Source organism: Sinohyriopsis cumingii, chromosome 4 (genome assembly GCF_028554795.1).
Source record: "Sinohyriopsis cumingii isolate HCF-2022 chromosome 4, ASM2855479v2, whole genome shotgun sequence".
Classification (NCBI taxonomy): domain Eukaryota; kingdom Metazoa; phylum Mollusca; class Bivalvia; order Unionida; family Unionidae; genus Sinohyriopsis; species Sinohyriopsis cumingii.
In genome coordinates, this window is record NC_142964.1 from 43,021,349 (window position 1) to 43,309,706 (window position 288,358).

Below are 288,358 nucleotides of genomic sequence, written 5' to 3' on the forward strand. Positions count from 1 at the left end.
AAAAATCTTACCGGAGTCAAGACCTATGCAAACTAACTTCCCGGCTCCGCCTAATCCAATAATCCCACTTCTGACACCATTTGTCACAAGATGAAGCCGGGTTGGGACTGGATTAGTGAAGACACCAAAAGCAACTGCGTTAATAAGATGTTTATCAACGCAAATTAAATATGAATAAATCTGACACCATTATAAACAAAAAATTATAAAGTTCCTAACATGGAACTATCAACAAGTAACTCAACGAGAAAACTCATAAAATGAATTTAACAAAATGGAATTTTAAACAAACGTGAATAACACCCTATCACCGATCAACAAATAAAATTATATGATCAACACCCCAATATAAACAAGGTCTTATTAAACACCATGGGTGATCAAAGCACGTGATTTATGCACTTATCAATTTAATACTTATTTATTCATCAATCTATCAACTCATCAATTTATCAATTCATCTAGCGATATTGGAATATGTATTAATTTATGAATCTGTCAATATTAGAATACGTATGAATTTATGAATATATCGTTCACATAACGATATTCAAATGGGAATGCATGAAATTATGAATCTACCGATATTGGAATATGCATGAATTTATGAATCTATCGTTCTTATAACAATATTGAAATGGGAATGCATGAAATTATGAATATATCGTTCATATAACGATATTGAAATGGGAATGCATGTCATTTTGCTCAGAAAGCAATAGTGAAAATAACAACAAGGAACTATCGTGGCGCCCATTTGACGTCCAAGATGTATCTCCGGTTCCACCCGCTGTAGTCAATGGTCAAAGAGCCCCCACGCATGGTCCACCCCTCCCTGTCTGTTAAAGGATCCCTCGAGAGCCCTCATATTCAACACAGACCCGATGGTCGTGAAACCTTGGTCCCTCGCAATGAGAACACCAGTACACTCTTCCGAACCAACGTCACCAGACACAGCGTACACGTCACAAGAAACCACACTAGGGTTCTGTGACTCCACATCGTCAAACCATATATAAGGCAGCTAAAAGTATAACAACTAAACCATGTAGTACATATGACACGGTTAAGTACTTCTGTATTGATATATGCTGCGCATGCGCGCACATTAATTCATTACCCATTACATTAATCGTTCAATGCATGCAGCGTATAATTAAATTCAATCTCTCTGTTCAGTTACAAAAAATAGCAAACTCGAACCAGACTATAGTATTTCTAAAATCATGGCGTTGTATAACCTAGGTATTGATTCTCTGTAGAATTTAGAATAAATTCTAAAACATCTATTATATAAAACAATTATGTCATAAAACGAATAGTGATCAAGAATACAGTCTTAAATGTAAATACCTTTAAGATTTGCTCCCGTAAAAAGGTAAGCCTTCTGACAAGACTCGTTGTAGTGCAATTTGTTTATAGAGAATTTGATCTATATGTATACTAGCTGTGACCGACATGCGCAGCTAGGTACTTGGGTTTTCACTGCATGCAATATGCACATGCAGCATGGGTTGAGTTGCGTTCAGTATTTCTAAATAACCAGAAGCGAAAAAAATAAACCACCCTCGGGTGACGCTTTACGCGGCAACAAAACCCGAGTACATTTTTGATCACATATACATATTGATATAAATCATACACAATTCCGTGACAACTGTCTCGTCTATTTATATTTCTGCTCCCTGAGTACGTGATCACACGTGAACTAGTTGTAAGGTTGCACATAATGTATTTTCGAACGGAACAAAATTTTGCGATAGATCATTATATTTTGTCTATATTCTTTGAAGTATAAACGCCAATATTCTTAAACCGTGTTTGATTTGTCCATTTATATGCACAACGACACCACTTGATTCTGACTAAATAATGAAGCAATAACAGAGAACAATAATATTTTCCGTGTGTTTCGATATCCAGAACCTCAAAGGTTTGATCTCTCTATCAACCGGAACATTCCGAACAAGAGGATTACTATGTTCGAATTTTCAGCTGACCATATAGCACTTTAAATTTGAAAACAGCATTTGAAATAAGTTCAAATGTTACACATTTCGTGTAAAGCACAGTCGAATACTTAAGTAATTTATCTCGAATGGGACTGTTTATGTACTTAATAATTTTTTACAATGTTCAATGAGAAACATGTTAGCCTTAAGTAGGTCTGAAGAAGCTATCAGCAATCTGTTTATTATGCAACTATAAATTGAATCTCAACAAATGTTTGGTATTGAAAAGATGAAAATAAAATGTAATCGTTAGAACCAAAACAGGAACCTCTACTTGTTTTGACTTCAGTGGCGGAACGAGGCTTCGAGGTTCCTGAGGACGACGTTATTTATGCCGCTACTAATTTACTACAGCTAACAGTCATTATGGCATTTGCCACCCCGCCTCCTATATATAAGTTGTGTGAGGAATTGTCCCCTTTCGACTATGGTAAACGGGAACCAAAGCACCCGGGGGCCACCCTCAACAAACTCACGCAACCTCTGTTCAACTTCAAACGTATAAAAAAAATGTTGCTGCGTGTGTGTCAACTACAGAAGCACTCCGAATGAAACGAACATGACTGATATGCACTACATGCGGCCTTGAAAACAATTGGCTAGAGCCTGTTAATGTACGCGATATGTGTTTTACAATTACTGCCGTTATGGAATGTATATGAATGTTGTGTTTTGCACACACCGCTCGATGGAGCGACCGTAACTCTATTGGTGAAGGTTAGACTTGTAGCCCGAGGGTTCGATACCCGCTCAGGCCAACCCAGGTAAACTGCTTCAGTGTGTTCTGAGGAAATGCCGTTGGCTTCCATTTCCTGTGCATAATATTTCAATGAACATGAGTTATTGAATCTTTGTTGTCGTTTTTGCATGTATTATTTATCTGCGAGTGGGTGAATTGTGTCTTGTGGTATTTAAATGGGAGATTATGAAAAGGGGAGCGCTGTCATTGTTGGCCAGACAATTGATGGGTACAACCGAAGCCAGACCGATTCCAAAATTACTTAGTAGCAAATTGTCAATTTAAACCATTGTGATTGCATACAAATAGCACCATACAATGTTAAACAAATTCAAACTTTGATTTATTCAAAACTAGACAGGAACAGTTGTCTCCCATCACACTTGACAGTCTTTCATCCCCCTCCAATTCAGTTTATTAGAATTCCAGAAAACCAGTTTTCGACAATAATTCTAACCTGTGTTTATTTATTTCCGATTCATTAAATATTGTTCAATTGTTCCCAATTCTCTGCTAATGATTTAAGCCCCACTCCCCTCGAAACTCACAAACAATCACACACAAACAATCACACTGATGCTACTTTCTAACACAACACTCTCCTTTTCTATCTGCAGAACTCTTAACAACCGGTGGGAATCTCACAATAATATATTGACACTGCCATTAAAAGCCAACCAATCAAATTAATGTGTTGACACAATGCCATTCAAAACCAACCAATCAAATTAATGTGCTGATACAATGCCAAGAAAAGCCAGCCAATCAAATATATTATGGGAAATAAACTTTTTTGCAGGTAACAAATTTCATTTATTTTCCTTTTAATAACAGGATAACGGTAATAATGTGTGTTCAGAAGGATAAACGTCCTGTTTTGTTTATTTCTTTTTGACTGCGTTTGCTGTAACCAGAGCGCAACTACATTTACAGTAGGTCGAGGTCGAGAAAAAGTAAGCGAAATATTTCCAGAGTACTGAAGTGCGGCACCCTAGCGTCAATGGGATTTACCATTAAAAGAAAAGGGTCCCGGCACTCTGGCGTCTATGTAAATTTAACATGGGGAAAACTGTCCCGGCACTCTGGCGTCAAGGGAAATTTAACATGGGAATAGAATGTGGGCCTGTCTAGCGTCAAGGGGAATTGAACATGGTGGGACTGTCTAGGGACAATGGGGGAAATTGTATAGGGTCTGTCTAGGGACAATGATGGTAGAGGGCCAAACACAACAGAGACAGAGATAGACACACACTAGTACAAGCCTGAGATTTATATATAAAGCATTACCAAGACCTGAACTTTTGCTGGGGTGTTCAAAAATTTGCATAATTGTAATGATGCTATAAATAGCTATAATCACGGAAAAGCTCAACGCCAAAATGGATGCGACCAAAAGTAACGCTAAAATGACGAAATTGTCCCAGAATTTAAAGGAGAATAAACATATCCCCGAAAATTAAGTTACAATGGTTTAGACCTAAATGGATAAACCTAGTAACTACTTACAATATCAACTTGTGTGACGATCGTGGATAAACACCCATGTATCTATTTAAAGCTATTATCAGCTGAAATTCCTATGAAATCTCACTATCTATTTATAGCTACAACTTGTGGGTTATTCCTTTGGAAAACCCCACTATCTTTTTATAGCCTCAGCTTGAGTGACGTTCCTGTTTATGAACTCTAGTATATATGTATAGCTACAACCTGTGGATAAACCCGAAGTCCATATTTACAGTCTCAAACTTTCCAGCGTCAGTGACGTCACTGTACTCGACACTAGGGGATAAATGTCAACAGTGTTGCAAGTGGCTGACCTGAATACGCGCTACTGCAGGTAGGTAGTAGAATGTATTTAATAGGGATAAAGGGAGCTTTATAGGGACAAACAGAGAAAAATACATACACACACAAACACACACACACACACAAACCACAGACGGAAGAAAAAAAAACAAACCTCCAAATATACTATCCACACAGAGGGAAGCGGAAAAAGATACCAAAATATACTATCCACACGAAAGGGAGGGAAAACAAACCCAAATATACTATCCATACAAACGTACGCGAACGCATACAAACACCAAATATACTATTCACACAACTTCGCTAACGCGTACAATCGACAAATATACTATCCACACACGGGAGGAAGAAGAAAAAAACACACAACCAAATATACTATCCACACAACGTACGCGAACACACATACAGACACACACATACACACAGGGTAGAGGAAAAAAACAAACCCCCAAATATACTATCCACACAGAGAGAAGCGGAAAAACACCAAAAATATACTATCTACACGGAAGGGAGGGAAAACAAACCCAAATATACTATCCATACAAACGTACGCGTACGCATACAAACCCCAAATATACTATCCACACAACGTCGCTAACGCGTACAAAACTCAAATATACTATTCACAAAGAGGGAAGCGGAAAAAAACCACAAAATATACTATACACAAGGAAGGGAGGGAAAACAAATCCAAATAAAATATCCATACAAACGTACGCGAACGCATACAAACCCCAAATATACTATTCACACAATTTCGCTAACGCGTACAAGCCCCAAATATACTATCCACACACGGGAGGAAAAAGAAAAACAAACCAACCAAATATACTATCCACATAACGTACGCGAACACACACTCACACACACACACACACACACACACACAGAGGAAAGAGGAAAAAACCAAACCCCAAATATACTATCAACACAGAAGGGAGAGAATATAAACCTTTAATATACTATCTACACGTGGAAGAGGAAGAATACAAATCATATACCTACTATCCACACAGAGGTGAGATATAAAAAAATAAACCTCATATCTGCAATCCACGCAGAGGGAAGAAGAAACAAATAACCCAATATACACTATCCTCAAAGAGGGAAGAGGAAAAAGCCATAATATACTAACCACACAGAGGGAAGAAGAAAACCATTATACACTATCCACACGGAGTGAAGAAATAACCCTTTATATATACTATCAACATAGAGTGAAGTAAATAACCCATTCTATTCCATCAACACAGAGTGAAGAAGGAAACGTTTTTTGAAAGCACCTAAGCCCTCACCTGCAATGACCAACTCTGCCAAACACCTACACCCCACCCTCACCTCCAACACTACAAAACCCATTTAACCCGTTATTTTATGGCATCAGTGTATGATTTTAGGAAACATCAAGACACAAAATGATGGATGAATAGACTGACTATTGTTTACCGACTTGCATGCCTAAAGAGCGTGCGTGAAGGAAAACATCATTCCATTTCAATTCTAACTAAAACGTGATCCAGAGGGATAGAGAGAGGTGAAAGAGCACAATTTCATGAAGTGTGAGTAAAACCAAAACACGCCATCCTTATTAAAGAATGTCAAGACCAAGAGACACTTACGTTTTCTTTCTGGTCTATTCTCTTTTAGAAGGTAATATGAAATTTCACATCAGGCCAACGCATCGGCTCACATTGTCAATTTTTCCATTTCCATGTCTTCACTGGCACAAGTTCTTCCTCATCTTCAATTTCTTCTTCTTCTGAATCCCTCTCCTCTTTTTCGTCTTGTTTCTGTTTCTTCTCTTTTCTCTTAGGACACTCTGAATCCCAGTGTCCTTTCTCCCGACAACGATATTAGGTATCTTGACTTTTGTCTCTCTTTCTTAGACGAAGCAGGTATTCTGGAGACAAATACCCATTTACCTTTGCAGATATAGCAAACTCCATCAGCACTTACACACTTTCGTATGACTCATCAAATCAACGACCAAAAGAGTAAGTTTTGTTGCCACTTTCGCCTGTGAATTAAGCTTTCGTATGACTTTTAGCAAATATTTGACCAGCAGGTCGATCTGTGCTGACTCTTCCATCTTCTTGATTGTTTGAGAGTGGAATGAATACTCTGACTCTAAGACACTCTCCCTATATACAGGGACCTGCTGCGTATGAAACCTAGTCAAATGTAATTTTGAAATAAGATGAAACGATTTCATTGAGAAAGTAAAAGGCAATGACGTGCCGTGTCGCCTCACACAAGAGCTGAAGTGTTAGCTCAGATCCGTGTCAGTGATTTCGAAGACGACATAACTGAGCTTTAATCAATGCTCTCCAATTATGCCACAAAACAACGAGTCCTGATTCACGCCAAAAGAAATTTCGTTCGGTCCATAAACAATAGTATCACATTTGAGAAACGCAAAAACGAACTTCCAGAAAACTGAGAACGACGGCTTACACCTACAACGCGAAAAGTATGAGTTCAAGTAGTTCTTAAACCTAGTCAAATTAAATTTTTATAGTCAAAACGAAACGATCTATTTTCGAAGAAGAAAGCGGACACTAAATGATAATGGCGATCCGTGTCACACATCACTTTTCAAAATGTATTATTAGAGGTTTGTTCTAGCGGTCTGCACGGTTAAATTAAATGGTTTACGTCAATGGTTTCTATTTGTAATTAAATTTTGATACAAACGATATGTATGTAAGCGAAAGCTAACACACACACACACACACACACACACACACACACACACGCGTGTTACTACATTGGGTGAGAATAGAACGGACAGTACTTTAGTCTGGAGTGTTTTGAGAAATGGGCAGACTTAACATTACATTGGAGAGAGAAAGAAAGAATGTTAAAGAAAAAAACGTAGGACACCATTTTTGGTTTGTTATTTTTTGCAGTATTGTAGGACAAAGATAACTAAGACAACCTCACATTCTATTTGAGAAATGTTCATTGTTTTCATTCATTCATCAATTTTATAAAAAGATATTGTAATATCTATTGTCAACTGACTGCTTGACATTTTGCTGCATATCTCAAATTTAAGAGATGTCCTGTGTTTCGTAGCACACGCGACTAACAATGTTGAAGGGTTTTCACAAATCTAATGGCGGGGAAAAAAGCAGCACCAAAACACGCCTTGTTCTAGGAGTCACGGTACTAATTCAGTCCCCATAGTAAACCTATGCAAACCCCATGATCTTCAAAGTTCAATAACTTACAGTTTTTGAGTACTCATGATCAAACCTATATTTATCAGTATAGATGAAACCTGGATGTCAGCTTCTGTGTAGAGGAAAGGATATGAGCCGCGGTATTTTCTGGATCTGCATTTGTTTGAAACATGTGCTTTCAGTTCTACACCAAAGAGTCAGGTACTAATTTTAGTAATGAGTGTTTCAAACTCAAAGAATGTTAAAGGACTGAAATTCCATCAATAAAACAATGTCTCTAATTTTTTCACTCACAAGTAGGATAACCTCTCAAATGGTTCTTTTCCCTACAACATAACTTACATTATTAACCAATCCTGGTCAGCCTAACCCATATAGGCAGGCTGGTTCCCATTTTTCCATACTATTAGTACGTGTGTCCTCTATCGACAGTCCAAATTGAGAGAAAATAGATCGAACATTGGTAAATTTATTTCTGAACACATGTTTTGGTTTTAGAATTCAGAGTTAAACATAGGTAGGGTTATACAGTGCAATGACACTCGCGTTATTCTTTAAAAAGTCATGTGTTTGTTGCCTTTCTGAGAAGAAAAAAAAACGGTAGCCCTAATGTTGTAAACTTTTCCCTGACACATTACGGTGCTAAAATAAGGATAAAGCTAAGATACATGAATTGTCCAAGCTCGTCAACTCAAGATTTTACTTCATCCAACGATTTACTGATAGAAAAAAAAATCATCGTTATACAATTGTTAGGGTGTAAGTTTTTTGGGGGAAAAAATGACATGACAAACGGAACAGCTCACCTATTTATGGTAACTACTGATCACATTTTTGGAGAGGTATCTTCAAAATGAACAAATACTATTAAGATTTCAATAAAAACTACCATAAGAGATAGAGAGAGAGAGTATGTTATTCCTACTTTTAAAAAGAATTACGACAATTACGTTTGTTTTTTATGGCATATTTTCCCTAAGAAATTTTCAAGGAAACACACATTCCACTTAGAAAATAAAATCCATCGGAACAAATCCACCATTGTAAAATATCACAGAGTGAACTGCTGAAAAATGAGACTAAAACGTAGTCACAGAATAGTACAATTAAACGTCATTCCTTGATGTATTTTGCAACAAGACTGACACAGTTTCCATGGGATCGCCCATGGTACGATTGTTCGTGCATTAGTTTAATTTTGTTTAAATATTTGTTATATAAATAACCTATAGGATAGACCCAGTAAAGCATGGCCATTCTCGTCACTTTGTGAATAGCTACTCAAGTCAATTCGAAGTGAACGCGGTAAGAAATAAAGTATAACCAATGAAATGGCTTACAACGGGTGATGCATTGTTTTGTTCTAAGGCTGTGTGCCAAAAGTGTGTGCGTGTTTTGGAAAATGGTAAAAAATGGATATACAATTTTCTCGTGATACTTATAAAGTGAAGAGTCTGTGCAAGTGTCAAAAGCCAAAGTCACATAACTTTTGTATTTTGTACGGCTTGTAAAGATTTCCACTTTAGAAAATGTGAAGTATCACAAGTTATTATCACAAACAGAAGTGGAACATACGGTCTTCCAAGAAAGAAAATAACTCAGACAGTTGGTGTCATCAAGAGTGCTAGAGACGGTACCCGAACTTGCTTGCTTGCTTACTTGAATTAAAGTGATTTTCACTCCAATGGAGCATGTATCACTGGTTTAATCACGCACCTCGTGATTTTTAATTACTTCTGAGGAAGGAAAGAGTGGGAATAGTCTCACCACATACTCATTTTTCTTAGTTGGATTGAAATGCCTCAGGTGTCAACCCAAGCAGTATGTAATGCCCCTACGATTGGTCGGCAGCGATGACGTCACATTATGACACATGGGCGTGTGGCAGGTGGAAATCGTTCCATATTCTGCCACGTGTACGATGTCCGAGCGTGGTAAAGGAGGAAAAAAGTGCTTAGCAAGCCAGCCATGTCGTGTCACCAAAAACGAAGACTTGTACCACATCGAAAGCATTCTCCAACGCAGAACCCGTAAAGTGGGCAAACGACGTGTCAAAGAAGTTAAAGTACGTTGGAAATGATATCCACCCAGTTTTGATTCTTGGATCGACGCTTCGCAAGTCATCGACTATAAAAAGAAGTGACCATCATGCCCTTTCATACAGACTCAGCTACTGCGACCACTCTTTCACCCAGTTCTTCTCTGCAAGATTTACAGAAACAACCCTTGTGGGTGTGGTGTGGAGAACGTGTGCCTAAAACGTAAATCGTCTTTTTCTGACAAATCTTTGTGGTGTATTGTGTTATCGGTGCAGCCATTGCCAATTTGAGTTTGCAACAAAGAGACAAACAATTGTGGACCATTTTATTGAGCAGTTGCATCGGTTACCTGTTTCCCAATCCCTCCCTGAAATTCTTCTCGAACGAGAACAACGGGAACCTTGTGTCCAGTGCCAGTGCCAGTCACCACTCCAACAACAACAACTCCATTTTAGGCGGAGACACTCCTCTGACTTCTAATAACCCCTCCGACAGCCACAGAACTCTGGAATTATGAGTCACACTAACCAGTTTTACTTAACCTTACCCAGTGACAGTTCCATGGAGGTGTTTCACAATAACACTTTGTGCTGTTACACGGCCAAATTACCTCAGGCCATCCAATTAGATCACGAAGCCCGTTGGGAAGTGGCTTTAGTGGAAATCATTCACCCAACACAAATCAAAAACATCACCGAAAAGCAACACACTTTCCAGGTGGAAATCCGGAATGCCCAATTGGAAGAAGAAATCAATAAAATCGGGTTTTTAGGGGACACAATACCAGCCAGCAATCCAGCCTTCATTATCTACACCTTGAAAATTCCTTCAGGTTATTATTTTAGTGGTGAACATTTGGTGGACACTATTGCGGACAGGTTCAAATTAGCCTTTGGCAAAGCCCTGAACAGAGCAAAACAAAGTGTGAAGATTGAGTACCATGAAGTGGCTCGTCGCCTCATGATCAAATTTCAAGATACGGACACATTGTCCCTCAGGTTCAATGGCAGTTTGTTTGAAATTTTGGGTGGACATGCAGAAATGGTCGCAAATAATTTGAGCCCCAAGATCAACAGTAATATGGATTTTACAGAGCTTTTGGAAACCCGGTAGAACTGAACCAAGGACTGAATTTGATCTTTGTGTATTCCGATGTGGTGGAGTATAACGTGGCGGGACACACCTCTGTGCCGTTACTGGGTGTCATTCCTTTCAAAGTGGATAGTACCACGCACAATAAACAGGAAGGTGCAAACACCTATCACGTACAACGTGAATTTGTACATCCTCACTATTTGCCCGTCAGTAAGTCGTATTTGGACACGGTCAACTTTGCTATAAAAGGAGATCTGGGACAAAATATTCCATTCTCCAAAGGGAAAGTTACAGTGAAACTCCATTTTCGAAAACGGTTCTCTAACGAATTGTAAGTCAAGACGCGGCGAGGGACATTTCCACCCTATAAAATCCGGCCAGATTCGTGTGGAACTTCAGTTTGCTTCAAATCTAACAGAGACGGTGAACGTCATCCTGTATGCAAAATTTGATAATACGATAGAAATCAACAGTTTGAGAGAAGTCATTCTAGACTATTAGAAACCATGGAAGACTGTTATCCCTCTTTACCTAGTGGAGAAACTTTGGACATGGAATGTGAGGAGACCATGAAAGAAGAACCCCAAGACAAAGACGAAGAAGTCATCCTGATGAAGTCTAGATGGCCAGAACAAGAAGCACATTTAGTTTCCTGTTTTGCTATAGTCTTGGCAGAAAAAATGAAGGAACTGATCAAGAAAGATTGCAATGGATGTCACAACGATCATCCCAGTCAAATTCAACACGATAAATGACTGATGCTGAGTCAAGAAGAAAAATTGGACGAATATCTGGACAAAGCTTGGAGTCTCATTTCGGAAGAAGACGTGTTGAAACAGTGGTATAAGGGCTTGCGTGAACATTCTTGTCCTCCATTAACAACTCAAGAGATCCATCGCATCGAAGCTCTCTTGGATCAGAGTTGGGAGACGAGGCGAAGAAGCTGTTACTTGTGAGACATTTTCAAGCAAAACGTCAGGATTGAATTGATCACTTATCATTACCTGTGAAGAAAAAAAACACACAACATGGATGCCTGGGAACTTTATTATCTTTTGAACCACAGTTCGTACACTGCTTCTTGGAATCCTGTCGTATGTGCTAAAGATGAACTCCCTCATCGCACACATCAAGACCATCAAACTTATGTGATCAACACGGACGATAGTCATCTCCCAGGAACCCACTGGGTAGCCGTCTACTTTCCTCAAGAAGGATATGTGGAATATTTTGATTCGTATGGATTGTCTCCTTTGGAAGACGATATCATTAACTTTATGAGAAGAAATGCTCAGACCACACGATTCAATAATGTGAAATTACAAGGCACAGATTCCTTGGTGTGTGGACAATATTTTGTGTATTTTCTGCATCATCGCAGCCTGGGATATTCCTTAGAACATTTAGTGACTTATTTTGATCGTCATTCTTCTAGAAACGATGAGAATGTAGATCAATGGTTTTGTGACCATTATGCTTATATTTTGTCTTTAGTTAGGAAACGTAGTGTCCATCAATGGCCTAATGACTTCCAACAGTGGAAATCACAATTTCATTCACAACGTTGTCAGCCCTGTCCAAAATAGTGTTAGTGATTTGGGAAAAAATGTTTGTTATTTGAAAAAATGTTTAATGTTAAATTGAATGCTTAATGTTAAAATTGTATGGTTACTTGTTAGTGTTAAGTGATTTTGAATAAAAATGTTGTGTTTTGAAGAAAAAATGTCTTTGTGGTTTGTTTTGCTATAGGTATCATGATTCATGCTCTTTGACTTCTCTCTATCCCTCCCATGACATTATTTGAACGTTCCGACTCGAAAACCGCGTAGGGATGTTTTCCTTCACGTCCGCGCTTTGACCATAAAACCGGGGCAGTCTCTAGTCTGACCATCCATTGTCGACTCATCATCCTACGAAAATGTGCTCAAGATTAACTAAGCTGAACGAAGCCTACATGAATTTGCATCGTGTCCGACACAGTCTGATGCCAAAACCAGAAGAGATAGAGAATGTGAGAATGTTGAAAGTCACTTAAGACCTGAAAGAAGAGCTCTTCAAAGAGAAAATCAAGAAGGAGAAAGAATAATGGACGGAGAAGTACAGACTTCAGAAACAGCAGAGAGAGAGCAGCAACAGCAGCAACAGCAGCAGCAGCATGAACCTGAGAGAGGCTTTGTCGACTGTCGTATCGACACCAAAGAGCTCTTCTTCTCTTTCCGAAGAAGCAGACCTTATCCTGTGAGAAAGCCTGTCGGCGTCGGTGGCCGCCATCTTAGAACCTAAAAGATCGCCATAGCTTCAAGTTCACACAAAAAAACACAAAAAAACAACAGCCCTTTTCAGGGCTACCCCATACTCTCGAAAAGAAATAACATTCCATTGCCTATGATATGTTAGTCAGATAGAAGAAAAAAAACAACAGAAGTGAGTCTATAAGCACATGATTTCTTTATCTTGGTTAGAAAGTGTGACTCTAAGCCCTTCGTTTCCATCGCTTATCAAAATGTTTAAAATAGAGATGGTCACAAAAACGTGAGTGAGTGTTTCTTTTAGGTCTGTGCGTTTTTTGTTGTTGTGATAATATGGATAATGTAAGTTCGGGTACAACGAAATTAAAAGAATTAGGCCCAGAACTCAGCGTGGAGGGAAGAAATATACGCAACAGCAGCGGGAGCAAGAAATGCAGACCCAGCCAGTTAGCACTCCACCCACCTCGATGGATTTTTTTTCTAAGTGGAATGTGTGTTTCCTTGAAAATTTCTTAGGGAAATATGCCATAAAAAACAAACGTAATTGTCGTAATTATTTTTAAAAGTAGGAATAACATACTCTCTCTATCTCTTATAGTAGTTTTTATTGAAATCTTAATAGTATTTGTTCATTTTGAAGATACCTCTCCAAAAATGTGATCAGTAGTTACCATAAATAGGTGAGCTGTTCCGTTTGTCATGTCATTTTTTTCCCCCAAATACTTACACCCTAACAATTGTATAACGATGCTTCTTTTCTCTGTCAGTAAATCGTTGGATGAAGTAAATTCTTGAGTTGACGAGCTTGGACAATTTATGTATCTTAGCTTTATCCTTATTTTGGCACCGTAATGTGTTACGGAAAAGTTTACAACATTAGGTCTACCGCTTTTTCCTCTTAGAAAGGCAACAAACACATGACTTTTTAAAGAATAACGCGAGTGTCATTGTACTGTATAACCCTACCTATGTTTAACTCTGAATTCTAAAACCAAAACATGTGTTCAGAAACAACTTTACCAATGTTCGATCTATTTTCTCTCAGTTTAGACTGTCGATAAAGGACATACGTACTAACAGTATGGAAAAATTGGAACCAGCCTGCCTATATGGGTTAGGCTGACCAGGATTGGTTAATAATGTAAGTTATGTTGTAGGAAAAAGAACCATTTGAGAGGTTATCCTAGTTGTGAGTCACAAAAATAGAGACATTGTTTTATTGATTGAATTTCAATCCTTTAACATTCTTGAGTTTGAAACACTCATTACTAAAATTAGTACCTGACTCTTTGGTGTAGAACTGAAAGCACATGTTTCAAACAAATGCAGATCCAGAAAATACCGCGGCTCATATCCTTTCCTCTACACAGAAGCTGACATCCAGGTTTCATCTATACTGATAAATATAGGTTTGATCATGAGTACTCAAAAACTGTAAGTTATTGAACTTTGAAGATCATGGGGTTTGCATAGGTTTACTATGGGGACTGAATTAGTACCGTGACTCCTAGAACAAGGCGTGTTTTGGTGCTGCTTTTTTCCCCGCCATTAGATTTGTGAAAACCCTTCAACATTGTTAGTCGCGTGTGCTACGAAACACAGGACATCTCTTAAATTTGAGATATGCAGCAAAATGTCAAGCAGTCAGTTGACAATAGATATTACAATACCTTTTTATAAAATTGATGAATGAATGAAAACAATGAACATTTCTCACATAGAATGTGAGGTTGTCTTAGTTATCTTTGTCCTACAATACTGCAAAAAATAACAAACCAAAAATGGTGTCCTACGTTTTTTTCTTTACCATATTTCTTTCTCTCTCCAATGTAATGTTAAGTCTGCCCATTTCTCAAAACACTCCAGACTAAAGTACTGTCCGTTCTATTCTCACCAAATGCAGTAACACGTGTGTGTGTGTGTGTATGTGTGTGTGTGTTAGCTTTCGCTTACATACATATCGTTTGTACAAAACGTTAATTACAAATAGAAACCATTGACGTAAACCATTTAATTTAACCGTGCAAATCGCTAGAACAAACCTCTAATAATACATTTTAAAAGTGTTGTGTGACACGGATCGCCATAATCGTTTGGTGTCTGCTTTCTTCTTCGAAAATAGATCGTTTCGTCTTGACTATAAAAATTTAATTTGACTAAGTTTTACGCACTACTTGAACACATACATTTCACGTTGTAGGTGTAAGCCGTCGTTCTCAGTTTTCTGGAAGTTCGTTTTTGCGTTTCTCAAATGTGATACTATTTTTATGGACCGAACGAAATTTCTTTTGGCGTGAATCAGGACTCGTTGTTTTGTGGCATAATTGGAGAGCATTGATTAAAGCTCAGTTATGTCGTCTTCGAAATCGCTGACACGGATCTGAGCTAACACTTCAGCTCTTGTGTGAGGCGACACGGCACGTCATTGCCTTTTGCTTTCTCAATGAAATCGTTTCATCTTATTTCAAAATTACATTTGACTAGGTTTCATACGCAGCAGGTCCCTGTATATAGGGAGAGTGTCTTAGAGTCAGAGTATTCATTCCACTCTCAAACGATCAAGTAGATGGAAGAGTCAGCACAGATCGACCTGCTGGTCAAATATTTGCTAAAAGTCATGAGAAAGCATAATTCACAGGCGAAAGTGGCAACAAAACTTATTCTTTTGGTCATTGATTTGATGAGAGTCATAAGAAAGTGTAGAAGTGCTGATGAAGTTTGCTATATCTGCAAAGGTGAATGAGTATTTGTCTCCAGAATACCTGCTTCGTCTAAGAAAGAGAAACAAAAGTCAAGATACCTATTATCGTTGTCTTGAGAAAGGACACTGAGATTCAGAGTGCCCTAAGAGAAAAGAGAAGAAACAGAAACAAGACGAAAAAGAGGAGAGGGATTCAGAAGAAGAAGAAATTGAAGATGAGGAAGAACTTGTGCCAGTGAAGACATGGAAATGGAAAAATTGACAATGTGAGCCGATGCGTTGGCCTGATGTGAAATTTCATACTACCTTCTAAAACAGAATGGACCAGAAAGAAAACGTAAGTGTCTCTTGATCTTGACATTCTATAATAAGGATGGCGTGTTTTGTTTTTACTCACACTTCATGAAATTGTGCTCTTTCACCTCTCTCTATCCCTCTGGATCATGTTTTAGTTAGAATTGAAATGGAATGATGTTTTCCTTCACGCACGCTCTTTAGGCATGCAAGTCGGTAAACAATAGTCAGTCTATTCATCCATCATTTTGTGTCTTGATGTTTCCTAAAATCACACACTGATGCCATAAAATAACGGGTTAAATGGGTTTTGTAGTGTTGGAGGTGAGGGTGGGGTGTAGGTGTTTGGCAGAGTTGGTCATTGCAGGTGAGGGCTTAGGTGCTTTCAAAAAACTTTTTTTTCTTCATTCTGTGTTGATGGAATAGAATGGGTTATTTACTTCACTCTATGTTGATAGTATATATAAAGGGTTATTTCTTCACTCCGTGTGGATAGTGTATAATGGTTTTCTTCTTCCCTCTGTGTGGTTAGTATATTATGGCTTTTTCCTCTTCCCTCTTTGAGGATAGTGTATATTGGGTTATTTGTTTCTTCTTCCCTCTGCGTGGATTGCATATATGAGGTTTATTTTCTTACATCTCACCTGTGTGTGGATAGTATGTATGGGATTTGCATTCTTCCTCTTCCATGTGTAGATAGTATATTAGGGGTTTGTATTCTCTCCCTTCTGTGTTGATAGTATACGTGGGGTTTGGTTTTTTCCTCTTCCCTGTGTGTGTGTGTGTGTGTGTGTGTGTGTGTGTGTGTGTGTGTGTGTGTCTTAGCTTACGTTATGTGGATATTAAATTTGGTTGGTTTTTTTTTCTTCTTCCTCCCGTCTATGGATAGTATATTTGGGGCTTGTACGCGTTAGCGAAATTGTGTGGATAGTATATTTGGGGTTTGTATGCGTTCACGTACGTTTGTATAGATGGCATATTTGGGTTTCTTTTCCCTCCCTTCCGTGTGGATAGCATATTTTGGATTTTTTCCGCTTCCCTCTGTGTTGATAGCATATTTGGGGGTTTGTTTTTTTTTTCTTCCCTCTGTGCGTGTGTGTGTGTGTGCGTGTGTGTGTGTGTGTGTGTGTGTGTGTGTGTGTGTGTGTGTGTGTGTGTGTGTGTATGTGTGTGTGTGTGTGTGTGTATTCGCGTACGTTGTATCAATAGTATATTTTGGGTTTGTATGCGTTCGCGTACGTTTGTATGGATAATATATTTGAGTTTGTTTTCCCTCCCTTCCGTGTGGATAGTATATTTGGGGAGGGTTTCCGCTTCCCTCTCTGTGAATAGTATATTTGAGGTTTGTACGCGTTAGCGACGTTGTGTGGATAGTATATTTGGGGTTTGTATGCGTACGCGTACGTTTGTATGGATAGTATATTTTGGGTTTGTTTTCCCTCCCTTCCGTGTGGATAGTATATTTTTGGGGTTTTTTCCGCTTCCCTCTGTGTGGATAGTATATTTGGGAGGTTGTTTTTTTCATCTTCCCTGTGTGTGTGTGTGTGTGTGTGTGTCTGTATGTGTGTTCGCGTACGTTGTGTGGATAGTATATTTCGTTGTGGGTTTTTTTTTTTTTTTTTTTTTTATTCCTCCCGTGTGTGGATAGTATATTTGGGGTTTGTACGCGTTAGCGAAGTTGTGTGAATAGTATATTTGGGGTTTGTATGTGTTCGCGTACGTTTGTATGGATAGTATATTTGGGTTTGTTTTCCCTCCCTTCCGTGTGGATAGTATATTTTGGGTTTTTTCCGCTTCCCTCTGTGTGGATAGTATATTTGGGGGTTTGTTTTTTTCCTCTTCCCTCTGTGGTGTGTGTGCGCGCGCGCGCGCGTGAGTGTGTGTGTGTGTGTGTGTCTGTCTGTACGTATTGGTCTCTGTTTGTCCCTATAAATCTCCCTTTATCCCTGTCAAATACATTCTACCTACCTACCTACAGTAGCGCGTATTCAGGTCAGCCACTTGCAACACTGTTGCCATTTATCCCCTAGTGTCGAGTACAGTGACGTCACTGACGCTGGAAATTTTGAGACTGTAAATATGGACTTGGGGGTTTTCCACAGGTTGTAGCTATACATATATACATAAACATATTCATAAACAGGAACGTCACTCAAGCTGAGGCTATAAAAAGATAGTGAGGTTTTCCAAAGGAATAACCCATAAGTTGTAGCTATAAATAGATAGTGAGATTTCATAGGAATTTCAGCTGATCACAGCTATAAATAGATACATGGGTGTTTATCCACGATCGTCACACAAGTTGATATTGTAAGTAGTTACTAGGTTTATCCATTTTAGTCTAAACCATTGTAACTTAATTTTCGGGGATATGTTTATTCTCCTTTAAATTCTGGGACAATTTCGTCATTTTAGCGTTACTTTTAGTCGCATCCATTTTGGTGTTGAGCTTTTCCGTGATTATAGCTATTTATAGCATCATTACAATTATGCAAATTTTTGAACACCCCAGCAAAAGTTCAGGTCTTGGTAATGCTTTATATATAAATCTCAGGCTTGTACTTGTGTATGTCTGTCTCTATCTCTGTTGTGTTTGGCCCTCTACCATCATTGTCCCTAGACAGACCCTATACAATTTCCCCCATTGTCCCTAGACAATCCCACCATGTTCAATTCCCCTTGACGCTAGACAGGCCCAAAATATATTCCCATGTTAAATTTGTTAAATTCCCCTTGACGCCAGAGTGCCGGGACAGTTTTCCCCATGTTAAATTTACATAGACGCCAGAGTGCCGGGACCCTGTTTTAATGGTAAGTCCCATTGACGCTAGGGTGCCCCACTCCACTTTTCACTAGAATTTTGTTCCAGTTTACTTGTCAGTTGTGAATTTAACACAATTCTCGTAGCTTTTTGTGATGTTTTCCAAATGTTGAGGTTTTTCAATCAATTTTTCCGCGCCAGAATTAAATTTTTAAAAAATACCTATAAAGTCTCTTTTTAAATGATGTTATATAATTATTTCAAGCAAACTTTACTGTGATATCCCATGTCGCTTAGGAGTAAATATTTCTTAACCCCCTACTCAACCCTAATTATTAGAATTCTTATTAAACCCTTTATCTAAGGTGAAATTATATAAACGATTTCAGTTTTATGGGTTTTAAGGGCACTGTGCTGATTTATGGAAAATGTATCGAAATATCTTTTCCTTTTTAAACTTAAATTTTGACATTTAAAAATTGTATCTTTAAGGAACAAAAAAGTGTCACAGAAGGCCGTTTTCATTCATTTTTTAAAAAAAAAAAAAACTTTACATCAGGACGTGTGGCGTCTTTTTATTGTTCCGTTCATTATTGAGAAACATTATCCGTTGTCTCTGATAATTTACAGGCAATTACATATTCGATACAATAGTCGAATTAAAAGGTCATCATTTTTAGTGTTGTCTGCCGTGATATCGGTATCATATTACCTATTGAAAATTTTATTGTACAATGACCGATTTGTCTCACAAGAATGGAATAATTTACTGCCATCCATAAATTAATGCTTTAATTAAGATAAACTGATTGAGAATGGATTAATGGACTAGAATGGTTTTATTTCATTTAAGGCTAGAGTGAATAAGATCGACTTTATATGCAGTATAACATATATTTGATTTGAAATCTAGTTGTTATCAACGAGTAATGTATGTTAAACATGCAGCTATTATATAAATGAAATAGGTATATATAATACAATGTACGTATGTATGTATGTATGTATGTATGCGCAAAAGGACGCATATATACTGTTAAACGGTAGAAAATACCATAGAAATCGAAATATTTGAGCGAAACACACATATAATCCCACGAGAGAGAAAACTCACAAGAAAGGAAACCCTAAAAGGAGCAATGATCAAGAATACCGTGCTAAAGCAAACGTCCTGGAAGAATTGGAATTATTTACGTTTGGATGGAACCTTTCAATGAACTATCGCGTTAGTTTTTCCTCAAAACACTGGGAGTCTTGTAAATGATATGTATGGAAGTTAAAAATGCAGTGGATCAATTTACCTACTCTAATCTACAAGCACATTGTCAGATATCAAGTTCATTTGATCTTTTGTACATCCGTCCTAGTCCTTCTGTAATCAATTCTAATCTTTCTGTACATCCGTCCTAGTCCTTCTGTACACCAATTCTAATCTTTCTATACATCCGTCCTAGTCCTTCTGTACATCAATTCTAATCTTTCTGTAATACGTTCTAGTCCTTCTGTATATCAATTATAATCCTTCTGTACATAAAATCTAGTCCTTCTGTACATGAGTTCTAATCTTTCTGTACATCCGTCCTAGTCCTTCTGTACATCAATTCTAATCTTTCTGTACATCCGTCCTAGTCCTTCTGTACATCAGTTCTAATCTTTCTGTACATCCGTCCTAGTCCTTCTGTACATCAATTCTAATCTTTCAGTACATCCGTCCTAGTCCTTCTGTACATCAATTCTAATCTTTCTGTATTAAGTTCTAGTCATTCTGTACATCAATTCTAATCTTTCTGTAATAAGTTCTAGTCCTTCTGTACATCAATTCTAATCTTTCTGTACATCCGTCCAAGTCCATCTGTGCATCAATTCTAATCTTTCTGTACATCCGTCCTAGTCCTTCTGTACATCAATTCTAATCTTTCTGTAATACGTTATAGCCCTTCTGTACATCAATTCTAATCTTTCTGTAATAAGTTCTAGTCATTCTGTACATCAATTCTAATCTTTCTGTAATAAGTTCTAGTCCTTCTTTACATCAATTCTAATCTTTCTGTACATCCGTCCTAGTCCATCTGTGCATCAATTCTAATCTTTCTGTATATCTGTCCTAGTCCTTCTGTACATCAATTCTAATCTTTCTGTACATAAGATATAGTCCTTCTGTACATCAATTCTAATCTTTCTGTACATCAGTTCTAGTCCTTCTGTACATCTGTTCTAATCATATGCTTGGATTTAGTATGATGTTTCAGGTGGTTGGTGATATATGTATGTATGTTTGTATGTATGCGTGTGTGTGTGTGTGTGTGTGTTCCGTTGTATGAATTGATGAATGGTTGAGTAGAAGAAATGTCATATTTTAGAAGAACACACACACACAGACACACACACATAGACACACACACACAGACACACACACACACATTATACTTATGCTTCAGGATATTATCTGAATGCAGCACTTACACTGAATTGTAAGGAAACCAGCTTGTGCAAGAATATGTCAGGCTGTTTGGTTTTCAGCCTGTTTTGTCTTACGTTCTTCGCGTTACTGGTTATTAATATCGTTAAGTAAACATTTGACTGGTGATAGTTTTTGTACCAATCCACCTGAGTACTGACATCATGCTTGATCTTTGCGTGTCTTCTGTTTAAAGTATTGTCCCATTATATGTGATAATTTACATACCGTTATTAGGCATTACGTGTGATACCCTTACATACCGTTATTAGGTTTTACGTGATACCCTTACATACCGTTATTAGGCTTTACGTGTGATACCCTTACATACCGTTATTGGGCATTACGTGTAATACCCTTACATACCGTTATTAGGCATTACGTGTGGTACCCTTACATACCGTTATTAGGCATTACGTGTGATACCCTTACATACCGTTATTAGGCTTTACGTGATATCCTTAAATACCGTTATTAGGCATTACGTGTGATACCCTTATATACCGTTATTAGGCATTACGTGTGATACCCTTACATACCGTAATTGGGCATTACGTGATACCCTTACATACCGTTATTATGCATTACGTGTAATACCCTTGCATACCGTTATTAGGCATTACGTGTGATACCCTTACATACCGTTATTAGGCATTACGTGATAAACTTACATACCGTTATCAAGCATTACGTGGGATACCCTTACATACCGTTATTAGGCATTACGTGTGATACACTTACATACCGCTATTAGGCTTTACGTGATACCCTTAAATACCGTTATTAGGCATTACGTGTGATACCCTTATATACCGTTATTATGCATTACGTGATAAACTTACATACCGTTATCAAGCATTACGTGGGATACCCTTACATACCGTTATTAGGCATTACGTGTGATACACTTACATACCGCTAGTAGGCTTAACGTGATACCCTTACATACTGTTATTAGGCATTACGTGTGATACCCTTGCATACCGTTATTGGGCATTACGTTTGATACACTTACATACCGTTATTAGGCATAACGTGTGATGACCGTACATACCGTTATTAGGAACACTCATTTTGAATCAGATCTTACCATTTAACTTAGAAACATTATTAATTCAAGAAATTTGTTTGAGGCCATTTGTTGGTACAAAAAGTTGGTGTCTTGCTCAAACGTGGATACGGGTATAATTGTCAATAAGTAAATTATTACATCACTCTAGGGATGAAGCTATTTTAAACTTACATGAAGTTAACATGTTATTATTAGGAATATATTAATCCATAAATGATTCTAAATAATAATGTAGATAATAAACGGTAGGGTGAAGTATGAGCAGGGGACATGGAAATTACTTGGAGCCTGAGTTTATGGTATACACTCAATTGAACATTTTACCGAAATTAAGGAAGGAGAAAAATACTATTGATAGTACACGGCCAAGGCCTCTCCTCAACCTTTGAACAAAAATATACACTCGGTTTCCGCGCAACTCTAACTCTCCTGCTTAAAATGTTATGACGTACCCCAACCGCATCAGATCACAAAAATACATTAACATCGTTGAACAAAGTCTTAAGTCTGACTATCGTGCCATTGCTGTGGAAACATGAATACCTTTGTTTTGTCGTGATTAAGCAGGCGCAATAACTCATTTTAAGCCGAAGTAGACGAATCAGTTAAAGAGAAATGAACCTTTTCGCACCGTTAAGTGCATAATAAAGGTTAACCTCCATTGGACTTTCATCAATCATACGAGAGACCCTCATATATTATTCAGTGGTGCAACCATATTTACAAATTGTCACTCACTTTAGAGGAGTCTGGCATTGAAATAAGTCATGCCAACATTCGGCATTATTAACGACGTATATCATGAGACCGACCTCGAACAGTAACGTGGTTCATGCATGTATGTGCAATTAATTCGTATTAGTAATTGAACTCAAGGACGATATTCTTTACAGTAATGTTCTGCTCAACGAGGTTGTTTAGCGTATATCTGTTGCTTGACACATTCAGTACTTGTTTCACACAAACAGTACCCGACTGTAATCGCTCAAGTAGAGCGAAATATTAAAACATACTCATTAACTACCTTTCTGAACAAGAAATCAACCTCAACGGATTAGCTGTGACGTCTGGGGTAACCTAAAACACAAAATGTGCCTGCTTTGGTGATTTCCAATACCCACGGATAAGGACAGAGATCAGCTAGCTTAATGCCGAACGCATGCGCAAAGAGGCTTCAGTTCATACATAGCGCTGATATCAATAATAATGCGGATTATTGGCAATACACAGCCAGCAGACAGGGACAGGTTTTGTTCGTGACACAATTCGTCTCAGTGTGAGGGTAGTGAAAGATCGCAATACCAGTCCGTCAACAGCTGTATAACGGGATTCACTCTCTCTTTACAACATCATCATAAGTTTGAGAGAGAGAAAAGCCTGTCAATAAGCAGAGAAATGGAAAATAAAATCTAATGGAATCCGATATATTGTGTTACCTACCAGAAGGGCGTTTTAGCTTTTAATGCAAGGTGGCAGAAAGAGTAAAGTTATGTGCAATTACTATGTTCCAACTCAGCTGGGAAAATTTAATTCCTTTCTTTGCTTAGCTAGAGGATAATATGCCGATGTCAATAAGAGAAATACTACAACGATACAGAGTTTGGATTTTCGCCTACATTGGTAAGTAAAAGCAGTGTTCACAATTGTGACTAAGGTATAGAGATAATAAAGTTAAACTCTCTTTAAATGGTCGATTTAGTTGTATTGGTACTAAATTTAAATGGTCGATTTAGTTGTATTGGTACTAAATTTAAATGGTCGATTTAGTTGTATTGGTACTAAATTTAATTGGTCAATTTAGTTACTACTAAATTTAAATAGTCGATTTAGTTGTATTCTAAATTTAAATGGTCGATTTAGTTGTATTACTACTCAATTTAAATGGTCGATTTAGTTGTATTTACTACTAAATTCGGCCTTCATGCTAGGTGTAACACTTATATATTGACTATCATGCTAGGTGTAACACTCGTATAATGATTATCATGCTAAGTGTAACACTCATATAATGACTATCATGCTAGGTGTAACACTCATATAATGATTATCATGGTAAGTGTAACACTCATATAATGACTATCATGCTAGGTGTAACACTCATATAATGACTAGCATACAAGATGTAACGTTCATATGTTACCAGTCAGCATGAATGGTCGCAATTGAAATTCCTAGGATAGTGAACTAAAAAAGAGAATACCAACAGAAACTTATACTAAATTTTGCAGTCATACATTACATACGAAATCCCTTTAAAGGAGATAAAAAACACAATTTTATTTTGAATAGATATTGTAATCTGCAGTAGTCACTGAATAAATCGTGGGATGTAATACATGTACAATGTGTCAAAGGTAGAGCGATACTACCAAAATCATTTTAAATTCTAGCAGTCCGGCCACAAAGCTCTCCTCCTCCATATTCCTTAGAATTTGGACATTTTGTCGAATAAAATACATTGGAACCTGGCTTAACTGACTCATTCATATCATGAACGCCCTTTAAAGCGTACCCCATATTTAAGTGCACCAGCTCATAAATTATGCCCCATATTAATAGCACGTGCCTGTAGTGAACACGTCAATGTTAAGAGCATTCTTATAGCGCATATCTCATATTACAAAGACGCGCTCACATTGGGTACCTCCATTTGGAGTACACATGCTCCTCACATTGGGTACCTCCATTTGGAGTACACATGCTCCTCACACTGGGTACCTCCATTTGGAGTACACATGCTCCTCACACTGGGTACCTCCATTTGAAGTACACATGCTCCTCACATTGGGTACCTCCATTTGGAGTACACATGCTCCTCACATTGGGTACCTCCATTTGGAGTACACATGCTCCTCACATTGGGTACCTCCATTTGGAGTACACATGCTCCTCACATTGGGTACCTCCATTTGGAGTACACATGCTCATTTGCAACTGTTTTGAAGCCCATTACTTAAAACAATTTTCATATATAACCTTTCCATAGAGGAAAGATGTTTATAAAGGAAAAATGCCGAATCCCTTTAGTGTCCTGTGTCGACAGGTTTAACATTAATATATTTGATTAAATTGTTTAACATTTTCACTTTTAATGATTGTAACAGTTTACTCAACTTTTTGAGATTATCGCTTTGAAAATAAGCAGTTCCCTGGAGGTATTTGATTGTAACGTAGCGAAATAGTAGATAGGGTTCACCCAAAATAACATGCAAGGACAAAAAGGAATTTCATATATTGAAGACATTTGCGTTCACTTTTATTAAATATATTTTGGTACAAATAATTACAGGTACAAAATGTTTGATTATAATTTTATTAAGTATGTAAAAGTACACATTTTTTTAAAATATATTTTGGTACAAATAATTACAGGTACAAAATGTTTGATTATATTTTTATTAAGTATGTCAAAGTACACACTTTTAATAAAAAAAAGAATGAAAGTAATCATGATTTTTAAGGACTGGCGCTTTGTTTTCATGCATTGAGAAGATATTAACTGAGAATCTTAATAATAAAAGCACCTTCCAGAAAAGTGCATTATTCCCGAAGTACCTGCATTATTTGATCACAACTATTTCGAACCCAATACGACCAACCTTCTTCTATATAGAAGACCCATGGCTTAGACTTCGACAATAAATTTGTAAAAGAATCCATGTTTCTCATCTTTATTGACTCAGCAATTTATGTGGAGTGAATACATTATAACTGATTATATAGGCTATTACGAAGTAAACATGTCAACTATAATGTACTGTCATTTAATTCATATATTACTGAATAAAGATTTTCATCCCTTGTTAAGAATATACACAGACGAGACTTGAGCAAATAAATATATGGAAAGTTGAATATATGAATCGTTCATTAGTTGCAAGTATAATCAATCGAGTTTTTCTGCCAGGATCTGGGACCATTTCTATTATATGGTTTCAACTTTAGAGGCTATTTGTATGCTATCATGTCAAGTTTAGATGTTCTTTCTATCCCATCATGTCAAGTTTAAAGGCTATGTCATGGATTACATGTCAAGTTTAGATGTTCTTTCTATCCCATCATGTCAAGTTTAAAGGCTATGTCATGGATTACATGTCAAGTTAGAGGCTACTTCAATCAATCAATCACTTCCAGTTTATGATGTCAAGTTTGGAGGCTGCTTCTGTGCTATTATGCCAAGTTTAGAAGCTTAGGGAACATCCATTTAGTACGTACGCAAAAATCTGGCAAAGCTTGACTCCTCCCTGTACACATGCGTACTATTCTACACTCGCCACCTGCGTACATACGCTTGACGCACACCCCTCCTGAATTCTATAGAACGGCCCCATATTGAATCCACGCAGAAACGATCAAGGATTAATAATATAAAACAGTCCACTGACGTTGAATGTCTGGCTGCATCAAAGAAATAAGCTGCGTAACTGTGGCTCATTTGAAGGCCAATGTAGACAAATTATTATCGAGGTTTCACGCCCACCCACCCCGTTTTCTATGCGTACGTACATTATCAGTAGACACACCCACCCCCCATGCGCAAGCGTATGCATTTCGCTTAACCCCCCCCCCCCCCCATGCGTACGTACTAAATGGACGGCCTCTTATTCTAGGCTGTCATGTTATGTTTAGAGGCTGCTTCTAGACTATTATGTCAAGTTTAGAGGCTGCTTCTCGGCTATTATGTTACGTTTAGAGGCTGCTTCTAGTCTATCATGTCATGTTTAGAGGCTGCTTTTAGGCCATCATGTCAAGTTTAGAGGCTGCTTTTAGGCTATCATGTCAAATTTAGGGGCTGCTTCTAAGCTATCGTGTCAAGTTTAGCGGCTGCTTCTAGGCTATTATGTCAAGTTTAGAGGCTGCTTCTAGGCTATCATGTCAAGTTTAGAGGCTGCTTCTAGGCTATCATGTCAAGTTTAGAGGCTGCTTCTAGGCTATTATGTCAAGTTTAGAGGCTGCTTCTAGGCTATTAATGTAAAATATTAAACTCCTCATTCTTCAAATGCTCCTTACGTATAACATTATTTGTGTTGCTGGCGTATTAAAAAGAGATTAATAGACTCACAATCTCGTCCAAAACAAACGAATTTATGGTTAATATAATAAAATAATAAGTAAATAGGTAAAATAAGTTTTCACAAATCCTTCAGTTCTGAGTGTAAATAAATCGTTGCAAACAATGTAGCTTTCTCTCTCTCTCTCTCTCTCTCTCTCTCTCTCTCTCTCTCTGTTTTAAAAGTATAACTTTTTCTAATGGAATTAATTGGCTTAATGTCATGTACCATTAAAAAAAAACACCAATAGTTACATAACCATCGCACGCATACAAAAACACCATATCTTTTCACAACCATTGCCCACCTATAAAAACGCCAAGCGTTACATAACCCTTGTACAGCTACAGTGTGCTACATGGATGGGCACACAGGATAATTTTAAAAGCTGTTGTAGTTAATTACAATGACACATCATATTTATCACACTCAGCTCCATGTTTATTCCTTGAAAAAAAAAACGGATCTATTTTGAACAAAACCGCTTGAAATGAAAACATAATAAATCAATTGACAGAAAAACGTAAATCGTTACCAGTGTAATTTGAGGACAAAGACTGGTTCCCGTCTAGTCCTGATTGCGAGTAGTTGATTACAATAAATCTATGTAAATATAGACAAATGCCAGTAGAGCAAATAATACGAGTGATTACTTCCATTAGAAAATACCTTCCTCATCAGCTCTTGTGTCGAGCTTATGAATCCGTTATAAGAATGATATATTTATACATGATGTGAGGTTGCTGGGTGTAATTTAGTAGCACCAATAGTAGTTGTGGCTGAAAATATTTTCTTTTGAAATTTATTTCAGTAAAATGAACTATTCGACTTTTAAAAACAGCGATTATTATACAAATGTCTTAAATTAACACATTATGAACCAACGAAAACATTGTACGAAACTAAATTTAGGTTAATGACATTACAGAAATACACTTTGCATTGAAACACATCGTCACTGCACTTTTCATAACAATTTATCCCCCATGTCCCCCAAACACAATAAGGTGGATCAAATAGTGAGACCGTTTCGCGCATCTATAAGAAACCCAGCTTATATAACAGGTTTAACTATTTATATTTCGCGGTATAGGAGTAGCTGGGCAACATTGAACAAGTAGACAAGCGTGCTCTTATCAGTACACTTTGGCAAGGACCGGCAATTTCACAGCACACCCCACGGTTTCATTCAAAATGGGGACAAGCATGTTTGCCATCAGATTATTAACTATGGCATACAACGTTGAGGATTCGCTTGTTCTTTACTTGATTTGTTCCCATTTTGTATGCAGCATATTTTTCAGTCTGTAAAAAAAAAAGCCTTTCAGTGTGCTTAGGTTGCAACACGCACACGCAACATAATTAGTAAAACATTAGTATCTCACTTTGCATGCGTGTATGATATACAATAATGCTTTTCGCAGCTGAGACAATTTACCTCAAATTTATAGCAATATCACAGTCAATTCTCCAGTGGAATACCAGCAGGTACAAACTTAAATACCCGGATATTGATATAACTGGAAAGAATTATACAAATCACGAAAATGAACAAAATTTGATATGTCGTAAACTCACTACCTTATGCTACTTTCTTTTCCTGAATAAAAATGGTTTGGTTTTCTGGGGTCTGGCGCCATGTTTTACCACATTATAGGCTACACATGGCGGCTAGTATTTTTGGTAGCGGAAGAACCTGGGAAATCCCTCGGGAAGAAACACCAATCCACGGGCAGCTAGTGGCAAACTTTCTTACATGCCCACGCTGGTCGATCCGAGGCTCAGACTCACGGGGAGAGATATGAGATGAGTGAGTGATTCGACCACGCGGCCACCCTCGACCCCTGAAAAAATGCGGGCGAGAAAAACCAAAATAACATACACATCGAATACAGTTGATTTGAAATTAATGAAGTTTGGATATTCTTTGCTACAGTTTGCAATTGTACGATATACAGGAAGATAAGAGGCAGTTCGTGTTATATATATATGTTACAACCTTGGGCAACTGTACAGCCCGTACAATGTCGTCAGTTATTTAGGGTAGTAAGGTTTTCCAATAGATGAACCGGGATCAAATGGTAATGTGTATTCCAATAATTGCTTTTCTTTTGTACCTTTATACAGTATGTTTGTCGTTGACTAATTTATAAGTCAGCTTCACGCGCAAGGCTTTCCTGTCATTACGTATAGCATTGATCGCATTCGCCTAAGTAACCTCATTAAGTTCAGATAATTTATTGTACATACATGTATGTATGTATGTATGTATGTATGTATGTATGTATGTATGACTGACTGACTGACTTTATTTCCTCTTCAACAGAGATTACATCAGATTAATCAAATTCAGGATAATACAAGATCATACAATACAACAGAAAAGTGACAAAAAATACACAGCAATACTGTGTCAGCTACCGTACTGACAAAACGAAATATCTCAATACCTGCAATGATTCAAATCTGTAATCATTTGGCTTAGGATGGCACTGATCTTCTAACAATTGCTTGATGATGATAATATTTCGAAAAGTTAATACGTCTGTATTTTTATGCGCTTAACATTAACATTGAAATAATAACGAAAAGGAAATGGAAAACTTATACCAGTGTGATTATATATGAAGTTCTTTCTATATGACACATGTGTTTATGCATATATAAACTTGTTTGCGCGTATGCGTGCGTGCATGCATTTATCCATGACTAACTGGCTTCGTTACCTCTTCAACAAAGATTATATCAGGTTAATAAAATACGGATTATACATATCATAAGATTATGAGACACAGAATAGACGAGAACGCAAGCAAGAGAAATATATCGTCAACTAATGCATTTACAAGATGAGATACATAAATACATAAAACCATATAGAAGTCCCTAGGAAATATATATAAACAAATTCACACACACACACACACACACATACACACACACACACACACACACATATATATATATATATATATATATATATATATATATATATATATATATATATATATATATATATATAGCTGTCATACAACACAATTTGCGGATTTGACAAGAAGACGTTAGCCTTTAATTATTTTTTTAAATGATAATTTACTCCCTATTATTACTGTTATATTTGGACATGTTTGTTGATAGTAGGGCAGGATCAACCGGTAATGTGTATTCCAATAATTGCTTTTCTTTTGTACGTTTATACAATATGTTTGTCTATGACTAATTTATAAGTCAGCTTCACGCGCAAGGCTTTCCTGTCATTACGTATAGCATTGATCGCATTCGCCTAAGTAACCTCATTAAGTTCAGATAATTTATTGTACATACATGTATGTATGTATGTATGTATGTATGTATGTATGTATGTATGTATGTATGTATGTATGTGCCCTGATCTGCAGGCGAATTATGCAACGGCATATCAGGATTTTTCGTTGCCGTTTTACACGACTTATAAGCGAGTATATACGGTGCATAAAATTAATTTCTAAACTCGTACATATAGACACACTTGCATACGTACGGTATAGTACATGTCTCAAGAAAAACTATGTACCCTCCGTATATTGAGTGCCATATTTTTGTAATTGTTTCAATACTGTGCATATACAGATTACTAACATTATTTCTGAAATGTGTTCGCACATAGCCGTTATTAACTTGGTTAGAAATTGCCTGGTCAAAAACTGTACAAGGGCACGAATTCAAATCTTAACGCAACTGTATGACCTTCGTCTTTATAGCGGCATTGCTCACTTGCGTCATTGACGACTTGTATGTATGTCTGTCACATACTTGTGTTTATTTTTGTACTAACTCAGCCCTAGTGTTTGGTACGTCGAAGATTTGCAAGGAACCTGCTGTATGCGTTAGACAAATCCTTTGACCATGTTGAGTTCAATTACTGAAACAAAACGTGCTAAAATCAACTAACACATATTTTGTTTTCAAACATTTCAGTTTCATGTCGATACGTTGTTAGTTTCTAAATTTTCACATGTACAAATATGTTAACATCACAGCGGTAGTCTATTCAAACCATAGTGATAAATGATATTAAATCAACTTAAGTACATGTTTAATACGTCGATTTGATGAATCATGAAGTTTTAGATAACCGCGCATACAGTCAGAGAGGTATTGGAAATGATACACATGACTGAATAAACTAAATAACAACAATCAGGGAGGTTTTGGATTTGGTACTCATGACTGAATAAACTAAAGGACAACAATTAGGGAGGTATTGGACTTGGTATTTATGACTGAATAAACTAAAGGACAAAAGTCAAGGACGTATTGGACTTGGTACTCATGAGTGAATAAACTAAATAACAACAATTAGGGAGGTATTGGACTTGGTACACATGACTGAATAAACTAAAGGACAACAATTAGGGAGGTATTGGACTTGGTACACATAACTGAATAAACTAAATAACAACAATCAGGGAGGTTTTGGAATTGGTACTCATGAGTGAATAAACTAAAGGACAACAATCAGGGAGGTATTGGATTTGTTACTCATGACTGAATAAACTAAAGGACAACAATTAGGGAGGTATTGGACTTGGTACACATAACTGAATAAACTAAATAACAACAATCAGGGAGGTTTTGGAATTGGTACTCATGACTGAATAAACTAAAGGACAACAATTAGGGAGGTATTGGACTTGGTACACATGACTGAATAAACTAAAGGACAACAATTAGGGAGGTATTGGACTTGGTACACATGACTGAATAAACTAAAGGACAACAATTAGGGAGGTATTGGACTTGGTACACATAACTGAATAAACTAAATAACAACAATCAGGGAGGTATTGGACTTGGTACTCATGACTGAATAAACTAAAGGACAACAGTCAGGGAAGTATTGGACTTGATACTCATGACTGAATAAACTAAAGGACAACAATTAGGGAGGTATTGGACTTGGTACACGTAACTGAATAAACTAAATAACAACAATCATGGAGGTTTTGGAATTGGCACTCATGACTGAATAAACTAAAGGACAATAATCAGGGAGGTATTGGATTTGTTACTCATAACTGAATAAACTAAAGGACAACAATCGACCGCTCCGGTGGCCTAGTGGTTAGAACGTCCGCCTCGGATGCGGGAGGTCGCAGGTTCGAACTTCGGACGAGTCATAACAAAGACTTATAAAAATGGTACTAACAACTGCCTCGCTTGGCGCTTAGCATGAAGAGGTCAGTGTTAGGACTGGTCGGCCTGATGTCAGGATAATGTGACTGGGTAGGATATGATGCTACATTTCTGCGGCATGATGCCCAAGTGCTAGACATCACTATAAACTGCCACACAGTAGACATCGTAGCGACATGACTGAAAAAATTGTTAAAGCTTAAGCTAAAGCTAAAGGACAACAATCAGTGCCGTTACATCGGCAATCGATTTCGTCAACTTCCTCGCTATCAAGTTAACAACTCTTGAGCCATGCAATGGTTGCGCCATAACAACTGTTACCACTTGGCATTGAAGATAAGGTGGATATTTTTTTATGTATATAGTAAGTTTGTATAGAGATCAACAATCAGTAAGTTTGTATTTCTCCATAAAATTAAAATAATAAAATTTGGCTTTCTTTACATTTTCTTTCGTTTTTCTTTATTCAAAATATCAAGGCATCATACGACACAGTGTGTGTGTGTGTGTGTGTGTGTGTGTGTGTGTGTGTGATGGAAGTTCGGATTTAGTCTAGAATAATGTATATGGAGAAGAAGCATTTAAGCATAAGATACAAAAGAAGAAATAAAGGACAACATGCTTTTTAATATTTCGTCGGTCAAGTTTAAAGGTAGTATTAAGAATATATATACTTCACGGGCTGACAGGCGGAGAAACTCTCACTCTCGTACACGCTCACTCTCTCGCTAATCTTCTAGGTAAACGCGTCATTCACCACGTATGAACACCTATTATTATCCTAATTTATATCAAACAGGTGACTGCAAACCCATTTTCACACACACTTACCCTAAATCGATAGTATTGCGCCCTTTCACACGAAAATTAGACTGTGAACTTGCTCGACCACAATTGTATGGTTAGTCGAGGATATTGAACGGACATAACTTTTTTGAAGAATGAATCAATCCCGTGTATTATACTCGAAATTGAACTGTTTCTTTGGGCTGTGTGAATTATGTAAGTCTTTCTTAAGTCAAGTTATACAGGGAGTTTCCCTAATTTATTTGTGAACATACTGTATGTTCTACCTTTTATGTCTGATTGTTGCTGACTGTATCGCCGTTCCTGTAGAAAACAGAGAAAGAAATGTGGCTTTACCACATATTTATTGATGTACTAATCTGCAATATAAATGTATGATTTGAATAACCTTTCCCATTGCTCTGGAATTCAGTGGATGGAATAGTGGATCTATTATATGGTACAATTGTCTAAGTGGATAGAGCGTCCGCCTCGGATGCTGGAGGTCGCAAGTTCGAACTCCGACCGAGCCATACTAATGTGAATGGGTGGGACCTGATGCTACATGCCTGCAGCATGATGCCCCAGTGCTTGATATCACTTTAAACTGCCACATTGCAGAGATCACCATGTTATGACTGAAAAATTGTTAAAGATAAGTTAAAAATCACAATCACACACACGTGCGCGCGCATACACGCACGCACACACACACACACACACACACGTTGTACAATTACTTCACATTTCATAGGTTGATACACACAGCTCATCAGTACATGAACTTTATCTGGGTGCTGGTATCTAGTCTCGTTTGATAACAGTCGAATCACGCTCGACCCGCTATTAGACGAGACGTGATTTGAGCACCAATATCAAGTTAATGGATTGCTGGTGTGTTTGTTACACATGATAAACAAATTCGATTGATTGATAAAAAAAGAAATTAAAAATCAAACGTTTGCAAAAATAGCTTAAACTTTTCTCCCCGTATAGCTGTAGTTTTTAAATTATCATTTAAAACGCTATCTTGAACATACAAAAGGGTTAAGGGGCAGACGAACAGACTGAAAATTCATTCTGCCCTTGATTAGCAATGTATTGTTACACGCACACGGGTATTTACTTGACCGAGCGGTTGTCAAACCCTGGCGCGATTCTCGCTAGAAGTCATAAGTTTCCCCGACTTTCCAAAGACTTCCATACAATCTCAGTTGTAAATCAGAAAGCCCGACGTGTCCATTCTATACCTAAATTTTCCTCTAATTAATGCAAGACCACAGATAAACCAAACTGTCAACTATCCATCAACCGTACATCTGCGTGTTTTGGCTTCATTATGTTTCCGTACCACCAACCGTTCACGCCTTAGAACCTATGTGAGTACTCCCTAACAATGGGAACTATTTTAACTCCGCCACCTTAGGCCAGTCAATGTATGCTTTCCAGGCACATTTCGCCGATATAACTGCACCATATTCGGCCGCATGGCGACATAAACGGTCTCTGCCAAGTCCCTTTTTATTTATGCCCTTGTGTAATTTACCGGTTTAATACCGTAAGTGCTGTCCTTGCAGGCACGCTACCAATGTATACCACTAGCTTTTAATATGTACTATTTTACGACAGGGACAGTCATTCGGTTCTGGTCGGAATTCACTACTAGTGAACCAGGACATCATGGAAACACACTAACACTTCACTCCGTGACGTTTGCTCCTATTGATTAGCTCATTAGTTCGGGCCAGGAATATTTCCATGGCGCCAAATTCCAATAATCAAACAAGTAATCACACAAATCTAAGAATTGCTTAAAACGGGGCACTACAACCACGTGCACATACTCTAAATTTACTACAGTATGATGTACATTCGAGCAGAACTGCATGCTTTAACTACGTACACTGGCGATAAAACGTCACGTGACTCGTTGTAATTACAAAAACAGCCGATGGCAATTTAACAGATCAGAATTAGAAGTCATACAGTAGCTAAAACATTTTGCACACATAATTCATTGTTATATGAGTCATGTTACCAGGCTTTAAAACTCGAACGTATTGTGTTTCCTGTTTTCTCTACACAGAACGAGGCTAAACCAGCTCTGCTTTTTTTTTCCTTCACAGAAAGTAGTATATATACTGCATGGTGCTAGTGTGACGAACTTTCGTTACCTAAATGTGATGGCATGTTTTCAGCTCTACGGGGTATGAACCAGAAAAGCTTATGGAAATGTCTTTTTTCCGTCTGTCCTTTGTCAGTCGTCCGTCCGTTAGCACGTTTTGTTATCGCTAATCCTCATAAACCACTTGGAGGATTGCAATGCAACTTTACAGTCACATTCACCCCTTGGTCCTATATGAAAATGGGGTCGCTAGGACATCCAGTATGGCCGCCATAGTAGCCATCTTGGAAAGTTTGTTATCGCTACTTCTGAATCGAGTCAGCGTGGGGTTTCCATTGAAAGAATTCTTATCATTTATCGTTGATCCAAAATGATAATGGTGTCGATCTGACGTCCTGCATAGTCACAATATCATGAAAATATATTCCTTCTGAATGGATTGTCATATTGCCTAGTTGTTCCTAATGGTGTCATTCGGGTATTTGGTTTGTCTCTCACAAAGCCATACTGGAAATCTTATTTATCACTATTTCTCCTAAAGGAATGATCATATCGGCATGTTGTTTTTTAGTAAAATTCTTCTTATGATATCTAATTGGTCTAAATGAAAACTGTACCAATCCGACGTCTAACATGACTGTCACGATGGCCATCTTAGAAATCTTGTTATCACTATTTGTTCTAGATGGCTAGTCATATCAGCATTGTGCTTTAATCAAAAGACTTCTTATAATGCCCATATGGTGCTAAATAGAAATGGTGCCAATTTGTTATTGAATATTGCTACTGTAGTAAATTTGGAGTACAGTGTACGCGCATTTGGTTATAGCGCTGCGTTCTAAAGAATTCTTAGATTTTTTGTGATTACTTGTTTGATTATGGGAACTAGGTCCTGTGAAAATATTGTTTAGCCCGAAATAATTAGCCAATTACGAGCAAAACATCACGAAGCGAAGTGTTAGTGAGTGTCTGTGATGCCAGGGTTTACTGTTGGTGAATTCAGGTCAGAGCCGCATGAGTGTCCCTGTCGTTCCATAGTCTCTAATAAAATCCAGTGGTGTACATTGGTTGTGTGACTCCAGGTGCAGTATTTTGATTGGAGACTGGTAAATTACACAATAGAATAAACGAGAAGGGACTGTCCCGCCGTCAGCATGTACCGTTTATGCTGCCGTGTATGGTAAATGTGATGCAATTATACAGGCGAAATGTGGCTTAAAACCATGATTTGACTGGTCTAAGCTAGCATAGTCAAAATAGTTCCCTGTGTTGGGGGGACTTGTATAGTTTTTCGGCGTGAAATGCTGACGGTACGGAAAGTTGATGAAGAGAAACCACGCAGATGTGCGGTTGACAGACAATTGGAAAGTTGTGAGATCTGTGGTCTTGCATTGATTAGAGTAAAATTATTTATAGATTGGATACGTTGGACTTTCTAGTTTACAAAAGAAGTTGTATGGAAGTCTTTGGAATTAGAGGAAACTTATGACTTCTAGCAGAATCGCGTCAGAGTTTGACACCGCTCGGTCGAGCAAAACCCCTGGTTTGTAATACTACTATGGCATCGATTTCGAAACTCTTGTTTTCGTTGCTCCTACAAAATGAAAAGTCATATCAGCATACGGTTTGCATCAGAAGACTTCATATGATGTCTTGTTGTTGGTCCCAAATTACAAAGGGTGCCAAAGTAATAGCCAATATGATGTCTTGTTGTTTGTCCCAAATTAAAAAAGGTGCCAAAGTAATAGCCAATATGATGTCTTGTTGTTGGTCCCAAATTAAAAAGGGTGCCAAAGTAATAGCCAATACGTCCACCATAGCAGCAAATTTAAAAATCTTGTTATCGCTGAAGTATATTAAAAGATGTTTCAACACTAAGCAGTTACAATGAAGAAATGATCTTATCTTGAATTCCTGGAAATTCTCTTCAACCGGTAGAGAGCCAGTCCCTTCAATAGACCCTGTTTTTTTATACCTCAAGTACCGCGTAATCACATGTTTTATAGAGCTATATGCCATCTTAAACTGTTTTATCGATGTTGTCGATGACATGGCTTCAGTGCTAATTTTGTGATGACATTTTACTGGACGACTCTTCTCCCAGAGCATTAATTCAGTTTATTTTATTTCATTATATTGTCCAATCAATGAATGGCCAGCATGTAATAAAGGTTCTGGGAAAAATTTAGACCAGTGGTTCTCAAACTGTTTTGCTTGTGAACTGCTTAAACAATGCTGAGGATTCCGACGGACCACGTAATGATCTTTTCTAATGTTAATTGCGCCTTTAGCTAAATATTGCAAAGTGTTGTGCATAAACACACACACACACACACACACACACACACACACACAGAGCCTTAATAAAAATTTACCGCTACATCTTTCGTTCTACAAATAAAAAATCACAAGTGTTTCCTTTTTAATGGGATGGATGAGATTGGGGTTTTTTTTTCGAGCAAATTTCAAGTTCTCGATTGTTCGGCAACCTAACCATGAATCACCTAAATGGAACTCGCTGATCACTGGCGGTCCATGTTCAACAGCTTGAAAACCTCTGATCTGGACAATAATAAAGAAATGATAGAGACAATCAAGAGACACAAGCCACGAGACAAGCAAGATATATATATATATATATATATATATATATATATATATATATATATATATATATATATATATATATATATATATATATCATTGATCAGTATTAAAGGAGAGATCCGATTGGATTTGTACATGAATTTAGCCCCTGTATTTGATGTAAAATTTATATGTTGCTGCACTAAAATCAACCTTAAAATCATCTTCTATTTGTGTCCTGACACACTAAGAAAATGGCTTAGTTTTGTCTTTGCATTGTTATTTTTGAGATTTATTTCTTATTGTTTTGCTGTTGTATTCAGATTTCTCTTCGGACAACATGACACAAATACTGTTTTTCATTGCAAGCTTCAGACAAAATCGTTAGTTATGGCTAAGTATGATTATGTCGTAAAATCTCAACTTCTGTAGTGTGGCAAGACAGACTAAATGGTGGTTTTTATTTTTGTCAATGTTTTTCGTTTGTATATTGCGAAAATAAATTCACAGTTTATGATATTATCGTACATCTTAATCATCTTTGATTTTCATGCATCTAAAATGGGTATCAATATCGTCTTGGAAAGGGAGCTCTTGGTGACAATTAAGACAGTTCGTAATCAGTCTAGTACAATGTGCCATGTAGGTTTTATATCAGTCTAGTACAATGTGCCATTCAGGTGTTTCATCAATCTGGTACAATGCACCATTCAGGTTTTTCATCAGTCTAGTACAATGTGCCATTCAGGTTTTTCTAGTGATGGACAAAAACTGAAAAACTTTGTGACCTAGGAATTTTAGGGTTTTTGTAACGTCCGGTTACAAAAATTGAAACAACGAAAGCTCAGTAAAATTGTTGTTATGATTTAAAGTTTGTATTTAGTTATATTATAATCATGACAATTTTGGCAATGTCAAACTAGTTATATTGCAATCATGACAATTTTGGCAATGTCAAACTAGTTATATTACAATCATGACAATTTGGGCAATGTCAAACTAGTTATATTACAATCATGACAATTTTGGCAATGTCAAACTAGTTATATTACAATCATGACAATTTTGGCAATGTCAAACTAGTTATATTACAATCATGACAATTTTGGCAATGTCAAACTAGTTATATTACAATCATGACAATTTTGGCAATGTCAAACTAGTTATATTACAATCATGACAATTTTGGCAATGTCAAACTAGTTATATTACAATCATGACAATTTTGGCAATGTCAAGCTAGTTTAGATGTTGAGGACAACAAGGTCAACTTGTTATTTTTGGTGTTTCTTACTTTTTTCAATACTATCTAAGAATTTGTCAGAGGTGCATAAGAGTTATCGCAAATGGAGTTGTTTCACTTGTTGTCCATAGTATACTGTATCAATGTTAAATGCAGCCAAAGCTACAGCCTTTACTGTAACACCATGGATGATTTTATTATGGATGTTTGTATTCTGTGTGAGTGTGAGTGTGAAAGCCATGCATATGAAAAACTCAAGGTGATAATTACTTCATACATTCCTGTACAAGAATATGTATGTGTAAAATTTCTGCTGTTTTCATGGATAATAAAATAAAAATTATATCTATTAATGTTAGAGGCCTGCAAGGTTCAGTCTTAAAACGAAGGGATATTTTTCACTGGGTAAAACAAAAGAATGTATCTATAATATGCTTGCAAGAAACTCATAGTACAAAGAACGATGAAATGTATTGGGCAGCTGAATGGGGATACAAATGTATATTTAGCCACTGCTCTAGTAAGAGTGCTGGGGTTGCAATATTTTTTAGAAATACTTTTGAATTTATAATTCATAGAGAAAGATGTGACAGTCAAGGGAGATTTATTATTTTAGATATTACAATTAATGGCAATAGAATAACCCTCGTGAATTTGTATGGTTATAATGATGATAATCCTAGCTTTTTTAGAAAGTTAAAGGAGGAGACTTTATTTTTTGAGAACTCATCAATTATAATGTGCGGAGACTGGAATACTGTTCAAGACTTAGATTTGGATACTTATAATATTTTACATGACAAACACCAACAGTCTAGGGCAGCGATTCAAGACCTGAAAAACGAATTGGAATTAATTGATCCCTGGCGAAATTCCAACCATGACTTAAAGATGTATACCTGGAGGCAAAAATCTCCCTTGAAACAAAGTAGACTAGATTACTTTCTTGTATCAGATGACATTCATATGAATACAGCTGATGCATGTATCTTACCAGGGTACAAGACTGATCATTCAGCTATTGTTTTGAGTGTGGCGTTTTCAACGTTTCCAAGGGGAAAAGGATATTGGAAATTTAATAACCAACTGTTGAGGAACATTGAGTATACTGATTTGGTCAAAAAGTGTATAACTGACACTGTAAATGAATATTATGTAGGGGGAAATAAAGATGACTCTCTCCATGTTTCTCTTTCCTGTAACGACCAAATGTTCTTTGAAATTTTGAAAATGAAAATAAGATCTGAAACTATAGGTTATTCTATTAGGAAATCAAAAGAGAAACGGGAAAAATTAAAGAAAATTGAGCAGAAAATAATAGAAATTCAGGGGGGACTGTCGAATAACAAATGGGGAAATTCTGGAAAATTTAGAGAGAAAAAAAGCAGAATTAGAGGAATCTAGGAAAAAATACATAGAAGGTGTTATATTAAGATCTAAAGCTAGATGGTACGAATTTGGGGAAAAAAGCACAAAGTACTTTTTTAAATCTTGAAAAAAGAAACTATGTTAATAAGACAATAAAGTTAATTATCTTAGATGATGGGACAAATATATCTGACCAAATAGATATTTTAGAAGCACAAAAACAGTTTTATATGGAATTGTTCAAAAGTAGAATTGCTCAGCTTGATGATGAGGCTATTCAAGAAACTCGAAATAGATTTTTTAATCACAATATTAAACTTAGTCGAGAGGAAAGAGAATCATGCGAGGGTCTGCTTACAATTAATGAATTTGGTATGTCTCTAAAACGGATGGAAAATGGAAAAAGTCCTGGCTCGGATGGATTCACTGTAGAGTTTTATAAATTCTTTTGGAATTCTCTGGGGGGGGGGATTTATATGTAGATCAATAAATTACGGATATACTGTAGGAAAACTTTCAGATTTTCAGACTCAAGGAGTCATCACCTGTCTACCAAAGGAGGAAAAAGACAGAAGATATTTTAAAAACTGGAGACCTATATCACTTTTAAATACTGATTATAAGATTGCTTCGGGAGCAATTGCAGCTAGGATTAAAAAAGGTTCTTCCATCAATAATCAGCGATACTCAGAAAGGATATATGAAGGGTAGATTTATTGGAGAAAACACCAGACTATTATATGATATCATGGACCAACTTGAGAATGAAAACAGATATGGTTTATTACTGTTAATAGATTTTGAAAAAGCCTTTGACTCAATCAACTGGATCTTTGTGGAAGAAGTTCTACAATCTTTTAATTTTGGTGATTCCGTTTGTAAGTGGTTTAAACTGTTTTGTAATGACTCTAATAGTTGTGTTATAAATAATGGACATATGTCATCTTTTTTTAGACTTGAAAGAGGATGTCGTCAAGGAGATCCCCTTGCACCTTATTTGTTTATCATTGGGGTTGAGATTTTAGCTATAACTTTAAAGCAAAACGTGGATGTACGGGGAGTAATCTTTGACGCCAGTGAATATAAATTGGGTCAGTATGCCGATGACGCTTTTATTCTTCTTGATGGGTCTAGTTTTTCTCTTGAAGCAACTATGAATATCTTGCAAGGTTTTTCTCTATTATCGGGACTTAAATGTAACATAACAAAAACAAAAGCTATTTGGATTGGAAACAGGAAATTTTCTAATGAAAGAATATGTCCCGAAATGGGCCTAATTTGGTCCTCTTCTAACTTTACACTCCTTGGCATAGAATTTTCTCCAGATTTACAACAGATGGTGGAAATCAATTATATGAAGAAACTAACAAAGGCAAAACGAATACTGGCAAGCTGGAGTCAAAGACATCTATCAATAGTTGGTAAAGTAATTGTTGTATAGACTCTTGTTCTGCCCATATTCATACATCTTTTTTCAGCACTTCCTAACCCATCAGCAAAAGTTGAAGCAGAACTAAATCGCATGTTATTTAAATTTGTATGGGGTGGAAAAGTAGAGAGAATAAAACGTGATATACTAGTTTCCCCAGAAAACGAGGGAGGACTAAATATGATACACATATTTTCATTCATTAGGTATATTAAGATAAGATGGGTTAAAAGATTGCTGGAAAAGGAAAATGGAACGTGGCAGAACTTAGTCAATACAACTATACTCAGAAATAAAAAGGATATTTGGAATTTAGGGAGAAGGAAATTAGAAGAATTTTGTAAGTTCATTAAAAACAGTTTTTGGAGAGATGTAATTTTGGCAGTATCTAAATGGAAAGAAGAACCGCAAAGTCCTAACGAGTATCTATCCATGAGTATTTTAAATTTTTTCCTCCCTAAAATGATCTATCAATACAAATCCTGGACAGAAGCTGGTTTTGAAATTCTGAACGATCTAGTAGATGTTCACGGTAATTTAATACCTTTTGAGATAATAAAACAAAAAACTGGAAGCGATGATTTCTTGAAATACTTCTCCTTAATATCCAGAATTCCTAAAGCATGGAAAGATGCCATAAAATACCACCTAGTACATAATAATTTTGATAAGCAGGAGGATAAAATAACGAACTTGCGAAAACAAGATTCACTCAAGTTTGTTTACAAAGATCTTTTACAGGAAGCTAAAAGGCAACACAATGCGAAGCAAGAAACCTGGATGCAAGTATTTAATAAAAATATAAGTAGTGAGGAGTGGTCTGATATATATAGCCGGGCAAAATGCTGTACCAAGGATACCAAGTTGATCTCTTTTAACTTTAAATTAATCCATAGAATAATCGCTACTAATGATTTTCTTACAAGAATTAACATATTTGATGACAACAAATGTACTTTCTGTAAGAGTGAAACTGAAAGTATTGAGCATCTCTTTTATGACTGTAGTATTACTTCACAGTTTTGGTACCGTTTTATTGAAGTTTTTGCACCTTTTTGCCCAAATATTGTACATCTGTCCAAAAAAGAAACATTTTTAGGAAGTGAACAACTGGACAGTTTGGGTAATTTTCTGCTTATTTTGGCAAAATATTATATTTATACTTGCAGATTCAATATGAAAAATCCTTCTATTTTTGCTTTTAAGCAAATAGTTGCAATGTATAAGAACATTGAAAAATACACTGCTAAGGTAAATGAAAAAGAGGACCAATTTCTTCAAAAATGGACCTCAACAATGAACATTTAACTTGTCTCTGACTTGAGGGTAAACAGGAACAAAATACTGTAATATCACAAAAGCCATGTTACCTAGATTGTGTGCCATATGCATGTTTATATGCGTGTGTGTGTGTGTGTGTTTTTCTTTTTTACTTTCTCTGTAGATTATATTTATTATCCCTAGATTATCTGATAACCAGAAATGTTTGATTGTAAGGTGACCCTGGGATGGTTCCCCGACCCATTGGTCAACCTATTACGGGGTTAATAAAAAAAAAAAAAAAAAAAAGAAAAACAAAAAAAAAAAAAAGAATTTGTTTAGAACAAATATCTCTTAGTCTGGAATGATACTATCAAGTAAGACGTTGTCTAAGGAATTTACACTGAAGTATTCCTATAAACTCTCTTAAGCTTCGAATATATATATATATATACCTCATATAAGCCTAATACGCGTGGTTTGATATACCCTTTGTTGATATTTTACAGGTGAATACAATGTTATTCACATATATGTTCTTCAGAAATACTCATCAATAAAGGTGGCGAGTGAAAATGAAATGTATAAAGCACTAAATCAATCAAGCATGATCTATTTCTGCTAACGAGTCAACTGATCTATATCGCCTTTCTTCAAGATACTGGAACGTAGCAGAATAGAGAAATAATGTGTGTAAATAAAACGTTATTAATATTTGACTATTCAAGGGTATTCGAAACTTTATTGACTGTAGACAAATATCAAGTGTTTACATGAACCTATTAGGCACTACACGACCCATACATGTCGCCTGAACGTTAAACCATTTAAATGTGGAAAATCCTCTGATGTATTTCTATTGTCAAGTAAGAAATACACATACATGAATATGGTATCATATTAATTATCAAGCTGAAAGGTGAAAAAGCAGGAAACTAATAAAATGTTCCATCGATAATATGTCAGTGTTTTCCCACTATTAATACATTTTCTTTATAGAGTAATTAATATAGTATATAGTTTGCCGGTTAAGTTTAAACCATGGTCAGATCATCAAATATCGAGTTACACGCTATTGTTTTCAACCGATAAATACTTGTAAGTACCGGGCGATTTTTTTAAATATAATTTTTATGCTGATATGTATGGATTTGTAGATCTCCGTTTGGAATTTTTTAATTCCATCTTCGTAAAGAAAATAAACATTGTCGCCTATACTTTTGTTAAAAAGGAAACAGAATGACTAATAAAAATTTAAAACCTATTAAAACATCGATGACGGGAATTAAGAGTTGATACTCTAATTTTGCAACGTATGCCCAAAATTCCTGTTATTATAAACTTACTTCCATGTTTTTTCTCCACAATAGAAGTGACAAATTAGGGTTAATAAATTCAATTTTCCAAGTGTTATGTATATTTGATTTAATTTATATTTGATTTAATTTAATTGTCTGTAAGTTTTAAAATCTTTTAATTTTTATTTCATTACATGTTAAGTAATGTAATTTTGTTTAATGGAATTTGATACTGTCCAGAAATTAGTATGACCTGACTGTTTAGTCGAAAACACTTAAAACTAGAACTTTGTATGTTTTTGCTGACCTTGATTGAGAATCAAGTAAATAACTTCTTTTTCATTTATTTTTATTGTGGGATACGTAGGGTGAGATTGAGGATGTACTGGAATACGTGACCTTAGACATGTAAATAACTTCTAAATGATTCTGGTCGGTGATGACGTGACCCTCGTCCGGGAATCTGTTTTGCGTCTCAAAGTAGTGTATAACTTTTGTTTACTGAGAAATTAGTCAGTTCTGCTATTACACTGGAAAGTGTTTATTTTTGACCAGTTTGGCGTTGCATTTTGATTTTTATTCAAATTATTTGGATTCTAAAAGATTACAAATGTTCTCCTGGAAATATTTGAGTGCTCATACAGAATTCTTGGACAAAGACATTTCTTGAAATTTTGATATGGAAAATCAAACACCGGAATATTATTGTCTGTGGAATAACAAAGAACTGTAGATACTACAGCACTATACTGACTACAGTATACGTCATAGCCTTCCATTTTGAATTTTTCATTGGGACGCGAAGTTCAAATTCATTTGAAAATTTCATTGTTAGGTTTTCTAAAATTTAATTCGTGGATTAATCTTGGTTTTTTCTGGATTTGATTTCTTAAAACCGTATGCTCTTTTTTCCTCATTTTTCCAGTGTTTTTCTAGGGAAATAAATTATTTGTTAAATGTTTCAAACCTTGTTGCTTTCACTCTTTCTTTGTTATTGTTTATTAGAGCCTAAACACGTAACATAAGACAAGAAAAACTTCTAAGGACACAATATAGCAATGTTGACGAAATACAATATATACCAAATCATAACACGATTTTAACTGAAAGTGTTGCAGACTTTAATTTCCCAGTGCACTCCTAGTGTGTGACGGCAAGCCTGGGTGTGCACTGTGTTTATTCAGTCCAACGTAGGATCTGTCGCAGAATTGCAACCGAGTGGGTATTTGGACTAAATGAACAAGACAAACACAAAGTGAGGAAGATGGAAATTTATGAATGAATTAATAATGATAAATATATGACGAAAACATACAATGATTCTCTCACGCTCTCAACATACGATTTACTCAAATCACTCTACACAACATTCACACGTCGAAAATAAACAAAACAAATATTAAATCAAAATGAAGTACAGATCCAAGAACCCTTATGGACTGCACATACACTTCAAACAGTATTTTACACAATAAGAGATTCACATAATCTCGAACAAAAATTCTATTAAGATTCAAAATAATCTTGACACAACTAAGATTCACAATAATCTTGAAACTACTAAGATTCACAATAATCTTGAAACTACTAAGATTCACAATAATCTTGACACGACTAAGATTCACAATAATCTTGACACAACTAAGATTCACAATAATCTTGACACGACTAAGATTCACAATAATCTTGACACGACTAAGATTCACAATAATCTTGACACGACTAAGATTCACAATAATCTTGACACGACTAAGATTCACAATAATCTTGACACGACTAAGATTCACAATAATCTTGACACGACTAAGATTCACAATAATCTTGACACAACTAAAATTCACAATAATCTTGACACAACTAAGATTCACAATAATCTTGACAGACCTAAGATTCACAATAATCTTGACAGACCTAAAATTCACAATAATCTTACCACAACTAAGATTCACAATAATCTTGACACAACTAAGATTCACCATAATCTTGACACAAATAAGATTCACCATAATCTTATGAATATAAACAACAACAAAAAAATGCAGTGAAACAACAATTGATCCAATCGTATGCTGCTAGATCCCTTGTACCGTCGCACGATTCCTTAGGTTGGTCCACACTCTTATCGACCGCTCGCACCCTTTATGAATCCACTACGAGTAGTCATACGTTACACGTACAGACAGCATACAGCACTTTCTCAATTTTGCTACGTCTACGTCCGTGGCACAGACATACGTACATACGTATCGACAGCACGTAGCATTAATTGTTCTGGAAACTCCAGATAGCTCCAAGCAACTTTAGACGGCTTCGGACAGCTTCACACCGCTCTAGTCATATTCACAATCACATTTCATAGACAATCACAGCTACAAACACGGTCAGCTACCATAACAGTCAGCTACAAACACAGACAGAATCAGCTTCAAACACAGTCAGCTACGAACACAAGTCAATATCAGCTACAATAAAACCAAATTGGACATAATAGTTTCTGTATAATCTCTAGATATATGATAATACTTTAAATCTGCGTTGTAATAAACACATTATTACGCGATAAGACATTACAAACCGAATAAGTTTCTCATATAAAATAAAAATGTAAATTTAACACTTACCCCTATGGCTGGAGAACAATGGAGAGTGTATACTCCTTGACGTGATCCAAAAACGACCAGTGTGGTTTTTAGAAATTGGTCTTACTTAAATCCATAGGAGAGTGAGTACAAGTCAGGGTAGAATACCCGTGCATATCATGTTAGTCATAATACCTGTCACAAGTAATCTGTGGCTAGGTACATGTTAATACAGTCGCTTACCTGGAAAAACACATTCACCCTAGATAACGTTGTACGTATGTACAACGAGAACTAGTCGAATTGTTTTAAGACAAAACCAAGTTATTTCTTTGCCTAATTCTGTGACAGGATCGGCTGTGTCGACCATTATCTGTCCGCATATTACCAATACGTGACGGTAGTTCTGTTCTATGCCGTATTCATTTAATCCAACGTAGGACAAACTGTTTACCCGATTTGCCAGCGTATCACTAGTACCTGACGGCATGCTTACGTGTACGCTGTTTTCATTAAGTCCAATGTAGAACATTCTGTATTCACCCTTACCTGCTGTCGCATTATAATTATGTGACGATAGGTCTGTGTCTATGCTGTTTTCATTCAGTGTTGGACTTACTGTGTAGACCCATATCTGCCAGACGTATTATGTAACAACAGGTCTTCGTTTACGTCGAAATGCGCTATATACGGATGAAACTGAAGTGTTGTGCGTTACATCTGCTATCTAACATCGAAACTTTCATTGTCTCTTATCTAATCTCTTTAACCGTTTTTCAAATTTTGTTGCAAATTTATAATCGTTCGAAGCTGTTTATTTTCGGAACTTACTATTTACAAAAAGTGCCTGTTCTTTTAGAATACTTACTGTTTATTTACAGAAATTACCTGTTCTTATAGAGTACTTACTATTTATTTAAGATCATACAAATTACATTTGATTGACATTCTTCAACATCAGACTTTACTGTGTGTTGACACAAGACCCATACAAAAATGCTGTACACTTTACACTCAACATCAGACTTTACTGTGCGTTGATACACAGACCCATACAAAAATGCTGTACGATTTACATTCAACATTAGACTTTACTGTGCGTTGATACACAGACCCATACAAAAATGCTGTACACTTTACACTCAACATCAGACTTTACTGTGCGTTGACACAAGACCCATACAAAAATGCTGTACACTTTACACTCAACATCAGACTTTACTGTGCGTTGATACACAGACCCATACAAAAATGCTGTACGATTTACATTCAACATTAGACTTTACTGTGCGTTGATACACAGACCCATACAAAAATGCTGTACACTTTACACTCAACATCAGACTTTACTGTGCGTTGATACACAGACCCATACAAAAATGCTGTACGATTTACATTCAACATTAGACTTTACTGTGCATTGATACACAGACCCATACAAAAATGCTGTACACTTTACACTCAACATCAGACTTTACTGTGCGTTGATACACAGACCCATACAAAAATGCTGTACGATTTACATTCAACATTAGACTTTACTGTGTGTTGACACAAGACCCATACAAAAATGCTATGCACTTTACACTCAGCATCAGACTTTACTGTGCGTTGATACACAGACCCATACAAAAATGCTGTACGATTTACATTCAACATTAGACTTTACTGTGCGTTGATACACAGACCCATACAAAAATGCTGTACACTTTACACTCAACATCAGACATTACTGTGCGTTGACACAAGACCCATACAAAAATGCTGTACACTTTACACTCAACATCAGACTTTACTGTGCGTTGATACACAGACCCATACAAAAATGCTGTACGATTTACATTCAACATTAGACTTTACTGTGCGTTGATACACAGACCCATACAAAAATGCTGTACACTTTACACTCAACATCAGACTTTACTGTGCGTTGACACAAGACCCATACAAAAATGCTGTACACTTTACACTCAACATCAGACTTTACTGTGCGTTGATACACAGACCCATACAAAAATGCTGTACGATTTACATTCAACATTAGACTTTACTGTGCGTTGATACACAGACCCATACAAAAATGCTGTACACTTTACACTCAACATCAGACTTTACTGTGCGTTGATACACAGACCCATACAAAAATGCTGTACGATTTACATTCAACATTAGACTTTACTGTGCATTGATACACAGACCCATACAAAATGCTGTACACTTTACACTCAACATCAGACTTTACTGTGCGTTGATACACAGACCCATACAAAAATGCTGTACGATTTACATTCAACATTAGACTTTACTGTGCATTGATACACAGACCCATACAAAAATGCTGTACACTTTACATTCAACATTAGACTTTACTGTACGTTGATACACAGACCCATACAAAAATGCTGTACGATTTACATTCAACATTAGACTTTACTGTGCATTGATACACAGACCCATACAAAAATGCTGTACGATTTACATTCAACATTAGACTTTACTGTGCGTTGATACACAGACCCATACAAAAATGCTGTACGATTTACATTCAACATTAGACTTTACTGTACGTTGATACACAGACCCATACAAAAATGCTGTACGATTTACATTCAATATCAAGCATTACTTTGTGTTGACAATACAGCCTTATTCCAAAAATTATGTATAACATACATTAAACAGTATGATATAATTTACCATTACTGGTCTACAAAGTCCTGGCAGACTTTTTAATGTATTACAGTCACTAATGTAATTGTGGAAGATGTGATATTTTGAAGATGAAACTGAAGACGTATACCCTGCTTTGAACGCCATTATTGCATAAATTAGCCACAATTATTTTCCTTTTTTATGTTGTTGTTGTTGTTGTTGTTGTGTAATGCAGTTTTAGCATCTTTCTGCATCTTCTATTCATTACTAAGAAGAAAGTAGTTATAGATTAAACCATATATTCGGGGCTTTTACCACGTTATATAAATAACGACTTTTATAAAATGGAGGTTGCGAAATATGTAACCACGAGGTAGCTGTGTTACATTAGATAAGAACTCCTTATAGCATAGGTATATTTGGGTTTTCATTCTATTCTGATATTTTTAAAAATAAAATACGTACTTTGATTCTGCCTGTTTAAGTTCATGTAGAGAGATGTAAATAATTCAATGTAAATACATAGCAACATGATAGTTTTCTCAGCTGTCAATCAATAATACAAGTCATTTTGAAAAGGACTTTGTCATACAGCTCCTCTGGATTTCATTTAATCTTGTAAATGTATTTGAAACAAAGATATAATGAAAAGGCCAGGATAATTATTATACGATTATACCTGTTTCATAATATCCACATTTTAAGGCATAATAGGAATAGAATAAAAGTTTTAAGACATAAAAAATCCCTGCCGGCGATACTCCGTTATTGTGCTATTTATCGAACACTGACAAGATTCGTTTTGTTAAAACCCATGAAAGAGTATTATTGAATGGTGATAGGAACACACCTAAGAGACGCTATAAACATTGATCTCATACTGACACATAAGAAATAAAAATCATTTTATAATACCCCATACATTGGTCCTAATATATAGATCAGACGGAGGGAGGTTTCACTAATATATATATTCATTGGGACTCCGTCTCCTACGTTAATATTGACCAAGTATATATAACTGTAAAAATTAATATCGCCACATACCTATTCTCTCCCAGATGACGATTATTTGGTCTGAACAAAGCAGTTCATCTATCATAAAACTTGACATAACATTTCGAGTAATTTCTGTTACTCCATACTGGAAACGTACAAATACAAGAATTTTGATTGCTATAAATATTTTCGAGAAAGATTTCGAGACGAGTAAATATCCGTCTTATTGAGGGGGATTCCTTCGTCTGAAATAGTTCATTATTTATTCGCTGCTGGAAATAATATTCTTACATTTTAATTAAATATCACCTCACTGGAAATAATATTCTTACATTTTAATTAAATATCACCTCACTGGAAACAATATTCTTACATTTTAATTAAATATCACCTCACTGGAAACAATATTCTTACATTTTAATTAAATATCACCTCATTGGAAATAATATTCTTACATTTTAATTAAATATCACATCATTGAAAACATTGGAAACAATATTCTTACATTTTAATTAAATATCACCTCACTGGAAACAATATTCTTACATTTTAATTAAATATCACCTCACTGGAAACAATATTCTTACATTTTAATTAAATATCACCTCAATGGAAACAATATTCTTACATTTTAATTAAATATCACTACTGAGTAAAAACTGTAAGAAGCTTAGTTAGACATTGTTAGTCTTCGACTGACACTCTCTTTATCTCTTTCTGATTTTTACGTTCATACAATTGTATGTCCTAATTCTGTGAATTTCACTGGTTATAATCTTTCTTATAAAATCCTAACTATTAGTGCGTCATTCGTTTGATCGAATTCGTCTTGTGATAACTGTCCTCAACCCCATTATCTCCCATTACACTCTTTAATTATTTACAATATTTACAATAATTATAATTATTTACTTCTCGTATCTTGGAAAAAGGTTTGAAATGACATTTAAACGAAACAGTCTGTGTACTTGATTTGACAATTACATTAACGTGTACACCAAGAATATTATTTTGTGTGCTTGTTTTGACAATTACCTTGTCACGTGTACACCAAGAATATTATTTTTCTGTGTGCTTGGTTTGACAATTACCTTCACGTGTACACCAAGAATATTATTCTGTGCGCTTGGTTTGACAATTACCTTGTCACGGGTACACCAAGAATATTATTTTTCTGTGTGCTTGGTTTGACAATTACCTTCACGTGTACACCAAGTATATTATTCTGTGCGCTTGGTTTGACAATTACCTTGTCACGGGTACACCAAGAATATTATTTTTCTGTGTGCTTGGTTTGACAATTACCTTGTCACGTGTACACCAAGAATATTATTTTTCTGTGTGCTTGGTTTGACAATTACCTTGTCACGTGTACACCAAGAATATTATTTTTCAAGTTGCCTATGGATGAATCAGACGATTTCGATCTTCTTCGGGAATTAGAATAAAATATAATAGAATTTGATTGACCTGACGTATGCAAAAATTCATGGCAATATGTATGATTACCATTTAATACACTGTATGATTCACATTAAATACACTGTATGATTTACATTAAATACACTGTATGATTTACATTAAATACACTGTATGATTCACATTAAATACACTGTATGATTCACATTAAATACACTGTATGATTTACATTAAATATACTGTTGCATAAATATGCAAAAATTCATAGTAATATGTATGATTCACATTAAATACACTGTATAATTCACATTAAATACACTGTATGATTCACATTAAATGCACTGTTGCATAAATATGCAAAAATTCATAGTAATATGTATGATTCACATTAAATACACTGTTCCATAAAAATGCAAAAATTCATAGTAATACGCATGATTCACATTAAATACACTGTTGCATAAGGAAATGAAACACTGAATGAATAATGACCATACAAACCTGTTTGCACGGAAATCCGGGGGGGGGGAGGGCGGAAGAAAGAACTGGAAAGTGAGAAAAGATGTTCTAAGCTGGAATGCATTATACACATATTTACCTAGTTTTCGAAAAATCTGCTGAACTTCAGTCAGAATGAAATATGTTTTTGATTAAAAACGATAAAAGCGAAGATATCTAGACTGGATTCGGGTGACACCTGACTTTCCAAGTTATCACATTATAAAACCCAGTTTTATAATTATTTTTTCGCAATCGGTTTTCATTAATTGGAATAATTTTCGAAGAATATAATTATTTGTATTAAACAATGTGAACCAGTACTTAATGATGCGCACATATCTGTTTAGATCAAATGGATATCGACTGAGCTCTCTATACACAAACATATATTTTATGTACCCGTTTTATGTATTGTCTCTTAAAGAACCCACAAATTTGACAGCAATATGAGAAAAGAGGAGATACAAAAGAATAAAAAATGAAACATTTTATTCACTGGACAATGTAGATTATTAGTATTATTCAGAAGTACTTTCATTGATTTGGCCCTTTTTCCATCAATAGTCTCTGTATCACATCGAAACGAGCCTTAGTTGATAAAAGCAAGTCCTAAATAATTAAAAGTATCCACAATGTCTATAAATGGATCTCCGTACTCAGATGAAACGTGTAGTCTTCTAACTCTTTTGTTGAAAATCATAACCCTTGTTCTATTAATATTTACATGTATATTCCATCTTATACAATGCGCATGTTATTTATTCAAGGATGCTTGAAGAGCACCTGATGTTTCTGAAAATATCACCATATCAGATATAAAGACATTTCTTCTAAAATGATACCGGCCTCTATAATTTGATTGCAATATCATTTCCACATCATTTATACAAGGAGAAAACAGAAGTGGAGATAGACTTTCTCCTTGAAGAAGCCCAAGTGAACAATCGAAATAGTTTTGAGTACGTGTTTAAGTGCTGTATGCATGACTCTACTGAACTGGAAAGAGATCGTGTTATTGTTAATATTTTCACAGTCAATCAGCATTGTGCTACTTTATGCCATAGGCTTGTCCTTGCCACATAATAAAGTCTTCTTTAAAATCAATAAAGGCACATAAAAGCTTTTTTTTTATTGGAGTAGCTTTTGAATACTAAACATTTAATATAAAATAGTGCATTCTATACTATTTTTCGTCTTAAAACCAAATTGTGCATCAGTAATAATGTCATATTTAATTACCTAAGCAAGAGGACATTTATTGATTTATTATTCATGTGAAAAAGTTGTCTGTACAGCTAAGCAGTCTTATCACCCTATACCTTTATAAAATTTGGTATAACAAGACTTTTGCTCGAATTTGAAGGATAAATACCGTTGCCAAATTGAAGCGTTTCAGCATGCAGTTTGATAAAAGTTTAAATGACTCAATAATGTATTCATTTAAAACTGGTTGAGGACCTGGTGTTTTACTGTTATTTAATTTTTACAGCGGAACTAAATTCTTTAATTACTATTGGAATATCTAACTGCAAATATTGTGTCCCTTAAATTTTCAATATAATTTTGTCTTGTGTGTCAATGTAATTTTTGTCTGTGTCAATATAATTTTTGTCTTGTGTGTCAATATAAATTTTGTCTTGTGTGTCAATATAATTTTTGTCTTGTGTGTCAATATAATTTTTGTTTGTGTGTCAATATAATTTTTGTCTTGTGTGTCAATATAATTTTTGTCTTTTGTGTCAATATAATTTTTGTCTTTTGTGTCAATATAATTTTTGTCTTGTGTGTTCATACTCCGTTCTAATTAGCCGGTAGTATTTTCTGAATAGACTGTTCCGACTTTGTTAACATTTTCATAAAAATCACAACAATCACTCGAATGATTATTAAAACATTTTGGACTTTTACAAGATTATAAAACTCAACGTGGATTTCATTTTCGTATATCACGAAATTTTTCCTATCTTGCCCTATAGTAGAGCAAATTACGCGTTCGGCAGAACTTTATATATTCTTTATTCTTAATTATGCAATTCCTTCTATCGGATTTGAAGGAATTGTAACTAATCAAAGCACTTTAATATAGTTTCCTTTGGTCTTAACATGTACCATTAAACCAAGGAACGTTATCTTTGAAATCAAACATTACAATTCCCATCCTGAAAATGCACCGTGTTTTTATAAAAAAAAAATCTATTTGCATTTAGGTAATAGAGTGTCAGTACTTCAGCTTTTCATAGATTGATTTTTGGTTCACATGTCCGATACTACTATTAAAGTGGTCTTCCAATTTCCCCATGTCTAGCTGTATATCAGCTTTTCATAGATTGATTTTTGTTCTACGAGTCGAATACTACTATTAAAGTGGTCTTCCAATTTCCCCATGTCTAGCTGTATATCAGCTTTTCATAGATTGATTTTTGTTCTACGAGTCGAATACTACTATTAAAGTGGTCTTCCAATTTCCTCATGTCTAGCTGTATATCAGCTTTTCATAGATTGATTTTTGTTCACAAGTCGAATACTACTATTAAAGTGGTCTTCCAATTTCCTCGTGTCTAGCTGTATATCAGCTTTTCATAGGTTGATTTTTGGTTCACAAGTCCGATACTACTATTAAAGTGGTCTTCCAATTTCCTCATGTCTAGCTGTATATCAGCTTTTCATAGATTGATTTTTGGTTCACAAGTCCGATACTACTATTAAAGTGGTCTTCCAATTTCCTCATGTCTAGCTGTATATCAGCTTTTCATAGATTGATTTTTGTTCTACGAGTCGAATACTACTATTAAAGTGGTCTTCCAATTTCCCCATGTCTAGCTGTATATCAGCTTTTCATAGATTGATTTTTGTTCTACGAGTCGAATACTACTATTAAAGTGGTCTTCCAATTTCCTCATGTCTAGCTGTATATCAGCTTTTCATAGATTGATTTTTGGTTCACAAGTCCGATACTACTATTAAAGTGGTCTTCCAATTTCCTCATGTCTAGCTGTATATCAGCTTTTCATAGATTGATTTTTGGTTCACAAGTCCGATACTACTATTAAAGTGGTCTTCCAATTTCCTCATGTCTAGCTGTATATCAGCTTTTCATAGATTGATTTTTGTTCTACGAGTCGAATACTACTATTAAAGTGGTCTTCCAATTTCCTCATGTCTAGCTGTATATCAGCTTTTCATAGATTGATTTTTTGTTCACAAGTCGAATACTACTATTAAAGTGGTCTTCCAATTTCCTCATGTCTAGCTGTATATCAGCTTTTCATAGATTGATTTTTTGTTCACAAGTCGAATACTACTATTAAAGCGGTCTTCCAATTTCCTCATGTCTAGCTGTATATTGTATATCAGCTTTTCATAGATTGATTTTTGGTTCACAAGTCCGATACTACTATTAAAGTGGTCTTCCAATTTCCTCATGTCTAGCTGTATATCAGCTTTTCATAGATTGATTTTTGTTCTACGAGTCGAATACTACTATTAAAGTGGTCTTCCAATTTCCTCATGTCTAGCTGTATATCAGCTTTTCATAGATTGATTTTTGGTTCACAAGTCCAATACTACTATTAAAGTGGTCTTCCAATTTCCTCATGTCTAGCTGTATATCAGCTTTTCATAGATTGATTTTTGTTCTACGAGTCGAATACTACTATTAAAGTGGTCTTCCAATTTCCTCATGTCTAGCTGTATATCAGCTTTTCATAGATTGATTTTTTGTTCACAAGTCGAATACTACTATTAAAGTGGTCTTCCAATTTCCTCATGTCTAGCTGTATATCAGCTTTTCATAGATTGATTTTTGTTCTACGAGTCGAATACTACTATTAAAGTGGTCTTCCAATTTCCTCATGTCTAGCTGTATATCAGCTTTTCATAGATTGATTTTTTGTTCACAAGTCGAATACTACTATTAAAGTGGTCTTCCAATTTCCTCATGTCTAGCTGTATATCAGCTTTTCATAGATTGATTTTTGGTTCACAAGTCCGATACTACTATTAAAGTGGTCTTCCAATTTCCTCATGTCTAGCTGTATATCAGCTTTTCATAGATTGATTTTTGGTTCACAAGTCCGATACTACTATTAAAGTGGTCTTCCAATTTCCTCATGTCTAGCTGTATATCAGCTTTTCATAGATTGATTTTTGTTCTACGAGTCGAATACTACTATTAAAGTGGTCTTCCAATTTCCTCATGTCTAGCTGTATATCAGCTTTTCATAGATTGATTTTTTGTTCACAAGTCGAATACTACTATTAAAGTGGTCTTCCAATTTCCTCATGTCTAGCTGTATATCAGCTTTTCATAGATTGATTTTTTGTTCACAAGTCGAATACTACTATTAAAGCGGTCTTCCAATTTCCTCATGTCTAGCTGTATATTGTATATCAGCTTTTCATAGATTGATTTTTGGTTCACAAGTCCGATACTACTATTAAAGTGGTCTTCCAATTTCCTCATGTCTAGCTGTATATCAGCTTTTCATAGATTGATTTTTGTTCTACGAGTCGAATACTACTATTAAAGTGGTCTTCCAATTTCCTCATGTCTAGCTGTATATCAGCTTTTCATAGATTGATTTTTGGTTCACAAGTCCAATACTACTATTAAAGTGGTCTTCCAATTTCCTCATGTCTAGCTGTATATCAGCTTTTCATAGATTGATTTTTGTTCTACGAGTCGAATACTACTATTAAAGTGGTCTTCCAATTTCCTCATGTCTAGCTGTATATCAGCTTTTCATAGATTGATTTTTTGTTCACAAGTCGAATACTACTATTAAAGTGGTCTTCCAATTTCCTCATGTCTAGCTGTATATCAGCTTTTCATAGATTGATTTTTGTTCTACGAGTCGAATACTACTATTAAAGTGGTCTTCCAATTTCCTCATGTCTAGCTGTATATCAGCTTTTCATAGATTGATTTTTTGTTCACAAGTCGAATACTACTATTAAAGTGGTCTTCCAATTTCCTCATGTCTAGCTGTATATCAGCTTTTCATAGATTGATTTTTGGTTCACAAGTCCGATACTACTATTAAAGTGGTCTTCCAATTTCCTCATGTCTAGCTGTATATCAGCTTTTCATAGATTGATTTTTGGTTCACAAGTCCGATACTACTATTAAAGTGGTCTTCCAATTTCCTCATGTCTAGCTGTATATCAGCTTTTCATAGATTGATTTTTGGTTCACAAGTCCGATACTACTATTAAAGTGGTCTTCCAATTTCCTCATGTCTAGCTGTATATCAGCTTTTCATAGATTGATTTTTGGTTCACAAGTCCGATACTACTATTAAAGTGTTCTTCCAATTTCCTCATATCTAGCTGTATATCAGCTTTTCATAGATTGATTTTTGGTTCACAAGTCCGATACTACTATTAAAGTGGTCTTCCAATTTCCTCATGTCTAGCTGTATATCAGCTTTTCATAGATTGATTTTTGGTTCACAAGTCATATACTACTATTAAAGTGGTCTTCCAATTTCCCCATGTCTAGCTGTATATCAGCTTTTCGTAGATTGATTTTTGGTTCACAAGTCCGATACTACTATTAAAGTGGTCTTCCAATTTCCTCATGTCTAGCTGTATATCAGCTTTTCATAGATTGATTTTTGGTTCACAAGTCGAATACTACTATTAAAGTGGTCTTCCAATTTCCTCATGTCTAGCTGTATATCAGCTTTTCATAGATTGAATTTTGGTTCACAAGTCCGATACTACTATTAAAGTGTTCTTCGAATTTCCCCATGTCTAGCTGTATATCAGCTTTTCATAGATTGATTTTTGGTTCACAAGTCCGATACTACTATTAAAGTGGTCTTCCAATTTCCTCGTGTCTAGCTGTATATCAGCTTTTCATAGATTGATTTTTGGTTCACAAGTCCGATACTACTATTAAAGTGTTCTTCCAATTTCCTCATGTCTAGCTGTATATCAGCTTTTCATAGATTGATTTTTGGTTCACAAGTCCGATACTACTATTAAAGTGTTCTTCCAATTTCCTCATGTCTAGCTGTATATCAGCTTTTCATAGATTGATTTTTTGTTCACAAGTCCGATACTACTATTAAAGTGGTCTTCCAATTTCCTCATGTCTAGCTGTATATCAGCTTTTCATAGGTTGATTTTTGGTTCACAAGTCCGATACTACTATTAAAGTGGTCTTCCAATTTCCCCATGTCTAGCTGTATATCAGCTTTTCATAGATTGATTTTTGGTTCACAAGTCCGATACTACTATTAAAGTGGTCTTCCAATTTCCTCGTGTCTAGCTGTATATCAGCTTTTCATAGACTGATTTTTGGTTCACAAGTCCGATACTACTATTAAAGTGGTCTTCCAATTTCCTCATGTCTAGCTGTATATCAGCTTTTCATAGATTGATTTTTGGTTCACAAGTCGAATACTACTATTAAAGTGGTCTTCCAACTTCCCCATGTCTAGCTGTATATCAGCTTTTCAAAGATTGATTTTTGGTTCACAAGTCCGATACTACTATTAAAGTGGTCTTCCAACTTCCCCATGTCTAGCTGTATATCAGCTTTTCATAGATTGATTTTTGGTTCACAAGTCCGATACTACTATTAAAGTGGTCTTCCAATTTCCTCATGTCTAGCTGTATATCAGCTTTTCATAGATTGATTTTTGGTTCACAAGTCGAATACTACTATTAAAGTGGTCTTCCAATTTCCTCATGTCTAGCTGTATATCAGCTTTTCATAGATTGATTTTTGGTTCACAAGTCCGATACTACTATTAAAGTGGTCTTCCAATTTCCTCATGTCTAGCTGTATATCAGCTTTTCATAGATTGATTTTTGGTTCACAAGTCGAATACTACTATTAAAGTGGTCTTCCAATTTCCTCATGTCTAGCTGTATATCAGCTTTTCATAGATTGACTTTTGGTTCACAGGTCCGATACTACTATTAAAGTGTTCTTCCAATTTCCCCATGTCTAGCTGTATATCAGCTTTTCATAGATTGATTTTTGGTTCACAAGTCCGATACTACTATTAAAGTGTTCTTCGAATTTCCCCATGTCTAGCTGTATATCAGCTTTTCATAGATTGATTTTTGGTTCACAAGTCCGATACTACTATTAAAGTGGTCTTCCAATTTCCCCATGTCTAGCTGTATATCAGCTTTTCATAGATTGATTTTTGGTTCACAAGTCGAATACTACTATTAAAGTGGTCTTCCAATTTTCCCATGTCTAGCTGTATATCAGCTTTTCATAGATTGATTTTTGGTTCACAGGTCCGATACTACTATTAAAGTGGTCTTCCAATTTCCTCATGTCTAGCTGTATATCAGCTTTTCATAGATTGATTTTTGGTTCACAAGTCGAATACTACTATTAAAGTGGTCTTCCAATTTCCCCATGTCTAGCTGTATATCAGCTTTTCATAGATTGATTTTTGGTTCACAAGTCCGATACTACTATTAAAGTGGTCTTCCAGTTTCCCCATGGCTAGTTTTATATCAGCGAGGAGCGCAGTTTTAAAATCTGGATTCCATTTATGTTGTTGCATTATAAATTTCACATAATTTATAATAATTACAGTTTTTAACTAGAAGGACAGTGTATAATTTTCTATCTACAGTGCACAATATATAATTTTCTATCTATACTGGACAATATATAATTTTCTATCTATAGTTGACAAGGCATAATTTTCTATCTACAGTTAACAATGGATAATTTTCGTGTAGCTTATTTTCAACACTGTTACTGTTTTGGTCATGATTAACATATGAAATTGGAAGTCAGTAGCAAATCAGAACAAAGATATAACAACAACAAAAAAAAAACACTTGTGGACGTTGCCAAATTTTGAAATACAAATGTATTTTGTATTCACTCCGTTCCTCCCTCCTAATTATCTTTATCCTTTTTATTCCTTTTATCCAAAATATTGTAATAGCCTAATGCTCCTTTGCACCATTGCCTGTCAGCATACATGTGTTTGATACAAGTATGCTAGAAGACAGATAGGCATAACATTTTCAATAAGAACACAATATACAGAATATTCTCTTTAAATTCTATAACACTGAATGTTTGACTGTCTTCAGCTTCATCACCACAAATACCCTAAACAAATAAATTTTGTGACTGAGAACAATAATTTACCTGATATATGTTCGTTAGCATAATACTTACCAATAACATTTCTTGTGTATTTGGTTTTGGGAGAGCGGTGCACCATGAAGCAACTTAATCTGTTGTGTTGGAAGAATGGTGTCCTACAAACGAATTTACCGTTTAGATTTTTTGGTTTTGGGAGAGCGATATCCCACGAAGTTACTTACGCTATTGTGTATTGGGGTGGGGGTGGGGGTTGGGGTAGCAGTGTCCCATGAAAGCAACTTAGTCTATTGAAGATATGGTTCTGAGAGAGCTGTGTACAAGGAAGCATATTTACTCTGTGGTGGATTTGGTTTGGGAGGAGGGGGCCGTCTTATTAAGCGACTTTTGTTGTGTATTTGGTTTGAGGAAGCTTTGTCCAACGAAGTAAATATATCGCCATTATCAGGTAGAGCACAACTGTGAAAGAAATAAATATCGTTTGGTAATTGACCACCTTTCCTAATCATTATCTTTGCTTTGCTGTATTGACTTTTAATGTCTATTGAATTAAATGCATATATAGCAAATCTAAACAATCATATAATTCTGATTCTCAGATGGAAACGGTGCCTAAGTCATCCTTAAGCAGCAAGAATACTTTGACTGTAAACATATCAAGCATCTAATACTCCCGGAAGTTCTAGGGAGTAAGATCCCCTGTCAATTGTCAACTTCTTCCTTGCCACATTTTTATGAAGAGGTACTATAAATAATTCTGGCTAAGAACTAGGGATAACAAAACCAAATCAAGACAAACTCAGCATCTAAACTAAAATCCAAATAAAAACTGAAAAGAATGAAAAATGAGCTGACTCTGCCATGCCATATACTGAAGACCTCCACCACCCCCCACCCACCCAAAAAATTAAATCGTTCAATATTGAATTTGTTCCTGTTTATTCTTTGGTTTAACTGACAAATTACTTTGCGAATTTCATGTGTCGTAATAGAACTTTTATGCAATTTTGTTCTTATGTTCTTGTTATGTTAGTTGTTCTTGTTGCTTGTTGGATTGCCTTTATTGACGATCACCCTCATATCGAAAGAGCGAAATGCAGGTGTCGTTCTGGCCTCCCTTTACGGAGGTGTCACTCCGGCGATACGGGTCTTGTCACATGGTTCGGGAGCGGAGAGGTACTGGGTTCGAAATGAAAAAGGAGATGAGAAGTACCTGGAGTCCCATTAGTTTACTATCAAGATCAAACAATAATCAAGATATTGAATTACACGTAAAATGTTTAGAATTGCACATACAATCATACATTTATTGTACTTTATCCAAAGCTTACCAAATCCACAGGAATCTAAATTCTCTGTCCTTTTGAGCTTGACGTAAATAATTAAACATCAAATGAACCAAAGACAAATTACACTTAAAATATAGTAAGAATTCAATATTTCTAACTTATACCAAAATAATTTTGTCATATGGACAAATTATTAAATGTTGTGTCTTAAATACCGAAATATCATATTTTTGTAGCTTCAAAGGTATTTCATTTCTAAATCAGTTACTATTGAGCATGAGATTGGCATCAGGTTATTTTTTAAAAAAAATTAAGACTGCAATTACAATACATAAAATTCATAGTAACTTCAAAGAATCCATATATATGTCATAATTAATATTACAAAATAAAAGAATTAAGAATAGAAAGGAATACAGCATGTTACCAGAGAGAACTAAATTACTTTTCATCATGTCTTTTAAACAATTAAATGCATTGAGATCCTAATAAAGATTTCAGACCATGATGCAATCTGTTGTCTTACCTGCAAGAGGAGGTCGGAGGTTATGGCGCATGACTTACATGTAACCTAGTTCTATCTGCTGAGTATTTATCCATTGTTTCAGCTCACATCTGTCATACATAAGGATTAAATTTTGTTGCATATGTCTTCCATTCCCATAACTGGTCAATTACAAAAATATCACGCCACAAGACTCTATGACCTCTTTTTTGTTTGCATACTTTGTCAATCCACGTTTGGAGTTAATGTAACTAACGGCATTTTCAGTTTTCTAAAATTGTTTTCTATTATAGTCAATAAAGGTATGAATATAATTGTTGATATGTGCAATTTTCCTGAACTAAAAGGTAATTTTTCTAGCGTGACATATAGGAGGGATCCGTAATATTTTTGTACAGTGTGAAGCACTATATCATTCAGGTACTAGCAGTCTAATTTTATTTGGAATATAAATTTATGACAATAAAGATTGCATTTTATAAAAATCCCTTGAACATTCAAACGTAACAGCACTGTTTAATTCATCAACCATGACTTGTCAACCCAGATAGCTCTATCCTTTTTTATCTGACGGTATACTATTTTCAACATCATCAGATTTAAATGCTATAACAAAACTCCTTGACAAATATATTAGAAGCAAAGATGCAATTTTAAAAGTAATAACTTTAAGAGTGCTGCTTTCAGCTGACCATACATACCTAGTTCTCCAATTATACTGATGGATTATAAGTCTGACAAGCATCCTTAATTAAACAATAAATCATCAACAAGCACGTCGTTAACGTAAAAGCACATTCAACTGCGCTAGCACAACTCGGTCTACGTGGTTTTCTTTAAATTAGAATTAAGGGGAACAGCGTGGATCTATAGGCACTTTGCTCAGATCAACTCCATCTTGTATCAAACGATAAATACAGTTGTGGTTGAGAAATAAGACAAAATAATTTTGGTTTTACTTTTTTCCCCTTTGTTTTGTTCAGTTTTGCTGAAATTCATATTCTTTACACTTATTTAACAAAATTTGTCAGCACATTTGTTTCTGCAGCTGCTTAAACATGTAAATTATGTTTTTCCAGCAAATATAACAGTTTAAAATAGATAATAATAATAACGAAAATTGGGTGGTAAACCATATATAAAAACTATTTTAATGGAGATTGTATCAGAAACATTTTCACTTGTCCTGGCACTTCTGTCTCACATTGTCTTTTATCACATAGCCCTCACCTTTATCTGCGTCTGATATATAAAATAAAAACATTCGCGACACTGTGGTGTAACACCTTGCAACGTCTTATAACAGCGTACAGTAATACAAAGTCATTGATGTTACATGAGAAATAAAATCCCAAATACGTGTCCATTCGATGTAAAATGATGAAATTCGTTGAATAATAATATATGAAATTCGCTGTAAGCAGAGTTTAGCATATACTATTATCCAACTTGATTTTTGTTTTTCATTCTAGCGTCGATATCAGAACAGTGCCTATTAAACTCTTTTTTTTTGTATTTCATCCCATTGTCGATATCAGAACAGCGTCTATTCAACTTGATTCTTGTATTTCATCCTACCGTTGATATCAGAACAGTACCTATTCAGTTTGATTCTTGTATTTCATCCTTGCGTCGATATTAGAACAGCGCATATTCAACTTGATTATTGTATTTCATCCTAGCGTCGATATCAGAGCAGTGCCTATTCAACTTGATTCTTGTATTTCATCCTAGCGTCGATAACAGCGCCACCCATGGGAGAAAAGATCTTTCTATTATTCATTAGCTCTGGATCTGATTAACATTTTCCATCAATCTGCAATCTGATACAACTTGTCCCATACCTTATAGATTTTCTTTTGTTCCATAATATGTCAGAGTAAAAAAGTGTTACATTTGTTTGTCATTACTGACATTGTTAATATTGTATTCAAAATGACAAAGTGTTTTTGAAGGAGAAAAGCAGATAACTGTAGATTATTCAAGAATCAAGGGAAGTAATGTCCTAGTTTAATATAAATAGTACGACATTATCGCTTTCGATGCAAATAATGGTAACTAATAATGGTAGGGACCACCACAACCACCCTACAAACAGAAAAAGAAACAAGAACAATTTTATCCACAAAAGTCGCTTAAATTGAAATGTCATCAACTACAACTTAAAAGACCTTCTCCAGATTACTCCAGTACCAAAGTACATGGCATTTATTTCAAATGAATGTTATGCAGAAGTCTAAAATACAATGTCGTTTGAACAGCGGATGTATTAGGAAGTCGCTTTCCTCGACTGCCAGGTTACAATCATTAGGGAAATATTAATCAATGCCATTACTAGCGAATCCATTGTCTATGGCACCTGTTTCAGCTTGTGCTAAGCGGTGTCATCTATTACAAATCGGCCTCATTAAACCAACACTGGAACGATATTACAAATTTTAACAGCCAACGATTTTATTCATAATTGATAGAATCAATAGATAATAATATAACAATTTTTTCCAGGTTATATTTTCATATGACCAGGGTATACAATCACCCATGCAGAAACGTGCATCCATATATTTATTGGAATCATGCAAAAAGGGGGTCCTCTATATTTTATTGAGAATCAGTTAATGTACCTTGCTTCAAGCCAGCGAAGTGTGCTCTGTTCAAGCAAGTTACTAACTTTTGAGTTGCAAAAAACCTATAGAGCTCCAAAAATAATGATAAAATATGTACATTATATAGCTGACTATTTATATATACACACACAAAATTATTTTCAAAATAAAAACGTTGCACGTACAAAACAGTGAAAGTATTGCTTGATGGTTACGTAACTGCATAATCTTTGTATTTATGTCGTATTATGAAGCAAATAATTGATACAGTATTGGCACAAAGGATTACAAAAAATAAGAGAAAAAAATCCTTTTATTTATTGTCCCGCCTACTACGGTCATATTGATAAATGACCTTGACCTCTGATCCATTAACTACTGCATTCATCTGCTAATATGCAACCTATCTGATGACAGTGCATTTATTAAACATGAAGATATAGCCCCTTCATAAAGAAATAATTAATTCAACAACTATTCACCACATGACCTTTACCTTTGACGCATGGATCCATGTTCGCCCAAGGATGCCCGTCTACACTGGTGAATCTGGTCAGAAGCCTAATATTTTTCTATTGACATATAATAGAGGCTACCGCCACCCCCAACCACACCCCCCACCCCCAAAGAAAAGGCATTGACTCTTATGAACATGTCCAAGATCATAATCTTGTAACCTCCATACATCTAGCAATGTTTGTATCCTATGGTAAATAACTTTGATTTGTCTGAAGTCAATTATCTATGGCAATAATAGACAAAATTGCCGTGTCTGATGTCGTTTCATCGATGGCAATAATAGACAATACCGCCATGTCTGATTTCAATTCATTGATAGCAGTAATAAATAATGCTGCCATGTCTGATGTGAATTCATCGATGGCAATAATAGACAATACTGCCATGTATGATTTCAATTATTGATGACAGTAATAGATAATAATGCCATGTATGATGTCTATTCAGTGATGGCAATAATAAACAATACTGCCATGTCTGATTTCAATTAATTGATGGCAGTAATAAACAATAATGTAATGTCTGACATGAATTCATCGATGGCAATAATAGACAATGACTGATGTCAATTCATCAATGGTAATAATATACAATAATGTCATGTCTGATGTCAATTTATCGATGGAAATAATAGACAATACTGCCATGTCTGATGTCAATTCATTGATGACAGTAATAGATAATACTGCCATGTCTGATGTCAATTCATCGATGGCAATAATAGACAATACTTCCAGACTTTAACCGCTGACGACATATGTAACATTTAAACAATTGCTATCTATGACCTTGATTTTCGAGTTGCTATGTCGTTATTCTCAATGAATATTCCGTTCCCCCATTAATATTTGTTAGCAAGGATGGACGTGATCCCCTGATAAATAAACGAGTTTTTACACATTCAAAACTGACGAAATTATAGACAGGCGGATAATGTGAACGCTGTATATTGATTTGCGACTTTTGTCGCAGGGAATCAAAAAAAGTTTAAAATTATACATTTCACACTCCTTGTATCCTATTGAAATGATCTAACATGTTTCACACACACAAGTTCTAGTACATGTATACACAGAGATGAAAACACAGCTGACAAATACCAAGAGAATCAAACACCACGAACGATTTTGTTGAAATGATTAACAGCATATAGTATTAAAACAGGACACTCGAATAAACATTTAATTTTCAGGAAATAATAAAGAAGGAAAGAAATGTCGATGTACTCCTTCAATATGTCATATTCAGTTGGTATAATAACGAATAATTATTTAAGACTATCGAAAGGGGACATCTTAGCAGGCGTTGACAGAGCAAAATGTAACCTCGAGAAAATATTTAATCAAGGTATTTAACTATTGTAAAGTTTTATTTAAAAGTCTAACACATTTACGCCATCTTAGAGTGGTCTTTGTGTTTTTCAGTATGCTTTCAAGTCGGAATACACTTTTTGTATCTGTTGGATCTATACTTTATTGCTTATATGACGGTCCATGCCTTTCAAGTCGGAATACACTTTTTGTATCTGTTGGATCTATACTTTATCGCTTATATGACGGTCCATGCCTTTCAAGTCGGAATACATTTTTTGTATCTGTTGGATCTATACTTTATTGTCTATATGACGGTCCATGCCTTTCAAGTCAGAATACATTTTTTGTATCTGTTGGATCTATACTTTATTGCTCTATGACGGTCCATGCCTTTCAAGTCGGAATACATTTTTTGTATCTGTTGGATCTATACTTTATTGCCTATATGACGGTCCATGCCTTTCAAGTCAGAATACATTTTTTGTATCTGTTGGATCTATACTTTATTGCTTATATGACGGTCCATGCTTTTCAAGTCGGAATACATTTTTGTATCTTTTGGATCTATACTTTATTGCCTATATGACGGTCCATGCTTTTCAAGTCGGAATACATTTTTTGTATCTGTTGGATCCTTACTGTATTGCCTATATGACGGTCCATGCTTTAAAAGTTGCTTCTTAGTTTCAAGCTGCGTCTAGCATCCTTACATTCCAATTTCTGTATTCTATATTCTTGTTTCTAATCTGATATTTAATACATTTTTCTAATTTGATGCATGTAAGGGGTCGAGTTTGAGTGTGAATTAGAAGCTGACATCTTCGAACTTATTATGGTCCACCAACGGAATCGACAGGTACAGACTTCTTCATTGACACATGGCAACGGAATTGACAGGTACAGACTTCTTCATTGACACATGGCAGATTAAGTTTTGACAACAGTTTAGGACAGCCTAATTTACACGTGGCGTCAAAAACAATGACGTATTTCTTCGCAGCAGCAAACAAATATTACACTACTCTTCATTGCTAATTTGCATGATAAGATTTGGTTTAGCATTATTGGTTTTTCTCCTTAAAGAAGCTCTCTCTCTCTCTCTCTCTCTCTCCACTGATTCTATCATTTTCAGCAGTAAAGCCTTAAGAGACCTTCGATAGCAGTTGATAAAAGCATAGGATCATATATTTGACCATTACAGTTATAGCAGTTTGATTCCTGCATAATAAACGTGGTGCTTCAAGTGACGAGTTTTCAATTCAAATGGTTACCACCTACCAGGAATACTTCGGCGGAAGTTAACACGAATACTAACTACACTACTAATTGAAATTAGATTTTAAAAAAAAAGGATGCTGTTGTTAACTTAAGTATTTACAGTATCCTTTCTACTCTCAGACTTATACCACGTACTTTCTAATGTAATACGAAAACGTTAAAGTCATGTATATATATGAATACACTTGTGTAGAAAAACAATTGAATATATGATGGGAAAATACTGATTTTGGCAGCGTTACGAGCTTCCAGTTTTAAAGTAATAATCCTTCAAATACAAAAACATTGAAGTGTTATCAATATAATGACTGCAAATTATAGATTACTCTTGACTGAGTGTGATGATGGCTTACAATCCCAGGGTATATTTGCTTGTATTTCTCTTGTGAATGTGTCAGATTTGACTTTATAGAATGGAAAGTTATGGTTCTTATGACGCAGTATTGGTATGTACTCCAGCACCATCAGTCTACTTATGACTCAATATTGGTATGTACTCCAGCACCATCAGTCTACTTATGACGCAGTATTATTATGTACTCCAGCACCATCAGCCTACCACCTACCAAGCCATTTCGCAGTTGCGGAGTGCTGGTGTAAAATGGCCGCGTAAAATATTAGATCATGAGTGGATTTGTCATTCTCTTTATTCAAAGACGTAATTTACATTGAAAAATATATTCATATACACAAATTACGTAATTTACTTTGAAAAAGATATTCATATACACAAATTACGTAATTTACTTTGAAAAAGATATTCATATACACAAATTACGTAATTTACTTTGAAAAAGATATTCAAATACAAAAATGACTCTGAAAAAGTCAAGCAAATACATAATGTATCGTGAAAGCCTATTAAATACGTAGTTGACGTTGAAAAGGATATTTAAATACATAATTTGTAGTGAAAGCCTATTAAATACGTAGTTGACGTTGAAAAGGATATTTAAATACATAATTTGTAGTGAAAGCCTATTAAATACGTAGTTGACGTTGAAAAGGATATTTAAATACATAATTTGTAGTGAAAAATGACTCTAAAATATATTACTGACCGTGAAAAATACTTTAAAATATATTATTAACTGATAAAGACTTTTCAATACATTATTGACCGTGATAAAGACTTTTCAATACATTATTGACCGTGATAAAGACTTTTCAATACATTATTGACCGTGATAAAGAGATTGATCATGTGGACAAAATATTGAATAAGTTATGACAAAGCCGATAGCTTTTCTAGACATAGATTTCGTTAACTCATTTTTAGAAAATTAATTTTAGTTGCGATATCTAGGCCTGTAAATTGTTGCTGTAATACATACAATATTTGTATGGAACAATAATTTCTTTGACAAAGAAATTACCTGCTGGTATTTACACACTCGACCCTGTTTGACTTTCGAAATAACCTCGTCTCTTTGTCTTGCAAGTCGAATAACTGCTATTGCCTGAATAGACTCGGAGTTAATCGTATCAATACTTCCCAGACTCTATTTTTTTGGCGGATGATATGTTAACGAACAGGTTCTTATAAAATGATAGGTGTTGAAAATAGCACTAGATGACGTTTCAACAGCCAGCAACTTTGAGATTAAAAACTGAAGGAATCATACGGTTTAGGTAGCTCGAAACCGTTACTTACGTTGTTGTTGGTGATGACACGTCATCTAGTTATTGTGACAGCAATAAAGTTATTATGAGTAGGCTGAAAGCGTTGGTTACGATGCTGTTAATGATGACAAGTCATCTAGTTATTGTGACATGATTAAAGTTATTATGAGGTAGAAAACAATCACGGTTAAAATGGTCATTAGTTTTATCGGAGGTTTATTCTTGTTTGCGATGGAAAAAGTGGAGGATGATTCAACTGCATATTTTTATTGCGTTAAGTACAAAGAGGATATCTGCGTTTTTGTAATAGAAATAATGAAATATTTTACGAGTGAAGTGGTAAACATTGCATTTTCATGTGTGGCGACACAAAATGTTCCCACTTCACGAATGGAACATTTCCTTATATCTATTAAAAATCGTAGAGTTTTGGTATATATATTTAATACTAAAACCATAGAATTGCATGTTCCCCCCCCCCCCCATTATGTGCCAGTGCGAATAGCTACTGCATTACTACATCGATAAAAAGAAGTTCCATATTTACAATAATTTTAGATCATCTACATTCTACAAATTTATCTTGTACAAATAACGCTTCGATGTTTCTGTCGTCTTTTTTAGGTAGAGTTCCTGTAAAAAATATTACAGAGTGGTCACATCGAACAGATTTCAGAGTGTAGCATCTTTAAACAAATGATTTGAATGATTTTTGAGTTTACTTGTATGGATTTTGGTTCTTTATTTTGTTCATGTTTTCTTCATTCAAATGTAAATCTGTGGTCTTGTGCAGTCTACTTCGGCCAGAGACGGTTCACACAAATTTCGATTGTCACTTAATTTCGGTATGCGATCAACACTCATCAATGCCCGATCCATCATTTTCTGGCATGATTATGGTTGTGTTGAGGGTTAGAATCGCTACTTAAACAATTTTCTTGATATCTTTCACTAAGAGGTTGTTCCCAAAAATGAGTCCGTTTATTGTAGTGTAACGGAGCACTGTGTGATTGGCAGAATATAAACGGTTCATGTAATTTTAATCACTAGTATGTAGAAGGATTTATGTAGAAAATTAATTTAAATATGTTCATACTTGAGGCCAATATTTTAATCTTTGGAGTTCATTTAAGCACTTTTTATGGCTGGTCCTTATTGATTCAATAAATTTACACTATAGGGTCAGCAGTCTTGACATAATTTAAGATCTGTTCATCCTGAGAGAGAGAGAGAGAGAGAGAGAGAGAGACAGAGACACAGAGAGAGAGAGAGAGACTAGGAAGAAGAAGAAAAATGAAACAGGTCTAAATACGGAAACGCAGATTTTGATTATGTAATTAATGGCAGATTAATTTCCTAAACGGGGAAAGAAAGCAGTTCCAAAGGTCCATCTACTGTGCGAATAAAAATGGCAACATCAATGTGGCGATATGATTTTTATCCCATCTATATATTTCAATATATTATCATTATATATATATATATATATATATATATATATATATATATATATATATATATATATATATATATCGATTTTTCTTGTCAAGCTCCCCATTAAATTATCAAATGTACATCCTTGGTGACATTGACTGTGTAACGGAGCAACTTCAATAGAGTTTATTTGCAGTCTATTGGAGTTGTCATGGACACGTCACGTAAATATCATACAACGAGGTGTACAAACTATTCCCGAGTGCTTTTACATGAACATAGATAATCAAAGTTTACTGACCTTTTCTGGGCCAGAAAAATGAGTTTTTTTAAATTATTAGCAAACCCTTGTCGGATTAATAATGATTTATTTTTTCGAGTGATTCTCGCGTAACAAGGTAACCTGCATCTGACCACAGGTCACTACTGTTTCTAAACGAATGTAATAAATGTTGAAAGTGATTCAAAGTGGCTGCTTTTATAATGGTTTTCACTATTGTAATGGAGAGTAAGCAGTTTTTTTTATATTAATAATTCAGCTAAACTTTGACAGATTGTATGCGGGCAGTTTTTAAATCAACATCATTGTTCTTATTCCAATTCTAACGAGAGCATGGTCTTTATTTGCGTCTCTACGGGATTCCGTTAGCGCATAACAATACTACATGGTGTATTCCTTGAAACTTCATTATCCAGGTCATTTGTAATTCATACAAAATGGTGTTCGTTTACTTGCCTAAAATCATTTCAAATATCTTTTACCGTTTGTACGTGATGATGATGATGATGATGATGAATTTTTGTTCTCAGATACTTATGTTGTTATCAAACATTTTGTTCAGTTCGCTGAAAATGTTTCTTAAACACACTGGATTGTTATCAAATTTGACCACGTTAATTTATATCCAGTTTTGTTCAAATACAGACTAAAAGATATTTTAAATGATTTTAGGCAAGTAATTTAGTATTTCATTACATACATCACTTTGTTGCTTTTTAAAATTTTTAATAAATCATATCTTAAGAATACCGAAATAATCTATAACAAAACAGTCTCGATAAACAAGCATTATTGTGGTATTTAAGGAAAGCCATACAGTGATTAAGAAGAACGTTTGCAAACTTGCCGCAGAATCGTAGAGACTATAAGGCGCACTGTCTGGGTGATATAAAATATCAACTGTTCATGTAAGTTCTGTCACCGGGTCGGTGGTATTTTGGAAACTAAATGAAGCATGTACATACCTGGTGCCTATTTTTTGGAAACTAAATGAAACATGTACATACTTGTGGCCTATTTTTTAAGCATGATTTTATGGCTCATCCTTCTCGATTAAATAAAGATACACTAGAGGGTCTAAGTCTGAACTAAATTTAAGATCTATTCATCCTGATGGAGAGAGAGAGAGAGATGAAATATTTTTAAAAATGGAAACACGCTGGGATAACATACTTAACGGCGGATATATTTCCTAAATAAGGAAAGAACGCAGTTTTACTACTGTGCTGATAAAAATGGTTTCGCCAATGTGGCGATATAATGTTTCTCCCACCGATATAGTTCAATATCTCATCATGATACATAAACACGTATGTTTATATTACAACCCCTGTCACGTGCCTCCTGCGATATTTTTTCTAATACCGGAGAAGGTGGAAAATTAAAATTGTAATAGCTCCAAGCCCCTAGTCTGCAGTGCCGACGGTGTAGGTGTATAAATAACTCAAGGTGAAGGTATAACAATTTAATAAAATACATAAAAAATATTCAGTAATTTCATTGACAAATTTCTCAATCGCAATTTCTTTCAAACAAATACAATCAATGACCTATTCACAGTTTCCAGTTACTATTTCATCATAAGGAATAAAAGGTCTTAAGCGTATGTTTCCTTTCAGTGTTGTCTTTTGTTACCTATTTGTCAATCACTGTCCGCCTCTTGTTTTTCTTTGGTATTTCCGGTACCCTTAACTATGTGCCCTCTTGCCACTTCCAGATCGTCCATATGACACTTCCGGTACTCTCAATCAATTGCTCCTTCTGGCACTGCGCCTCCACACAAACTTGCTAACGTCACAATAAATGCCTAACACCTGCTCTCCATGTCTCTTCCCTCGTCTCTGATACTTGGCTGTCGACTCTAAGACCCACCCGGAAAGCTTCCTGTGGAATTAGAAGGGACGTGTGTTCTTGTCTCCTTACTCTAATCTCAGGAAAATTTACCACACTCTCACAGGCCTTTCATCAGAATAATGGCGAATAAATTATCAGGTGAACTCATGCACTCACATCTAAATATTCCATACACGCTTTGTTCTATAATAATTGTGCTAAAATAATAGTAGTATTATCAGCAAAGTTCTAATACATGCATACACATCCCAAATTGTTAACTTCTCCATATAGTAACTAACGTTATCAATAGCAATTATATGCATTTCCTACCCTACGAATTATAAAAGACACATACAAATACCTAATTATGTGTGCGTAAGTCCAACAATGACTAACTCTGCATAATTCACAAAATATATTTATACATATCCTGATAAAGTAAGTACAAGTTCTGACACAATTCTCTAATAAATTCAGTTATGCATTACGATGCAACATGGTAGCAATTAAACCATCCACACCGACTCCAATCCAACAATCTTAATACGTTAATCTTGCAGATTAATGATTTGCTATACGCTACGTTATGACATATTGAAAATTCAGTTATGCATGGAAGATTCCATTTCTAATAAATTAAATGTACATAATAATGTATACGACACCTAGTTATGAAAGTAAGACAAATTCGAGCGAAGATATGTTACCTCAAGAAGCCTTTGTTCGCAAATCCAAACCTAGAACTTCAACTATAATTCCTTCCCGCCTTTTAACGAGCTCACAACTTCGTCTACTCGGAGTAAAGCCTAATGCTCCTCCCCTGACGAGGTTTACACGTGTACTGATTGAAAAATGGATTTAGTCCGAACATAAGCGGTTACTTATTGACACTCCGCCCTAAATACGAATCTCTGTTTTTGATTTGATACGGTCTGGTCTCTTTGAAAACTGCATTGGAGAAATTTAACACTTACTTTTTACCCTAAGGTTTCTGGTCCCCAAAGCCCGAAATTCCTTCCAAGCCAGTCGTGACATCACTGACTGATTGCAAAACAAGCATAGGAGTCACTACCTGGTCGGCCTGGTGGCAGAATTCCCTTTGCATTTACTACGGACGGGTCGTTGCATAATGGTTAAACAACATACAGGCAGTTTCTTTGTGTCCAGATTCGGGTCTGTAGTCGTAATCTTATATAATACGTTTTGACAGGTACCCCAGGTATTCTTAACCACGAACTAAGTATAAGAAGATATGTATACATGAAGCATGAAGCATCAGCAAATTCTCCCCACATCTGTATATGATGAAGCTTGTACGAGTTTTGCAGTAAATTAAAAGCTCGAAAAACAACATCATCGTATTTTAATACTAAGAAGAACATTGTCATTTAATCTATAACGGACAGTGGTGGTGCTATGTATTTATGCAAAGTCTTGAACTAATATTAGTTTTAATGGAGTAACAATAAAACCGTTAAAATTGGATGCGTGTTATCCGCGGTTACCAACGGTTCACAAGCATTTCGTATTAAGATCTTGTGTTGTACAAGGTTACATACGGTACAGAAGCTATGTTATCCAAGCTTACACACGGTATAGAAGCTATGTTATCCAAGCTTACACACGGTACTCAAGCTATGTTATCCAAGCTAACACACGGTACAGATGCTATGTTATCCAAGCTTACACACGGTACTCAAGTTGTTCATCTAAATATCTTATCTTATACAAGGTGACATGCGGTATACAAGGTTATAGTCTCAAGATGTTACATTATACAAGGTTACATACGGAATACAAGCTTTTCGTATCAAGGATCTCTTATATTATTCAAGTTTACATACGGTATACAATCCTTTCGCATCTGAGATCTTACGTTATACATTATACAAAGTGTATGTGTGTGCGTGTGTGTGTGTGTGTTTGTGTGTGTGTGATTTGGATTTTTAACGTAGCTTTAACAACTTTTCTGTCATATCGCTACGATGTCTGCAGTGTGGCAGTTTATAGTGATGACTAGCACTGGGGCATCATGCCGCAGACATGTAGTATGATGTCCCACCCAGTCACATTATCCTGACACCAAGCCGACCAGTCCTAACACTAACCTCTTAATGCTGAGCGCCAAGCGAGGCAGCTGTTGGTACCATTTTTTAAAGTCGTTAGTATGGCTCGGCCGGGGTTCGAACCAACGACCTGAGCGGTATTATACAAGGTTACATACATTATAAAATACAAGGTTGTGTACGGTATACTAGCTTTTCACATCAAGATGTAATGTTATGTAAGGTTGCAAACGGTACACCAACTTTTCTTGTCAAGATCTTATGTTATACACGGCTGCATACGGTTAGAAGGTGTTTGTATCAAGATGTTATGGCAAACAAGGCAATATACGGCAAACAAGCATTTCGTATTAAGATGTTATATTATATAACATTACATACAGCATACAATCTATTCGTATACAGATGGTGTGTTTTACTTGGCTAAATACTTTAACCAAGCTCTTCGTATCAAAATAAAACTTTTTGAATCAGAGATTCCAATACAGTTTTGTTGTTTGTACTGGTTTCAACGCAATTTTCAGCACCAGATCGGCTTTCAATGTCGACCCGTATACCTGATGGAGATAGAAACCGGGAAAACCCCTGAAAGAACCACCGATCCACGGAAATCTGCTGGCAAGCTCTCTCACGCACCCCCATTGGCCGAGACCGAGACTCGAACCCATATAGACAGAGGGTGAGAGGGCAGTGATCCGTAATGGTGAGCACCTTAGACCACTCGGCCACTCGGCCCCTTCTAATGCAGTATGTTCTTATGGCTATAATTTTTCTAACGGTAATTCCACAAACATCATTTACAATTTAACATGGTAAACAAATTTAGCTGAATATGAACCCTTAGCAAAAGTGGAATGGCTATATTTCTATTAAAGAAACCGTTTGACAAGGTTCACATCCCATCAGCTTGCCGTGTATGAGTTGGGATTTGGAGCATTACACGATTCTACACAGTGATGCGGCGGAATAATATATAGCTCGACTAGAGCACAATGTGTATCACAGATTCACCGGTACATCGATATATTTAATGTCTTCAACGAAAATACCACACGGTACCTCAGAAACTGGGAGTTATTACAGCACGCGTATCAATCCGGACTTGTGTCAAATTTCATGATCGAAGAGTATCGTCAATAGAAGCAGCAATATTTATTATCCGAGTAAGAGCGAGAACATTTGATCATACATACAGGAAAGATGAAACTGTGACTTATTTATGAATATGCTCCAACGATGTGTTTAAACAGCCACGCATGATGTATATACAGGATTTTCTCCACAGGTAATACATACTTTTTAGAACAGCATGTAACCCAACATCTTCGCTAGCCAATTTTCCGATATGCCAACCCGATCTACATCTTGGCGGATCGATTAGATATTTCAGTGCTTCGTTTAACAAATATCTACTGGATGACATCAGTTGTCTCACTTAGCATATAATGCTAAGTAACAAATAGCGTAGACAGCGCTGCAGGGTCCAAAAATGGTGGAAGCCATTGACTTCAAAAGGATACTCTCTAAGTTTAACATCGAAAGTATGACACCGTACCAGAGAGAAGCCATTACGGATGTATCTGAGGTCAATGATGTATTTGTACAAGAACGGACCGTCAGTGGAAAATCGCTTATTTATGAGTCCATTCCAGTTATGTGCTCTCTTTGTATCGATCTTGTAGGAACATTGTTCCTGCCTCCGCATCCAGTGAAATTCAAAGACACGAAGCAATGAAATATCTGATCGATCCGCTAAGATTTTGATGGGGTTAATACAAAAGGAAATTTGGCTAGCGAAGGTGGTAACTCAACGCCTGTCGTATTTCAATATTTGTCGCAAATTACTTAACTGCGGTAGTAATATGTCTCTCACAGCCAGTAATAAATGGGTATTCTTGTCCAACTAAGCGTCCAATTGGTAGTCATTGCATTTTAGCCGCGATTCAAAATCGACCCATTAAAGTTGCCTCGATATGGTTAATTGCATTCTAATGTATGGACTGACCATTGTTGTGTGGATGGGAATATTTTTTTGTTCTCGGCCTCAATACCATGAAGAAGGGTCGCATTAAGGGCATTTTTGATGGCCCAAGGCCGCACCACCTTTGTTATCTCACATGACACCTTGTGACGCCAATCATTTTGCGGATCACAGGATACGGCTTGGCGGGCCGCGTGTTTGATACCCCTGCGCTACACGATACTAAGTGTTGATTCAAGCTGTGTTTAAAAATCTTGCCCAACTCAGTTTACTTAGTTTCTCGGTTGAGACTTGGTTAACTTTTAATTTCTTACGAAGTAAGCTACTGTGAGATGGTGAGCTAGTCTTTTTTTCTGTCAAAGGCATGGTTTTGTGGATTCAACGCCATTTTGCAGCGCATGCATATTTGGTACAGGAAGAACCCAGAAAAATCCTGAGAAGAAACACAGACCTAGAGGAAACTACTTGCAAGCTTTCTCGCATTCTTACGTTGGCAGAGACGAGACTCGAACCCACGAAGACAGAAATGGTATGTAAGCAATCAGAAAGGCGAGCGCCTTAGACCACCCCAACCCCATTTTATTGTCGAAGCCAAATTCGAAAAAAATACGACTTCAAAAATAAAACTACCTCTTCGGAAAATTTATTTGATAAAACGTGTATGAATGAATTGATTCATTGCTCTACATTTAACTCCGTTTAAACTAACAAACTAGACTATAAACGAGAGCTCGTTTATCTTGTATGTAAAAACATAAGGCATTACTATAATACAGGTTCTAATTTGAAACGGTTAGTGGAAATAGACATGAATTCTGTAAAACAAATGTATACCATTATTGATTTTTCCGTGAAAAAGTCAAAGGAAGTTTAACGACATAAGGATATGAAAATATAAATGCTACCATCTCTCTATCCCTCACTCTGTGTGTGTGTGTGTGTGTGTGTGTGTGTGTGTGATGTTGATTTAAATGAATTTAAGATTATTTTGTAACAAAATTTACACTAAGCCTGTAAATTTTGTTTTATATGATTTTCAGAAAAGTATATGTGTTCAAGTGAAAGACAGGATGGATTTATTAGGGTCATGAGAAAAGAGAACAGCAAGAAAACATATCCTTTCAATTTAAATTTTTAATAGGAACTAATGCTGTCTTGCTGAATTAGTAAATATTTGTATAATATTAGGCAGTAATATGGCTCGTATGAATATTGTAGTTAAGTTAAATTTGTTAGTGGGAGCATGGAAAGCTTTAACTCCTACATTTTGATTGGTTTTAATTACGTTTATGGAATTGTGATAAAAGTCGCAGTTGTATACTTTTCACGCAATAAGTAAAGAAAACAAGTAATGTTGTGTGGTAGTGTGTGTGTGTGTGTGTGTGTGTGTGTGTTGGGGTGGGGTGAGAACCGAATAAAAGGACAGCAAAACCTAATTAAACCATAAAATCGAAAACTAGAATCAAACTGAGAAACTGCAAACCGTTAGCGACCTAGAATAGGCCCAACGCATTCCGCATGAGGTGAATAATACACACAGTATCAGAGGTGACCCAGTTCTTAGCATGCCAGCCTTGCAATTGAAAGGTTCGAGCTTGAATCCTGCCTTAGCATCAGCTCAGTTCTACTACCAAGTTGTGTCCGTGGGCAAGGCATTTTACTACACTTACCTTAACGCTAAATAATCCCCTCTCTTTTACACGTTTTATTTAATGCACAGGTAATGTTAAAAAGTCTGAAGAAAACAAACACCCTATTGAGAGTCAGAAGTTCTCATTGTAATGCAATGATCTGTTTTGACTCAGAACACTGTTTCACATACTATAAAGAAACAAGGATAGTAAATTCAAAGCACACGGTTAAGCACCTGACCCTCGATATATGACTGCTCGCTCAGTCAGTCAAGGCACCCAGCCATAAGATATGGTTCATTTTACTCCTGATATAGTTTTATTAGACCAAACTGAAGTTACGGCCCCAAAACGAAGGAATTGCGTGAATCTTTGCCAACTCACTTTTAAGCCCATGATTACAAAGTTCCTTTCCTCCTAACTGAAGAGCTCCCTTGCAGTCAGTCATGTCTGGCTCAAAAATCACTGCTTACATTTTTCGGCAGTCAGATAAACAAAATTTAGTAGATTTCATTATCTATATTTCTTTATAAGTGAATGGTATTAAAAAGTGCAATAAGCTTTTTATGTAATAAATTTTTAGATAACAAGCTTTCATAGCTCGCTTGTCCGTACCGTAAAAAAGCTCGTCGTTTATGAAGTTGTACATGTATTCTTGGAATTACACGTGATTGAATCTTTCAAAACACGTATGCAATTATTCTGTGTAATGGGATTCCTACAGATGATTTGAATTAATGGTAAATATAAACTTACCTTTGCATCCGCCCATGGGCGTCTACAAGGAGGGGTGGGGGTCAGTTCCCCCAGGCATGGTCTTTTTATATTACAAAAATCCATTCTTTGCGTATAAATATATCCCTTTGATTATCCCCTCCCTCAACCCATGCAAATAATTACGGAATCCACTGTCTCTGTTCTCGGACTGATGAAGGACTCCACTGTCTCTGTTCTCGGACTGATGAAGGATTGCTTTTTATAGTCCTGTAAATACTAGCAATATGCCGACAAGAGTAACTTTGATCAGACAAAATTCAACAAAATCTTAGTTTTTGGGGCCTGTAACTTTCGTTTGGTACAAACGTATTATGATTTATTTGTGGCCGGAAATACATTTTTACTCGGTTAGGGGGAGGGGCGAAGAATTGTGAGTGGGGAACGCCCTACCCCCTCCCCAAAGAAAAATAATGAGCGCGAAACAACCGGAACATTTCCTAAAGTAACTTTTCGTCATGAAAACGCTTAGAATGCAGGGGTTTCCGGAGGTTAGGGGTTCCATCCCACAGGTTACTTTTTGTTCACGCCCACCCAACCCTTCTTCCTTTAAAGTATAAACGATATTCCTGGATCCGTTCCTGGTCTGATAATTTCAAATATGAATAATAATGACTCACTATAATTCCACTAGCATTGTATCAGTATACTGGTATAAATTGACCCACATACTGGTAATACATAACATTGCGACATAAGTTAACACTGATGCGCGCGCGCGCATGTGTATGTGTGTGTGTGTGTGTGTGTGTGTGTGAGAGAGAGAGAGAGAGAGAGAGAGAGAGTTTATAGCGATGTCTAGCGCTGAGGCATCATGCCGCAGACATGTAGCATGATGTCCCACCCATTCACATTATCCTGACACCGTGCCGACCAGTCCTAACACTAACCTCTTAATATTGAGCCCAAGAGAGGCCGTTGTTAGTACTATTTTTATAAGTCTTTGTTATGACTATGCATGGGTTCGAACCGCGACCTCTCGCATTCGAACTGGATGCTCTTACCACTAGGCAACCGGAGCAGTCTAACACTGATGTACCACTTAAATGTGCAATATAACTATTAAAATCTCCTATCAGACCATTTTTTGGACCACTCCTATCACTGTATGAGACCATTTTTGGACCACTCCTATCACTGTATGAGACCATTTTTTGGACCACTCCTCATTTTAAAAACCAAAATCCCCCAAGGTACCTGAATCATTGTGATATTTCAGTACTCGACCACTACCAAACTTTTAAAATAAAAATTAAAATCACGTACTTACAAGAACATTAATAAACCACCTCGGGTTCCTCTTTGACAAAAATAGCCTCAGTGCCCCTGAACGACATAATATTCTCTTAGGTGTTCAATGAGTAGACTGAAATAAAATAACAAACACAACAACAAAACATAATGGAAACGGCGCAACAAATCAATCGGTAAACATTTCAATGTTTTGGCTGCCTTTCACGTTGTGTGAACGAAAACAAAAATTAAATTAATGATGCATCTGTATAGCAGTTATTGTTGTGTGTTATAAGTAAGCCCAATATAAACTATAGGCTATTGTAAATGTACAAATGCATGTACAAATACATGTATAACCTATGGGCTATTGTTAATGTACAAATACTTATATAACCTATAGGCTATTGTAAATGTACAAATACATGTATAACCTATAGGCTATTGTTAATGTACAAATACATGTATAACCTATAGGCTATTGTAAATGTACAAATACATTTATAACCTATAGGCTATTGTTAATGTACAAATACATGTATAACCTATAGGCTATTGTAAATGTACAAATCCATGTATTACCTATAGGCTATTGTAAATGTACAAATCCATGTATAACTTATAGGCTATTGTTAATGTACAAATCCATGTATAACCTATAGGCAATTGTTAATGTACAAATCCATGTATAACCTATAGGCAATTGTTAATGTACAAATCCATGTATAACCTACAGGCAATCGTCAATGTACAAATACATGTATAACCTATAGGCTATTGTTAATGTACAAATCCATGTATAACCTTTAATCTATTGTTAATGTACAGATCGATATATAACCAATGGGCTACTGTTAATGCACAGATACATACATAACCTTTAGTCTACTGTTAATGAACAGGTCCAAATCTAACCTATAGTCTACTGTTAATGTACAGGTCCATATATAATATATAGTCTACTGTTAATGTACAGGTCCATATATAATATATATAGTCTACTATTAATGTACAGGTCTATATATAATCTATAGTATACTGTTAATGTACATGTCCATATATAATCTGTAGTTTACTGTTAATGTACAGGTCCATATATAATATATAGTCTACTGTTAATATACAGGTCCATATATAATCTATAGTCTACTGTTAATATACAGGTCCATATATAATCTATAGTCTACTGTAAATATATAGATCCATAGCGCAAGGACCAATAATCATTTATTACGCCTGTACATCTCATTTTCGCACAGTTTATTTTCTTACAACAAATGAAGAAAAGAAACAAAGAAAAAGTGGAGCACACTGAAAAAATACGGCCTTCATTGCATTTAATCACATCAGTATTCCTATCATTACGGTATATTCAAATCCGGGTCCGGACCAAAGTTTTTTTTTTGGGTGGGGGGGTGGGGGGTGGGTGGGAATTAGCTTGTATGCCCATCTCTTGAAAATTTCACAGTGTTATAAAGCAAGTTTGATAGTGCAAACGGTATAATGGGTGTATCTCGTAGCTCGAGATATTTGCATAGTTGAGCATTGGGTTGCTTTGTCCTGTGTAGTGAGAATACGAAATAAAATTGGTGCACCTAAAATCTGCAAAGTAGAGCTAGACATACAGTGTAGTTGACGTGGTTGCGTGGTTTATTCGAAATATATTAGTGTATGTCATATATCAGAAAGACAATGCAGACTTCAATAATCGATAAACAACTACAGACAATAATAGCTCACTCATTGCACTTGAAATGATTTTATTTGATAGGATGCACAAAGAAATACCCTATCTGTACAAATTTTGACACAATTTCATTTGGCTCGTTCGGCATCAGAGAAAAGTCCAGCTAAATTATAACTGAAAGAAATAAATTTTTTTCAGATTTATATATGCTTTTTTCTATGACATTTTTAATTCAAGCTGTCGCACTTTATCTAGTCTTTGTCGTATTTTATTGGTCTGTAAAACTGGAGAGTTACTTGCAGCTCTGAATGTGTTGAATTCATTTATCTCGTTACGATGATTTGCTTGTAAAATATGTCACTATCTAAATAGTCTGTATGCTTCACCAGTGTCATGTTAATCTCGTGAAACAAGGGACATGTGGAATTTGAAAACTATAAACGCAAACGAGTATTGAAATTCCCCATTTGCCCAGATGTAAATATCTCCAAATGTACAGTTTTAAGCTATTTTTGGATATTAATTATATATTCTTTTATTTTTTTAAAATAATTTAATAGTATGTAAACACATAGTTTTGTTTACATTTCGTATTTGTAATTGTCATTTGTTTGTGTCATCCGTAATGACAGAGGGATCTCTAGATCTCGAAAGCGCTTTGCCTGTTTTTGTTTTGTCTGTACTTTTATCTTTGAGGCAAAAACAATCTCTCAAAGATCTGATACATTTGGAAAGATTGCTATTTGCTATACAATTTGTAACTTGTATTGCTATTTGCCATACAATTTGTAACTTGTATTGTTATTTGCTATACAATTTGTAACTTGTATTGCTATTTGATATACAATTTGTAGATTGTATTGCTATTTGCTATACAATTTGTAACTTGTATGCTTATTTGCATGTACCCTGATCAGCATCCCGGTAGAGTCTAACATTTGTGTAATTGTCCCTATTAAATGTAACATTTTTCCTGTCTTAGTCTTGTGTTTGTCTGTTAAGTGTTAAATATTTTTTTTTTCATACCCCACTCACACTGTTGCCTGTTACAAAACAAACATCCTTGCAAAATCTTCAGTGTCTTGCGAAACGAAGCCACCAGTGGATCACTGATTGTACATATATTGACCTTTGTCAGTTCTTAGAGTCCCTATTGTGTACTAATCGTTTGCGTGAGCTTCGGTGGTTTACTTTGAAGTAAATGCGATAAATGCTGCTTGTTATTTGTAACATTGAGTGTTCGTGATATTTAATATGAAATAAAGGTCAACTTATTATTGTCTAACAGTGAACTAGCAGTGAGTCAGTATTTTTAATTGTGGCCCTGATTCAAGCAGAGAACTAACAATTGGACGTTGCAATCTAAATTCGGAAAACATTGGAAGGGATCTTGTTACCTATATTCTTGATCATTCGCGACATGATTAAATGGGCTGTCCTTGCTATGTTATAGAGAGAAGCCAGCTTTGTATTTTGTCAGTGCATAAGCCGAAACAAATTTGACTACAAAATTGAAGGACCAAAAGCCACCCTGGTTTTCAGTTAGCATAATAAATGAACTGTTTGAAAACATTTGATGGACATTCCAGATTCCTAGCCAGTTTTCAAAATAGCCGCCATATTCTCCGCCAAGTTTGACATCTCTCAGAAATTTGGGCTCTAGCTTGGAATTAGTTTTCCCTAGGCAAATGCATTTAACTGTTGTTCAATAACACGTTCTGCACATATTGATTCTGAGTGTCAAGAGGTACGTACCATAAGTTTAGATGTATTTTAGGGAATATAACCGAAAATGAACGTTTTTCAGTGAAATGCACATAAATATATAACCATGTGATTACTTTTAATTTTGAGAATTGTGAACATATAGTTGTAAAATTCAAATTCTATTAATTATCACTATCACACGAATCGTTTTGCGTCCAACACATGCGGCTTATTATCAGTTGCATATCAGCAGCTTGCATGCTGATGTGCATTGGAGATTATTCAAAATGCATTTGCAGTCTGAATGGCAAGCTCAAGTACACATGCACCACGTTAGATCAAGGACGACATTTAAGACTGGATATCCTGTCATCCATTGGGTAACAAGAGTTTCTTCTTCGTTTCTTGTTCAGTCTTATCCTTCAATGGTGACAGGGATTTCAGGGGAATTCTTGAGGCTTCTCCTCCAAATTGTAGCCAGATAGTTTGTTTCAAGTGCGTGTTGGGGGGTTCGAACTGCGGCCGAGTCAGAGCAAAGACATAAAAATGGCACTAGCGGTACCAAAGACTTATAAAAATGGTACTCGCAGCTGCCACGCTTGGCGCTCAGCATGAAGAGGTTAGTGTTAGGACTGGTCGGCCTAGTTTCAGGATATTGTGACTGGGTGGGGTATCATTCTACATGTCTGCGGCATGATGTCCCAGTGCTTGACATCACTATCAACTGCCACACTGCATACATTGTAGCGATATGACTGAGACAATTTTAAAGCTATGGTAAAAATCCAAATCACACACACACACACACACACACACACACACACACACACACACACACACACATTAACTTTGCCTACCTTGGTGTTACTGCAGTATATCTGACAAGCGACTTCCCTGATTGTATTAGACATTGAGAAATTCGCAGATGGTAACGAGAGAAGAAATGAGAACTTTCAGCGTTAATCATTATTTTTCTTGACGGCCAGTGCAATCACAGTACTACATCCAGTGCTTGGACAAAGTCTTGGTACAAATCAAATACCACATCGATTTTGTCACTGTCTTGGTAAACATGAAGCATATGTGCAAAACGGCGATTAGAGACCTCATCAAATGTGTGATCCTGGCCATGAAGGTTCTGATGTGATTAGAGACCTTATCAAATGTGTGATCCTCACCATGAAGGTTCTGATGAGACCAAAGGCATAAATTAATTAATCACATTGTGAAGGGGTGTCATCTTCTGGTGATACTTTGCTCTCTAGTTGTTGCGCTAAAATGGGTTTTGTTGTTGTTGTTATTGTTGTTTGTTTGCTTGCGTGCTTTCTTGTTTTCATCGTGCCATCAACATTTGCTAGCATTCAGAGTAATGGACCAAGTCGGTGACAAAGAATGTCCTGCATGTACAACATTGTTTTCTGCAATGAAAACTATGTTTAAAGGTTTTCTCGTTGTTTGTCCCCTTAACTGTTGACTGTTTCATCACAGTTGAGTCTGAGACTTTAATGCTTGTGAGGTCTTAGGTGAAAGCAGAGTGAGCACAGAAACAACCAGTTATGACGTGGAGCCGGGTGTTTATATATGCTCACATCCCCTGGAACTTCACTAATGTAACCCGTCATGAAAGTCAGTCCCATCCCCAACCCCCAACCCCGATCTCAGCTGGTTTATTAGATTTACTCCTATAGCAAGCTATGTGTGTAGATGAGGAACTTTATAGATTCATTGATGCCCCTTGTTCCAAAATTTCTAATATGTATATACCGCGCTTATTTCAGTTTTTGTTGTTGTTGTTCTTTACTTTTAGGAACACCTTTTAATATTTATATGGGATTTCAGTCCCGTTATAAGTGTCCTTTTTATCTCTAAAACACGGTCTTAGATGCATTGTAAAAACATACAATTTGGAGGAAATAAAATGTGAAAAATACCTTTATAAATATTTTAAAGAATAATAGTAGAAAGAATATATATTGTTGCTGGAATTGACTGACACAATAATAATCGAACTCCCTAATGCAATATCATTATTATGGACGGAGAGGGTCTTATTTATTTTAGTTTATCTTTTGTATATGTCGGTTTTAAACAACTTTTAACACATTATTGATTATATCGTGCCGAGGTACTGAATTTGCGACTCTTGGCTTTCGATTCCGATACTCCACCAACTCAGCGGGTGTCCCATGATCTGGAAGAGAAATAATGTATGGTTGAAATATGAGCAGAGCATGTGACTTGACCCGTCCCCTGATCTTGTCATGTGACTATCACATGATGCAAGAATGTAAGAGCATTTCCCCACTGAAGTGGATTTCTCGTTCCGTTTATTTAATGTGTAACTAGAGAAAGACAATCAAAAATTTTTTATCAGATAATGACAAAATCCAATGACTCAAGTTGAGTCACATGACTAAAGCTACCAAAACTTTCAAATGAGCGAATGAACGGAAGTTGCATCTGACTGGTTGCTGTAATAAATGTAGCTACGATATTCGAAATGGCTATAGATAGTTCCCGAAAGACGTCATCAGCCGCCATATTTGAGGTCAACTGGCTGATTTACCGTTGACTTTATATGGTGTTTGGAAATTGAAATAAGTTATTAAATCTCAAGATATTTTTACCAAAATTGCATACATAGACAGAACACAAATTAGGCTTTCTGTTAATATCTATATTTTTGATTTATAAGTTGGCTTTGCTTCAGTTTGCCTTGTTAAAAATGGTAAAATTTGGTGATTACATATAGGAGAAACTGCCATGTTACCCATCGTCCAGGTAAAACGGGCAGAATATCGCCTGCTAGTGACCTTATCGGGAAGCATCTATAGGATGTATGTTTATTCCACGTTGATTTACGATTTGTCAGGATTATGATTTGATCCTGACTAGTACCAGATTCACAATCGTTCAAAATTCTTAAGATTCCGATACAAGTATATCAGGCGAGTGTTACGCAGGGTTAAACAAAAGGAAACAGTTAAATCAGAAATACAACATGATATACCAGATTGCAGAATCCCCTTACTCTGTCTGTCATATTAGCTTCGGGCAATTAATACAATATATGGATCTGACTTGCTGAAATATTAATAAGACTGAGCCGTGAATGTCCCAGTTTTATGTTAATCAAAAGTGACTAGATTGCAATAGAATAGATGGCACAAGACAACACAATTTGGCACTTCTCTATCTTCGTTTATTAACTTTCCTCAACTATCTAAATGGATCTCTCTCTCTCTCTCTCTCTCTCTCTCTCTCTCTCTGCTTATTCAAATTGTCAGTCGATCTGAAGAATACATTTATCCAATTCCAGAAAATAATCTTTTCTCTACTGTTTATTGATCACTAGCAGAGGAAAGGGAAAATAATAAATCCGTTATAGAGACCAGTTATTAATCTGAAATCGTTTGACCTAAGATAACCTTCTGTACCAAGGGCACTTATCTAACTATTGGGAATTAGGCAAATTGAACAGTGTCCGATCGTTCTAAAGAATTAAATTGGATTGACCACCACGCAGCTGTGTACAATTGACTATTTTCATCAGGACATTTCTTTCTATTTAATCATGAATACAATATCAGAACTTTGTCCCGATTCGGGCAATGTCAGCTGGTATTATGAAAGATGCCTTGTAAAACGATTTATTTAAAAGAAGGTGTGATGAATGGCGTGGCGGGTTTTTATGCCGACACTGTGGTAGGTGTGGGGTAGGGTACTTCCAATATTTTATTTAAAGTATTATAGAAGTCCCACACAGTCTCGATTTCGGTTGGAAGTTAAATTAGTGAAAGATAGATGTAAAGCTCCGAGACCCCAGTCAGCAATGCCGACGGTTAAATGATTGAATAAAGAAAAGTGAAATTCAACTAATAACAATTTAATAACACTTCAGTAATCTGATGATGAAAATTTCCCATGTACTCTCCTTCCGCTTGACCCTGTGATAACCTATTACATCATTTGATTTATAGTGCGAGATAGCTTTCCACCTGTCCTTGAATTCTACTCATCTGTGTATTCTTCTCTCATATTCCTCAAAATTCCTTCTCCTCTTCCTCCCGACTTTCTCCAAATTCCTTCTCCTCCTCGACTTCTCTATATTTCTCATCCTTTTCCACTTTCTTCTCATCGACTCATTTTCCTCCTCATCCTCGACTCTATACCGACTAGACTTGTCGACTTCAACTGCTCTGCTAGTCTTACTTTCGTCTCCCCTTTACGAAGCTTTGTCTTTCCTTAGAATCTCCTCTCTAAGTTTGCCCGCCAAATTACGAGTGGCTTTCTCGGAGCAATCCTATTTGCTCAGCAATCTTCGCAGGATAACTAAATGTTTGCTTGCTAGTTAGAATCTATAATACGGATCGAACGTGTTATCACATCCTCCGTCTCAATTCCGATTGGATGTCACTTTGATTCGATCCAATCAAACTTAGCGGACAATGCCCTTCTCGCTGTCTGTCCCGTGTGGACGTATTAAGAACACGCCCCGGTTTCTCGGGGTGTCTTCTGATTTTTTTAAAACTCTTTGTAACACATAAGTTTGAAGTTACTCGATCTAACGCCTTTGCCGATTAAAGATACCTGGTCGTCTCTCTGGTCACGGTAACCTTGCGTAAGATATCAACTCTAGCCTGCAGCATGTTCAGACATCAAACATCATTGTAATTATAACACCTTAGTTTATACACGACTTAGGATGGGTTCCATAGAGGGGCACGGAGGAGGGGCTTGGAATAAATAATAAAAAGCATTGGGTTTTGAGATGGCGAGTCATTGCAGCTGCTCTAGTTAAGACGTGCGATATTAATTGATTCATATGAAATATGGAGACAGAACACGCGAAACATGAAGACGAGTTAAGTTAACTTAACTGTCAGCCTTAAACAACAAAGTTTTTTAAATTGGTTTTCTTTACACATAGCATTATTTTCGTTGGCGAGACATCTAATTTTGCAGACCACATGCTGATAAACAAAGGTAAATTGAAAGGATAATATTTACAAATTAAAATGTTTCTTTTAACATTTGCATTAGTTTATATCTGATTCTCGTCACAACGAGACTTACGAAATTAAGCTTTGCTACAAGTTGTGAGATTTTGATTAGGAATGAGCAATTCGTCATACTTTATAATGCACCTTTTAAATCGTTGATACCTATCGTACATTAGGAATTTATATTAAATTATGTATATGTTGACTCACAGTTTTAGGGTCACTTATCATTTTGTTTAAACGAACTAGATCTGTCTATTGAACCGGATGACCTCTAAATGTGCCAAATTGTTGTGCCACCTATTATAGATTATTAATATATATAAAATTAGGCGGTAGAATTTTGCGACTTGAAACAATGATACAAGAGTGTTTCAATACATTATATAGAATATGCAAAATATTATTCTTTACAGTTATATCGGAGACAACGTACCTGATACATTAACGCCAAATGTTTTGGAAACGACGTGCAGCTAGGAAATACGTACAAGATGTATATTTAATTCTCAACCTGATTACTACATTAGTATCGTGTTAATGCCATTTCAGATTAATTACCTTTGCGGTCCCTTTGCGTCTTATATTTCTTGCCGGTAGTGTATGTCTGTCTGTCTCTGTGTCTCTCACAATATTATGGTTCTTTGAAATTTAAACCTGAATATCGTTTTGCGTGCCATTATCACTGAAGATAAAGGAGCAATAAATTTAGGGAATTTATCATTTTTACTTTCTACAGTAAATTTAGGGAATTTATCATTTTTACTTTCTACAGTAAATTTAGGGAATTTATCATTTTTACTTTCTACCGTATATAATAAGTCTTCTCCACAATACTAGAGAATGCTAGTAGCTACTGAGAGAGAGAGAGAGAGAGAGAGAGAAGGGGGATGTGAGATAGGAGTATGTCTGTTCCAAATGTTAAGGCCGCCTTGACTCGACTATATTATCTCGAGATCATTGCCATGATCTGAGAATTATACTGACTTCAAGGTTCTTGTCTTTTATGGGGTGGGGTGGGGGCCACAGGGGACAGTTTTTATGCACAGATTTAATGCCGCATTCACTGGCCAAGTATAAAAATTATTTAAAAAATAAAATACACATGTAAAGTCAAAAAGCTCCATATTTTTGGATAGCTATAATAAAACAAAGCATAAGACTAATATTGACTTGACCAGTTAAGTCAATGGCATCTCATAGCAAACAAAGTTAATGCACTCCAACCCCAAATTAATACCTGCATTTTTCACGTACGAATGTCATTTTGACACCATGCGATGCTCACAGTGCAAACACACGCCCTTTTTCCTAGATGATAATTCTGCAACACAGTGTGTACTAAACAGGCTGATGCAATTGAAAATAGTTATTATCCAAGCCGTTTTTTGAGATATCCCACTTGCCCTGAATCCGAGTGTTTACTGCTATCTGTGGGGGGTGGGGGTGGGGGTAGCTCCTCTTCTTAGCCAACTATTGGTATTTCACTATCTACATACCGCACAGTAACTATGGGAGGTGTACATGCCTCACATCAGTTTCAAGAACAACACAAGCCCAAAACACCTACTTCACAAATATATCGATATCTTTAATTAGTAAACAATAATAGCTGACAAAGTCACACGATATACTTAAGTTAAGAAATTGGCTAGAACAAGTCTGCCAAGTTTACGTGGTATATTCAGACTGCTATCACAACGAACTCATATTATCGTTGGCGCGCATTGCCAAAAATTATCGTCGCCAAATATTTCATCAGTCAAGATTAATCAGTAGCTAAAATATTTGATGGTATCAGTTATTTTCTCATATGATTATAAAATATTACGCTGTTCTTGACATGAACTATTTACCTCCCTCGTTTATATCTGACATTTCGAGTCCTTAGATTTAAAGTGCTGCGACATGCAAAAGCTGTATGGTCTTCAGATTTCTGAAGAAAAATAATTACCTCTTCGTAAACTACCATATATGACCAGAACACTAATAACTTTTGCAGGTGCTATTGTCAGAAATCATGTATATAACCCAAGATAAATAACTTTGCACCTGGAAGTTGGGTATTTATCGAGCGGTTCAAGGAAGCATCGAAGTGCATCACGGGTGAAATTGGAGAATACATAGCTAAATCAACTGCACCCTTAAAATGACGCTCCAGTGTTTTCAAAATGGCTTATTGGACGACAAAGTTACATTCTTTTTATGTATTCGGTCGTTATATTGCATTTGTAATAAGGAAAAGCTCCCTCCAGATAACGTGGCTCAACCTCGCACAACCAGTTTGACACCTCGGTCAGCCTCGGATGCTTCTACTCTAAACAATGTTTGGGTTTTGTAACAATATGATCGTAAACAATGTCTCAACTCAGACATACGGATCCAACTCTCCTTGAACATAACTAAACTTCTTGCAAATTTTATAAATCTTAGGATTCCTTTTTTTCTTTTTCTTTTTTTTTTCTTTCTCCCTCTCTCTCTAACCAACACTCTTAAAATATAAAGGGTAACTCAATAGCACAGGACTAACAAAATACAAAAAAAGAATTTTTTTTTGTCTTAGGAGGGAAACAGGGGACCTTCATGTGGATAAAGTACGATGCATAGACGTCGCAGGGCTATGTCACAAGGCACTACGCGAAGTGGACAGGCCTGCGAAAGAGTATCAGAAAAACCCACAAGAAGTAAATAATGCAATACAACAAAAACACGGACTAATAAGTTACCCTCTATTAACCAACTAACAAGTCTATAAATCAGTTTGGAACTTTTTTTAGATTATAAATTAAATAATAGAGAGGAGGTCTAACTCAGATCGGGAGAAACACAAATAAATAAAGTGCGGACCCCGACTCGAAGACAGTCTGCCTCATTTTGGAAATAGACTTTAATGCGCGAAACGCCACACCATAGCCACTCACATAAAACACTAGGTTTTATTTTAATTTCAACTTGTACTACACCGTTCATCTCGCCGAAATTCTAAATTGCAAATAATGTCAAAAATAACTAAATTTATGTCAAGACAAACAAATGAATTTGAAAAGTCCATATAAAAAAATATATTAAGACAACTGGGAAAAATTTGACAAATAGTTTTGCTGTCCCTACATCAGACTATATAGCATACACACTCTATAGCATTGCTACACATAGCATACACGGGGCATAGGAGGTCCTTGGCAAAGATCACATAAAATCAAGGATAGGAAATCTGACAATGGGGATGAGACCCATGTTTCAGACGACTACCCTTTATAAAACACTAGGACTCAATAAATACCCTGTGAAAATTTAGTTATAAACTAAACTTTTGATCAAAATTCTTTTTTAAAAAAAATAAACAAGCACACACATATTGGGGGATACAAGAATACATGAAAACACTTTATTTCTTTTTTGGTTAAGTGGGGGGGATCTGTCTTTTGCCCCCCCCCCCCCCAAAAAAAAAAAAAATGTCAGCCTCGTTTGAGATTTTGTCAGTGACAATTATATTTTCAGTCATTACGAACAATACATAAATTATCGATTAGACATGTTCACTCTGACGTTTGAAGTTCGGTACTGGTGTAGTGCCTTATGCCAAACACGTGACAAGCAATGTAAAGTCTTTCCTACTGGAAATAGAGAGCATTTCGAACAATAGTTTTGCAACTATTGACGGTTGATCTATTATCAATAGGCGCTTTTGAGACGTGTCTGTGTTATAATCAAAAATTGATTGCAAAACACTTACAATAATTTTCTTTTATCTTTCAGTTGCCATCAAGTTAATACAAGTTATTCAAGGTAATTCATTCTCTCTCTCTCTCTCTTTCTCTCTCTCTCTCTCTCTCTCTCTCTCTCTCTCTCTCTCTCTCTCTCTCTCATTTATTCGGGATTGTATCAAGTCTTATGAAGTGACAAAAAGAAAAATAAAGAACACACATAGGGAATTATTCTTCTTTCATTCAATGGTCAAAAATAATAATTATACGAAATTACCTCAGTTTCGACCAACACTACAAACGATGATTTCAAATCAATCACAGCGGATCTCGTAGTTGTGAAAGATGACCTTTTCTCATCACGTTCTCATCATGTCTGACATGTAAGAGTCCTGCGAAACGACTGACTTGCAGATAAACCACACACACACACACACAGAGTAATATTAAGTTTGTATGCAAGTTTAAGTGTTTCTCTTGTCTTTTATTTTTAAAAAAAAGAAGATATCGATTCCAGTTGCCCAGAATCAAAGTTAAAATGATGGATTTTATTGCTCCTTCTTTACAAAGAATCACAAAGGTGTTTTGAAATTATATTTATACGATCCCTATAGAAAATAAAAAACGGCCAGATATATGTATACATCTAACAAGTAAGTGCACGTGTATTTTAAGACAACGTAAGAACTGTTTTATGATTAGGATGTCCGAAACTGATCCCTGTCACGCGATAGGAAACAGCGTTGTGAATACGAATAACTTCATTTATCAGTTTTCGTAACAGGTATCAAGTTGTTTGACCTCTGTCAGCGTGATTGCAAACAAAAAATTTCTATTAATGTTTTAATATCGTGAAATAAGGTTGCATGGTTTGATCATAACAGTTGTCAGTATAAGAAACCAAATCTTGTTACGTAGATGACAGTGCAATTCTATCACAACACCAGAAAAAGTTGTTATTTATTTTTATATTCATATTTTTCCAATGTCTAGAATCTAGGGAGCGACAAAAGTTGCAAATAGTAACGGTGAAATTGTTTGCGTTCGACTGCCAATGTGTTGTTTTTTCAAGACAGAGTTTGACAAGTTAATGGCATTTTCTTGGTCAACAGAGTGTACAAAGTTTCTGTGTGCTGACTCAGCAATATTTTACGTTTCTAATTTCCTCAGATTCCCATAGGAAGGTACAGTTACTGGTGCAGTTCACCAAACAATTAGTCGTCTGCTTTCTAATACATTAAACCAATCCAAGCTTTTTTCTTCAGCATTTTTCTTCACATTCTTTTAGGTGATAATGGTGATAATAATGTTTATTATTATTATTATTATTATTATTATTATTATTATTACTATTATTTTGGCAGCATGTGGGAATTATGAATGGGTCGGTGTAGGCCAAACAGTAGAAATATCCAGCCCCTACCAGTATGGCCCTTATGAAAACTGTATCTGGCGACTTGAGGCTCCCGAGGAATACCAACTGAAGATAAATATTACATTTGAAGGGGAAACAAATTATGGAATATGCGGTGACTATATACGCGTAAGTAATGACTTGAGGTATTAAATTAATTCAATGACTCAGCTTGAGATTCCTAAAAGTATATACATCTGAGATTCACTATATGCATACATCCATTTGTCTAAAAAGTATATACATGTGAGATTCACTATATGCATACATCCATTTGTCTAAAAAGTATATACATCTGAGATTCACTATATGCATACATCCATTTGTCTTCAAAGTATATGCATCTGAGATTCACTATATGCGTACATTTATTTTGTCTAAAAAGTATATATATCTGAGATTCACTATATGCATACATCCATTTGTCTTCAAAGTATATGCATCTGAGATTCACTATATGCGTACATTTATTTTGTCTAAAAAGTATATACATCTGAGATTCATTATATGTATACATCCGTTTGTCTAAAAAGTATATACATGTGAGATTCACTATATGCATACATCCATTTGTCTTCAAAGTATATACATCTGAGATTCACTCTATGCGTACGTTTATTTTGTCTAAAAAGTATATACATCTGAGATTCACTATATGCATACATCCATTAATCTTCAAAAATTATACATCCATTTGTCTTCAAAGTATATATGTCTTAAAAGTATATGCATCTGAGATTAATTATATGCATGCACCCATTTCTTTCTTTAGTCATTAACACTAGAATTTGTCGAAATTTCAAGGAAGGAAAAAAGCTGTGTTGTGTGAAATTTGTTTTATGCACTTTCTAGTCCGTGTCAGTGATGCTAGTTTCTGTTTTTCCTGAATGTTTGGTTAATTTTCCAATCTCAAGTGCTTATAATTGATATTGTGAAGTGAAGGTTAGATCTGAAATAGATGAAGAAACAATAAAACTGTGAGAATGTTTATTTGAATTTGTACTAATTATATATTTTACATAGTTGTCATAATCTTTTTTTAAAAAAAAGTCCATTCAATTAATAAGACAAAATAATCTTACCATTTAAAGTACTTAGCGAAGTTAAGTATAAATTGTTTAGTTTTTCAGTATTTTATGTCTTTATGAAGTCATGCTGTCCATTTTTATATAGATGGATGTTGTTTTTTTTTTCTACCCGCACATATCACTACGTCTGTATCTCCTCTTACCGTCTTTACTCGATTAAAGTCGAGTTAAACTGCAAACATAGACCCTGATCTGCCGTCGCATAATGCGCATGCAGATCAGGGTCTATGTTGTTTGTTCTACTGATTACTCTTAACAAACTGTACAGACCCAGATATGTATGTGTATTATACGACGGGTCTGGGTCTGTGCATTTTGCAATTGGGCTCGTCGCGAGTATCGTCGCTATATTTTAGCTCGTCTATCAACCAACCTACTGTGTTTCAGATTCTAGACGGGAGCCGATATGCAGTGGAGCTTCTGTCGAAGACATGTGAAAACATCACGAACGAGCAGGTTTCTGCCAATGCCCGCTGGCTGTGGGTACAGTTCAGGAGCGATGGTATCGGCTACACTAGTGGTTTTCGAGGGGTCGTATTTAATTCTTATATAGGTGAGTTCACTTTTCCTAATATATCAAGATTCTTTAATGTACATAGAACGAAGGTACTGCTACCATTTTCACATAACATTAAGTTAATTGACAAAACAAAAATCAAAACCAGAAACGCCATCGAGTTCCTGTACCAAAGTACTTTACACCACCCATACCATCGTGGTATGATCGTCAGACCACCTACTATCGTACTACTGAAACCTCTATGGTTCTATTGAAGTCTTAACACTTAAAATGAATGGAGAGAACAAAATGGTTATACTGAAAAGTCTCCAAATGAAATGGAACGAAGACAAATAGGTATAGATGTTGCACAGACTGTTCATGTAGGAAGCAGCTTGACTGTGGAAGCTCAAAAGCTAATTTTCTTTTGATGATTACGTGTTTATTTATTTAGGTGGAAAAACAATTAAATACGGATATTTCCACAAGCATGTTAAAACAAATGTCCACCAAAAATATGAACGAGAAAATCAAGATACATTGGTAACAGGACCGTTAGAAAGATAGCCGAAAATATAAATACTGTGCCGATGCCAATAAAGTAAGACAAAGGAGTTAGCTTGATACAGAGAGTAAATATATCATAGTCTTTGATCTAATGATTTACTGATGAATTAAATACCAGCTCTCTTATTTCGTAATGCTCTATACATATATCATGTTTTCTAAATATACCAAATGTGAAAGTACTTAATATGGTTATACCAGAATGAAGAATGCAAAATTAATTAAATAAAATTATCGGCTTTGTCACATTCTCCAACTCACTACTCCCCCACCCCACCCCCATGTTCCTGGACCATAGTGATATTTTAGAGCTGCACGACTTTGCGTACTACTCAGTAAAGATAAGACACCCTTGATTACCTGACCATAGCGATGTTTTAGGTCTGACCATATTCCATACTCCTTCCTTACAACAAAAAACAAAAAAATAAATAAAACAAACACCACCACCAGCCAAGATCTTCGGCCGTAGTAATAATTCGGAGCTGTACCATGTTACTGAACGATAAGGATAATTCAGGGCTGTACCATGTTACTGAACCTTAGTGATAATTCAGGACTGTACCATGTTACTGAACCTTAGTGACGAGTCAGAGCTGTGCCATGTTACTGAACCTTAGTGACGAGTCAGAGCTGTGCCATGTTACTGAACCTTAGTGACAAGTCAGAGCTGTGCCATGTTACTGAACCTTAGTGACAAGTCAGAGCTGTGCCATGTTACTGAACCTTAGTGACAAGTCAGAGCTGTGCCATGTTACTGAACCTTAGTGACAAGTCAGAGCTGTACCATGTTACTGAACCTTAGTGACAAGTCAGAGCTGTACCATGTTACTGCACCTTAGTGACAAGTCAGTGCTGTACCATGTTACTGCACCTTAGTGAGAAGTCAGAGCTGTACCGTGTTACTGGACCATAGTGATAGTTTAGAGCTGGACCGTTGCCTGTTCTACTGCGTGAAAACTTGATACACCATGGAATTTCTGTCCCGTGTTCCTGACGTGAATAATCAGTGGCACTGCAGACATTATTGTAATGCTAGCATATGAACAATTTAAATATGAATACAAATACATTTTGATGACTTACAAAATGAAAAGGGTTTCATGACTACATTAACATTTGCGAACCAACAGAAGATATTCTGTTAAAATAAATGTCGCAAACACAAACATAAATAATAATATTAAGGACGAGGTTTTGAAAGATAAGGCATCTCTAGAAAGTGACAGTTGTGAAAAAGCAAAGAAAAACAAAACAAAAATCTACAAAAGTCTAATAAGAAATGAAGGAGTGTGCGAATTTTGTATTGATCACAAATTCAGAGGAAGAAAGATAGTACGGCCTGATATACTACAGTTAATACAATGGTACTCATGATAAACGTGATAAGGAGACTACATTGGTAATCATGATAAACGTGATAAGTAGACTACAGTGGTACTCATGATTAACGCGATAAAGAGACTGCAATGGTACTCATGATAAATGTGATAAGGAGACCACAATGGTACTCATGACAAACGTGATAAGGAGACTACAGTGGTATTCATGACAAACGTGATAAGGAGACCACAATGGTACACATGACAAGCGTGATAAGGAGACTACAGTGGTACTCATTACAAACGTGATAAGGAGACTACAGTGGTACTCATGACAAACGTGATAAGGAGACTACAGTGGTACTCATGACAAACGTGATAAGGAGACTACAGTGGTACTCATGACAAACGTGATAAGGAGAATACAGTGGTACTCATGACAAACGTGATAAGGAGACTACAGTGGTACTCATGACAAACGTGATAAGGAGACTTCAGTGGTACTCATGATAAACGTGATAAGGAGACTTCAATGGTACTCATGATAAACGTGATAAGGAGACTACAATGTAAGCAATATCCTGCCTATAACAAGAGTAAACGTTGAAAAATACGAAGCTGATTTGTTCTTCATTTAAAATGGGGTAAAGAAACTAAATGCAGCGCTAAAGACCGCAAGCTGGTCTACTTTTTTTTGGATAACATAAAGTGATTCACATAAAGCATCATTAGAACAAGAAAACTTCTTTTAAAAGACAAGATGAGATAACGGCTGACTACGGCCCCTAATCAGATCAGATGAAACTTATATAGATAAAAGATTATCCTCTCTCTTCCTTAAATATGCATTTACTTTTTATCCGCGGCTGCGATCAATAAAGGAAAGCAACAATTGAAAAGACAGTGGTTTTCTCGTCCGTTGTGACATATTTTAGTGTTGATATATTCGTTTAAAAGCCTGTATCATGCCTACTGCCAAAAAAATGTGCATCTTAAATTGTGCATTTGCACACGATATGCCTAAGAGTAAACTAACAGACTTATAAAAATTTATTTTTGTTTTGCAACATTGCTTCAAGGATGTTTCAATTATGTTTAATTTAAAACTCTTCCATCGTTTATCTTAAGAACTGACTTCCTGTCAAACTCTTCCCAGAATCGCCGCAGAAGACACGATTTATTTATTTCTTCATCACGTTTTCACAAAAATGCAATGCAGACATTTTTAAATATAATTAATAGCAGAATATTACATATATGTATATAAACGAATTATAATCTTTGGAACGTCAGCGACCAAAACAGTTGTATTGTGTATGTTTTGTTCAGGGGGAGGGGAGGTTACTTTAGGTTGTTTTAAACAAAATCGATAAAAGTATCTTTATAATGATGATTGATCCTAAAAATTAACAGTTTATTCGAATTTTATGTAGGGGGCGGGAGAATACAGCAAATGTAAAGCACATAGCGTGTGTGCACTTGTGCAACATAAATAGCACTGTTTTATTATTTCTCCGACCAAGAGTATCAGTTTTGATATAGTTATTGTCATGAGTGAACAGTCACTGGCTTCTTATTTAATATCAAATGAGTCTCAAGAATGGATGAAATTAAAAAAAGATACACTCAGTAAGACAGATTACTACAAATGTATTTGTTCTAGTGTGGGCTGCCCCCCCCCCCCCCCCGATTTTATCATTGGTATCCTCTGACTGTGATGTAACCAATTAGAACATAACAATGAACATTAATTAATATATGACATGTATTTTTTAAGCTCCTGTATAGTCAGAGTTCAATATATTCAATATATTCATGAAACGGGGATAGATTTTGTTTTTGGAGAATGTCGTGCCATACTGACGCATTTATTTCCCCAAGTTTTTAAATTTTACATTTAAAGATCTGGAAATTAATAATTTTTCTTTTTAGTATATAGTTGATATTCCCAAACATGTGTACTTCAAATAATAAGGTCAAAAGCGCGTGAAAATAAAACTAAACCTTAAAAATACGTACACCACTTTTTAATAAAATTAGATTCGACAATCAAACAATGAAATCAGCAAGTGTTCACGTGTAAATAGTGTCAGACAAGTTTTACATATGCATCAATATGGAGTCCATATACAGAACAATAATTTGTATACATTAACTCGTGCACTTAGTCGGCGCGCGACACACACACACACACACACGTGCGCGAGCGCACGTCTAAGGGCATCGATACTTTTTTTTTACTCAAGGAGAAAGACACTTTTGTACATTAACTAAGGCCGGCAATTCTAAGTTCAGTGAGGCAAGAAAATTTGCATGACACGCACACTTACGGGCACACGAGTACACACGGGCACACGCACACACACGGCACATGCGCACACGGGCACACGCACATACACGGGCACATGCACACACACACGAGCACATGCACACACACGGGCACACGCACACACACGGGCACATGCACAAACACGGGCACACGCACACACAAAACAAAAAGGAGCAAAATATCAGTGCTAATCAACATTCAGGATAAAGTGCAATGATAAACAAGAATAAGTTATCTGCGACAAATGTAAGCAACCTGTTGAAATAGCAGTAGCTAAAAACACTGCAGTACACCACGCAAATTATCGGAACAAAGAGCAAACTGACCAAGTCTTTATGTATATAAACCATCAGAATACGGTTCATACATATATAGTCATTGGTTAAACGATGTTTAGTAAAATAAAGGAGACAAAGCCAATTCAAAATGAAGTTCGTTTGTCGATAAATGTTTATGAAATATTAGAACCATCTTTCATCAAACTGGTCAAAATAACTGAAGAAAAGGGGTAAAACATGCTGGTATGTTAATTGTATCCATACTGGTTGCAAACTGAAAGTATCACTATGCTGGAATAAAACATATTTCAAGATTGGTGTAATTATAGATAAATAAACATCACGAATATAAAAATATCTAAATTAAATGCTAGCTTCTATACACAATACAAACTAGTAGAACAAAAATAAGGTCACTGTGCTTGTAACTCAATAGATATGATTCCTAAAAAGGCTTTCTCGTAAAATTCATAAACTTTCAACACGAGTTCAACGCAACTTATATTATTTGTCGTGATTTTAAAAGTGCCATTGTGTTACAAGCAACGTACACCGAAGGTACAATATAAAAATTGAAAATTGACACATGACAGAGATGTGCCGCAGAACTCAACAAACTAGCCTGGACATAGCAAGGTGAAAAACATTTGAAGCAATTCGTTACATCAAGTACATATATATATATATATATATATATATATATATATATATATATATATATATATATATATATATATATATATATATATATATATATATATATATATATATATATATATATATATATATATGTATGTATGTATGTATGTATGTATGTATGTATGTATTAATTCACAACTTGCCTGGTGATGTGATGACAGTCATCTGTTGATAAAGATGCCAATGGAATGCGGTCCTATTCAAGAGGTAAAAATCATTCGGAATAACGATACAAAATACATTTCAGTCTGTAGGATTTCATTGCTGATCGGCTCATGACAGGATGAAAATAATAAACAATTAAAAAGACAAACATGTCTTTTGGAAAATGTAAGTAATTAAAAGCAATGAAAAATTTTTATATATGAAATCAAAATATTGAGGGAAGACGTTTATCCATATGAAATGCATGGATAATTTAGAAGCGTTGAGTGAAGAAGATATATCGTCTATCATTAAATTTATCTTATTACTCACCAATTCAAATGTAGTCAATAATGATTACCATTACGCCTTCAAACGCTTGGAAGCCTATATTATTATTACGTAAAGAAGGATACATCGATAGAATGTAACATTCGAGAGGAATTCTGGGTTAGCAGTTTGAAAAATTACAAACCAGATCCTGCTCATTACAATTATCTCCGATTGGCACGTGATACTTGTTTAAAGATAGCATGTCTTGGATTAGAACTGTTGACAGAAAGTGGCAAGTTTTGCTGACTGAGAATGGAATATGAGGAGGAATAATGAGGTGGAATATGAGGTGGAATAATGAGGTGGAATATGAGGTGGAATATGAGGTGTAATAAAACAATTTCACAAAGATATGTTGAAGAAAATCATATTACAAGGACAGATATGTCCAGATAAAAAAGATGATGGTTACAGGATCGGAATCATCCCTAATATTCCTAGATGTCAACCAATTTGCGTAGGTCACAAACCAATATTTGCTGGCAGACATTTAAAATTGACAGCTAATGAACAAAATAACATGAATATTCATTAAGTTAAGAACTTAAACGTAATTCGATTCGTTTGCCATCAACCATGTGCAGGAATAGTAGTAGTAGTAGTAGTAGACGACTAGCCGTAGTAGGGTGATCTGCTACAAAACCCAGTCTACCAGTTTACTGTGCTACCAACAGCGCACGAGTACATGATTCAAATCAGTGCTCTGGAGCAGCATCTCGGTCGTAGCTTTTGTCAGTGTCTGAGTTTAATATGTTGCAAAGATATTAGACCATTTTAAAACCAATTTTACCATATAAGAATAACCGTTTTCTAATGAGTTCTTTTCTGTTTCAGGTTCATCTATATCGAATTACTCAAATCCAATTAAAGGTAAATAACCCTTTTCGATATTATGGTAAGAAAATTATAGCGAAAACTAACTTTAGAAACATTATGTAGAAGTGTCGTAAGTAATGACGTACAAACCTCATTGCAACATTATTAATGAGAAGGCAATACTGATAATCATTATTTGTGGTGACTGTGTCAAGACTTTGGAAATCAATTTTATTTCCATGTGGGCATGGGGTAATTGAAGCATTTAAAATTGCAACTAGTACGACTTGTGGAAAGTTTTGATTTTGAATCGAGAGAATTGTTAGAGAATTAATAAAATATATAGGACTGATTGTTAGAATTATAGGGAAAATCGAGTCAGTGTTCATTTTATTTATTATTAAATTTCAGCACAGTTATCCACGAGCTTTAAGAGAAACCAACTTTTTTTTCTACTCAATTTTCGAAGAGGGCGCTCCATTTGAGATGTATAGTAGGATCTTTCGGTTAATGCTGGATGAACGCTGTCAGGTCTATTGAACTTGACCAGATCAGTGTGTGTGTGTGTGTGTGTGTGTGTGTACACTAATATTGCAAGTGTGAATAAGTGTTCTCGCTGCGTTTCCAATTTTATACAGTATTAAATATTTAAATATGCTAAGGAGACTAAATAACTTTTATCCTAATGTCGTATATTCATAATGTATGATAAAGCTGTCACATGCTGTGAAGGATGAATGATTAGGCAAGTTAACCATGTCAAATGACATGTTCGATCACTCATAAACCAGTTTGCCAGGTTTTGAAATGAGAGCTTATATATTGCAGGGATTTACAAATGTAACAAAAGTATAAAAGACAACTTGTCCGGGGCAAGCTGACTGGAAAAGTGAACGTGACCTTGGAAAATATGAGCTTGCCTCAGACAATGTTTTTTTTTGGGGGGGGGGGGAGGAAAGCACTAGACAGATGCCCCCAACCCCCCCATAAAAAAATAAAGTATTTTCATGTATTCTTGTATCCCTAAGATGTGTGTGCTTGTTTAATTTTTTTTTTAAAATAATTTTTATCAAAAATTTTAGTTTATAACTAAATTTTGACAGGGTATTTATTGAGTCCCAGTGTTTTCTAAAGCGTAGTAGTCTGAAACATGGGCCCCATCCCCATTTTCAGATGTCCTATCCTTGAGTTTTAGTGATCTGTGCCAAAGATCTCCTATGTCCCGTTTATGTTATGTGTATCAATGCTATAGTGTGTATATACTATATAGTCTGTATGTCTGTATGTAGGGACAGCAAAACTATTTGTCAAATTTTTCCCAGTTGTCTTAATATATATTTTTATATGGACTTTTTAAATTATTTGTTTGTCCTGATATAAAATTTAGTTATCTTTGACATTCTTTGCAATTTAGAATTTCGGAGAGATGAACGGTGTACTCTAAGTTGAAATTAAAATAAAACCTAGTGTTTTATGTGAGTGGCTATGTTGTGGCGTTTCTCGCATTAAAGTCTATTTCCAAAATGAGGCAGACTGTCTTCGAGTCGGGGTCCGCACTTTATTTATTTATTTGTGTTTCTCCCGATTTGAGTTAGGCCTCCTATCTATTATTTAATTTGTAATCTAAAAAAAGTTCCAAAATGGTTTATAGACTTGTTGGTTGGTTAATTGGTTAATAGAGGGTAACTTATTAGTTCCCGTGTTTTTGTTGTATTGTATTATTTACTTCATGTGGGTTTTTCTTATACTCTTTGGCAGGCCTGTCCACTTCGCGTAGCGCCTTGTGACACAGCCCTGCGAGGTCTACGCATCGTACTTTATCCACATGAAGGTCCCCTGTTTCCTTCCTAAGACTAAACAAAATTCTTTTTTTGTATTTTATTAGTCCTATGCTATTGAGTTACCCTTTATATTTTAAGAGTGTTGTTTAGAGAGAGAGAGAGAAAGAGGGAGAAAAAAAAAGAAAAAAAGAAAAAAGGAATCCTAAGATTTATAAAATCTGTAAGAAGTTTAGTTATGTTCAAGGAGAGTTGGAGCCGTATGTCCGAGTCGTGGGATGAGGTGAGGGCTCCAGCCCGCGCTCTGGCGGTGGCACATTCCTAGTGGGTAGCAAACCGAAGCCTCGCCTCCCATCCCCCTCTCCTTCATTCCCGTTCAACACCCCGCTGTAACACTTTACATTTAATGTTGTAATTTAATTGAATTATAAATTATAAAGAATTGACAGATTTTTAGTTTGCGTATTGGTTTGCAAAATCCGGAGGTAATTGCGATTTAATAGTTTACGATCATATTGTTACAAAACCCAAACATTGCTTAAAGTAGAAGCATCCGGTCAGTCTTGAAAACTTAATGTCATTTGCTAAAAGAATTCTAGAATGTTTTAAAATAAAGTTCGTTAACTTTGAAAAAGCAATTCCGAGGCCATTTATTTATATAGGTTAATATAAAACTTAAGATTTTAAGTTATTTTTTAAAATCCAATATAAGAAAGTGTGGCTGTGGCTTTTTATATTAGATAAGTTTATTAAAACATTTTCTTTTTAACCGTGAGGAGAGAGAGAGATCAAACTGGGGCTCCTGCCCGTGCTTGACGGAACGCACCCCTACATGGGCGGTAAACCGAAGCCCCCTTCCCATCTCCCCCACCCCCGTATAGTATGAGTCCTTCAACTACATTATTATTCTTATTACCTGACCACAGGTTGGCATAGTTTTATTAATGTAATCTATTATTTGTTTTTAATTACCTTATTTTCATATTTGACATCTAAATATAAAATATTGTTTCAATGATATTTGTATTTTTTGCATATTTCCATGATTATCATTAGCCTATTATTTTTAGTTTTGTCACATTGGGATATCGCATCTAGTTTGGTAAAGTTTTCTATTTTGTATAGTGGACATTTAGGTATTGTTCTAATCATGCGACGTCTAACAGCTTCTTCGCCCGTGAGCCAGGCGTTGTGTAAGTATTAAAAAGTTAGACTGCGTGTTTTAAAAGACCATTTTTTCCCCCAATTTGCCCAAGTTTGAGTCCAGTTTATCCCCCAGTTACCCTGTTCTACTCTACATTTTAATTTTTTGTTATGTCTTCTCTTATCCATTGGTAAGTGTTCTTTGTGTTTAGTTGCCATATTTCTATTTTATCCCTATACTGTAATAATATTTCTTTTATACATCTAAATCGTCTTGGAACTTATAGTTTTGTTGTAAAGTTGTTGTTCCTGTATATCTCCGGTCTGTTACTCATTGTGAATCCAAACAAGTAGATATATAATGCCTCCCAAGCTGTTTGGGGGTTCAGGTTGTACTTTTTTAAATCTATTAATTATATATTTGAAACCTTTAATAATAGAGAGCTGGGGATCCCCAGTCACCCTCTATTATTTGCTCTATATAATGTTTCTTTAATAATGTAGTGCATTTTATAACTCCCACTTACATTTTCACAATCGGTCTCCGAGCAGGTGTGGCCTTCGCTTATTAACAATCAGTCTCCCAGCAGGCTTGGCCTTCACATGGTGACAATCAGTCTCCCTTCAGGTTTGGTCGTCACATATTGCCATTCAGTCTCCCAGCAATTTTGGCCTTCACATATTGACAATCAGCCACCCAGCAGGTTAGGCATTCACGTATTGACAATCAGCCACCCAGCAGGTTTATTCTTCACATACAGACTTAGTCTCCCAGCAGGTTTGGTCTTCATAAGGGCCCCACATAAGAGTAATTGAGTGTTCTCTCTTTATGTGATTATGTGATATTGACATTCAGCCACCCAGCAGGTTAGGCGGTCACATAGTGACAATCAGCCACCCAGCACGTTAGGCCTTCACGTATTGACAATCAGCCACCCAGCAGGTTAGGCCTTCACATATTGACAATCAGCCACCCAGCAGGTTAGGCATTCACGTATTGACAATCAGCCACCCAGCAGGTTTATTCTTCACATACAGACTTAGTCTCCCAGCAGGTTTGGTCTTCATAAGGTCCCCACATAAGAGTAATTGAGTGTTCTCTCTTTATGTGATTAATATTCTTACCGCGAACATATGTTTATAATGCATTTGTGTTTCTAATTAAGATTTCAAGTACTTAAAACAGTACACGTCTAGTCTTCGTCATACATTTTAGATCATTTTATATATTCCATATGTAAAAGTTTCCCTGACATCAACTTATAAACTTTTATGGTTAATCGTGGATATGTAGATTTCATGTCGGCAAGTATATGCAATCACTTCCACATTTGATCTTTGTTCTTTTTCTGGTAATCCATTTTAAACATCCGATTTTATCATTTTGCAGCATGCAAATCCTATGAATATGCCTGTGCAAATAAAGAGTGCATGACACTGTCATATCGCTGTGATGGGTTCAACGACTGCGGGTGCCAGACACAATGCGACGAGTGGCAGTGTGAGGGATTAACATTAAGTGAGTAAACTGTTTATTTTATCCCGATGTTACTAATCCATTGTGCCGGATAATCTTTTGGAGATAAACAATACTAATTCAATCTCTAGACATAATTATATTGTAACATTTTTCATGTATTGCTCGAATTTACCGCAGCCGCACATTAAATTGTTTTCGTTTGCAAAAGTGGAATATAATTTATGAATTGCGGTACATTGTTTATTAGGTTAGGTTGTTTCAGCATCAGGTGATGAAATGTTCCTGTCGTTAGGCTGTAGCTGCCTCCCCTTGAAAAGACAAGGGAGTTAAATCCATGACTGACATAGGGCATATTACCATAGTACAGAGGTGGGCAAACTTTCCAGTGCAAGTGCCGCATACACAAATTTACACCTTGTCGCGGGCCGCATAGTTCATTAAGTAAAATAATTAATATTTGAAATAGCAAAACAAAAGGTTTTTCTAAATAACATCTAATTAATTTTCAGTTGTTAATATGTTGTTAATATTTGAAAACTTAAACTTCAAAACAAGCACATTTATTTGATAAACAGATTAACATAAACAGAGTCAGTGCGAATTATGACTTGTTCTAGGCCGCATGAAAACCCTTGGCGGGCCGTAGTTTGCCCACCCCTGCATAGTATGTATTACCAGAACTACTACATATACAATGATATATAATGGACTGTATAAAGTACATGTGACATCCTATTTGTACTTGTCTAGGAATAAATATATCATGGTGTATAATGGACTGTATAAAGTACATGTGACCTCCTATTTGTACTTGTCTAGGAATAAATATATCATGGTGTATAATGGACTGTATAAAGTACATGTGACATCCTATTTGTACTTGTCTAGGAATAAATATATCATGGTGTATAATGGACTGTATAAAGTACATGTGACATCCTATTTGTACTTGTCTAGGAATAAATATATCATGGTGTATAACTGACTATAGCAAGCACATATATAAACTTATTTCTACTTGTCTGGGAATAAATCTATCGTGGTGTGTAATGGACTATAGCAAGTACATGTGACAATCTATTTGTACTTGTCTGTGAATAAATATATCGTGGTATGTAATTAACTATAGCAAGCACGTTCAGAAACCTATTTGTATTTGTTTGGGAATAAATGTATCATGGTATGTATTGGACTATATGAAGTACATGTGACAACCTATCTGTACTTGTCTGGGAATAAATATATCATGAACTGTACGGGACTATAGCAAGTACATGTGACAATCTATTTGTACTTGTCTGGGAATAAATGTATCATGGTATGTAATGCACTATAGCAAGTGCATGTGACAACTTATTTGTATTTGTCTGGGAATAAATGTATCATGGTATGTATTGGCCTATATCAAGTACATGTGACAACCTATTTGTACTTGTCTGGAAATAAATGTATCATGGTATATAATGGACTATATGAAGTACATGTGACAACCTATCTGTACTTGTCTGGAAATAAATGTATCATGGTATATAATGGACTATAGCAAGTACATGTGACAACCTATTTGTATTTGTCTGGGAATAAATATATCATGAAATGTATTGGACTATAGCAAGTACATGTGACAATCTATTTGTACTTGTCTGGGAATAAATGTATCATGGTATATAATGGACTATAGCAAGTACATGTGACAACCTATTTGTATTTGTCTGGGAATAAATATATCATGAAATGTAATGGACTATAGCAAGGGCATGTGGTAACCTATTTGTACTTGTCTGGGAATACATATATCATGGTATGTAATGGACTACAGCAAGTACATGTGACAATCTATTTGTACTTGTCTGGGAATAAATATATCATGGTATGTAATGGACTATATAAAGTACATGTGACAACCTATTTGTACTTGTCTGGGAATAAATATATCATGGTATGTAATGGACTATATAAAGTACATGTGACAACCTAATTGTACTTGTCTGGGAATAAATGTATCATGGTATGTAATGGGATATAGGAAGTACATGTGACAACCTCTTTGTATTTGTCTGGGAATAAATGTATCATGGTATGTAATGGGCTATAGGAAGTACATGTGACAACCTATTTGTACTTGTCTGGGAATAAATGTATCATGGTATGTAATGAGATATAGGAAGTACATGTGACAACCTCTTTGTATTTGTCTGGGAATAAATATATCATGGTATGTAATGGACTATAGGAAGTACATGTTGCAACCTATTTGTACTTGTCTGGGAATAAATATATCATGGTATGTAATGGACTATGGCAAGTACATGTGACAACCTATTTGTACTTGTCTGGGAATAAATGTATCATGGTATGTAATGGGATATAGGAAGTACATGTGACAACCTCTTTGTATTTGTCTGGGAATAAATGTATCATGGTATGTAATGGGCTATAGGAAGTACATGTGACAACCTATTTGTACTTGTCTGGGAATAAATGTATCATGGTATGTAATGAGATATAGGAAGTACATGTGACAACCTCTTTGTATTTGTCTGGGAATAAATATATCATGGTATGTAATGGACTATAGGAAGTACATGTTGCAACCTATTTGTACTTGTCTGGGAATAAATATATCATGGTATGTAATGGACTATGGCAAGTACATGTGACAACCTATTTGTACTTGTCTGGGAATAAATGTGTCATGGTATGTAATGGGCTATATAAAGTACATGTAACAACCTATTTGTACTTATCTGGGAATAAATGTATCATGGTATGTAATGGACTATGGCAAGTACATGTGACAACCTATTTGTACTTGTCTGGGATTAAATATATAATGGTATGTAATGGACTATGGCAAGTACATGTGACAACCTATTTGTATTTGTCTGGGAATAAATGTTTCATGGTATGTAATGGGCTATAGGAAGTACATGTGACAACCTATTTGTACTTGTCTGGGAATAAATATATCATGTTATATAATGGGCTATAGTAAGTACATGTGACAACCTATTTGTACTTGTCTGGGAATAAATGTATCATGGTATATAATGGACTATATGAAGTACATGTGACAACCTATCTGTACTTGTCTGGGAATAAATATATCATGGTATGTAATGGACTATAGGAAGTACATGTGGCAACCTATTTGTACTTGTCTGGGAATAAATATATCATGGTATGTAATGGGCTATAGGAAGTACATGTGACAACCTATTTGTACTTGTCTGGGAATAAATGTATCATGGTATGTAATGGGATATAGGAAGTACATGTGACAACCTCTTTGTATTTGTCTGGGAATAAATATATCATGGTATGTAATGGACTATAGGAAGTACATGTGGCAACCTATTTGTACTTGTCAGGGAATAAATATATCATGGTATGTAATGGACTATGGCAAGTACATGTGACAACCTATTTGTACTTATCTGGGAATAAATGTATCATGGTATGTAATGGACTATGGCAAGTACATGTGACAACCTATTTGTACTTGTCTGGGAATAAATATATCATGGTATGTAATGGACTATGGCAAGTACATGTGACAACCTATTTGTACTTGTCTGGGAATAAATATATAATGGTATGTAATGGACTATGGCAAGTACATGTGACAACCTATTTGTACTTGTCTGGGAATAAATATATAATGGTAAGTAATGGACTATGGCAAGTACATGTGACAACCTATTTGTACTTGTCTGGGAATAAATATATCATGGTATGTAATGGACTATAGGAAGTACATGTGACAACCTATTTGTACTTGCAAGGGAATACATATATCATGGTATGTAATGCACTATAGCAAGCACGAGTGACAACCTATTCTAATTTGTCTGGAAATAATTAATCAGAAGTTATATTTAAGAAAAGACAGATTAGTGTCACGTGATAGAGAAGGGTACAATCTCAGTCAAATATGATCTATATTGACGCTTACAGTTATTCCTGCAATTTATTCGGTTATAGTGTCTTTTTTGTAGAGCCACGCAGCACAATGCACAGCCTAATATACTGCATGCCACACAAAAGGGTTTGACTTTGTCGAGTACATTTACCTATTAAGAACTCAGAAGACCCTCCATTTGACAAAGTATTAATTAGTATCAATGGAAACTGTCCATTAATGTATATCTAAAAACGGCTTATACAGCAACACAGGTAAGGTCGTGTTAGCCTTGTATACATAACAACACGTTGTCATCGTACATAAAGCTTCCATAAACTGTAAAAGACAAGTGCCTGTAAATGAAATATGATTTTGGTAGTTATAAGAGATAACCGCAACATGTCTGGCTCAGAATAAGTATGACTGTGCAGTGAAACCAAATTCAAGTAAGATTTAGCTTTCATTGAAATAATCATTGTACTCACTTTAATTTTATTTTATTATAAGATATTTAAGTTGATGTAAATAACATAACATAAATCCAAATGATCGATTTTATGAAATTTTAAGATACTCGTTTAGCTGCTGGCAACAATTTTGTGCTGAATGTTTATGAACTTTTATAAGTTTTGTTCTATTTGTATATCATGTTCCTGCTTAGTGCTGAAGAGAGTGCAAACGAAAGCCCTTTCCCAAGATGATCATTTTGAACTAAGCAGCTAGATGCAATTGACAAAAGTTGCCATCAGGGCCGTTTTGGAGATATTTTGCTTGCCTTGAACCCACGTGTCTATTGCTATATGTGGCTAGCTCTGCTTCCTAGCCGACTATTTGTCTTTAACTGTCGACATACCGCGAAGTAACTGTAGGAGGTGTACCTGCCTACATCAGCTTCAAGGACAACGCAATCCCGAAACACTTAATTCACAAATATACCCCTGTCTTTAATTATTAAAAAATAATAGCTGAAAAGCCACATCATAGACTTAACTTAAGAAACTTGACAGTGGCAAATTTACGATACTATCCCCTACCACCTGATGTGATTCATTATTTTCAGCTCAGCGTTACCTCTGGAGGTAGTCCATCGTCATATTTTGATCTTTTAATATCCGTTATACGATATATTGGTATTGCTTTTTAACAAAAAACAAATACTGGCGCTTCCTACATAGCAACGACATGGTGAAAATAAGACTTGACTAGAATTACAATCCACACGTTTGTTTTCTTTCTGTTGCAGCCCATGTTGAGCACATAGCTGTTGGAATAAGTATTGGATTTGCTACATTTGCTGCGATATTTGTGTTTGCATTTGCATATGAATCGTATGTAAAACGGAAGTCACTTAGGGCCGATACCGAGGCTCAAGAGAAATTACAGAAAAAGAAGAAACGGAGTCGGCAAGACAAACAAGGTGGTCCTGATGTTTAAGTGTTCACAGACTGACTAACATGTGATTCTGATACCAACTGTATGCTGCTCACGCTTGCCATTCATTTTCACTCAGCTTTGATTTCGTAGCAAAGTTCATCCTAGTGTTTACTCATCCTTGCAATCATGAAAGAAGAATACAGGCTGCGTATGAGTGAATTATTACAATTTTACTGACAATTTAACAGGTGGTATCTTCATAATAAAACTTAATGAAGTTTATATGGATACAAACTTTTACAAACTATCGGCTTTAGTTAGTATTTTCTTGAATACACGCGGAGTTTAAAAATGGAAGAAAAAAATGGAAAAAAAACACCCCATGAAACAGCGTGTATTTCTATGATTATGATTATAGCATGATTGAATTTGTTTGTTGACTCATTCTAGATTCCGAAACAACGGAACAAAGCATGTACTTGAAGCAGTATGAATAGGAATTGATTCATGAAAAGGAATAATGGATTATTTGAACTATTAGGTAAAATTTCACAATTATTTCCTATACACAGTCAAATTTTCCATTCTACGGGGCCATTTGTGAATACGTTTTTTCATGCTGGTCAGTATTCATCAGGGTAAATAGTGCCGATTGTATCCGAATTTGTACGAATGGATAAATATTCTAGTGTCCACGAGAACAGTTTCATTTGTTGTTCATCATGTGATCATGCATTGTTTGGTATTATCGCCCTTCTAAAGAAGCGTACACTGGCAGAGGGAGATGGGAAGTCTTGTATACATGAGATGAATAGGGGACAATATAATTAAAAAGAGCAAACTCATTCTCCATGAGCAGGTATCGGATAGCTCCACTGTTCTAATGATGACTCAGCCTGTGCCAGAAGATTTTGGAATCCCAATATTATCTTGAAATATTTAGTCTAAGACGCACATATTTTCTGCGTGTGGTGATTTATGGCTGCGAGCTTATTACCTCACTCGGCTTTACGGCCAAGGGAGCGTATGATGATAAACCTGTGTCCGTTGTTTATCATCCTCCCTACGTTCTTCAGCAGTAGAAGGAGACCCGATTTCTAAGCCGATTTTCATCACGCATGAAATATGGGCTTATATCATTAAGATGTCAGAAAAGTTCGATAATAAGCGAGATTCATCTTTGTATCTGATTGACTGAACTAGTTAGGACTAGAGACAACATTTCTGATCCAACTTTGATCAAACATGTGATATGGGTTTATACCATCAATATCTAAGACGAATCCAATAATTAGCGTGGTTGACGAATACTAATGGAGTGATTCTGCCTGGCTAAAATTGTTACTACTCTTTAATACACATTTCTGGTCCAAATTTAATGAAACTTGGAATATGGGTATATTTCGTCAGGATCTCGAATGAGTTTGATGTAGATCGATCATGCATCTAACTGACTGAGCTTGCCATCACTCTGGGAGTCATATTTCTAATAAGATTTTGATTAGACTTGGAATATTGACATATCATAGAGCTCTCGGCCGAGCATGACAGTATATTCATATTAATGAGTTGATATTATACTGGCTCAGATTTTAATCACTCTAGCTACCACATGTCTTATTCGATTGCAATCAAACTTGTAATGTGGGCTTAGATCATCAAGATTTCGGATGAGTTCATTAATGAAGGAAATTCAAGAATATTAACCGCCACGAAAATCATGTTTCTGATCTTATTTTTATCAAACTTGGAATATAGGCTTATATTTTCAAGATTTCGTACTATCTTATTATCATTTTGTGGTCCATATTTTCTAATCCTATTTCGATAAAAACAGAAAATGTAAAATAGACTTATATCATAAAAATCTTAAATGAGTTCAACAATTCTGCCTTTTTCGTTGGAATTTTTTATAAATTTGATCAAAATCAGATGTCCCCTGTCCTACGTGAAGAATGCCAGCGACCGCTTATAGTTCATTGTCTGGTGACCCATGTTATTACCATAAACGCTTATTTTATTAGCCAATCAGATTAAGTCTTATATCTTCGTGTTAGGGAGACTAAGCAGTGTAGCTGAAGAGCACCAGTGTGTGCCTCTCGATTTGATTCACTTTCAAATTTCTGAAACCAGCATTTCCATTGACAAACTCAAATGTCTCAGAACATGACCCCTAAGCGGTCGCTGTCAGCTCTTAACCAATAACAGTGGAGATTTGATTTTAACCATTTTTTTTTCAGTCTATTGCCAAGTAAAATCGTCATAATGCACAATTTTGGAGAGAGTTTACACATGGTTGTGTTCTTCAACGCTACATAAGTTTGTTAAATGAAATGGTCAGCTATTACTTTGACCACTTCTTGCTTATAGCTTTTGTATCCGTTTTGGAACAACTGCATTAAAGTGCATGTCCCGTGGCACGATAAGCAGTGATGTGCTGGGTGCCAATTGTTGATAATTTATCTAATTTCTATTTTCGACAGGCTCAGAACAAGGACTAAATTGTCAAATTAGACTATATTTTAGTTCTCTGATGCATGGCTACATTAGCGTTATTTCACGATACACGATTTTCGAGTACAGGCAAGAAACATGTCGTATGAAAATAATATCGGCGACTTAGATTTTTTTTTTATCTTACCAGTTTGAAATTTTTGTTAATTTATTTGCGATGCGATGGATTTATTCTGACATATTTAATTGACACACATTCTTTTGCTACACACTGCTAATTGCTAATCAATATGTACATTCATTACGAGAGAGAGAGAGAGCTTAATTTGATAGTATGTTCTAATGGTACATAGTTATTATTGGAGAAAAATCATTTCGTGGTGTGGTATCGATGCAGGACTGATACCATTCGTATCATCATCATTCGTATCATCATCGTGGCGCTTTTCACATTTCTATTAATAATAGATTTACATAGTCCATAATCAATTTCTGATGACAGATTTTAATTATGGAGATGCATGCTCAATTTAATGATTAATTAAATTTTACTTATTGAATACTGATTGATTAGACACTACTCGTTGAACGCTGATTGATTACACTGTACGTTTGATTAATCGTGTGATTTCTTATCAATCTGACATGCTTGCGTGATAATAATGAATGTCCAACTTGCTTGATGCATGCGAAATGTTAACAAACGGATACGTGTATTTTTGTCAGTTTTTGATGTCTTAAGTATATTATATTGTACACTATATGAGATGTTTTCTACAAGTCGTGCTTATTAATGGCAATTGATCCCAATGAAAGAATAATTCAAGCAATTTTCCTTTTGTGGTAAAATAGAGCATCTATTATTATATGAATAAAATGGCAGTCTTTCTAGCAATAAGTGCAATAAACATATCAACATATTTTTATGCGTTTCTTGGCAACAGACACGAACTATATTAAAGCATATCTTAAACGTTTTATTAGAGTTATCGTTGCTTTGTAAGGTTGCGAAGGCTGCATAAATAAATCATAATTGGCAAATAGTGACATATTCGAAATGTTCTAATCATTTAGACTATAACGTGCAGACCAGTACAAAATATAAATTCAAACGAGAACTTCAACATGAACGACTTTTGTACGAGTTTGCTTATTTTCTTAGTACGAGTGCTATAAGTGATTCTTGCTAATAAACATGTCAGAAGCACAAAAAGTAAATGAATAAATTTGATGCAAAGATAATGTCCGTAATGGTTTCTTTGATACATTACTGTGCGAAATATATTACATATACACTAATTTGGCGCCTACTTACTTGTGAGCTGTATAGGATTACGTATTTGTCCCACACTGTTCTATTACTTTCAAATGAACATCTTAAACCCTTACCAGCTGGCGCAACTAGGTGTGTTATACCTAAAAATACATACATACATATATATATATATATATATATATATATATATATATATATATATATATATATATATATATATATATATATATATATATAATACGAATTATCGAACGTCGTGTGTAAAATATTACAAGAACTTATCTAATCCAATATTAATAGCAACTGTGCTTGATTTTTTCAGGACATGCAAGTGGTGACAAGAAATTTTAAGGAGTTACGAGTTATTTGTTGCTCCTAATGACGTCAAAGAAATCTTCACTTCTTGTCAAAGACTCTCAGAATTTGTTTGGGTACTGTTAGGCTATTGTTGTAGTATTTTGAGACAGAGCTGTATTGTATGCTCACACTGGACGTGTAACAAAGTTGGACATCTGGCAGCAAATATAGTCAACAAACACCGAAGCACCTACTTTCAGTTTCACACAGTTATCGTTCTAACCCAGCATCCGTCTGTTTTCCAGTTAACATTTTTGTCAGCTGCTTTAACAGACTTTAAAGTGTGATCGCCAGTTACACCTAGCTTTTCGGCTCCGCTCCAAACACAAGGGTCGCTGACAAAAAGAAGGGCATGACGCTACACCATATTAAAACGATAGCTGTCGAAACGTGAAGGTGGATGCTTAGACTGACCGTGTGTTTATTAATTTCTACCTTGAATGGAGGTAAGCTCTTTGAAGCTTCTGCCATTGATGGCAGGTTTCCTACTTTTCAGCATATCATCTTGGTTCATGATGTTCTGTCTCGAAATAGGACATTAATAGTCGGATAATAAAAGTACTATTCTAGAACAATGTGAACTTGGTTTACGTTGATGAAAATTTTATCTTCCAAGAGGAAAGAAATGAATCATTTATATGTATACACCATTTACACACGTTCAACTCATTTTCAAGAGCTCACGTGCTGATATGTTCCATCTGACCTCCACATATATTTCCTCTTAATTAAGTATTAGTACTTGTGCCAGACGAAAAGCTATCTAGTAAGTCACGTGCACACACACACACACACACATTCATTGACGCAAATTACAAGTAGTACTTCACTATTAGACAAAATTGAATCCAAATTAACTTCATTATTGACAATTTATATGTTGTTCTGGGGGTTTAACGCCTTTTCTCATCGAAAGATTAATCATAAATGACTGTTTAATAAAGAACACGAGAAAACCCCGGTAAAAACCACTGACCCAAGGTAAACTACTGACAGTTTTCGCGCATACCCACAGTGGCCAAGCCCGAGATTTGAACTTACGCAGACAGAGGAGAGATGACAGTGATCGGTATAAACGAGCACTTTAGACCACTCGTCCACATGGGGCCCCGGAAATAAAAGAATGACCCGTCTAACTATCGGCACATATCTGTTTTATCTATACTTTAAAATAAATTATTGAAAAACAATGCTCAGAAGCATATTTTTAGATACTTTAACGAGTACCAGCTCCTCCATAAATCATACTCAGGTTTCCGACAAAACCATTGTATCAAACTGCCTTGACAATACTGATAAACCAGTGAATCCAGATTAATATTGCAATCTTCGTCGATTTAAGAAATGACTCGATTTGGTTGACTATCCAGTTCTCATTAAACCTATCAGCCCACGAGTTTTCTTCAAACTCAGTTCTTTTTTGGTTCACATCATGTCTCATTAACAGATTACAGGTTGTTTGTACGGGTAAATATGCTTCTGATTCGAGTCGTATTCTAAGTGGTGTTCCTCGAGGTTCTGTATTAGGGCCTCTTCTTTTTCTACTGTTTATCAATGCATTACTTTGCATTCAGCGCATTCTAACACAGATCTTTTTGCTCACGATTTTACATTGCACACATATAGTAAGCTCTAGACTCCATTGAAAACAACACTTCAGTATGTCTTCAACCATCTATATGTTTGGTGTACACAAGACAGAATTCATGTCAATGCATCTAAAACGAAATGTGTGAAAATCGGAAAAAGGCAGCGGCTATCTACTGACATGGATTTACTCCTCATTCAAAATGACCCAGACTTGTCTAGTGTTAAAATTTGTTTAAAAAACAAAACAAAACTTAATGGTATCTACTTATCAACATCCCAGCTGGAATTCACATTTGTCTGCAATGGCCGTCAAACGATTTCCTCTCTTAAACTTACTGTCTTAATTTCTATCTTCTCAGTTGTTTGACCTAAGTTTTGGATATATACTACCACTGATAGAAAACAGCTGTATCACATGGGGAAACAAACACATCAAATTATAATGTCTCCAGAAATAATACAATCCAGACAAAGACAATAAGAATAAAATTTTAAAAGAATCCCTCGATATTTTTCGTCTTTATCTCTACCACAGTTACCAATACAAAAGCGTATTCTTTATTTTCAAGGACTTACGACATAGAAAAATGTAAACAATCTTTCTCCAGACTATACCTGACTGAATCAAGTCTATAAAATACTGAAGTAATCTCATATCTGCAACCAGTAACGAATTCCAGATTCCAAGGTCAAGAACCATTTCAAGGGCTCTTTTACAATACCAACATTTACCGTTGGAACTCCCTACCCCTGTGGATATCCAGTTTAAATTCTCTTGTTCCATTTAAAACCTCATTACAGAATTTCGACCACTACAGTTACAAATATTAATCGACTTCAAACTTTACAAAATATATGAAAAAGCCATCATTTGTGTCGCTTACTATAATATTTAAGCTCCTCAAGCCATGATTTGTGTCGCTTACTATAATATTTAAGCTCCTCAAGAGCCTAATATAAATTACCAAAATGCACAAAAAATTGAAATCTTATATTTAATACGACACAACTGAAACTGAATAAATTTACCATTATCTCCACGAAAGAAATACTTTTTTGTGTGCATGTTTGTAATTTTATTTACGATTGTTTGATGAACGGCTTGAATTTATAGTAGATGAAGCCACGTTATACCCTTTTTGAATGTTAAAGAAGTTCAAGAAAATAATTTGTTAACAAATCCTGCTCAATTCTCGTGCCATGTTTGTACACCATTTGTGAATTAAATTAAGTCAAAGTATGAAGTTGCTAGTTGAAAAACAAGTTTTGAATCATGAATTATATATATATATATATATATATATATATATATATATATATATATATATATATATATATATATATACGGTATAGTAGTTTATGACATTTACAGTTAATCTAAGTATTACATTTACACGCGACTTTTATTACCATATTTAACCGGTTAAAATTTACCGATACAAAATAATAACCAAGATCAGACTTCGCATGTTGCGCCAGCAAATTAGGATACACGGTATGCGCCAGCAAATTAGGATACACGGTATGCGCCAGCAAATTAGGATACACGGTATGCGCCAGCAAATTAGGATACACGGTATGCGCCAGCAAATTAGGATACATGTCATCTGCTTGGAATCCTAAGTAGGATACTAGCATAGAACTTGACTTACATGCGTATTTTACAAAGATGTACTCAGTTAGGTTAAGAGATTAGTTGATTGATACATTCAGTGGTCATTGTTTCATGGTACATCAACGCATGGAAGGTTACATCGTGCCTAACCACTTAGAACTAAATATATGCACAGATACTTACCCAGTAGGCAGAACCAGACTCTTCAGGTAGAGTTTAGCATAACATACGAGTCATCGCGGCTTCTCGCAGCTGAGTAAAACAATTTCTGACAAAGCTACATATTTTGCAAATTAGTTTGATACCAACAACTTTCAAGGATATTTTCGAAGAGAAAGGAATTAACAACTTTCAAACTCGTACACTTTAATTACAGATTTTAGACATTACCGTCATCTTCCTGCTACCTAAAATTGACCCGGATGTTATGAAACTGTATGTATCTGTATGTATGAAACTGTATCTGAGAGTTTATTTTTTTTATAAAGCTGGGATGTTCCTTGTAGCGAACATGTTTATGATTGCCTTCGGGTTTCTGAATAGTTCAGTCAAGACACTACAAACTATATTTTTGTCAACTCATTTTTGTCTCCATTTCACTCAATATCAATTAGACTAGAGATAAATTTAGAAACAGAGACTTATTAATTTTTGTTTCTCATCCGCCTTCACGTCGTAACCTCTAATATTTGAGTTATCTTCAAGAGGGACTTGCATTAAAAGCCGGCTACGCGTCAAAATGTGTCAAGATATGTTATGAGTACGGACCAGTTTTCTATCTTCTCAAGCAGTATTTCATGTAATACCAATGGCACTAGAAACATCTTTCCTTTTTTTAATTTCCAGTTTTGCATAGATTATTGTTGTGAAGGTAATGAATTAAAATTATAATTATAGTTGATAACGATCACAATTACTGTCACAGCGAATTAATCAATAACTTTTTATCTGAGTAATTAGAGCACAGTTACATCACTTCAGTCAGTCACAACTCACATTTCTCACTGGTTAATTGATGTTTTGCACAGAACGTTTCATCGCACTAAATATTCAGCGTATCACAGGGTTGAATAGAATATCGTATATCTAATTTTATAAATGTGTGAACAGTTCTTGTTTGATTCTCTTCATTATCTCCATTATTCTAATCGTGTTATGTTGTAAGATGCTAATTGTAACTTGACAAATAATAATTGTAATTTAGAAGTAATTATAACTTTTGTATTACTTTTCCAGAATTTGTAATCAAATGTAATTACTGGTTCCTTTTGTGCAGGTATTTATTACAAATACAATTTTATATTTCAATAATCAATTACTTAATTGATTAATTTAATAATTCATTGCTGTACAACACTGATCATTTCCCATAAATATGTGTCTAAGATTTGCATACTGCAGGTTAATCAGCACTGCATTGTGTCTGCATCAGTTTATAACAAAGTACTTGGGGACAAGATAGTTTTTAATATTCGACAATCATCTCCTTCGATTATATTTTTAATATTAGAAATGCCTATATTTCTCCATAACGACTTGCCATACGAGCGTTTGCATTAATCAGTGTTCTTAGTCATTTGTCTTTGCATTTTATCATAGTCAGTTTACATTTCGTAGTGTCATAGGATATTATATTTATCAAAGGTTTTGCTCATGATAAAAAGTTTAAAATGGTAAGCAAAATAGCTTCCTTCTTGTGATGAAAGAGTAATCAGATCGGTAGGGACTCCTCAGTACCCTTTGACATTGTCTGTACCTTGTCATGTAAGAGTAATCAGGTAGCCAGGGACTCCTCAGTACCCACTGACATTGTTTGTACCTAGTCATGTAAGAGTAATCAGGTAGGCAGGGACTACTCAGTACCCTTTGACATTGTATTTGGTCATGCAAGAATAATCAGAAAAGCAGGGACTCCTTATTACCCTTTGATAATATATCTCGTCATCAAAGAGTAATCAGGAAAGCAGGAACTCCTCAATACCCTCTGACATTGTCTGTATCTTGTGAAAGAATTGTCAGAAAGGCAGGGACTCTTCAGTACCCCCTGACAATGACCGTCTCTTGTGTAACCTTTTCTCATTTACAAAACGTATAGTCCAAAAAGGAAAGCAAAGAACTTAGTAGATAAGTCACATTGCAATCGTAAAGAAAGCTACTACCATCTTGTTAGATGTTGTAACAATTGATAGATGCTGCAAATGAAATGTCTAAAAATCGATTTTTAAATAACATTAATGTTTTACGTTGTTTTGTATAAAATGCAAGCCTGATTGCATTTACTGTCTCATGCAAGACATTCAGCTCTTATGATCCAAGTTATAGTTCATTGTAACTTTTCTTCTAAAATTATTCATCATGATAAACTTTGTTAATTACATGAAATAAAAGTATCATTTTATCGATATGTCTGTCGTTGTTTTTGTATGTCTGTTTTGTTTGCTAGTGTTTTTTTTTTTTTTTAAACATCGTTAAATCAATTAATGTCGGCTTTTGATGAACTTTATGATCTTTAAGAAAACTGATAATATGTAGCTAAATTAAAATCAATAATAATAATAATAATAATAATAATAATAACAACAACAACGATGATGAAAAGAAAGGATTTTTATAAGGATACTTCTACACATTGCCCATGACACAATCAGACGTTTGTGTGGAAATATTGATTGAAAAAAATAAGGTCGTTTGTCACTGAAATTATCACTTTGATTTTTATTTCGGACCACACTGACAGGCATGGAGCACTTAAACAACATAATTTAAGACCGTATATCTCACCTAACTGAATTAGGAATCGCAAACTTCTACGAGCCGACTTCAAGTTTCGACAAAGCCCTAAAATATACTTTCAAGCGGGGCGTTAACTTCCGCCAGCCTGCAAAAAAGCCAAAGTTTTATTTCATTAGGAGAACCATTTCTGACAATATATAATTTCATACAATAAATAACTTCAAAAATGGCAATCGATGAAATCTTTTGTTTTCATTGGTTCTACAGATAAGCAAGGAATATACTCGAGTGTAAGAGCGTACGCTATTCGCTGGAAGAATGTGCAGGACGAACAGCATAGCTCCCCATCGGAACATCATTTTCACATTGCAAGGCAAATAACCTTGGTTCTTTGAAAAAGACTTCTAGGTAAATGTAATGATATTTCCCAGATTGGTAATAATAAATAATTAATATTTAATAACCACGAACATGCGGACAATTTGCTACTTATATGCGATGTCTATTATTTAACGAAAAAGACCGAGGCCGTTCGCATTGCCTACATTCTGATACGTATGCATTATGCCGTACATATCGGGCTCTAAGGTGTTCACAGTTCGATGTGCACTGTACAAGGTTAAATACGGTAAACCTACAATAATATAGAAACAGGAAAAATCTGTCTCGGTTGTAAAGGTTCCTTGCAAATAAAGTCATAAACACCGGCCAATATCCTTGCTCGTCATGGCAGTTATCGCGAAAAAGGCCAGGAATGTAGCTGTCTCTTCTGTAACCACCCACCCCCTCAACCCAAAAACAAAAACAGAACAGAACAAAATAACCAACGTTTGAACAGCAGACATTTTAGGTTAATGCACAGGTCGTTTTGTTAAAATGTTTGCCGAAACATGAAGAGAGAGTTTGAGCCGAGTGTCCGAGTATTCTCCGATGAGTTCTACAAACGTTTGCCCGCAGCAAGCCTTAATTATCGATAGTGTTTTTTTAAAAAAATAATCGTTTGTAGATTTTAAACCAAATAACGACAAAAAGAGAGAGTATTTATCACGAAAAAATATATGTTTAAAAAAAGTACTCAAACAGCTCTTTTAATTCTGATATGGATCATGGCTAAAATAAGCAAATCACACGCATCAAGGCATCCAGCATGGCCAGGTATTCACAAGACTCCTTAACCGAGTACGCACTATAACTCTGTAGTTTGCTATTTAATAATGAATAAACTAATTCCTGTAAAACAAATATTAGAAAATTGTGTTCATACAGGTCGAGGAATCTCACAAATTTGGGGCCAAATCAAGGACTATTTACTTATTCTTACATCATCTAGCCGTTTTGCCAATTTAACACGTGCCGTTTTGTTGGTAAAGTTCTGATATTGAACTTGCTAGAGTAGTTTTTCTTCTCCACAATACGATATACAATCTTTACAAATTACGCAGCTGAACATCTACAAATTACGGCACATACACGGTCGTTCGTGCAGACGTTTGCCATACATGTTAGGAAAGACTTTACACCCAAGGGTTATGATCCAGGGTTTGAACTGATAAGCGTTGGAAAATAGCAATCCATGAAAGATCCACCTATTACGGACTATAATGTCATATAATGCAGGCGCAGATGAATTAGCCCGTTTATGATTGTAAGGTGACCCGGTAACTTTGACAAGATCTTCGAGCTGTGCCATAAATTGAACTGAATACAAATTTATCTATTTATCCACATCAAATACGTAATTAAATCCCGCTTTATACTCAACAGGTTTGATCTGCTTGCTATCTGGATTGCTGCTACCTATATCAATGTTTACTGGATTGCTGCTACCTATATCAATGTTTACTGGATTGATGCTACCTATATAAATATTTACTGGATTGATGCTACCTATATCAATGTTTACTGGATTGCTGCTACCTATATCAATGTTTACTGGATTGCTGCTACCTATATCAATGTTTATTGGACTGATGCTACCTATATCAATGTTTACTGGATTGATGCTATCTATATCAATGTTTACTGGATTGCTGCTACCTATATCAATGTTTACTGGATTGATGCTACCTATATTTATAGATTACTGCATCTGTATGGGAAAATATGAACGAGTTTTTCGGATGGAAATACTGCAAGACCTTGGGAGTACAGCAAATCCATCCGAAAAAACGAGTTTATATTTTCCCATACAAATGCAGTAATCTTTTTATTATGTTCCTTTTCTTTTTCTACCAAAGGTTTAATTATGTAAAGAAAAATGCACTACACGAAACAAAGCAACGTAATGTATGCCATATTCCAAACTAAATACACTACACGAAACAAAGTAACGTAATATATGCCGTATTCCAAACTAAATACACTACACGAAACAAAGTAACGTAATGTATGCCGTATTCCAAACTAAATACACAAGCGCAGATTATCATTACACAAGATTATTAATGTGCACCAACTCCGCCCGAATAAATTTGAACTTAGTCATGCGCTAGACATAACTTTCGACAGAAAATGGCGTGTCTACTTAAAATTGAAATTTGGAGCCATATTGTGAATGCGCATTCAACAATTTCTATTATTCTTGAATGAATAGATTTTGGTATTTTTGTCGTTTCTACGAAATTTCGTGATTTAGGACTGGATTAATCTGTGCGAACTCTACATGAAGTAAATCGAATTTCAGCGACGACGGAGCAACGTGGTCACATCTGCAAGCGTGTTTCTGTTCTGTCATTGAATGTTTGAAATCAAAATATGGGAAAATATGAGGTCTTTCAATTGCAATTATCAAAAAGCACGCAATGAAATATAATGTTTACTTCATTTTGAGTACAGTAAGGAAGATGTAATTGCACTTGGAATATAGTCGAAATTACAGTACAATTTCGAAATGTATAATCAAGCTTGAGAACCCATGACATGGCTCATGTAATTCGGATTTGCAGAACTAAGAAAGTACATTTTGAAGAAATTCAGGATGTAAAACTAAGTATTTTTGCCATTCTTATTACCAGCTAAAGAAGACAGTTAATACATTGTCACTTGCGTGTTATTTGTAAGGACCCAGCAATTTTATGAAATCTGGCGTCTGTCGCCCGCCTAAATACAAAACATGCATCAAAAAAGTTAACGCGGAATGTAGCAAAGCAGCTGGTATGTGGCAGTCCACGAAACATCTGCTTTAGTTCATTCAGAAACAAATTTAATTAACCAAAACGTAAAGCGTCTACAACATGAGTGTACATGGTTTGTTTACAAAGTAGTTATCATACAGCCATCACTGCACATTTCTAATATCAAGTTCAGTCGCCCGCTTCGTTGAAAGATTCTTTTGTTAGTCTATGAATTCATCCACATTGTCAACTCTGGCATCTCTACTTTCAAATGGCTCAAACAGTTGGTTTACTTCATCCACAGACAAATAAAATAAAAGTGATGGTGTCTGCGTCCATTAATTGTTTACATTAGAAAGTAGTTTCTTTATGAGTGCAATATGAATTGTGAGCGCGAGTGCAATATTATAAAATACTGAGCGATTCTGATAATGTAAAGTTAACGGAGAAAAAAATGAGCATATAATAATGTTTTAAACTATATCAATGTTTTCTGTATTGATGCTACTTGTATCAATGTTTTCATCTGGACTGATGCTACTTGTGTCAATGTTTTCATCTGGATTGATGCTACTTGTGTCAGTGTTTTCTGGATTGATGCTACTTGTATCATTGTTTTCATCCGGATTGATGCTACTTGTATCAATGTTTTCATCTGGATTGATGCTACTTGTGTCAATGTTTTCTGGATTGATGCTACTTGTATCATTGTTTTCATCTGGATTGATGCTACTTGTATCAATGTTTTCATCTGGATTGATGCTACTTGTGTCAATGTTTTCTGGATTGATGCTACTTGTATCATTGTTTTCATCTGGATTGATGCTACTTGTATCAATATTTTCATCTGGAACAATGATACTTGTATCGATGTTTACATCAAAGAATGCAATCTGGAAATTATATTCTTTCTTGAAACATAGCATTACACCTGTCTTGGTGTCTGAAATGTTCAAATCAACATTTCTTATCTCTTCAACACGATATAATTGCTTAATTTCGTTGAATATTTATATCAACTCTTGAAGCTATGAAGTTAACTACAAGGTGGCTTTGCTCTAGAGTTTATCTTGTACGATAAATTTCAAATTTGTTTATTATTCTGAAACAATGGAATTGTAACATCATATCAGCTCCGTTGAATCAAGTAGGAAGCAGGCCATGTCACGCCAAGTGCTGGGGGTGGGTGGAAGGAACGGCCTGAGCAAAATTTGGGTCCCGATCTGAATTGTTTTCGCGCGGCCCAGTGTGAACACTGCATTTGGAAATAAACTTATAAACAAGTGTTATATAATACTGAACTTAAAATGTTCCACCATCGCTTTAAAATTACTTTATCTACCTGTGAGCGTTAGACCTGATCAGTCAAATCGGCCTAAGGCCGGCCCTGGGGGTGGGACGGGGATTTTCCAAAATTTGAAAAGGGCCCCGACTTTCCTCGAAAGAGCCTCAAAACAAGTCTGTTTACTCAAAGTGTGTATAATACTCAATAAATGTGCGCAAGAATAAAACGATGGTCAAATTTCAAGTGATAAGCGAGTATACGTTGTGAGTGTACATTTCTATCTAGCACGGGTGGGATCCAGACAACCACCCAACCCCCATCTGGCCCTGGGAAGAGGTTAACAGTTTTGTTTCAGCATACGAGTATTCTGCGCTACCACAATGAAAAAAGGAAATAATACAAGTGTGCAAGCTATCAGTGGTGTTGTAGTACTTCCTATTTTTGCGCAAATAGTAAGGTTTTTGTACCACAATATTCAGTGAGCAAGAATTGCGAGTTAAGAGTTTAAGCATTTGAAGCAATCGTTATGTGTGTGTGTGTGTGGTGGAGGTATTTTTTATATTAATTTGATGTGTGTCGGAATCTTACTGCTTAAAATTCAACTAGTGCTCCAACACTGTAATTAAACCACTAATCGTGTATAAGGAATTAACCAATCAGACAATAAGACCAGTGATTGATTAGGCTACTGGAGTATCCCTAGGTTTGACATATATTTCAGTGGATTTACACTAAATATATAATGACTTTACATTCCAACATCCAAAGCAATTAGTTAAAAAAAAATTTAATCCGATTTTGGTATTTAACTTTACTCTGCTTTATTTCATTTAGAAATGTAAAAGAAATAACAAAAATGCATGTGCAGATAATATGGTCGAAATGTGATCCACATAAAAACATTAGGAGGAATATAAGAATCACCGAAGTTTGCCCTGGATCTTTTATTTTACTATTCTATATTTCTGGACTGGTGCCAACGTTCATAAAACAAAGGTTATCTGATTTGGAAGTAAATTTTGAAATGACAGAGTTTGTCAGTTATCAAATAAATTGGGGATGGTGAGTTTACATAATAGGGGCAAAGTCTTCAAATCGGCTTGAAAAAAAAATGGTAGAAATAAATTATGAAAAGAAAATTAAAGAAGTAAAATAAACTTGCTAAAACAGTTGTCAAAAAGAGATTGTACATCCTTTGGTTGAATTAAAGTTGTTAAGAGTTTAGAATTTCTATCTTTACCATCGACATCTAAGAAAGTTTGAATCTAAATGAACTACATTTTTTTAATTTGGTGCTTACAATTTGGGAGGTTTGAGAATGATAGATATATATACGATTTGTTTATGAATGAGAATGATAGATGTATATACGATTTGTTTATGAATGAGAATGATAGATGTATATACGATTTGTTTATGAATGAGAATTATAGATGTATATACGATTTGTTTATGAATGAGAATTATAGATCTCCATACGATTTGTTTATGCATTGAAGATTACTTGAATTAGATGGCTTAAACTTACATGAACAAAAAAGAAAAACATCTTAGAGGCATCTTGGACAAAGTATCACCAACTTCTGCTTGTTTGGGGTAAACCTCCTAAAATTTAAAAAATGTGAATAAATACTTTTTGGAGAGATAGTGGTTTTTTTACGTTTGGATCAACTTTGGAAATTCTTTTTCAGCTGACACACCAAATTTTTTAGATAGTCTCATATGGCACAATTAATGTATAGGAGGTAAGTCCGTGTTTAAAAGGAATTATGTTAAACAATGAATTAGAAGAATTAATGACTTAATGGATGCTAGTGGGCAGTGGTTTTGTATGTTTTAATCACTTCTAGGTTTATTTTTCAATCCGAACAATCAATACCAAAGCTGAATGAAAGCAACTGAATATCAGACAAAAATTGGTAGAGACAATCTGAAAAACTTAACAATCCATGTATCAGCTTTAATAATCATGGTACTAATTCAATCCCCGTGGTAAACATATGGAAACACCATCATATTCAAAATTCAATAACTTAAAATTTCAAGGTGCTGATAATCAGACTTATATTTCTCCATGCACAACTATCCTTGGTGCAAGCTTCTGTGTGGAGAACACCATATGACCCGCAGCATTTTTTTAAAATCTACATGTGCATGAAACAAGTTATTGATTCTGCACCAAAATGAATCAGGTGCTACTTTCATTATCGAGTACTCCTAAGTCAAGCCTGTAAAAATACTAAAATTGCATCAATAGAATTTTTTCTATATTTTTTTTTAAAATTACAGATAGGATAAGCTCTCAAAAGATATTTTTACTAAAATTTTAATTTTCAATATTAACCAATTATGGACCACCAAACCTGTAAATACTCTATTATTTGTTCACCCATTTCTAGACTGGTTAACAGTTCTTCCGTATAATTAGTACCGTGTGTCCTTTATATTATTTAACACTGTAGCATACAAAAAGGGTTCCAAAAGTAATTTTTAAAAAAATCCGATAAAAATTAGGGAATTTGCAATGTCAAGAAGTGGTACTGAGAATTTGGTCAAATAGAAGATGACAATTGGCAAAAAAATTCTCATTTATATTAAAATTAATAAAGTGTCACCAAAACGGTTTCAGATAAAGATTCAACACAGAACAATTGATACAAATACATTTTTATTTAAAATTGCTATTATACATGGTAATATGTTTTTGTGTTCAGTTTCCTGAATCCAGATGCCATCTTTTTGTGTTCAGTTTTCTGAATCCATATGTCATCTTTTAGAGAGCAGTTTCCTGAATCCATGTGCCATCTTTTTTAGGGTAGCTTCCTGAATCCATATACCGTCTTTTTGTGGGCAGTTTCCTGAATCAATATGCCATCTTTTTTAGGGCAGTTTCCTGAATAATTATGCCATGTTTTTGTTGTTGTTGTTGTTGTAGGGTTTAACGCCATTTTTCAGCACACGTTAGGCCATATATGGCGGCCAGTATCAATGGTGGAGGAAGAACTCGGGAAAACCCCGGAAAGAACCACCGACCCACGAGAAGCTACTGGCAAGCTTTCTCACATACCCACATTGGCTGAATCCGAGACTCGAACCCACGCAGACAGAGGTGAGATGGCAGTGGTCCGTAACGGACAGCGCTTTAGACCACTCGGGGCCCCCATCTTTTTGTGGGCAGCTTCCTGAATCCATATGCCAACTTTTTGTGGGCAGTTTCCTGAATCCATATGCCATCTTTCTGAGGGCAGTTTCCTTAATCCATATGCCATCTTCTTGTGGGCAGTTTCTTGAACCCATGTGCCATCTTTTTGTGGGCCATCTCCTGAATCCACATACCATCCATTTGGAGAATGCAACAAAGTCCTGTGGTTTTGGGCTGACTTTGTGTCGCTGAATACTAGTAATGTACTCGAATACAAAATTAAATTATCTAAAGAAAAGGTGTTGTTTGGTGAATACAATAGGCAAGATGTACTCAATTTTATGTTACTGTAGGCAATGTATTACATTTCTAAGTGCAAATATTGTAATTCCCATCCTCATATATTATTCATATATTACATTTAAACATTCTTTAAGCAGAAATTGAATAGTAGAAAAATGCAATGCTTTACACATTCTGAAGGTAAAATATTTCTGAAGTGGATGACTTTTAAAAAAAAAAAGTAATTAAAAAACATATTAAAAAATTCTTTTAGTCACAGTAACTTTGACCTTTCATCTTTTAACCCCAAAAACTGTATGGGTTTCTTCTTATCCCAAGTTTAGTGACTCTCGATGGTGGACAACTTGAGTTATTGTGTGGAAATGATATTGTTAAAAGATCAACAGAGAAAAGGATGTACAGACAGACATAATAATACATTCTGTCTAACAACATACAAATAAAATGAAAAGATGATAAAATGTAAATAGGAAAGGAATGCTAATGGTATGCAATGAGAACACAAATTTCAATCAAAACACAGATTGGGTCAAATTACCCATTGCAGCATCTGTAGCACCCTACTTCTGCATTGGGCGGAGCTTAAGGTGTAGGGAAGATTACATTCAGAAATAAAGAACAATAGTTGGTGCATTATGTAAGAGTTTTACTTTCTGTTAGGCTTTTTAAAAAAGTTGTGCCTCTTGGCAACATGTGAGATCATGTTAATTTCTATCTATATAATATTTTGTATTTTTTATGATTTTTTTTAAACGTGGTACACCTTACCCGTCTAGTTCCAGCAGAGTTATCTCTCTTAAATGCAATGGAGTACCTGGTTTTGTCCTTGTCAAATTGACAATCTAGCATTGTTCTCTATGATGGTGTGTGACATGCATGCTGAGATAGGATAGAAAGTATATTTATTTCACAAAACATTAGCATTGAGGTATGTGGAAAAACAATTGGTACTGTGATACCTACAGCTTTTGTCCTAGTGAATTGGATTTTGAGTTGTCTCCCTTGCTACAGCTTTTGCAGCTTTGTCCTAGTGAATTGGATTTTATGAGTGTATATAATGCCAACTAACCAATGTAACAGTGGTGTGTTGTACGCTGGCTGAAAATGGTGGAGGCAACTGATTTCAAAAGGATACTTTGTAAGTTTAACATCAAAAGTATAACAGAAAAGCCATTACAGGTGTATTAAAGAGAAAGGATGTATTTGTACAAACATGGACTCTGTGTGTGTGTGTGTGTGTGTGTGTAATTTGGATTTTTAACGTAGCTTTAACAATTCTTCAGTTATACTGCTATGATGTCTGCAGTGTGGCAGTTTAAAGTGATGTCCAGCACTGGGGCATCATGCCGCAGACATGTAGCATAATGTCCCACCCAGCCACATTATCCCGACACCAGGCTGATATGTCCTAACACTAACCTCTTAATGCTGAGCGCCAAGCGAAGCAGCTTTTAGTGCCATTTTTATAAGTCTTTGGTATGACTCGACTGGGGATTGAACTCACGACCTCCCACATCGGAGGTGAATGCTCTAACCACTAGGCCACCAGAGCGGTTGGACCGGCAGTAGAAAATTGCTTATTTATAAGTCCATTCTAGTTCTGTGCTCCACTTGTCTCAATCGTATAGGAACAGTGTTCAAATTTGAACAACCTAATTTTGATTGTATGCAAAATTCACAGACCTGAAGCACTGAAATATCTAAATGATCTGCCAAGGTGTAGATAGGGATAACATATCGGAAATTAGACTAACAAAGATGACTGATCAAACCTATTTACAAACTTGCCTACTATTATGAACCTCATATAATACATACCTATTCATACAGTGTGCATCCATAGGAGGAACTGCAGTTAAAATACACCCAAGTTATGAACTTTCACCATGAACTCTAGATGGCAAAATGAAGAGTATTAAAAGTAGATTTTGCTGATGTGTTAATAATTACCAAAGCCAGTCATGAAATATCAGTAAACTTCATTTGAAAACCTTAATTATGGCATTTAACATGAACTCAAAGTCATGATGGGTTGGTATTCTAACTCATCTAGGATATTTCAGAAGTAAACTTAAAGCCATGTATGACAGAAACCCATTCCTATTTACTCATTACAAGTTATTTTGTTTATAAGCAATTTTAATTTAAAAAAACTAAAGTTATTACATATGACCTTGAACTCATGTTGGAAAAATGTCGGTAATCAAACCCATTAGATGTGGTAGGATGCAAGCAAGTACAAACTACAGTTGAAACATAAACTAAATGCAGTACAAATTCTACTCTGTCAACTGTGACCTATGACCTTGAGTCAAAGGTTACTGATCTTGTTGTAAAAATACAACATGCAAAGTTCGACCAAAATCAATTACCAGGTGGTATTCAAGTCACTGTGTTCCCAAGCACGTAATCATTGATAAACAACAGATAATGAAGGACATGGATGATACACAGCTATCTGATCACATAAGCTTGGTTGATATTGTGACCATAAAACCACAACTAAAAAGCAAAACCAAAAAAGAAAACAAACTAAACATGTTTGAAAAAAGGTATGTTAACCATAAAAACCAACTTTATTGATCAGCTTTTGTAGGAGACACATCTATATAGTGCTTGAATGTGTTCTGAAGAAATGGGAATGAGCATGGTCACCACAGGCTTCTTATGGTCTGGACTGATCTCCACCTCCATAATACACATCAGGTCAATTAACTTCTGCTGACACTGTTGTAATCCCTGAAAACAGTAAAGCTGTATATGGTAAATAATCTTTAACCTGTCATATTTATCTGTGTATAAAACACATCCCACTACAAAGAGTACTGTCTTATATCTGTGTAAAAAAACACCACTACAAAGAATACTGTCCCACATCTGTGTATAAAATACACCCAAATACAAATAGTACTGTCCTACATCAGTGTATAAGACACACCCTACTATAAAGAGCACTGTTACACCTCTGTGTATAAAACACACACCATTAAAATGGGTAGACAAACATCTGTGTAAAAAACCACCCCACTACAAAGAGTACTGTGTAAAAAACACACATTACTACAATGGGTAGTCCCACATGTAAAAACAGGGGCCCCGAGTGGCCGAGTGGTTTAAAGCGCTCTCCGTTACGGATCACTGCCATCTCACCTGTCTGCGTAGGTCGAGTCTCAGATTCGGCCAATGTGGGTATGTGAGAAAGCTTGCCAGTAGCTTCTCGAGGGTCGGTGGTTCTTTCTGCGGATTTCCCGGGTTCTTCCTCCACCATTAATACTGACCGCCATGTATAGCCTATCGTGTGCTGAAAAATGGCATTAAACCCTACAACAACAACACATGTAAAACAATACCCCACTACAAAGAGTACTGTCCCATATCTATGCATAAAACAACCAGAATACAAAGAGTACAGTTAGAGTACTGTTCTAAATCAGTGTATAAGACACTCTATTTCAAAGAGTACTGTTCCACATCTGTGTATAAAACACACCCCACTACAAGGAGTACTGCTCCACATATGTGCATAAAACACACCCAAAGACAAAGCGTACTGTCCTACATTAGTGTATAAGACACACTACACTACAAAGAGTGCTGTCCCACATCTGTGTAAAAACAAACCCAAATACTAAGAGTCAGTGTAAAAGACACCCCACAACAAGTACTGTTCCACATCTGTGTATAAAACATAGCCTATTAAAATGGGAGTCCAACATCTGTGTATAAAACACCCCACTACAAAGAGTACTGTCCAATATGTGTATAAAACACACCTGAATACAAAGAGTACTGAAAGGACTGTCCTAAATCAGTGTATAAGACACCCCCATTACAAAGAGTACTGTTCCACATCTGTGTATAAAACACACCCCACACCAGAGTACTGTTCCACATGTGTATAAAACACACCAGAATACAGAGAGTACAGTAAGAGTACTGTCCTAAATCAGTGTACAAGACACACCCACTACAAAGAGTACTGTTCCACATCTGTGTATAAAACACCCCATATAATGGGTAGTCCTGCATCTGTGAAAAAAACACCCCATACAAAGAGTACTGTTCCACATCTGTGTATAAATCACACCCCAATACAAAGAGCACTGTCCAACAACAATGTATAAAAATAAAGAGTACTGTTCCACATCTGTGCATTAAACATGCCTACTACAAAGAAATAAGTCCTACATATCTGCATAAAATATTATATTAGTATAATACTAATGAAATATTAAAACATATAGCAAGCCTTTCCTATAAAATGCATGGACAGTACAAAAAGTAATCATGGTAAATCTAAAACATTTCCTCAAAATAAACATTACCTTGACTAATACATCTTTGACACCTGGGTCAAATTTTGCTCTTTTTCTCATCTCCTGAAAAATAAATTTTGGGAAGAAAGTTTGATACTTGTGTGCTTAACAAGTTATAATGCAATATACATGTGGCAATTTGTGACTGAAAGAGTATCTTTAAAAGTTGTCTAACTTCAACTCACCCTTTTGCAAGCTTTTCACTTTACTCTTGCAAGCTCTTAATTTCAATCTTTCGCAAGCCCTTCTATTCTCTCTTTTGCGAACTCTATTCCTTTCACTATTTTGCAAGCTATTCTTTCCACTCTTTTACAAGCCCCTCCATTCTCTGTTGCAAGCCCTTTCTTTCACTCATTTGCAAGCTATTCCTTTCACTCTTGCAAGCCCTTCCATTCTCTCTTTGCAAGCCTTTCAATTCTCTCTTCCGCAAGCCCTTCCATTTTCTCTTTGCAAGCCTTTCCTTTCATGCTTGCACAAGCCCTTCCAGTCTCTCTTTTGCAAGCCCATTCCTTCACTCTTTTGCAAGCACTTCATTTCACTCCTCCAAGCCCTTCCTTTCACGCTTTTGCAAGCCCTTCCATTTTCTCTTCTGCAAGTCCTTCCATTTACTCTTTTGCTAGGTCTCCTCTGGGAAAACAGCCAAATATGGGTCAAAAACACTGTAATGCAGCAGATTTAACAATCTGAATCATTTCTTAACTTGGAAAAGCAAATTTTTAGTAAATTATGTTTCTCCGAGAATACTTACCCGATCACATTAACGTTAGGAATATAAGCCTGCTACCTCTCGAATCCAACCCTACTAAAAGACAAAAATTCGTCTTTTTGGTCTATCTTATATAGACCAAAGGGCAATAACTCTTGCCGCTTACCTCCCCTTGCCACCACCAGGTGTCGCTAGTTTTTTAAGCCGAGCGATATATATTATACGAGGATGCTTGCATAGCGGGGTGGTTGGGAGGGTTTTTAAGTAATGTGATTAGGAGAATAAGTAATAGGAGGAGGGAATGCTGAGCATCCTACCTCCACCCCGGGTACCTTCAAGGGAATGATGGCTGGATTCCCCATTTGAACGATAACCCGTTCTCCTAATTTCATCAGCAACACAGCCTAGGGTCACATGATATGTGACCCCTATATACGGTTAAGAAGATAGTTATTGAAATCTTCTTACCTACGAAATTTCACTGGTGAATCCAGCGAAGCTGATAGGCTGTGCTGATTGTTTTAAATGGGTCTGGTGGTCATCTGGGCTGCTGACACCGGACCTACCAGATTCAAGGTTTGCCTCTGCCAAATCTCTGAGATAAAAACTGGAGAAGGTTGACTCTGCATGCCAGCCAACAGCTTCTATTATATCTTGGATCGAAACATTGCGTTCGAATGCCAGGCTCGCCGAGATTGCTCTAATATCATGAGCCGTAACCTTCATGAGGCGACTCTGATCTTGTAAGACCTCAGAGTACGCTGAGCGTATAACCCACTTCAGCCATGAAGCAAGGGCTTGAGGGGTGATATCCTGTTTACCAGCTTTGACTGGAAGAAAGAGGCGCTTACGTGTGTCCCGACACATCTCTGTGCATTTTAAATAGTGCTTGAGTGCATGAACAGGATCTTGCATGGCTGCTGCTCTTGACTTATGTATGGAAGAGAGCGAGCGAATGACAATTCTTTGATTGCCAATGAATGGTAACCTATTTTTTGGCTACAAAGCCTGGTTGCGTCAGGAGGACCACCGAACCATCTGATCTGAACTGAAGAAAGTTCGGGTCACTGGAAAGGGCATGTAACTCGCTCACCCTGCATGCTGAAGCTAAGGCTATCAAGAAACATGTTTTGTATGATAGTAGCTTTAACGAAGTGTGACCTAAAGGTTCAAATTTGTCTGAATTGAGCCATGTTAAAACCCAGGACAGATTCCATTTTGGAAACAGGGTGAGGGATTTTGGTCGATTGAAATCAAAATTGGCTAAAAGATCTGATAGATCTTTGTTATGCCCAATGTCACATCTACCATGATGGTGGAATGTGTCTGATATCATGGAGCGGTAGCCTTTGATAGTAATTGGGGCCAACTGTTTCTCCTCGAAAAGCCAGAGAAAAAAGTCGGCCAGTTGAGGGATTGAGACACTCAAAGGGATGATGTTATTGATATGGCACCAGTCCCTGAAAACACGCCACTTTCCCTCGTAAGCCTTCAGAGTGGAGGGCCTTCTTGCTCTTGAGATTCTCTCCACAATCGAAGGTTTAAATTGTTTGTCTCGCAAGGCTGCCCGGACAAGAGCCAAGCATGAAGAAGACGACGATCCGGGCAGAGGTGGAACACCTGTGACCACGGTTGTTTGAGAAGATTTGGGCTGGTTGGAATCTTCCTGGGTAGATCTATCGCTAGATCGAGTAGATCGGTAACCCAGGACTTGTTCCATCTGAAAGGGGCAATCAGAATCATCCAACAGTTCTGACCCCTTAACCTCTTGATTATTTTTGGTACCAAAACCGTGGGAGGGTAGGCGAATGCCCACAACCCCTCCCAGCTGATTGACAGAGCATCCACAGCCCAAGCCTCTGGGTTTGGAACCGGAGAGACGAAGGTGGGCAACTTGCGATTCCACCTTGTCGCAAAAAGATTGACCATTGGACGCCCCCAAAGTGTGCAAATCCGAAGAAAGACTGATTGATGGAGTGACCATTCCATGTGAATGACTTGACCTTTCCTGGATAGAGTGTCGGCCAATACATTGAGTCTGCCGGGAATGTGTCTGATTTGTACGTTGATGTGGTGGTTGTCGCACCAACGTAGAAACTGCCAGATCAGAATGCACAGGTCTAGTGATTTGGTGCCCCCTTGTTTGAGGAGGTAAGTCACCACCACAGAGTTGTCTTACATAATGAGGACAGTTTTTCCTGAGAGTTGATCCTTCCAGAAATGAAAGGCATTGATGACAGCCCTCATTTCTAAAAGGTTGATCTGGAGAGACCTCTCCTCTGGCTCCCACGTGCCGCTGACTGTAGCGAAGTCCGGCAACAGGTGGGCACCCCAACCGTAGGTACTGGCATCGGTACATACCATTATCTCCGCTTGGGGCATCTCCAGAGGAATCCCCGTGGACAGCCATCCTGGTTGTGCCACTGACTCAGGAATGATCGCATCTCGGGCTTGATCATTATTATTTGATTGAGGGGACTTGAAAAGGGGCGCCATTGTGCCAGTAACGTCATTTGTAAGGGACGCATAAAAAGACGGCCAAGTGGGATCATGTCCGCCGCCACATTGAATAATCCGAGGAGTTGCAAGAATTCTCTTGCTGAAATCCACGTCCTGTTGGAAACAGACTCGACGAGTTCGACGATCCGGATTACGCGAGCGCGAGGAAGCCGTACCAGATTCAGATTGGTGAGAAACTCCAATCCCAGATGGACAAAATGCTGAGATGGACAAAGATCGGACTTTTTCCAGTTCATGAGAAAGCCTAGATGATCTAAAAGTGCTAAAAGATCGTTTCTGCCTTTGAGCAGAATAGAACTTACCATATGTTTCTGGAGGATGTCGTCCAAGTACACTGCCATCCCTGTAGATGAAGTCGAGCAGAACAGGGTGACGATGCAATCCATAACCTTGGTAAAAACCCAAGGGCTGATGTTGAGGCCAAAAGGTAGGACCTGGAACTGATAAACCGCGTCGCGGTAAGCAAATCGGAGAAATTTCCGTGACGCGGGATGGATAGGGACGTGAAAATATGTGTTGGTCATATCTAGACTGACGGCATACTCGTTCCGCCGGATGGAAAGACGGATTGATCCTGCCGTTTCCATCTTGAATTTCGGTGGTAAAATGTATTGGTTGAGGCGACTCAGGTCAATCATCGGCCTCAACTTGGCATTCGCCTTCTGGATAAGAAACAGCCTGGAATAAAACCCCGGCGATCGCGGGTTTTTCACAATCTCCACCACCCGTTTTTCTATGAGCGACCGTATCTCCTGTTGTAGAAAGGTATCCTTCTCCCGATTGGACGGTACGTCCGTGAATAGGGGAGAGGAGGACAGGGGAGGGGGTTGGATAAATGAAATCCGAAGTCCCTCCGAAATGATCTGGATCACCCAATCGTTCTAAGGAAAAAAGGTGGTCCAGTGGTCCTGAAATTGCAGAAGGCGGCCGCCCACAGGTTGGCTGTCTGCGGGTGGTGGAGAGGGTATGTCAATTTTTAGAGTTAGGAGGCTGGAAGACGGAGAAACTTTGTTTCTTACCGCTTCTGTATGGTTGCCTCCTAGCTTGATTAGACTGTTGTCTCCTGGCATTGGGTTGGGATCTATACTGCACATTTGATTGTAAGGATCCCTTGTCCCTGGTCCGCCAATCATCCCTCCACTGTGGCAGGGGCTGATTTTTTCTAAACACCTGCGAGGGCTGGGTGGCGAGTTGGAGGGGCAGTTCCTGAGCTGCCTGCTTCCGAACTTCTTCAATTTTTCCTCCAAAGAGTAAAGGCGACCCAACGGAGTCATCCGTTACGCCAGAGTATGATGGGGCTTGAGTGACGTGGACCGCAGACATGCGTCACGTCGTATCAGGTCTAAGTTGGCAGAAGCAGTCAATGCATTAGCCATGGAATAGTGAGCTGCCCTGTTAATAACTCTAGCAATCCAGGCTGTCACTTCCCAAGCGTGGTCATTGTCGGATTTTTCTGCGAGTCGGAAAATGGCTAAAGAAGCCAAGTCTAACATTGAAGACGTAGCGACTACGTTCCTGACTAGCTTCAACATGGCATGGAACACATTTTTGTCCACTTTGTAAAACAGTGGAGCAGACATGTGAACTGCTGCCATATTTTTGTCCAGGGCCAGAAGATCTGTACTGAAGGTGTCTGAATGAGTTTTGTACCAGCGACCTGAGAACGTCGCTGGTATTTGGCTTTCTGAAAAGAACGCCTTAGCATTCCCCGGATCACCTATTCGTCCTGATAGACGATCGTTGATCTCCTTAATTTTTGCTGACTGGGGAAGGAGCTGGACGGACCACGTCTCTTCCTCCCCGTCAAGATCTACAGACGCCTTAACTTTGTAGTCTTGAGTGGCGGTAGGAGGTGGAGGGCATTCTGAAATTGCCAACACCCTATAAATTTCTTCCACTGCTGCCTTGAAGCCAAACTCAGTCCGTTCCATGGTTGGATTTGTGTACGGCTGATTTGCAGGAGTTTCGTCACCCTCACTGTGTGCCGAGTCGTGTTTTGTAATAGCTTGCATTTCTGGATAGAGCATACCAGGTGGCATAGATGACACGATTCCGTCATCCTTAACACTGTCACTAACTCTCCCTTGTGGATAAGCCGTGGACATATGGACGGACGGCCCTGCCGGCTGGTTTGTCTGGCTTGTGGTCGGTCTGAATGTTGGCGATGGTCCTGCTATCACTGGTACTGGCTGCACCAATGGCCTGGCTGGACGGACAGATTTCTCACTAAAATCTCCACCACAGTATTGGTATGCTGCTGGCGGTACAGCTTGACGGACGGATTTATCACTAAAATCCCCGTAAGTCATGTTTGGTCGGATTGTTTTACCAATAGGGTTCCCATGCTGGGACGGTTGGACGGCCGGTGACGTAGAGGTTGTATAAAGAAATGGATCTGATGGATCCGGTAAAAACCCCATGCGTCCTGACTTACAGGCCCGAAGGCCATGCTCGGACATGCGGGGCGACTTACGCCAACTGGGCAGCCTAAAATTGGGGGAACATTCCCCAAAAGAGTCAGACAAAGCTGTGTTAGCGAGCGAGGGAAATAAGGGTAATATCTGGCCTGATGTCAATAGATGTGTCGTCGTTTCCTGGACCAAACAACGCATCTGTTCAAAGTTGGACTGTTGTACCCTGTCAACATTATTTCCCTCCATTGCCGCTGATGTTACTGTGGCTGACGGTTGCAAACGACGAACTTTAGGTGGAGGGGGGACCCCAACGTTCCCCACAAGGCTCGCAATGGAGGCTGTCTTCGGATGTATACTGAGGACATCAATGCTATTTTCTTTGACTTATTCCGTCTATCCCTCCCTTTTGCTGCCTTCTGGACTACATCAGCCCACATTTGCTCTGTCCAAGTATTACACACGCTGCTTGGTATAGATGATGTACACTTGGTACATACAATACAAGAGTCATGGTTGTCTTCTTTTGCTTTGAACTTTTTGCATTTCATGCATCTGGTTGACATTTCTACTGAAGCGACACAAGAAAAGAAAACAAAGCACAAATTAGCAATTCAGCATGTTATTAATTCGCTAATACCACAACCGTTACTAACGGAGTAAGCGAAAGTAGTCAGTGTCGCGTTAACTCTTAATTAATAACACGAGTTCGCGATAGCATGTGTAACATGGTCTTCAGTAAACAAAATCCGTAAGGGTGACAAAGTCACTCAATTTTGAGAAAAATTGTTAAAATAATGTATACAACCTGTTGAAGAATGATTGTCCAACGCAATAAATCCAAATTTAACTTCAGATGGTCCAATTTAACGCTAAGATGGCTTGGATTGTTTGGAGGTATAATGTACGTGTTATCAGTACAAGCGAAGCTTAAAAACTAGCGACACCTGGCGGTGGCAAGGGGAGGTAAGGGGCAAGAGTTATTGCCCTTTGGTCTATATAAGATACAGTGAAAAGACGAATTTGCGTCTTTTAGTAGGGCTGGATTCGAGAGGTAGCAGGCTTATATTCCTAACGTTAATGTGATTGGGGAACGTATTTGAAGGAGAAATAAATGTGAAACATTTTAAATCTGGGTCTATGCATCACATTTAGTCTAAGTATCAACTTGAACTATCTCTCAATATTCATGTGCACTCCTAATTCATTTCATTTTCCAAAAATCTCAGCTCAAACTGTGTACGATCTCACCTCCACCTCAAACTGTGTGCAATGTCACCTCAAAACTATGTACAATCTCACCTCAAACTGTGTACAATCTCACCTCAAACTGTGTACAATCTCACCTCAAACTATGTTCAATCCCACCTCAAACTGTGCACAATCTCACATCAAACTGTGTACAATCTCACCTCAAACTGTGTACAATCTCACCTCAAATTGTGTACAATGTCACCTCAAACTGTGCAAAATCTCACCTCAAATTGTGTACAATCTCACCTCAAACTGTACAATCTCACACCAAACTGTGTACAATCTCACCTCAAACTGTGTACAATCTCACCTCAAACTGTGTACAATGTCTAAATTAAGATACTCTGGACAATATCAGTATTTTTGTCAGAGACAGAGATAGCAGAAGTGATGCATACTTACTTTCTAATCTAAAAATTAAACACACTATAACTTCTTTTTTCAAAAAATAGTTCAAGAATTTCTTAAATCTGATGACCTCTAAAAAAATGTCCTTCGAGAAAAGGTGACACTTTAAAGAAATTTTCAAGATTTGATTGATATTTTTTAATCCCTGATGCCTGATGAATATTTTGAGAAAACATCATTAATACCAACCAAACAACAAGGAAGATATTTTAAAAATCTCAATTTCAGGAAACATTTTTTATGTTTATGGGACCTGGTAAAGGATATATTGGCCATATATAGACTGAAATGCTGTAAACATAAATATCTGAAGAATATAAGAAATCATTTCTCAAACATTTTTTATCACACATTTATCACACAGAAAACACCATTTACTGACAGACACTATGTGTGATTGCTTTATCTCACCTTATGTGAATCGTTAAGGGTCAAAGTTTATGTCAGCTGTATACTACAAATTTAACAAAGCACGACAGTTTCATATAACAGTGGAGGCAGCAATGATGAAAATGTTTCCAAACTCAAACATTCTCAGAAATCCTGTTGTTTCCACTGAAGGATCATTGTTTGTTGAGTTCTGTTGTTTCCAAAAAAGGGCCACTTTGGGTTCTATTGTTTCCACCAAAGGATCATTGTTTTTTGGGTTCTATTGTTTCCACCCAAGGATCATTGTTTTTTGGGTTATATTGTGTCCACCAAATGATCATTGGCTTGTTTTTGGCTTTTTGTTTCCAAAGAAGGATAATTGTTTTTTGGGTTCTATTGTTTCCATCAAAGGATCAGTTTTTGGGGTTCTATTGTTTCCACCAAAGGATCAGTTTTCGGGGTTCTGTTGTTTCCACCAAAGGATCATTGTTTTGGGGGTTCTATTGTTTCCACTAAAGGATCATTGTTTTTTGGGGTTTTGTTGTTTCCACTGAATAATTGTTTTTTGGGTTCAATTGTTTCCACCGATGGATCATTGTTTTTTAGTTTCTTTTGTTTCCACTGAAAGATCAGTTTTTGGGATTCTATTGTTTCAACAGAAGGATCATTGTTTGTTGGGTCTTTCAATCTGTGAATTGTAGCATCCACAAAAATTGCTATTCTATGACAAGAGTAACTTCACATTATTTTGTTTGTTTCTTCTCAAATCTGTTATACTGTTGTCTCACAATTTTAACATTTACATTTTCTGAGCACAACTCTGGTGGCCAAGTGGTTAGAGTGTCCTCAGATGTGGGAGGTTGTGGATTCGAACCCCGGTCAAGTCATACCAAAGACTTACAAAAATGGTACTAACAGCTGCCTCGCTTGTCGCTCAGTGTTAAGAGGTTAGTGTTAGGACTGGCTGGCCTGGTGTCAGGATAATGTGACTGGGTGGGACATCATGATACATGTCTACGGCATTATGCCCCAGTGCTAGATATCACTATAAACTGTCACAGTGCAGACATCGTAGCGATATGACTGAAAAATTGTTAAAGCTACGTTAAAAATCTAAATCACACACACAAACACACACTTTACATCTTCAGAACTTAACTTTTAATTGGCATTACAGTCAGGATTGTGCTGATGTACTGTTAAACCCTTAAAATATATACATATTTATTATTGATTTCAGCTATATAGTGAATAGAATAAATATGCATGGGTCAACCTAATACTTTTACACGGCCAACTCATATAGAGAAAATCAACTGGCTTTCCCAATGAATAAAAGTATTTTCATGATAAACTGCAGTATTCTGTAAACATACCTGACAACACAATGGTACATACACTGCATTCAAAAATCCTGTTAGATAATACTTCACGATTTAACAGAATTTATTTAATAGCAGCATATGAAAATTTAAGTGGTCATGTAGGCTTTTACTTTTCAGTATTAACTGTCCCTCCACAAAACCCACAGGCTGAGGACTGGTGGACCTGATGTTTAATTGACTCAAGATATATATATATATATATATATATATATATATATATATATATATATATATATGTATATGTATATATATATATATATATATATATATATATATATATATATATATATATATAAATTTGGGATGATAAACCATTCAAAATAAATATACAGTCAGATAAAATGTGAAGATGTCAACAATCTTTAATATAAAAGATAAAGGTAAAAAAGGTAAAAGATAAAGGCATTTAATGTAAAAGATAAAGGTAAAAATAAAAAGCCCTAAAAACAAATCAAGATTTACAAACATTTGATTCAATGCATCAAAGAATTTTGGTGCAAAGATGTCATCAAAAAGACCGAAGTATTCTCAGACTTGATGTGTGATATGAAATTATGGATTGAGCATCTGTACAAAACAGCAAACTAAATGAAGCATCTGTATAAAACACCAAACTAAATGAAGCATCTGTACAAAACAGCAAACTAAATGAAGCATCTGTATAAAACACCAAACTAAATGAAGCATCTGTATAAAACACCAAACTAAATGAAGCATCTGTATAAAACACCAAACTAAATGAAGCATCTGTATAAAACACCAAACTAAATGAAGCATCTGTATAAAACACCAAACTAAATGAAGCATCTGTATAAAACACCAAACTAAATGAAGCATCTGTATAAAACACCAAACTAAATGAAGCATCTGTATAAAACACCAAACTAAATGAAGCATCTGTATAAAACACCAAACTAAATGAAGCATCTGTATAAAACAGCAAACTAAATGAAGCATCTGTATAAAACACCAAACTAAATGAAGCATCTGTATAAAACACCAAACTAAATGAAGCATCTGTATAAAACAGCAAACTAAATGAAGCATCTGTATAAAACACCAAACTAAATGAAGCATCTGTATAAAACAGCAAACTAAATGAAGCATCTGTATAAAACACCAAACTAAATGAAGCATCTGTATAAAACACCAAACTAAATGAAGCATCTGTATAAAACACCAAACTAAATGATTTCATGTGTATGTATTAAAAATGGTCCGACACAGATCCACTATAATATAATGTGCTACGAGTTCAGAGACAGTGAAGCTCTTTTTAATTATAATGATTTAAACAAACAACATAGATCGTGGCTGGCAGTTTAGTGTGTGTTATTCATCAGTACACATGGTACAATGAATGATCTACGTACCATACTGTCTGGACCGGAGAAACCAATTAACTGTGTCAGCACCTGCAGTTAAATAGTGTACAGATTTCAAATCAAAGGACTTCAAAATGCAAAACTTGGGTATCCAGAGAACTAGCTCTACATAGAGTTAACATAATGTATGAATTAAAGTGTTTGGAAAACACATATCCCAGTCACCATTTTGTCATACAGATCCCCAAATTTTCAGCCCCTATGGTAAAATTCTAGGTGGTAAGAATAAACCCAAATTTAACAGCACATCTAAATTTACCATATACTATATTTTACCTAATTAACACACACCCATTTTCCCCAAGATAAAAGCAAGCCTGCCTTTGACCTCCATATATCCAATAGGCAATTGATCCAGAAAAACTTTTCACAAGAAAGTTGATTACAAAGTTCAACCCTTTTTTCATGCACATTATATACATGAATGGGTTACTTAAAAAACAAACAAGACCCTAAGGGTTACTTAAAAAACAAACAAGACCCTATGGGTTACTTAAAAAACAAACAAGACCCTATTGGTGACTTAAAAAACAAACAAGACCCTACAGGTTGAATCATGACACTTGGCCTGTGCAACTTCACAAGTTTAATTCAGTGAGAAGATCATATTAACATGTGCTTTGCTCGGTTTCCAGAAGTTGGGTGATTGTTCTATCTTTGTCTCAACTGGACCATAATAGATGAAAACTGTAAACAAATTCACTCATAAAGAACACTATTATCTGGGTTTTGAACTGACATGCTTGATGTTAGCCAAATATGATATTCATTCCCACTAAGTGTATATATGTCTATTCAGTGGGGCCTCAATAAATACCAAGTTCCTACCAGTGGGGTACAATTCTGGTGTGGGGGGGTATGCAGCAGTTGTGCTAGGGTTGCACAACTACCAGTACTTCAAACCAGCAAGGGTGGAAAAAACTGGTAAAAGGCTGAATTTATTTTTACAAAGGCTTATCAGTCAATATCATCAATGCATCATTTACATACAGTTAAGAAAATTATGGTATAAAGGATACTTAAAAGAAAGAAAATGAAATGAATGTGTTTCTGACTTTTAGAGGAGCTGCATAGATAAAAGATGTCACAAAACAACATGACATACGTGTAATTCTAGGTCATGTTTTCTGCAAAGGTTCAAGGAGTTTAATATTTATAGCATTACTGGTGTATGGGGAAGTTCACAAAGATTAATGTGTCTAACTTTAATGTGTGGGGAAACTTCAAAGAGGTAAAACGTACTTCTGTATCAATGGACAAACTTTCATCCCCACACTTCCTTGAAAGTAATGCATACAATTTTTTTTCTTGCTTGCAAATTGAATGCAAGAATCATTTCTTTTTTAACCAACTGAGCTTGAAACAATGGCCATAATGTCTATTTTTAAAGAATCTAATTCTCTTGGCTAATGCATACAGCTGGACATACAGGTCTCTATTGAAGAAGCTAAACAATTACAAGTCAATGTAATCAATAAGGTGTGAAAGGTCAGTTTATGGCCTATTTAAGACTTCTAAAGTTTAATGCTCCATTAAATTTAATGACCGTCCTTGCAACAATCCGAGAAATGGGACAAAATATAAAGCATCACTACAACATGAAATGTAGGTCTCTCTACATTCAGTAAATATTATCCATCAAACAGAATGCATCCATAATGATTCATAATACGTTCAATACAGCCCACATAATGGAAGATGGATAGAAAAAGTTCATTTTAATGTTAGTGAAAAAGCTAAAGGATAAAGCGACACTTGGGTCCTGCTTATACTTTGCAGTCAAAATTACTAGTGCATGAAAAAAAGAAATGAATTCAAATATCAGTATAAAGAATCTTGTAACATTAGACCAAACATTAAAACACAGCAAATTAAATTTTAATCCAGTAACAGAAATGCATCTTATAAAAATACCACATTTACTCTTGCAGAATATTTGGTCAAAAGTAAACAGTAAAGACCCTGAACTGCCAACACATACAGTGCAATATCTTTTAACACATTAACCCCTAGCAACGACTTAACGGGGCAGGAGGTAGTAGCCTACTGTCGAGCTCTGCAGCGTCATGGTCATGCATGATACACTAAAGTGGGTGGTATTACAGAAAGGTAGGCAGATGTAGCTCTAAACTGATACCAAATAATCTGGAATATCTAGCTGCACTACAAAATACAGATTAAAAAATCTCATTTTTTGGACCCGACTATTTCTACCCAAAATTTGCCCATTGTCGGAATCTGATTTTGTGTCTGGATTTTCGACTTTTTGGTCTCAGATCTAAGGCAAACCAGTATGAACTGCAAACATACAGATGAGCCTTTGCAAAAAGTAGGATAAAATGGGCATTTGGAATAAAGAGTGGTCTCCAAACAAAAATAATGGCTCCATTTAGTAACAAAAAAAAATTTAAAAAAAAAGAACTCCAACTTTTACTTTTCTGCTCATGCGCGAGTCAAATAGCCAATGAAAAACGATGTTTCTAACACAACTAGGCAGTATGTTATTGAAAGATCACCGGGGATTTGGTGTTTTCGGATCTATTCAGAAATAGCTTTCAAAATGAGTTTCCTACTCGATTTTCAGGCAAAAATGACAAAAAGCTCCAGGGGTTAATGTGTTAAGCTGCCATGACAGGATGGAACAGTTTTGTTAGTAAAGGTGGCATTGGAGTAGGAAAATAAAAAAATGGCTTATAAGTCAAGTCCAACTGCAAACACGGACCCTGGTCTGTCATTGCATCATGCACAGACTGATCAAGGTTTATGTTGTTTTCTTTCCTACTGATTACTCCTAAATAAACTGCACTGACCCAGATCTATTGGCATGTTATACAATGGCAGATCCAGGTCTGTTAAGTTTGCACTGCAGTTGACTTAAGACTTAATATGGCACAGAGTTTTAAAGAACTTCTAAAAAAATTCTGGAGTGTCTTTTTCTCCTCACTGAAAGTGAACTTTCTCCAGGTGTTATTTTATTGATCATTGCATAAATACAAACCAGTGTAGAACAAAACACATAATTGCAACACTACAGTAGATGGGAGGCTCCTCAAGCTAATAACTACCAGTGTCACATATCTTGTGATCCGCTCAATGCTATTCCATTTTACTTACCATCACTGACAAAAATATACAACTAATAAAAAAAATTTCTTTCTCTGCTTTGATAATCTGAGTACTAAATATAAAATAATTTCATTTTTCCACAATATTTTGTCTGGAAAATTAATATCATTATTGTCAGGATTGTGTATCGATGTGTCTGGCAAGTTCAATGCTGGTCAGAAATGATCAAGGGAAGTAAACTAGGTTGCATTATACCCTTGACTGCCAAAAAAACCCACTTTCAATGATAATGTTTTAGTTTTTCCTATTCCAGATAAAGAATTCTGTTTGCACTTCCAATGTCTTTTTTTATTTGGTAAAAATATTGTAATTTTTCATCATGTTGTTGGTGATGAGACTTGCTACAAGTTTGCGAACAAACATGACCCAGTTCCAATTCTGATATTGTATCATATTGTAAAGATTATCTTTGACAACAGAATCTATCTGAGGAGTAATACCATTAATCTTGTTTCAGTTAAAGAGACCTTGACATTTCAACCTCAAATCAATAGGCTTCTAAATTATCCTAAGTGCAAGCCATCCACAAAGTTTGGTAACTAGATTCTGGAGACCCCCTGAGTTTACGAAACCATTTTTCTTGTTCCAGTCATAGTGATGTTGATGTTTTGACCCTGAAATCATGAAGGTGCTACCTTACTCCAAGTGCAAGCCATCCACAAAGATTGGTAACCAGATTTTGGAGACACCCCACCCCCAAGTTTAAGAAACCAATTTTCTTGTTCCAGTCATAGTGATGTTGATGTTTTGACCCTGAAATCATTAAGGTTCGACCTTACTCCAAGTGCAAAGTATCCACAAAGATTGGTAACTAGATTTTGGAGACACACACCCCCAAGTTTAAGGAACCATTTTTCTTGTTCTAGTCATAGTGATCTTGATGTTTTGACCCTGAAATCATGAAGGTTCTACCTTACTCCAAGTGCAAGCGATCCACAAAGATTGGTAACTAGATTTTGCAGACACACACCCCCAAGTTTAAGGAACCATTTTTCTTGTTCTAGTCATAGTGATCTTGATGTTTTGACCCTGAAATCATTAAGGTTCGACCTTACTCCAAGTGCAAGCCATCCACAAAGATTGGTAACTAGATTTTGGGGACACCCCACCCCCAAGTTTAAGAAACCATTTTTCTTGTTCCAGTCATAGTGATGTTGATGTTTTGACCTTGAAATCATGAGGGTTCTACCTTACTCCAAGTGCAAGCCATCCACAATGATTGGTAACTAGATCTGGTGGAGAACTCAAGTAATAGTGAGATCATTTTCCTTCACTCAGGCACAGTGACCTTGACCTTTGAGTTTTTGAGTTCATCCTAATCCACAAAGTTTGATAATGGGCTGGGTTGGGTCCTGGTTTTATTTGTTAAATTATATCATAAAAAATCACTTATCCAGCCAGCCTGTGCCTTGGAGGAAGTTTCCGATGCCTATTGTTGATGATTGACAACTAAAGTTACTGTGCAGAGAAATTTTTTTTGCTAATGAACAGATATATGGACAACATCATAATAAGTTTCTCCATATGGAAGTTGCATAAAAAAGACACAAACAATCAAGATGGAACAAATATATATAAATGCCAATCACTTAGACTGGTTGATTAAAAAAAGACACAAGCAGTCAAGATGGAACATATATATATATAAATGCCAATCACTTAGACTGGTTCAGGAACTTAACTGCAGAATACCATTGATCAAGAGTTCTGGAGTACTCAGCTGTTGAGGGTACTACTTTATCAAGAGTGTTCAGCTGTTTTGTGGTTCTATTCGATCAAGAGTTCTGGAGTGTTTCAGCTGTTTGGGGTTCTATCTGATCAAGAGTTCTGGAGTGTTTCAGCTGTTTGGGGTTCTATCTGATCAAGAGTTCTGGAGTGTTTCAGCTGTTTGGGGTTCTATTTGATCAAGAGTTCTGGTGTGTTTCAGCTGTTTGGCGTTCTATTTGATGAAGAGTTCTGGAGTGTTTCTGCTGTTTGGGGTTCTATCTGATCAAGAGTTCTGGAGTGTTACAGCTGTTTGGGGTTCTATTTGATCAAGAGTTCTGGAGTGTTTCAGTTGTTTTGGGTACTACATGATCATGAGCTGTGGAGTGTTTCATCCATTTTAACTGCTGCCTACTGACAACATCTACAGTTAACCCATGTGATAATTATGATAAACTGGTTTCACAGCCCCATTGTTCACTATTCAATCACCAACATTTTTGTATAGGTAAAACATTTCTTAATTTATATTTCAACCTGAATCTTTTCCCCCATTTGTTTTCGAAAAAAACTTGAATGGTGTCGGAAAATATTGTGTGCTATTTAAAATTATAAAAAAATTTTAAAATATGGTGCCTCGTTAATTTTTTCATTTTTTTGTGCAAGATTTATGTGATAAATCTTCAAAATTATTTCATTTTTGCAACTATGTAGGTTAAATTTCTTTAATATGTGGCCAGGTCACAAAATTACAAAAACCAATCCATAGGTTTATTGCTTAAATGCAATAGTGATTGTTGTTCTACAAGGTGTTGCTCAAACACAATGATGAAGAACTGCTGGATAATATGACTGCTATAATTTACATTTCTCCAGATACTATTTGCATTTTTTCACATCATATCAGAAAGTAAACTTTTACACATTAAAAAGGAAGTTGGAAATATCAATAAATTCACTATTTAACTAACTGAAGTAATTTGAAAATATTTCAGTATGACACTAATGTTCATTACTGTGTGCAGTGTAGCTCACCCTGTTGGATAGGTCCACCACAAGTGAGGATGTTCCATCATTTAGTTTACAAGACAGATACCACTGGTCTTCCTTCAGGCTCAGTTTGCTGGTCAGGGTGGATATATAGGCCTGCAGTTGGATAAGATATTTGTTACAGTTATCCAAAACACATTTATCTGAACTACTGGATTATTTGAAACACAGTTATGTCCCCTGAACATGCAGATTAAAAGTTTTGGTCACCCTACCATTAATTCTGCCTTTCTAGGTTTCTAGAAAATATAACCTATTAAAAAAAGAATATTATCTACCTTAAACAAATAACTTTTGATTTATTACTAATTTAATTGCTCAGCAGATGTGTGAGATGTTATCATTGCTATATTGTAAGCTGACTGGTTACTTGAAACATTAAATCTTGACTCTCAAACAATGATTTTTCATCTGCTAATCTGCTAATTTAACAAATCAGTTATAAGTCTGAAAGAATAATGTATGGTTTCATGGCAAATCAGTCTTGACAAAGCTCTTGTAAGAGTGATTCCAATCTAATTTGTACTGCCTGTGTAGCTTGTTTGCCTCACTTGTTCTCACATGTACCAGTTAATGTTATAAAGTCACACATACAGCATTGCCAGACATTAAAACAAAAATATAATATACAGCAACCTTTTCTGTACACTTCTGTTTCAATTTAAAAATGCAAGAAATTGAAATAAAGTCACGATTTATATGTTAAAAACAACCGAAATTATTAAGGGAATGAGAGAGAATTGTTTTCCCACAAGAGTTAATCTTGAGACATCTAATACACTAGCCTTACCACTAAGTTAACAATGATGTGCTGTATCTAGAAAATGTCCATACAAAACATCATAAGTTTGAAAGTACATGTTTATTCTTTAACAATGTAGAGCACTGCATTTTTAATTCTGGTTCAATGGTGGATTTTACATGTTGAGCACGGCATGTTTAATTCTGACTCAATAATAGCTTTTACCTGTAGAACACTGTTAAGTTTATTTCTGGTTCAATAGTGGATTTTACATGCTGAGCAATGCATTTCAATTCTGGTTCAATAACAGCTTTTTAGGTGCTGAACACCACGACTTTTATGTGTAGACCACTACATGTTCAAGATCTGGTACAGTAGTGACTTTTATGTGTAGACCACTACATGTTTAAAATCTGGTACAGTAGTGACTTTTATGTGTAGACCACTACATGTTTAAAATCTGGTACAGTAGTGACATTTATGTGTAGACCACTACATGTTTAAAATCTGGAACAGTAGTGACATTAATGTGTAGACCACTACATGTTTAAAATCTGGTACAGTAGTGACTTTTATGTGTAGACCACTACATGTTTAAAATCTGGTACAGTAGTGACTTTTATGTGTAGACCACTACATGTTTAAAATCTGGAACAGTAGTGACTTTTATGTGTAGACCACTACATGTTTAAAATCTGGAACAGTAGTGACTTTTATGTGTAGACCACTACATGTTTAAAATCTGGTACAGTAGTGACTTTTATGTGTAGCCCACTACATGTTTAAAATCTGGTACAGTAGTGACTTTTATGTGTAGACCATTACATGTTCAAAATCTGGTACAGTAGTGACATTTATGTGTAGACCACTACATGTTTAAAATCTGGTACAGTAGTGACATTTATGTGTAGACCACTACATGTTTAAAATCTGGTACAGTAGTGACATTTATGTGTAGACCAGTACATGTTTAAAATCTGGTACAGTAGTGACATTTATGTGTAGACCAGTACATGTTTAAAATCTGGTACAGTAGTGACATTTATGTGTAGACGACTACATGTTTAAAATATGGTACAGTAGTGACATTTATGTGTAGACCACTACATGTTTAAAATCTGGTACAGTAGTGATATTTATGTGTAGACCACTACATGTTCAAGATCTGGTACAGTAGTGACTTTTATGTGTAGCCCACTACATGTTCAAGATCTGGTACAGTAGTGACATTTATGTGTAGACCACTACATGTTTAAAATCTGGTACAGTAGTGACATTTATGTGTAGACCATTACATGTTCAAAATCTGGTACAGTAGTGACATTTATGTGTAGCCCACTACATGTTCAAAATCTGGTACAGTAGTGACATTTATGTGTAGCCCACTACATGTTCAAGATCTGGTACAGTAGTGACATTTATGTGTAGACCACTACATGTTTAAAATCTGGTACAGTAGTGACATTTATGTGTAGACCATTACATGTTCAAAGTCTGGTACAGTAGTGACATTTATGTGTAGCCCACTACATGTTTAAAATCTGGTACAGTAGTGACATTTATGTGTAGACCACTACATGTTTAAAATCTGGTACAGTAGCGACATTTATGTGTAGACCACTACATGTTCAAAATCTGGTACAGTAGTGACATTTATGTGTAGACCACTACATGTTTAAAATCTGGTACAGTAGTGACATTTACGTGTAGACCACTACATGTTTAAAATCTGGTACAGTAGTGACATTTATGTGTAGACCATTACATGTTCAAAATCTGGTACAGTAGTGACATTTATGTGTAGACCACTACATGTTTAAAATCTGGTACAGTAGTGACTTTTATGTGTAGACCACTACATGTTTAAAATCTGGTACAGTAGTGACATTTATGTGTAGACCACTACATGTTTAAAATCTGGTACAGTAGTGACATTTATGTGTAGCCCACTACATGTTCAAAATCTGGTACAGTAGTGACATTTATGTGTAGACCACTACATGTTCAAAATCTGGTACAGTAGTGACTTTTATGTGTAGCCCACTACATGTTTAAAATCTGGTACAGTAGTGACTTTTACATTTAAAGCACCACATGCCTAATTCTGATTTAATAATGGCTTTTATATTTGGAGCACTACATGCTTAATTCTGATTTAATAATGGCTTTTATGTTCGGAGCACTACATGCTTAATTATGATTCAGTAATGGTTTTTCAGTGTACAGCACTGCATGTTTGCTTCTGATTCAATAGTGTCTTTTACGTGTTAGGCAATATAGTACAGAGGCATCTCAGGTGGCCTTTACTGATCACTGCCCTCTCACCTCTATCTGCATGGGTTTGAGTCTCAGGCTCAGCCAATGTGGGTACATCAGAAAGCTTGGTCAGTGGTTCATACCAAGATTTTCTCAGGTTATTCCTCCACAATGGTGGGAATGAAAAGGAAGCCAAGCAGAACCACATCCACTGCAGCATGGAGCAAACCAAGGATAAAATGCTGGGAATGGATCAAATCAGACTTTTTCCAGTTTACTGAAAGTTCTGGGTAACTTAAAAGATACGAGATCATTTCTCCTCTTCACTAAAATAGAACAAGGCATGGCTCTCCTCCCTAACTGTTTTAAAGGATAAGCTGTAACAAAATAACTTGCTAGCTGGGTTAGCCAAGCAAGTTTTGCTGGTATAAATAATGGCCAGCAAGCTGAATAGTAGACTCAAATGATGCTGGCTGTCTAGTATGCATGACTGTCGGCTGGATGGCCAGCCAGTTCTGGAACTGTTCATGCAGAAGGTGAAAAAAAATTGGACGGATTGGTAAGTCTTATCACCCTTTGGTTCTATATAACACAGCACTATCAGCAAATATATGACTCAGCTCACCAAATTAATGAATCCCTGGCCACAGTACAGTAGTTACAACCAGCCAGACTTGCTGGTCTGCAGCTGAAGCAACATATGGAATGAACGAATATTGAAAAGGCTCATTAAGATCTGAGAAAAATCTTATGTACCTATTCAAACATGCTGCATACACACCAAAAATCCTTTGTACCTGTTCAAACATACTGCACACACACTAAAAATCCTATGCACCTGTTCAAACATGCCACATACACACCAAAAATCCTATGCACCTGTTTAAACATGCTGCATACACACCAAAATTCCTATGCATCTGTTCAAACATGCCACATACACACCAAAAATCCTATGCAACTGTTCAAACATGCCACATACACACCAAAAATCCTATGCACCTGTTCAAACATGATGCATACACACCAAAAATCCTATGCACCTGTTGCTGCATACACACCAAAAATCCTATGTACCTGTTCAAACATGCTTCATACACACCAAAAATCCTATGCACCTGTTCAAACAAGCTGCATACACACCAAATTATCCATGGTGGTTTGTGATGTCAGCAAAAACTGTCTTGAATTTAGCAACTGAGTCGTTATTTCATGCTTCTGTAGCTATAACAGCATCTGGGAAGAATCAAGGATGGCAATTAAGCAACCCTTGTTCCTCCAAAACTGCAAAAATATTCACATAAATACTGATAATCAAAATGTTTATCACATGTAGTAAAAAGCTTACTCTAACATATCAACTTTCTGAATAGATGGGTTGAATCAAGATATTAATAGGATTTCTGGAAGTCATGCAGAACATAAAAAAACTGGTGCCACTTAGGATAACATAAAAAAACTGGTGCCACTTAGCAGAACATAAAAAAATGGTGCCACTTAGCAGAACGTAAAAAAAATGGTGCCACTAAGCAGTGGTGAAGGGGAGATAATGGATAAGAGTTTCTTCCCTTGGTCTGAATGATAGAAAATATGAATTTTTATCTTCCCAGGGGGTGGTTGAGTTTATTTTCCATATGTTAATGTGATCTGGCAGTGTATTTAATGAAGAAATACAAGGATACAATTAAAGGGATTGAAAAGGAACTTGACTAAAATACAGTCACAGCTGATGGCTGATATAAATGTAGTGTCTACTCTCATATAAACAGATTTCCACTGTTAGCAAGTTGAGAACATGCAGAAAAATAAATCAATTCTGAGTAAAGTTATATTGGCTCCATTTCAAATAAAATTTGCTTTTGCAATCTTTTATCTTTACACTGAATTTTAATCATTTTAAAATGTAAAATGTAAACTTTTTATTGGCACTATACATCCAGCATTGTGCTGACACCGTGAAACCACCTACCTAGCTACAAACCCACCCACCCATCTATCTACCATGACAGGGCAAAAAAGACATAAAAACATTCAAAAGAACATTCTTTTCTGTTATTTCCAAATTGATGTACTACAAGGAATTGACAAAAGATATAGATTAATGTTGTTTTTGTATTGTTTTCAAATTCATTGTTTTTAAGATCTGTCTGGAGAGCATTATCCTTGTCCACCCCAAGAAACCAGAGTTGACTGGGTGAGAGTCGTAGGTTTCAAATTAACAGCCAGCAGCCACACAGTTCATGCATCATCAATTACCTTGGTTAGCCACTATAGGCAATGTTTCATATGAAAGGCATGCAGCATTAATTACCTTGGTTAGCCACTATAGGCAAAGTTTCATACGAAAGGCATGCATTATCAATTACCTTGGTTAGCCATTATAGGCAAGGTTTCATATGAAAGGCATGCATTATCAATTACCTTGGTTAGCCACTATAGGCAAGATTTCATATGAAAGGCATGCATTATCAATTACCTTGGTTAGCCATTATAGGCAAGGTTTCATATGAAAGGCATGCATTATTAATTACCTTGGTTAGCCATTATAGGCAAGGTTTCATATGAAAGGCATGCATTATCAATTACCTTGGTTAGCCACTATAGGCAAGGTTTCATATGAAAGGCATGCATTATGAATTACCTTGATTAGTCACTATAGGCAAGGTTTCATATGAAAGGCATGCATTATTAGTTACCTTGATTAGTCACTATAGGCAAGGTTTCATATGAAAGGCATGCATTATCAATTACCTTGGTTAGCCACTATAGGCAAGGTTTCATATGAAAGGCATGCATTATTAATTACCTTGATTAGTCACTATAGGCAAGGTTTCATATGAAAGGCATGCATTATCAATTACCTTGATTAGTCACTATAGGCAAGGTTTCATATGAAAGGCATGCATTATCAATTACCTTGATTAGTCACTATAGGCAAGGTTTCATATGAAAGGCATGCATTATTAGTTACCTTGATTAGTCACTATAGGCAAGGTTTCATATGAAAGGCATGCATTATCAATTACCTTGGTTAGCCATTATAGGCAAGGTTTCACATGAAAGGCATGCATTATCAATTACCTTGGTTAGCCATTATAGGCAAGGTTTCACATGAAAGGCATGCATTATCAATTACCTTGATTAGTCACTATAGGCAAGGTTTCATATGAAAGGCATGCATTATCAATTACCTTGGTTAGCCATTATAGGCAAGGTTTCACATGAAAGGCATGCATTATCAATTACCTTGGTTAGCCATTATAGGCAAGGTTTCACATGAAAGGCATGCATTATCAATTACCTTGATTAGTCACTATAGGCAAGGTTTCATATGAAAGGCATGCATTATGAATTACCTTGATTAGTCACTATAGGCAAGGTTTCATATGAAAGGCATGCATTATTAGTTACCTTGATTAGTCACTATAGGCAAGGTTTCATATGAAAGGCATGCATTATCAATTACCTTGGTTAGCCACTATAGGCAAGGTTTCATATGAAAGGCATGCATTATTAATTACCTTGATTAGTCACTATAGGCAAGGTTTCATATGAAAGGCATGCATTATCAATTACCTTGATTAGTCACTATAGGCAAGGTTTCATATGAAAGGCATGCATTATCAATTACCTTGATTAGTCTCTATAGGCAAGGTTTCATATGAAAGGCATGCATTATTAGTTACCTTGATTAGTCACTATAGGCAAGGTTTCATATGAAAGGCATGCATTATCAATTACCTTGGTTAGCCATTATAGGCAAGGTTTCACATGAAAGGCATGCATTATCAATTACCTTGGTTAGCCACTATAGGCAAGGTTTCACATGAAAGGCATGCATTATCAATTACCTTGATTAGTCACTATAGGCAAGGTTTCATATGAAAGGCATGCATTATCAATTACCTTGGTTAGCCATTATAGGCAAGGTTTCACATGAAAGGCATGCATTATCAATTACCTTGGTTAGCCATTATAGGCAAGGTTTCACATGAAAGGCATGCATTATCAATTACCTTGATTAGTCACTATAGGCAAGGTTTCATATGAAAGGCATGCATTATGAATTACCTTGATTAGTCACTATAGGCAAGGTTTCATATGAAAGGCATGCATTATTAGTTACCTTGATTAGTCACTATAGGCAAGGTTTCATATGAAAGGCATGCATTATGAATTACCTTGATTAGTCACTATAGGCAAGGTTTCATATGAAAGGCATGCATTATTAGTTACCTTGATTAGTCACTATAGGCAAAGTTTCGTATGAAAGGCAGGCATTATGAATTACCTTGATTAGTCACTATAGGCAAGGTTTCATATGAAAGGCATGCGTTATTAGTTACCTTGATTAGTCACTATAGGCAAGGTTTCATATGAAAGGCATGCATTATGAATTACCTTGATTAGTCACTATAGGCAAGGTTTCATATGAAAGGCATGCATTATTAGTTACCTTGATTAGTCACTATAGGCAAGTTTCACATGAAAGGCATGCATTATCAATTACCTTGATTAGTCACTATAGGCAAGGTTTCATATGAAAGGCATGCATTATTAGTTACTTTGATTAGTCACTATAGGCATGCATTATTAATTACCTTGGTTAGCCATTATAGGCAAGGTTTCATATGAAAGGCATGCATTATTAATTACCTTGATTAGTTACTATAGGCAAGGTTTCACATGAAAGGCATGCAGCATACATTTTGCTCATCTAATTCCTATACACATTCTCATTTACAATACAGTTAATTTGCTGAAGGTAACGCATCACAAAATACAACTGTCATTAATATGTAATGTTTCCTAATAAGTAAACATATTTATTCTACTTCCAACTGTATTGGTCAAAAAGGGCCTAATGAGTAGGGTAGGATTTATATAGGTCAAGCATAGATGAATCGATATCATTATAAGACTTAATACATAAACCATGCTAGTACATCATCAAATGTAGGCCACTATCCAATTATCAAGTCTGATGACTGGATCATAATGAATATTTAACACAAAATTTCAACAGTCACTGCATCATGAAATATAGGTCACAGTAGCATCTCTTAGCAAGAGGTATCCACTCACTAAGTTTCATGATTCTAAGGAGGATAGCATGCATATAACTGAGTAATAAAAAATTCATCATCTATCATCAGCTAACTGCATAACTTAACCAAAGACAGTAAACGATGGTATACAGGTCATGATGTTGTAAGAGTAAGGTAGGAAAAGAGATAAATATCAATTTCACCTAAATGAGTGAAGCATAAAATATCGGCCATGATGATCTACTACTGAAATAAAAGTGTAATGCTCATCAAGATTTAGCCCCAAGTTCACGGATTCTAGATAGGACTGTATGTTCAATGCATGCCAAAAACCAATGTAGTGATAAGCACAAATCTTAACCTAACCATGTGAAATATAGGTCACAATGATCTTTTTAGGTACAGGTACAGCACTAAGAGTAATGTATACGGTCATCAAATTTATTGATTAAAGAATGAATTTTAAGAAACAAATTCAGTGAATTGTAAAATATGGGTCAAAGTAAACTACTTTTAAGATAAGCATGTAGTTCTCAACAAGCTGCATCTTCTCAGCAAGTTTCATGATACCAGGTATAACAGCATTCTATAGCAGAAAAAAAAAACAAACAATGTAGTTATGAGATAAATAAGACATTAGTCAGTAGAATCTGAAATGTAGGTCACAATGACCTTTCTTGTTATAAGGATGTGGTGCTAATAGAGATGCACTCAATCATCTAGCATGATGACTCTGAGAATGAACCCAAGTCACACAGACTTACTTATGTGAGGAGGATGTGAGGAGGATGTGGTATCCATCAACATGCATCTCCTCACCAGGTTTAAGGAATCTTAGTAAAATGGCATTTATACAGGGTGCTAAAACCCAAGCTAAATGCAAAACTCGTACATGTATACACAAAGTCAGCCCCCATCTGCCCCCACCCACAAGAGATAGGTGCTATGAAACTGACTCTAAACTGTTTCCTAGGAAATGGGAAGAAAGAAGGCTTGGTATTCAGAGACGATGCACATATGTATATAATTTTATCTATGCATATGCCAACACAGTGGATAATACAATACCTTTGCAGCAGTGAGCTAAAATTAATATAATAACATTGTAGCAGTGAGCTAAAAATTATTTATCATTTTTCTATCTTCATGTCATCTGGATACCCTTATGAAACATGCAATTGTTTAGGTTTAAAATATGCACAAAATACGTGGGTGACAAAGACAAAAGCTGAAACTGTTACAATGAGCTTTCATCCAATTTTCCAAACAAATGGACTCTTGATTAGAATGTCTTCATGAAAATTTGCCCAAAAATTAGAAGAAGAAACAAAGACATTTAGGTCTGTAAAATTCTTATAAAATTTAAAACTTGATACTAAAAGACAAAACTGCCTGCTTAGTTTTAGCCCTCATAAGTTCCATAACAGATGTCAATACAAAATTTTTACCTTAACTTTGAACCGACTCTTTGAGAATGTCTGGGATCCCATATGCCTGACAACCTCTAGCAAGTAAGTAAAAGGTCTCTCAGGTTCTTTATCCATGGATCCTGGAAAAAAATAGATTAATGTTCAAATTTTCTTTCCGTAACTTTTAAACAAAGAAAGCATAGGGATGACATGATACAGTACTCATCTCTATACAGTTGTGTGTACACGTGTAATGTCTGCTAACTCCATCTAGACTGTTAGAGCCAGATGGATAAAATCTGGGTCAATGTTACTCCAATGGATATTGGTTGTGTTAACACTTCTGAAATATTTGAAATCCCTAGGGATGAAATGATGCACCTGTGCTTCAAATTGTTATGATTCATGATACACATGTGAACTTGATGGTCTTTCCATCTTTAGGTCTGTCAGTGGCAGGTGGTGCCTTTTAGTGATTTACTGGTTGTATTTCCAGTATGTTGTTGTAGGGTTTAATGCCATTTTTCAGCACATGATAGGCTATACATGGCGGCCAGTATTAATGGTGGAGAAAGAACCCGGGAAAACCCCGGAAAGAACCACCAACCCACGAGAAGCTACAGGCAAGCTTTCTCACATACCCATATTGGCTGAATCTGAGACTCAAACCCACGCAGACAGAGGTGAGATGGCAGGACATTTTTTTGCCTCAGAGTTGATTTTTTCATACGTGAAAGGCATTGATGACAGCCTCCATTTCTAGGATGTTGATAAGTATTGGCCTTTCCCCCAGCTCCCATGTGTGAAGATTGGCAACAGCTGGACACCTCAACCATGCACAATAGCATGGGTAGATACTGTTATTTCTGCTTGGGGCTTCTCCAACAACATTGCCATGGGCAGCCAACCTAATGCAGGAATGATCCAATCAAGAGGGTTTAAAAAGGGTCACCAAAGTGCTCGCAACATCTGATTAAGAAAAATGGCTGAGCAGGATCAAATCCACTGCCGCACTGAATAAATCAAGTTGCAAAATCTCTGTTGGAAACAAGCTTCAGAAGTTTGACAATTCTGATTAAACAAACAAAAGGAATCTGCAACCAATTCTGGTTGGTTAAAAATTTGATGTCAAGATGGACAAAAATTCCAGGATGGATTGAGAGCTGACTTTTCCTAGTTCATTAGAAAGCCTGGATGATATAAAAGAGAGAAGGTCATTTCTGTCTTGAGGTAGAAAAGAACTTAACCATTTGCTTCTGGAGGAGGTATGAAAATAATTTGATAATCTTGGTAAAAGTCCAAGGGCTGGTGTTGAGGCCAAAAGGAGAACTCTGAACTTATAAGCTGTGTTGTGGCAAGCAGAATTGAAAAGGGATGTGAAAGTATGCGTTGGTCAGATAGAGGCTGATAGCATACTCGTCCCATCGAATGGAGAGGCAGATTGAACTCACCGTCTCAATCTTGAATTGGTTAAGGCGAATCCGGTCAATGATGGATTTCAACTTGCTGTTTGCTCTCAGAAAAAAAGAAACACCCTTGAATAAAACCCAAGGGATTCATGTCTTTGCACAAGCTCCACCACCATTGTGTTTTATTTGTTTTTTATTAGTGGACATATCTTCTTTTGGAGAAAGGCGTCCTTGTCACAATCTGATGGTGCTTCCATGAAGAGGGGAGGGATGGGGTTGTTGATGAACAAAACCCCAAGTCACTCAGAGTGACCTGGATTCCCCACCCCAAGTTTTAAGGCAAGAGATACAGCCAGTGAGCTCAAAATATGGTTCTTACTGCCTCTTTACGATTGCTCCTAGAGACTGATGTTGATGCAGATATGACTTTGGCCACAGCATTGCTCATTAAAATTACTATATGCATTGACTGATCTCTAACAGATCAATATCTTTCTATTCTACTCTGAAAACTTACATTAATGAAGGTGATAAGAGCTGACTGTCATAACCAAATGATAGTATGATGTACCAGGCTTTCTAAACACTGTCTATATACAAGAAACTATTTTCCATCAAGCCTACATTTAATTTAGGCAGAAAGTAAAAAAACTTTGTCCCTGAATTTAATTTGAAAACCTTGCAACTTTAACCTAAATCTAGGTTGTGGATGTATTGACATCTGGACATGCACAAGGATGCCAAAATAATCGCTGCCTCGAGTATCAACCATGGCAGGCTGGACAATAAAAATGAATTGTGTTGAGTAATTAAAACTTTGACATAACTAATGTCACTCATTTCCTAACAAATGTGTAATTTTGTGAAAATGATAAGTCTGATTTTATAAATATATAACTTTCTTTTATGTAACAGTGCAGCTTAATATATTTCTGTAAGGTATTGTTCAATGGTTAGTACATGAATAATTGAAATGAGGCAAATTCAAAACTGCCAATACTGGATGACAAGCTTTAATGTTAAAAAATAACTTAAATTGATTGGATCAATACCATTCTAATAAAGCTATAATGGGGTTTGGAAACTGCAGACTGAAACAAAGATGATGCCTGAAATGGTTTCAGCATAGTGTACTGTAGTATACAAGAGTAATTAACATGTTACAGTGGCTTGCAAAGTGGAATGTAAATTACAGTAATTAACATGTTACAGTGGCTTGCAAAGTGGAATGTATATTACAGTAATTACATGTTACAGTAGCTTTCAAAGAGGAATGTATATTACAGTAATTAACATGTTACTGTGGCTTGCAAAGTGGAATGTATATTACAGTAATTACATGTTACAGTAGCTTTCAAAGTGGAATGTATATTACAGTAATTAACATGTTACAATGGCTTGCAAAGTGGAATGTATATTACAGTAATTACATGTTTCAGTAGCTTTCAAAGTGGAACATATATTACAGTAATTAACATGTTACAGTGGCTTGCAAAGAGGAATGTATATTACAGTAATTAACATGTTACAGTGGCTTGCAAAGTGGAATGTATATTACAGTTATTACATTTTACAGTAGCTTACAAAGTGGAATGTATGTTACAGTAATTAACAGGTTACAGTAGCTAACAAAGTGGAATGTAGTATATGACAGTATTTAACATGCTACAGTAGATTGCTGTGCAAGTGGCACATACAAATAATGGCTGCCACACGTTACTAATGCATTGTCACTATGCAATGCAAAGAGTCACCAGCTAAAATGACAGCTCATTAGTAAAGGTGAAGACCCACACATTATTACACATAAATTTGTCAAGATTTTGATTCAGAATATAAAACGCTTAGGAAATCCTGACCACTGCGCTAAAACAAAGTTGGAACAATGATGAGAATAAAAGACTGGGAATGTCTTGTTGCATGAGGAAATCCTGACCATAGCACTAAAACACTGTTGGAAGAATGATGACAATAAAAGACTGGTAATGTCTTGTTGCATGAGGAAATCCTGACCATTGCACTAAAACACAGTTGGAACAATGATGACAATAAAAGACTGGTAATGTCTTGTTGCATGACACATGCCGAAAGCTGCATTTCCTTACTAGACAATGAAGAAATCAATATGATTCATAAACAAGATGCAATAACTATATTGTCAGAAATTATATGTTTAAAATATGCTGCTGTTATAGCTATGTACCTTGGTTTAGCGTTCATTTATTATGTGCCACTGTTATCACTGATCCTTACTGCATCTTTGACACTAGAAAGTTCCATCTACGGCACCCACAGCGTGAACAAAGACTCCAGACAAAAGGATCAAAAAGACTCCAGACAAAAGGAACAAAACGACTCCAGACAAAAGGAACAAAACGACTCCAGACAAAAGGATCAAAAAGACTCCAGACAAAAGGATACATGACTGTTACAGCTGATTTTAGACTGAACTGAAACTTACTTAATACAGTGTACTTGTTGCAATGGAAACAAACAAGGATCAATTTCACTGGATGACAGAACTGTCTTATTGATTAAGATTAATGTAAGCACCAATCAAAATTACATGCTGGATGATCAAGAACAGTAATCATCAGCAAATACAATGAAGAATTTATTTCCAAAGAATCACACAGGGAAAAAAGAACTGAAAAGAATAAAATTTTATTGAATAAACAAGAAACAGGTAAGGATATTTACAAGCCCCTTTTTCTTCTAAATAGCCAAAAATTTGGCCCTATTAAGTAACCGTGGGCACTGCTATTCCATTTTTGGAATGAATGCTGTTGGTCTGTTTTATTTATACACATAGTGTCTATTAACTTTTAAATCTGTCCCTACATATGAAGGCCGTAGGAAATAAAAGAATTGAAATTACTGATGACAAAAGCAGACCATATCCACATTACACAATACCAATATCAGAATTGATAATTTGGCCAATCAAACAAGGAAATAAAATAATCACCCCGCTTACAATCTACCCATCAACCAACAAAAGGTTGGATAGCAGATCTGGGTGTACATATACACCAAGAAGCTGCAGTAGTTCAGATGGAAGAGCATTTAACGTGCAATTCAAGGATCATAGACTCGATATCTGTCCCTGGGAATGGCTCCTAGCATCCATTTCCTTAGCATGATATATCCAATAACGTTAATAGTGCCCCCATCCCCCACTGCCCATTAACCCTTACAGTGCTAGTCACAACATTAGTCGCACTGTCAGTCGATGTCTCGTAGTGCTTGTCACAACTTAAGTCGTCTTCCAGGTAACCAACAGTATATGCATCCTATTACTTCAACTAGCCATGACTGCTTGTAAAACTATATTTGACTGGTTTATAGAGGCCCGGAACAAGCATTCCGTTGCACTTTACTATGCATTTAGCAAAGAAGTTTTACAAATACTCGCTTTTGAGCATGTGGTACCTGGAAAAAATTAAAATGGTTGATGCTGAATACGATAGTGATTTCTTGCAACAAATACTGGCTTCTGATAGCGATGATGATAATGATTTTGAAGGATTTGAGAAGGATGAAATTATTGGAGCTGGCAAAATGTTTATGGAAATACCCATGAGTGATTTTGCGCCAGGAATTGACATGGAACTTGAGTCTGATGTACATGCTGGCTAGACAAGAAAAGATGGCATGCCTGTCAACCCCATATTCACTGGTAATTCAAAATTAAATGTTGAGATGGCAAATACTGAACCATTTGCTGAGGTTTATTCACCAGATATGAAACTCAGTTCTGATGATATTAGAATAAATAACAAGTGAAAATTTTTCATGAACATTTATTACTGACTCTGGGGGTCTAAATTTACCTCTGACATTCATGGAGTCAATGTTTACAAAATGTTGACCTTTTCTTTACCTGTGATTTTCACAATTTAGATATAACAATGTGACAGACATTACATGTACATGGTTGAACTACTAAAGAATATATAATATTTCTTAGATATAATTGAACTTTTCCATTAAAAAACACAAAACTACAGATGAAATATAATCATAACTTATCATTTTACCTGTATTTGCACCTGTACATGCAAATATGTTAAACTTACACATGTGCCTTGATGCTAATCTTAAATTTTAGAATCCACCATCATTTTTCATATAGGGTTTGTGTATCTGTTATGTACATTTATTGAAATACATGCAATTTAAAAGCTGTGCAGTTTTCTTCTTTTTTCTCTCAAACAATTCAGCACTGAGGGATCTTGTACTGCAAATCAATATAGCACTTTACGGGTTAATGGACGGAAGATCGGGGTAAGCAAATGTTCCTGCACTAGCTAGATGAGTATTATACATGTATAAATACAGTGACTTACCTGGATTAAAATAGCTAGATGAGTATTACACATGTATAAATACAGTGACTTACCTGGATTAAAATAGCTAGATGAGTATTACACATGTATAAATACAGTGACTTACCTGGATTAAAATAGCTAGATGAGTATTACACATGTATAAATACAGTGACTTACCTGGATTAAAATAGCTAGATGAGTATTACACATGTATAAATACAGTGACTTACCTGGATTAAAGACAACTCTATCCAAGTCAAGGTCAAAATCAAAATCAAATAAATTGTATTGCTGCTCTCTGACTCCCTTTACAGGACTGGGAGTCAAGTCTGCAGGGATAATTAATGGAGGTTTCAATGATTTTGCCTCTAATTCTCGCTCAGCTTGCTTCTCCACTCGACATACTTTGGGAGTGCTTGTGGAAGATGGATTCTGAAAATCATCATCTGTCTCACATTTAATGTCATCTAATTTTGAAACTTTTGATGGAGTGAAGAAATGATGCAGTGTAGTAGCACTCCTCTTCTTCCCTGGTTTAGTCGGATTTGTATCCATACCTGATGAACTTTTACTTGGATTAACCCCCAAATTTCCCTTGCTAATGGACACTGCATTTGAAGTTTTATTATCATGTACAACACTGGAGCCTGAGTACTGCACTGGAACAGTTGCCATTTGTGTTGTAAAACAATCAGTTTCACTTTTTATTTTATCAACATCTACTTTAACTGATGTCCTTGTACTCATTTCAGGAGTTCCAGTCAGAATATTTTTGCCTGCTGCATTTCTGGAATATAGACCAGAAGATGAGTTTAAGCCTGCATCCACTTCATCCAAATCAAAATCGTCATCAAAGCCTAAGTCATTCTCAACTTTCTCGGTCTTAATGGAAATACCTTCCCTCTGATAACTGCTGCTAACTACACCAGGACCACTGTCATTTCCTGTCCTTGTAGATGACCTTGAATTCACTCTATTACCATTTTCAATGAATGATGCATTTCTTGGCCCATTTATTCTGGAACTGTTTAAATTATTTTCCCTACCATTGGTAGTGTTGCTTCCCCTGTAAGAATTATCAACTGTGTTTGATGTAAAGAGACTGGTTTTAGGATGGTTCATAATGCCTTCATGTGGCTGATTCATCACAGTAGGTCCCATTCTGGCTCCCCCAGGTCTGATGGCTATTCTTTCTTCTTGAGGTGGTGTTGGTGTTGGGTCTTCATCAAAATTTTCCATCTCAAAGTCATCCATTATAGCATCATAGTTGAATTCATCATCCCACTGCAAGTAATAGAACAAATGATTTATGGCTCTCAATCTCACAGACTTTCTACTGCCAAACTTTGTGAAGGAAACAAAGCCAAGAAAGACTTAACAAACTGAGTTTAAACTAAGCTTTTCTCTTGCTGGTAAAGATAAATCCTTCCATAATATATATTGTGTGGTTTCTTGATTTTCTATCGAACATTTTACATCTTTACTTAAATATTATATATAGATATGAAAAAGTCTGTACAGCGATAACAGCATATGATTAATGTATCTTCTTTGTCAGTAACAGCATACCATGATTGTATCTTCCTTGTCAAAAACAGAATACAATGAATATATATTCCCTGACAAAATACCACAAATGTATCTTCCTTGCCAATAACAGAATACCATGAACATATTTTCCCTACCAGTAACAGAATGTCATAAATGTATCATCCTTCCCAATAGCAGAATACCATGAATGTACATTAATACTGGCCGCCATGTATAGCCTATCGCATGCTGAAAAATGGCATTAAACCCTACAACAACAACAACAACAACAACCATGAATGTATCTTCCTTGTCAGTAACAGCATACCATGAATCTTCACTGCCTATAACAGAGTAACATGAAATGTATCTTCCTTGCCAATAACATCATACTGTGAATGTATCTGCCTTGCCATTAACAGAATACCATGAATGTATATTCCTTGCTAATAACAGAGTACCATGAATGTATCTTTCTTACTAATAACTAAATACCGTGAATGTATCTTCCTTGCCAATATCAGCACACCATGAATGTATCTTCCTTGCTAATATCAGCACACCATGAATGTATCTTCCTGGCCAATAACAGAGTACCATGAATGTATCTTTCTTACTAATAATATAATACCATGAATGTATCTTCCTTGCCAATCAGAAAATTAATACTATGCTCAAATTCCATGTCCCTTAACTGTAAAATAAATAATTGATATTTGTCAACGACACACCCAAATAATAGTTCATAAATGAAACATACTATATTTTAAATGCATCATACCTGGTCATCCAAATTTTCCATAACTTCAACTGACTTTTCTTTTTTCACTGGAAAACAAAGTTTAAAAATGTTCTACATGCATATCTCCCCTGAATAAAGCAAGACCTGTATAATTCAATAATAATTAAAACACAAAAACTCATCCTGTGATCAGTATTTATCTAAATGCTAACAAAGTAAAAAATCCTATATGTCTTGCTTGCTTTCAATTAATCAGATGTGTGTTAAAGACAGATTACTGATAGTCATTGTTATAACTTTTTTCAATCAATATATAGACATACATATCACTGCATTCACACTTTTAATTCTTTATTAATCCACTGAACAGCATGATTATGCCCAAGTTAAAACCCATTGAACTGCATTATTTTGTACAAGTTAAAACCCATTGAACTGCATTATTTTGTACAAGTTAAAACCCATTGAACTGCATTATTTTGTACAAGTTAAAACCCATTGAACTGCATTATTTTGTACAAGTTAATACCCACCAAACTGCATGGTTTTGTCTAAGATAAAACCCATTGAACCAGATGATTTTGTCCGCATTAAAATGAACTGAAGTGCATTATTTTGTCCAAGTTAAAACCCTCAAAGCAGCATAATTTTGTTCAAATTAAACAAAAACTGAACTGCATTATTTTGTCAAAATTAAAACACATTGAACTGCATGATTTTGTCCAAGATGAAACCCACAGAACTGCATGATTTTGTTAAAGTTTTCCATTGATTTGATAAAAATGTCATACTTCATTATTGTTAATTAATTATAAGCTTCACCATGTTCTGAAAGCTGTGTGAATTACATACAAAACGGTTATATATATATATATATATATATATATATATATATATATATATATATATATATATATATATATATATACACATATAGATGTGTGTGTGTGTTATGCAATAGTAAACACAAGTTTGTACTGATTTCAGATGAACATGCACATAATAACATTACCATTTTTGTTAACATTCTGTACTGGGGCAGCATTTCTTGATCCTAGCAGGGAGTCCAGTGAACAGTCGACTGGCTTCACTAAAGATCCCTTTTCCCCTCCTCGAGTGGACAAAGAGTGCTTGCTGGATTGGGTTTCACCACCTTCAAACTCCTGTCTGTGTGTCTTCCCAGCATTTGCTGCTCCTAACTCCCTGTATATAATTTGAAAACAAGAAATTGAAAAATGGCTGCATTTTCATTTACATTATTTCTCATTTAAGAAATATGCATGTTGTACATTTTGAGAATTTTTAACAAGTCATTGGAATTATGAACAGCTGTCAGATGGAATGATCATCCTCCAATCTGTCCATGACTTGCAGTGGCTCCCTGAAAATGAGATGCCTGCTCTTTCTTACCTAATATCAATATTTCATTTCTTGATGAAGGCAAAATGTTTAGTAAATTCTGTTTCTCCTAGAATACTTCCCCAATTACATTAATGTTGGGAATATAAGCCCTATTACTTCCAGAATCCAGCCATCAAAAAAGACAAAACTTCACCTTTCTGGTTTATGTTATATTGACATAGGGCAATAACTCTTGCCCATTACCTCTCCCTGACACCACCAGGTGGTGCTAGTTTTAAGACGAGCAGAAGATCATGAATGGAATGATCACAATGCAAGGAGAATGGGAGGGAATTATGAAGATGTGATTGGGTAAGTAGTCTATGAAAAATATTATTTGCTGAAAAATTTGCTTTCTCATCTGAATATGTTCCCCAATCACATCAGCATTAGGTGAATATGTAATAATTCATTGTGGAGCTATATCTGGTAAGTAAAAAATCGTTGAGGATGCCAGCCAACACTGACTGGTGAGATGACAGAGTATGCCATGCATATTACCCACTTCAACCATGATGAAAGGGACTGAGGGGTTATTTCCCTTTTCCAGGCTTATCTGAAAAAAAGTAATAAAATCTTATTACCAAATAAAACCCTCTTTCCCTTGGTTAAGCTGGGACAGATGCTTTTGAAATCCAAGAATTGACTCAGTTTACTTCAGATAAAGCCTGAGAGCATGTACTGGATCCTGTTTGAATGCCTCTCAGGATGTATCAATACATTAGAGGGGTTGTATAATGACTTTCTGATTGCCAACTTATGGCAACCTATTCTTGTTGACAAAACCAGGTTGCAAGATAAGGACTGCCATTCATCTGATCAAAATTGGGTAGAAAGTGACAGCATGTAACTCATGGACTATGCATGCAGAAAACAGGATTTGTATCAAAGAAGCAAGTTGCCAGCGAGGTACACTTTTTACTGGCATGACACATGTCATGACAGTCTTTGCTGGCTTAAAACTTCTTGCATTGGACACATTTTGTAATGTTTCATTCTGAAATAACATAGTTAAGAAATGATATGAATACATTAATATTTATCTGTATCAACAAATGCCAGAAACCCCCATTAATGAGAGGTGACAACTAAGCAGTGTGTGTGAAGCACAAACCGCAACATGTTCTGTTACAATGTTGAAAAAACCATGCAATCAGAGATGGCAACGAAAGCCTGCCTGAGGGAGAAAAACAAAATTATAGTCAAAATAAATTAAAAAAATGTATACCACCTGCATAATAATCCTTAATTTACCAGAAAAAAAAATAACAAAATCCTCATTGGATGAATGAAATTAGCACTATTTTCCAATGGATTTTAGCAGGCAATGTGAATGTTGTATTGACAGTTCACTGCAAAAACTTAAATTAGTGCCACCTGGCAGTGGCAAGGTGTTATTTCCCTTTGTTTTGATAACATAGACAAGAAAGATGAATTTTCATCTTTTGGGAGAGTGGGATTTGGAAGGTATCTGAGCTTATGTCCCTAATCTTAATATGATCAGGGGATGTATTCAAAAGAGGAACACCTACATAAAGTAACATATTCAAAAGAGGAACACCTACATAAAGTAACATAATTTTTAAGACACAGAAGTATTCACAGGCTATACAACTAAAATCCTAATCTTTTTTCTTTGCCTAACTGTAATTGTGCCACACAGTGAATTCTGTCAAACTGGTTCTTTTGCATACAGGCAACTCTTATACAGCTAAAAAAAAAGTGACTCCAGTTGTGTAAGATCTGACTTGCACATACGGCTAACAATAAAGTAGTATATGATTCGACTTTTGCATACACATTACACCTATATGGCTAACAATAAAGTAGTATATGATTCGATGTTTGCATACATGTGACTCCTATATGGCAAATCATACTTGTGTGCTAAAGATACGACAGTTCCACAATGCTGGCAGGCAAAAGGATTTTTTTAAAATTATGATTTCCATATATACCAGAATTTTCAACTAGACAATAAAACAATAGTTTTATCAATTACAGCATGCATCTGAAACTGTTCTTAGGTAGGAAGGAACCAGGCTGTGTCATTAGACCTACTGAACATGCAGTTCAGATCTAATTATAATGCATGTAGATCTCTTTCTACATGTTGAAGTTAGTGTGTTATCATAACTTGCAAGTCATGTAGGAAAGCTACTTCAATGCGGGTGTGTCTGTGTATTGGGAAGGGGGGGATGGGCAGTGGCTCACACTTAGATGTTGGGCCATGTCAAGCCCCTGGACTGATTCCAGTGTGAATATTGTGTCTGTGTATCGGGAAGGGGGGATGGGCAGTGGCTCACACTTAGATGTTGGGCCATGTCAAGTCCCTAGACTGATTCCAGTGTGAATATTGTGTCTGTGTATCGGAAAGGGGGGATAGGCAGTGGCTCACACTTAGATGTTGGGCCATGTCAAGTCCCTAGACTGATTCCAGTGTGAATATTGTGTCTGTGTATCGGGAAGGGGGGATGGACAGTGGCTCACACTTAGATGTTGGGCCATGTCAAGTCCCTAGACTGATTCCAGTGTGAATATTGTGTCTGTGTATCGGGAAGGGGGGATGGGCAGTGGCTCACACTTAGATGTTGGGCCATGTCAAGTCCCTAGACTGATTCCAGTGTGAATATTGTGTCTGTGTATCGGGAAGGGGGGATGGGCAGTGGCTCACACTTAGATGTTGGGCCATGTCAAGTCCCTAGACTGATTCCAGTGTGAATATTGTGTCTGTGTATCGGGAAGGGGGGATGGGCAGTGGCTCACACTTAGATGTTGGGCCATGTCAAGTCCCTAGACTGATTCCAGTGTGAATATTGTGTCTGTGTATCGGGAAGGGGGGGATGGGCAGTGGCTCACACTTAGATGTTGGGCCATGTCAAGTCCCTAGACTGATTCCAGTCTGAATATTGTGAGTGAGCATGGTCTGGATATGGATGAATTGGACTGCAAGTTGGAATTCACATCGGTGCGGCCAAAATCATCTCTTCCATAAATTTGAAATATATCTGAGATCATGGAACAACATCAATTGATTGTGATAGTGGCTAATCTCTAATGTATAACTGTATTTTTAGAAATACTGAGGTATACAGCAGTAAAAACATTTCTTGTGGTACACAGCTCTATGACTCCTTTACAATCTGGGCATTCCCAAAAGGAGCCAGGAGTAAATGGTTTGTTTGGACATGAAAGAATACATGTCAATCTTGACTGTTAATGGTCACTATGACTAGTCTGGTAATGTCTGTTGCTAAACTGAGCAGAACAGTGATGCAGGATGTTTCCTCTTTGTTGAGCACTGTGCCCCTCATTTCTTAACCATTTTCACAATCAAAACTAATGACAAGAAGGTGTATGCCCACATTTCCTCCCAGATGATTGAAAGAGCATTCCAGCTTCTGGGGTTGTGAAAAAATGAAAAAGAAACTTTAAGCATCAGATGGCCTCAAAAGACACAGACTTGACAAGCTATTGGCAAGCTTTCTCACATATCCACACTGGCCGAGCCCAAGACTCGAACTCAATCAGACAGAGGTGAGAGGGCAGTGATCCGTAATGGTGAGTGCTTTAGACCACTCGGTCACTCGATGGATGGAAGGACAACTCTATATGATGTAACTCTACTCCCGTGATAATGAGTCAGCCAGTGCTTGAATATTACCTGATATTATAAGTATCCATGAGGATAAAAAGCCTTCTCTTAATGAATCCATAAACCATTTACCATCACAGGTCCAGTAATAAACTAACATTGTAACAGGTCAAGCCCTACAGAATACACATCATTTTTTAAACATGTCTCATTTGATACTTTCTCTGACACATGAGCTACTTTGAAGTCTTTGCAAGAAAGACACCAAATTAATATATGTTAGAGTTCCATATCTCTAGATGGACAAAATGTTGAGAAGGAATAAGGTCTGACTACTCTGCAATTATTATCCCCCCTGAACTGCAAATGAAGCATGGTTGTTCATGTCTTGAACCAAAACCCATACCTGCTGAATAATTTTGTTGTTGTTGTGGGTTTAATGCCATTTTTGAGTATGACAGGCTATACATGGTGACCAGTATAACTAGTGAAGGAAGAGTCCAAGAAAAACCCAGTAAGAACCACTGACCAACAGGAAGGTACTGGTAAGCTTTCTCACATACCCTCATTGGCCAAGCATAAGACTCAAACTCACGCGGACAGAGGTGAGATGACAGTGATCAGTAAAGGCAAGCACTTTAGACCTTTTGGCCACGAAGGTACCCTGAGGGGTTTTGTAATGTGTCATCCAGGATTTCTACCTTCTCAGAGGAGCATGTCCTGATCTGGGATATGACTTGGTCTAACATCTTAACAAAGTCCAACTTCAATTTCTTGGTTGATGCCTTTTCCGATGCATAAACAATTATACTGATGCATTTGGAAGAAAGATGCCAATTTGCTATGTGTTAAGGGTTCCATATCTAGATGGACCAAGGTCCAAATTCAATATGCTAATCATCCACCACACAATGAGGGAAGTCAATCATCCATATTGTGAATCAAAAACCAAAACTTACTAAAAAATAATTTTTGTATATCGTGCAGGAACATATTACAGTGGACATCCTGAACTCTTAGTGAGGGTCCAAGTACACAGACTGGGGCCATATGAATTGGTATACTGAAAAATGCATGTCAAGACCGATTACTACTCATCCCATCACTATCGCAGCTTTTAGTCATCAGAAATGTTCTGCTGGTGGTGGTGGACTTACTGACATTTTTCAGCACCTAATAGGCTTTACATTGCAGCCAGTATATCTGGAGTGAGAAAAACCATGGAAATCCCTGAGAAGAACCACCTACCCAAAAGAAACTATTGGCAAGCTTTCTCACATACCAACTGTGGCCAAGCCAGAGACTTAAAACCATACAGACAGAGATGAGATGACAGTGAGGTGAGTGCTCTAGACCATTTGGCCACCTTGGATCCTGAAACGTTTTGGAGCAGAAGTCCTGTTTTTGTGGTTTTCATACTATCTATACTGTCCTTTACAAGCCAAAAATTTAGATTTTCTTGTGTAAAAATATCCTCCTTCATTTGGGAGTTCCTTCATGAAAGTAGGGCTATAAATGTGGAGGGTTTTGGATAACAAAGTCCAGAGACCATCGTACACGGTTTGATTACCAAACGTTTTGTGAGAATGGTTTGGTTAAATTTTACTAAAAGGAAGTAGTTGGGTTGCTCAGGTGGGTTGCCAGTGGGCATGTGTAACTGTGTGTCTCTAATGATTGATGGAAGGCCTTAGGGAAGGAGAAACTTTTCCTCTCTCTCTCCAACACCTACCTGCTTGTGAAAATAGGGGCATATAACTGCCTATAATTCTTTTGGCCAAGAGAACCATTACTGTGAATTCTCTGGTAACAATGGTCCCTTCTTTTATGTTCCTCACCTCCTCAATTTGATGCCCTAACAGAAATAGCTAGCGTAAAGGGAAAGAATGTACACAAAAACAGCAATGATTCAAAGTGATTTTTCAGCTAAACAAAACAAATTATCAGATGCATGAAGTCAAGACAATGTTCCTGACTAATAGCATGAAAGATTTGTTTATGCACTTTATCAACATCTAGACAAAGAATGTGTTGGGAAAATATCTCTGAACATGACATTTTACCAGTGGGGTGAGAAAGATCCATGCCACTAACTATTTCAAGAGTGGGGTGAGAAAGCTCCATGCAACTAACTAAAGAAGCTCTTGCATAACCAGGATCACTAATGTTCCAAGAATAGTATAAATTTTTCCAATTTTTTTCCAATTATAGCCAGATTCTGAAGACAAAACTGTTGTCATGATCATTTATATCTACCAAGGCACTGACCTTGTAGCTAGAATTGTATTAAGGTGGAAGATGGCATTTTAATGAAGACAAAATCTTATAATTTTCCATTTCACTACTGTGAACTAAATTCCATCCAATTCACATTTTCACATCGAAATGTTCTAGCATATCGGCTTCATCGCTTTCATCAACAGGAATTAACGATGAAGGATCGTCAGCATGCATCATCATATTGCCCACTGCTGATTGAATTAGGGAATCCCTATCAGGCAAAGCTGGTTTAGCTCAAAAGTAATGTCACTTTGATACAGATTTCAAAGGAATGGGGTTGGTCAAGGCTGACTAACCAGCTGGACATAATAGTTATAATTACTGTAAATGTACAAAGCTAGTTCATAAAACTGGACCAGTTGGTTGGCATTGGAACAACATACCAGAGACTGTATATGCATTGCAGTTCATCCAAATGTTGCTGTAAGGTTGACAATGTCAGCATGTTATGCAGTATGTCTGGACTGCTAGCCCACTGTTTGGAGATAGCAGACTCCTGATCACTGTAATCATAAACAGTCTTTATTGTATGGCTGGACCAGTTCAAAAGCAAACCAAAGAAGATGCATGCTCTGTGATCCAGCCAGCTGGTGCTGTGCGGTCTGTGCTTACCATAATGATACAGACCATCATTCCACACTGTTCTGGCCAAATTACAAATCTTTACCACTGGCTTGTTTTCTAATATTGTCATGCATGGACAGAATAAATTATTGGAAGCCTGCATGTCTCATTGGTGGTTTCCTAAGTTTGCCCCAGTGGGATTAAAATATATAAAAGCCATTTCTACTCAATGACATATGTACAAAAATGACTCTGGACTCCTAATGATCTTATCTGATTCCTAGGTCTGATTGAAATTACCTGTGCCTTCTGCTGCATACACTGATACAGTATGTTCTGTTTTGCATCTGCACGGCAGTGGAAAGGGCATCACCAAAGAGACTAATCAACAATTCTAATGTATTCACAGATACAGTATGTTGTGTCACTATTCCGATGCTTCATGGGGGCTGTATAGGGCATACCGACATCACCTTTGTGACTAATCAACGACTCTACTGTACACATGAATACAGTATGTTCTGGTGCTGTTTCTGCATCAACAAGAGGGGTGAAAGGGTATTTAAACACCCCCACTAGACTAATGAAGAATCTTGGACACAAGGTGCATGGTACGATGTACTGGAGCTTGCTCATTTTGCAGCCTTTAAGCAGCTATTTCAAAATGTTTGACCACAGTTGTATGCATATATACATATCATATCCATCTATGACAACCTTAAATCATTTATACTTCTTGCACATGGCTGTTATCTCTGTAATTTGTTGCTGTTGTTGTAGGGTTTAACACCATTGTTCAGCACAAGATAGGCTATACATGGTGGCCAGTATAACTGGTGGAGGAAGAACCCTGGAAAATCCAGGGAAGAACCACCGACCCATGAGAAGCTACTGGCAGGCTTTCCCACGTACCCACGCTAGCAGAGCCTTTGACTTGAACCCACGCAGACAGAGGTGAGATGGCAGTGATCCGGAACGGTGAGCACTTTAAACCACTCGGCATCTCTGTAATAAAGAGGAACAAACGAATGCATACAACAAATATATATATAATAAAATAAGGTGAACTGCATTATCTAAACAACTTAAAAAGTTTAATAGTTGATAGTGCAGTACCCAAATATTTATCTGGTGAAACTGACTGTTGCCATCAAAATCATATGTAACAATAATGAACATTATAATCGGTGCGAAAATATGAATAAATTTTCAGAATTCTAAAGTCTGTTGTCTGCACCAAATAAAACATTCCGACTTACTGTACCAATGAAAAAGAATCATGGATGATTTAAGTCCCATTACAGAAGTTAAAGAATTTAACTGGATTGTCTGGAGGATATTTTACAGCATGGATAGCTAAAGTAAAAACTGGGTTAAACCAGGTATAATGGGAGTCAGCCTGTAGGCAGCAAGGGGAGTTAACCCGTAAGAGTTACTTCCCTTAGAATACTCATTTTTTTTTCTTCTTCTTCTCCCTCTTGGTATTATGTTGAGAAATTAGCATGGATATAGTAATCATACGTCTAAGAATAGACTCTTATTTCCATGTTTTTCTGCCATCAGTCATGCATCAAAATGACCAACGATGTGGAAGCATGATATCATAAAAATAGCCCTATGAAGAGGTGACTGTGGGTTTGACTAAATATTTCATTTTGTGTACATCTCCTACACAGTGCATTCTTTAAGTGGGAAATGATTTTAGGACAGATGTGTAAAATTGAACCATGGACTGAACATACACCCCCCTCCCCCCAAAAACCCCTGAAAATTCCAATTTACATCATGTGTTCACAGATGGAACAAAGAATACACTTGTTATATAAAGCTACAATAAGCTATCTGGAACAATTTGGAACTGTGCACAAATTCTTGCTATATGTACCCCTCAACAAAAGGCATTTTGGCCATGATACCCCAGATGAGTGCAGAAGAAGTTACATATTAATAATTGCATATAAGCATAAATATTTGATCAACTGCCACTATAATAAGCAATTTAATTTTGGGGGTTTCCATAATGCCACCAAAATTTGATAAAGGTCTAAACGATTTAAATTCAGCTTTGAAGTTTCACCTTGGACATGTAGCTGAAAAGCTGAGGTACCTAAAAAGGTAATATTATGACCCCTACAGTTTGAATAGATGACCATTATAGTGTGAAGATATCTGCACATGTGTTCTCATGTACATTTACTGGGTTTGATTCAAACTATCATTAAAATGTTTTGGACTTTGACATGTTTATAGTGGTTTTAGAAATAAAACAAAAATTTAAATCACTTTTTTTTGTGGCAGCTCATTAAATATTGTTATCTATTTGTAATTATAAAAATGCAACCTAGGCAATCCTATCAGGTTTTAATTAATTACAATGTATAAAATTTAAGTCATATAATGTTAAATATACGGTTAGTGACCAAAACAGGCATATACACCTTTAAAAACCTGCTCCACATCACAGAAACCATACTCAAATTCATTCTGCTATGGCCATTGATGCAGTGTGAAATTGATTTTCAACAAAAAATTGAAAAACTGTAGACATGGTAGGACCATTTTTGGAAAAAAGAAAGGAAAGTAGTTTACTAAAAAAGGTAGGAGGAAGTACGAAAAACTAGGGATTCTGCAAAGACTGGAATTTCAAACTATACACAATATTTATTAATTTTAAAAAGTCAATACAGAGATTATTTAATAAGTCAGTTCAAAGATTATTTAAAAAACGAATTCAACGATTTTAAAAAAAAGTCAATTCAAAGATTATTTAATAAGTCAATTTTAAGATTATTTAAAAAACAAATTCAACGATTTAAAAAAAAGTCAATTCAAAGATTATTTCAGAATAAACATTTAAGAGTAATTGGTGGTTGTTGTTGTTGTTGTTGTTCTAGGGTTTAACGCCATTTTTCAGCACAAGATAGGCTATACATGGCGGCCAGTATAACTGGTGGAGGAAGAACCCTGGAAAACCCAGGGAAGAACCACCGACACACGAGAAGCTACTGGCAGGCTTTCCCACGTACCCACGCTAGCCGAGCCTTGGACTCGAACACACGCAGACAGAGGTGAGATGGCAGTGATCCGGAACGGTGAGCGCTTTAGACCACTCGGCCACTCGGGGCCCCAAGAGTAATTGGTAGAAAACTGAAGATGAATGAAGTCAAGCCTTAAGAGTAATTGGTAGAAAACTGAAAATGAATGTAGTCAAGCCTTAAGAGTAATTGGTAGAAAACTGAAGATGAATTAAGTCAAGCCTTAAGAGTAATTGGTAGAAAACTGAAGATGATTGTACTCAAGCCTTAAGAGTAATTGGTAGAAAACTGAAGATGAATGTAGTCAAGCCTTAAGAGTAATTGGTAGAAAACTGAAGATGAATTAAGTCAAGCCTTAAGAGTAATTGGTAGAAAACTGAAGATGATTGTACTCAAGCCTTAAGAGTAATTGGTAGAAAACTGAAGATGAATGAAGTCAAGCCTTAAGAGTAATTGGTAGAAAACTGAAGATGATTGTAGTCAAGCCTTAAGAGTAATTGGTAGAAAACTGAAGATGATTGTAGTCAAGCCTTAAGAGTAATTGGTAGAAAACTGAAGATGAATGTAGTCAAGCCTTAAGAGTAATTTGTAGAAAACTGAAGATGAATGTACTCAAGCCTTAAGAGTAATTGGTAGAAAACTGAAGATGATTGTAGTCAAGCCTTAAGAGTAATTGGTAGAAAACTGAAGATGATTGTAGTCAAGCCTTAAGAGTAATTGGTAGAAAACTGAAGATGAATGAAGTCAAGCCTTAAGAGTAATTGGTAGAAAACTGAAGATGATTGTAGTCAAGCCTTAAGAGTAATTGGTAACTGAAGATGAATGAAGTCAAGCCTTAAGAGTAATTGGTAGAAAACTGAAGATGATTGTAGTCAAGCCTTAAGAGTAATTGGTAGAAAACTGAAGATGATTGTAGTCAAGCCTTAAGAGTAATTGGTAGAAAACTGAAGATGATTGTAGTCAAGCCTTAAGAGTAATTGGTAGAAAACTGAAGATGATTGTAGTCAAGCCTTAAGAGTAATTGGTAGAAAACTGAAAATGAATGTAGTCAAGCCTTAAGAGTTCTTACAGCAGTGAATGTTTTCATATTGCTGGGGCACTGTATAATGAAGAATGCTGTAATCGCAAACATTTTTCAATGTTCCTTCTAGACATTCTCCAAACTTACCAACTTTCACATACTGTCTACTATTTCTGTGTCAAATGTTATCTTTTATTAATATATCCCAGGTAGCACTTACATGGCCTGTTCCAGAATACTGACAGGTGTGTTGGCCTCTATCTGTGTGTCAACCTCCCCTCCAAGTACCCTAATATTGTGTTCCCTCAGCATTAGCACTCCGTGTCGACAAGGCACATCTCCCTGAACAATTACCTAAAATAAAACATTACATATAAAATGTAATTTTTCTATAATGGTCAGTCAAAGGAACAGGGCAATTCTGTACTTTGCAAGCAAGTGTCTTATTTGATGTTGTCTCTCATATGCACCCTGAAAACATGTTCTTTCACTCATTAACTGTTGTTCCTGGCATAAACGCATGAACTTTAAACCACAAGTTCTACTGGCATAAAGACATTTTCTGTAATATGAATCAAATAAAGATTCAAAAACAAAAACTGTTGCAGCAAATGTATGAAGAAAAAAAAATCTAAAGAGAAGGTTTTGAGGTTGTTTTTTTTGACAATCCGAACAGACTCATAGGACAATACATGTCCCAAGTTTATATTAGGACATCCTTTAGCCATATGGTCACTATAAGGACAACATAATAATAACATTTCATGAATTTCCATAAAATGGTTTAGATGTGGTCATGGGCAGACTGATGAAAAGACGGGTTATCATAATATCCTGATGCTTTTCAAAGTTTGGAGATAAATTGTCCACATATGCCACCTCAGTTCCATAGCTAGACCCAGCTAGACCACAGCCAGACCATAGCTAGACCCAGCTTGACCATAGCTAGACCACAGCTAGACCACAGCTAGACCATAGCTAGACCCAGCTAGACCCAGCTAGAACACAGCTAGACCACAGCTAGACCACAGCTAGACCATAGCTAGACCACAGCTAGACCATAGCTAGACCCAGCTTGACCATAGCTAGACCACAGCTAGACCATAACTAGACCACAGCTAGACCATAACTAGACCACAGCTAGACCATAGCTAGACCCAGCTTGACCATAGCTAGACCCAGCTAGACCACAGCTAGACCACAGCTAGACCATAGCTAGACCCAGCTTGACCATAGCTAGACCATAGCTAGACCACAGCTAGACCATAGCTAGACCATAGCTAGACCCAGCTAGACCACAGCTAGACCCAGCTTGACCATAGCTAGACCATAGCTAGACCACAGCTAGACCATAGCTAGACCCAGCTAGACCACAGCTAGACCACAGCTAGACTATAGCTAGACCCAGATAATGAAAACTGTATATTCCAAGGGGTTTCTAATTTCAATACCCACCATAAAACATTTAAACTATTCAGATCAGAATACCTTGTAAACTATTCAGATCAGCATAACTTTTAAACTATTCAGATCAGCATATCATTTAGCCAAGTGAACACAACAACATCAAATCTATTCAGGCAAAAAGTCAGTATCAGTATATAAATAAATAAAGTGAAGAAGAATTTTGGAAAATGCTGCATCCACCTTATATGAGTGATGATCTGCATTCACTTTATGCCATGGTCTGAAACTTTAACACTATTTGTCAACGCTGATCATACTAATGTAAATATTACAGCCAATGCTATCATTGTCTCAAAGAAAAGCAACACCTATTTTTTCCACCAATTTTACTTTCTGCTGCATGAAGGATTTCAAATTTAAAAATGAAAAAAGAACTTGGACATGATAAAGCTAGATGAAATAGAACAAATCCCAGCAATGAAAGCATCTGATGAACATTATTATCGATACTCGCCATGTCCCATAAACATAACACAGGAAATAACTGAACAATATTTTATCATATACGTTGTTGACAAGTGGAGCATGTACTCAAGAAGGATGCAGAATATAAAATTATAACATCATCCATCTTGCCAGATATATTCATTCATGCCACAAATTAAATCATTGGTGAAAACGAGTATAAAATAAAAACAGCAGCTTAAACATCCGTAATTGTCCTTAAAATGTCTAGATGGTAATTGCTGCTAAATATAAATTAAAATATAACATAAAACGGTTATTACATTTTAATTGTCTGATGTATGGGGTGTACTCGAAGTTTCGGTGTAGCAAGTGCCAAATATACTCATCAACCCAAGATACAAGACAGTTCACATACAAAGTCTGTATCATGCAATCTGTTCCAAAGACTAAATTTTATCAAAACTAAACCTTTGTTCCTGGCCTGATGTTTTTACTCAGCTGCTTTAGGGGCTGATATTCCATTCCCTGTACGGTCTGTGACCCATCTGTTAACTTCAGCTTCAGCATCTGGCTTGGCTTTGGTTCCCACTATGAAAAAATCAATCATTTAATGTTTTCAACAGATAATGGAATATTTTAGGGATATATATTTCTTGGACTTATTTGTGTTTCTTACTTTTTGCTCTAGAGTCTGGTGTTTATCTTAACTTCATCAAATATTTGATAATACAATATGAAATTCATTACAAGAAGAGATATGTTTTGCAAACACAATACACGTGTTACTCACCACCACCATGACAATATCATTCTGTGACCCTAGTGCTCTTGTAGAAGGAAAGAAAAAATCCAGTAAGATAACATAAAATGAAATGATATTAGGTTAGGAAGAATGTTCTGACTTTTCTGGTTCAGACTTTAGTCTTTCTCTTGTAGGATCAAAACAGTTCAGTCAATTTAAGTACCATACAGATAGCTTTTTCTTTGACAAGAAGTCTGATATTCATCCAAAACAGGGACCTGGTGACTGAAATCTTAGACCAAACAGCAAAATATAATAGATTTATGTTTGCAAAACGCTGCTGAAATCCAAGTATCAAAAGTCTAGAAATTCAAAAAATCTTCAATCAATGGAACAACTGCAAAAATGGCATGGAAATCTAACGGGCCATTTACTGCAGACATTAATACAAATTTTGTTTCTTTATTCATGTCTGAAAATTCAAATCTATAAACAAGTGAAAACAAATGCAATAATGGCCTGAAATTTGAATCTGATCATCTCCAGATATGCATATCAAATTTCATTTTGTCTACCCCATGTAATATTTTCTTACATAGGTTAACAAGGTTATCTCTCCAAAAAAGTCAAAGTAAAAATATATGGATAAATTCTAAATATAAGGCCATTGTAACCAGAACCTAATGAGGTCATTGAACCCACTCAAGGTATTAGGTCCAATCAGATCATTGAACCCACTCAAGGTAGCAGGTTTAATTCAGTCTTTGAACCTACTCAAGGTAACAGGTCCAATCAGGTCTTTGAACTCACTCAAGGTATCAGGTCTAATCTGGTCTTTGAACTGGGGCCCCAAGTGGCCAAGTGGTCTAAAGCGCTCTTCGTTACAGATCACTGCCATCTCACTTCTGTCTGCAGTGGTTCAAGTCTAAGATTCAGCCAATGTGGGTATGTGAAAAAGCTTGCCAGTAGCTTCTTGTGGGTCGGTGGTTCTTTCTGGGGTTTTCCCGGGTTCTTCCTCCACCATTAATACTGGCCGCCATGTATAGCCCATCGTGTGCTGAAAAATGGCGTTAAACCCCACAACAACAACAACAACTGGTCTTTGAACAACCCATTCAACGTATCAGGTCTAATCAGGTCTTTGGATCAATTCAAGTTATCAGTTCTAATCCAGTCTTTGAACCCACTCAAGGTATCAGGTCTAATCTGGTCTTTGAACCTACTCAAGTTATGAGGTCTGATCTGGTCTTTGAACCCACTCAAGGAATCAGATATAATATGGTCTTTCAACCCACTCAAGGTATCAGATCTAATCTGGTCTATGAAGCTACTCAAGGTATCAGATCTAATCTAGTCTTTGAACCCACTCAAGGAATCTGGTCTAATCTGATCTTTGAATGCACTAAAGAAATCAGATATATCTGGTCTTTGAACCCACTCAAGGAATCAGGTCTAATCTGGTGTTTGAACCTACTCAAGGAATCAGATCTAATCTGGTTTTTGAACCCACTCAAGGTACTGTACCAGGTCTAATCTGGTCTTTGAACCCACTCAAGGTACCATACCAGGTCTAATCTGGTCTTTGAACCTACTCAAGGTACTGTATCAGATCTAATCTGGTCTTTGAACCCACTCAAGGAATCAGATCTAATCTGGTCTTTGAACCCACTCAAGGAATTGGGTCTAATCTGGTATTTGAACCCACTCAAGATGTCAGATCTAATCTGGTCTTTGAACCCACTCAAGGTGTCAGATCTAATCTGGTCTTTGAACCTACTCAATGTATCAGAACTAAACTGGTCTTTGAACCTACTCAAGGTATCAAATTTAATCTGGTCTTTGAAACTACTAAAGGAATCAGATCTAATCTGGTTTTTGAACCCACTCAAGGAATTGGGTCTAATCTGGTCTTTGAACCCACTCAAGGAATCAGGTCTCATCTGGTCTTTGAACCTACTATATGAATCAGGTCTAATCTGGTCTTTAAACCCATTCAAGAAATCAGGTCTAATCTGGTCTTTGAACCCACTCAAGTATCAGAACTAATATGGTCTTTGAATCCCCTCAAGGAATAAGGTCTTTGAACCCAATTAAGGTATCAGATCTAATCTGGTTTTTGAACCCACTCACTCAAAGTATCAGATCTAAAGCTAGATCTGTGAAATCAATGAAGCAAAAAGAAAAATTCATGTACTAATTACTGGCTTTTGTGTTGGTTCATCAGCAGAGACTAAAGAATTTGTATTGAATGTTCCTTTCACATCTTGAAGCTGGGAATAGAAAGACTTGCTGACATCCACAACAGAATCAATCTGAAACAATGAATGAGATATACCTGTACAAGAAAGTGCATTAAGTACACCACTCCCTCAATAACTCAAAGAAATTTGAACGAACATCACAAAATTATCAACTTAAAATAGGAAAAGCTATATTTGGTTACATTTTCTTTATAAAAAATACTATTTCTCAGTGCACTGTAAATAACAATATTTGATAAAATCAGTGAAAATGTCACTAATGTCTACAAGTAGCAACACCTGAATAAATAAAAAGCAATAATTTTTGTCAAAGAAAATTTGTGTTTTAGTTGTATATTTTAATTCAGTTTTAGTGTAATCAGCAAAAATGTGATAAGCCGTCTTGTGTTCAAACATGAAAAATTTAAATCTAGCATCACAGCTATGTCTGTCAGCATTTCTATGGGAACCAAATTAACTTTGTTTTGATGTCTTATTTTTTGTTGTTGCATTGTCACGCTTAATTAAAAGCAGATCTGGTTTTTATTATCAAATTATGGTTTTTGTATGAAATTATATGAAAAGGGTGGAATACAAAAGTAAAAAGGCATGCAAATCCTTGCCAAATGAAAGCTAGCGGTCATAATGTTGTATCAAGTCAACTGAATGCACAAACACTGTTATAAATAGCATTGTGTAAGTAACAATTAAACTACCTAAAATTATCCGGGTCATTCATAAATGTGATCAAAGACACCAAGTGAATTCAAAGCTTTGTTTGACAGATGTAATTCATTATGGAGAATGAGTTCAAAAGTTTGTATTGAACTCAGAGATATGCTAAAAGTTTCAATATTATTTTCAGTTTAAATCACAGGTTCAATATTTCAGTAATAAAATGATTTTAAAAAAATCTAGTTTCGATGTTGATAAATGTGTCATGAACAAATGTCTCTATGTTTTGAACAAAAGGATTCTTGTTTTGTTGTACAAAAAAGCTTGTTTTCTTGTGCAAAAAGCAGTGATGTAAAACACAAAGTTTTGCAGGTAAATGAAACATATATTAAGAAACATCTTGAAGTTGTTTTCAGATCTAAAAGAGACAGGTTATTTTGCAAATCAAGGTAATTTATATCAAAATGCAAACATTTCATTACAGAAAGATGTTTATTGACAATTATACTCAATACAATTATAAAATGAATATTCAGCCATTAAACACCAATGCTGCCCTTTTGCAAGGTATTCTCAATGCCTATTTGGGATGGTGCCACCTTCTTCATTTTTCAGAAGTCCCTCACTTGCAGTGCAGTCTATGTTTTTGGACCCCATTGTGCGATAGTTATTGAGGGAAAGATGTAATGATTTTAATTTTTTTTATCAAAATGACAGACTGGCAAAAAATTAGTTTTTCAAAGACAACAGAAAATATTATATCTCAGCAAAAGTGTTTCATCATTTTCATGACTGTCTACATTTGACAAAAGTTTCCACTTTTCCTTTTCAAACAATTTCTTCAACTATATACAAATAATCCCAAACATTCACTTGTCTTTTTCTCCAATGGACACAACCTGTTGATTTGCCAGTTGAGCTCTTTTTATGGCTTTGGCAAAGATTTCTTTAGCCTTCCTTTTTGTCACCACTGACTTTTTTTACTCAATGTGTAATCATTTATTTTCCTTCCCATTGAGATTCATTTTATTTCAATTTGGTGCTTTTATTGGCAACATGCAGTGTACATATTCTGACAGAGGACTACATCTGTTCTCTCATGCAAGAAATCGTTCTTCTTATAGTAATTAATTTCACTTTTTCCATATGTCTTCTGAGCATCAATTTTTCCATATGCAGCTTCTTTTGTAGGTGCTGTTCCAAACTCTTCCAACCATAATTCAGATCTTGCAGAGGTCACAAAATGCCATTGCCCTACCCATCCCCACCCAAATGCACTGTAAACACTGTCAAATCTGCCATAAAAGTTCATTCAAATGTTATTGTTGTTTTAAGAAGGTAAAACTAATTATAATTATGCAATATATACCTGCTACTGCTGCATTTCCTTTCACCAGTTCATGCTAAATATTTACTCCTCCAACAGGGAACTAAAAAGAACACAATCATGGTCTTATCCCTTAGTCATAGCCAACATATGCAATATCTTCCTCGGACCAAGACTCAGAACATCAGAGCAAGAATGCAGGAGGGAATCTTTACAATAGTAGGAATTCAGTAATTAAAATTAGTTTAACCCCACAAAACTTCATTTTAATAGCAGTAATACAATTTCACAATACTACTGTTTTGCTGAATTTACCAGTCTGATGGGAAGTTAATGGCCTCAAAAAGAAAAACTGGCATAAGAGAAATGCCCTTGCTGTAGCATTGTTGTTACTTAATGCTAGTGGATGGCATGGACAACATGTATAACATGGACAACATGTATAACATGGACCTAACATGTAAATGCAATTGCTCTTGTATGCCAAAGGTAAAAGGATTAAAAGTGATGTCATCCAAATAGGATTCAAGTTGGGCCAAGATGCAGCAACAGTCTAACCTTATTGGTTTTAATTCCCATGAAAGAAAGAGCCCTTTCACTGACTGACTGATAAGTTTTTTGATAGTGACAACAGTCCAACTGGAAATGGTTCCCACAAAATATCAGACAAACCCTTGAGAGGGAAAGAGATGATTCTGAGCTTATCTTCTACTTTTGAGGAAGCCAAATAAAATCTTAATGTGACAACTGGGCAAAGAAGCCTATCTTGACCATCCCATGCACAGATACAACTGAGACTCGGTCGCTCAAAACGAACAGGGGCTACTGAAGGTAGCTAATTCTTAAATTAGAAACCTGGCATGGTGAAGAAGAGAAATTGAATCTTAGCTAACAGTGAAATAAAACAACACTTTTCCACAGACAAGGCATGGTTTTTACCCCTTCTCACTCAGCAGGAAAACTGTTTCTGGGTTATGGTTCTCAAAAGAAGCTTTGCTCAAAGGTTCAATCTAGACATTAATGAATGAGATACCAGTCACTTAAGCTCAAAACAGGTGATAAAATCAGAAATGGCTGCCCTATAGCACTTAATGGTAGATACAGAAAATTATTTTTCCTCAAAAAGAAAGAGAAGAATGTCTGTAACTGCAGGTAAAGAGGGACAGCAGGACTCTCCTTGGAAGTAACCTTCTGGGCTCATCTACCAACAGGCTGACAGGCCTTCTGGGCTCATCTACCAACAGGCTGACAGGCCTTCTGGGCTCATCTACCAACAGGCTGACAGGCCTTCTGGGCTCATCTACCAACAGGCTGACAGGCCTTCTGGGCTCATCTACCAACAGGCTTAGGTGGCGCTCCACAGTTTCGCGTTATGCATAGGGTTAGGATTTTAAAGAAAAAGAATTTCCCCAGCTTTCCTCACTAGTTATACTGGCTATTTAAAAAAGACCTTGTATATCTTAGGTATAATTCACTTTATTTTGGTGTATGATTGATGGGTGTACTATGGGTTATAGAGTATACAGCTTGGCTTTACTTCAGATGTGCACCGTTCAAAAAAGTGCTAGCTCTACTTGGTCATTTTCACTTCCTGAACTTCAGAGGTAAATTGTATAAAAAAGAGCCGATAATTTTTTTTTACATTTTATATATTTGGTAATTCATTTGTTGGACTTTCAGAAGCTGGTGTTATCTAGTCTGGCAAAATTCATTTTCCCTATTTTAATAGCTGCTATGTATAGTGTACTTTAGACTAATTCAGGCTGATTTTTTAACACAAGGGAGTGGTCATTTTAGTTAGCAGTGTGCTTAAATTATGTAAAATTTCCAAAAGTACAATATCCAAAGAAATATCATCCACTTTACATTATTGTAGCATAGAGGTATGCCAACATTCTTTCCATTGTGCATATTTTAAATGCGAACTACTTCACCTTATATACGTCACTCTCTCAAAAGTACATATTAACTGGTGAGCGCCCCCTTGAACCACAACTGTTGTGGCCACAGGAGGGTTGCCCAATCATTTTCAAGGAACAGGATGATTCAAGTCTGGAAAAAAAAGGAGTCTGGCATCCACAGAGTGTTCGCCAGTGGGCTGGAGGAATGGCAAATAACAGTTGGTATGCAGTCTGAAAGTCAGAGAAACTTTGTTTTCCCTCTCCCCAACCCCATCACTCTACCTGATTATTAAAGTTTGGGGCATATGGCTGCCTTTAATTCATTTGATCACTTCTGCCATTGCTGAGAATCATCCCTGCAATATCTAATGTCAATCATCCCTTTTCTAGTACATTCCCTGACAGAGTCACACAGAGATAGAGGCTTGCACTGAAAAGGCAACTCTTGTGCCACTTGTCTTCTCAATTTGACCAGTGAGGGGAAAACCAAACGAAAGGTAGCACAGGGTTATCAAATGATGTGGTTTGAGACAAGAACGCAGAGTGCATCTCTTCTAATCAAATTCATATTACAAGAGGCTTAAGGGTGTTCACCATCTTGTGAGTTACCCTACTGACTACCTTGGTAATACTGGCTATTAAATCCCAAGAATGGTCACTTCCAGATTTTTCTACTAGAAGAAAGATTGCCATAGACAAGATGTCAAGTAGGGAGGAAACTGACACATTCTTCCCAACACTTGTTTGTCCACTATATAACACAGTGAAGCAGGTAGCTAAAGGTGGAAATGTTGTTGTCTTGGCTAGGTATATCTGGTTACTACACATCAGTATGTGATCTGAGTCAGCCAGGTGAGAAAGTTGCAGGGCCAGCTAGGTGAGAAAGTTGCAGGCAACCAAAATGAAGGCTCTTCATTACCAGACTTGGAAAATTTATTGAGAGACACCATGTAATTTATTGAAAGACACCATGTAATTTATTGAAAGACACTGTGTAATTTATTGAGAGACAACATGTAATTTATTGAAAGACATCATGTAATTTTTGCAAACTTTCAGTATTGTTGCAAGATTCTGCAAAATGGATCACTAAGTCCATAAAAGGCTTGACTTTATAAGGACTGATTGTGGATCGGGGAGGGCATTACAGTGGAGGTAAGGTCCTGTATAACTTTTTGATTGCTGCCTTAAAGCTAATATCTGTCCATTTCATGGATCGATCAAAATGTTCAGGCATCTGTTTCATCCTCTTCTTGAATGGGGAGGGGCGGTCCTCCTTCTGTACACGTGAAATCCTGGGCAATGATGATGAACTGCCTGCATGTGTAGTTGTTCTTCTTTGTTTATGCTATCAGCAGTGGTCATGTCATGTCCAGCATTGGTGCAGCTGTGGAATGCCAATCTCTTACAACTGGCATGGCTGGGTTGCAAAAACACAATGTTTTATTCACCAATTCCACTGAAGTAACTGCAGCTGAAGGTTGTTAATGTTGCACTTAGTTGTGTGTGTATGGGGGTGGGGGACCCCAGCAACATCATGACAAGGCTAACAAAAGATGCTGACTTTGGATGAATGCTTAGGATATCAATGTTATCTTTGTGAGACTTGTTTCTTTTGTCCTTCCCTTTGGATGCTGTTGCAGAACTACTGTAGTCCAATCTTCTTCTGGCCACAAAGCAAACACACTGCTGGGAAGAGATGATGTACATTTTGTACTTACTAGACAAGATTTGTGTTGTATCTAACCTTGCCTTAAATTTCTTACATTTTATGCACTTGGTCAGTATTTTATACTGAAAACACACAAGATGAAAAAATAACATAAATTAACAACTCAGCATGTTGAGATGTCACTAAGACTAACAGGATAAATAGTGTCATGCTAAACCATGAGTGTCAAACAATTTCATGTTGCATACATGGCACAAAATAGATCAAGTCCTTAAAATGTGACACATTCACCAAAATTTGAAGAAAAGAAGTAAAACTAATGTACACAACCTGTTGAGGAATGATTTCTACATGCAATAAATCCAAATTCTTAAGTGGATGGCTAACATATTTCACTTATTTGCATGAAACAATGCGGCGGTATCCATATGAAGTGCACAATATGGAAACTAAGCTAAAAACTCATGACACCTTATGGTGGCAAGGCAAGGTAATGTGCAAGAGTTATTGCTTTGTTTGTCATGAATTTTCATCTTTTTAGTAGGCTTGATTCAGGAGGTAATTGGCTTATATCCCTAATGTTAGTGTGATCATGGAACATATCTGAATGAGAAATTCTTGTCTTTTACTTTAAAAGTTAAACAAATTCTCAACCTAAATATTCTGCATTTATTGTTTTTTAACAGGGGAAAAATATATACAATGATTTAACATATCTATTGAAGTCTTCCCGACACTGTTTTGCAGTAAATTACTGGCAAACGCACAGAGACTTTTACTTGAAAATGATACTTCCTAATTCAGATTGTGTCTGAAAACATAAGTTCTTGAAAGAATGATAGTCAAACAAAACCTGAAAATTACAAGGCATTTAAATACCATTTATGCCAAACAATTATGGGATCTGAAACATGCTGAAAATACAGTACATACATTTGGACGATAAGTCTCCTAATTTGTGACTACCAATTTTTTTTTAAAAACTGCATTCATGAACATGTGCAATGCAAATATTAAAATCAGTATGACATGGGCACTCACTGTACCTGTAGAGCAAATGTTCCTTTCAGATGAAACTTTGCGATTCCACTGAGCCCCTCTGGCAGACAGGACGTTTGGAGTTCATGTAGATCAGACAGCAGCCATTGTTCATACACCAGACTATAGAGCTGCTGCTGGGGTAGGTGGCTTTCCTGCAATTTATTAACTAAAGCAATTTTGATGGCTAACCACTGCTAATCGACACTCAATGTATTACTTCCAACAAACCAATCAAATGGGGTGGAATGATTATATGATATTTTTTCTATGCTGATACCCACATTGGTATAGTTGGTGAAGAATCAACACCAAATGATACTAACCCTATAAAACATTTCATTGAATTCATTGGAAACAGCCATAGCAGGCACATGAACTCATTTCTATAAGTAAAAAGGAAAAACTATTGACAACACCCATTCGCCTTCAAAAACTTTACACAAGGTGACTAAGTCATGTTCTCTGAAATCTGACCCCAAACCCCTAAATTCCATGCTAATTATGTTATCCCATGTTATTCCATGCTAATTATGTTATCCCATGTTATTCCATGCTAATTATGTTATCCCATCAGCATTTTCAGCCACTCATAATCTATCAACATAAAGTCAATATAAAGAAATTTCTGATTTGCTCTCCTTGTACTACTCCTTGATCTACTGGACATGTAATAACCACTTTTACATGAAGTTTATCTATTGCTTCCTATCTCATTACTGCTCCAGTGGTCTAAGTGGTTAGAGCATCTGCCATGGATGCAGGAGGTCATGGGTAAGAGCCACAGTCAAGAGATACCAATGACATAAAAATGGTACTAGCAGCTGCCTTGCTTGGCACTCAGCATGAATAGGTTAGTGTCAGGACTGATCATCCTGGATACTGTGACTGGGTGGGACATCATGCTATACGTCTACGGCATGATGCCCCAGTGCTAGACATCACTATAAACTGCCCCATTGCAGACATTGTAGCAAGATGCCTCAGACTGTTAAAACTGCTAAAAATTCAAAACACACACACCCACATCTCTTGTCAACATGGACTGAATTTGATGGCTACACTTCCTTTGTCATGCAGTGAAATATGTTACATTCAGTTCTGATTGGTGGTAACTGTTTATTCAAGTCCAGGGCAAAACAATAACCACTAACAAAAAATAACTGCTTGTTCATTGGGTGACATGCCAGATGTTCTGGCATATAAACTCAATAAGTTACCAAGCAACAAAGAAACTTTGTGTAAAAGTGGCTTTTAAATGATCTGTGAAGTACTTAAAATGTACATGGAGAACACATTTGGAATGTTTCTCTTATGCTGATGTCACCTTTTTATCTCACACTAGTATGAGAGAGATAGGATGTAAAATGATGACGTCACCTTTGTATCTCATACTGGTATGAAAGAGATGGGACATAAAATGATGATGTCACCTTTTTATCTCACACTGGTATGAGAGAGATGGGATGTAAAATGATGTGTTTGCAACTTCAGTCTCTTATTGTTGTTGTTGTTGTTATAGGGTTTAATGCCATTTTTCAGCACAAGATAGGCTATACATGGGGGCCAGTATTAATGGTGGAGGAAGAACTGGGAAAACCCCGGAAAGAACCACTGACCCACGAGAAGCTACCGGCAAGCTTTCTCACATATCCACATTTGTCGAGCCCGAGACTCGAACCCACGCAGACAGAGGTGAGATGGCAGTGATCCGTGATGGACAGTGCTTTAGACCACTCGGCCACTCGGGGCCCCTCAGTCTCTTATTAAATAATGAAATAGAAAATTCTTGTGCAATAACAGTCTTGTAAAAGAAAATGATTAAGTCAATTAAAACTATATGAACTCTGGATATTTGTCATAAATCATAAGGAAGGCATTCTGTTGTGGAAAACTAATGTGATCACAACAATTGCCATACAGCACAAATTTACTCACCAATACACTGATAGGTAGTTCATCATCTTCAGACAGTAGCTTCAAAACACTGACTGGAACAGAACCATTTAAGTTGCAGTGGTGGAGGGATTGCCTTAGTTATAAAATATACTACTCTCTGATTTTGCCCTAAATTAGTCATAGTTATAAATAAAAGTTTCAAAGAATATCATTTTTTTTTTTTTTTCCTGTGTCTCAGATGATTTTATGGAGATCATTTACCCACTAAATCAAATGGTTTACTCCTAAAATGGGTTGTGGAAATTATTATCACCTGTTGAATCATTCAACTCATGAACATTATGGAGTCAATACCCTGACCTCTATATGAATTTCAGATTGATGAATTAAATGTTTGAATTCTCTCAACTCTTTATTTTGTAGACAATTACTGACATGTACTTTTTCCCATACCTTTGTATGTAATGACCCTTAATAATTATTTTTCAAACCTAAATACAAGTTGTTTTAGAAACTTCCATTGCACGAATTATGCATTTTATTGTCAGTTTTTAAATCTGACCCTTCTTGAAATGTCCAGCAAATCTGAAAATATAGTGTGAGTGTATTAGCAAGAAACTAAGTATTGTGGTTTGAGTGGAATCTTTCAGAAATCTATCAAAAGTATGCTTCTTTGTGCATAATGTCAATGAAATTACTTTTATGGATACAATGTGATTTACTGCTGAGTACATGTACTGTAATTATTTACATTTAAGTTGCCAATATTTACATACATGTATATGAATGTACCAATGAATGGTATCTGCCAAAATTCAAATATTAGATGTGTAATAACTCTCTTAAGCATTTCTAGTGTAAAATGGATAAGATGATAACTGGTTACTCAAGTCCATAGTTATGCACCCCGCCACCCTTTACTGATACAATATTTTTATTGAGTTAAATGACTTGGTTGGATATAGCATGATATGGTACATAGCATGATGGCACTGTACAGGACACAGCACAGTGGTATTTTGTGGACCCTAACCATCACATTATAGCGGGGTTTCAATGTACTGTACACAACAAGTGGTACTTCGTGGACCCTGACCATTGTGTTATAGCGGGGTTTTACAATACATATTATGATCATATGAAGAAAAATCGCCTTGCTCATATGAATTTTGTTCTTCCTCTTTTGAGTTGGAGCTGAATGAAGTGTAAGAGAGAATCATGTCAACACAACCAGTCTCAGTTTTCAATGGATCACCATTAAGCTGTACACCATATTGCTAACATCGAATCACACAGGACGCTTTCCGATTGGTTAATTGACGTGACATGCAGGTGTTCAGTCAAATTCCCTCTGCACATTCCTCCGATGTGTATCTGTGAATAATCTAATCTCGATCCAAAACGTTCTTATGTATAAAAGAATAAACAACAAATTCTGCACTTTATATTGAACAATCTTTATAATCCTATAAAAAGGAGCATTTTTAGTAGATTTTCTTCAGAGCTGAAGAGTTCCTTTTATTCTTGCAAGAAACATTTTGTAAACAAATGGAGATTATACTGTACACAAAGACTAGGTATATAACAATCACCCCACGGAGATTATACTGTACATATAGACTAGGTATATAACAATCACCCCACAGAGATTATACTGTACACATAGACTAGGTATATAACAATCAGCCCAAAGAGATTATACTATACACATAGACTAGGTATATAACAATCATCTCACGGAGATTGTACTGTACACAAAGACTAGGTATATAACAATCACACCAAGGAGATTATACTGTACACATAGACTAGGTATATAACAATCATCCCACGGAGATTATACTGTATACAAAGACTAGGTATATAACAATCACCCCACGGAAATTATACTGTACACAAAGACTACGTATATAACAATCACACCAAGGAGATTATACTGTACACATAGACTAGGTATATAACAATCACCCCATGGAGATTATCCTGTATACATAGACTAGGTATATAACAATCACCCCACAGAGATTATGCTGTACACAAAGACTAGGTATATAACAATCATCTCATGGAGATTATACTGTACACATAGACTAGGTATATAACAATCACCCCACAGAGATTTTACTGTACACATAGACTAGGTATATAACAATCATCTCACGGAGATTATACTGCACAGAAAGACTAGGTATATAACAATCACACCAAGATTATACTGTACACATAGACTAGGTATATAACAATCATCCCACGGAGATTATACTGTATACAAAGACTAGGTATATAACAATCATCCCACGGCGATTATACTGTACACATAGACTAGGTATATAACAATCATCTCACGGAGATTATACTATTCACAAAGACTAGGTATATAACAATCACACCAAGGAGATTATACTGTACACATAGACTAGGTATATAACAATCACCCCACAGAGATTATACTGTACACATAGACTAGGTATATAACAATCATCTCATGGAGATTGTACTGTACACATAGACTAGGTATATAACAATCATCTCACGGAGATTATACTGTACACAAAGACTAGGTATATAACAATCACACCAAGGAGATTATACTGTACACATAGACTAGGTATATAACAATCATCCCACGGAGATTATACTGTATACAAAGACTAGGTATATAACAATCACCCCACGGAGATTATACTGTACACAAAGACTAGGTATATAACAATCATCCCATGGAGATTATACTGTACACATAGACTAGGTATATAACAATCACCCATGGAGATTATACTGTATACAAAGACTAGGTATATAACAATCACCCCACAGAAATTATACTGTACACATAGACTAGGTAAATAACAATTACCCCAATCATGGAGATTATACTGTACACATAGACTAGGTATATAACAATCACCCCACAGAGATTACACTGTACACAAAGACTAGGTATATAACAATCACCCCACAGAGATTATACTGTACACAAAGACTAGGTATATAACAATCACCCCATGGAGGGAGGAAAGAACTGAAAGCATAGGTAAAAGAGCACTTTTTGTCTTGTAAGCAGCATAACGCCATTCTAAATTTATTTGTATCTTTTTAAGTCAGCAAATCTTTACATTACCGAGATTTATTTAGATTTTCATGCTTTTTTTGGGACATGTCTTTTAAATGGTGAAATATCATCTAAAATCTCTTGTATTCTCTGTTTTGGACATTGTAAGAGTGCGAGTGTGTGTGTGTGTGTGATTTGGATTTTTAACGTAGCTTCAACAATTTTTCAGTCACATCGCTATGATGTCTGCAGTGTGACAGTTTATAACGATATCTAGCACTGGGGCATCATGCTGCAGACATGTAGCATGATGTCCCACCCAGTCATATTATCCTGACACCAGGCTGACCAGTCCTAACACTAACCTCTTAATGCGAAGCGCCAAGCAAGGCAGCTGTTAGTGCCATTTTTGTAAGTCTTTGGTATGACTTGGCCGGGCATCAAATCCACGACCTCCCACATCCAAGAGGGACGCTCTAACCACTAGGCCACTGGAGCAGTAACATTATAAGAGCGTAATATTTATAATCATTTAATTAATAAGTTTTCTATATTAATCCTTCTCAATTCATCTGCGACGCAATGCATTCATAACGTGTAGTTTCTATTCTATTGGGTAACAAACGATGTAAAATCATGACCCGAAAGAGACATTATTATCAATGGTAACATTCATACACATTAGTTAAGACAGATATTTATGCTTTTAATTAAATGAGGTTTTCAGATTTTATTATTTTCATATATTCTCATTGCCAGTCTTGTATCGGAATTCATTTGGTTTTATTGTGTAACATATACAGACACAGAGGTTTCGCTAGGATTTTAAAATTCTCATCTAACTTGCATTACATTGTGACTTTTTAGTGCTTACTTGTGACCTTTTAGCTCTTTCATTGCAACAACAAGCCAAAAGACATGCTGAATGTCTTTCATAGCTTGGGATGGAGAAATATTCTCATGAAACACAAACACCCTACCACAGTTACATAATGCAAAACATGAGAGCATATAAATACCTGATTTTCCTCCTGGATCCACTCAATGCAAGCCTGCAGCCAATCTTCTGGCACAAATATACATTGAGATTTCAACCATGATTGAGCTGAAGCTAGAATGTTCATTCTAAAAGCCTTCTACATCAGAACTGCAAAGAAAGGAAAATTACATGAAAAAAACTGAATATTTTATAAATTTTTCTATGGTAATATTTATTCTAATGGCATGCTACAATGAATGTGACAAAGAATGACAGCTTCATTATTTCCATGAGTCGCTCTTATATTCACATAGAATATTCTTATATTTACATGGTATATTCTCAGCAAGAAAAATAGCTTGATTAGCAAACCGCAACTTAAGTGGGTGCTGCCCCATTAATTTTTCATGTCTATATTCTGGCTATCCAAGTTATAAAAGCAGCTATTTTTGTCTTTCAATTTTACTTGTTTTGTAAACAAAGTGTTGGACTATTCCTTCAAAAACAAATAACCATAGTCAAACCTGTCTACAGTGGCCACTCAGGAAAAAGGCAAAAATGACTGTTGCACACAGGTGACCACTGTCACAGGTGACCTTTGGCTCTGGAAAATAACAGCATGTACCAAATATAATTATTATTATTATTACATTATCAAGATTTGTTTATGTGCACTGTACAACAAAATCATAATTATGGGTATATGTTGTTCCCTCCCACATTTATTTTCCATGCAAGATTAATACATCCTGCTCACTTTAATCTGTCTTAAATGAAATCATCATCAACTTTAAAAATGTAAACTGATCTTAGTTTGTAGACAGTATACAAACATTATTTTGATTAGTCCGTTGCTCAACTCACCTAGATCAAAAGAAAAGTCAGCTTATGTGAGAAGCCTGTCATGAGCAGAAATTAAACAAAGCCATATCACTATTTGTTGTGACCCATGCAACGAAACCTCACCTGCCTTTATTTAAAGCAAAAATTCAAGAAACCACCATTTCGTCAGGAAACATCTGGCCGCTGACAGTGGAAGACCTGTGCAAGCGATAAATTAGAATCGCTGTTGTGAACATGTGACTGTTGAGTAGAGGTGACCATTTGGACCAGTTTGACTGCAGTTTGCAATTTGAATGTATTACGTGATAAATTAGGTAGTGATATTTTAATAACTCTTGTGCATTGATTCAATAAATTAGTAAACAATGACAAACACACTGATATTGTTCTTAATTGGAAGGAACGTGTATAATCTTATTCTGTCGTGATTATTTGAAACCACATCAATGTCTTGACTCTTGAACAATTTGTACTTTGTAATTTACTTAATTAGGATTCAGGTATTTTTTCTTCTTCTCGTACATCCAATTATACATGTTATGTTCCATTTCCTTCAGCCTAAGAAAGGTCATTCTCTATGATGAACAGAATCAAGAGTTGTTATGGACCAGATCTACAAAGAAGTTGTTGAGGTTTACAAAGAGGTTAAGGTTTACAAAGAGGTTATTGTTGAGATTTACAAAGTTGTTGAGGTTTACAAAGAGGTTGCTGAGGTTTACAAAGAGGTTGTTGTGGTAACTGATGACAATTAGTACAGTGGGACTTTGCCAGAAAGACTAGTATGGCAATCAAAATATGTGGGGAGGTGAAGAAACAAAGGATATCATATATGTACAAAGTCAAATGAGTTTCACGTAAAATAATATTATAACTTAGCAAAATATATATTATTATCTAATTATATGCCACTAATGACTGTTTATCCTGATACTATGAAACATTTATAAGGGGATAACTTGTTTCGACATGATGGGTAAAATGCTAACTGGTCTGTAGTTATTTTCATCATGAGGATCATTCTTTTAGAAACTCTGAACCACTTCAAACTTTCTGCAAAAATGTTAAGACTGTAGTGTTTTGTAAATAAGATCCGTAAGATGGCCACCAAGGACTGACTTCAAAGCTTTCAACAAGTTACCAGTAATTTCAGGGCTCGAAATTAGCAGTAGTCTGCTAGCCCGAGGCTAGCAGATTTCCTGTCGGACTAGTAACTTTCATAATGTTAATAGTCAGATGGGCTAGTAAGTTTCGGTTATCAATAGTCAGCGTTTGTTTACGCCATTCCCTAATAAAGACTTGACTTAGCAGATGTTCTGTAGAATCAAAGCAGTGGCCATTGTAAACACAGTCATAAAATATTAGCATGAGAAGATGAAGTCAATTTCTGCCTTACAAAGGTACATTTCTATAACAAGAATCCATCCGATTTTGTGCATTTCACTTAACAGCGCAAATTATGGTCCCGTCATTAACAAAGGAAGTTTGCTAATTGATCCTAATTAATCTGATAACGAATTAAATGAAAAAATGACGTGGTATCACACTTTATTCACTCAAACACAGTAAGAAACTACAAAGCGGTACACCACACAAAAGAACACGGCAGAAACTATTCAAAGAAATTAGTCTGCACGCTTCTTTGTTTAAGGTTCTTTTTTTTTTGCTCGCTACCCAAACTCTCCAATGGTCACAAACAGGAAACTACATATTTTACATTTCCATTGAAATAATTAAAAGAATTAGATCAATTTATTATGATTACGTTATTGACACATCCTTTCCAAACAACTACTTTTTCTATGATGATAAGAACAGTTTTTATATTTTTCCCTTACAAGAATGAACAAATAATTGAATACACGTGGATATATCCAAGCAGAATGCTGTACATTTGTTGGAAATTAAAATCTCTGAGCATGGGCATCTAAGATTTGAAAATTTTCTGCCTTATTATTAATTTCAACAGCACACTGAGTAGGAACAATTACCAAACTTATGGCTTATGATACCATAATTGGAACTGTTAAATACAACGCGCCGAGTGTCAGATGACTTCGTTTGATGGGAACACACCTTTTCCAAGCTGAAACTAACACTATCTTCTGATGCTAATATTTTATAAGTGTTTACAATAGCCATTGCTTTGATCATGCAGAACATCTGCTGAAGTTAAGCCTTTGTTAGGGAGAGGCCATTTAATTGTGGGAGGGGGCAAAGATACGTGTTTTGTAAAGTGTTTCTTGCTCTGACTTTCTTATATAAAGGACAATGTGCCATTCCTTTTCTTGCTTTAAATAATTCATGTCAGCTATACTATAACATCTCATATTTCAAAACAAGGCACAATTCCCTAGTTATAAGACAGGCAAAATGTGGCATTTGATAGAAGGTATTCAGCCACCAGAAAAAAAGGAAAAGTTGAATGAGAATGATGAGGAATAATTCTTATGATAGGGAAAAGCGTAATGGAAAATTTCAAAAGAAATGGACAAAAGAAGGAATGGCTGAATTATGAGGAGGAGAGGGATGTTATGTGGTGTAACTGGTGTATGCAATTTGCAAAAACAAACACACAAAAAAAACCATCGTTTTTTGCGGGTTGTTTGAACTTTAAAATTGAATCGGTAAATGTACATGAAAGCTGTTACATTGTTTTGTGAACAGGACTAGTAAGGATTTGGCAGGACTAGTAAATTTCTCAATATACTAGTCCTTCTGGCTACAAAGAAATCTGTGTTAAATTCGAGCCCTGAATTTGATTCCCCTCCCCAAACAAAAGCTTCTTCAAATGCAATTTTTTGCAAAGGCAGAGACTATTCACATGGCCTGAGAAAGGCTATCTGCACAGCAACTTTGAGCATTATCTGAAAAGTTTAAATTGTAAGGCTGCTATATACCTTAGGCAAATAGGAATTATTATTCACACAGCCGCTATGTACTTCCTTTGGCGAGCCTATTGTTAGTGCCACCATTAATCTGATTTATGTAAAAACATACAGGTTACCATTTCAAATGAATCTGACACATCATCTAATATTTGAGCAAATTTCTCCCATGTCCACACTAAGTGTCTGTATTTTTACCACTCAGACTTTGTTACAATTGACCAGTCATGTGACCTTTTCTTTACATAAGCATGAAAAACCTAGTACCTTCAAGTAATCACACATATCTAAACAACCTGTTTTATCCAGCCCACTTCGACAATGGATAACCAAACCAAGGCCTGAGGAATCAAAATGAAGTCAAATGAAAATGACTCTGTAAATGTTAAGGTAAATTAGGTTAATAATGACAACAAAGCATGTCAATTCACACCTTTAAGGTACTCAAAAATAAAATCTATATCAGACAGGAGTAATGTATTAATGATAATTTTGTTGCATACAAGTCTAGTATTTTCTTAATGTTAAGTATATTATTTAAAAAAATATAGAGTCCTAGACTTCACTCACAGAACTCAAGAATCTGCAGCCTATTTTTGGGAGTCCCTGTCCCTCACTTTCAAAAGAATAGAAAGAAAAAGTACATACTCATTATTTTATTACATAAATGGTTTAAATTCTCAGCCTGATAAGATCACATTAGAGAAATAATTTGTCAGCAATTGTCCATAAATTGTGATATCATAGTGCACTCTGTACATGTCAACCCCTGGCAAGGAAAACGTGTAATCCAAGTGGACAAAATGAGTAATCTGAGCAGAAAAAGAGTAATCCACATATAATATGATAAAAATTAAATAAGCATATGTACAAAATGATTTATTTATCCCTCTGGACTTTTAACATCAACTAGTGCTTGAAGTTTTCGTACATAACACTTTGAGCTTTAAAAAGCAACAGACTCTCATAATGCATTTCAAAACATTTTGTACCACCTGAGACTATAAATGTTTTGCACACCAGTAGAGCACTAAGTGCTGGGTTATTAGAGCCTGGATCTAAATTCAGTCTTACTTTTGTTAACAATGCTGAACAATCTCTCACAGTCCGCATTAGAATGGGAAAGAACCAAAATTCCTTTCATAACCTGACAAAGAAGAGGAAATTTATATCTTCCAGTTATTGTGTCTTTTAGCTGGGAAATAAGATAAAATAATCAACCCTGTCTGCATGGAGTATATTGTCAGGTAGAGTGCCAACTTGATACTTCAAGAGTTCTCCTTCTAATTTATCAGAGAGCCTTTCCTGCAGCAAGGTGCATCATATGACAGAGACAACCTGATATGAACAATGATGGAGACACGTTTCAAAATATAGAATGCCACTCCTTTATGAATTCCAGTCATCACTGATGCAGTATCAGCTGAAAACCCCATACAGTTCTGCCAACTTATATTTATTCAAAGCATTCTCCAGTGGAATCTACTGTTAATTCTGGTAATGAAAGAAGAGCATTCTGACTTTGCCCTTTTCATTGTCAGAAGTCACTTAAACAGACTGGGTACAACTTTTTGTCATCATAATCACTACTCCTGTCTGTTGCAATTTTAAGTAAAGTAACCTAACAAAGAGTGTAACAGAAGCAAGATGGACTGGTGCCGGCAAGCAGAAGTTGAACTCTGGAGAAGTCATCATCTGGTCCGGAAGGAAGGACAATGACCACCGGGAGGGGGTCGCCATCATTATCAGCAAGAACAAGACCAATACCGTTCTACAGTGGAAGCCAGGGAACGAGCGCCTGCTATACATCAGGATGAACTCCAAGTACACCAAGCTGTCTGTTGTTGTGGCCTATGCACCAACAGATGATGCAGAAGAAGAGGACAAAGACACCTTTTATGATGCTCTTCAAGCCGTTTTAGAGGACGTCCCTCAACATGACGTGCTGTTGCTACTTGGTGACTTCAACGCTAGGGTTGGCTGCGACAATAAAGACAGAGAGAGGACCATGGTGCGCCATGGAGTAGGTGTGATGACCGACAACAGGGAAAGACTGGTCAACTTTTGTGAAGAGAACGACTTGGTCATAGGAGGGACCCTGATCAAGCACAAGGACATTCACAAGCTCAAATGGACATCACCAGATGGCAGAACTCAGAACCAGATCGACCACATCATCATCAATGGCCGATGGAAACACTCCCTGCAGGACATGCAAGTGATGCGGCACGCTGACATCGGCAGTGACCATAGTCTTCTGGTGGCCAAGGTGACTTTGAAGCTTAGGAAAGTTAGGATAGGGGTCTCCAGGAATCAGTGCTTCGATGTGGCCAAGCTGAAAGATCCAAAAGTGAAGGAAGAGTTTAGGCCAGCCCTAAGGAATAGGTTTAGTGTTCTAGAAGATGAGACAGCGCTGACCATCGACAATTTCAACAGAGTAATGAAGGAAGCAGGAGAAGTAGTTTTAGGTTATAGGAATAGTAAGAAGACAGAGTGGATATCAGGAGAGACGTGGACTCGCATAGAAGAGAGAAGACAGATTAAGAAGAGACTTTTGGACTCCAAGTCACCAAGACTGAAAGAGAGAATTTCGAAGGAGTATAGAGGAAAAGACAAGGAGGTGAAGAAATCAGCAATGAGAGACAGGAGAGAATACACAGACTGGCAAAGGAGGCAGAGGCAGCAGCTGAGCAGAAGGACATGAAGACAGTGTACAAGAACACCAAGAAGCTGAAGGGTGACTACGGCCAGCACCATGACCTTCAGGTGAGAGATGAAGATGGAACTCATGTCACAGTGGAGGAGGAGAAGCTGAAGAGATGGAAGCAACACTTTGAATCCATACTGAATCGCCCAAACCCACCAGTACTCGCTGACATTCCTGAAGCAGAGGAGGACCTTGACATCAACTGCGATGACATCACTGTTGAGGAAGTCAAGCAGGCCATCCACAACTTGAAGAATGGGAAGGCAACTGGCGATGATGGAGTATGTCCCGAGATGCTGAAGGCAGAAGACACAAAGACACCGCAGTTTCTTTGCCAGAGTCTCCAAAAGATCTGGGATAGTGAAGAAGCACCGAATGACTGGAAAACAGGAATCATCGTCAAACTTCCCAAGAAAGAAGATCTGGGGAACTGCAACAACTGGCGAGGAATCACCTTACTATCCAGTAAGATTTTCAGTTGCACCATTCTCCAATGCATCACAACAGCTGTGGACGGCATCCTACGCCAGGAACAGGCAGGCTTTAGGAAGGGCAAATCCTGCATCGACCACATCTTCGTTCTGAGACAGATCCTTGAGCAGTCCCACGAGTGGAATGGATCGCTTTATGTGGTCTTTGTGGACTTTGAGAAGGCCTTCAACAGCCTGCACCGAGCCTCTCTGTGGAAGATCCTAGGACACTACAGCATCCCCCAGAAACTTGACAACGTCATCAGGTCCCTGTACGAGAACTTTGAGTGCAGAGTCATCCACAACAACCTACTCATTGAACCATTCAAGGTGGAAAACGGAGTGAAGTAAGGATGCATCTCTCGCCGATCCTCTTCTCACTGGCCATTGACTGGATCATGCACCGCACCACAGAGGGCAGGAGGCAAGGAATACAGTGGACACTGACCTCAATGCTGGATGACCTGGATTATGCCGACGACATCGGGTTGATGGCAAGCAGACACCAGGATATCCAACTGAAGACACAACAGTTGGTACAGACAGCAAGCACCATAGGTCTTTGAGTCAACATAGGGAAGACACAAGTCTTGAGGAAGAACACTAGAGTGGGCGACCCAATCACCATCAACGACCATCCTCTGCAAGAAGTAGATGAATTCACATACCTGGGCAGCAAGGTCGCCACGGATGGAGATTGCACAAGGGAAGTCACCACAAGAATCAGCAAGGCCAACTAGGCCTTCACAATGCTGAAGCCCATCTGGAGGACAACAAACCTCAGCACCCACACAAAGATCCGTATCTTCAAGAGCAACGTGTTGAGCATCCTTTTGTATGGGTCAGAGTGTTGGAAGACCACTGTTAACATAGAACCCAAGCTCGAAGTCTTCCAGACCAAGTACCGGCAACGGATTATGAGGATCTTCTGGCCAAACATGATCTCGAATGAGGAACTCCAGCACAGAGCGGGCACAAGCACCATTGCTGAGACCATTGCAACTCGTCGATGGAGATGTCTCAGCCACATCTGCAGAATGCCCCCTGACTCACTACCAAGGGTGGCATTGAGATGGACTCCACAGGGGAAAAGGAACCGTGGCAGACCCAAAGAGACCTGGCACTGAACCGTGGAGAGAGAACTCAAGACCAGAGGCCACACCCTGCAGACCGCCCCCATAACAGCAGCCAACAGACCAGAGGATTGATTGATTTTTTATTGAACCTGACAAAGAAGAGGAAACTTATATCTTCCAGTTATTGTGTCTTTTAGCTGGGAAATAAGATGAAAAAATAAATTCTGTCCTCATGAAGTACATTGTCAGGTAGAGTGCCAACTTGATACTTCAGGAGTTCTCCTTCTAATTTATCAGAGAGCCTTTCCTGCAGCAAGGTGCATCATATGACAGAGACAACCTGATATGAACAATGATGGAGACATGTTTCAAAATATAGAATGCCACTCCTTTATGAATTCCAGTCATCACTGATGCAGCATCAGCTGAAAACCCCATACAGTTCTGCCAACTTATATTTATTCAAAGCATTCTCCAGTGGAATCTACTGTTAATTCTGGTAATGAAAGAAGAGCATTCTGACTTTGCCATTTTCATTGTCAGAAGTCACTTAAACAGACTGGGTACAACTTTTTCTCATCATAATCACTACTCTTGTCTGTTGCAATTTTAAGTGAAGTATCTTCTGCTAAACACCTAACAATATTAGATGATTTTGTTCTTGCACATGCATATATTTTGCAACTTTGGAATCAGGAAACATTTGTTTGAACAAAGGTCCAATGTAGTCTTCTACTGCTAGGGGTAGTCTGTGTTTTTTTAAGAACTTGGTACATAACGCCTCTGTATTTATAAAATTCATGTCCACAATTTAGTTCTGCTAAAAGAAAAAGAAGCTACCATAGTATTGGAGTTAGGAAAATAAGCTAATTCAAGGTTTCTTTCATTCACCACCATGACCATAACCGCTCTGATGGCCTAGTGGTTAGAGTGTCCGTCTTGGATGCAGGAGGTTGTGGGTTCAACCCCCGTTCGAGTCATATCAAAGACATAAATGATACTAACAGCTGCAGCGCTTGGCGCTCAGCATTAAGAGGTTAGTGTTAGGACTGGTCGGCTTGGTGTCAGGATAATGCGTCTGGGTGGGATATCATGCTTCATTTCTGCTGCATGATGCCCCAGTGCTAGACATCACTATAAACTGCCACACTGCAGACATCGTAGTGATATGACTGAAAAATTGTTAAAGCTACGTTAAAAATCCAAGTCACACACACACACCACCATGACCAATATTAAAATCATTTCCACACAGCCAGCAAGGGGCATGAAGCTGCCCTAGAATGGAACGCTGTAATATGTAGTTCATGTATTCATCTCTGACTTGATTTTTCATATTTTCTAATCCATCAGTGAAATTATTTGAAAAACATTTTTGCTATAACACACACTTCGACTAGAATAAATCCGACTTGACTTTTAGCACCAAACACCTACAGACTGGTTCTGTACAATTTATCAATTTGAACAAAGAATCTGAAAGCAAAGATTACAAGTTAGAAAACCAGTCTGTTCTCTCCTAACTAAGCCATACAGCTGCTATAAATAGAAACCGAGATCAAAAGTTTGAAAGTAAACCAGCATATTTCTTGGAAATTGGGCAACTGCTATAAATAGAACATAATACTGTAAGGAAAGTGCATGTAAGTCTAAGGACAAGCGTACTGTTATGTCTTAGTTATATAGAAGCCATCTTTTCTAGAATATGGTCTGTGGGATTAATGGGATGTTAATAAAAATGAGAAAACAAATTATTAAATTTTTTGGGAAGGGGATATACCAAAAACTTGTAATCCGAATACATTTACACGTAAGGCATAATTTAGTGGAAAAAAGCGTAATGATTACACCAAAAGCATAATGGTTGGCATGTATGGCACTCTACCATCTACAATCATGTTTTTCAATATTTAATTTCTTGACTTATTACTGTTTTTTTTCCTAATATATATGAATGGGAGTTTGGTTAATGAAGTCTTCAATTACAGGATCCTCCTCCATTGTGTACAGATGTAAAGCCGTAGCCAGAAAGATGCAAATATCTTACAGCACAATTTCCTCTAAAATGTCAACATTTTTTATAAGTTTATAATGAAAAAGAATTAACATAACTTTTTTGTAAAGTGCATGCAATTCTGTTGATCATCATATACAAAACTCCAGTTAAACTTGCTATACCAGCATTGGCTTTGATTATGAAATATATTCAGTGTATCGTCTGATGTTTGATGATTGTAGGTCATATACTGATAGTAACATACTTGTTCTTACAAGGTTAAGCATGTAATTTCATTCCATGGTAGCCAATATGGGCCAAAATTAACAAAATGTTTCTTATAATCATACTTCTTGAATGTAAATATGAAAAAAATAACAGTTGAACGTTCTTTGAAATCAGTAATATTTCAATAATAATATTAATAACAGCTGCTATATATTTACATTTCTTTGCCCACAATGCATTTAAAATTCATATAAAGTTAAACAATAATTGCTTTTAATTGATAATGTTGTTATTCAACATGGATTTCCACTTGAATTACATTTGTGTGTTCGATTTTATCGTTGGATCCTTTCGTTTATTGTGGAAATATTATACCAGCACAAGCGTGGGCATTTCTCTTCATTGGTAAGTTGTATTTTATGTTTATTATAATACCTGTGTGCTACCATAGGTAAGCTAAGCAAATACCACAATAATATAGTTTTATTCACAGGGGCTCATATCATTGCTTACAATTTACCTGTCATACATGCACTATACAATAACTACAAGGGAGGACACTTCTCCCTTTTCTTGTGTGACCTATTTAAGAATAAATGCTGATATTTCAAGCCACACTTCACATAATGTAATAAATTTGGTACTGTTACCTAGCTCAGGCATTAGACTTTGTATGCATATCCAAAGTTTGGCTTGGCATCATAACTTTTATAATAAAGTTATACATAAATGCAAGACATCATTTTCTTTTAACCAATGTGAGGACAGTATTCCATTCAACGGGATTTCACTTGCATATGAGCGTGGGCGGCATCATGGCCATGTCAAGCAGTAGCATGGGAAAATAGTCTGGTATTCCTTAAATGTATGATACTAAGCCAAACTTCAGATATGCAGACCAAGTCAAATGCCTGACATAAACATCAGTACCAAATGTATTACCCTATGCAAAATTAAGTTTGAAATATCAGTGTTTATTCTTAAATAGGTCAAGTGACAAAGGAGAGAAGTGTCCTCCCTTGTAGTTATTATATGGTACATGTATGACAGGTAAATGTTATGCAACAACATGAGCTCCTGTGGTTTTATTTACATTTACTGGCTTCAGTTGACGATTTTTTTATAGGAATAGAAAGAGGGAAAGTCACTGAAACTTTACAAATTATAAGTAAGCAGCAATAGCAAAACAGTTTTAATATGCACAGGTGCTCGACGCATGCATGATGTTGAAAAAACCCTCAATAATCTGAAGGAAAAAAAATCATACAGAGCGACAAAAATACCATAGAATACCCCCATAACCCGTTCTGACATAGGACCCTCTCTATCATACTATATAAGAGAAAAGGTATGCAACTTTCAGATACTTTGTTCCACCCATGACCCTCGATTTCCTTCTGCTATTTCCATCTTTAAATAAACACGACCATACTATATGGCTTGATATTTTTCTATTCATCAAGCCATAATCGACTTTTCTGCATTGTACCAAACTGAAGTTACAGGCTCCGTAATGTGCAATTTTTGCGAATTGTTACTGCTGAGACCAGTCTGAGCTCATGTGACAATAAGTATAACCTTTTGAGCAAATCATATTTCGACGTTGACATGTGTGCCGTGTAAAAATACAGTTGCTTGTATATGATGTATGTGCAGTGAAGAAGACAATGTCTAATTCTTCCATGGAACAGGATTCCTAAAGTTGAATCGAGTTAATGGTAAATAAACACTTACTTTTGCATCTGCCACTGTTCTGTAATTAAAGAAGGGATATATTGTAGTCACAAATATGGTACATGTAGCTCTTTTCACTGGTTGTCACATGCGCTTGGACTTGTCTCAGCAGTAATAATTCGCGAAAATCGCACGTTTTGGAGCCCGTAACTTCAGTTTGGGACAATGCAGAAAAGTCAATGATGGATTGATGAATAGAATATAAAAATATCTCTGGAGCAAAACAAACATACAGTATGGTCGTGTGCCTTTAAAGACGGAAATAGCAGAAGGAAATCGAGAGTCATGGGTGGAACGAAGTATTTGGAAGTTACATACCTTCTCTCTTATATAGTATGATAGAGAGTGCCCTATGTCAGAACGGGTCATTGAGGTAATCTAAGGTATTTTTGTCACTCTGTATGATTTTATTCCTTCAGATTATTCTTTTTTTTTTCTTTCTTCTCATCATCATGCTCGCGTCGAGCACCTACCTGTGTTAATATTTAACGATAAGAACATTAAGTACCGCGATAATACAGCGTTCCGGCCCAACCCGTTTCTCCGGAACAACGTGTGCATCCTGGCAACGTTGTATAAATTATAAAACAAATAATAACATAGTTCACTGAAATATTTCAACTTACAGGCAACATCAAATCCAACAACTATGCAAATATATTTATATACTATAACAATCTATTGCAACCTCCTATTATTGATTCCTCTTTCGGAGTCATTTGTTCAGGTAAGCAAAAACTTGCAACAGCAAACGGAACAATAAAAACGTAGTAAGACAAATTATAAAATAATGACATATGTTTCGACTCCTTGAAAACCTACTAATTAGATTTTAATTTTCTTAATTGTGAAGATGTGGATCCAATTTTTCCGCCAGCAAGTCGAAGAAATTATCACTGTTACATGGAAGATTGTAATGAGTGCAATAATTCCTAAAGCGTTTATATAGTATGATTTGGGATGGGTGCACCAATTTTATAACCTACATCTGATCAGTCATGGAAGAGAAAATGTGCTAATCTGTATAAGGAATTTAAAAATAAACAAACGAAAAAATAAAAAAGAAACAAAATCACTAAAACAAGAAATAATTTATCTTATTTTATGAATCTCTCGCATCCTTCAATCAGAAACAATTACATCAGATCTTTTAAAAGTAATTGTTGTGATTGATGCTGAAGAATATCACGATCTATTTACATTGTATACTTTATGAAGTAATTAATTACTTTCCTTTGCTGTTTTAGATTTAGCTGATGATGTAATATTCTGTCTTATGTCGTATTATTTTCAACAGCCAGAATAAATGTAACTTGTTTCATATCAAAACATATATTTCATGTAATTCATATCAAAACATATAATTCATGTAATTCATATAATTCATGTAATTCATATAATTCATATAATTCATGTAATTCATATAATTCATGTAATTCATGTAATTCGTATAATTCATATAATTCATGTAATTCATGTAATTCATATAATTCATGTAATTCATATAATTCACATAATTCATGTAATCATGTAATTCATACAATTCATATAATTCATGTAATTCGTATAATTCATGTAATTCATGTAATTCATGTAATTCATATAATTCATGTAATTCATGTAATTCATGCAATTCATATAATTCATGTAATTCATATAATTCACATAATTCATGTAATCATGTAATTCATGCAATTCATATAATTCATGTAATTCATGTAATTCATATAATTCATGTAATTCATATAATTCATGTAATTCATATCAAAACATATAATTCATATAAATCATATAATTCATGTAATTCATATAATTCATGTAATCAAGTAATTCATATAATTCATGTAATTCATATTAAAACATATAATTCATGTAATTCATATAATCCATGTAATTCATATAATTAATGTAATTCATATAATGCATGTAATTCATATTAAAACATACAATTCATGTAATTCATATGATTCAGGTAATTCATGTAATTCATATAATTTATACAATTCATGTAATTCATGCAATTCATATGATTCATATAATTTATGTAATTCATGTAATTCATGTAATTCATATGATTCATATAATTCATGTAATTCATATAATTCATATAATTAATATAATTCATACAATTCATGTAATTCATGTAATTCATATAATTCATATAATTCATGTAATTCATATAATTCATTTAATTCATGTAATTCATGTAATTCATATAATTCATGTAATTCATAAAATTCATACAATTCATATAATTCATGTAATTCATACAATTCATGTAATTCATGTAATTCATAAAATTCATATAATTCATGCAATTCATGTAATTTATGTAATTCATATAATTCATGCAATTCATGTAATTCATATAATTCATGTAATTCATGTAATTCATATAATTCATACAGTTCATATAATTCATGTAATTCATATAATTCATGTAATTCATGTAATTCATATAATTCATACAATTCATGTAATTCATGTAATTCATGTAATTCATATAATTCATGTAATTCATATAATTCATGCAATTCATATCAAAACATATAATTCATATAATTCATATAATTCATGTAATTCATATAATTCATCTAATTCATGCTTTGAAATTTTGCTCTTATTTTGCAGCATAGCCACATACGGAACTGAAGGAGAAACGTATTTATAATTATATACATAGGCTCAAAACATAGTATCATTGATTCTTGTTGTCTAACAAGGTACATGCATGTTTTGACCTTTTTATTCCGGGCCATATGCAGCCACAGAGTTGTTGTTGTTGCTGTTATTATATATATATATATATGCTGGCATCCGTTAGTCTCGAGAGACGATGGAAGTGCTCCCATGAGAGATGTTCCGGTTGGTGGTTGTGCAGCGTCTGCTGTGGCTATGTAGTCCAACACGGGAGTGGCAGTTCTTGCTGCAGCATCACTTGATGCACTTGAAGGTTGCGTCTGGTGTTGGTTGGAGCTGCTTCTTCTTCCTCTGCGTTCGTTTTGCGTCAGCTAGCAAGCGTAACTTGTCCTCGCCGGCTTTCAGACCTGTGACCAGAGCATGTCGCCAGCTTGATCTGTCTAGAGCGAGCTCTTCCCAGGTGTTGACATCAATGTCAAGGATTTCATGTCGCGCTTGCAGACATCCTTGAAGCGGAGATGTGGCCGTCCGATAGACCTTTTGCCAGAGGCTAGTTTCGAATAAAGAATGTATTTGGGGATCCGTCCGTCATCCATCCGACGAACATGGCTCAGCCATCTCATGCGACGTTGGCGTAGGAGTGTGACCATGCTGAGAGTCTTCGCACGCTCGAGCACCTCGTTGTTTGTTACTCGATTGCTCCAGGTGATCCCGAGTTTGCGTCGGAGGCATCGCGTGTGAAAGGCGCTCAGTCTTTTCTCTTGTGAATCATACAGAGTCCAGGTTTCACTGGCGTACAGGAGAGTGCTTAGCCCACAGGCACGGTACACGGTGATCTTAGTGTTCAGGGTCAGCATACTGTTGTTCCACACTCTCTGCGACAACCTGGAGAGACTTGTTGATGCCTTTCCGATCCGCTTGATGAGCTCAGCATCGAGCGAGAGGTTGTTGGTGATGGTAGAACCGAGGTACATGAACTGACTGACCACCTCAAGTTCGTAGTTGTTGATGATGATGCTTGGGGGTCCGAGTCCTGAACCATCACGTTTGTTTTCTTTAGGCTTATGGTCAACCCAAACTCATCGCGCGCTTTAGCAAAGCGGTCCATAAGGCTCTGTAGTACATCTTCTGTGTGGGTGGCTAGAGCAGGATCGTCCGATGGTGACTTTGCGCACTATGCTCTTTTCCTTTAGTCGTGCCAGGTTGAACAGTCTGCCGTCTGATCGCGTGTGCAGGTAGATCCCTTCTGTGGCGTGTTTCAGCAGGACTGCGAAGAAGATGCCGAAGAGCGTGTGGGCAAAGACGCAGCCTTGTTTCACTCCACTGCGGATGTCAAAGTGGTCGAATGTTGAGCCATCGTACAGCACTGTGCCTGTCATGTCAATCGTGGAAGGACTGGATCATGCTTAGCAGCTTTGGAGGGCATCCAGTTTTCGCCAGGATTGTGAAGAGTCCGTCTCTGCTGACAAGATCGAACGCCTTGGTGATGTCTATAAAGGCCAGGAAGAGGGGTCTGTGTTGTTTTCTGCATTTTTCCTGCAGTTGCCTGATGGAGAAGATCATGTCGATTGTGGACCTGTCTGCGCGGAACCCGCACAACGACTCTGAATACACCCTGTCAGCAAGCGTCTGCAGTCTGTTCAGGATGACGCGTGCGAAAACTTTACCCACGATGCTGAGAAGTTATATGCCCCTGTAGTTGTTGCAGTCGCTTCTGTCGCCCTTGTTCTTGTACAGGGTTGTGATGTCAGCATCTATCATGTCCTGAGGCACTGCCCCCTCGTCCCAGCACTGGTAGAGGAGGTAGTGCAGGTGTGTGAGCAGTACGCTACATCCGCACTTGATGACTTCTGCTGAGATGCCATCCTTCCCTAGGGCTTTACCTAAGGACAGTTTCTCTAAGGCCTTCTTTAGTTCGGCTACAGTAGGTTTCTCGTCCAGTTCGGCCATGAGAGGGAGGTTTTCAATGACGTTGAGGGTCACGTGGTTCTCTCTGGAGTACAGTTCAGAGTAGTATTCCACCCAACGCTCCATCTGCTTGCCCATGTTGTGGATGGTATCGCCTGTGACAGACTTTAGTGGTGCTGTCACTTTCTTCGTGGGACCCATTGCTTTCTTTATGCCATTGTACATGCCTCTGATGTTTCCGATATCTGCTGCTGACTGGATGTTCTGACAGAGCTGAAGCCAGTATTCACTGGCACACTACCGTGCTAATCTCTGCACTTTGCTTCTGCTTGACCTGTATGCCTGTAGTTTCTTCTTGCAGGGGGATCACTTGTATTGCAGGTGAGCACTGCGACGCTCTTTTATGACTGGCATGAGTGTGGCAGAGTTAGCCTCAAACCAGTCATTCTTCTTTGATTGCTTCTTACCAAAGATCCGTGAGGCTGTGCTGTACACAGTCTCTCTAATGTGATCCCAACTTTCTTTGGCACTGCCGTTGGGGGGTTCTGAATCAAACGTCTTGAACAGAGCATAGGTGAATTCCTCAGCCTTGTCTGGATATGAAATTTTGTTCATATCATTGCGCGGTTTGCCCTCTTGCCTAGAGCGGTGGATCTTCTTCGGATACAGCTTCATTTTGCAGCACACCAGTGAGTGGTCGGTGTCGCAGTCAGAACTGTGGAAGGTACGGGTAAGAAGCACACACTTCATGGCTGACCGTCTTGTAATGATCAAGTCCAGCTGGTGCCAGTGTTTAGACCGGGGATGCATCTAAGACACTTTATGATGTGGCTTAGTCTGAAAGAATCAATTGGTAATGCTGAGGTCGTGGTACGAGCACATCTCTAGAAGGCGCTGCCCATTCTCATTCATCTTCCCAACGCCAAACTTGCCAAGACAGGAGGGCCAAGAGTCGTGGTCGACATCCACCCTAGCATCGAAGTCGCCCAGCAAAATCAAGTTCTCTTCCTTGGGAATTTTGTCGATGAGCGAGTTTAACTCATCGTAAAACTCATCCTTGGTATCTGTGGAGGCGCTTAGTTTGGGAGCGTAAACTCTGATCAGGTTGACAGGCCCGTTTGTGGTATGGAGGCGGAGGGATAGCAGTCTTCCATTTCCTTGTTGGCAGGCTTCTATCATCCCCAGCAGAGTGTTCCTGACAGCGAATCCGACACCAAACTCTCTGGCTTCGTCGGCGCTCTTTCCTTGCCAGAAGAATGTGTAATAGTTGTTGCTGTTATTTGACACACACACACACACACACACACACACACACACACACACGGTAAAATTCTCTTCTAAAACACTGGTTCAAAAGGAAAAAGATAATGAAAGTAGCCCAAGAGCTTTCCTATCTACCAATTCCATGTCAGGTACAAAGCCACTAAAGACGATTGCAAAACCGCTTGGTTTCAATGTTACTGGATACGCCGCCTTAGAACACTGAAACCAAGCGGTTTAAACCAAGAAGACTAAAAAAGACAGCCATTCACAAATAAAATTATCTTTCTGCCGCCGACATGTTTTCTTTTCAGTAATTCTCTAAATTTGCTCATTAGTCACCCAATAGCCTATAATTTCAATTATACAATGAAATATCCGGGATATAATTTCCATGTACGTAAATTTACATAAAATAACAGATGTCGCTATGGCTCATCCATTTCTAGGTCAATATAAAATATCTTCCAGCATCTGCAACAAGTCATAGTCATGTAAAGTTTTACAAAGACAACGGTTTGTCTGTTTTATTTGCTTGTCTTGTCTATGTTTTGTATTTGCCTTTGAAAAAGACTCATTAAGAGTCGAAAGCGCTTAGGCTAGCTAGATACCAGTTTTGCACTGTTCGTAGTCAGTTGATTACATTTATCTTAATCAATCCCTGACAAACGTAATCCCTTGCTGGATCCAGTACACTTGAAAGGTCTGTTATTGAATGTTTTAAACACTGTAATAAAAGTTTGATTTGTTGATATAAGTAGCACTTATAGTTTTAATATTCTTTTACTGAGGACTACGCGTAAAACTGGTAGATTGAACCAGAACCGAATAGTATCATCGTGAGAAAATAATGCTGTTATAACTAATTTCAGATAAGCAACATTTATATATTAATATATATATATATATATATATATATATATATATATATATATATATATATATATATATTACCATGACAATATGGTGCTGCAGAAAGCCCCTAAAAAGAATATTGTTTGGGGTTACGCCTCTACCGTTGGCTCCATGGTAACCAGTGGCGTCACTAGGGGAGTATCGGGGTGCGGACAGTATCGGGTGACACCATCAGAAGGGGTGACACCAAAATGACTGTCTATAAAAAAAATTGAACTTTTTAGCAGGAAGAAGGTCCATGGGGGTGACACAATGAGTTATCACACTGGGTGACACAAACCCTAGTGACGCCACTGATGGTAACTGTGATTCTTTCCAGTCACCTTTCAGTGACGACGCACGTGGTGGATGGCCCCATGGCAAGGAAAGCAGCCTGGAGTGTCCAGTTATCGTCAGCGTCCGATCCAGGACCGTATTAAATATCTGTTGCATCCGTGGATGGAAACAGCCAAATTGTGGACCTTCTGTTTGGAGACGTTTGGCTTTGCTCCGGTCAGAGTAACATTCAATTTACGCTCCCACAGGTGAAAACTGTAAAACTCCACCAAAGACTTAACTCACAGTTTATTATGAACAGATGCATGTTGTGTCATAAAGAAATAATGAAAGAGAAAAACGAAATAAATACATAAGACAGAAAACAAGACATACAAGAAGAAGGATAAGATAAGTGATAAGTATATTTGTATGACTAAAAGAAAGAACAAATTGTTACGCCGCTCGAGTATTTTAACTTGCTGCATTGCATTTTTAGTTTCATTTTTGTTAATTGTTAATTTTATGTTCATAATTTTCTAATTGGGTTTCTTGGGGTGGGGGTTGTAGGTCGTAGGGGTGCGTTATTATTTTAGTGCTAATCTTTTTAGTTGATTTGTATTCTAGATTATTATATATCTGTAACACTCATGTCAAATAGGTATATATTCATTCACTACAAACTGTGGTCAGAATAGTAATATTAATATAAATTTAAGTTATAGTTAATACTTTAGACATCCACAGGTATATATAATATTATATCTCCTGTATATGGTTGTTTGTAACGAAGCTACTAGGAAATACATTGCTTTGATGGTTCGTTCCTTTGTTTGCTCGAATGTCTGTTTGTACGTTACCCCCGCACGGTTCAGATCCCTATTTCACCTACATCTGTGAACACTGGTATGTGAATCCCAAAAGAGAATAACTAAGCAATACAAAAGTAGGTCAATGAGACCTAGTTTTACCACTTGATTTATTACTATCTGTAACTTGAACTGTATTTAGCACATGAATATTTTAATGTTGAGTCTTCTGACAATATTAACGCAACCATACCACATCTAGGTCACTACGACCCCGTTTGAGTGATCTTTTTACTTATATGCTCATTACAGCATGTTGGGACCTAAATACCTAAACTCATGAAAGGTGGTGTCTAAATGCATATCAAACAGTAACTTGACTGTGCAAGAACTATGTTACTGTCTCCTGTTTATCACGCTGGAGTGACTTAAGCATTAACAACTATTAATTCGTTACACCCTCTGTATTTGGTGTCCTGTATCACGTATACTCGTGAAAATAGGCATAGCAATGCCTCTCAAGGACAGCAATTCACTGATGTCAAAAATCAGTCAGTGTGACGTAACCATCACGACTGAGTGATGTCTGTACTTTCAGCCACTTGTTTGCTACATCCTTCGTGTCTGTATAGCCCTCTTACATGTACACTAAAGAACCAGTATGTTGATGCATTCTAATGATTAGTTTACTGTTGTAACATTTATTTTCTCATTTCGGTGGCTTTTACCGTTGATTCATTTCCAGTGGATCCTGCGTTCTAATCTTGTTTAGGGTAGGTTTTCATACCTCTCTGTGAGGCACGTAGCTACCCTTACCTCCGTACCAGTATGTATATTGACTGGCACCTAAATGCACTCCTGCTTCGTGTTTACAAGTTAACACGCTGATTTTCAAACAAATTTAAGATTCTATGTAACAAAAAAATGTTAATGTTTAAATGAAATAACAGAAACTTGTAATTAATGAGGCTGACTACTTAGCAACCAACCGGAAATGAAAATTATTAACATCATAACACACCAACATAAAAAAAACAGAGACTGGGTTTTGGACATATTTTAAAATCGAATGGATAAATTGCTTAGAAGTTCAGACTTAATTGTTTTTACCTGTCATATAATTTATTTATCATGAACTGAGGCGATATATCTATCATTATCATTTCTTTAACCCAACTGACTGATATTGGTGGACACTGGTCTCGTTGTGTTCCATTGGTTTTTACAGTTTGCAAGGCCACGGTCAGATTTCATAAACATATAAATGCTTCAAATAAATACATAGAGAAAGGCAAAAAGAAATTGGTTACTGAAACTTTCAAACATTAGTTTTGGAAATTCGATTTTACGACAAGGGTATAGTTAATTTATAACTGTAATTCTAGGCGCCGAATGCCATCTAGGAGATGGTGGACTCGTACAGTTATTACAACATACGGGTGTTCACGGTGGACTTGAAGACGTAAGATAATAAAGAGCATGACCTTCTGGGTGTCCTTGAGCGTTGGTTCGTACCCAGTAACGGTGAATGGACACTTCTAGTGTATAACATAAAATAATGTTTCCTGTATAAAATATAAAGAAGAAAAAGGCTTCGAACGTTCATGGGAATATTCTACTTAATTGTGGATAAAAAGAACTGAATTTGCAGCAATCATGGAAATATTCTAATGAAGCTAATTAAAATTTGCCAGTTTCCTTTCCGTGGGCATTGAATGTGTAACTTAGAAGTACCACATCTTCAACAATTCACGTCTAAAACTTGACCAGTTAGATGTAGTCTGATGCACTGAGCGAACATTTCTTTTCAAAACAAAATTAGGTTAACCTCGTATTTTATGTTTTTCGTACTGTATCTTATGTCAAGAAATCTTTCGTAAAGCTCTGTCTTAAAAGCTTGTCTTCACAGGGGTTCGCTTCATATCTAGTTCGTAGCTCATTATGATGTTAATTTCGATTCATAATTTTAAGTTTCTCTCCCTGTAGCGTACCTTCTATTAGTTAATACACAAGTTAGAAATATGTTATAGCATACAAATGTTATACGTTATAGCATACAAATGTTATACGTTATAACAAATGTTATACGTTATAGCATACAAATGTTATACGTTATAACAAATGTTATACGTTATAGCATATAAATGTTATACGTTATAACAAATGTTATACGTTATAGCATGCAAATGTTATACGTTGTAGCAAACAAATGTTATACGTTATAGCTTACAAATGTTATATGTTACAGCATACACATGTCATACGTTATAGCTTACAAATGTTATACGTTATAGCATACACATGTCATACGTTATAGCTTACAAATGTTATACGTTATAGCATACAAATGTCTTACGTTATAGCTTACAAATGTTATATGTTACAGCATACACATGTCATACGTTATAGCTTACAAATGTTATACGTTATAGCATACAAATGTCTTACGTTATAGTATAGAAATGTTATACGTTATAGCTTACAAATGTTATACGTTACAGCATACAAATATTTTATGTTATAGCATATAAATGTTATACGTTATAACAAATGTTATACGTTATAGCATACAAATGTTATACGTTATAGCTTACAAATGTTATATGTTACAGCATACACATGTCATACGTTATAGCTTACAAATGTTATACGTTATAGCATACACATGTCATACGTTATAGCTTACAAATGTTATACGTTATAGCATACAAATGTCTTACGTTATAGCTTACAAATGTTATATGTTACAGCATACACATGTCATACGTTATAGCTTACAAATGTTATACGTTACAGCATACAAATATTTTATGTTATAGCATATAAATGTTATACGTTACAGGATATAAAATGTTACTATTTCACCTTGGAGTAACCAGAACGTTATTATTATTATCATTGTCTTATGTTTTTGTTTCAGAATTTGCCCTCCAAGATACTATTTGTCTCTACCTTATTATTATATTACACGGTGAGACATCCTGAGATCCCTAGGAAACTTATGTTTTACTTGATGGAGAATCACACAATCGTACATCAGGAGTTCAGATGAAAAAGTTTAATCAGTATACAGTCTGAGTTGTTTATTTGATAAAAGTTTGTATTTGACTATATTCAGCTACGGTTGGATACGCACCATGGAGTCATTGTTCCAAAATCGATATCGTACAGCGACGGTTGGATACGCATCATGGCAGTATTTCTCGGCAGTATGCTGGTTGTATGGAAAGTATCTGTATCAGCACCTGAAGTATCCCATCGGTCTGATATCTTCCACTTGGGGAGACACACCGATCGAGGCCTGGTCCTCAAAAGATGTCATCACCCAGTGCGGTGGGGATAATGTAAGGGAAGAGGTCAGGTAAGACTAGAGATGTCTCCTCTTCTTCCCCATCTACTACTACTACTACTGTTCATGTATTTACATATGCTTTATTGTTGTTTTAATTGATATTATTATTACTGGGCTGACAATGATGGCAATAATAACAACAAGGTCATCTATGACAAATATTACGAATAAAATATATAAATGAATGGCGTGTCTAGCTTCGATACGATGACGAGCTTAAATTTCTTGTAATGGAATGTATCATGTGCCTCCGGTTGTACATTCGCAATTTTCTAAAACTGGACACTTGAGACAGTCATGTAGATGCCTATTCTGTATGGTTCCAGTTTCATTCCTTGCTCCCTGATGAATGTTACATATACGTAAAGTCGCAAAGGAGATTGATTTGGTTTGACGCTTTCAAGGTACTTCGATTTACTGCGAACAAGCAAATCATAATATCTGAACGCTGACATTTATGTATACGGATACACACGCTATTGTCTGTTAGAACATTTACCCATTACTGGCTAGTATATAAATAGACCATTAGAAGAGAGGGCATGATAGATCTAATAGCAAAATTTTGTCCTCAAGTTAATCGTTTACACATGACAAACATAAATAAAGCAAGTCCTTTTAAAGCTCGGTTGACAGACTGAGCTATATTGTTTGGAAGGGATTATATTACCGTCCATATACTTTGGTTACATCATTCATTGCTCGTTGGCAGTCAATCGCCGTAAGATGTAATGGTACATCAACACATAAAAAGCTATGTTGTGCAGAGAAAATTACGCGCATTGCACAGAGACCACACCAAAGCGGCCGACCCGGTCTGGCGTGCGATTTTGCTCATGCGACATGAGATATGGTTCGACCTTGATCAACACACAGTTCAGTTGAGGTCCAAGCATGGCTCTGTTTCCTTGAACACTGCCAAATATTATCGAAACGCCTGCACAACAAATCAAAAAACTTAATCAGTTTCTGGCCACAGCGCCCAAACGCGTCTGATCTGGGCAATATTCGAAACTGCATCCTTCTGGTCGCGGACAGGCACCCTAACCACATAGCCATGCCATTGTGTCGCATCTGGAAAACCCTTTCTTCTAACAAAGATTTGGGAATCACTTGTATCACCTAATAATGCTTCCTACCTTAAATATTCTCAACATGTTTTTTCTATGTTTTCTACTTTCATGGTGTTTGTGTTTGTAATCATATCATTATATGTTTGGCTTTTTTTATCTTATAGGTGTTGTCTAATGTTGTAAAGCGCTTAGAGCTTCTGAAGATTATGCGCTATACAAAGTCCTCATTATTATTATTATTATTTGGAGAATCATAATGTAGGATACAAATTTGACGTTGTGAGATGACGTGTTTGTGTGTGTGTGTGTGTGTGTGTGAGAGAGAGAGAGAGAGAGAGAGAGAGAGAGAGAGAGAGAGAGACTATTTAAGGTTATCTGGATGAGGCATGGGGTATAAATTATTTTACTGCATTAGTAACTAAACAATACTACATTTTGCAGAACTTGTGGCATTCTAGGTGTATCAAACAACATTATTACCAGTAGGATCCCGGATTAGGACTTGAGTAAACTGGATGATAAAGTCGGTACCAACCAACTCTGGAATGCACTGATTCATCCCTTACTTAATCTGACCATTTATGGCGCTGTTTGGTATCAAGGTACCAGGCCACTGTTTTCACTTTCATGGAAGCGACAATGATATATACTTTTATAATCTTTTTTCACTGAAACAAGTGTCACACAGTGTGTTTGTGATTATACTTTACGCGCGCTTTTTGCTTTCTTCTGTTACTTGAATTCGTGCATAAGTGATATTTATTATTTATTATTTTGCTATAATGTATTCAGGGCTATATATTGAAGCCAATTTTTGGGAAGCTTGGGATTGCATGATTTAATTGTTTTTTTTTTTTGCGTGAATGCAATGAATGAACAAATGAAAGAATAAATAGATTCACGAATGACTTTTGAAAGCTGACAACGTTCATCAGAGGAAATACTTGCACAAGTTAAACTCTGTGAATTACATTTGAGCAATGAGTGACAAACAGAACACGGGATGTAGTCTTAATTTTAGTCTTAACGATGAATTGTCGCAGCTTATTTTGGGAGTTAGGATTATGACTCAAATGGTAAATGTTAAAATGTTGTGTCACTGAAGACATCTTTTATCAAAATATCAAATGCAGTAGAAAATACAACCGCAGCTTCAAACTTTTAAAATAGTCCCAACACTTTAGATAGTTCAGAGTTTGATACTGTCTATGACTCTTTTCGGGCGAGTCAAATGCTGGCAATCCAGAGAAGTATAAATGCCAGTTTCCTGCCACGATTAATGACTGGAGATCTAAACTGTACGTGGGAACCATGGGCGAGGTCGATTCTAAATACCCTTTTAGCTTTGTCCATGTAAGTGATAAATTTGTCTCAGCAATGCCACCGTAATCTTGACACAGATATTCACGCATCCGTTAGATCCGATGACGTCAACATTCATCATCATATGAGTCATATCAACACTTTTCGTGTGAAAAGAATTGCACATATATTTCTGCGGCACTATTTACTATGAATTGAAACTTGCGTCGAAACTGGTAGAACAAAGTGGCAAACTTGCAACTGTACCAATTTATATTGTTTATATATTGAAAACATCTAGTCCTAAGCCAAATTGATCTGATAAACAGAAGTACGTTTGCGAGTATTTTACACGTGACCCGATAACCACAGTCTAACTGGTCAGAGGTCCACTGGCATCTCTGATAAACCTTGGTTGACCAATAGTCGTCACGGGACAGTCTTATGCTGGTTGTTGAAATCGCACATTTTTCAGTGATATACTGCGGTAGAGCAAAAAGTTATCGAACCTCAGGTTTTGTAATATGTCTTCAGCTCAGCCATATTATTCTGCACGAAAGTATAATGTCGACCGAAACACGTATTTGGAAGATGAAGCTAAGAATACTGATAAGGTGTTATGATTACTGTCTATAACATCACTGTAAGATGGTGTGTTTCACATCATACTATGTTTTTAGTACGTATGTCCCTGTGTTTCATATCATACTATATTTTTAGTACGCATGCCCCTGTGTTTCACATCATGCTATGTTTTTAGTACGTATGTCCGTGTGTTTCACATCATGCTATGTTTTTAGTACGTATGTCCATGTGTTTCACATCATACTAAGTTTTTAGTACGTATGTCCGTGTGTTTCACATCATGTGTGTTTAGTACGCATGTCCCTGTGTTTCACATAATATTGTGTTTTAGTACGTATGTCCGTGTGTTTCACATCATGCTATGTTTTTAGTACGTATGTCCGTGTGTTTCACATCATACTATCTTTTTAGTACGTATGTCCGTGTGTTTCACATCATGCTATGTTTTTAGTACGTATGTCCGTGTGTTTCACATCATACTATCTTTTTAGTATGTATGTCCGTGTGTTTCACATCATGCTATGTTTTTAGTACGTATGTCCCTGTGTTTCACATTATACTATGTTTTTAGTACGTATGTCCGTGTGTTTCACATTATACTATGTTTTTAGTACGTATGTCCGTGTGTTTCACATCATACTATATTTTTAGTACGTATGTCCGTGTGTTTCACATTATACTATGTTTTTAGTACGTACGTCCGTGTGTTTAACATCATGCTATGTTTTTAGTACGTATGTCCGTGTGTTTCACATCATACTATGTTTTTAGTACGTATGTCCGTCTGTTTAACATCATGCTATGTTTTTAGTACGTATGTCCGTGTGTTTAACATCATGCTATGTTTTTAGTACGTATGTCCGTGTGTTTAACATCATGCTATGTTTTTAGTACGTATGTCCGTCCTCCATAAGCTAGCTTCAGTTCGATAATAACTTTAAATTTGGATCACGAACCTCAACCTAAATTTCGGTACCGGTTTGCAGTTGATCCGTTGAGGAGAAACTCATTGATTTGGAGGTCAAAAGGTCAAAGGTTAAAGTAAATGTGACTAAAAGAGAGATTATGGTTTCTGCACAGTAAAATTTGTTTTTGAAGATCTACCTCAAGCAAATTCTGGATGTCTCACACTTGACGCCAAAAAGACACCGGTTGATCTTGGGGTCAAAAGTTGAAAGATCGAGATCATACTTGCTTTAAGAAGAAAAGTTGTTTCTGCACAATAACGTGAGGTGTAGAATAAACTTTGTAATAGACTGGCACCTGAGGTAAAATAACTATTGTTCTTCAGGTGTGGTGCTGAATTGTCATAGCTCAAGCGCAATGTTACTGTGATATAAAGAAGTAAACTGGTTTCTGCATACTAAAGTCAGTTCTTCAGGTTGTTTCTGTACCTAATTCACCTAGGGCATCATGATCATGCGTTCTGCCTAGCGTCATGCTGATATTATGATTCTCCCAAACAGTTATCTTGCTATAATGAGATCTCAGCTGAACGAGAGCATGGTAAAATGTTATGTTGGTCTGTGTTACCGATGGTTTGCGATATGGAAGAAGCTGTCCGATAGAACACAAAGACATCTTTAATATCTATCAAAGTTGTCATGTCATACTTTCTACAATTATCAAGTGAATCTTTACTTAAAGACTTAATATAACTGAACTGTTAACAGACGCTCTTATAGTCCAGTAGGAAATAAACTGCATTTATTCATCAGTTCATAAACTAATGTAACCAGTTTTGAACATAATGGACCACGTGCTCGCAATAAACATAAAATTCATTTTCTACTAGTATGGCTGAGAGAGACTAAGGCAGCTAGTAATGTTCACAGCGCTCATCCCGTGCAAAGACTCAGTATCTGAGGTTTTAGCTGGTACTCGTAGATACGGTTCTGGCTTTCGACCATACTCACTATTCATAAGCAAATCTATGAAGTCGCGAAGAAGAATGTCACAAATATAGTCCACTACACTACTAAGATCATGGAAAGTTCCAGCTGCAAAGAGCTCTTCGTGATTACTAACAAGCTAATGTCAAGGAACAAATCAACACCACTTCCAACTACCTTCTCTTCAGTCGACCTTCCGGACATGTTTGCAAATTTCTTCCATGACAAAGTACAAACCATTAGAGATAAGCTTGACACCACAATTTCAATTGACTCGTCGTCACCATACATTTGGGATACAGAATTTGAGCGGCAACTATTAGCAGCATTTGAACCTGTCTCTATGGATTTCGTACGTACAATCGTGATGAAGAGTGCACCAAAGTCATGTGAACTTGATCCAATTCCAACATCACTGCTGCTTGAGTGCTTAGATCCAGTAATGCCTTCACTAACTGATGTTATTAATACCTCTCTCTTATCCATAACGATTTAAAGAAATACCGCCCAGTTTCTAATCTCACATTCATATCAAAAATCTTAGGAAAGGTTGTTCTATCCCAGCTTGTATTTCATCTAAATTCAAACAGTCTTTTCAGCAATGTACAATCTGCATATCGCCCTTGCCACAGTACTGAAACTACTCTTCTAAAAGTAGTTAATGACATTCTCTCTGCGTTGGATAGTGGAAATATTACAGTCCTCACCCTCCTTGATTTGTCTGCAGAATTTGTCACAATAGACCATGATATATTACTTCACCGTCTCCAGCATGTATTTGGCATTCATGATATAGCCTTACTGTGGTTCAAGTCCTACTTGGTCAACAGGACACAAATTGTATCTGCAAATGGAATACACTCCAGCCCAGTTGATCTATGTTGTGGTGTTTCACAGGGGTCTGTTCTTGGACCTGTTCTCTTCGTTCTGTACACTCAGTCGCTCTCAAGTGTCATAAATCATCATCCAGTGTCTCACCAATTGTATGCTGATGACACCCAAATATACAAATCTAGCCACCCAACTGAAGTTGATGCTACCATCCAAGGTGTAGAGAGGTGCATTTATGATGTGAAATCATGGATTACATGTAACAAGCTGCAGATGAATGATGATAAAACTGAGGCCATACTAATCACAACACAAATACTTTCTCATTCACATCCTTTACCTCAAACAACAAATATCAGCAACGCCAACATTAAATTCACACAATCAGTACGAAACCTAGGTGTTACTCTGGACAGTACTCTCACATTGCACCAACATGTCATGAACATATGCAAGGCTGCATATCTTGAACTGAGACGCATCAGCTCAATTCGCAAATATCTTTCAGTTGATGCCACTAAAACACTTGTGTGCTCATTAGTACTTTCAAGACTGGACTATTGTAACTCAATTCTGTCAGGTTCATCTCAATATCTACTCCAGAAACTTCAAAAAGTTCAAGACACAGCTGCTCGGATCATACTTAGAGTACCACGATCAGAGCACACCTCCCCACTGCTCTGTACGCTACACTGGCTATCCATTCGATCCAGAATCAAACACACAATTTGTTCTCTTGCTACGTTTCACTGTCGGACTCTAGTCCAACATACCTATCCGACCTCACCCATGTGTACACACCAGCAAGATACTTACGCTCCTCTTCTGACAATCGTATGCTCATTATTCCCACTATGAAAATAAAGTCATATGGACAGCGTTCTTTTGCATACCAGGGCCCAGCAACGTGGAATGAATTGCCCACTGAGCTTAGACACAAAGACACAATGATCACATTCAAGAGGGCTCTCAAAACTCACTTATTTCGACTGAAGAACAAATTATCTTATAGGTGTTGTCTAATGTTGTAAAGCGATTAGAGCTTCTAAAGATTAGGCGCTATACAAAGTCCTCATTATTATTATTATTATTATTATTATACGGTAAGAGTTTTCATCCATCGTAAAAAACGATACGATAATCTGAGATGTCATGTCGAGCTTCTCTTGAACTGAGTCCGGTGTCTACAAACTGGTAAGTGGAGCGACAAGATCAGACCAATGAACTTTTGAGATAGCAAGTGGAGCTTGATAATAGTAGGCAGAATTAATACTCTACGGAGATTCGAAACTGGGTTCGAATCTCCGTAGAGTACGAATTAAAAATTCTCTAACCTGAATGATAGTACTATTTGTATTAAAATGTTAATTCTGCCTACTATTATCAAGCATTCTTCTATAGAATCCATCTCTCTCTCTCTCTCTCTCTCTCTCTCTCTATATATATATATATATATATATATATATATATATATATATATATATATATATAGAGAGAGAGAGAGAGAGAGAGAGAGAGAGAGTCTTCTTGGTTTAAACTGCTTGGTTCAATTTTCTAAGGCGGCGTATCCAGTAAGATTCCTTTTCTTACCTGGTTTCGGAACTCCATTTGGGGTTGTGAGCAATTGCAGTAACTGATGTATCACTGAAAGTGTGGCCAGGGGAGGAGAAGTGTTCTGCGATCAATTGCCCAAACATATTTAGGTCTAGACCAGCGTACGTCTTGTACGTTGAATGATATCTTTCATAAAAGCGCCAAATGCCTAATTCATATTTTAAAAGTATATATTAAGAAATTTAAAAGAATGAGTGATTAAAAAGAGAATATGTAATAAATACAAAATAAGACAATTTTTTGTTCCGAGTTGGGGGAAATAACTCTTTAGATACAGCGTAGGTATATCATCAAACTCGTTCTTTCCGCCAGCTCGGAACAAATCACTTATTTGTTTGTGTAACTTCTTTTATATAGCGTTTGTGAATTATAGTAAAAACGACGTGTTATTCGAGACTTAGTTTTGCGTGGCAAATGCAATCCCAATGTCACTTAAAAACTTAGTCGCTTCAGTATTGTCATAGAGACAGATTACATTGGTATGAAGTGCTCTCTCTCTCTCTCTCTCTCTCTCTCGGGCCTCAGGTGGTCTAAATCGCTTACCGTTACGAATCATTGCCATCTCACATCTGTCTGCGTATACCAGACCAGACATTAAAAATAACAAGGCGTTTAAAGTGTTGGTATAAAGCAAATTGATATATCAATACTATTGGTATATCAAATTGTGATCCGCCCATGGCGCAATAATACGAATATATAAATATTCTTTCAAATGCAGGCATATAGATCAATTATGAATTTCCACTTATTAATCATTAGTGAGGTATGAAAATAACGATAAAAAGTATTAACAGTCTCCGTTTTCTAAAAGAATTTAACATAGTACACAATTTCATCGAAATCCTTTTTTTCCGTTCCTGTCTTATGCACATAAATCTGGAGAGAGAGAGAGAGAGAGAGAGGGAGAGAGAGAGAGAGAAAAACAAAACTTTTCAACTGAACTTCCACCAAGTAACCTATAAAAATATGGTTCGACGTAACGGTATGTTTACGCTTTCCTTGGGACCTATCTAGAGTGTTCATACAATCAATGATACATAGTTGCATGTCGACATTATATTGCAACTATGTATCATTGATAGTATGAACACTGTGTACCATGCTAAATTCAGTTAGAAAACGGGACTATTAATAATTTACTTATACTAGACATATATGTTATTTATATCACATACAAATCAAATACACTTAACTTTATCACGTACGTTAAATTTGTCGGTTACGAGGCACACATGCTGTAACATTTAATGCTTTGTTGTTGTTGTCGTTGTTTTATTTGTTTCTTGAACCTATTATTATGTTCTAAAAATCGATTATTATTAACTAAATATGAAAATGTCCGAAAGCCCCACCCCACCCCACCCCCACCCCCGCTTCTCTCTCTCTCTCTCTCTCTCTCTCTGGACAATCGTATCAAGATATGGGCAAACATCCATGAAAATTTGAGCGTCGGGGATTTTCGATTGTGCCATACAACGATGTCTCTGGACCTATGAATGTTGATCTAGTTAAGTCAAACCGTTCAGTATACAAGAAGCTAAATGTGTTTGTAGTGCTCTACTTTCTTCATAAAAACCGTCTTTCATGTTTAAATCTTAAGTGTGTTTTATATTGGTTTAATCAATGTGAATCAAAATAGAAACTCAAAAGAAAATAATCAACTTATCAATTTGCATATGTGATTGTGAACAACAAAAAAAGGCGTAGAGCTACCTTTTGTAGCGGACACACTTGCAGGGATGTGAGTTCATTCATTCACTCGGTCAATACACAGTTGCCCAGAGCATACCTTAACTCCATTCAAAGGGCAAATATGTGTATTTGTTTGTGATGTAAATAAAATATATGCATACTGTGTACCCTGTATCAATGATATACAACCTGTATAAAGTTTTCATTAAAAGGAAACACGGCAAGCCTCGTTTCCTTTTAATGAAAGATGCATACATCTCGTGGTATATCATTGATACAGTACACACACACACACACACACACACACATTTTTACAAGATACAGGCTACTTTGAAATTGAAAATTTGACAACCGATGTGCTCCAACAATCATTAGCAATAAAACATTTTTCAAAACACATGTTAAAATATGTGTTAAAAGAAATTTTACTTTCTTTCAATGACAATCAAAACATGTTATACTTACTTTAGTAAGTCATGAAATTAAACAAAGGCCCAGTGTTTATCATTATTTTGTTACTCTTAACTTACAGACGGGTCCTACAAACTGAATGGGGTGGAGATAATATAAATTGCAAACCTCTATTGTATGAACATGTCATCTATTTATCGATCGTCATAATAATTCGTGTCTATTTCATTGAGGTGAAACACGAAATTGTGTTGGAGACTTCCAGGATTAATACACAAAGTGCGCACAACCTCAATGCCAACTTGGTTTACATATTGCAATAAATATGGAGTATGCGCATTTGTTTATAGCTCTCCGTTTTAAGTATTTCTTAGATGTTTGTGATCATTTTCTTTCAAATGTCAAATCTACTGCAGACGACAATCTTCCACTCTTAGAGAACAACACGGTTCTGCTCATTTCAATTCAGCAGGACCGAATATATTTGCCCTTTAAATGGAGTTAAGATATGCTCTGGGCAACTGTGTATTGACCGAGTGAATGAACTCCTCAGATCACTGCGAGTGTGTCCGCTACAAAAGGTATCTCTACGCCTTTTTTTGTTGTTCACAATCACATTTGCAAATTGATAAGTTGATTATTTTCTTTTGAGTTTCTATTTTGATTCACATTGATTAAACCAATATAAAACACACTTAAGATTTAAACACGAAATACGGTTTATACACACACACACACACACACACACACACACACACACACATATATATATATATATATATATATATATATATATATATATATATATATATATATATATATATATATATATATTTCTAAAGGGGAAGGAATACCCCCCTGCCTCACCTCATTGGTTACATGCAAAGCACTGGAGATTACACTTCTCCATTGCACATAATACAACTGTTTGCCATACCAGTTAACTAAAATATGAACTATATCGACAGGTATTTTAATATCAATTAACTACTGCAGTTTAAACTTATAAAACATCTTTAGACCAGGATTTTTCTTCACCAGTTGTGATGTATATCGATATTTTTTGCAACTCATGGTACATGATTTTTTTTTAAATTTGGGTAATTTTTATTCGCATTGCAAACTATATAGAATATCTTTTGTTATAACTTGTGTACGTGAAATGTCTCTGTTAAGAATGCAAATTGCATAGGATATATAAATAGATGTTTACGTATGTGTTGACAATTATAAATAATAATTTTAATGATAAGACTTACAATGGCCCTTAGGCGTAGTTTCTTAGTGACTGATGGGATTTCTACGTTTCCATTGGTTGCGTAAAGTCACGTGACTATGCTTAATTCGACACAAAGTCAATAGTGTATGCTGTCACGTGGGGTATATTGCGAAGAACAGTCGCAAAATATGGTGCATATAAGGAGAAAGTGAAGCAATTAGGTTCATTCCGATTTTTGGAGTTATTCACACTTACTGTGTTCTTGCTGTAAGTCTGCATAAGTGTTTTATGTTGTACTTAGTTATTTTTTGAGAGTAAAAACATTTGTTTGGACTTTTCATTGGAAATAGAAAGTGCTCAATATTTTAACTATACTATTATTCTGAAACTGTTATAAATTATTCGAAGGAATATTAAACAACGCCATCTTGACAACGTAACGGTTCTTGGACGACCAGTACATTTCCGGTATTTAAATTTATAAGGAAATTTTCTTTCAGTTAGAACTTTCTTAGACCTTTAAAAGTTCTAGCATGGATTCATTTCATAATACTGTAAGTTCTTCTCAAAGTTTTCTTTAATAATTTTGATGATTAAATTGTTTGTTAAGTTTCATAAAATGTTTTAGTTTTGCTTCTTTTCTGTTGCTTAAGTTTGTGATAATAGGGTCTTAACTCCAATATACATATGAATAATCGCATCAAAGATGCGGTTAACAACTTTCCGAGATGTATGAAATTGGCCATAGGTACAGAGTTTGCTTCCGGTCACAACATTTTTGTTACATTTTCTACCTGAATGGTATAAGCAGTAGGTTTTAGTAGATGGTATTTTCCTTACTGCAGCATTCATAGAGGATATTTTCTTTTCCTACGTTAATGCTGGATATTTTTCATCCTGTGGTAACAAAAACATTATATTTTAACGAGTTTAGAAGTAAAAATATATAGTTTTTGGTACTACAACATGAAATAACTGCCGTATGAACATAGGAAAATAATATTTTCTTTTTATTATATACCAAACCTGAAGAATGTGTACATACATAAAACTCTTCCACTTTGCTAAATGTATATCCTACCAATCACTCAGTCTGATCGTAATCGTATTATTGAACAGTTTCGGGGTTTCGAGGACTAAGCTCACTCTTACAACACGCACCCACACCAGCTTTTCGTCAATTCTCATCTCTTTCATAACCTGGTCATACAAATATACGTGACTTAAGAGAGCGGTGTGATTGGGTGATCATGCAAATATACGTGACTTAAGAGAGCGGTATGATTGGGTGATCATACAAATATACGTGACTTAAGAGAGCGGTATGATTGAGTGATCATACAAATATGCGTGACTTAAGAGAGCGGTATGATTGAGTGATCATGCAAATATACGTGACTTAAGAGAGCGGTATGATTGGGTGATCATACAAATATACGTGACTTAAGAGAGCGGTATGATTGGGTTAACATAATCTGCAACAGTAATAACACTTTTGTCATTTTGTAAACTATTTGACACCATCTGAAAACAATGCATGTCCTATTCAGTAATGCAAGGAGGCAAGGGGTCCTGTCAGATTTCATTATCAAAGGTTAATTTCCATGTCTGAAGTGTAAGGCAATTTCTATTTACATTTTCTAGCTCAAAAGGTACTCTTTTTGTTGTTGTATGTACAAATTTTGTAGCCACTCACAATCAAGAGTCGCAAGTTATGATGGGAAATGTTATGTTTTCACATGTAAAAATATAAAGGTCTATTTTTTCATATGTAAAAATATAAAGGTTTATTTTTTCATATGTAAAAATAAATTGAAAAATATTTGAAAATTATTTAACCAATAAGTCTATATATTTAAGTATGTAATAAATTTTATTATTGTACATATCAACACATCGAATGTCAGCAAAATTTACTCTGTATTCTCACAACAAATTCACTTTTCTTATGTCTTTTCCGTGTATGTGCTTTTCTCATTGGAGTTAACATGAATGCATTACCTTTTATGTCACATAGAAACTAACATTTATAACATTTAATGTTGCAGGGTGTTTTTAAGATTGATTAATCTCTAATTACCCTGTGCACACCACTCCGGTGGCCTAGTGGTTAGAGCGTCCGCTTCGGATGCGGAAGGTCGTGGGTTCGATCCCCCGGCCGAGTCATAACAAAGACTTACAAAAATGGTACTAACAGCTGCCTCGCTTGGCGCTCAGCATTAAGAGGTTAGTGTTAGGACTGGTTGGCCTGGTGTCAGGATAATGTGACTGGGTGGGACATCATGCTACATGTTTGCGGCATGATGCCCCAGTGCTAGACATCACTATAAACTGCCACATTGCAGACATCGTAGCGATATGACTGAAAAACTGTTAAAACTACGTTGAAAATCACACACACACACACACACACACACACACACACACACACACACTAATTACCCTGTGCCTAGTTACCAGTTGGAGTCGTAAGGTTATCTCCCCTGGTCTATTATTTGAGAATGAGATGATCAGTCCATTTTAATATACGTGAACTTTAGTACTAAAATTATCCGTGTATTTTGGATTTTTTAAAATTAAATTAATGAGCTATGTGAAGAACACTGTCTCTCAAAAAAAGCTATCTTGCGCACACATCTTGTCAGCATCATTTCGGATGAAATTAATTGACAGATTTTTTTGTATATGACTGAATACTTATGGATTTCTATTTACCTTTTTAATTTGGAGTCACCAGCATGCCGATCCGACTATACCTCGCTGGTGTTAGGCCTAGGATCTTGTACTGCATTATGATTAAGACGTGTTATAGGTCAGTACCTTCTTAATATATGACTCAAGAAAACAATAACTTTAATTAGGAACATTTAGGCATCCAAAATATCATCTTTACACAATAAATTGGTGAAAACCGGGGTTCATATAATTTGATACATGCCCATGGGTTTGAGCTGGGTACCACAACAATGTTGTACCGCGATATACCGCGGTATTTCTGTTGTACCGCGATATACGCGGTATTTCTGTTGTACCGCGATATACCACGGTATTTCTGAACATACCGCAAAACGCGCCAAAGTTATATCATGGACCAGCAATATAATGTTCTGGGACTGGAGCCGAACACTTTACTTTTATTTTAAAAAATCGTCGGTCAAAAATATTTTTATTTTTTTTATAGCAAAATAACATCATATTGTATCCATTATTTTATCTGAAATATATTAATTATTATGAGATTAATGCTAATATTTGTATTCACCTAGAAACTGTCATTTAAATAGGATGATTAAGCTTACACTATAGCTGACACCGTGTAAAAGACAATTTCCTAACATTAGAGAATTTGTTGATAAAAACAGGATGTGTTAACACCGAAGTCTTCGCTTTACTAGCAATGTTATTGATATAATAGACCGGGAAATGTTGAACCGGATGCCAACAACCGGGTAAGATATTTATCAGAGAGGGTCGGTAAACATAAAACACAATTGCTAAACGCACGAGAAACTATTTAGTGGTCTTGAGAAATTACTTATAATTCAAATAGAAAACAATTGCTCCCTTGATAGTCTTAAGATGATTCGCTGTCTTGCAAAGGAACATGTTTGCTCATTACATTATCAAACACTAGCAAATAACTAAAATATTACATGTTTCCAAAAAGTTTCCAAATAGTTTGTTTTTACATAAACGTCTTTCACAATTGCATATTTGGCCATCATGTTGACATACGTGACATGTGTCAAACAGGTGATTAAATATTCATAAATATAATTAGTTAGGTAATATTCTAAATTCATTTGTGACAAAAGAACTCTTTGGCAAAATAAATACTACTTTTTATTTTTTTTTTGTATAAAATGAAAACATGATGATAATATCACTAATTTAGTAACAAGACTGCTTGGTAATTTTCGCACATTCCTTATTGACAGAAGCTACCGAAGTATCGTCACAGCGAAAGATACGGTGGTGCGTGTTGTATTGTATTGCAGAATACATGGTACTGGTACGTGTTGCATTGTATTGCATAATACATGGTATTCAGGTTCTTTTTTAACCTATTAAGAAAATGCGTGCATTAAACATGAAGAGCAGAAACTGCATAATCTCCATCTTCATTATTGTTTATTATGGGAATTAGCTTCATTAGTGAGTCGAATTCAAGTGTTGATAGCTATCAAACTATTTTTTTGGCATTAGTCTGTCTCTGTCTCTGTCTGTCTGTCGGTCTGTCTGTCTCTCTCTGTATTAGTTAGCTGATATCGATTGAATTCCTCAAATGTGCACAGTGCAGACAACTAAATATTACAAAAATTCAGTGAGTTTCTTCTCTGTCGTCTAATTTTGATTTGTTAGTCCATCAATCCAATATTCCCACAGAGGACTATAGTGGCATCATCCTCATGAAGGCCACAAACCGCTATTTCCCACATAAAACCAATGCTTAATCCCCATAGGTGTCTATAAACCGCTAATGTTAAAATTATGTGTAAATTGTCATATGTGGTGTTATGTATATTTACTTTGCATTGTTTGTTAGTTAGGGTTTTTAATTTTTGTTTATTTTATTAGATGCTATTGTAATGTAACACTGTATTTTGGACTTAACCTTGTCCAAAATCAAGTTTATTGTCTACTTGACCTGACTTATTGAATTTTTAGAAATATGTTATTCTGTGAACAACTAACACATAGCTAAAATATACTCCGTATGTATGGGTTTAATATCAAGATCATTATTAGTAGAAGTAAATACGTTTATTTGTGTCTGGGTCTAGTTTATTGGAATTCCCCTACAATTTACGTGTTTTACCTGACATTGTCCATTGTAAACATTAAGAATTTTCGAGGAGATTATTTTCCACCAGGTAATGTTTGTTTTGTTTTTTTGTTTTTTTTTTTTGGGTGGTGGTGGTTTGGTCTCTTTTAGAAAACGTTAATTGTGACATGAGGTCACGTGGAAGACTATATAATATCGTCACTGGAAATAATAGTCGTTCGTACCTGAGCTCTAACAAAATCAATTTGTATTATTGTTGTGTCCAATAGTTCATTTTGGCTGGAATTTGTTTCTTCAAATTGTTTAATTTAAGTAAGTTTTCTCGGGAAATACAAAGTGCTCATCAAAGAAATATTCAGAGACAGTCACTGGAATTCATTGTAAATTCAAACTGGAATTATCTTACTGCGTATCAATAAAAGACTGTTGGTACAACAACACAATACAGGCCGCCACAGTCAGATCAACACTTTCAGCGTTGGACTTAATTCTGATTTCTGCTAAAGTTTATTCAGAACTTGAAATTATAAGGACTTGTGTCTGTAATTCAATGATTATTTTGGGATTTAATTCGTAATTTCGTAAGCTCCATTTTCATTTTAAATTTGTGTTCGAGGAAAATAAATTATTTGTTGCATTTTACAAAGCTTGTTGCTTTGCACTCTTTTTGGTTATTTTTTGAAGAGCATAGACTCGTAACAATGGTCGTAAATTGCTAATATCCAATTCCCAAGAACTGATACGGTAAAATTTCACTTAATCTATAATGATACATCCTATATAGACGCTAATGTTAAAGTCACAGAAGGGATCACGCCGTCTTGTTAAATCCCATACGGGCCCAATATTACACTGACCCCATTTTATATTTTCCCACAGGGCTCCAAACATTTACCATATACCTCTAGAATGCATGTTTAATTTAAGTTTAAGTACGTGTTTTGAGAATATCAGCATCGTAATATGACATAGGTTGAATCAAAAGACTGTTTGATGGAGAACAAAGATATAAATCATACAGCATGCATTTTTATATCGGTAATGCTATATTTGAAGAACATCTAAACTAAGATATAACAAATATTCAGTGGAATGTTTACGAGTAAGGAAGCAGAACTGAGGATATCAAGTGGCCGTACAAAATCAAGATGCCATCATTCTATAGGCTTTACAACTTGCCAAACATTAAAAGTATAATACTTAAATGAGAATATTCCATATAGAAAATTAGTATTCAAAATATTGTTATGTTTATCCTTTTACCCAGCTTGTTTGGTAGCATTCTATGAAAGAATCAAGGTGAAATTAACTAAGGAACGTTGAATTAGTTTGCATGGGACCAAATAAAACCAGCTAAATTATTTAAAAAGTCAAGATGGTATAGAATAGGGGTCATATCAAAGTTAACATGGTGTAGATTAAGGGTCATATGAAAGTCAACATGGTCTTTACGTATGAGTGAAAGAAAGCTTTTGTCGGTTATTCGTTCTGTCAGGAACAGTTGTGGCCAATTCCACAAACAGCTATTACCCACTTTCTCCTATCAGCTTACGTCAGAAAGTTAACTCCAGTATATTTCCACATTTGTTCATTTATTCAAGTTTTGAAGTTATTAAACAGTTATGAAATTGCTGTATGCTGAAAATAGGACATTATGATAAAAGTCAGTAATGCAGATGTCATATGTTAATGGAGTTTCTGCCCTTTGTTATCGTCCTTCAGATTCAGTGAATGTTTATGTCTATACTGAGCTGAAGATAAACAGGAGAAATAACGCCAAAAATCATTTGATGTTTCTTTTAGATCCACAACAAATTTATGAGAGACAACTACAAGGTCGGTTATTTTTATTTATATGACTTCAGTGTTTTTCAATGCGATTTGGCTGCGATCGTGTCGGTGTGGGTGTCACTATATACTAAAGTAGACGAAAGAACGTGGATGGATTTTGATACTTGTATTAAGATCGACGAATATTGCAATGCATTGAACGAATATTCGGATACAAAATTTTTATATTGATTTCAGCTGTAATAGGTTTCATAGGTGTCTAGTGCTACCAACTTGACAATCACATACTCTTTAGAATATGTGAAAAAAGAACAATCCATTATACAAATGGGCGGATATTGCTTGATGGCAATTTTTAAATTAAAAACAAAAAATAAAGCTACATGTTATTAATTACTACAAGACATTGTTCACAAGGATTTCCTCTAAGGGAGATAATCCGGAAACTGGCCAAAGCCGACGAGTTTTATAGTGATGATGAACGTTAACCTTTTAAAGCTAACCCCATGCTACGTATCTCAAAGCAGACTGTTCCTACATGACAAGCAAACATGCGAGTTTATCCAAGCGAAGTGTGTGATACTTTAAAACGCATTTACCAATCGATGCGATATCTCCCTGGAAAGACGACAACAATGCGTAAAAATCAGTATATGTTGTCAGGGAACAGCTTTGTTCCCATGTAAACGTGAAGATAAAGTCTGGGAGGAAAGCAATCTCTTTGGCAGACGTGTCAGTCCGAATTCAATTACTACGATCATACTTCTTTCTCCAACCGATTATTACGGCGGTGGGTGCATGAACGTTTTAACATGTCATTTGCGGACTTAACATTATAATTTCGCGGGCGGAAGGTGGGGGTGAGGCAAAATAATTATTTATAAATAGCTGCAAAATTGTTTCTAATTTATAGAAACAAAACATATTATATCCATTATTTTAGTTGAAAAAATAGCTGTGACGAAATAAAACAAAACAAATTGGCTAAGAAAAACAATCCCAGCCAATATCACCCTCAAAAGATAGAATGATCTGTCCCTCACTAAGATGTTTGATTATTTTTTTTTTAAAACACACATTATTTACATGTGCTCTCTCTCTCTCTCTCTCTCTCTCTGCTGAAAGATTGCTTTATGCCAGTCAAGGCCTACTAATTGAATTGAGTAAACTGTGCATGCACACCAGTCATGATTGAGATAAGACCATACATCTACACATGTCCTTAAATCTTGACATCAGATTGTACGTGGACGAAATGGCTTCCAGGCGAGGGCTATTTTCTGCAGCGGGGATTTTGTTGTACATAGCCCCATTCATGTGGATTCGAGAATCAAGTAAGTGCCCTTTTTAAATATTCACATCGAGTTTAATTTTAATTTGGTCTAAAGAATATGACTTAACAACTCCATTAATCATTTACAATATATACGACAACACACCACGTTAGGACAGTTATCTTCTGAATTGTGAATTCCATTGAAATAAGTGTATTAATACAATATACGCAAATGTTCATTGAAAAGGGAGACAATACAACATGTGTCACACCGTCAGATTTTGGGGGACGCTTCTCCTCACACACATGCTAGTCATCTGTACCCCAATGATCTCTGAAGCCATAAAGTAACACTTACTAATTATTTGCCTCCTGCGTCGGTTGAATTGTTTGCCAGTTTCTCCAAGCAGGTCATTATCTCCCCTTTTTGGCTTTTTATCTCAGCGTGATTGTGTGTTTGCCCTAGTGTCCTTCTACCGTCCGGTTTGACTTAATTGTGGTTTTACGGCGCACCAGAATTGTACGGTTATATATGGCCATAGAAAACGTTTAAGATTCATCAAACAATCAAATAAAAGATTTGAACTCTTATTGAAAGCTTTGATGTTCGAAATGCTTGTTTCACCAAACAAAAGCTTCCAAAATTCGCAATACTATTTATTGGAAACAATTCAGTCTTTGTGTAAACGTTTATGCGGTTGTAATCTGCAGTTAATGCAGTTTTATAAAATCAAGGTCAAGGTTACCTCTGACGGCACTCTCGTACATGTTTTGTATCTTTCATCCATTACAAGCGTTGCACTACTATTTATGCATGGGCAAATATATTTTGGTAGTTGGAGGTTGCACAAGATCATATAACATCCACCCAATGAAATCGTTGCCAATCAACTACATGTAAAGTAAAGGCACAACCATAATGCTACATTTTCTTACAAAATCTTGTACAAAGACACAACATGATTTTGTTTTCTACCCATTAACAAATAATTAAAACTACTTTAGAAAAACGTGCACTACAATCGAAATGGACAAGCATACAAGGATATCTAAACACATGGAGCAGACGTAATAACATGTAAAAAATGTAAATAGACTCATCTGTTTACCGTGATAGGTCAGTGGTACCAGTGTATATAAAGACCGAAGCCGGTTAGGGATTCTGATACGTATCGTCCACAAAGAAAGAAGACAAGGGAAGCGGTAAATCAAAATCGTGCTGTAATTAGTGTAATAAATAAACTATAGGTGAAGTGCCTGAAGTAGACATTCCACGATTCTAGCGATATTAAATGCAATAAAGAGAATAGTTTTTCTTATTTGCATAAGCATGCGCCAGGGCTCAAGAAGATTTATCGATACCAATCTCTACGTAAAAACTGAGTACTAACAGCAAATGGGGGAAGGTTCGCTATCAAAGCTATTAATATTTATACAATCACCCCACTTACACACCGCAGTTCCTTAGCACTTAAACGTGAACACAGTGGCTAAAATGTCACCTGAGCAAATTCAACTGCATAAACGCACCCATAATTATCTAAAGGGTTGGCAAAATTTAGTTCAGTGTATGTTCTTGTGCTGTCCTAATGTCTCTTTCGAGACGATTTATACACGACATAAAACTCGTTCCACCTCAACAATTCGATTCTGTGGACAATAACAATATCCAAACATAGTACATATTACAAAATGAATGGAGGAGAGCATTGTTTTCAAAACCACCATTTTAGTGTGTGTATTCAGTACCGTTTCTGTGCCCTAAATCTAACTGAACTGGACTGTCCGATGCATTTTCGTGGTAAGACAATCCTTTTATATAGCTATGACTTACAAGAAATATGATTATCATTTTAGTTGAAATTTATTTTAGTTAATGATGGAATGCAGTTATAAGAAGCTAGAGTCAAAAATATTTAGTTCATAATCTATTTTATTTGAGACTGAGTTTACATTATATTATTGATTGATTGCGCAGCTGCAAATCTGCGTTGTAACAGATTATATCGCCAATATCGTCACGACTCCTTACAAACATAAGTAACAAAGTAACAGCAGCTTGCTGCTTAGAACATTCTCGTTCCACCTCGTATATCTAAGTTTTCAACCTGTATGGAAGCGTTTTCGATTTCCATTCATGCAGGTGGATCCATTTCCTTTGCTTCGTACTATAATGACCACATGGTGCTGCAGAGGGCTCCAAAAAGCAACATTATTTGGGGATATGCTACTACCGTCGGCTCCATGGTATCTGTGACCCTTTCTGGTAAACCACCAGTGACAACGCACGTAGTTGAGGGTCCAATGTCTGGAAAAGCTACTTGGAAGGTTCAGCTATCTCCAGTGTCTGATCCGGGACCTTATGAAATATCCGTGGAATCCGAAGACGGGAACACCAAGATCGTGGATGTTTTGTTTGGAGACGTCTGGCTATGCTCGGGTCAAAGTAATATGCAGTTTACACTTCCGCAGGTGGGAATGGTCAAATTTGTCTTTCTGTTAACCCACACCTACAATTATTTGGGAAATATTCTTTAAATTAGACAGAAACACATTTTCGTTAATAAATTATGATGCTGAGCCCACCCCCACCCCCCCTCGAGGTAAGACATGCATTTATTAGGCATGTGTATTGTGGTATGTACGAGTTATTTCTGTATGCACAGATTGATTTAGACTGGTCCTTCTTGATAACCATTGTTTGATATTGTAAATAATGATGTTACGTACGCCAGTAATGATATTTGTATATACAAAATTTGAGAAACTAATTTGTATTGGCATAATCCTGATGTACCACATCATGGCTGTCATCGGAAGATGAAATGAAAATAATAATTACTATTAGTGAGTATAATTCATATTTGAAATTCTAAATCACCCAGATTGATATCTCCTATACTATAATTTTGAAATCAAATTTACAAAATCAGAAGACCAGTCATACATAAAGGTATTGTTTCACAAATTAAAAATTCCTTCGCAAGTCACTCAACGGGATAATTAGTTAACGAAGTATGTACTACAAGACCAGTGAGACAAACACAATTAGTGGAGCGAACAAACTTACAATTATACACATTATCAATCATGGAACAAAGCAACATTGTGATAATTCAACAGTTTAACAAGAAAGCAACGTTGTAGGATTCAAGGAACAATGCCTACTTATGTTTAAGTTTGGACTGGATAAACGTGCTAACAGTGGCGAAGAATACTATTCATGAAAATAAATGTGCTATCTTGTTCATTTCAAACATGGAAAAGGATACACTCCGCTGTTTCAGAAAGAATTCCGATTGATAGTGATGAGTCAGCCGCGTAAGCCTGAAGGCAATATGGTTAACACAGCAGGGTAAGCACTGAAGGCAATATGGTCAACACATCAGGGTAAGCACTGAAGGCAATATGGTCAACACAGCAGGGTAAAAGCCTGAATGCAATATGGTTAACACAGCAGGGTAAGCACTGAAGGCAATATGGTCAACACATCAGGGTAAGCACTGAAGGCAATATGGTCAACACAGTAGGGTAAAAGCCTGAATGCAATATGGTTAACACAGCAGGGTAAGCCCTGAAGTCAATATGGTTAACACATCAGGGTACGCCTGAAGGCAATATGATTAACACAGCAGGGTAAGCCCTGAAGGCAATATGGTCAACACAGCAGGGTAAAAGCCTGAAGGCAATATGATTAACACAGCAGGGTAAGCCCTGAAGGCAATATGGTCAACACAGCAGGGTAAAAGCCTGAATGCAATATGGTTAACACAGCAGGGTAAGCCCTGAAGGCAATATGGTTAACACATCAGGGTAAGCCTGAAGGCAATATGGTTAACACAGCAGGGTAAGCCCTGAAGGCAATATGGTTAACACATGAGGGTAAGCCTGAAGGCAATAAGGTTAACACAGCAGGGTAAGCCCTGAAGGCAATATGGTTAACACAGCAGGGTAAGCACTGAAGGCAATATGGTTAACACAGCAGGGTAAGCCTGAAGGCAATATGGTTAACACAGCAGGGTAAGCACTGAAGGCAATATGGTTACCACAGTAGGGCAAGCCTGAAGGCAATATTGTTAAAACAGCAGGGTATGCCTTGAAGGCAATATGGTAACAGCAGCAGGGTAAGCCCTGAAGGTAATATAGCTAAAGCATTACCGTATCAAGAAGGACTAAATTACGTATTTGCAATCAGGATATTAAAAAATTTTCATCATAGCCTCAAATGTGAGGGTTTCGAGATTTAAAAAAAGAAACAAAAAACTACAGACTAGAACAAAACATGTACCTTAGTCCTGAAATTCAACTGAATGAAATTGGTTACTCCAATCTTCATTAGCATTTGGTTTAAAGGGATAGACATTTATTGAACTAAAATTAACTTGTTTACATACATATAATTAAAGGTTTTTTGTATAACTATACTTTAAAATTTGGCAGTGATGATCCTAGGAACGGACACAGAACACAGCGTGACATAAGAATTTTGCAAAATACAGTTTCCATAGATATATCAGCCTGCGAAAACTGTTATTTGAATATACAAAGCATGTCCCGTATGACCAGGAATTCAAATTAAATAACAATAACATTGACGTAAAACAGTTTAATTTGATGTCATGTCATAGATTTTGGCAGATAACTAGCAGCATATATTTGTCATGAAATAATGCGATAGCGATGGTTTGCATCGGTGCGCAGCATGGAATAATTTGTTTTGCTGTGTAATGTATCACTACTTTAACTTCTCCATTTAGCTGTTATTGCATCCTATTGTAAACCGAAGAAAACCGTTCACATTTTTCAATAATTTTTTTATGGAGAAACGCTACTCAGCAAGGAATGTTACTTCAATAAATAGAAAGCAGCATAAAGTCTGAACAGAAAATAAAGTGTTTCTTCAGTTCAACATCTTGGCTTTTGCTTTAGATAACAAAGCAAGCTAATCCTGGAATGGCCACTTGTACTAACATATCCAGACATCTCATTTCAATGTACTTTATTTCGAGAAGATATTGTAATAAATTTGGAGTATGCGCATTTGGTTATAGCGCCCCGTTTTAAGGAATTTTTAGATTTGTGTGATAACTTGTGTGATTATTGGAATTCGGCGCAATGGAAATATTCCGAGCCAGAAATAATTAGCCAATTACTAGGAGCAAACGTCACGGAGTGAAGTGTTAATGCGTTTCCATGATACCATGGTTCACTAGTAGTGAATGCAGGCCAAAACCGAATGAATGTCCCTGTCGTAAGATAGTCCATATTAAAATCCAGTGGTGTACATTGGTGGTGTGACTGCAGTGGCAGTATTTACGGTAGGAAACCGGTAAATTACACAAAGGAATATTATAAGAAGGGACTCGGCAGATACCGTTTATGTCGCCATGGGGGCAAATATGGTGCAGTTATATTGGCGAAATGTGCCTGGAAAGTATACATTGACTGGCCTAAGGTGGTGGAGTTTAAATAGTTCCCAGTATTAGGGGATACTAGTATATTTTCTAAGGCGTGAACAGCTGGTGGTACGGAAACCTGATGAAGATAAACTATGCATATGTGCGGTTGATAGATGTTTGGCAGGTTGTTTTATATGTGGTCTTGCATTAATTAGAGTAAAACTTAGGGACAGAATGGACACGTCGGGCTTTCTAATTTACAACTGAAGTTGTATTGAAGTCTTTGGAAAGTTGGGGTAAACTTATGACTTCTAGCGGGAATCGCGCCAGGGTTTGACAACCGCTCGGTCAAGTAAGGACCCTTGGCTTGTCACAATATCATTAACTATGCGGACGATTTCTGTATTGTGTCCATATTAGTGTCTACAATAATTAACATAGCCTTTGAAGATTTGATTGTTTAACTAATGCACTGGATTTCATCCAGACAATATTAAAAATGGAAATGAAAAATGTGTGGCATTATCTTGAAATATCAGAGTCCATGATGTAGTACAATATCTGTAAGAGATCCTTGTGAATTGGGTTTTAATATGTAAGAAATAACAGATGAAAAGTTAGAACAAACCGTCAGCAATAATTTAAACTTAAATAACAAATATATTACCAGTCTAGCTGATCCAGAACTTAGATATATGATGCAGCTGCTAGCAATTTCGGATACATGCGAGTATATACTCAAAGGCGTAATACTCCGAAGGACAACAAATTTCAAGATCTACAAACACGAACAGAAAAGGTTGACAACGGCTACTGGACAGAGTTTAGTGAAATGGCTGCACAATCTCATAAATTGTTCTTATCGTATTTATTCCTGTACATGTCCCACGCACCGTAAAAGAAAGAGCAAATCAAATATATCAACACAGGATAAATAGTGAAATAGATGCTTTAGGAAGCGACACAGAGATAATGTCTTAAATAAATTATCTGAATTGTTGTGAGACCTAACAATCTCGACTGGCACAATAGAGAAAGTTTTGAGTGATGTGATTAAACAGGACAGCAAGGAAAACATAATAACAATGTTAGCACAAAGATTCCTGACTTGAACCAAAAGACTAACACTAAAACCTTGCCACAGTTTCAAAAAATATTTTAAGAGCGAGAACCAAAATGATAGAGGAAGTCAAAAGCAATCGATGTGAACGGCAGTTTGACCAGATCACTGAAAATAACCTAAGATCTATATTTTACAGATTTTAATGAAAAGATAACAATTTTAAAAGCTGTTATCATGGTAGTGATTTCCAATAATAACATTGAAAGCAGATACAGAAAAATATTTTGGATTGAAATTGCTTACAAATATTGGTGTGGAACAAGTTCGGAAATTGCTTACAAATATTGGTGTGGAACAAGTTCGGAAATTGCTTACAAATATTGGTGTGGAACAAGTTCGGAAATTGCTTACAAATATTGGTGTGGAACAAGTTCGGATTGATGAAATACTCAAAAATGAGAAACGTAAGAAGTAAATACGATTGAGCTGATTTAAAACTACAATAATAATTTATAGCGTAATTAGATAAAGTTTATCCTGAAATATATACAAATAACTCTTGCATTAATTGTAGTATTATTACAATTAAAACTAAAATACGGAAACGTTTAAAACTGAATTTAACATGGAAATCGGTATAAATATTCTGACATTATAGCCTAGATCCGATGAATCAAAACAAGAACAAGACCAGTACAAAACTAAACTTGAATAGAAATGCAAACTCTTGACTGACTTGTATTGCTTGTCAATTTAATATCGGGACTAACCGAATGGGGTCAACCTCAGAGCGAAAGGAGATGAAATTTCACATTTATACAGAAAAATCAATATTTTCATTTGGAGTTACTATTGATTACCAAACAAGGAACCTTTTTAAGTCCGGAACTAAACATTAAACATTAAGTCCGGAACTAAACATTAAACATTAAGTCAGGAACTAAACGTTAAACATTAAGTCCGGAACTAAACATTAAACATTAAGTCCAGAACTAAACATTAAACATTATGTCCGGAACTAAACGTTAAACATTATGTCCGGAACTAAACATTAAACATTATGTCCGGAACTAAACATTAAACATTATTAAACAGTTACAGATTCAACTTCTGTTGATCATTAGCGCACAACATTTTAGGCCAATTACAACAATACGACACCGAAATAAAAACCAGTCATGATGATACATCGATTTTCTTAACTTGTATGTTGACTTTATACTGGATTTTGTTGTTACTCTTTAGATCTCGAAAGAGATATGTCTGAATAAATGAAAAAAAAAAAAAAACGAAAAAAAACAGGATGTAAAATAAAACACAGGAGCACTATCAACTTCTGTTACTCCTAACTACAACAACGGAAGCAGCAGCAATATATATTGGATTATCAGAAGTTAACGATCTAGCATTTGAAAATGCAATCATTCTGGGATGATTGTTTGTTCTAGATGTCTTGTTTTTAAAAAAAACTCGTTTTGGTACCTCGAGTATCGACGTATTAATATTGATTTTTTTATAACTATAAATATTTTGATGTAGATGTAACTATTTTTTTTATGTACATGTGTGTGCCCACTGACATTTGCCTTTTGAAATTTATCTCAGCTTTTGCTAAGTGCCCTCCCCGTTGTCTAAAGATATTTCTTGTACACTCTGCAATGTTTGATCGTAATTTTGCTACGTTCATTATAAACTCCTTCAAGGCCTTTTCTAATTTTGTTGCTATCGTGTCACGTGGTATCTTGGAGCGTAGATCCTACATGAGACCAGCATCTTCCTGGAATCAATCTGATTTAATAGGAGCTTAATGCGTTCACACTGCACTTCAAGTCACTTGAATCAGCTAATAATGCTTTAAAAAAAAATTACATTTGTGTCCCTCGTCTCTGATGCATGATCCTGACGTGTAAGCACCATCCCTCTCGAATAATTTTGATTTTAGAGCTTCATGCATTGAGATATCGTCTTTGTCAAATGTCTCTTCGTTCACATGCTATATATATATATATATATATATATATATATATATATATATATATATATATATATATATATATATATATATATATATATTTATATATATATTGCACGTCTCGAACCCTTTTCCAATTGCTAAGCTTATATTTATTTTCTATTCCTGATTGTTATTTGATCGGTTTTATATTATGGAAGGCTATATGGACAAAGAGGTGGTTCTCATTTATATTGAAACAAATCATATCTGGAAAGAACCGAACAACAGTTCCAGCGTGATAGGTCTGGACTAAGTGGCATCAGTTACTAACATTATAGAAATAAATGATTGAATCATACTTGTATGATAGCAGATAACATTTCATTACATGTTTGCTGCACTCTGCTCAAAGCAGAGCAGATTCGATTTGCTACTTGTTTTTATAGCCTGCATGAATTAGGATTTTCTTTTTAATTTGCAAAATAATAATCTCAAATTCTACTGGTCCAGTAAGTTTTGATTTGTGAAAAAATACTCATTGGTCTAGTAAGTTTTCAATTTCATTTTAATAGGCTCATGTTCCTTTACGAGATATTGATGCATAAAAATATGAATGGTCTGGTAATTTAAATTTTTTGTATTGTTCTCATATTCTTCTATACAGTATGGTATTTCACAAAAGTATGTATACTTAAAACGCCCAAAATGTATTCTTCCTAATTGATAACGCCATATGGAAACATAACGTTATGTCTACTGATAAAACTCGTAACCGTCATCCAGCGAAACAAAGCAGTGTCTGATTCATCCGAACATCGTCACATTCTGGGTCATTCGCTTTGCAACAATTCAAAATAGTATCTTTTGCAGAAGGGTTTATCTGGATTTACACAAAAGGTTAAATAACTCTCTCTGTCTCTGTCTCTTTGGCTATGTCTCTGTCTCTCTGTCTGTCTGTCTCGCTCGCTCTCTCTCTCTCTCTCTCTCTCTCTCTCTCTCTCAGAAAAAGATATATTCCCAAGCTGCTATATTTTAGGTGCTGAATGCCGATCAAGAGCTGGTTGATTCTTATAATTACCCAGACATCCGGGTGTTCACGGTGGACCTGAAAACGTCAGACCATGAGGAATATGACCTTCTGAGTGTTCTAGAGCATTGGTCCGTGCCCAGTAATGGTTGGTGCCCTGATTTCGCAATTGATTCAAGTTTTCGAAAAATACATAAATAGTGCAGTAATGAAAAATCACAACTGCATATAGAAATTTGTTTAGGGTATATCCACAATAACTGCAGCTGTGATATACTGAAAAGCATTGGTCTGGACGGAGTAAAATACTGTCTTAAATAAACATGCTTTAGGTTACACAGGTTACTTGTACAACGTTGATTGTATTCCTTCATACTTTTCTTCTTTTTCTCCTTCTGTTTAGGTTTATAACATATCTCGTATTGTTTATATTATGTTTCAATATATAATTTTCGAATATATTATAAATTAATAGATATTTTATAATCTTTGTAGTATATCTTAAAATTTTAATAATATATCTTATAAACTATATAGATAGCCTAATGCACAATTTGAATTAACCTGTCTTATAAAATTCAGATGTCTTTTCTGGTCTATAAGATATATTATAAAGTGTAAGAGATAACTTAGACAATGTACAAGATATCTAAATTAACTCTGTTTCAAATATATCTTATTCATATAATTTATAAGATGTTTTTCAAAGCATATGAGATAAGTTACATAGTCAATGATATATCTGAATAAGTGCCAATTTAACTTGAGGTCCTTTGTTTCAATGTTTTCTTGTCACTATTTAAGTTGCGCGCTAAATTCTGATGTCATTATTCCAAAATCGATATCGTACAGCGACAGTTGGATACGCACCATGGCAGTATTTCTCGGCGGTATGCTGGTTGTATGGAAAGTATCTGTATAACCACCTGAAGTATCCCATCGGTCTGATTTCTTCCACCTGGGGAGGTACACCGATAGAGGCCTGGTCCTCAAAAGATGTCATGGCCCAGTGCGGTGGGGATGGCATACAGCATAAGGCCGGGTGAGAAATTTAAAATTTGTATTTTATTATGGTGACAGAAGATAATGAGAAAAAGAACAAAAGATATTTAAAAAAAACAATTACAATATTTCGGTGTATGAACCCATATAAAAAGTCTGAGTGACAATAGCATAGACAAACTGGCTCGGATACGCATTTCCATAATGCTCTGCTAGATACAGCTCTACATCTTCTTACTTGTGTTTCCAAGAGAACTGTGCAGATCCATATCTGCGGGGGTGGGGGGGTGGGGGTGGGTGCAAATCTGGGTATACACTGTCAGTAGTAGGATACGAGCTGTAAACGAAATCACCCGGTTTTGTACATTAGATGTAAAGTATATCAAGTTTAAACTTCAATATTATTGTTTTCAGTAGGAATCAAGACCCTGCCAATCGAAAGATGGGTGTAGATGTGAGCACCAATGAATTGTGGAATGCCATGATCCATCCACTACTTAACTTAACTATTTATGGAGCTATCTGGTATCAAGGTAATTATACCCTAAAGGTGTATTTGGATCTACGTCAGTTTCTGATATGCCAAATTGTAATGGCTGATATAATGCTTTGACCACATTTTCTTTTCTTTGTCGATAATACAGTAATGCTGCATTTTCTTCTTTCGCGTAAAATTATTTGCACACTCTTCAAATGTTTAAGTAATTGTACCATCATAATTATTTCAGCAAAGAAAAAAGTTAAATTGAACTAAAAACATAAGACTAATGTATATATATATATATATATATATATATATATATATATATATATATATATATGTGTATGTATGTATGTATGTATGTATGTATGTGTGTGTGTGTGTGTGTGTGTGTGTGTGTGTGTGTGTGTAATTGCAATACCAGTAGCTGGTAAAGGAAAGTAACATTTCCATTAGTCAGAATGTTACCACGTGATCAAAATGAATTGCGTTTAGTTCTGTATGAACTGTAAGGAGAACTACTTTTCTAAGAATACCCACTTTTATAAATAGAGTCCCGTGTACAGCATAAGATAAACACTGCCAGTTAACGCAGACACGAAGTAAGCATTAAAAGAAAAGAATGTTCTAACAATTTTTAAAAAAATGAATAAATTTGGCTTCCATTGGTTGAAAGACTGGTATTATGATGACTGTGTGATATTCATTTAGCAGAAGCGGCCAATATACATATATGCTGATCTTTATCAAGGAACATATCACTAGGTGTGATAGGCCCGATTTTTTAAACTTTTTCTCTCTATGAAACACGTTATATGCGCTAAGCACGTTATATCCAACACGACAAGGATCGCCTTGAGTTGTAAATTTCTCAATCGCAGCCGCTGCTACGCTCATTCAGAATCAAACGTTTTCGTGTAGACATTTGGAATAAGAAAGCGATAGTTCTCCTGACGCATAACTCACTCTTATTTTTAAGCTTTTAATGACTTGTATATAATTTGGTCTCCAAAGGTGAAGCAAATGCCGGTCAGCCAGACAAATATAAATGTTATTTTCCCGCCATGATTGCTGACTGGAGATCTAAGTTCCACGACGGAACCATGAGCCAGACTGATCCACAATTTCCTTTTGGTTTTGTCCAAGTAAGTTATAGTATCAATATTCACTTTTAAATTCTTTTCAGATTAAGGGATGGAGCCTGTCTTTTCTCTTTTATCTTAAACCAAAATTACGATTTAAACAATGGTCAGAAGCTCGATAATCCAAGACACGAGTTCTAGTTTCACATCAACCTATGTACGGTTAGTTCATGCTGTTCAAATCTGATCAAATGCGTGAGAAATGGTATTTTGATATGAACCGTTTTGGGAAAAGAAAAGAAACCAACAAAAGACATTGCAGTATGTAACAGAATGAATCGCACCATGCAAACTATTTATTCAAAACAAGCGCAAAACGCGCTATGTGATTCTTGGTTTCGAAATAGTAACTCACGCCTTTATAACAATAAATATGGTTAGACCTGGTGTATTCTAAATCGACATGATATTTCACTGCTCTCTATTATTGAACATGAGTACACATTAGTTGGTCCGCGTCAGTTGCTTTAAATGGAGAAAGGAAATCATTCTGGCAAATGGAAAAACAACAGTTTAACAGTTTATTAAATTGTATTTGCGGATGAGAGGCTCAGTAAGCCCACTATAAGTTGGTCATCAACCACATTACCAACTGTCTTGATGTAAGCCCACTATAAGTGGTCATCAACCACATTACCAACTGTCTTGATGTTTGAATGAATCTAAGATTTCAGCCAGTTTTTACTCAGTTAAGACTTCATTTTCGGCAAAACGAGATATCTCTCATTTTTTTGTAGCTTGCCCCGTGGAGAAATGATCCCACCATAACTACAGGTTTCCCCGACCTCCGCTGGGCTCAGACTGCAGACTTTGGTTACGTTCCAAATGCCCAGATGCCAAATGTGTTTATGGCCGTCGCCATTGACCTGCCTGATTTTGATTCACCATATGGAGGGTTTGTAAATAGAATAAGTCGTGTTGGCAGCATTTTCTCATTTTTGTTTGGATTATTTTTAATATTATAATGGTTTAACTAACTGAATTAGAATGGCCGGTCTGGGGTGTGTGTGATAAGATCGCTCACGTGACAAAACATTGGCTTTGACGACGAAATGATATAGCAGCATACCAGGTACTTTTTGTTTGAAACTTTGACGCCAAGACGATCCGCATATATTTTTTTTTCTCTCACTTGATCAAATGACTTCTGAGATGAAGTCACATGAAGATTGTAAAATCTTTTAGCACTTTTCTGAATAATTACTACAGATCACGGGAATGGGTGAGTGTTTGGTTCCAATGAGATATTCTGACGTTGGTCTGTTGTCAACTTGATACTTTGGAATAAGTCCATTGTTAGTAATTGTAGTTATTTGATGATTGGTTTAAATTAGTTTACATAAATTTTGAAATAACTTATTCACAGAAAACATCTCATAGAATCAGACTAAAGTCGATCAAGTATTTCTTTTTGCGATTTTTTTTCTTTAGTAAGAGTGGACATATTTGAGTAGGATCCAATTTTATCTGGGCAGACATGAAGGGTCTTGGAAAAATGCAACCTTTAAAACTTGTCATCACTGTATAAATCCTTGTTTAATTCTGAGCCATTTGAACAATTATCAGAGGTTTTGCAAATCCACTAATCAAGATAGACACCAAAATTTCATCATGACAATCTGATTGGATATAAAAGGTCACATGATTCTGATCTGGAATTTTTACATATCGATAAATTCTGCGGACTTCTTCTGGTTTCCTGTTTCCATGTAATTTTATGTGAAGCTTTATCTATAACAACGCATTATACCTTAATAATTGCAACAACTAAACCCCACCCAGCCCGGTGATATCCGATCAAAACTTACAAGCCCCAGAGTAAAATCGCCTATAAGAAATTAGAATAATGTGATTGTACATACCGTCTTGCACTCCAACACTCATCCGTTTTTTGGCGAAGAAATCAGATGGTGGGCTTTACAAGCCAATCTTTAGAAATGATTGCATTTCGCTTCGACATTCTCTTCAACTATATGTTATGTAAGGCCAGGGACAAATGAAGAGCAAAGGGATCTCACTACAAATGGACACGATCTTGTTTTTGAAGCATCGAAATGCGTAGAAAGCAAGTACAATGACTGCTATAACAACACGTGTCATACGCAACCATAATGTTAACCAAAAAAGCCTGGTTTAAACAGTAACAACCTCTTTGTTTTTAAACAAAACTGACAACAAATAAGCGTCTTAAATCACTGGCATGACCCACTCGGACACTCTGCCGTATATTACTATATAAAGAATTGACGACTCTTGGCTAGCAAAGATGGGGCTATGTATTATGTAGCAGTGAAGAGGCTAATGAAATAAAACCAAGATGGGGCTATGTATTATGCAGCAGTGAAGAGGCTAATGAAATAAAACCAAGATGGGGCTATGTATTATGTAGCAGTGAAGAGGCTAATGAAATAAAACCAAGATGGGGCTATGTATTATGTAGCAGTGAAGAGGCTAATGAAATAAAACCAAGAGTGAATGCTTTGTAAAGGAAATCGCTGATATGATGAGAGAAACGATGTAAATTGGAATAATAATAATAATAATAATATGGATTAAATGACCTATCGATATGTAAAGTGTTAAATAATCACTCACAAAGTTAACATAAAGTCCTTATCACTGTATTTACTTTGTGAGTGATTAGGTAAAATGTACAAGTCAATAAATACCCAACGATGTTCATTTAATCCTATATGACATTGCAGATTTGCAGTATTTCGTACGAGTGTTATTCCTCAGATTGCATCTATATCTCTGTAGCTAAAAATATTTCGCAGACGTACTAATATAGGTATTAGTTAAAATAAAATATGTATTAAGGATTATGTTTCTCTATTGGTGAGACTTTTATAAGTGGTAAATGGGATTTTATTAGAAGTTAGTGAGACTTTTATTAGTTGTAAGTGGGATTTTATTAGAAGTTAGTGAGACTTTTATAAGTGGTAAATGGGCTTTTACTAGAGCTTAGTGAGACTTTTATTAGTGGCAAGTGGGATTATATTAGAAGTTAGTGAGACTTTTATTAGTTGTAAGTGGGATTTTATTAGAGGTTAGTGAGACTTATTAGTGGTAAGTGTGATTTTATTAGAAGTTAGTGAGACTTTTATTAGTTGTAAGTAGGATTTTATTAGAAGTTAGTGAGACTTTTATTAGTAGTAAGTGGGATTTTATTAGAGGTTAGAGGTTAGTGAGACTTATTAGTGGTAAGTGTGATTTTATTAGAAGTTAGTGAGACTTTTATTAGTTGTAAGTGGGATTTTATTAGAAGTTAGTGAGACGTTTGTTAGTGGTAAGTGGGATTTTATTAGAGGTTAGTGAGACTTTTATTAGTGGTAAGTGGGATTTTATTAGAGGTTAGTGAGACTTTTATTAGTGGTAATAGAGATTTTATTACAGGTTAGTGAGACTTTTGTTAGTGGTAAGTGGGATTTTATTAGAGGTTAGTGAGACGTTTGTTAGTGGTAAGTGGAATTTTATTAAAGGTAAGTGAGACTTTTATTAGTGGTAAGTGGGATTTTATTAGAGGTTAGTGAGACTTTTATTAGTGGTAAGTGGGATTTTATTAGAGGTTAGTGAGACTTTTATTAGTGGTAAGTGGGATTTTATTAGAGGTTAGTGAGACTTTTATTAGTGGTAAGTGGAATTTTATTAGAAGTTAGTGAGACTTTTATTAGTAGTAAGTGGGATTTTATTAGAGGTTAGTGAGACTTTTATTTGTGGTAAGTGGAATTTTATTAGAAGTTAGTGAGACTTTTATTAGTAGTAAGTGGGATTTTATTAGAGGTGAGTGAGACTTTTATTAGTGGTAAGTAGGATTTTAACTGCTGGCAAATGGGTTCGTCACATAGGCTCTAATTTACTGTACACAGTCAACAGAGAAAGATCAACATTCCAACATGAAACGATAATAATAATAATAATAATAATAGTAATCATTTTTTCAGTAATTAGACCACGGGCCCAAATTAAAACATTTAGTACAAGTGAATTCAGTGTGCCATGGTGTATAGAAATTAAATTTGGTGTTCAACATGAGTAGGCATATATAATTTTTTTATAAATAATCGATGCATAAAATAAAGGTGTTGCTACCACTAAGTATATCATTCACCATTCTTATGAATTTTCAGAGATTGTGTGTATATATATATATATATATATATATATATATATATATATATATATATATATATATATATATATATATATAGGATACATCCCAGAGATAAACAAGATGTTGCTAACCGATTGGTGCTTTCGTCACTTCCGATTGCATATAATATGAGTGCTGGAAAATATCAGGGACCATTTCCGACTGCATTCTACATTGATATTGGCTATGATACGCTGGGAATAGAATATGACAAGAGGTCTTCTGTTCTTGATGTTAGATCCATGGATGGCTTTGAGGTAATGCATCGACTGTCATGAAATCATCCTTTACATTCTAAATTTCATTGATATGGGATTATTCAAAAACATTGCTTACCCGGATGAGATCCAATACAAGCTCCCTTAAAGTAACCAAAAACGAACACATTAGAATACTAATACTTGAGATGGGAATCTTGTTCAGTAAAATGGACAAAAAAGGTATTGATCAAAGGCTAGATATAGGAATCAACCACGGTTTGCAAGTTCAACCGTTTCCCGGCACGCTAGGAAGAATTTGAATCCAGAGATGAGGACTTGCAGAGTGTGCCAACAAAAGATTTGACGTATCACACTGTCTACGATGGTCATTCTTACGCGGTCTCGCAATAAATAAGGAAATCAGCCAGTTATTTACAAACAATTTTTAATATTTCATTTGTATTGAAACTTCCTTTATCCAAACAATAATGTGTTCGGGCCCATGCAAAAGAGCATAGCATAGAACGCTCGATTATCACTGCCCAGCACAAGCATATGTAAAGCCAAAGCAATGATAAACAGGCATGCAAAATTCGGATGCTGAAAACCAGCTGATCTCGCAAAGTCAAGTGGTGGGGCCCCGAGTGGTCGAGTGGTCTAAAGCGCTCTCCGTTACGGATCACTGCCATCTCACCTCTGTCTGCGTGGCTTCGAGTCTTGGATTCGGCTAATGTGGTATGTGAGAAAGCTTGCCAGTAGCTTCTCGTGGGTCGATGGTTCTTCCTGGGATTTCCCGGGTTCTTCCTCCACCATTAATACTGGCCGCCATGCATAGCCTATCGTGTGCTGAAAAATGGCGTTAAACCCCACAACAACAGCAACAACAACAAAGTCAAATGCGTTAAAACAACCTGAATTGACCTGATTATTCAGTAATTGTGGTCACTCATTCTCATCTAAGACTGACAAAGTATCTCCAGACTAGAACTACAACAGCTACCATTAGTGATAATCATCAACTAAAAATTAATCACTCATAATACTTCATTTCCTGTGCATCTCGTATATTCCCATTTATTTTTGTAATTGTTTCCAACACCATATATCTCTCATAATACTTCATTTCCTGTGCATCTCGTATATTCCCATTCATTTTTGTAATTGTTTCCAGCACCATATATCTCTCATAATACTTCATTTCCTGTGCATCTCGTATATTCCCATTCATTTTTGTAATTGTTTCCAACACCATATATCTCTCATAATACTTCATTTCCTGTGCATCTCGTATATTCCCATTTATTTTTGTAATTGTTTCCAACACCATATATCGCTCATAATACTTCATTTCCTGTGCATCTCGTATATTCCCATTTATTTTTGTAATTGTTTCCAACACCATATAGCTCAATGCTACATCAACTATAATTAATTAATAACACGATGTTTCCTCACTCGTATATCTAGTAAAACCATACTGTGTGCCATCTTCCTAACACTCACTTTTTCAAGACTATACGCGACTGTGTTAAGTTTTTCAACAAATTGATAACTTCTTAATATTATGTTGAGAGCCCTAAGAAGTCATTCAATCGGTTCAATTCAATACTTGTGACTGAAGTTGTTTATGGGTGCATTTGACGAGAAATTAATCTTTTTAATTCATTTTGAAGCACTCTCAAATAAAGAAAATTAAGGATTATAAAACACCGAAGATATTGGGTGATAACAGGTGCTTTAGTGTGGACATCATCTTTGATTGCATTATAAGAATAAAAAGACAATAAACTATAATCGTAGAATAATCTTTCAATACATCATTTGGAATATTCCGCAGGTGTGTTGCTCCAAGAATAATCAGTCGCTATGTAACCCAGACGATTCCAAATGGAATTCGGTGCCTATCGTCAAACATGATGACTATACAGTAACAATGTCCTACAAGAATCAATGCCCCAGCATGTACATCGTCGGTCTCCGGTACGCCTGGCGAGAATCTCCGTGCGACTTTAAGAACTGTGCAGTGTATAGCAAGGAAAACAGCCTGCCCGCACCGCCTTACATCATGATCGGTCTGATTGGTTGAAAACGGACAGTTAAGACCAATTAATAAACATTTTGCACTTAATTTCTGTCAAAATATTGTGCATGAGTATGTTTAGTTACGTTTAAAAAATATCATCGCACAATTTAAATGGAAATATATCCAAATCGCATCGACAATAAAGTCTTACATAATTAAAATAGTAATTATCTGGAGTGTAGTCACGATATGTAAAGCTGGTTCTAATACAATTATTCTCTCTCTCTCTCTCTCTCTCTCTCTCTCTCTCTCTCTCTCAACGGGGACAGAGAGTTCTTTAGGCAGATATTATGACAGGTCTCTGATGGGAATTGGTTCTCGATATTTTTTCTTCTGAATATTGAATCTTGTATAAGGTAATTACATCTATGTAGAAACATCTCAACGCCACTGCGTTAATCAGAAGCGACATTATGATAATAGACCATAGTTTGTTCGAAACTAATCCTCCATCAGATGCGAAATCACACTAATAGATTATAATCTGCTCCGAAACTTTCTAATACTGAATTGCTATATATTGTCTCCCTTATGCAGGAACGGTTTGTGTTCTTTCGATCGTGCTTTTTTGAGTCAAAATTCCGACCTATGGTGATCATTTAACAGCAGCAGTTAATATAAATACAAGCAGATTTTACATAAGTACAATTCTAGTTGTGATCGGACCCGAATCATCCTCTCTATAAAACACGCTATACACTTTATGCACATTATAATTAGCACGACCTTGGGTTGTAAGTTTGAGATCTGGCAGAAGATGCCGCTTGTATGCTGAATCAAAGTCAATAGTTTCGTATGCACATCTGGATCAGGAAGTAGACAGTGATTCTGGCACGCGATCTGCAATCGTATTTTAAAGTTCTTAATCAATAGTATATAATTTGATCTTGAAAGGTGAATCAAACGCAGGTAAGCCATGACATATAAAGAATCCCTCCATGATTGATGACTGGACAAATAGGTTCCTTAAGGGAACCATGAGTCAGGCTAATCCACTATTTCCGGTTGGTTTTATTCAAGTAAGTTATAATTTCAAGGTCCGCTAATTCTTTTCAGATCAAGGATTGGAACCCGCCGTTATTCTAAACCAAATTATGGTTCAAACAGGGTCAGGAGCTCAATAATCTAAGATCCGTATTCTAGTGTTGTTACAACCCTGTGGTCATAAACTAAGTAACAGAAAGAGGCAAAACCAGCACTTTTTGTAAAACTTAACAAACAATGTGATTATCAATGTTATAAATGAAAATTTCAGAGTAGCATACAGAATAATGAACTGAATCCAAAATAGTCCTTAAAAAGTTCTATTAAAGTCCAAAAGATTTTTTTTTCGATCCACGAATATACTAGTTCGCCAACAGTCCTGGCCTGTAGAAATGACGTTATCCAGAACTCCTTGCATAATTCACAATACTTCTAAATAAATTGTATAGTCCAATGAGCACTTTCTATATCCGCTGAATAGTCCAAACAAACGTTGTCCTCTCTAATATATATATCTGAATACAATATATATATATATATATATATATATATATATATATATATATATATATATATATATATATATATATATATATATATATATATATATATATATCATTTGGATCTATGTAATGTTAATCATTGCTTTGAAGATTTGATCATATAGATGGGACATTTTAATATTTACATCATCCTTGGGGAAAAGGAAAAAACAAAGCAACTCAAAGATAGTGCCGTATGTAATAGAGGGGTCGCGCTGTTCCCAGCTATTTATTCATAACTAGCAAAAAAACGCACGATGTAATGCTTCGTTTTGAAATAGTAATTCATAGTCTCGTATCAGTAAGCGTAGATGGAACTGATTTGTTGTAAGTCGACACGCTATTTTTTTTTACTTTCTGTATATCAAATTTTACACAATAGACATTTGAGTTCATCTTTTTAAGAATCAATGCTTTCTTTGCATATTAAATTATATACACGAAACCTTTGTTTGTTTACATGTATCTCAAAATTAAATGCTTTTTCTGTACATTAAATTAAACACACGAGACGTTTGATTGTGTACATGTGTCTCAAAATCCGATGCTTTTTCTGCATGTTAAATTAAACACACGAGACGTTTGATTGTGTACATGTGTCTCAAAATCCGATGCTTTTTCTGCATGTTAAATAAAACACACGAGACGTTTGATTGTGTACATGTGTCTCAAAATCCGATGCTTTTTCTGCATATTAAATTAAACACACGAGACGTTTGATTGTGTACATGTGTCTCAAGATCCGATGCTTTTTCTGTATGTTAAATTAAACACACGAGACATTTGTCTGAGCATTTCTGTCTCTGGATGAGAAGCTGATTCAGCAGTTCCAAATATAAATTCGTCCAAAAAATTATTTGGTCCAAGTCAACCACATAGATGAAAAATTTCGCTATGGCAAATTGAAAACCCGTTTATAAAATATTTTGATGAAAGGCACAGTAAACTTCAAAACTGAAAGTACCAAACATTCTAATCTCATAAAAAGTTGATCATCAATCACGTGACCAACTGTCTTGAGCTGTGAATTCATCTCCGACTTCAACCAGTTTTAACTAAATTTAGAGCTCCATTTTGGGTAGAACGAGATAGTTCACATTTTTTGTAGATTGCTCCTTGGGATCATCCCCCATAACCACAGGCTTCCCTGACCTTCGCTGTGCACAGACTGCAGATTTTGGTTATGTTCCAAATTCCCTGATGTCAAATGTGGTTATGGCCGTTACCACTGATCTGCCTGATTATGACCCACCTTATGAAGGGTTTGTGTATAGAATGAATCGTGTTGACTGCATTTTATAAATTATTCATGATTATTTTAAATAGGATAATGGTTAAACTAATTGTATTAGCATTTGAATAGCCCAATGCAGGCCTTCGATCGTTCAGCTAGCAAACATCGGCTAGAAGCAACAACGATTAAGGAACTTTTGTAACCTTTTTATGTCAAGACAATTAGCATAAAAAATATTGTTCAACACAAGTCAAACAGCTTATGTGAGATGATTGCAGAATCTTTAATAGTTATGGAATATTTATCGCAGATCAAAATTATTTGGTAAAGAAGTGGAAGGGTCTTTATATTACGACCATTTCTTTCGTGTTTGGTCTGGTTTCATCTTGAGACTTTATAAAATTATATCGGTCAGATTTGGTAATTGTTTCGCATAGGTTAAATAATCTTGAAAGAACTTATTCACAGAAAGCATCTCATAAAATTGGATTTAAATGGCTAAAGCGCTTATATATATATATATATATATATATATATATATATATATATATATATATATATATATATATATATTATTTTCCTGTGACAACGGCCGTATTTGAGAAAGATCATGTTTCATCTGGGTAGACGTGAAGGGTCTTTGAAACAAAAATTTAACCTTAAAACTTGTTACTGCTATATTAATCCATATTTAATTCTAAGCCAATTTAATTATAAAATGTATCATATAATCAAGATAATGCCAAAACTTAATCATTACAGGGGCGCGCCACATTGGTTCCATCCAGGTACGCATAGAAGATCTGATTCAAGCCACTTCCGGTATTTTAAAATCGGCATATCTAGCCATGTTTAAATTGGAGATGTATTTTGTACGTGTCAATATTCCTCAGTCTGCATCTATATCTCAGTAAATAAAAAATCTTTTGCAAATTAATAATGAGGAAGATGCCTAATGGTTAAAAATTCTTTAAAGGATTATGCATTTTTATTAGTGGTAAATGGATTGGTGTTCACACAGAGGTTATAGTTGTCTGTTGTAGCGAGCCCCCATTTTGTGAGGGGATGGGGTTGGTGGATTGATTGGCGGATTGTACCTTCTTACAAGGTGCCTGCTTTATTTGGTTATCGTTATCTAGAGAGTGATCGCCCTCGGTGTTGTTGCCCGGATTGAGTAAATATTGATATAAAGTGTGAAACTGGATAGATGGAATAAACAGAGGTTTGAGCAGATATATAGAACAGAATAAAACGAGCCCCGTACATCGAATACAACAATTTAATTAATTACATAAACAACTGTGATAATACGTTGCATTAGGAAAATACACTTCTCTTTTGTAATAAATCATTCACCGAATTTCAAACACCAATATACTTATATAAATAACCGATCTGTTTTAAAGATAGAATTCGTTCATCATAGAATCGAGTGCACAATCGAAGTCATTGCCTTGTACAACTTCATAACCTGCTTATTTCCGGTTCACTCCCACTTTACTGTGGCTGTTCTTATTGGTCCTTTCGCTTTTATCTTCTCCAATCTCTCTATTGTCTCGCCTTTTTCGGCCATCCAACTTTGTGTGGGTAGGTGGATACGTCAGTAAGTAGGTACGTGGATACGTCAGTGGAGCTATCTCCCCCTTAAAAATAAAGAGAGAAGCAACCTAAATCTTCTGTCAGATATCCTACTGGGAATAGGTCATCACTCCCCTCTCGTTATGTCAGATACCGTTCTATCGGAATTCAAACAGATACCAAAGGCTATCTGGTCAAGCTAAACATGGCGACCATAAACAAATCTAGTTTCATAAGATTAATGTACTTACTAACGGTTATTCCATCCTGACCCACATTAACATCACACGAGGCATAACAGTTCCGTTCTCGTCTCAATTACACAAATGAATGAATGAAATTCATTATATGCTTTAACTACGTTATTTTCAGCGAATACACACATTCAAGTCTTTAGCATACGTGAAATTATCTAAGATAAGTGAATTAAAACGGATTCTCGTAACTCATATCAACTAAAGTAATGAATGAAATTCTTAGATTTCTATAACAATCAAGACGACAAATTCAAACAATTCGTCAAACTTAAAGAAGATCATTGTACGAATTCAGATAGATCAACTCAATACAGTTATACTCAGATCAAGAAAATTGATCTACGAATTTAAACGAAGGAATTCATGAAAATAAAAGCAATTAAAAAATTCAAGCAAATCATTATATTGGTATCAACGAATTACATGAGATTGACGCAAATACCTCGTGCTTTCAAGCTTTGCTCGCTTCTACTGCCAGAACTATATCCTTCGACTTTCCAGACATCCGGTCCCTCGGATAAATGTTTTACGAGAGAATTTCTTCTAAATTCAATCTAGGAGTCTCCTATATTGTTTTCCTTTTGCAGGAAAACGTAGAATGACTAAACTTTTGGCAATAAGGAATATAAAACCCACGAAATTATGTGTGGGAAATACTCCCCTTATTTAGTGTAACCAATCAGGATTAAATATGTCTACCGCTTTTAATAACTAAGTGACAAAAATGTAGTCAGCCTGACTTCTAGATTTCCAAATAACTGAGTCTGGTGTTACGAAATGCCCGATGTGGCTCATTTAGTCTTCCATACTTTTCATATAATCAGATTGTCTTGTTTCACGCGCCGTAATATTTCTGTAAATGTAATTTTTCGTCGTATCGCGTGACGCTTTAATTGCTCGCGCGGCACGTGCGAAATAATATATTATTGCGCACTACTATATATATCGGGTTGAGATATTGAAGGGCACAGCCAATATAGAGGGAAGCTCTAAACATATTCAGCTGTCGGGCAGGTGCCATTGTAATTTAGTTTGAGCCAAACAGTTGGGAGAGTCGAATGTTTTTTAGTCAACTCTTTTTATTATTTACAATAATTATTCAGTTTCATAAAAGCACGTTTATTGTTGTATTATGTGGTCACATCGTTTATCGTATTTGCAATTCAGTTTATTAGGATATAACCTAGACAATGTGGTAGCGAGTTAATTTCATCTAGTCGCTATCACGACTAATTTCGAAAACATGTATGTATTAATGTCATAGCATTACGTATATTTATTTTTATTGCATAGCATTCCTATGTCATACTTCGTACCTATCGTATATTTTTAAAGTAGTTGCAACGAAACCCATTCCAATTAAATTAGACTATTGGAAAGGTGTGTTTATTTTCCATATTCAGCTCGCCGGTTATGAGCAGCCGGATGGGCTTGTGGATACCATGACGTCTGGTGTACCATTACTAGTATAACCCACCAATTCAGTGCCAACGTACGGGTACAAGTGCGGAGGGGAAAGTGACCGTGCCAGAGAGAAGGCCGTGTCAACCTGTATTTTCCAATCAAGTAGTGTTTTGACTACAAGTAAAGCACAATAACAAGTAGTGTATTGACTACAAGTAAAGCACAATAACAAGTAGTGTATTGACTACAAGTAAAAGCATAACAAGTAGTGGTTTGACTACATGTGAATTGTGACAGTAGTGTCTGACAAAGTTGATTATATAGGGTTGCAACAAGCATTTGTTTATATGAAAGTTTGCTAGAGATATTTGTATACATGAAGTTTATATGGAGTTGCTAGCACTTTTTTTGACTACATGAATGTGACATAGTAGTCAAAGTATATTTCATATGTGTTTTATATTCATTTTATATGCTTTTCTGTGTTATTTTCGTATCATTAGTACCAGTGTTTAATATATTGTCATTTGTCATCCACGAATGTGTTTATTGTTTCTTTAAAACCCTGCCCGGTCTCAAAGGGTCAGCTCGACTACGTTACATCTGGTCAATTTCAAATATGTCATGTTCGATACCAAGATCGAAGTTAACCTTTTCCTTTCCTTCCAGTTTGTCTGACGGTAAAATAAACGAAGGCTTAATTAAGAATCACTTCCTCTCACGACATAGACATTAAAAGCACTGAAGTATAGCGATTTAACACGCACCTGTCCCCATAAATCTAATTAATTGTTCGCTTGCCCAAATTAATATGCTTTTTATAGATCGACAGAAAATTGCACCCTTACATCTGCACACATTAGGAGTGACTGATCGGTATTCCTCCATCAGATAAAATAAATTGTGAAAAACATTATTGATATAGATAAAATATACAAATGTGAGTGAATGCTATATTTTGTTTTCATAATATTTGTTTCATTAGTCAGTGTGAGGAGACCTTGGCAAAGAGCTATTAATTTAATAGCATTTCGCAAAAGCCGGTCTAAATATATGATAAGGATATCATGTTGTTTTGTCTCGACATGTCATTCATAGCAGTTGAGGAGATACATTTTTCAATGGACATACCGTAGACATTATGGATTATCATTCTTAATACTTGTGAACAAAAACTGTTGATGTTTTACTCTTGATTTATTAAATACGCGTATGCGATAATTTAAAAAAAGCATCGAGTGTATTATGCTATGTATATTTAATTTGTATTGTTTGTTGGTAAGGTTTTTATTTCATTATTTTATGGGTAATATAGAATTGTATAGCTGACCATGTCCTAAATCGGCGACAGTTTTGTAAACAGCACTGTTGATCTTTTCTGACTGAAGGATAAATATTAGGACTATCTTAAACTTACACAAGGAAATTAATCACTACGATTTTATCTTGTAAACAGTTGGAACCATCTAGAATTAAATTTTCAAACATTTGGAGCCTTTTAGAAATAAATTTTCCATTAGGTAATCTCGAAACATAAAACTATATGTTATCACCCGAACACCTGATATCCTCCGACGTCAGACGTTTAATTATATATAATTAACAATATTTGAGAGTACTTCAGAATGGTTGAAAAGGACGTTATTGTTTAAGATCATTATAAAAAATAAAAAGACAATAAATTGTAACAGTAAAATAATCTTACATCATTTAGAATATTCTATGTGTGTTCTGCTCCAAGAATAATCAATCCGTATGTAACCAGACGATTCAACAAGGAAGTCGGTGCCAATCGTCAAACATAATGACAGTAACATTGTGTTACATATACAATGTCCAGCATTTACGTGGTCAGTCTCTGAAACGCCTGGCGGGAAATATCCGTGCGACTTTAAAAACTGTGCGGTGTATAACAAGGAAAATAGCCTGCCCGCTCCGCTTTACAATGGTATCGATCTGATTGGCTGAAAGTATTAACGAAAAATTAATATCATTTGAAAAACTCTGTACATTTTTCAACAAAATTTCTGTCACAAAATAGTGTGTGTGTGTGTGTGTGTGTGTGTGTGTGTGTGTGTGTGTGTCTGTGTGTGTGTGTGTGTGTGTGTCTGTGTGTGTGTGTGTGTGTTCCTTTACAATCAAAATTGTGATGTGAATATACCAAAATCGATTGGATAATGTTATAAAAGTCTTACACAATTTAAGCAATGCTACCCACGATTTGGCTTGGTGTTACGATATTTAAAACTGTTGTTGGTAAATTCTCTCTCTCTATCTCTCTCTCTCTCTCTTGGGTTTGATTTGATGCACCATGTCTCTAGGGTCAGACATTCTAATTCGAGGATGAAAATTGAACCATCAAAGATAAATGGGTTCGCGATAATTTTGCAAATGGTTCTTAAGAAGATAGCCACGTCTTTGGAGAAAAAAACAACAAATAGCGCTGGTTGGCAAAATCAAGGTCAGTTCATAGCAGCAATTCTATATACACAATGTTTCTAAACTACACGCCTTAATAAAAATTGTTCGAGCTATGCTGGTGAATTTATAAATCGGAAGCTTTCGTTATACTTTCAAACAGATAAAGGAACCAAACTGTTTGTTGTGACAAATGGTAATGCTAATATATATGACCCGTCCGTGATCGTGTAACGTTGTGCTCGATTGCAGGTGTACTCCAATTTTGCAAAATAATTATTGTACCACACTCTCCATTAAAAAGAAATACAAAGTAAAAAGCAAACATTGAGTTTAAAAGTTATTTGATTGGTTTAACTTGTTGTTGATAATGGAGTATGTATTGATATTGAAGATCCCCACCCAACTCTACATTGTTTTATGTACCAGTCAAAATTACAATTTCGATCGAGATGTTAGACTTGTACCATGGTTAAAGATAATAAGGGAGGTAACGGACCGGAGTGAGAATGTTCCCTGCTAGTTCGGCTTAATTCCCTTGACATAATAATTTTTAATATTTGTATTACTTAATCTTTAATCTTCGGTGTGAAACGGTCATATATGATACACATCGCTCATTGACTAAAGTCAATATCTGACTGTATTACGCATCAAAAAGGGATATAAATAGATGTACACTCTGTTTCGAGATTTAAACCTGTGATTAGATTCGTGAAGTTTGTATTTAAACATAAAATATACTATCACTGATTTATAAATGTCTGAAAATAGTACTGATGCAGGTTCAATAACACTCAGGAGATATAAGAACAAAGCAAATATTAGCCCAGGCTTGGTTTACATAGGCAAATTATAAACCAATATTTAAATAGGATTTTTTAAAAATATTTAAATAACCAATTAATTAGAACTTAAAAAGAGTTATAAAAAATTGCATTGTGCACAAATAGTCAAAATAAAACATCCCGTCTACGATGAGCCAATTCTTCGACGACTTATCTCATAAAAGATGCAAATTCTTTCGACAACTTGTCTCAAAAAGACAAATTATTTTGACGAATTGTCTCATATAAAGGCAAATTCTTTCGAAGACTTAACTCATAAAAGCATGCAGATTTGTTTGACCGACTTATGTCATAAAATATGAAAATTATTTCGACGACTTGTCTCGCAAAACAGATAAAGGAAAACCCGTATTCAAAGCATGTTTCTTTTACACAATTTCTAAAAAACATATAAAACCTTGTATGGTTACACAAATCTGGTGCGAAGCGAATGTGTTTCAGAAAGGACATGTGCAGTGAAGCAAAATTATCATTCAGTGTTTCTAACCAGTCAAATTGTCTTGATATCAGAACGTTTTATCCTAACTGCAGTATGGACTTTGTTAATGTAAATTGAATTATGTAATACCAGAAACACGGAGTCCAGCAAACAAGTTATTATATTCTATTTAGGATGTTTACGGGTGACTGGTTTTTCTACTTCAATAACTTCTTGGCAGCTGTGCTTTTCTCTGATTACTCATTTACCTAGTCCTGTCCCACATAGTAGACATACTGATTAGTTAAAATAAGTAGGAATCTGGCGGAACTGGCGTCTTCTTATTGTCGTCGGAGAGCTACACTATAATGGAGTCACAACATGGGGTTTAATACCAGTGGTATACTGCAGAGACCCATCGTTGGCCCTCTATTGTTTTTCAATTTTATGCAAGTAACATTCCATATACTCTGCACTCAACTGCAAAACAAAAAGAGTATTTCAGGGACAAAATTAGCTATACTAATAGAATTTATTTCTAAACACTTAGAGATTTCTCGACCAAAACCAGGAAATACTATAGCTTTTATTTTCAGTTTAATAAGTCTGCATATATTAAATCACGGTTCTCTTCTTCGGAGTCCCAAGTCAAAAAATGACATACAGAAACACGAGTACACTCAGAAAGATACTTCATACTTGTCTTTGATCCAGTCTAGTGGAACTGCTGGGGCTACTCATTTAGAAAGAAGGCGTTTAAACCATTGAAATACATTAACCATGAAACAAATACATCGACCTTGGATGTGATAGATGAGATCAACATAACATGGACGAGGATTTAATAATTCAGCCATGTATACCATTGTTTCTGAAGATAAAGAAGAGTTGATCCATTTGGAAAGGCATTATAAAAGTTGGATTTTATTGCAACCTGCATGTATATTTTGGTGAAAGCATATCAACGCGTTCTTAGTATTGGCACATTGTGCATGTAAAAAAGGATAGTTTGTAGGAATTTTATGCAAAGTTGAGAGCAGGCGAGATACAAGAGTTGAGCACGAAAATGGAAACAATGTAGATTTCTAGATAAGTATATCGCAGCGATTAAAATGTGAGTTTAGTGACCGATAGACGCTCATTATTTTGTTTCCGCTTAGGCTCGAATAAAGTTAAATTAATGGATATCGTCTGCGACAGAATGCATCTTGTAATCCAACTTTCGACTGATTCAGATACACAAAGGCTGGTATAGGACACACGGTACTAATTATATGGAAGAACTGTGAACCAGTCTAGAAATGGGTGAAGAAATGATAGAGTATTTACAGGTTTGGTGGTCCATAATTGGTTAATAATGAAAATTAAAATTTTAGGAAAAATATCTTTTGAGAGCTTGTCCTATATGTAATGTAAAAAAAATGTTGACAAATTTCTACTGATGCAATTTTAGCATTTTTACAGGCTTGACTCAGGAGTACTCAATACTGAAAGTAGCACCTGATTCATTTGGTACAGAATCAATAACACGTGTTTCATGCACATGTATGTAAACAAATTGCCGCGGGTCATATGGTGTTCTCCACACATAAGCTTGCACCAAGGTTAGATGTGCACGAAAAATTATAGGTGTCATTATCAGCACCCATAAATTTTAAGTTATTGAATTTTGTATATGACAGTGTTTCCATATGTTTACCATTGGAGTGGAATTAGTACCGTGAGTCCTATATGCGACCTATACCATAATAAGAGCTTGTTGTTTCCATGGTTACCACGTGCATCCAGGGTATCAATTTGGTGGTTTTTACATATGACAATCATAATGGAGTCTTTTTATCATGGTTTGCATGTGATTTTGGAGAAAAATTCTATACAAAAGACAGATGGGGATGGTTTTATACACTGGAGAGTGGAAGTAGATAGCTCAGGCCATAGGGAAAAGAGCACAGTATGGCCTGATGGCAGAATTTCATATGATGGTACCCATAGATTGGCCTGTATGGTTAAATACCATTTAACACATGCAATAATTCCCCAAAAGGGGGTGGGGTGGGGTAGATTTTATATGTAAGCCACTTATGTCACAATCACTTATGTATCAGTACTGATCATTTAACTTTAGAGACACACTCAGCAGATCAAAGCAGAGAAGATTGTAAAAATAAGGACTGTGCACAAAACTGCACATGCTGCATTGCCTCAACCTGTAAATTGAATTATTATATGTCGAGTCACATTGAATATCAATTATACCAGTCTTATTTCTTATCCTAGAATTAAACTTCTTGACACCTATTCTATGTTCAGCATGTTTCTCATATTGGTACATTACATTTTTGGGCAAACAGTATTGGAACTTTTCTGCATTCCTTTTGTTGAGGGAGCAGGGAGGGATATTTTCACTTAAAATAATAGTTTTCAATCCTTCATTCCCAATATAAGTCTGCAAAAGTCCTATCTGTATTGCATTCTTTACACAGGCAGTTTTTCTTCCCCAACCTCCCTTCATACAGTTGAAACATTCTTGATGTATAACTGCATGGTGAACATACTGCTCTCTCCCACCAAACCAGATCTCTTTTTTCTTCATGTACCAAGTCCCATGATAGAAAACCTTTATACTCAGGGTGTTGCAACTTGTGGTCTCAGAACACATTATTCCAAATCTCAGCATTTGATTACTGCGTGCACTAAGTGATATGTGTTTTGTTCACCATATATGTTGTTGTGAATAAATGAAAACAAGCTTCATGTCAGAAATATGGTTTCATATTTGAAACAAAAGCTATTTATAAAACCTACATTGCTCTGTTCTTACCATCAAGTAATAGTAAGGAATCATTTAGCTGTAAATTAGAGCTTGCTATTTGGTTTGCCAAATCAAGGTGTATTACCTCCCCTTTGACTGTAATTGAGTGATTGCAATGTTTGCTTTGTTTCTCTTTTGTTCAATAATGTATGCATTTTTTCAGCTTTATATTAAAAAGTAAGTAATTTAACACTGCTTATAGTGGAAAGTAGCCACAGTAATGATTTTTAGACTTTTTCTTAACTTTTTATGAGCTTTGGGTAAATGTAGGTATATGTTTATGTATTAGACAACTTCAATATGCAATTCAATTCTATTACTTAAATTTAACAAGTAGTGTATTCAGTGACAATTTTTATAAGTGTCTGCATATTGCATAGAGACATGAACTTGTCTTGGCATAGCAAAGTTTTTCACACATTTCTCCACTCCAGCATACTTAATAGCTTGAGTCATAACAGTTTCTGCATACACTTTCTGTCTCCAACATCAATGTCAGCATTATAGGAACTTTGGATAGCTTTTTCAAATTTGTCTCTTGCTGTCCTTATGTAACATACCTCATGTTGATGTGTTATTTGGGTTGATACACATCCCCCCCCCCGTTGTGGGGAACATTACCAGGCTTGAAGAAATTACTCTGTCTATTCTTTGCTTATTCACCCTTCCCCATAGTTTTATACTAAAAAGTAGCACTATGTTATTTAATTATTCAGTATAATAAAGCTTATGGAACTCTTCCTTGGCTTTTATATCTTTTTATTAACATTTGGGGGTCATGAATCACATGTGATGATAGTTTAAATAAGTTTGGAATGTCAGCATCTCTTGATGCTTCATGGGGGTGTGTATTTGCTTTAGTCACAAAAGGGCAATGGCCTCTTATCATTTTGACCTGTCATGTGGCACACTTATTTGTTTTGTTTGATTGATGTGAATAGGGATGCACTGTATCTTATTTCTGTGAGAGTCAGCAAGAAAAGAAATGCAATTTTGAAATTTAAAACATTTAAAACTTGTCTTATAGCCAGTGAGAGATGAAAATACAGTGTATCATGTAATTTGATACCCTGTGATGTCATACTTGCTGATGTCAGCATGCTTGTGTTTCTTTTGTGTAGCATGCATGCCATAGAAAGATAACATGAAGATACAAAGGCAGAAAACAATTACTTTAATAACAAGAATAAGCCATTAATAAGTACAATACAACACAGCAACATGTAATGCGGATGCAATTTAACTATAGATATTGGTATCACATAAAATGCTATTGCACTATTATCCATGCAGAAGCATGGCCAATTCTTTCTTACAATTATGCTCTAATATCAAGGAGTAAAATACAACTTTTTCAAAAAAAATTAAATCTGGTTATAGGACACACGGTACTAATTATACGGAAGAACTGTGGACCAGTCTAGAAATGGGTGAAGAAATGATAGAGTATTTACAGGTTTGGTGGTCCATAATTGGTTAATAATGAAAATTAAAATTTTAGGAAAAATATCTTTTGCGAGCTTGTCCTATATGTAATGTAAAAAAAATATTGACAAATTTCTACTGATGCAATTTTAGCATTTTTACAGGCTTGACTCAGGAGTACTCAATACTGAAAGTAGCACCTGATTCATTTGGTGCAGAATCAATAACACGTGTTTCATGCACATGTATGTAAACAAATTGCCGCGGGTCATATGGTGTTCTCCACACATAAGCTTGCACCAAGATTAGATGTCACGAAAAATTATAGGTGTCATTATCAGCACCCATAAATTTTAAGTTATTGAATTTTGAATATGACATTGTTTCCATATGTTTACCATTGGAGTGGAATTAGTACCGTGAGTCCTATAAGGTGTATTCAGATACACAAAGGCTGGTATAAGGTGTATTCAGATACACAAAGGCTGGTATAAGGTGTATTCAGATACACAAAGGCTGGTACAAGGTTGTATTCAGATACACAAAGGCTGGTATAAGGTGTATTCAGATACACAAAGGTAGGAATAAGGTGTATTCAGATACACAAAGGCTGGTACAAGGTGTATTCAGATACACAAAGGTTGGTATAAGGTGTATTCAGATACACAAAGGCTGGTATAAGGTGTATTCAGATACACAAAGGCTGGTATAAGGTGTATTCAGATACACAAAGGCTGGTATAAGGTGCATTCAGATACACAAAGGCTGGTATAAGGTGTATTCAGATACACAAAGGTTGGTATAAGGTGTATTCAGATACACAAAGGCTGGTACAAGGTGTATTCATATACACAAAGGCTGGTATAAGGTGTATTCAGATACACAAAGGCTGGTATAAGGTGTATTCTGATACACAAAGGCTGGTATAAGGTTTCTGGTTACGAAAGTTGACACACCACTTAGGTTATATGAAGACGTAATTCACAAAGAGCAGTGTAGAGAATAAATGAAGCAGAATACACATGAAAATGCAGGATAAAACTATTTTAACACTTGCACAGAATGTGTTACACAAAGGAGGAGTCCACCATTTGTTCTAGGTTGGGCGTTCATACAAATTGATGGTGTATAGGAACCATTTGTACTGATGCTCCTTCACTTAGATTCTGCATTTCCCGGCCAAGAATCTGTTGAGGTGTTTCTTCTGTTTCCACTGCTCTTTTTGTAATGTTTTGTCTAACTTGCAGAACTTCACATCGTGCTGAATCTGGTGCATGTGTATGTTCATGCAGAGATCCTACTACAACATCATTTGCAACTTTGATCTTTTCTTTACATTCAGATACTCCTAATAAATTTCCTCGTCGCTTTTCATATTCGTAACTGATTACACCTGCCGCTAAATCTTTCTGCTTTACATAGACATATCCATTGTGCATAATTTTTTGCTTTCCACGTATACTAAGAACTTTATCCATGGTAAAAATATTTCTGGTGATATATATTTTTAATAACGTATATATATATATATATATATATATATATATATATATATATATATATATATATATATATATAGTTTTTCTGGGGCATGCGCATAGAAATAATTTTTGCTTGAAGTATATTCAATGAGGTGAAGCCTATACCCTTATCAGACTGTATTTGTGTACACTTAATTAGAAACCATTTCTGCACGAATTTTATTCAGTGAGCTGAAGACAAAACAATAGTATAGATTGAGCACGGATTATCAGATTGTGTTTGTGTTCACTTTAATTAAATTGGTCGTATTTGCTTTAGTTCGATTTTGTATCTGTATGTCTAAATGATGCTAATGGCTAGTGGGTAATATGCGGGGGGGGGGGGTAATTGATGGGGGGGGGTAATGGCAGGGGGTTAGTTGAAGGGGGGTAATTGACAGGGGGGTAATGTCCTGCTCCCCATATAGTTTTATGTTTCGACGTTATTGTTTAAGATCATTATAAAAATTAAAAAGACAATAAATTGTAACAGTAAAATAATCTTACATCATTTAGAATACTCTATGGGTGTTCTGCTCCAAGAATAATCAATCCGTATGTAACCAGACGATTCAACAGGAATTCGGTGCCAATCGTCAAACATAATGACAGTAACATTGTGTTACATATGCAATGTCCAGCATTTACGTAGTCAGTCTCTGATACGCCTGGCGGGAAATATCCGTGCGACTTTAAAAACTGTGCGGTGTATAACAAGGAAAATAGCCTGCCCGCTCCGCTTTACATTGGTATCGATCTGATTGGCTGAAAGTATTAGCGAAAAATTAATATCATTTGAAAAACTCTGTACATTTTTCAACAAAATTTCTGTCACAAAATAGTGTGTGTGTGTGTGTGTGTGTGTGTGTGTGTGTGTGTGTGTCTGTGTGTGTGTGTGTGTGTGTGTGTGTCTGTGTGTGTGTGTGTTCCTTTACAATCAAAATTGTGATGTGAATATACCAAAATCGATTGGATAATGTTATAAAAGTCTTACACAATTTAAGCAATGATACCCACGATTTGGCTTGGTGTTACGATATTTAAAACTGTTGTTGGTAAATTCTCTCTCTCTATCTCTCTCTCTCTCTCTCTTGGGTTTGATTTGATGCACCATGTCTCTAGGGTCAGACATTCTAATTCGAGGATGAAAATTGAACCATCAAAGAAAAATGGGTTCGCGATAATTTTGCAAATGGTTCTTAAGAAGATAGCCACGTCTTTGGAGAAAAAAAAAGCAACAAATAGCGCTGGTTGGCAAAATCAAGGTCAGTTCATAGCAGCAATTCTATATACACAATGTTTCTAAACTACACGCCTTAATAAAAATTGTTCGAGCTATGCTGGTGAATTTATAAATCGGAAGCTTTCGTTATACTTTCAAACAGATAAAGAAACCAAACTGTTTGTTGTGACAAATGGTAATGCTAATATATATGACCCGTCCGTGATCGTGTAACGTTGTGCTCGATTGCAGGTGTACTCCAATTTTGCAAAATAATTATTGTACCACACTCTCCATTAAAAAGAAATACAAAGTAAAAAGCAAACATTGAGTTTAAAAGTTATTTGATTGGTTTAACTTGTTGTTGATAATGGAGTATGTATTGATATTGAAGATCCCCACCCAACGCTACATTGTTTTATGTACCAGTCAAAATTACAATTTCGATCGAGATGTTAGACTTGTACCATGGTTAAAGATAATAAGGGAGGTAACGGACCGGAGTGAGAATGTTCCCTGCTAGTTCGGCTTAATTCCCTTGACATAATAATTTTTAATATTTGTATTACTTAATCTTTAATCTTCGGTGTGAAACGGTCATATATGATACACATCGCTCATTGACTAAAGTCAATATCTGACTGTATTACGCATCAAAAAGGGATATAAATAGATGTACACTCTGTTTCGAGATTTAAACCTGTGATTAGATTCGTGAAGTTTGTATTTAAACATAAAATATACTATCACTGATTTATAACTGTCTGAAAATAGTACTGATGCAGGTTCAATAACACTCAGGAGATATAAGAACAAAGCAAATATTAGCCCAGGCTTGGTTTACATAGGCAAATTATAAACCAATATTTAAATAGGATTTTTTTAAAATATTTAAATAACCAATTAATTAGAACTTAAAAAGAGTTATAAAAAATTGCAATGTGCACAAATAGTCAAAATAAAACATCCCGTCTACGATGAGCCAATTCTTCGACGACTTATCTCATAAAAGATGCAAATTCTTTCGACAACTTGTCTCAAAAAGACAAATTATTTTGACGAATTGTCTCATATAAAGGCAAATTCTTTCGAAGACTTAACTCATAAAGGACTCGCGGTACTAATTCCACTCCAATGGTAAACATATGGAAACACTATCATATTCAAATTTCAATAACTTAAAATTTATGGGTGCTGATATTGACACCTATAATTTTTCGTGCACATCTAATCTTGGTGCAAGCTTATGTGTGGAGAACACCATATGACCCGCGGCAATTTGTTTACATACATGTGCATGAAAACACGTGTTATTGATTCTGCACCAAATGAATCAGGTGCTACTTTCAGTATTGAGTACTCCTGAGTCAAGCCTGTAAAAATGCTAAAATTGCATCAGTAGAAATTTGTCAATATTTTTTTTGCATTACATATAGGACAAGCTCGCAAAAGATATTTTTCCTAAAATTTTAATTTTCATTATTAACCAATTATGGACCACCAAACCTGTAAATACTCTATCATTTCTTCACCCATTTCTAGACTGGTTCGCAGTTCTTCCGTATAATTAGTACCGTGTGTCCTATAACCAGATTTAATTTTTTTGAAAACGTTGTATTTTACTCCTTGATATTAGAGCATAATTGTAAGAAAGAATTGGCCATGCTTGTGCATGGATAATAGTGCAATAGCATTTTATGTGATACCAATATCTGTAGTTAAATTGCATCCGCATTACATGTTGCTGTGTTGTATTGTACTTATTAATGGCTTATTCTTGTTATTAAAGTAATTGTTTTCTGCCTTTGTATCTTCATGTTATCTTTCTATGGCATGCATGCTACACAAAAGAAACACAAGCATGCTGACATCAGCAAGTATGACATCACAGGGTATCAAATTACATGATACACTGTATTTTCATCTCTCACTGGCTATAAGACAAGTTTTAAATGTTTTAAATTTCAAAATTGCATTTCTTTTCTTGCTGACTCTCACAGAAATAAGATACAGTGCATCCCTATTCACATCAATCAAACAAAACAAATAAGTGTGCCACATGACAGGTCAAAATGATAAGAGGCCATTGCCCTTTTGTGACTAAAACAAATACACACACCCATGAAGCATCAAGAGATGCTGATATTCCAAACTTATTTAAACTATCATCACATGTGATTCATGACCCCCAAATATTAATAAAAAGGTATAAAAGCCTAGGAAGAGTTCCATAAGCTGTATTATACTGAATAATTAAATAACATAGTGCTACTTTTTAGTATAAAACTATGGGGAAGGGTGAATAAGCAAAGAATAGACAGCGTAATTTCTTCAAGCCTGGTAATGTTCCCCACAACAAAGGGGGTGGGGGGGAATGTGTATCAACCCAAATAACACATCAACATGAGGTATGTTACATAAGGACATCAAGAGACAAATTTGAAAAAGCTATCCAAAGTTCCTATAATGCTGACATTGATGTTGGAGACAGAAAGTGTATGCGCAAACTGTTATGACTCAAGCTATTAAGTATGCTGGAGGTGGAGAAATGTGAGAAAAAACTTTGCTATGCCAAGACAAGTTCATGTCTCTATGCAATATGCAGACACTGATAAAAATTGTCACTGAATACACTACTTGTTAAATTTAAGTAATAAAATTGAATTGCATATTGAAGTTGTCTAATACATAAACATATACCTACATTTACCCAAAGCTCATAAAAAGTTAAGAAAAAGTCTAAAAATCATTACTGTGGCTGCTTTCCACTATAAGCAGTGTTAAATTACTTACTTTTTAATATAAAGCTGAAAAAATGCATACATTATTGAACAAAAGAGAAACAAAGCAAACATTGCAATCACTCAATTACAGTCAAAGGGGAGGTAATACACCTTGATTTGGCAAACCAAATAGCAAGCTCTAATTTACAGCTAAATGATTCCTTACTATTACTTGATGGTAAGAACAGAGCAATGTAGGTTTTATAAATAGCTTTTGTTTCAAATATGAAACCATATTTCTGACGTGAAGCTTGTTTTCATTTATTCACAACAACATATATGGTGAACAAAACACATATCGCTTAGTGCACGCAGTAATCAAATGCTGAGATTTGGAATAATGTGTTCTGAGACCACAAGTTGCAACACCCTGAGTATGAAGGTTTTCTATCATGGGACTTGGTACATGAAGAAAAAAGAGATCTGGTTTGGTGGGAGAGAGCAGTATGTTCACCATGCAGTTATACATCAAGAATGTTTCAACTGTATGAAGAGAGGTTGGGGAAGAAAAACTGCCTGTGTAAAGAATGCAATACAGATAGGACTTTTGCAGAGTTATATTTGGAATGAAGGGTTGAAAACTATTATTTTAAGTGAAAATATCCCTCCCTGCTCCCTCAACAAAAGGAATGCAGAAAAGTTCCAATACTGTTTACCCAAAAATGTAATGTACCAATATGAGAAACATGCTGAACATAGAATAGGTGTCAAGGAGTTTAATTCTAGGATAAGAAATAAGACCGGTATAATTGATATTCAATGTGACCCGACATATAATAATTCAATTTACAGGTTGAGGCAATGCAGCATGTGCAGTTTTGTGCACATTCCTTATTTTTACAATCTTCTCTGCTTTGATCTGCTGAGTGTGTCTCTAAAGTTAAATTATCAGTACTGATACATAAGTGATTGTGACATAAGTGGCTTACATATAAAACCTCCCCCACCCCCACCCCCTTTTGGGGAATTGTTGCATGTGTTAAATGGTATTTAACCATATAGGCCAATCTATGGGTACCATCATCTGAAATTCTGCCATCAGGCCATACTATGCTCTTTTCCCTATGGCCTGAACTATCTACTTCCACTCTCCAGTGTATAAAACCATCCCCATCTGTCTTTTGTATAGAATTTTTCTCCAAAATCACATTCAAACCATGATAAAAAGACTCCATTATGATTGTCATATGTAAAAACCACCAAATTGATACCCTGTATGCACGTGGTAACCATGGAAACAACAAACTCCTATTATGGTATAGGTCGCATATAGGACTCGCGGTACTAATTCCACTCCAATGGTAAACATATGGAAACACTATCATATTCAAAATTCAATAACTTAAAATTTATGGGTGCTGATAATGACACCTATAATTTTTCGTGCACATCTAACCTTGGTGCAAGCTTATGTGTGGAGAACACCATATGACCCGCGGCAATTTGTTTACATACATGTGCATGAAACACGTGTTATTGATTCTGCACCAAATGAATCAGGTGCTACTTTCAGTATTGAGTACTCCTGAGTCAAGCCTGTAAAAATGCTAAAATTGCATCAGTAGAAATTTGTCAATATTTTTTTTACATTACATATAGGATAAGCTCTCAAAAGATATTTTTCCTAAAATTTTAATTTTCATTATTAACCAATTATGGACCACCAAACCTGTAAATACTCTATTATTTCTTCACCCATTTCTAGACTGGTTCACAGTTCTTCCGTATAATTAGTACCGTGTGTCCTAAAAGCATGCAGATTTGTTTGACCGACTTATGTCATAAAATATGAAAATTCTTTCGACGACTTGTCTCGCAAAACAGATAAAGGAAAACCCGTATTCAAAGCATGTTTCTTTTACACAATTTCCAAATAACATATAAAACCTGGTTTGGTTCCACAAATCTGGTGCGAAGCGAATGTGTTTCAGAAAGGACATGTGCAGTGAAGCAAAATTATCATTCAGTGTTTCTAACCAGTCAAATTGTCTTGATATCAGAACGTTTTATGCTAACTGCAGTATGGACTTTGTTAATGTAAATTGAATTATGTAATACCAGAAACACGGAGTCCAGCAAACAAGTTATTATATTCTATTTAGGATGTTTACGGGTGACTGGTTTTTCTACTTCAGTAACTTCTTGGCAGCTGTGCTTTTCTCTGATTACTCATTTACCTAGTCCTGTCCCACATAGTAGACATACTGATTAGTTAAAATAAGTAGGAATCTGGCGGAACTGGCGTCTTTCTTATTGTCGTCGGAGAGCTACACTATAATGGAGTCACAACATGGGGTTTAATACCAGTGGTATACTGCAGAGACCCATCGTTGGCCCTCTATTGTTTTTCAATTTTATGCAAGTAACATTCCATATACTCTGCACTCAACTGCAAAACAAAAAGAGTATTTCAGGGACAAAATTAGCTATACTAATAGAATTTATTTCTAAACACTTAGAGATTTCTCGACCAAAACCAGGAAATACTATAGCTTTTATTTTCAGTTTAATAAGTCTGCAGATATTAAGTCACGGTTCTCTTCTTCGGAGTCCCAAGTCAAAAAATGACATACAGAAACACGAGTACACTCAGAAAGATACTTCATACTTGTCTTTGATCCAGTCTAGTGGAACTGCTGGGGCTACTCATTTAGAAAGAAGGCGTTTAAACCATTGAAATACATTAACCATGAAACAAATACATCGACCTTGGATGTGATAGATGAGATCAACATAACATGGACGAGGATTTAATAATTCAGCCATGTATACCATTGTTTCTGAAGATAAAGAAGAGTTGGTCCATTTGGAAAGGCATTATAAAAGTTGGATTTTATTGCAACCTGCATGTATATTTTGGTGAAAGCATATCAACGCGTTCTTAGTATTGGCACATTGTGCATGTAAAAAAGGATAGTTTGTAGGAATTTTATGCAAAGTTGAAAGCAGGAAAGATACAAGAGTTGAGCACGAAAATGGAAACAATGTAGATTTCTAGATAAGTATATCGCAGCGATTAAAATGTGTGTTTAGTGACCGATAGACGCTCACTATTTTGTTTCCGCTTAGGCTCGAATAAAGTTAAATTAATGGATATCGTCTGCGACAGAATGCATCTTGTAATCCAACTTTCGACTGATTCAGATACACAAAGGCTGGTATAAGGTGTATTCAGATACACAAAGGCTGGTATAAGGTGTATTCAGATACACAAAGGCTGGTATAAGGTGTATTCAGATACACAAAGGCTGGTATAAGGTGTATTCAGATACACAAAGGCTGGTACAAGGTTGTATTCAGATACACAAAGGCTGGTATAAGGTGTATTCAGATACACAAAGGTAGGAATAAGGTGTATTCAGATACACAAAGGCTGGTACAAGGTGTATTCAGATACACAAAGGTTGGTATAAGGTGTATTCAGATACACAAAGGCTGGTATAAGGTGTATTCAGATACACAAAGGCTGGTGTAAGGTGTATTCAGATACACAAAGGCTTGTATAAGGTGTATTCAGATACACAAAGGCTGGTATAAGGTGTATTCAGATACACAAAGGCTGGTACAAGGTGTATTCATATACACAAAGGCTGGTATAAGGTGTATTCAGATACACAAAGGCTTTTATAAGGTGTATTCTGATACACAAAGGCTGGTATAAGGTTTCTGGTTACGAAAGTTGACACACCACTTAGGTTATATGAAGACGTAATTCACAAAGAGCAGTGTAGAGAATAAATGAAGCATAATACACATGAAAATGCAGGATAAAACTATTTTAACACTTGCACAGAATGTGTTACACAAAGGAGGAGTCCACCATTTGTTCTAGGTTGGGCGTTCATACAAATTGATGTTGTATAGGAACCATTTGTACTGATGCTCCTTCACTTAGATTCTGCATTTCCCGGCCAAGAATCTGTTGAGGTGTTTCTTCTGTTTCCACTGCTCTTTTTGTAATGTTTTGTCTAACTTGCAGAACTTCACATCGTGCTGAATCTGGTGCATGTGTATGTTCATGCAGAGATCCTACTACAACATCATTTATAACTTTGATCTTTTCTTTACATTCAGATACTCCTTATAAATTTCCTCGTCGCTTTTCATATTCGTAACTGATTACACCTGCCGCTAAATATTTCTGCTTTACATAGACATATCCATTGTGCATAATTTTTTGCTTTCCACGTATACTAAGAACTTTATCCATGGTAAAAATATTTCTGGTGATATATATTTTTAAGAACGTATATATATATATATATATATATATATATATATATATATATATATATATATATATATAGTTTTTCTGGGGCATGCGCATAGAAATAATTTTTGCTTGAAGTATATTCAATGAGGTGAAGCCTATACCCTTATCAGACTGTATTTGTGTACACTTAATTAGAAACCATTTCTGCTCGAAGTATATTCAGTGAGGTGAAGCCAACACAATTGTATAGATGGACCACAGATTAAACTGCTAAAATCATTTTTATTGTTGTGAAGCCAATACTCTAATCAGATTGTGTTTGTGTACACTTAATTAGAAAACATTTCTGCTCGAATTTTATTCAGTGAGCTGAAGACAAAACAATAGTATAGATTGAGCACGGATTATCAGATTGTGTTTGTGTTCACTTTAATTAAATTCGTCGTATTTGCTTTAGTTCGATTTTGTATCTGTATGTCTAAATGATGCTAATGGCTAGTGGGTAATATGCGGGGGGGGGGGGGGGGGTAATTGATAGGGGGGTAATGGCAGGGGGTAGTTGCAGGGGGGTAATTGACAGGAGGGTAATGTCCTGCTCCCCATATAGTTTTATGTTTCGACGTTATTGTTTAAGATCATTATAAAAATTAAAAAGACAATAAATTGTAACAGTAAAATAATCTTACATCATTTAGAATACTCTATGGGTGTTCTGCTCCAAGAATAATCAATCCGTATGTAACCAGACGATTCAACAGGAATTCGGTGCCAATCGTCAAACATAATGACAGTAACATTGTGTTACATATGCAATGTCCAGCATTTACGTAGTCAGTCTCTGAAACGCCTGGCGGGAAATATCCGTGCGACTTTAAAAACTGTGCGGTGTATAACAAGGAAAATAGCCTGCCCGCTCCGCTTTACATTGGTATCGATCTGATTGGCTGAAAGTATTAGCGAAAAATTAATATCATTTGAAAAACTCTGTACATTTTTCAACAAAATTTCTGTCACAAAATAGTGTGTGTGTGTCTGTGTGTGTGTGTTTGTGTGTGTGTGTGTGTGTTCCTTTACAATCAAAATTGTGATGTGAATATACCAAAATCGATTGGATAATGTTATAAAAGTCTTACACAATTTAAGCAATGCTACCCACGATTTGGCTTGGTGTTACGATATTTAAAACTGTTGTTGGTAAATTCTCTCTCTCTATCTCTCTCTCTCTTGGGTTTGATTTTATGCACCATGTCTCTAGGGTCAGACATTCTAATTCGAGGATGAAAATTGAACCATCAAAAATAAATGGGTTCGCGATAATTTTGCAAATGGTTCTTAAGAAGATAGCCAAGTCTTTGGAGAAAAAAACAACAAATAGCGCTGGTTGGCAAAATCAAGGTCAGTTCATAGCAGCAATTATATATACACAATGTTTCTAAACTACTCGCCTTAATACAAATTGTTCGAGCTATGCTGGTGAATTTATAAATCGGAAGCTTTCGTTATACTTTCAAACAGATAAAGGAACCAAACTGTTTGTTGTGACAAATGGTAATGCTAATATATATGACCCGTCCGTGATCGTGTAACGTTGTGCTTGATTGCAGGTGTACTCCAATTTTGCAAAATAATTATTGTACCACACTCTCCATTAAAAAGAAATACAAAGTAAAAAACAAACATTGAGTTTAAAAGTTATTTGATTGGTTTAACTTGTTGTTGATAATGGAATATGTATTGATATTGAAGATCCCCACCCAACGCTACATTGTTTTATGTACCAGTCAAAATTACAATTTCGATCGAGATGTTAGACTTGTACCATGGTTAAAGATAATAAGGGAGGTAACGGACCGGAGTGAGAATGTTCCCTGCTAGTTCGGCTTAATTCCCTTGACATAATAATTTTTAATATTTGTATTACTTAATCTTTAATCTTCGGTGTGAAACGGTCATATATGATACACATCGCTCATTGACTAAAGTCAATATCTGACTGTATTACGCATCAAAATGGGATATAAATAGATGTACACTTTGTTTCGAGACTTAAACGTGTGATTAGATTCGTAAAGTTTGTATTTAAACATAAAATATACTATCACTGATTTATAAATGTCTGAAAATAGTACTGATGCAGGTTCAATAACACTCAGGAGATATAAGAACAAAGCAAATATTAGCCCAGGCTTGGTTTACATAGGCAAATTATAAACCAATATTTAAATAGGATTTTTTTAAAAATATTTAAATAACCAATTAATTAGAACTTAAAAAGAGTTATAAAAAATTGCAATGTGCACAAATAGTCAAAATAAAACATCCCGTCTACGATGAGCCAATTCTTCGACGACTTATCTCATAAAAGATGCAAATTCTTTCGACAACTTGTCTCAAAAAGACAAATTATTTTGACGAATTGTCTCATATAAAGGCAAATTCTTTCGAAGACTTAACTCATAAAAGCATGCAGATTTGTTTTACCGACTTATGTCATAAAATATGCAAATTCTTTCGAGGACTTGTCTCACAAAACAGATAAAGGAAAACCCGTATTCAAAGCATGTTTCTTTTACACAATTTCCAAATAACATATAAAACCTTGTATGGTTCCACAAATCTGGTGCGAAGCGAATGTGTTTCAGAAAGGACATGTGCAGTGAAGCAAAATTATCATTCAGTGTTTCTAACCAGTCAAATTGTCTTGATATCAGAACGTTTTATCCTAACTGCAGTATGGACTTTGTTAATGTAAATTGAATTATGTAATACCAGAAACACGGAGTCCAGCAAACAAGTTATTATATTCTATTTAGGATGTTTACGGGTGACTGGTTTTTCTACTTCAATAACTTCTTGGCAGCTGTGCTTTTCTCTGATTACTCATTTACCTAGTCCTGTCCCACATAGTAGACATACTGATTAGCTAAAATAAGTAGGAATCTGGCGGAACTGGCGTCTTCTTATTGTCGTCGGAGAGCTACACTATAATGGAGTCACAACATGGGGTTTAATACCAGTGGTATACTGCAGAGACCCATCGTTGGCCCTCTATTGTTTTTCAATTTTATGCAAGTAACATTCCATATACTCTGCACTCAACTGCAAAACAAAAAGAGTATTTCAGGGACAAAATTAGCTATACTAATAGAATTTATTTCTAAACACTTAGAGATTTCTCGACCAAAACCAGGAAATACTATAGCTTTTATTTTCAGTTTAATAAGTCTGCAGATATTAAATCACGGTTCTCTTCTTCAGAGACCCAAGTCAAAAAAGGACATACAGAAACACGAGTACACTCAGAAAGGTACTTCATACTTGTCTTTGATCCAGTCTAGTGGAACTGCTGGGGCTACTCATTTAGAAAGAAGGCGTTTAAACCATTGAAATACATTAACCATGAAACAAATACATCGACCTTGGATGTGATAGATGAGATCAACATAACATGGACGAGGATTTAATAATTCAGCCATGTATACCATTGTTTCTGAAGATAAAGAAGAGTTGATCCATTTGGAAAGGCATTATAAAAGTTTGATTATATTGCAACCTGCATGTATATTTTGGTGAAAGCATATCAACGCGTTCTTGTGCATGTAAAAAAAAGATAGTTTGGGGGAATTTTATGCAAAGTTGAAAGCAGGCGAGATACAAGAGTTGAGCACGAAAATGGAAGCAATGTAGATTTCTGCATAAGTATATCGCAGCGATTAAAATGTGTGTTTAGTGACCGATAGACGCTCACTATTTTGTTTCCGCTTAGGCTCGAATAAAGTTAAATTAATGGATATCATCTGCGACAGAATGCATTTTGTAATCCAACTTTCGACTGATTCAGATACATAAAGGCTGGTATAATGTGTATTCAGATACACAAAGGCTGGTATAATGTTTATTCAGATACATAAAGGTTGGTATAAGGTGTATTCAGATACACAAAGGCTGGTATAAGGTGTATTCAGATACGCAAAGGCTGGTATTCAGATACACAAAGGCTGGTATAAGGTGTATTCAGATACATAAAGGCTGGTATAAGGTGTATTCAGATACACAAAGGCTGGTATAAGGTGTATTCAGATACACAAAGGCTGGTATTCAGATACACAAAGGCTGGTATAAGGTGTATTCAGATACACAAAGGCTGGTATAAGGTGTATTCAGATACACAAAGGCTGGTAAAAGGTGTATTCAGATACACAAAGGCTGGTGTAAGGTGTATTCAGGTACACAAAGGCTGGTATAAGGTGTATGGAGGTACACAAAGGCTGGTATAAGGTGTATTCAGATACACAAAGGCTGGTATAAGGTGTATTCAGATACACAAAGGCTGGTATAAGGTGTATTCATGTACACAAAGGCTGGTATAAGGTGTATGCAGGTACACAAAGGCTGGTATAAGGTGTATTCAGGTACACAAAGGCTGCTATAAGGTGTATGCAGGTACACAAAGGCTGGTATAAGGTGTATACTCAGATACACAAAGGCTGGTATAAGGTGTATGCAGGTACACAAAGGCTGGTATAAGGTGTATTCAGGTACACAAAGGCTGGTATAAGGTGTATGCAGGTACACAAAGGCTGGTATAAGGTGTATACTCAGATACACAAAGGCTGGTATAAGGTGTATTCAGATACACAAAGGCTGGTATAAGGTGTATTCAGATACATAAAGGCTGGTATAAGGTGTATTCAGACACACAAAGGCTGGTATAAGGTGTATTCAGATACACAAAGGCTGGTACATGGTGTATTCAGATACACAAAGGCTGGTATAAGGTGTATTCAGATACACAATGGCTGGTATAAGGTTTCTGGTTACGAAAGTTGACACACCACTTAGGTTATATGAAGACGTAATTCACAAAGAGCAGTGTAGAGAATAAATGAAGCAGAATATACATGAAAATGCAGGATAAAACTATTTTAACACTTGCACAGAATGTGTTACACAAAGGAGGAGTCCACCATTTGTTCTAGGTTGGGCATTCATACAAATTATTACAGTGAGATTTAAGTTTTTCTAGTAAAGTAAATACAATCATCATGAGAATGTAACTGATAGAACGAGACAAAAATCTTACTAACGACACATGAGGATGGGTATGTTCGACAACTCTCCATAATTCGATGGTCAACGTAGGTTTGTTTTTAAATTTTTCACATGCTTATGCTTCCAGACATTAATTTCTCACACTTAAGCTCATATTTGACGCTTAAAAATCAGACATCAAAATTTGAGTTAGTCAGAGTTTTAGTGTAAGAAATTTTTGGATAACTCTGGGGTCAGGCGCCTTGGTTGTGAGGTCAGGTTCCCATCATAAAACTTTACTCAACCCTTATAACATATGCTATTGCAGACTGGAAAATCTTATCCGAAATATTCTAGTGCAGCCTTTTGATTAGTCAGAATCTTTCCGAGTACGATTTCGAGTCAAATTAAATTGTCTGACGGATCGAAACTTAATTCTGAGTTGAGTATCAACTAACATTCAATCAAAAACGATATTTCAGAAGTAAATTCATTTTTGATTGGGTTAAGCAAAATCTCATGTTTATTCTCCAGCTAAAATATTTATGATTTCCAAGCCAGGATTGCAAAATTATAACACTTACAGTTATACTCATTTCAAACGTCTGATGTCTGATTGGCCATTGATTTAATGTTAGTCAATTAGACATCACAGTTTTTATCAGAATATGTGCTAGAACGTGACAAACGTTTGTAATATTCGAGTATGATATGAAATGCATTTCGATGAAAGAAGATCCAAGCGACCTACATCACGAAAGAAGGTCACAACGACCTATATAGCGTGATATGCTTCTGACACAAACTTGTGCACACGAAACCAGCAGCATAAACGTTGTGCTGAATTACACGGATGGTCTAGCAAATTATCAGCGATGAAAGTGTACATTCATGCATCTCTAGTTTTATGATGCTTTAATGACCTTTAACGAGGCAACTTCATGGATGTCTGTATTTACACATTTTAAATGTTGTCCTAGCACAGCCCAATCTTTATCTGTACATATCATATTTGAAAGATAAGTTCTCTAGTATAATTTAGAATAAAACATAGTGTTTTCCAGAAGTATGTCGAAATATGACTTGTTAATCCAGTCTTGATAAATCCTAGCCCTAAAGCAAGTCCAGTGGACCGTCGCCAAATCAATATCTAGCCATTTATGCATTAATTACATTACTGTCACCGTATTTTAGACATTTGCAACTACAGTTGTCAGCAGAAGACGATGAATAAAATGATTATGATGACAGCAACAAAGATGACGATGATCACCACGGAGGCGTTGAATACGATGACAACGGCGACGATGATGGTAATTACTGTTTTGTATGTCCCATAAGCAAGACGAAATCTGATTAGATTCTGACTGATGTCTCCAGAGATCAAAGACCATGCAACCGAGTGTTACACGTATTTATTTAGATGGTGAAAAGCCAGTACACAAACTAGTCTCTCTCTCTCTCTCTCTCTCTCTCTCTCTCTCTCTCTCTCTCACACACACACACACAGATCCAGAGCTTTATGGGGAATTATTGTTTCGTATGTTATGCAAGAGAGGTCAAGCTAGCAAGCAAACCAGACAACTAATTTGGCAGTTAATATTTATCACGACTGATTTACTCGATAAGTAGCAGTGTCCACCTAATCCAAACATCAAAAGAATTGTTCATGAAAGACTTTTGGAGGTAGAAACGGTCTCACCCTTTGTGGCAGAAAAGGTCGCACT

General features: G+C 36.0%; 3 protein-coding genes across 4 annotated transcripts; 2 read left to right on the forward strand and 1 right to left on the reverse strand.

Annotated features, from left to right (window-relative positions):
- Nucleotides 1-23,365: 23,365 nt before the first annotated feature.
- On the forward strand, nucleotides 23,366-122,317 carry LOC149801055 (tolloid-like protein 2). Its single transcript, XM_089955089.1, has 8 exons — nucleotides 23,366-24,040; nucleotides 93,508-93,537; nucleotides 94,820-94,998; nucleotides 96,345-96,510; nucleotides 102,963-102,998; nucleotides 107,256-107,384; nucleotides 112,493-112,666; nucleotides 116,676-122,317. Exons 1-8 carry the CDS (start codon nucleotides 23,980-23,982, stop codon nucleotides 116,702-116,704), a joined length of 804 nt encoding a protein of 267 aa, XP_089811215.1. The 5' UTR covers nucleotides 23,366-23,979; the 3' UTR covers nucleotides 116,705-122,317.
- Nucleotides 122,318-133,032: 10,715 nt separating this feature from the next.
- LOC149801056 (recQ-mediated genome instability protein 1-like) lies at nucleotides 133,033-210,721 on the reverse strand. Of its 2 annotated transcripts, XM_089955090.1 has the most exons (14): nucleotides 210,647-210,721; nucleotides 197,926-198,053; nucleotides 191,964-192,110; nucleotides 185,304-185,414; nucleotides 182,829-182,948; nucleotides 180,706-180,839; nucleotides 169,605-169,795; nucleotides 168,632-168,678; nucleotides 166,551-167,604; nucleotides 160,620-160,720; nucleotides 151,111-151,221; nucleotides 145,234-145,275; nucleotides 134,817-134,870; nucleotides 133,033-133,230 (listed from the first exon to the last, which is right to left on the reverse strand). In XM_089955090.1, exons 2-14 carry the CDS (start codon nucleotides 198,028-198,030, stop codon nucleotides 133,075-133,077), a joined length of 2,373 nt encoding a protein of 790 aa, XP_089811216.1. In that variant the 5' UTR covers nucleotides 198,031-198,053; nucleotides 210,647-210,721; the 3' UTR covers nucleotides 133,033-133,074. The 2 variants fall into 2 exon arrangements, with proteins under 2 accessions (XP_089811216.1, XP_089811217.1); XM_089955091.1 differs by lacking the exon at nucleotides 145,234-145,275.
- A 28,660-nt stretch (nucleotides 210,722-239,381) lies between these two features.
- On the forward strand, nucleotides 239,382-258,118 carry LOC149801057 (sialate O-acetylesterase-like). The gene is made up of 9 exons (XM_089955092.1): nucleotides 239,382-239,496; nucleotides 241,582-241,910; nucleotides 248,891-249,029; nucleotides 249,734-249,923; nucleotides 250,298-250,416; nucleotides 251,379-251,509; nucleotides 252,244-252,401; nucleotides 255,718-255,916; nucleotides 257,697-258,118. Exons 1-9 carry the CDS (start codon nucleotides 239,418-239,420, stop codon nucleotides 257,943-257,945), a joined length of 1,593 nt encoding a protein of 530 aa, XP_089811218.1. The 5' UTR covers nucleotides 239,382-239,417; the 3' UTR covers nucleotides 257,946-258,118.
- The last annotated feature ends 30,240 nt before the right edge of the window (nucleotides 258,119-288,358 follow it).

What these genes read in the sequence shown, in the direction of transcription:
- LOC149801055 (XM_089955089.1), top strand. Translation starts at nt 23,980, where the DNA reads ATGCCGATGTCAATAAGAGAAATACTACAACGATACAGAGTTTGGATT. An exon ending in TTGGATTTTCGCCTACATTG is followed by an intron (nt 24,041 to 93,507) that starts GTAAGTAAAAGC and finishes TTTATCTTTCAG; the next exon opens with TTGCCATCAAGTTAATACAA. An exon ending in TATGCGGTGACTATATACGC is followed by an intron (nt 94,999 to 96,344) that starts GTAAGTAATGAC and finishes ACTGTGTTTCAG; the next exon opens with ATTCTAGACGGGAGCCGATA.
- LOC149801056 (XM_089955090.1), bottom strand. Translation starts at nt 198,030, where the DNA reads ATGAACATTCTAGCTTCAGCTCAATCATGGTTGAAATCTCAATGTATA. An exon ending in TGGTGGACCTATCCAACAGG is followed by an intron (nt 145,276 to 151,110) that starts GTGAGCTACACT and finishes ATTTAACTGCAG; the next exon opens with GTGCTGACACAGTTAATTGG. An exon ending in TCTCCGGTCCAGACAGTATG is followed by an intron (nt 134,871 to 145,233) that starts GTACGTAGATCA and finishes TTTATTTTTCAG; the next exon opens with GAGATGAGAAAAAGAGCAAA.
- LOC149801057 (XM_089955092.1), top strand. Translation starts at nt 239,418, where the DNA reads ATGGCTTCCAGGCGAGGGCTATTTTCTGCAGCGGGGATTTTGTTGTAC. An exon ending in GGCATACAGCATAAGGCCGG is followed by an intron (nt 249,924 to 250,297) that starts GTGAGAAATTTA and finishes TATTGTTTTCAG; the next exon opens with TAGGAATCAAGACCCTGCCA. An exon ending in GATCCATGGATGGCTTTGAG is followed by an intron (nt 255,917 to 257,696) that starts GTAATGCATCGA and finishes AATATTCCGCAG; the next exon opens with GTGTGTTGCTCCAAGAATAA.